This window comes from Battus philenor, unplaced genomic scaffold (assembly GCF_028537555.1).
Source record: "Battus philenor isolate CCGP_79_NKW_IND1 unplaced genomic scaffold, ilBatPhil1.0.hap1 SCAF_30, whole genome shotgun sequence".
Classification (NCBI taxonomy): Eukaryota; Metazoa; Arthropoda; class Insecta; order Lepidoptera; family Papilionidae; genus Battus; species Battus philenor.
The window spans coordinates 864,302-1,123,170 of record NW_027181694.1 but is presented as its reverse complement, the minus strand read 5'-3'; the positions used below and the strand labels follow the sequence as shown (position 1 = coordinate 1,123,170).

The 258,869-nt window shown below is 37.6% G+C and overlaps 8 protein-coding genes and 2 long non-coding RNA genes across 10 annotated transcripts; 3 read left to right on the top strand and 7 right to left on the bottom strand.

Moving 5' to 3' along the window:
- Nucleotides 1-10,175: 10,175 nt before the first annotated feature.
- Nucleotides 10,176-15,469, bottom strand: LOC137927463 (uncharacterized). The gene is made up of 5 exons (XR_011107760.1): nucleotides 15,291-15,469; nucleotides 14,672-14,743; nucleotides 12,473-12,591; nucleotides 11,353-11,417; nucleotides 10,176-10,247 (listed from the first exon to the last, which is right to left on the bottom strand). It is a non-coding gene; the product is annotated as an uncharacterized lncRNA (long non-coding RNA).
- Nucleotides 15,470-27,371: 11,902 nt separating this feature from the next.
- LOC137927234 (uncharacterized) lies at nucleotides 27,372-70,963 on the bottom strand. The gene is made up of 11 exons (XM_068771014.1): nucleotides 70,898-70,963; nucleotides 65,045-65,134; nucleotides 63,159-63,197; nucleotides 51,426-51,606; nucleotides 50,949-51,116; nucleotides 49,016-49,170; nucleotides 46,154-46,280; nucleotides 34,740-34,870; nucleotides 32,926-33,088; nucleotides 30,389-30,572; nucleotides 27,372-27,504 (listed from the first exon to the last, which is right to left on the bottom strand). The coding sequence occupies exons 1-11, from the start codon at nucleotides 70,961-70,963 to the stop codon at nucleotides 27,372-27,374; spliced, it is 1,437 nt and encodes a 478-aa protein (XP_068627115.1).
- A 5,028-nt stretch (nucleotides 70,964-75,991) lies between these two features.
- On the bottom strand, nucleotides 75,992-102,401 carry LOC137927298 (uncharacterized). The gene is made up of 12 exons (XM_068771081.1): nucleotides 102,359-102,401; nucleotides 102,113-102,258; nucleotides 95,274-95,403; nucleotides 94,560-94,727; nucleotides 93,571-93,701; nucleotides 92,606-92,675; nucleotides 92,236-92,446; nucleotides 89,377-89,499; nucleotides 86,725-86,886; nucleotides 85,119-85,298; nucleotides 80,286-80,374; nucleotides 75,992-78,596 (listed from the first exon to the last, which is right to left on the bottom strand). The coding sequence occupies exons 2-12, from the start codon at nucleotides 102,177-102,179 to the stop codon at nucleotides 77,639-77,641; spliced, it is 2,289 nt and encodes a 762-aa protein (XP_068627182.1). The 5' UTR covers nucleotides 102,180-102,258; nucleotides 102,359-102,401; the 3' UTR covers nucleotides 75,992-77,638.
- Nucleotides 102,402-103,026: 625 nt separating this feature from the next.
- LOC137927401 (protein LLP homolog) lies at nucleotides 103,027-103,533 on the top strand. Its single transcript, XM_068771200.1, has one exon. The coding sequence runs from the start codon at nucleotides 103,085-103,087 to the stop codon at nucleotides 103,496-103,498; it is 414 nt and encodes a 137-aa protein (XP_068627301.1). The 5' UTR covers nucleotides 103,027-103,084; the 3' UTR covers nucleotides 103,499-103,533.
- Nucleotides 103,534-108,957: 5,424 nt separating this feature from the next.
- Nucleotides 108,958-112,413, top strand: LOC137927422 (uncharacterized). The gene is made up of 2 exons (XR_011107759.1): nucleotides 108,958-109,029; nucleotides 111,507-112,413. It is a non-coding gene; the product is annotated as an uncharacterized lncRNA (long non-coding RNA).
- A 2,716-nt stretch (nucleotides 112,414-115,129) lies between these two features.
- On the bottom strand, nucleotides 115,130-118,129 carry LOC137927364 (zinc finger protein 493-like). The gene has a single exon (XM_068771157.1). It carries the CDS (start codon nucleotides 118,112-118,114, stop codon nucleotides 115,391-115,393), a length of 2,724 nt encoding a protein of 907 aa, XP_068627258.1. The 5' UTR covers nucleotides 118,115-118,129; the 3' UTR covers nucleotides 115,130-115,390.
- Nucleotides 118,130-121,931: 3,802 nt separating this feature from the next.
- LOC137927315 (uncharacterized) lies at nucleotides 121,932-130,877 on the top strand. The gene is made up of 3 exons (XM_068771104.1): nucleotides 121,932-122,019; nucleotides 127,069-129,649; nucleotides 130,749-130,877. The coding sequence occupies exon 2, from the start codon at nucleotides 127,372-127,374 to the stop codon at nucleotides 129,646-129,648; it is 2,277 nt and encodes a 758-aa protein (XP_068627205.1). The 5' UTR covers nucleotides 121,932-122,019; nucleotides 127,069-127,371; the 3' UTR covers nucleotide 129,649; nucleotides 130,749-130,877.
- LOC137927233 (collagen alpha-1(I) chain-like) lies at nucleotides 130,315-136,696 on the bottom strand (the record flags this gene model as incomplete). The annotated part of the gene is made up of 2 exons (XM_068771013.1): nucleotides 130,315-130,487; nucleotides 133,222-136,696. Coding segments are annotated over 2 exons (3,648 nt in total), but the record flags the coding sequence as incomplete, so codon positions are not given.
- A 29,444-nt stretch (nucleotides 136,697-166,140) lies between these two features.
- Nucleotides 166,141-181,111, bottom strand: LOC137927232 (uncharacterized protein DDB_G0290301-like). Its single transcript, XM_068771011.1, has 7 exons — nucleotides 180,916-181,111; nucleotides 180,001-180,065; nucleotides 173,498-173,531; nucleotides 171,482-171,517; nucleotides 168,904-169,275; nucleotides 168,628-168,666; nucleotides 166,141-166,232 (listed from the first exon to the last, which is right to left on the bottom strand). The coding sequence occupies exons 1-7, from the start codon at nucleotides 181,109-181,111 to the stop codon at nucleotides 166,141-166,143; spliced, it is 834 nt and encodes a 277-aa protein (XP_068627112.1).
- Nucleotides 181,112-187,301: 6,190 nt separating this feature from the next.
- On the bottom strand, nucleotides 187,302-234,644 carry RSG7 (Regulator of G-protein signaling 7). The gene is made up of 15 exons (XM_068771158.1): nucleotides 234,493-234,644; nucleotides 230,763-230,913; nucleotides 229,051-229,137; nucleotides 227,798-227,958; nucleotides 225,934-226,135; nucleotides 224,368-224,448; nucleotides 221,248-221,361; nucleotides 219,575-219,685; nucleotides 210,757-210,884; nucleotides 209,002-209,115; nucleotides 208,241-208,369; nucleotides 207,477-207,605; nucleotides 204,447-204,510; nucleotides 188,505-188,597; nucleotides 187,302-187,528 (listed from the first exon to the last, which is right to left on the bottom strand). Exons 1-15 carry the CDS (start codon nucleotides 234,552-234,554, stop codon nucleotides 187,463-187,465), a joined length of 1,692 nt encoding a protein of 563 aa, XP_068627259.1. The 5' UTR covers nucleotides 234,555-234,644; the 3' UTR covers nucleotides 187,302-187,462.
- Nucleotides 234,645-258,869: the final 24,225 nt, after the last annotated feature.

Here is a 258,869-nt window from a genome sequence, read left to right as displayed (position 1 = left end):
GAATTATATACAGATAAAATAGACCAGAAACAGTTTTTTTTAATCATTAATACGCGTTTTATCTTTATTTACACACTCTTTTTTCCCATCACATTATCTTTCATTCGTTTCTTCGTACATCGTCTGCTATTTTACAATTTTATTTTATTTTTTTTGTACATTTTAATGTACAATCTAATTTCTTATTTTATACTTATTAAAACTATATCTATATCATATTCTTTTATTACAGTCATGATATTTTCTTTATTTCTTACCGGACTATCACGTGATACCTGTTTACCAATGAGGCGATGTTTCATTCCTTTCTAACAGAAACATGTATTCATTCTCTTGCAAAGACGGGACAGCTGGCGATCACCACGGTCGTGGACCAGACCGAGACAGATTGAGGTCCTTGAGCTTAAACCTATGAAGGTACTCGGAGAGTCCTCCGTGCTCCGTGATCATTTGGATCAATACCATATCCAGTTCGGAGATTGCTCGGCATCACCGAAGCCATCATACCTTCTATATGCCTTCGTATCCAGCCTAAGCTGTCGCTTAAGATCATGGAGCATCTCTTATATTCTGGTCTACTTTTTCTCTTCAGAGCCGCGTCCTTTGTCAACTGGTCCGCCATCTTGTTTCGTCTCCATATGAGTTGTCACCCAATATAAAGTGACATTCTTTCCTTTTCCTCGTGATCTCATTTTTTCGATTATTAGTTCTAGAATTTTCTTTTTGAATGTATACCGGTTCGATAACTTTAATTTTGAGTGATGTTTATTCTGGAACATTGAACGGGAAAAGTGAATTTTGAAGTAAGATATTATTGTCAATAAATATTAATACATTCAATTATTAATAACAAACGAGATTAGGTTTTTTTTTCTATATTTCACAGACATTAGCGTTCGTGTCTTTATTTCTACAATTACGTTTAATATTTTTCTTTTTTCACGTTTTGACATGTTACAGTGTTTAATTAAAAATTAAGAGTCTTATTCTATTTTAACGACGCCCTAACAATGTCCAGTTTAACATTACGTTTCGCGCGACCACTTCCTCATCCCTACTCCATATTGACATCATCAGGTCGTGCGCCAGTATCTGCACATCGATGAATCTTGCGATCGCATCTTGAGTCTCGTCCGTGTATACACGCACGTGTGTGACGTGATATTGCTACCACCGCGTGATGGACAGTTTAAATTCTCTTTCACTCTTTTTTTTAAAGGCCCCCGCTTTTGGGGGCCTCTCGTACCCCTAAATTTTTGGGATAAGGGACTTCATAATTTTTTTTTCAGTCTTTTCTTTATTTATCACTCTCTTTCACGCGTCACAATATCTTTCATTCTTAACTTTTGTCCTTCACAATATCTTTAATTTTGCTCTTTTATACCTTCTTCCTTTCCTCGCCTTTCTTCCATCATCATTCTCTCTCTTTCACTCTTAACGCTAAGTAATGGAGAATGTCAGATCTTGGGACTGACGTTGATGATCCTTTTTTGGTCTAGATTCACTCTGTTACCTAGGCATTATAAATAAATAAAGAAATTTAACTTCCATAAGGGTCAATATTGAAACGGTAGGCTTTTTTTTAATTCGTACCCCTATCTTGTATGGGACAGGGACTATTCAACATTATTTAATATTTTCACATATTTTTTTATTTTCCTAATAGAGTGTCGATGATAATATATCCTCTCATAGATATCGGGAGTGGCAGTAATGTACCACCGGCTCAGAACGTTGATTTATTTAGAGCCGTCACAATTCAACTGTTGCACTTTTAAAATTTACATTATAATATCAATCATGTAAATAAGTTACTATGTAAAAATTAAGAAAAGGACTAATATTTAGCCTCCGCACATGCAGTGGTAGTCGTGCAACAAAGTGCACCACCCGCCAACCCGCTAATAAATGTACATGCGGCAAACAATGCGAATTACACTACTGCCACCGTTAAATCACTCAACACGTGTTTCATCCTTCCACGGGACATCTTCAGTAGTTATGTTACACCGATTAGTGCCAAACACAGAGTGTGCAAATGAATCTTACTTAGGATGGACTTTCGCAAAATAACACCTGATTTCATTAAAAAAAAATATATAAAAATTATTTAAAAATAAAACGATTTGAACAACCCAATAATAATATATGTTGGTTTATATATCTTTTATTAGTGCAACCAAGGAGTGGAACCTATCTGCGATTTATCGGCGTGTTTCCACATAAGTATATGGAGTCCTCAAGACAAAGTGTTAATAGGTTTCTAAGCAAGCATATAGTATTGTGGACCTCTTCATGGTTTTACAACGGGCGATATAGAAGTCAAAGGTTTTACCATTATTATATAGTAATAAATAAAAATGTACAATTGCCGGTCTTATCACACAAGGCAATTTATTATAGACAACAATAGTGTGGAAACAGTAGAAGTTTACATGCGTTTAAAACAGAGTTCCCCAAACTTTTTTGTGTCGTAGACCCCTTGCTATGTTTTTCCGTATTTGGTAGACCTCCTACTTACCTGATATTGATTTCTTGTAAATTTCTAACTGTAGTGAAGTTTAGTGTTAAAAACTTAAAGTAAAAACACATGTTAATTTAATAATCCTACAACTTACACAATTTTATAAACTTATACAATATTTTTTTCCTTCATAGGTACTTTTATAAATAATGTAAATGTTTTGATATTATAAGATAGTATGATGTAAGTAAATAGGTACTATCAGTGTATGTATTAAGATCCACTATCGTGGAACCCCATTTTCATTTCAAGGACACCTAAATTTTTTTTCGCTGACGTAGACCCCTTGCTGGTTGTCATAGACCCCTAGGGGCCGATATAGACCACTTTGGGAATCACTGGTGTAAAACATACATACATACAAATAAATAGCATATATATTATAGTAAATACGGTATAATACAAATAAAAACATCAAACTGACTTGGTTAAATAGACTTAGGAAGAATAAAAGAAACAAAAAAAGAAAGTAAATGAATTAACAGATAAATAATCAATCTAGTAAACATTTCTTAACAATTTTCTTTAAAAAGAGGCAGCGAGTTAGCACGTTTTATATTCAGCGGTAAATCATTTCACAATTGAACGAACTGTGTGGTTAAATATTTCGTGATAAATAAAGAATGCGACGCCATTTTTAATTTTAGATTATGTATTAGGATCAGAAAGTAATGTCGCTATCTTAAGTTAAATTCACACGTATATCAACAATATATTCACCTTTGTTATCGATCTTTTGCCGTCTAGTATACAAATCAATGGCGGACGGTAAAATCTATAGGTTTTTCTTTATGTCGACAGAAACGACTTTATTTTCTGTATGTATGAACTATATGTACCTTTTCTAGTCTTAAATAATATAACACTTTTGTTGGCGACTGTACGGTATACAATACATTTTCGAGTAGTATATTGTATTATTACATTATATATATTAAAATTAGTAAATAAATCTTTATAGATTTAATATTTTTTAAAAATAATAAAGTTCGAAAATCAATGGTACCTTTTTTAGTCTTCAAAAATATAACACTTTTGTTGGCGATTGTACGGTATAAAATACATTGAAGTTTAATATATTGTATTATTACGTAATATATTTAAGAATTAGTAAATAAATCTTTACAGAATATTTTTTTTCAATTCAATCAATCAACAAAAAGATTCCATTGCAAGATTTAAAAATAAAACTTTAAAGTGTATTTACGATTTAATTAACATATTATAAATTGGGTCATATAAGTAAGAACAAGTTGAAAGGATGAAGAAAGTTGGAATTTATTTATTTGTTTAAAAAGGCTTCATATATTCTTAATTAATTACTATTTACTTATACAAGATAGTTAAAATAAAAAAAAATATTGAAATCAAGAACGTCACGCACCGGCGCGAGACAGGCACTGCGAATGGAATTCTCTTTGTCAGTGCATCATATTGCAGGCGTAATAAAAATAAATTATAAAAGGTAAGTAAAAAACACTAGTTTTCCAACGAAGTTAGTACATTCAAGTGTAGTGCAGATACGTTGGCATGTTACTACGCGCAATGCCGGCGACATATTATCTCATAAGGTTTGGTAGGCACGCTACTCGCGCCGGCGCGAGACTGGCACTGGGAATGGAATTCTCTATGTCAGTTCCTGGTCTCTTGTTTTTTGTCACAAGGTGGACCCTTCCTCGTACTCAGATAAATAAAAACAAATTATAAAAGTTAACTAAAATGCAATAGTTCGTCAACGAAGTTAGAAAATTCAAGCGCAGTGCAAATACAATAGCTTGTTACTACGCGCGATGCCGGCTACATACTGGCTCATAAAGTTTGGTAGGCATGCTTCTCGCGCCGGCGCGGGACCGGCACTGAGAAAGGAGTTCTCTATACCAGTTCCAGGTCTCCCGTTTTTTGTCACAAGGCGGACCCTTCCTCGTACTCAGATAAATAAAAATGAATTATAAAAGATAACTAAAAAGCAATAGTTCGTCAACGAAGTTAAAACGATCAAGCTCAGAGCAGACAAAGTGTGTTACTACGCGCGATGCCGGCGACGTACTGGCTCATAAAGTTTAGTAGGTAAGCAACTCGCGCCGGCGCGAGACTGGCACTGTGAAAGGAGTTCTCTATATCAGTTTCAGGTCTCCTGTTTTTTGTCACAAGGCGGAACCCTTCCTCGTACTCAGATAAATAAAAATAAATTATAAAAGATAACTAAAAAGCAATTGTTCGCCAACGTAAAACGTTCAAGCGCAGCGCAGACAACGTGATACTACGCGCGATGCCGGCGACGTACTGGCTCATATAGTTTAGTAGGTAGGCTTCTCGCGCCCGCGCGAGACTGGCTCCTCATAATACACCCTGTGTCTGACCAACAGCTAAGTTGTTAAATATATAATTTTAAATTATTTTAAAAACGTAAAACCTCGCTAAGTTTATTTGGCCTGTTTTACTCATCTAAGGCTTTGCATCCGAACAAATGGTACAGTCGATAAGATATTCAACTTAATTTGAGGACGGATCTGAACTGAACAAAAACCTGAAGTTTATTTTGGATTTTTCTCTGATCAATACGCGGTTTGGAACTTTATGATTCTAGTTTTTTTATTAAACTGTACTCTTCTGGAATTCTTTTCTTGAAAGAAGTTTCTCCATTCTTCTCTTGGCGTTACAATTCGTCATTATAAATGACTCAAATTCGTTTAAGGAGCCCGGGCTATGTTCCAGATTTTTCTACAAGGTTGTAAGGGCAGGTATTAAGAGTTAAAGTGGCAGTATAAATGCCACTTGGTACGCAGAATAGATTTCCGCCTAAGTCTAAGTTCCAGAGTAGATATACTATTAGAAAATTTATGCAAGACATGCCCAGCTGTGGACCACTACTAGTAATTATAATAACACTATTTAAAATAATAATAAATGTCATAAAAGTAACTGTGAACACAGCTTTCTAATATACCCTACAAGTCAGTAAAATTTAAAGACATAATAAACACAGATGACGTATAAAAAAGAGGAAAAAAAAACTGTTTATTTTTTAAATTTCGAACAAGACAAAAACATGGCGGACGGGTCAGTGGGACATTTAACTTGCGTTCGCTAACTCGGAAGCGCCGTTATACGTGAAAGGGGAACCGCGTTCAGTTTTAACAGCGTCTGTCTCACATATATTTAACTTAAAGTTAACATATAAGTAAAGGCATAGGGTTTTAAACGGTTTTACTTAGTTCGACCCGTACGGAATTTATTTGGGTCAAAATTATAAATTGAAATTTAAGCACCTTCCCGTTGTCAGATTTATCTGAAATTTGTTACACACATTTAATTTAGATGACAATACAATATAATAACAATCAATAGCATTATAAATCTAAGATGGCCGTAGATACAAAATGGCGGATTACGTATTTTTCCTTAACCCCCTAAATATGGGTATCAAATGAAAGGGCTACACTAGTAAAACACGATGATTATGTCAAAATTTAAAATTCAAGATGGACGCCGTTTCAATATGGCGGACTAGGTACATATTTTTATACAGCCACCACAATATAGGTATCAAAACCGTTTAAATGTATTTATATCCATTTGCGTTAATATTTCAATAATTATTTTGTTTACAAATTTATAATACTTAGTTTTAAATTACAATTAAAAGTATATTATTAAATAAATATGTGTAAATAAATTTGTTGAACATGGTTGATATAATAATACATATATCATTGTTAAATTTAATTTGAAAGTAACATATTTTGAAATACATCCAACTGTAAGATAAGTTAAATAAAATAATCAATTATCCTGCTTTTAAAAGTTTATAAAAAATAAATAATAAAATTTAACAAGCAAAATATGTATAGTACCCGGCGATTAATATTGCACATCGATCTTTGGAAAGAGACAATCGGCTATTTTCGGATTCGTTTCGTTATCTCTGTCGCACGAAATACAACTAACAAAAAGTCACATAGGTAGTGTGGGACAGAGATAGTGCTCTACGAAGCCGAAATTAGCCGACTGTCTCCTTCCAAATATCGATGGGCAATAATTATCGACGGATTGTATTTTTTTTTGCCTCCCGTTTTTTGATACGAAGGAACTATTTTTTTTCCATCATTTATCTATTATTCTTTACAAATTCTTTCACCATTTCACTTACATCGTCTTCCTACATAATACTAAATTTTTAAATTTTATTCTGTTTTGATTTACTTCGATTTATTTGTTTTATTCTTACATTTACATTTATTTATAATTAAATTTTTACCTTCCTATTTACTTTACATCTAGTCATACACCTTTTTATTGCTTATTCCTTTTACCCTTCTATATTATTCTAGAAAGGTCCGCGGGACCTCAGGAATTATTACAATTGCATCGGATATTACTGGGTCATATCCGAATCTCTTTGACCTCCTATTTCATTTTGTCAAGCGCGTATTAATTGACTCATGACCCAGTCAGGAAGTGGGTCAGAGTAATCACGATTTAAGAATACATTACTACAGTTTTAAAGCAGTTTTTAACAATACTATCAGTAGGTTGGTTTGAATTTTAACAGATTTTAACATTTGTAGTGTAGTGTAAGAGTGAGACTTGAGATTGTAAGTCGCGGGTTCAATTCCGAGATTACAATCTTACATAATTCTCACTTTATACATTAACTACACCAATACCTCACTTTGCGTCGTGGTTACGTTCCAAAAAAACAAGACGCGAATTGAAACGCCGCAAAGTGAATGAAGATTTTCTATAGTAAACCATGTAAATATCGAAGATAGGTTTCAGGGTTACGAAAATATTACCGCCAGCCCGCTGATAAATGCGTATGCGGCGAACAATGCGAATCACACAACCGCCACCGCCAAATTACTCAACACGTGTTTCACCCCTCCACGGGGCGTCTTCAGGAGTTATGTTACACCGATTAGTGCCAAACACAGAGATCTACTTTATCTATTTACTAACTTACATCGTAAACTTTTTAAAACTTATTTTGTTTTTAACGACGCCCTAACAATGTCCAGTTTAACATTACGTTTCGTGCGACCACTACCTCATTCCTACTCCATATTGACATCATCAGGTCGTGCGCCAGTATCTGTACATCGATGAACCTTGCGATCGCGTCTTGAGTCTCGTCCGTGTATACACGCACGTGTGTGTCGTGCTATTTCTACCGCGTGACACTGTTGTACAGTCCGAGGGTGTCTATTCAAATCACCACCTCGCTCTTTAGCCCCTGAGCCTCGTGGATGGTGATGTTCCTTGAACCTACCTATACAGTGGCCTTGGCTAATGAGAACTTGTTTATCTGCTAGCAAAGTCACGTAAAGAGTGTTTCTCTTATTCGAGATATTTTTCCCTGAGTAAGAACAGATTCAGGCAGTGAACCATCTCCTTGGAAGAATAAAAGGTTGTCAAATATCTCCCTTCCGCCTTTTTGTCTTTTGAATTTCGCGGCTATGTACAAAGCGCTACAGAGCTCGTATCTGGCAATACTATACATAATTTGAAAGGTCTTGACATAACCTACAAAACGACGCTATGCATGATTAGTTTGGATATTGCGTTCAACAGTTATAGACGTGTAAACATGGAGTTCACTAACGCCGAAATTCGCGCTATTTTAAAGTTTTCCTTCGTTAAAGGCAAATCCGCTAGAGAAACGTTCCGTGAGATTAATGGTGTTTTGGGGGATGGTACTCTATCACTTCGAACCGCGGAGGAATGGTTTCGACGATTCAGAGCCGGCGAAAACGACACCATGGATAAGCCAGCCGGCGGAAGACCTGTGACGACAAATACCGATCAAATCATGAAACCTTCTGGACCGAATCAACGCCTGCGATATGCTGCTGAAACGGAACGAACTCGACCCATTCTTGAAGCGGATGGTGACTGGCGACGAAAAATGGATCACATACGACAATATCAAGCGAAAACGGTCGTGGTCGAAGGCCGGTGAATCGTCCCAAACAGTGGCCAAGCCGGGATTGACGGCCAGGAAGGTTTTGCTGTGTGTTTGGTGGGATTGGAAGGGAATCATCCACTATGAGCTGCTCCCATATGGCCAGACGCTTAATTCTACCATCTACTGCGAACAACTGGACCGCTTGAAGCAGGCGATCGACCAGAAGCGTCCAGAATTGGCCAACAGAAAGGGTGTAGTGTTCCACCAGGACAACGCCAGACCACACACTTCGTTGATGACTCGTCAGAAGCTACGGGAGCTCGGATGGGAGCTTTTATCACATCCACCATATAGTCCGGACATAGCGGCAAGTGATTACCACCTGTTCCTGTCCATGGCGAACGCCCTTTTTGGTGTAAAGTTGAACTCAATAGAGGTTTGTGAAAAGTGGCTGTCCGAGTTCTTCGCAAATAAGGAGGGGGGCTTCTACGAGGGAGGTATTATGAAGTTGCCGTCTAGATGGAAACAGATTATCGAACAAAACGGCGCATATTTGAACTAAATCCGATCACTGTAACACTTTTTATAAAGAGCAAAAAAGCGGAAGGGAGATATTTGACAACCTGTTATATGCCCTCAATTGAACTGGTTGGAAGCTGCCTGCATACAGTGTCTTCAGATCTTTACCAGGTTGTTTGTCTACCATGTCAGTGGATCTCCTACGCCAGGGGTGAGCAACTTGATCGGAGGGCCGAAGTTTCAAAAACAGTGGGCCATGAAAAAAGTACATATTCAAGGTTCAAACCATGTTCTAAACGTAATTTATGCTCGTAATCAACCGATTTACAACTAATTAGACACTTTTATTATATTTAAAGTCTTGATTCTAGCATTTTTACAAAAAAAATTACAAAAAAAAATTAAAATTTACTTGACTCTTTACCGCATGCGGCCCGCGGGCCGCGGGTTGCTCATCCCTGTCTTACGCTGTGAATGCCCATTCGTGGACTAAAACGTGACGATCACCGTTGATTTTATCATCATCGTTTCAACTAAAGCATGTTCACTGTTGGACAAAGTCCACCTTCATATATTTAAAATATGACCGGTTTAAAGTGGCTTGTATCCATCTAAAAAGGTCACCTGTCCACTTTATGAATGAACGTCCTACGGGTTCCCTATACCAGAACCTTCAGATCTCAGCGACCATCTGTTCTGCGTGCCATGTGGCTTGTTAGATGCCACATGAACCCGCCCATCTGTTGAGCAATGTCTTCCGGTAGGTTTCGAATGTTAATATATTAGTTATATATAAAACTATGTATAAATAAAATGTCAATTATTTAGATATTTTATTTGATATGTGATTTATCTTTTCTTCTATTTGTAGTTTTGCTGCCTCTGTATATTAACCTGAAAAAAAAAAAATTTTGGTACACATTGCATTCGGTAAAAGAGCTAGTAGCCCAGCGGTGAGGGACTGGGAATTGCGATCGTATGTTTCGAATCCCAGAATACTATATATAATATAATATTTATATAATTTACGCTTTTTATACAAGATTCCAGAGAGAAGAATGCGTTTTCTGGATTTTTATTCACAATTCTGATGATGTCACTGGACTCTATGATCTATATCATCATCATATAAACTGAACCTTAGGTTGTTGTTCCAATTTCTGGACTTTCTACCCCGAGCTTGTGGTGTATGACTTGATTTTATTAAATCTATTAACTTACTTGCAGGTGTGGTATCTGGCAAGACTGTGGTATCTCCAACGGATCCCGCTTCCGTTGGTGCATTGGATACATTTGTATCTGGTAACAAAGAGATGTTATCTAAGAAAAGACTAATAAATAGTTACTTCCACTATGCAGCAGTAGTCGTGCAATGAAGTGCACCGCCCGCCAGTCCTATGATAAATGCGTGCGGAAAACAATGCGAAACACAACTACCACCGTTAATCTACTCTACACGTGTTTCACCCCTCCACGGGGCATCCTAAGGAGATGTTATACCGACCAGTGCCAAACACCGAGTCCCACGGTGGGGACGGCGCGGGCTGGCGGGCGGTGCACTTTATCGCACGACTACTGCTACATAGCGGAAGTAGCTATATATTAGTCCTTTTCTTACTAAAATACCTCAGATCGCCCACGCTGTTCTCGGCGGCGGCTTCGGGAGGCATGTGGTGTATGGTGAGTTGTGGGAACCAAGCAATGAGATCCGTAAGGACGTCTTTAAGACGCCTTATGAGGTTCCTGAAGGAGGTGCAGGAGGAGTAGCGAGAGGAATTCACCATGAGGGGGTGGGGGTGGGAAGAGGTCTTCTTGAAGTATGCTTTCGAGCATGCCTGGAAGAACTCTTGGTCGGTTTTAAATTTGAGGTCACTATGCAAGTCAATGTTACGTTGGAACCACCTCGCGCCAGTTGCGAACCTTGTGAAGCGGTTCTGTAACGTCTGAAGAGGGTCCTCCTCTTGCTAGCGCGCGTTTTATACTACAATTCCTTTTTATAGTGTGCGAGAGGGACGACATATGAAGAAATCTCATTCGCACATATAAATAGAAATCATTTTTGAAAATCACTCTCAACCGATTTCTCCTTTTTAAACACGGAACACTAAACATAACATAACCAACCACTCTGTAGTATACATATATAATACGAGTATATGCGCTATACTGTTTCAAATTGAACGCACGGATCCGAGTGAAAGGCACTGGGGCTTTGGCCCTGGAACCATAGCGCAGTATCGCTTGGGTTCCGAAACCACCTCCCGGCAACAATATAAGACAAATATAAATTACCAAATTTTATTCTATCTCATGTTTAATTTTAAATTTTAAAAAACAAAGTTATCGCTGAAAAATGTCTTATCTAGTAAGATATGGTCGGTTTTGTGTCTGTTGTGGTACTAACCAGAAGCGGCGGTGGTAGCCGCCGCCGTGGTGGTATCAGCATCTCCCGATTTGTCAGATGGATCTCTGTAATAATTAAAAACATGTGATTCATATTCTGTGGTCACTTACTACAGGTTTCATAAAGCTGAAGGTCAGAGCAATGGAGAGGGCTATGCTCGGAGTTTCAAAGAGAGACACGGATAGCTATTGCATATTTCTCTCTATGTCACTCTCCAGCGCCTGCGCATTGCAATTGTATCTCTGATTTTGTCCTTGTAACGAGTTGCGGATCGCTCAGTTAGAGAGAGATGGGCTTATATAACAATTTACACGTAAAAGAGAGAAACGGATAGCTACTGCACGTATGTATTAAAAATGTAAACTACGGATTTTCGGAACGACGACATCACGACACCTTTTATGATAAAGACATAAAATGCTTAATAGGAATATTTCACACGTTTTATTCCGCCTTACCGAGTTCTAAGTCTGATCTAAAAGAGTTAAAGATATAAAGGATATATGTTTAGTGTTAGCTGCCTCATTTTCTCTGAACCGCACTGAGCTGAATGAGTTAAAGATATAAAAGTGTGATATATATGCCAAGATCGGATACATATAAATCACTCTTTTCTTATCAGGGAAACATTTAGTTCATCTTTACAAGAGTCTTACACTTATTTAAGTTCACTAGCAGTATATGTAATTTAAAATTACATTAAAAATTACCATATATATAATGATTCTGCTATGTGTACCTTTAAAAATTTACTTTATACAACATTGCAGAAAGATCAAATCACATGAGAGGAAAAATCTGACATTAGACACAAAGATTACATTAACACGTTCACTGCGGGCCCAATTTTGAAGAACTTTCAGCTGGTGCGGCTGAGGTCGAATCAGCCTCAAGCTGAACTTCCTAGTAGTGCGGTTGAGGCCTTTTCTGCCTCATGTTTCGGTTGAATATAAACAGCCGCCGCACTAGAGAGAAAACACGAGTTTTACGCGCTGCACCAGTGCAAAGTCTACCATGAGGCTGAATCGACCTCAAGCCGCAGTGAATGTGTTAATAATCTGTTATAATATATATATGGCAGGTAATTGTTCAAATATTCTATTATAAAGCCTTCACTTACTTGATTTCCAAAATTGTTTTTGTCACCTCGTCGTTTCCAACAGTAAATACAGCTTGATATACACCCTCGTACGTTGAGGCGTATTCTGTTATACGAATCTTTATTGATTTCGCGTCCGCCTGGAATCAAAACAAATAAATTGTAACCACTGGAACATAGATCATAAAAACAATTGGAACATATATCATAAAACTATTGGAACATAGATCATAGAAACAAATGGAACATAGATCATAAAAACCGTTGGAACATAGGTCATTAAAAAGTTAAATAATTTTTTATGATCTATGTTCCACAGACATTAGCGTCCATGCCTTTGTTTTAAATACGTTATATATTTCCCAATTTTACTCACGTTTTTGCAAATTACAGTGTTTAAGTAATAAAAGAATATCTCTTTACCTATTTTGACGAAGAACTAAGAATGTCCAATTTTAATAATCAAAAATCTTTCGATAGGTATACATATATTTCATTATTACACCTCCTGCATTTTTTTACTCGTGGAGAAATCCTGCATAGGAGACCCTTCGCTGCGGGTGAAACGAAAGGGTTTTGGACTCCTACCAGCTAAAATCCTCACGGTTTTCTTGAACACCTTCTTTTGTAACTACGGGAATACTTTCACATACTACCAGCGGTGGGCGGTGGCCCAGTGCCTCGACTCCTTATTTGCGGGGATTACCCAGAATCCGTCGCCAAGGCCATAATAAAGGGGTTGGAGAAAGGCGCGGTATACCACTCTCCAACGTCCAGGTCTCCGACTGCGGATGGGGAGTTTAGATGTTCCTTCTCTTTCTTTCTCTGCAGCCTTCTCCAACATCACTTTTTCGAAGGTTATACCAGCGCTCCATGACTGCTCGTTCTGTACCATCGCCTTATACGAAGCCTTGTAAAGAGAGGTCGTTCCCCACAGTGTCGATAAGTTCTCGGTGCTCCTCCCAAGCTGTACACTCCTCAAGCGTCCCTGTTTAATATCTCCTGCACCTACCTCCACCATAAACTTATTCACTATGAATATATTCCTAAATATTTCGCAGACTATGTCATAGTATTTGTCATTTTAACTGTACGCCAATACCTCACTTTGCGTCGTGGTTACGTTCCAAAAAAACACGACGCAAATTGAAACGCCGCAAAGTGAATTAAGATTTTCTATAGCATACCATGTAAAGATCGAAGATAGCTTCTAGGGTCACGAAAATACAATTTTTTAAAAAGAAAATTGAATAAATTAAACATTTAAAAAACAACAATAATATAACTCTGCCAATAAATAAATTGGAATAATATATACCTTTTTTGTAACCAGAAACAACACGTTAAAATTTATTATTCTCTTTTTAAAAAAAAAGAACAACACACTACGTAATTGAAACTGAACTCCAAAATTAGCAAAACAAAGTGAAAATAAAACTGTATTAAAATTGTGTTTATTTTTAGTTAGAAAGGGAATCCTCGAGTTTTGATGGCTTGGCGCAATTAGAAAAAGTGTTGCCATCTATTGGAAAAAAAAGAAAATTAAAAAAAAACTTAAAGACGAACCCAAAACAACGCAACCTCGAAAATCTAACGACGCACAGTGAAATTTAGTACTAATTAAGCAGCGACGCAACTTCGAAAAAAACGCAAAACGAAACGACGCAAAGCGAGGTATTGGTGTATAGTCATTGATAATTTTTACTCCACACTGTTCTAAAACTCACAACGAAGGTGTAGTTTAGACTTTGAGGACTACGCCTTGATTTCGAAGTCAAAGTGGCAAAAAAGATAGATGGTATCGCCACCATGGGCAACGACAACCTGCGCCCATTTTCCTGGACGTCAGCAAAAAAGTCGCGTAAATTGTTAAGACTTACAAAAGTCGAAAGATTAAATTAAATGAAGCATACAGATAAAATAATGTAACATTTAAATAAATAAAATAAACAAAATGATACAATCTGTCAGAAAAAAAGTATGTATTAATGTAATATGGGAATGAAGATGTAAGAAGAAAGGCAATGCAAGAAAGATTTGCAAGTAAGCAAAGGAAGAAAAAGCCTTCAAAGAAAGGGATAAAAGACAATGTGAATGATGAAATCAAAATTTGACGGTTTTGTAACATCCCTGCCCCAAAGGATAAAGAACGAGAGGGCACCACAAAAACACGAACCATAAAAAAACTAACACACTGTAATAATAATAAATATTACATACAACGTAAAAAGCTACGGATCCTGAACCGCTTCTCCTTCCAGCTGTCTGCAATGGTATCCCGTTGACAAAGACCTGGAATAATCAAAATGTTACTGTACTGTTGATGTAGACTTAAATTCTTCAAGCCCTCATGATGCCCACTGCAAGGCATAGGGTTTTCCCAAAGATAACCACGAGGACCGGTCCTTCAGTCCACATCTGGTGACCAGCTGTGGGCTCCTGCCGCAGCGTCTACCGGCTCCTGGTCCCCTCTCGAGGACCATCAGTCTCACGAGCGATATGCTTCAGACGACCAATTCTTACAGCTAATTCTGTATATACGTAAAATACTATATATACGTAAAAGTGACTTTTATGTAAGAAAAGGACCAATATATAGCTACTTCTGCCATACAGTGGTAGTCGTGGAATAAAGTGTACCGCCCGCCAGCCCGCTGATAAATGCGTATGCGGCAAACAATGCGAATTACACAACTACCACCGTTAAATCATTCATCACGTGTGTCACCACCACGTGGTATCCTCAGGAGTAATGTTACACCGATTAGTGCCAAACACAGAATGAGCTTTTATTCGCCTCGCCTGTTTCTGTCATTTTTTAATCGCATGTAAACTATACCTTACTGACGCTGCAATCGTTGCAGCCATATGTTATTTCCTGTTCAAACTGTTCACCAGTCTTCGGTGGTGGGACTGTAGCTATCTGAACTGTCACTCCTGAAATTCAGAGCATGTATAAATTAGCGGTTAAATGTGATGTGATTGGTGAATACCGAAGGTATATCTCTCGAATGGTGTTCAAAGTGCTTTTTTATTTATTTATCATATATGTGATATGGTATTTGTGATAACAAACTTGATTTTTAAAATCGTAGGTCGCGGATTCGATTCCCGGGATACAATCTTATATAATTCACACTTTGTGCATTAATTATATAGGATTGTCACTGCACAAAAACAAGTCTCCAGAGGATGGACAGCAGTGTCCTCTGCGTACCATAATACCAGACTGCGATCGCCAAACCGCCTGCCAAGCGTGGCGATTATTGTACATATCCTTCTATACATATATATATATATATATATTGAGTTTCTCGCCGGGCCGGCAACAGGAACAGCAATGCCAACATTTTATGCTAATTGGCGATTCGAAAGTGCTTATGCCTGTTCGAATAAGAATATATGTATTATATATGCTTTAAGCTCATTCCTTGAATTATTTAAAAAAAACTAGGTTAGAATCTAATATAATGTTTAATAAAAACATGAAAGATATTGTTACCTTGCGCTGAAAAAATAAGTGTATATTATAACATGGAATAATTAATTTTGACATATATTATCTGTTAATTATAGATATCTTCTTACTTTTAATCCGATCATATTTCAGTCAGATTTTAAACATCCAAATCATTTTTACGCACCTGCACTTTTTTGGATATGATTTTTAAAATAAATTATTATCATATTTTAACTGTTTTTAACTTTACCTACTATTCTATTGCAGACGATGACGAATTTAATAACACAAAAAACATAAAATTTCATCCAGCCGTTCTATATTTCAAAACTCTATAGTTTTCGGTCGGCGTCGACAGATGGCGCTAGTAGTTTCACTGCATACACCTGTAATATCGACAGATGGCGCTGGAGGTTTCGCATAATAAAGTTGTAATAACATTGACAGACGGCGCTAGTAGTTTCACTGCATACACCTGTAATATCGACAGATGGCGATGGTGGTTTCACATAATAAATTTGTAACATCGACAGACGGCGCTGGTAGTTTCACTGCATACACCTGTAACATCGATAGATGGCGCTGGTGGTTTCGGATAATAAAGTTGTAACATCGACAGACGGCGCTGGTAGTTTCACTGCATACACCTGTAATATCGACAGATGGCGCTATTAGTTTCACTGCATAAACTTGTAATATCGACGGATGGCGCTAGTAGTTTCACTGCATACATTTGTAATATCTACAGATGGCGCTAGTAGTTTCACTGCATACGCTTGTAATATCGACAGATGGCGCTAGTAGTTTCACTGCATACGCTTGTAATATCGACAGATGGCGCTAGTAGTTTCACTGCATACTCTTGTAATATCGACAGATGGCGCTAGTAGTTTCACTGCATACATTTGTAATATCGACAGATGGCGCTAGTAGTTTCACTGCATACACCTGTAATATCGACAGGTGGCGCTAGTAGTTTCACTGCATACACCTGTAATATCGACAGGTGGCGCTAGTAGTTTCACTGCATACACCTGTAATATCGACAGGTGGCGCTAGTAGTTTCACTGCATACATTTGTAATATCGACAGATGGTGCTAGTAGTTTCAATGCATAAACTTGTAATATCGACAGATGGCGCTGGTGGTTTCATTGCATACACTTGTAATATCGACAGATGGCGCTAGCAGTATCCTCACATAAAGGTATAAAAAAGGCGCCAAGAGTAAATCGACACCTCACATAGAGCCTCCGTCGGGCACGATGCACCGAACAGTCATCACAAGTGTTCACGACACGGCCGCGCCGGCCTAGCCCGCGTTCAAGCAAGGGCGGCCAGGAAAGGCCTGTATTACTCTCGACCGCCGAGTAGTCCTTGCTTCGTACAACTTACACTACACATCATTCACTACACCATACACCTACACGGGTATAGTCCCTTTTCGTACATGCGTCTTCATTGTATATGGAGTACAATCGCGTAAATTTTAGTCCACGGACCTCCTGTTTCTGTGAATCTGTAAAAGTCTAAATCGACAGCGACATCATTTAAAACACATCAAATGGCAATAAAATCGACATTAACAAAGAAGTCTCGACAATGACGACACACACACACACACGTATATATATATATATATTAGATAAATAATTTATTTCACTTACCGTCATCTGAAAGGAAGAATATATATATATATAAATATTTCTTTTATGGGTTATAGACGAAGTATTTGATCTCTGTCTCGCCTGATGTTAATAATGATGATGCCTGATGATAATAAACAGAATAGTTTTATTAACAAAATTCCATAAAACATCATTGGACTACCATTTACAAAATTCAAAAACGCGTATTTAATATATATTATCGCAAAAGGCTTATTATTCAATAAACGAATATTTAAATGACTAGAATCCTTGGCGGTGATGTCGCCTGTTTTGATTTCATTCAGGCTATATCTAAGTGTATATGTATATATATCTATATTGTTAAACTTTATTAAAAGATGTGTTGTTGTGGAGTATCTTTCGGCTTTTTCTACACAACTATAACATCTTACGAAGCAGAGTTAAGTCAAGAATAAAATAGGTAATAAGTTGAAGATTAACAAGAATTCTATTACAAATTCCAATGTTGAATAAATAAATTTTAATTTTTCTAACTTGATCATCAACTACCTGCCTATAATAGTTTTGTAAAAATCCGTCCAGCTATTCCATATCTAAACCGGAACAAACTGATATACAGAGATACATTTTTTTTAAATGTATTTTTTGTATACTATGTAGTAAAAAGCGTTTATTTCAATATACCAAACAGACAATTTTATTTATTTATATATAGATAATTTAATGATATAACACGTAAGTTAATTGTAAAACTGTATATAGTTCTTTTAAATAATCAATTACATGTTTGAAGCCTGAAATATAATGATTGTTTATTCCTGGTGTTAAATCTGTATACATAGCTACTTTTGTGTAAATTAAATACATAAACACACACACGCACGCACTCACATGCACACACGCACACACACACATATATTAACAATCAAATTCAACTTACTGTCTATGACTGCTAATATCTTTTTGTATACTTTATCTTTGGACTTGAAAAATCCCATATAGACGCACGAATGGTTATCTTCAAATCTGTTAAAAGATAAGATTATTATTTAAAAATAAAAACAAATAACTGCATATTCAAAATAATTATTGTTTACTATCCGTCAGTGCAGACTTTGTACTTCTTTTAAGCCAAAATTGGCATGGCACTGCCCACTGCTGGGCAAAAGCCTCCCCCAAAGATCATCAAGACGACAGGTCTTGCGTTACCCACATCCAGCGACTTCTCTCAAGAGAGGGAAGAGAATCAATAGAGGCAGCATCGCCTCTCTTATGGGTGATCACAAATGTCCTTCTATATACCCAGAATGCTCCGAAAAAAAAAAAGTAGTACAATATACAGTCGAAAAGAATAAGACGCAACTAAGTCAAAAAGATTCCAAGCTTGTCATGAATAAAGCAATATAGTTTTAGTAAATAAGAAAACATAATAAAATAGCTGTAATTGTATAAAAATAAAATATTAATTACGACAAATAGTAGATTATAAATAAATTCAAAAAAATTGAATCAAAACTGTGATAGTATAACAAACTGTGATAGTGTAACATACTGTGATAGTGTAACAAACCGTGATAGTGTAACAATCTATGATAATGTAACGTACCGTGATTGTGTAACAAACTGAGATGATATACCAAACTGTGATAATGTACCAAACTGAGATAATGTACCAAACTGTAATAATGTATATAACTGTGATAGTGTAACAATCTGTGATAATATAACAAACTGTGAATAGGTAACAAACTGTGATAATGTAAATAACTGTGATAGTGAAACAAATTGTTATCATGTAACAAACTGATACTGAACTGATAGTGTAACAAACCGTGCTAGTGTAACAAACTATAACAAACTATGAAACGTAACAAATTGTGATAATGTAACAAATTGTGATAGTGTAACGAACTGTGATAATGAAACAAACTGTGATAATGTACCAAACTGCGGTCTAGGAACGATGACGAAGGAAGAAAGGTGATACACGGGAGACGATGTGATTGTGAACAAAGATTGTGAAGGACGGAAGGAGATAGTGAAATAAAATAGTTTATCCTAGTTGTAACATCCTTGTCCCACACATAGCAGAGAGGGGGGGAGGTCCTTAAAAGGGGGAGGGGCATTAAAAGAAGACCTTAACTACGTTGTCGGTCTTCCAAGACGAAGACCAGTGGACTGTACGACTTTGTACTTCCAGAAGCTATTGGCCTATCGCATTAAAAAATAGATTTAAAATAGATGTAAAATCTTTAAAGATTTTTTTCTTAAAAATGAGTTATATATTATACCGTTATAAGCTTTTTACACCTATAACCAATCTTACATACGAAAAACTCTTTGTAAATACAGCAATAACTCGCTTTGCGTCGTTTCGTTTTGCGTTTTTTTCGAACTTGCGTCGCTGCTTAATTAGTACTAATTTTCACTGCGCGTCGTTAGATTTTCCAGGTTGCGCTGTTTTGGGTTCGAGTCTTTTTTTTATTTATTTTTTTACAAAAGATGGCAACACTTTTGTGTCTAATTGCGTCATGCCATCAAAACTCGGAATTCCCATTCTAACTAAAAATCAACGCAATTTGAATACAAATTTATTTTCACTTTGTTTTGATAATTTTAGAGTTCAGTTTCAATTACGTAGTGTGTTGTGCTTTTTTAAAAAGAGAATAATAAATTTATATAAATTTTACGTGTTGTTTCTGGTTACAAAAAGGGTAAATATTTTTACAGTTTATTTATTGGCTGAGTTATATTATTTTTGTCTTTTAAATTTTTACTTTGTTAAATTTTCTTTTTAAAAAGTTGTATTTTCGTGACCCTGGAACCTATCTTCGATCTTTACATGGTTTGCTATAGAAAATCTTAATTCACTTTGCGTCGTGTTTTTTTGGAACCCAACCACGACGGTATGTACGAGGTATTGGTGTATTAATATTTTTAATTATATGCGATAAAATAATTATCCTGATTGTAATAATAAGCAAAATAACCTTGGGAAGTTGAAGCTGATCATCTTGGAGACTCTGATGATGGATACCCTTCCGGCAGCGAGGACGCTCTCTCCGTTGCAGAGGATGTCGGTGATTTGACAATCCTCACAGGTGTAGTGCATGGTGCGGTCAAAGTGTCCACCCACCTCAAAAGACGCGGTCAACCGAGGTATCTTTATAACTGTAAATAATTCACATTTATTTTCATTAATATACCTGCTTCCCCACCGCCTGCTGGTGTAATAAGGCTGTATCCCAAAAACCTAAATTTACAGGAGAAAAAAAAATCGAAAACATTTAATAACTTCCTTTATAATCAACCTACAAGTGTTATATATATACCAAATCAAAGGTTATTTTACTCTGCATCCATATATTTAATTTATGTTTATATATTCTTAAATTATCTGAATTATTACGGAAAATAGGAATATTAAGAGTAATGTTCTTTATAATGTTATTCGAGTGAAATTTGATATTGACCGTTATTAGTAAGGCTGCAATACGATATTTCTCAACGTCACCTGATTATTTATGTTATCGCACCGTCAGCCCCGATTGGATCGATCGCAGAACTCGTCATTTATTACCAACAGTCTCCTTTGTGTCGGATGTTTGAGCTTTCATCACAATATTTTAAAGGGAACTTATCATATATATATTAAAAATTTATATCTTACCATTATCTGTAAAATTATAGTTTAAATTATTATTTATATTAAAAGTTACGTCCATATACCATTATTATATTGTCGTTTACAATATAAAAGATTCTTATGGATCGTTCGACAGTTTATTACAAAAAATAATAAAGCATATTTTTTGTTCAATGAGACCTCAACAAAAATGGTTAACGAAATCTCTTGTTTCATTCAAAACGAAAAGTGTGATCTTGAAAATGTTATGTGTAGATTGTTTTTAAATAAATTATGTTTCAAATGTGAGTTTGGAAATTGTCTTATAACCTTATTTATTTGTATCGTACACTAGTATTTTCTACATATTTGTTACATTATTTTTCTTTAATGATTTAGATCAGTGATTCCCAAAGTGGTCTATATCGACCCCTCGGGGTCCATGACAACCTGCAAGGGGTCTACGTCAGCGAAAAAACATTTTGGGGGGTAAACCTTTCAAAGACTACCATTTTAAAATTTCATTCGTTTTTTGATGTTCTTTTTATTCAATTCTTCATATATATAATAGAAATAATACTCACCGACATCTAAAAGAAACATATATAATACGTTTAGTAGTATATTATAGATATATGCTAGTTTTTTGAACTAGTTCAGGGATGAGAAACTTTTTTAATCGGCAGGCAAATTTAAATTTTAAAAATTATTTATCTATTGCACGACTACTGCTACATAGCGGAAGTAGCTATATATTAGTCCTTTTCTTACTTTGGATGGACTTCCGCTAAGTAACGCCTGAATCTATTAGATATTTAAAAACTCAACAGTTATTCTATTCAAATAAAATCAAACAATGTTTGATATGTGCATTATAATATCAAACTAAATGTATCGAGAAACCAAGTTAGTTCCATTTCGATCAATTAAAAACTATTGAATGCTTTAATAAGATTTATTTAATAATATACTTTTAATTATATATTTTAAACTAATAAAAGTAAAGACTTAGATATACTTTAAGTAAATAAATGATATCTTTCTTATATAACCTTCTTTTTTAACACTTAAGTGAACACTTTCAAAGTCAGGCTTTAATTATTTATTATCTTATCTTTTACATTGTAATAGAAATGGTGTATATAGTTCCCGGCGATAAATATTGCATACCGACCTTTGGAAAGAGATAATCGGCTAATTTCGGCTTCGTTTCGTTATCTCTGTCGCACGAAATACGACGACTTACAAAACGTCACATAGGTAACGTGAGACAGAGATAGTGCTCTACGAAGCCGAAATTAGCCGATTGTCTCTTTCCAAAGGTCGATGTGCAATATTTATCGCCGGGTACTGTATACAGTTTTGTTTAATTATAACAAATATAATTTTTCTTTCGAAACTACCTTATTTCATACGTTTAAGCAGGAAATAAAGTCAGATCATTTAGCCAACTATAGTAGAAATATATATCTAGTAAGTTTTAATATGATTATTTTTAAATAAGTCATATTATATATGCCATTACCTGCTCCCTTTATAAAACATCTACCTAAGCGGCCTAAAAGCTCCGCGGCCTCCCAGAAGGCTCTTCCGGAAGCTTGGCTTTTTTAGAAGAGGTCTCAGGCTACAGGCTCTCCTTGCCACTTCAACCCCGCTGAAGCCTCAAATGCCATTTGGATAATCATTTCCATAAAAAGAAACGACTATTCTTACAATATTTATCTTTCGATTTTACAGTATGTCAGATTAATAAAAGATTGTTATCTTTTAATGACAAAAAGATAAAAAAAACCCTTACCTTTTTCTGTCAAAAACAAACATAATATTAATCGCATATATATAAAAAGTGTAAACATATAACAATTAGTTATTTTTAGTTATTTTCTCTGCATTACGTAAATACAGATTTTTGCTATGGGTTGATACATTCAATATCCAAAAAGTTTTTATACATAAAGAAACCTGTTCTTGTAATTCATAATATGACAGCTAAAACCGCTTATATAGAATATTTTGAAATATAATTATGGAATAAAGATCTATATATACAGTTGAACTGCTTATTGTTGTAAAGCCTTAAAAGGATTGAATGTATAGATCATTTAATAGAATTAAGGCTTTTATTTATATATTTAATTATACAAAAACTTAATGCCGAAGGCTTTCTCTACTATTTACCGCTAGACGATGCACAGATACATTAATAAATGTGTGTGAAGCAAAAATAATACCATAAAACACTAAAAATAAAAAAAAGAAAAATCAAATTGAGAAGGAATAGAGTCACATACAAAGCCATGTATAAATATACAATAATATATATTTAAATATGTACATTCACTATTTTTATAAATATAGTAAATAGTAAAATACAATTATCGTGATGATGCCGAATTCGCAAAGGTTCCTGATCATCCTGACATCGAGGGGGAGCGCGTTCCGGAGAAGAATAGATTGTATTGCGAAGAAGTACAGTCAGTACTGTGGGAACATCAAAATAGAGGTCTAATATCTTCTGATGATGCTCCGTGGAGGTGTGAAACACGTGTAGAGTGGATTAACGGTGGTAGTAAAGAATTAAGAAAGTAAAATAAATGTGTAAATAAAGATAAAATAAATGTAAGATAAAATTATAGAATAAAAATAAATAAAATGTACCTAGCCACCTTAGAGTAAGAAGATGATGGAAGAAAAGCGAGGAAAGGAAGAAGGTATAAAAGAGCGAAACGAAAGATATTGTGAAGGACAAAAGTAAAGAATGAAAGATATTGTGACGCGTGAAAGAGAGTGATAAATAAAGAAAACGACTGAAAAAAAAATTGCATTTATCAGCGGACTGGCGGGCGGTGCACTTTATTGCACGACTACTGCTGCATAGCGGAAGTTGCTATATATTAGTCCCTTTCTTAGTTAGGATGGACTTCCGCTAAATAACGCCTGAATCTATTACATAATTAAAAGTGTTTAGTATGTAATTGCTACGAACTGAAATATAGATTTTAAGTAAGCAGATGGCTAATATATAATTGAGTAAAACTTACAAATTTTATTGTTAATATGTATAAATTTTAGCTGTATTTACCCATAAGAGAAAATTGTGTAAGAAAAATTGTAAAAATTATAAAACGCTGTCGTGCCTCGCAGCTGGGAGAAGAAAGATCCGTATCAAATAGCGGCAACCCTCTCCCAACTGTCTGCGCTTAGTAAAAGCGAAAAAAAATATCGTAAAAAAAAATACAATAGCGATACAAATTAGAATTAATAAAAATAAGTAGGCAGGTGGAGAGGGAGACAAGAGTAGAGATAAATATGTCATTTAAAAGCGTTCTTTTACATCTTTTTACAACTATCATGTATACAGTGATCACTTTTATATAACCAATATTCTTTTTTTCATATGGACGCCATGAAAGACAATAGCCTCTCCAAAGGTTGTCAAAATGATCGGTCCTGAGCTGTGTGCATCAACTTCCGACAATCCTAACTATGATAGTTAAGATTGTCGGAAGTTGAATCGTCGGTAGACCTAATGGGGGGTAAATCCACGCCGCGTCCACAGGTGGTCATCAAGAACCTAAAGAGTTAGCTAGCGTCTTAATAAAAGATGTAATACTTTAACAATTTATTTAACACACGAACAAATTTTTATTAGCGCTTAAAGCGAGCAAAAAGGACGTGCATTCGTCGTGGGACTCTGGGGCGCAATGTGCTCTGCGACCGAGTGAAAGCGGGCAATAGAACAAAGGCGCAAAAGAAACAAAAGTAACAAAAGGTCTGCGCCCGCGTCACCGGTGCGTGCATGTGCTCGCTGCACTAATTCGGCACACTAAGTTCGCCCGTCGGCTACGCTCGCCCACAAAATCTTACACCTATTATTCATTAAGACATCACATCAGTGTATATACGACTCCCACAAACCTTTCGGCTCCAAGAGTCCTGATATTTCTAGTTAAATAAATGCATTACATACCTGGAGCTGAAACATAATTATGTTTATTATAGATAATTTGTATTTGTAATAATATTGCTATATAAAAAGCCGCCATATGTGAAAGTTCCCGCGGACGTCGTCACAACGCTTAACCTTTTGTTCGTCTCGCCCACTCGTCTCGCTCACTCGCACGGCGTGCACGATACGCGCTCTCGCTTGCTCTTGGCAGGAAGCCAAGACGAAGCACGTGCGCCCGCGGCCGTTGGACCCACTCGTCTCGCTCACTCGCACGGCGTGCACGATACGCGCTCTCGCTTGCTCTTGGCAGGAAGCCAAGACGCAGCGCCCGCGGCCGTTGGAGTTCTAGAGAGTCGGATTTGAGCCATGGTTCGATGCGCAACCGCGCGTAGGCGAATTATTCATTTTCCGCGCACAAATTGTTTTAATAATTAAATAAACGTTTTTCCACATCACATATTATAATTTTTATTGATTTTTTTTCCATATTGTAACTAATTCATTATCATCGTTATTTTAATTGTATAAGATCCACAGCTGGACCTAGAACTCGCTCGTATATCTAATAACGTCGGGAACATTTCGTTCCACCCCCTGTTTTGTTATGGCAATAATTTTAACACTTATCTTTTTAATTTTACAGTTTCTTTTCTCTTCTTTCGTTCTAGCGTTTTCTCTATTACATTCTACATTTATCGTTATTTCTTTTATTCATCACCTTCCTTTCTATTCTCGATCACTACAGTCTAGCTAGGTACCACAGCTGGACCTAGAACTAGCTCGGATATCTAATAATGTTGGGAACATCTCGTTCCACCCCCTGTTTTGTTATGGCAATAATTTTTCACTTCTCTTTTTATTTTACAGTTTCTTTTCTCTTCTTTCGCTCTAACATTTTCTCTATTACATTCTACATTTATCTTTCTTTCTTTTATTCGTCACCTTCCTTTCTATCCTCGATTATTACATTCTATATATATTTTATTGTTACAATGTATTACAGTTTTACTTAGATTATTTATATATACACTTCAGTTTCTTTTATCTAGTATTTTAATTACATTTTGTTTAGTTTTCTTATTTTATTATTTATACACATTTACATTATTATTGATTATTAGCTGTCTGTTTTAACCTAAGTTTTGTTTCTTTATATGATATTTTCTGCGACCCTCCTGAAGAAACTGAGGAATGGTGTTCTGTTTTCTTCATCAGCTATTATGGAAGCAATTGTCGCCTCCTCAATCTTTATATCTACAAGGCATTCGGTATTGATTCGGACCCTGCTGAATGCGGTACAGACAGCTACCAACCTCTTGGGGTTGATCCGCTTGCAGGCCTATTGTATATACACTACTACCTTAGTCTCTTATCTGCTTAAAAGTAAATTATTTATGAGAACGTAGTTAACACCATTAAATATTTTAATCTTAACCCTTTGTAATGTTAAAAGCCTTATTACTTAAAATTATATACACCAATACCCCGCTTTGCGTCGTTTTTTTTTTTAAAGTTTCTTTTTTTTTCTAAAAGATAGCAGCACTTTTGTTTCTAATAGCGCCATGCCATCAAAACTCGGGGATTCCCTTTCTAACTAAAAATCAACGCAATTTTAATACAGTTTTATTTTCACTTTGTTTTGCTAATTTTAAGAGTTCAGTTTCAATTACGTAGTATTTTGCTTTTTTTAAAAGAGAATAATAAATTTATATAAATTTTTACGTGTTATTTCTGGTTACAAAAAAGGGAAATAATTCCCAATTTATTTATTGACAGTTATGTTATGTTGGTTTTTTAAATGTTTACTTTGTTCAATTTTCTTTTTAAAAAGTAGTATTTTCTTGACCCTGGAACTTATCTTCGATCTTTACATGGTTTGCTATAGAAAATCTTAATTCACTTTGCGGCGTGTTTTTTTGGAACGTAACCACGACACAAAGTGAGATATTAGTGTATGCCATAATAATCTATATATATATATATATATATATATATATATATATATATATAACTTTTTATTTTATTTTAAGACATCTCACTGTGATCGAAAAGTATGTTTAAATTTAATTAATTTTATAGGCTATATCTGTAACATTAGCCAAGAGTATTTTTGTCAAAAGTTTGAATGTCATTCGGCCAAACCATTTTGAAGATATGTATATATATATATATATATATATATATATATATATATATATATATATATATATATATATATATGTATGTATGTATGTATCTTCATAAAAAAGAAATTGATTAATGATTCTTACATAATACGGTAAGTCCTTTGACCCTCTCCTCGAGACCGTCGCCATTTTGTATCACCAGGAAGTAATCACCGAAGTCCTGGGGCTTCATACCCTCCAGGTCTATCTCCAGAAATTGACGTCTAAACACAAATATATATATTTTAATTTTGATTTCATTCTTTCTCACCAATAGTAGTATTCGGTATATATTACTATTGCAACCGATAGCTATTGGGTCTGATAGGTAGACACATAATGCCCCATATATACACTTTCAACACAAGGTATGTCTTTCATGTTTTACTTAAATAAATCAACGAATGAGTTTATAGCACAAATACTATATATCAAAACAAAATATTCCTTATTTGAATAAGTACAAGCACTTTCGAAAATCAACATAAAATGTCGGCATTGCTATACCTGCAGCAAGCTGCTGCCGGTTTGGAAGACAGTTCAACTAAAAGCTAGCAAGAAACTCAACATATATACATATATACTGTATATATATATATATACCGTTGGCTATTGGGGCTGATAGGTAGACGCGTAATGCCCCACACTAGGTAGACATCGAGGTAACGGGAAATCGCTGGATGCGAATAAGACCGGCTACCATGGCAATCATTAACGAAGTCCTATGCCCAGCAGTGGGCGTCTAACGCCTGAAATGAATAAGGAATTGAGAGTAGTCATATAACTCAGTGCTAAGCGACTATATATATATATATATATATATATATATATATATATATATATATATATATATATATATATATATATATATATATATATATATATATATATAGTATGGACGTATATACTAAATAGATGCCATAGCGAGATAAAAATTGGCTGAATTATTAAACATATCTATGATTTATATATGACCCTCTCTGAATCCAATGCGGTAAGAAAATAAATATTTTTTGATACATTAGTTTTTAAAATTCTTGGTTCATCAATTTTATTACAAAATGTATATATAAAATCTTTTTTCCAGATGTAAGCACTGCAATAAAACAAGATATGTACAGGATGTGTAAATAAAGACGTGTTTATTGAAATAATGACATTTTAAAAATTTTAGTAACTATATCTTTTGGCAGTTGAAAAAGATAAGAAATTTATGTTAAATTATGTTGAAAAAAATGAAATTCACAATGGTTTCTGAAATTATTATACAATATATTCAGAAGCTATTAAAAAAGGGCTGTCTAACTTAGAGAAAAGTAACAAAAGATTAAATCCTTTAATAATTGAGATTATTAATTGTTTTACCAAAATTTAAAAAAATTAGAAAATATGAAAGAATACATTTTAGAGCAATAGCTTCTGAGGTGCTCATATAATACATTAATATAAAATTTATATACGAATTATTTTCCTTATTGCTTTATTCTCATTTTTAATACGTATGTCGATAGCCAGATCTCTTTCTGTCACAAACGGAGGAGGTTTCATTGCACATGTCAACAGCCCGGTACACGAGCACTTGACTAACACCAAGCGTGTGCGGGATTTTACTTCGTGTAATGCAATCGCAGCGATTCGATTCTCTTTATCACTCCACTACAATAAATCGCAAAATATTTCACAATATTTTGGCGCGAAAATATGACAACGCAATGAACTGTCATATGAAACTGACAGATTCCAAATTAAAAAGTGACGTTTTGTTTTTGTTTTTTTAATTATGACATTATTTATGATCAGACTGAGTATAAAATAATTTATAAGTCAATATTTAAATTTATTTACTTACGTTTTACCTTCTCTGAAATAGACGTTTAAGAAATCATTGTAATTAAATAAATTTACTATAGTGTAGCATATTTGTCTAATTATAAAACAGTATAGTATTTTATAGTTGGAAGAATTGTATGTTATTATACTAAATGCTTGCATGATTGTCTTATATATGCAATTTATTAGAGATAGGTAGCTCGCGAATTAAAGACAAGAAAGATATATATCTTTGCAAAAGATATAATCACTCTCCAGCGCGCGCGTTTCAATTGTATCTCTGTCTTTATACTTGTAACGAGTTGCGGCTCAGAGTTAGAGAGAGATGGGCTTATGTAGCAATTTACACGTAAAAGAGAGACACGGATAGCTATTGCATATTTGTATTAAAAATATAAACTACAAATTTTCGGAACGACGACATCACACGCGCGCGTTCAGCTTTGTTGTGCTTTATGACGAAGACATGAAATGCTTAATAAGAATATTTCACACGTAATATTCCGCCTTACCGAGTTCTAAGTCTGAAAGAGTCGAAGATATAAAGGATATATGTTTAGTGTTAGCTGCCTCATTCTCTCTCTGAGCCGTATTGAGCTAAATGAGTTAAAGATATAAAAGAGTGGAATATATATCCAAAGAACGGAAACATATAAATCAATCTTTTCTTGTCAGGGATACATTTTGCCCATCTCTAATATACACAATAAGTAAGTAAGTGTTTATTTAATGTTACGTATATTTTACATAACAGATACGAAATTTTATTTTGAGTAGTTTTAATTTAAATTCAATTAATAAATGTATAAATTAACATGTGTTTTTACTTTAAGTTTTTAACACTAAACTTCACTACGGTTAGAAATTTACAGGAAATCAATATCAGGTAAGTAGGGGGTCTACCCAACACGGAAAAACATGGCAAGGGGTATACGACACAAAAAAGTTTGGGGAACTCTGGTATACAGTCTTGTATAATTTATCTTATATGATTGCCGCTGCTCACAAAAAACTTCCAGATGTTGGACAGCAGTATTCTCTGCGGTATCTTGTAACATAGTTTATATTAATTAAGTATAGTATTTTCGTATTCTTGTGTGTATTCAAAATCAATAAATACGTTTATTTACTTCATCGAACTGCGTTTTTACTTTCAGATATCCAACGTGTCCAGCTAATCTCCATGTATATATAAAATGCGCCTCTTTGCATCAAGAACGCAGACGCAATAGTTACATTTGCCTAAAAGGTATTTAAAAAAAAACAACATCAGCTCACCTGTCCACAATCTCCTTGACCCTGTACCTGGAGTTGTCAATGTTGTATACATTGCCATCGGAAGCCCTCACCATCAGATTGAGGAGTCTACATCGATTACATTTGAACGGTATGACTGTACTGTTCACACGTTGACCGTGAAGCAGTTCTATGGACTTGGGAATGATGGTCATGCCGCTAGGTGCTGAAACAGTCAACAGATGGAGTTGAGAAACTGGTAGTTTTGTCATATAAGTCGATTAAGGAAACGAAAACATGTACGACGAATTCCGCGAACGAGACAGTCGGGGCTGACGGCGCGCATAAAAAAGTTACAGTTGGGATTATTAAAGCAATAGTTATACGGGCTCTATTTTGCGTCTCTTGCTTTATTGCAACTCTCACTTCAACTGTCAGTGAGATTAGAACAAAGTAATTGTTTCTTTAGGTCACCTCACCTAGCGCTGAACCTTCCAGAAAGTCAGAGAATTGCGAAGAAAAAACGAATCTATAGTTGATACGTCACCGGCTGCAGTGATATAGATTCAGGGGCGGCTCCAGCTCGTGTAGCGCCACCTAGCCTCCCCCCCCCCCCCGGCTACAACTATTAACTTTGCCGTTGTAGTGAGAAAGTTTTTCATATTCCAACAAGCTATTTTATAAGTAAGTATAGCTTACAGTATGGTATTAGACAGCCTTTCTTCTTATGACGGCAGAATAACACTCATTGTTTTTATGCCTGCACTATAAGCGGGGGGGAGGGTCAGGGCTAGGGGGCGCCAGGGTTTCTTTGCACACGGGCGCTGCACGAGCTAGAGCCGCCCCTTAGTAAAAGTTATTGTCTGAACTCTCAGGGTCACACCGAAGCTATTATCGGCAGGTAGTAGTGTGTAGCGTTCATGCTCCGTATTACTGACCACAAAGACCACAATATTTAGCCACTTCCGCACATGCAGTGGTAGTCGTGGACTCTGTGTTTGGCACTAATCGGTGTAACATAACTCCTGAAGATGCCCCGTGGAGGGGTGAAACACGTGTTGAGTGAATTAACGGTGACAGTTGTGTAACTCGCATTGTTTGCCGCATACGCAATTGTCAGCGGACTGGCGAACGGTGCACTTTGTTGCACGACTACCACTGCAAGTGCGGAAGTGGCTAAATATTGGTCCTTTTCTTACTTCCACATAGATCTTCCACTACCCGCATCAAGTGATTACTGGCGAACTTGACCATGTCCTCGGCCCATTGGGATCTATCTGTCTACCGGCTCGTGGTCAAGACATGAGCAATTTTTCGAGCTATGCAATCACCTTAATTCTTCTCCAGATTCTTTCATTTTTGATATAAATGTCGAAAGTGTATCTAAGTATATACCAGTGATTCCCAAAGTGGTCTATATCGACCCCTAGGAGTCTATGACAACCTGCAAGGGGTCTACGTCAGCGAAAAAAAATTTGGGGGTCCATGAAATGAAAATAGGGGTACACGATAGTGGATCTCAACACATACACTGATAGTACCTATTTACTTACATCATACTTACACCATACTATCTATGAAGTAAAAAAAATATTATATATGTTTATAAAATTGTGTAAGTTGTAGGATGTTGGTATAATAGATTGGTTTAGTTGGTATAGTAGATACAAGATTTTATTTTGAGTAGTTTTAATTTAAATTCAATTAATAAATGTAATAATTAACATGTGTTTTTACTTTAAGTTTTTGACACTAAACTTCACTACAGTTAGAAATTTACAGGAAATCAATATCAGGTAAGTAGGGGGTCTACCCAACACGGAAAAACATGGCAAGGGGTCTACGACACTAAAAAGTTTGGGGAACTCTGGTATATACCATGCATCTGAATTCCCCACTGCAAAGCATAGATTTCTCCCATAGATATCTATGGGGGGATATACCATAATCGCCACGAATGATTGGCGATTGGAGTGTGGTATTATGGTACGCAGAGGACGCTACTGTCCATACATTTGAAGCTTTATAATTAATAGCATAAAACGTAAATATAAGATTGTATTAACAATCGAACCCGCTACCTATGATCCCATGTGTCAATTCTCCACTACTGTGCTAACACTGCCTTCAAAGATTGATTATTTGATTCAAATTAAATCTTAGTAGAAGGCGCTACTGTCCATCTTATATAATGAATGTGTGGTAGTGAAACGAGATAAGCGGATGCCATTGAGAAAATATATTGTTCACACAACCACTATACAAAGGTAGGCGCGTCGAAGCGAGAGTTTATTGCGGCGCGCTTGCGTGTGCGCTGATGTGCGGCCGGACCCAGAGTGCGCACGCGCCGAGCGACCGGGGATCCGAGCTGCTGGCTTACGTCAATGCGCTAGGGCGCGCATGTTGCCGCCGCGGACAGGACAGTCCGACGTAGTGGGAATGTCCGCCATAAATGCACGTAGTGTGAATAATAGAATATAACTTGCGACCTACGATCACAAATCACAGTCGTCCACCACTGATCTACCACAGCTCCAATGTAATATCTTGTCATTTTCTAGAAATTCCAAAGAACTTACATAAAGTTAAGAACTTCATAACTTTCTCCCTCTTAGTTCCAGGTTTGATGAAACTTGCGAAGAACGGTCCCACGTGATTCGAAGACCAGGTGGGGAAATTTAGGGTTATAGTGGCAGTTGACCCTGTGATCTGAACCGTGTAGTATTTGGGTGGTAGTACCGTCTGCAAATTAAATATTAATTTATTTATTCATATTGTTATCCAGACAAGACTGTGTTCATAGTGACCACATTTGTACGACATAACTAGACAGACTGAAAACTGCAATCAAATAGAACATACGTAAGATATCTATAGTTAATGTCTCTCTGTTCACTAACTAATAAGTTCGATAGAATGTGAAATAACAATGAATAAAGTTCGCTGTTAAATGGTTTAATTTAGAATTCAGCGCAGTACAGATAGTAAGAGAAACTAATTTTAACCAAAGAGAGAAACATTAAATATCATAAATACGATTTTACGGAATAGCAAAAGAATATAATGCAAGGATTATTGCAAATGAGTTGACAAAAACCGCGGCAACAAGAAGCGTGCGTTCAGCGCGCGAGCATAGCTAACAATGGCGAGCGACGGCCGGAGATAGCCGAAGTTGCCCGATGCGCCGGCGCAAGCGATAAGCGCTCGCGTAATGTAGATACGATCTTTGCGTCACTAAAGGTGCGACCATTTATTGTGCGTCATTTTAGATCGCCACAGATAATATAAGAAATGCTGCAGCTTTCTAATTGTACAGCCCTCAGTGTTGATCCATGGATACCATTTTATTATAATTAATATTTAATGGTATCAGTCATTCTCTTGCGGAAGACCATCCTTAGTAAGAAAAGGACCAATATTTAGCCAAATCACTCAACACGTGTTTCATCCCTCCACGGGGTATCTTCAGGAGTTATGTTACACAAATTAGTGCTCTTTTTCACTCTGTGTGTGGCGGTGGCAGATGTGTGATTCGCATTGTTTACCGCATACGCATTTATCAGCGGGCTGGCGGGCGGTGCATTTTGTTGCACGACTACTACTGCATGTGCGGAAGTGGCTAAATATTGGTCCTTTTCTTAATTATAATTAATCTTATAACAATTTATTGATAAGAGATAATTGGAGGGATGCATAAACATCTCTAACGGGCTCCAAGCTGCCCGCAGATCGAGTGTTGCTCTTTCCTGGTCTATAACTTACACCAATTATCAATTATCTTCGAGTTGATCGTCCAAATTACTTCTGGTTATTCAGCAAATAAAAGAGAATATATATATAAGAAGGGAACACGTTTTTGACACCATTGAGGAGATAAAAACCGATTCGAAGATCTTTAAGGCTATAACGGAAAAAAAATATTCCAACTGATACGAGGACTGGAAGAAGCGTTGGCAAAAGTGCTTTTTATCACACGGTGATTACTCAAGGTGATGAAATTTTGAAGAATAAATAAATAATTTACATATTGTAAACAAATTCACCATGCCATCAAATCTCAATGCGCCATCCCATCAAAACTCGGGGATTACCTTTCTAACTAAAAATCAACGCAATTTGAATACAGTTTTATTTTCACTTTTGTTCTGCTAATTTTAGAGTTCAGTTTCAATTACGTAGTGTGTTGTGGTTTTAAAAGAGAATAATAAATTTACGTGTTGTTTCTGGTTACAAAAAAGGTAAATATTATTCCAATTTATTTATTGTCACAGTTATATTATTTTAGTTATTTTAATATTTACTTTTTGATCATAGTATTACAATTGAAAAATAAGCTATAAATTGAACACTTTATAGTTTGTACGCATATTATCAAACACCCTGTATAACTCACACTAGCTGTGTTCCGAAGGGGACTTGAATGCTTGATTCGATGGAACTCATATCCTTCAGGTATCTTGATGCGTCGTGGACTGCTGGTGTAGTTCTTGGCTGTTGGAGGCACCCATTCCTCCAGGCTATCCTCTAGCAGGAAACGAAACAGACAAAGAAGATAGAAGATTTACCGTTGGCGACTCTTTCTCAGGAGTACATTTATTTAGGTACACGAGAAGTACATATAATTTAAAGTTATATTTAAAGTTGGCGTATGAATAAAGATTCTGTTATATGTTCCTATATAGATGATATGATATTAAAAATTTACTTTATACATCGTCGCTGCTTAATTAGTACTAATTTTCACTGTGCGTTGTTAGATTTTCGAGGTTGCGTTGTTTTGGGTTCGAGTCTTTAATTTTTTTTTAATTTTCTTTTTTTCTAAAAGATGGCAACACTTTTGTTTCTTATTGCGCCATGCCATCAAAACTCGGGGATTCCCTTTCTAACTAAAAATCAACGCAATTTTAATACAGTTTTATTTTCACTTTATTTTGCTAATTTTAGAGTTCAGTTTCAATTACGTAGTGTGTTGTGCTTTTAAAAGAGAATAATAATCTATTCATATTCCAATCTATTCATTGGAAGAGTTATATTTTTTTTAAATGTTTACTTTGTTCAATTTTCTTTTTTAATAAGTAGTATTTTCGTGATCCTGGAACCTATCTTCGATCTTTACATGGTTTGCTATAGAAAATCTTAATTCACTTTGCGGCGTTTCAATTTGCGTCTTGTTTTTTTTTTAACGTAACCACGACGCAAAGTGAGATATAGGTGTACCACTCATGTGTATCATGAAGAAATTGAAGCCTTGATTTGAGATGATAGAAAGTGAGAGGATTGTTTAGAATATTATAGAGTAGATAAAGGATGTGAGGATTCCGGCGAAGCCTTATAGATAACCAATTGAGCACAGTGTGAAATTCAAGAACATGTTCATATTTTCGGAGTCCAAATATGGAACGAATACAGAAGGTTTTGTCAAGTTTATTTAGTTGGTTTTCAATAAGGTATAGATCAGTGATTCCCAAAGTGGTCTATATCGACCCCTAGGTGTCTATGACAACCTGCAAGGGGCTAAGTCAGCGAAAAAAATTTGGGGGTCCATGAAATGAAAATGGGGTTCCACCATAGTGGATCTCAACACATACACTGATAGTACCTATTTACTTACATCATACTATCTTATAATATCAAAACATTTACATTATTTATAACAGTATCTATGAATTAAAAAATTATTAATATGTTACGTAGATTTTACATAACAGATACAAAATTTTATTTTGAGTAGTTTTAATTTAAATTCAATTAATAAATGTATAAATTAACATGTGTCTTTACTTTAAGTTTTTAACACTAAACTTCACTACAGTTAGAAATTTACAGGAAATCAATATCAGGTAAGTAGGGAGTCTACCCAACATGTTGAATTATCACGATATTGGGTTGAAGATAGGAAAATGAAGACTCAATAATAATACGCATTTTAATGTTCTAGAGTTCGGGCAACGAAACTTGCAGCGGCTCTACCCAAAGCAGCTCTTTCTCTACTGCTCTCACTATTATGAGTCTTCTTGTTGTTTTCTTCTCTTCAGGATGTAGACTGACATAGAATGCCTCCAGTATCGGCTTTTATAGTCGTCAACAATATTCTAGTATGTAATAATTTTGATATTTGAAAGTTTGAAATGAATGACATGTTTGAAATGAATGACACTCGTTCCAATGGATTTCAGTCATAACACTTTCTTGAATCTTTACTAGACATTTTGTGTATGACAGATATATTGACGTTTCCTGATTTCGTGACAATATATAGATATATATGACCGTATTCAGATCGGATCATAGGGAATAATCGTAACGTCTTGACACCATGTGCGGCAAGTTCGTTACTGTCTTGACCAATCAGGAGCCTTTTTCCTCTTAGTGCATGTTTAAAAGGAAGAACGTTCTTAAGATATGGACATACGCATTTTTATTTAAAGAAAAGTTTAAACCAAACAATCTGTATGATATAACTTACCGGGTATAGCTGTGAAGATAATAAAAATAATTATTAGTGTACATACACTGTTAAGATATATATGTATATATATATATATATATATTTATATATATATATATATATATATATATATATATATATATATGTAAAGGAGGCTTCATATCCGTTGGTCTCGCTTTAAATAACTTTGTAGACTTTATAGAAGGTTTTAATAGAAGTAAACTTAAAATTTTTATATGCAAAATGATTATTTTTGTAACTTGACAGTTCGCTGTGAACTTCGCGCGTTTGTAAATTCGTTTTGAACTTCGCGCGTTTGTAAATTCGTTTTGAACTTCGCGCGTTTGTAAATTCGTTTTGAACTTCGCGCGTTTGTAAATTCGTTTTGAACTTCGCGCGTTTGTAAATTCGTTTTGAACTTCGCGCGTTTTTCAGTAAGATATATAGGGCGATAGATAGTTATTTTTATATAATGTCTCCCCTTTTGTAGGACCGTCTATCACAATTTCTTTCACTCTTTCTTCTAGCATTCATCTCATTATATGTCACTTTTACAGATTCCATTTAATTTGATTGGTAGTTACACCAGTGGTGGTCAAGCTTCTTGACAGTTCAAGCCATTGTTCGAAATTTAAAATTTTTCAGCCGCAATTTAACACACATTTAAAACACGCAAACCAATATTTGTTTTTACAAAAATCGTATTTATTGAAACTATATGACAAAACTACAAAATATACTACTCAAAACAAAATAGGGCCCACCATCATTTTGCCCCTTAATTTATGTGCATACATTATTATTAAATTTTTACAATTAGTCGATGTTGAATTAGGGTTTTACACATTAAGTAAACACAAAATAACGTTTGAATTGTTTAATTTTATCGCAATACACTCAAATACACATTTTTAGAGAAAATGAGCACTAAGTAGACTGTCAATAAAAACTTTTATAGTCACTGTTTGTTTTTAATAAACTTGCCGGGAGCTATTCTTTAGTATCGAGTAGGACCTCCTTTGCTCCGTATGCACTCTCTGAGCCTATCTGGAACACTCTCAATCAGATGAGTGATGTTTTGGTCGGGTATTCGTTCCCAACAGAGTTTCAGCGCGTTTATGAGGTCCTGTTGGCTGTTAACGTGGCTATGGGTCTCTTTAAGACTTCTTTTCAATTGATCCCATAAATGCTCAATCGGGTTGAGATCGGGACTCATTGCTGGCCAAGGTAAAACCGAGATATTAGCATCAGAAAGTGCCCTCTGAGTGACCCTAGCTGTATGCGCACGAGCGTTGTCTTGCATAAACACAAAATTATTACCTACTCTTTGTGAATATGGGATGACATAAGGTCGGATTACTTGCGCGACGTAACTGGCTGCAGTGAACGTCCCTTCGTTCAAGATCACCAGCTCTGTTTTGCCTAACAAGCTTATACCGCCCCATATCATCACACTCGGGCCCCCAAAACGATCAGTACCGTGCATGCATGGTTCAGTAAAACGTTCTCCTTCTCTTCTCCACACACGTACACGTCTGTCATCGCTAAAAAACTTAACTTTACACTCGTCTGAAAAGAGTACTGTCCTCCAATTGTCCATGGTCCAATCCAAATGCTCACGCGCAAACCTCAAACGTGTTGCCCGGTGAGCCCTTGTTAATTTTAAACGAATAACACGCATCCTAGAATGTTGCCCGTCCTCGTGGAGTCGATTCCGAATGGTTTGACCACTAACGCGTGTGCCACTCTACCTGTCTCCTGGAACTGCTCCCATACGATTCGAATAGCTCGCCGTGACACACCAAGGCGAGATGCAACCGATCTTTGCGATTCTCCCTCTTGAAGCAAAAGAACTGCCCTTGTCGAAGTTTCCACATCCATATGACGACGAGAACCTGGCATTGTAATCGGGAATAATGCCGAAACGAAAAAAACACAGCTAAACAAAGTGTGATCAAAGTATTGCGCTTAAAGCAAGACTGAGAACACAAACGATTGAAAATTTAAGAAATGGATAAATTTTGAGCACTTTACTTTTTTGTCTACCCACTTGAAATCAACAAAAAAGTAAACTTTTAAAACATCATTATGAACCAATAAACATGTGTGCTAGAAGTGGTAGTGCTTCATTTTGTCAATGATTAGTATATGAGTTATTTATAAACACGATTAGAGACAAAGTTGCGGTGGGCCCTATTTTGTTTTGAGTAGTTTATATGCATTTAAGTTATATATATGCACACGTATATGACAGCACTCCTAACAATACTTAAGACGCCGGTTAGTTAATTACGATCAGTGTTTGGATTTCGCTGATTCTATGCTGGAATAATAATAATAATTATACACGGCAGTAATTTGTTTCGATTTCCCAGCAGCTGACATGGGTTATATGAATTTAAATATTGAAATAATTCGACAATAAGAGCCAAAAATAATTGTTCAAAGTACCGCAGTTTGGCCACCCCTGGTATATACAATGATTTTTTTTATATACTCGTTCTAGCTGCTTTGTTTTTCTACCCTTTCTGTCCTCGCATCCTCCACAAAACCTTACATTTCTTTACTATTTGATCTTCTAACTATAGACAGTTAACTGGCAAGCAGATGAAAGGAAGAAGTTGATCAGACTGTATGATTGATGATGACCAAATGTCGCTCAATCAAAGGTATATATATCCTTAGAATAATTAAGATATATATATCCTTTTATTATATTTAAATAATTTCTGATGCCTTCATATATCTGTGACCCAGAATTGGATGACATCATGGTGCACTGCCTTGGTTCTTTGAAAAACATGGTTATGTATGTAAAATGTTTTATTTCTTGAACTTTCGGTGAAAGAAATCATTTTATTCATTAAATCGAAAGTTAAAATGATAATACAAATTTTAGGGGAACCGGAAAGTAATGTCGTTTCTGTCGTCATATTTAAAAAAAAACCGATTGATTTGTTACCGCTTCAGCATTGATTTGTATACTAGACGGCAAAAGGTTGTTGATAACGAAGGTGAATGTATTGTTGATTACAAATAAAAACTTGTAAAATAATATTGAAAATAGTAAATTAATATTTTGTATCTATTTTTAGTTCATTAATTATTGTAAAAAAAATTGAAAATAAAAATAAAATTGAAAAATTGTAAGAGGAAAAATGTAGTCGTGTAAATTTAACTTAAGAAAGCGACATTACTTTCCGGTCCCCTTAATACACGAAATTAAAAAAAAAATCTAGGATTCAGATGCGAAATTGAACACCCTGGTCAAGATCTCGTGGGTAGTTGTAGCAGACGTAGTGGAGTCCCAAGATTGAAAAATGGGACAAAAAATGAAAGAGGACAATATCGCCTCCCTCATGGGGGACCACAAATGTAGTCCTATATTTCTAAGTTTCATCAGAAAGGTGGTGCAGGACACATGAAACAAGAGCAGGAATTAAAATAAATATGAAATAAAATATTTACACCTACATTGTAAAGTTTAAAAATAAACTAATATTTTCAACCTTCAAGGTTTACCATATAATGCTTAGTTTCATAGTAACATTTTTACGAAAATACTTTTAATTAAAAACAATTTATTTTATGGAATCAGGCGTTACCTTGCGGAAGTCCATCCTAAGTAAGAAAAGGACCATTATTTAGCTACTTCCGCACAAGCAGTGGTAGTCGTGCAATAAAGTGCACTGTCCGCTAGCCCGCTCATAAATGCGCATGCGGCAAACAATGCGAATTACACAACTGCCACCGTTAATTCACTCAACACGTGTTTCACCCCTCCACCGGGCATCTTCAGGCGTTATTTTACACCGATTAGTACTAAACATGGAGTGTGGCACTTTGTTACACGACTACCGCTGCATGTGCGGAAGTGGCTAAATATTGGTCCTTTTCTTACGTAGAAACAATTAAGTTGAGCGCATAGTTAAAACGAGATATATATGGCAACACTGATGTCATTACATATAATACAGACATCTAATTGTTTCAATGTACTTTGAACCAATACCAAAAAATCCACCAAAATTATATCATATATGGAATATATTACATATTTAGATGACATGTGTGGTAAAGTTTATTCAGGAGAAATATCCAGAAAACAAACTACATGATAATTGATATAGGTCAGTGATTCCCATGGTGGTCTATATCGACCCCTAGGGGTCTATGACAACCGAGGAGTCTACGTCAACGAAAAAAAATTTGAGGGTCCATGAAATGAAAATGGGGGTCCACAGACTGGACATCATTAGCCGAGGAGATTTAAGATTAACCCTTACAAAATAGACGCCAAATGTTGATAATTTATTATTAAAGCATCAGGTTCACCCTTCTCACTAAAAACATTGACTTATTGCTTATGTTATTTTATTTATAGTTTATTTAATGTTACGTATATTTTACATAACAGATAGAAAATTTTATTTTTAATAAGTAGTTTTAATTTAAATAAAATTAATAAACGTGTAAATTAACATGTGTTTATACTTTAAGTTTTTAACACTAAACTTCGCTACAGTTAGAAATTTACAGGAAATCAATATCAGGTAAGTAGGGGGTCTACCCAACACGGAAAAACATGGCAAGGGGTCTAAGACACAAAAAAGTTTGGGGAACTCTGATATAGATTATAAACTTATACATACGTGGCACTATTTCTGTAATAATAAAAAAATAATCAAAATATAAAATAATTATTATCGTGTTATCTTTACGTGATACGTAGAAGAACGACTTACCATCTCCTGTAATTGTAAACAAACTTTTTTAATATTTAAATTTAGAATCGAAATAGTTTAAAAATACAGTTAATACTAAACTATTGTCTTTTGCCTGTGTTCACAATTGCAAGTGTTCTTTTTTTAGGTCGTTTCACTCCCCTGTTTTGTTGGGAACAGAGATTTACTTTCTTTATTAAATTTTTCACTTCGTTTTTATTATTTTCATACTCTTCTTCCGTTCTTCACGATCTCTATCGTTCTGTTCTTTCATTCAATAATTCAGTCTATTTTTCTCTTTCGCTCTAATATCCTTTTTGTTCATCCTCAATTACTGCATTTTAATTTATTTATGCAATTTATATATATATAACAGCTTTTTTAGTTAATTTTACATCTTATACCTATATATCAGTTCTCTTATTTCTCTCATTTTTAATATTAGTATTTACATATTTAAATTATTTCTAATATACATTTGTGTAATTACACTGTTTATTATATCATTTGTTCCTACGTATTATTGTTTTGGCAACTGTTCTGCAGAAGATGAGAAAGATTTTCAATTGCAAGAGTTCACAATTTTACACAGTTTAATATTTATATAGAAAGCAAACTAAATGATGCAAATAAAGAATGAAACATAAAATGAAAGAAATACTGAATAATGAGAGAAAGAGAAAATAATAAAAAGAGAGTGAGAAGAGAGAGAGAGAAACGAGAGGTTTCATTAAAAGAGACATTTAAATAAAGCATCATAACTCGGGATTTCTCGTTTAGATCTTATCACAAATGAGATCTATATAAGAACGAAAATCACCAACATGTGTATCATATTGATAAGTAGGAGTGAGACCCTTCTAATAAACGTATATATGCTGAAAAAACAACGAAACTATTTCTATACTTACTTTCATATTCTGTAATAAGTAAAACCTTCTTTAATATGTAGACAATAGTTTTATAATCTTGTTTTTTATACGCAAAAGTAATGACAATTGGATGCCATTTTAAATAAGAAACCATTTCATACTTAATATATTCATATAACAGTTCAAAGTAAAGGTCTTTTCATATACAGTAAATAAATTAAAATTCAAAATATTCTTTATTCGAATAGGCCGTTAAATATTGCACATCGATCTTTGAAAAGAGACAATCGGTTAATTTCCGCTTCGTAGAGCGTTATCTCTATCGCACGAAATACGACTGACAAAACGTCACATAGATAGTATGGGACAGAGATAGTGCTATACTAAGCCGAAATTAGGCGATTGTCTCTTTCCAAAAGTCGATGTGCAATATTTATCGCCGGGTACTCTACAAGCACTTTTGAATCTTCAATCGACATAAATTGTCGGCATTGTTATCCCTGCAGCTGCTACCAGAAGGCAGTTCTGCTGAGAGCCTGCAAGAAACTCAACAGTTGCTTTTTACAAATATAGTTTTATAAAGAGCGCGCGACAATAATTAGCTTCCTGAAGCATCGACAACATTTAATTCCACGCATTAACATCAGTATAGTATTCTTGGATACAACAATATGTTTATTATTTGAAATCTCTCTAATGGCAGAACATACGTATGTGTTGTACCATTAATGATTTATTTAATTTTTGAAACATGAAAACTAGGTGTATACGAATTATTTTATTTCCTATGTCTATTACTAATTTTTAAATTATATCAAATGTTTTTTCGGGTATACAAAACTTTATTATAGGTGTAAAGATATATAAGAAAGAATACTGCCATTTTTAAAAAGCTTAATAAATATAAAATGCATGGAAACTTTTTTCTAAAACCATAATGTATAATTTTTTTTAATATTGTAACACGCCTTACCGTCAACTCCTGTAACATAAATAAACATATATTATTATATATATTATTAATTGCCATAACATACTGTTACGTACTGTGGGTTCTGACTCGAAATAAAACACCACTGCTTTACAAGGAGTCCTTTATTCACAAATCAGATGGTCACCCTACTTCAACACAAAGTATACTTTCGCTCAGTCCAAACTACGTTTTCAAATCGCTCAAGAAATCACTGTCCAAATAACTTACCAAATAGACACTTTGTATCACTGATCGTAGATCTTAATCTTATAACTCGAAAAACAACACTGAACTGTCGACATGGGGAGTACACATATTTATAGTACGGATAAGGTTCTAGTAAGTTCGAGATAGTACTCGATTAGAATTTCGGAGAACCGTACACAAAAATCTATAAATAACTTCAAGGTCACGCGTGTTTACAGCACTTCTTGATCCTAGGGTTTCATGTTTATTGTTTAGAGGGTTCTGTAACTCGTGCTTTGTAAGAATACTAAATATTCAATTAATTAAACACACACATCTTAATGAATAAATAAAAAAAGTAAACGCTGCTTTTGGCTGTAAGAATTAAATGCCTTTGCATAGACCGTAAAAAAAAATATACTCACTTTCGGCTGTAGATAAAAAAAAAACAAATAAATGTCAGATTTATTTTGTTTGTATACTGTTCGTATATATATATATATATATATATATATATATATATATATATATATATATATATATATATATATATAATTCAGTCTGGTTTCTCTTTAGTATCTAGGAAGACTAATTAAAAACAGCTCGGCTAAACTAAACTTACCTTGGGTTACTAGGATCCATATTTATTTGTTTAAGAAGATTCATCTAAAGTGACATTAGATATAGCACGTGGTGCAAGCGACTAACAAAATTCCCCAATTCTGAATCGATATAAATATGCACTAAGCATGATGAAAATACACACTTCTATTCAAGAGCTGTTTAACCTATAGTGCAGGGTGTGCAATGCATATGAGCGCCGCCGTCTCAGGGGGCCGCGGTGCTCCCTGAGACAGCTAAGAGCATCGCCTTGGAGCATCATGGTACAACAATGATATGACAGAAGCGGCCAACCAGCGCGGTGGCAGAAGTAGCATAAGAAGAAAGGCCGTAACTAATACCATACTGTACGCTATACCTACTTATAAAATAGCTTGTTGGAATATGAACAAAACTTTCTTGTTACGACGGCAAAGTTAATAGTTATAGCCGCGTTGGTCAGGGCTAGGGGGCGCCAGGGTTTCATTGCACATGAGCTAGAGCCGCGAGCAGCTCCTGGGGGGAGGCCTATGCCTTAATGGGGGCTGAAAGGCTTCTATTACTTTTATCAGTTTTGGATTCCAATTTTAAAACATTCCTGACCGAACACCTGGATCGGTTTCAATTTACATACTATATCTTGTATCATTACTTTTCCAGGTCTGCTTTACAGGTGTCCAGCTAATAGGGCTCCTAAAGGCTCGCTGATGTGCGAGGAAGATATCGAACCTACTCAGGTCATGTACGATTCCTGTCTTAGTGCAGAGAATAAAGATTTTTATGCCGCTGAGAATAAATACTTCTTTTGTAATATTGAGTTTTAATATGAGTGAATATAAAAACAATGAGTGTTATTCTGCCGTCATAAGAAGAAAGGCCGTAACTAATACCATACTGTAAGCTATACCTTCTTATAAAATAGCTTGTTGGAATATGAAAAAACTTTCTTGTTACGACGGCAAAGTTAATAGATATAGCCGCTAGGGGGGGGGGTCAGGGCTAGGGGGCGCCAGGGTTTCATTGCACACGGGCGCTACACGAGCTGGAGCCGCCCCTGTTTGTTATTATCTCCAAGACCTACCAGCTCTAAAAAGAATCCAGCAGTTTAATTTATGCATTACCGCGATATAAAAACTATTGAAGACGTTCACGGTGCTATTAAAATAAATGATTCTTCGAAACCGTGTCGAATATATTTATATATATAAATGTTTATGTAGAATTTTATACTTACAATAGTTACCTGAAAAAAGAACAATATGTTTAAATATATATATAGAAACTAGCTGATCCCACAAATGTTGCTTTGCAAAAAAAAAATTTAAATAACAAATAAAAAATAAGGGCCATCCTTATCACTTAGGGGTATGGAAAATAGATAGTAGCCGATTCTCAGACCTAATGAATACGCATATTAAATTTGGTAAAAATAGGTCAAGCCGTTTCAGAGGAGAACGGTAACTAACATTGTAACATGGAAATTTTAAATACATACGCAACACATTTTTAATATATTTTATACAGGATCAAAGGAAGATCACTAGATGGACTTAAGATGTGAAAATCGCAGAAAGTAACTAAATGTGTGCAGTGCAAGACCGGTCATGATAACCTATGCCCAGCAGTGGGCGTCCATTGGCTTAACACGTTCACTGCGGCTTGAGGTCGATTCAGCCTCATGGTAGACTTTGAACTGGTGCGGCGCGTGAAACTCGTGTTTTCTCTCTAGTGCGGCGGCTGTTTACACGCAACCGTATGAAGTATGACAAAGACAAATATAGCTTTCTTTATATCTGCGAAGCATTGACTCAATATTGTAAAAAAAATATTGATGAACATGAGGCAGAAAATGCCCCAACCGCACTACTAGGAAGTTCAGCTTGAGGCTGATTCGACCTCAGCCGCACCAGCTGAAAGTTCTTCAAAATTGGGCCCGCAGTGAACGTGTTAAAAGAAAAAGAAGTAATAAAAGAATGCTTCTCAACTGCTAGAAGGTACACTTACGCCAGAGTTCGTTGGCCAGGAGCGCTTGGTCGGGAGACGGTAAGGAATATATATATCCGATCTGACATGGATTCCAGTGATCACAAACTTCATGGTCAGGATCTAGCTCCGTCACAAACTTGTAAGTCTGAAAATGTACTAACATGTTCCATTTAGAACTTCACGAGTTAGATTAAAACTTTGTTAACAAGTCCAGATCGCTTTTTCAGATGGAATTCTTATTCAGGTTGATTACAATAATATAAAAACCAGTGATTCCCAAAGTGGTCTATATACCATCATGCAAGACGAAGGGGAGAGAGAATGCTTCCTCAGCTACTGCAGGAAGATGGTAATAAATGCAATAGGTAAAAATAAAACAAACGATAAAATATAGAAATAAAAGGAATATAGTAGTACCAAAAATAGTGCAATAAATAGTATAATATAAGATGATAATTACAAAGAAAATACGTGTTAAATATTTGAACAATAAATAATATTGCAAAATAAAATAGTAAGGAAACCTAGAATGTAGTGGTTGAGGATGGATGTATGGTTAATGGAATGAAAGAGAAAGACTGGGAAAATTGTAGAATGAAAGAAACAGTACGACAGATAATATGATACATGAAAGAGAAGAATATTAATAATAAAAAATATGAATAAATTACTAGAATTAAAAATTCCCTGTCCCACACGAGATAGGGGAACGAGAGGTCCCCAACAGCGGGGACCATAATAATAAAAAAGTGGTCTATATCGACCCCTAGGGGTCTATGACAATCTGCAAGAGGTCTACGTTAGCGAAAAAAAATTTGGGGTCCATGAAATGAAAATGTGGGTCCACAGACTGGACATCATTAGCCGAGGAGATTTAAGTTTAACCCTTACAAAATTGACGCCAAATGTTGATATTTTATTATTAAAGAATCAGGTTCATCCTTCTCACTAAAAATATTGACTTATTGCTTATGTTATTTTATTTGTAGTTTATTTTATGTTTATGTTACATATATTCTACAAAACAAATACAAAATTTTATTTTGAGTAGTTTTAAGTTAAATTCAATTAATAAATGTATAAATTAACATGTGTTTTTACTTTAAGTTTTTAACACTAAACCTCACTACAGTTAGAAATTTACAGGAAATCAATATCAGGTAAGTAGGGGGTCTACCCAACACAGAAAAACATGGCAAGGGGTCTACGACACAATAAAGTTTGGAGAACTCTGGTACAAACAATAATATACACCCTGTACAAAAATAAACTGTTTCAGAGATAACAACGTAATGACAATAAAATAAGAAAAATCGTCTTCAAAATTCGCATTCATATATATATTAAAATTATTGTTTACTATCTGTCCTTGTACACTTTTTACAGTTAGTAGTACACTTTATACAGGCTGATTTGAAACAGGTATAAAAGCTATAAAGCATTTAATTAAATAAAGACGATACATGAAACTCCATAAAACTTTCTCAACATTAACCAATCAACCTGTATAACAACGAACTAAAGTTTTACATTAATCATGTTGTAAAATTAACAAGAAGATATTTATTTCGTTTAATAAAAAGCGTTTTCAAAATTAACATTACTGTATATTAAAATTAATTATTGTTTATTATCTGTCATTGCAGACTTTGTAAGTTATTTATAAGAAAAGGACCAATATATAGCCACTTCCGCACATGCAGTGATAGTTGTGCAACAAAGTGCACCGCCCGTCAGCCAATAAATGCGTATGCGGCAAACAATGCGAATTACACAACTGCCACGGTTAAATCACTCAACACGTGTTTCACCCCTCCACGGGGCATCTTCAGGAATTATGTTACACCGATTAGTGCCAAACTCAGAGGACTCTGTGACTGCATATGCGGAAGTGGCTATATATTGGTCCTTTTCTTTCTTAGGATGGACTTCCGCAAAATAACGCCTGAATGTATTAAACAGTTATTCCTATAGTTTCAGAAGGATCATTTTATACATAAATATTGAGATCGGTGTATCTAAATGGCATTTACTCCCCACAGGGGGAGGGTAATTTGATTGTTTTGGTATTCGAAAATATATATATATATATATATATATATATTTAGGTATCTCTATCTTTATGTTACATAGGTGGGATAGGCTCAGGTGAGGCAAGTTAGGAGTTGTGTCACTAGGCCAATGCCGTTGTAACTGCGGTAGTATGTGAAAGCGTTCCCGTAGTTTCAACAGAAGGCTTTCAAGGAGACCGTGGGGTTTTAGCTGGTAAGAGTCCCTAACCCTTTCGTTGCCCCCACAATATCCCATGCAGGAGTATCCCATGCAGCATTTCCTCACGAGTATAAAAAAGTGGGATATATTTTAGTACTTGCTTTACTTTTTTATTCATATTCAAGTCTATCTGAATCTCTTACTGTGTTTTATTTTCTACCTATGGCATTGATCACCACCTTCCTGCAGTAGCTGAGGAAGCATTCTCTCTCCCCTTCGTCTTGCATGATGGCCAAGATACTCCTTTCCTCTATCTTTTTGCCCATCCGGCATTCGGAATCTGCGCGCAGTCTTCCGAACGCCGGACAGTGGGCCACAAGGACCACGGTCTGGCCCACGCCCGGTTCACAGAAGCACGAGGGGTCCTCCTTGAGTTTGAACCTGTGAAGGTACTCAGAGAACCCCCTGTGAACCGTGAAGAGCTGGGCCAAGACCGTATCCATCTCGACACTGCGGACCACGCATGATTAGACCTTTAAATCTCACATACAGAATCTTTATCTTTACAGCTTTTATATCTATATATAATCACCATATATATATATAGCTTCAAATATAGCAGCTATATAGCTTATAGCTTTAAAAATATAGCATATATTAATAACTTACCCTATCTGGATAATAACGGTAATGAACCACTACATCATCAGTGTCTTCAAGAGCACACTTCGCGCTGGTGTAATTAAGAGAGGTCCGTTCTATTGGCGCACAGCCGATAACGGTTGTACCGTTTCGCGGTAGATCTGGACCTTCAACTTTATGTCCTGGTGAGGAAGATATTTAAAGAATTATTACGAGGATACCACGTTTGGGATTTCACTTTACGCGGCTTGGGTGGGCATCCCACTGGGGACGCCACAGTTGCAAGAAGTTGCTGGATGCATGTGCAGGTCCGGTCGTCGTGGTGAACTTTGATGAAGGCCTATATCATACAGTGAGCGTCTATCGACCAGCATCATAATAAAAAAAAAAACAATAAATGAAAAATAAAGTAAAAAAAAAACTAAAGGAATTATTAAAAATTCCATTGAAATGACTATGTTCCTTATTTCAGATATATAGGGTTGGCCAAAAATTTTTGCAAATAGCAACACTTGATTTCTCCAAAACCGTGAGAGTAAGGGGCCAACGGCGAGACAGAGCACATCTCGACGATGTAATTTTTAAAAAATAAATTTTAATAAATGATAATTACGGTAAATAAATCATAAACAAAATAGCATTTGTACTTTTATTTCTACACACGTTTCAAAAGTGCAAAAATTTATGGCCCATCCTATATGATATCTAGAACTGACTAGAGAAACGGTAAATGCGGTATCAGTAACCCCCTACTAGATGGAACATTGACATAGTTCAAGTCAAGGGAAGTCACACACCACTGCACACCATTGTGAAGTCCAGAAAGTTCAGCTGGACACATATCTGGTACAGATGCTCACAGGGCACGTGGATTCTCTAAGTACCTGCACAGGTTTAAACTCTAGGAGAGACCCTTGTGCATCTGTGACCAGAAAGTGGACCTGACTGGTGCACTTCATCGCCGGCTGTCTTGTCTTTGGAGTACTCCGCCTTGATCTTGGTGAAAGTAGGTAAGAAAATAAAGAAAGAAAATGTCGCCTCCCTCATGGGGGACGTTGAATATCACTCTGCGTAGCAGACCATCGATAGAAATATAATTAAAGATAAATAAAGAAAAAATAAGAAGATAGATAAAAATCAAATGTTACCAGGAATGCATATGTGGAAAAAACGGTGATGTATGAAAGATGATCAGAAAGCGGTGAATAAAAATGTGAAAAATGAAAGAATAGATATTTAATGGAATCAGGCGTTACCTTGCGGAAGTCCAACCTAAGTAAGAAAAAGACCCAATATTTAGCCACTTCCGCACATGCAGTGGTAGTCGTGCAACAAAGTGCACCGCCCGCCAGCCCGCTGATAAATGCGTATGCGGCAAACAATGCGAATTACACAACTGCCACAGTTAGATCTTAAATCACCAGTGTGAGCGACAGCAGTGAGCTGGCACTAATCGGTGTAACATAACTCCTGAAGATGCCCCGTGGAGGGGTGAAACACGTGTTGAGTGATTTGACGGTGGTGTGCTAGTGGCTAAATATTGGTCCTTTTCTTACTTGAAAGAATAGAGAAAAAGAAATAGTGAAGAAAAGAATGTGGAAGATTAATAGATATACAAAACTGAAATAAACATTTAATCCGAAGTTCTAACGTCCCTGCCACACACAAAGAAGAGAAAACTATGAGGAGAGAAAGGATGAGAATTAAAAATGAACACTATACACCTTCACTGGTATAGTCCCTTTTTAAACTTCATTAGAAACTAGAAACATCACAACACATATCACATATTTGTTATTATTTTACAGGGTACGACATATATATATATATATATATATATGTATATGATATATATATATATATATATATATATATATATATATATATATCTCTTACGATGTAGATGAGAATAAGAGATTCTAAAAATAGGGCCAACAAAAAAAATTATGTTAACACTCACTATTACAAAAGAAGTATTTATTCTCAGCGACATAAAGATCTTTATCCTCTGCACTAAGACAGGAGTCGTACATGACCTGAGTAGGTTCGATATCGTCCTCGCACATCAGCGAGCCCGATCCGTCAGGCTCTTTAGGAGCCCGATTAGCTGGACACCTGTAAAGAAGACCTGGAAAAGTAATGATACAAGATTTAGTATGTAAATTGAAACCGATACAGGTGTTCGGTCAGGAATGTTTTAAAATTAGCATCCAAAGCCTATAAAAGTAAAAAAACCTTTCAGCCCTCACAAGGCATAGGCCTCCCCCCAGGGGCGGCTCTAGCTCGTGTGCAATGAAACCCTAGCGCCCTCTAGGCCTGACTCTAAACAAAACCCTGTGTTAGCCAATTAGTGGCCGTGAAACCATGAAAAAGACAGACAGCTGCGCGAAAGAGAGACCCAACTATGCACCTGTGATTTAGGTTTAACAATATTTACCTTTTCTAATTATCAAAGGAGGCTTGTTTCTAATTTCCGCAATAGTCACTCCCTTCTCTCCGTTCTGTATAGCTGTCATTATTCTTCTATACAGCGTTGTCCTTCTCTCTTGTTCTGCTATTATGTAAGGGAGAAGTTCCTCCGAAAGCACGTCAACCTTCTTCTTTGCTTCTGCGTTTATCTGACGGGTGACAGATAAATACATAGAATTTTTATTTCAGTTTAAAAAGAAACATAGAACTAATGTTTAATAATTACTTCTGGACAAGAAAAGGTACGAAATTCAAACAAAACTGTCGAGTGCAGTAAGTTCAATGCGAACTGTCTAATGCATGAAATGCTAAGCGAAGCATCAAAGGCTAGGTGAAAATGGAATGCAAATAAATTGTAAGACAAAGAAGTAAAATGTGTAGAATTTAGAAAGAGTAATAGATATTGTTAAGAAAGAGAAGGATCTAAGAAAATAGAAACTGAAAGGATGGAAGAAATAAAAAAGTTCATTTTCCTCAACATGACAAAAGGTACAAAAACTGGACAAAAGAGAGTTATTATACAGTAAATTATTTGATACTAGCTACCACGTTGTGAATATGAAGAAAGTTCAATACGAACTGTCCAATGTATGAAGTGCTAAGCGTAGCACCAAACGCGCGTGGTTCATAATAAACTGTCAAACGTGGTAAGTTGAAAGAGAACTGTCAAACACGCGTATTCCAAAGCGAAATGTCATACGTGGAAAACGCAAAGAGAATTGTCAAATGCGCGAAGTTCAATACGAACTGTCAAATTCATAAAGCGCTAAGCGAAGCGTTATACGCGCGTAGTTCATAATAAACTGTCAAACGTGGTAAGTTGAAAGAGAACTGTCAAACACGCGTATTCCAAAGCGAAATGTCATACGTGGAAAACGCAAAGAGAATTGTCAAATGCGCGAAGTTCAATACGAACTGTCAAATTCATAAAGCGCTAAGCGAAGCGTTATACGCGCGTAGTTCATAATAAACTGTCAAACGTGGTAAGTTGAAAGAGAACTGTCAAACACGCGTATTCCAAAGCGAAATGTCATACGTGGAAAACGCAAAGAGAATTGTCAAATGCGCGAAGTTCAATACGATTGTCAAATGCATAAAGCGCTAAGTGAAGCGTTATACGCGCGTAGTTCATAGTGAACTGTCAAACGTGGTAAGTTGATAGAGAATTATCAAACATGCATATTTCAAAGCGAAATGTCATACGTGGGAAGCGCAAAAAGAATGGTCAAATGCACGAAGTTCAATGCGAACTGTCTAATGCATAAAGGGCTAAGTGAAGCGTTATACGCGCGTAGTTCATAATAAACTGTCAAACGTGGTAAGTTGATAGAGAACTATCAAACACGCGTATTTCAAAGCGAAATGTCATACGTGGGAAGCGCAAAGAGAATTGTCAAATGCACGAAGTTCAATGCGAACTGTCCAATGCATAAAGCGCTAAGTGAAGCGTTATACGCGCGTAGTTCATAATAAACTGTCAAACGTGGTAAGTTGATAGAGAACTGTCAAACACGCGTATTTCAAAGCGAAATGTCATACGTGGGAAGCGCAAAGAGAATTGTCAAATGCACGAAGTTCAATGCGAACTGTCCAATGCATAAAGCGCTAAGTGAAGCGTTATACGCGCGTAGTTCATAATAAACTGTCAAACGTGGTAAGTTGATAGAGAACTATCAAACACGCGTATTCCAAAGCGAAATGTCATACGTGGGAAGCGCAAAGAGAATTGTCAAATGCACGAAGTTCAATGCGAACTGTCCAATGCATAAAGCGCTAAGTGAAGCGTTATACGCGCGTAGTTCATAATAAACTGTCAAACGTGGTAAGTTGATAGAGAACTATCAAACACGCGTATTCCAAAGCGAAACGTCATACGTGGGAAGCGCAAATAGAATGGTCAAATGCACGAAGTTCAATGCGAACTGTCCAATGCATAAAGCGCTAAGTGAAGCGTTATACGCGCGTAGTTCATAGTGAACTGTCAAACGTGGTAAGTTGATAGAGAACTATCAAACACGCGTATTCCAAAGCGAAATGTCATACGTGGGAAGCGCAAAAAGAATTGTCAAATGCACGAAGTTCAATGCGAACTGTCCAATGCATAAAGCGCTAAGTGAAGCGTTATACGCGCGTAGTTCATAATAAACTGTCAAACGTGGTAAGTTGATAGAGAACTATCAAACACGCGTATTTCAAAGCGAAATGTCATACGTGGGAAGCGCAAAGAGAATTGTCAAATGCACGAAGTTCAATGCGAACTGTCCAATGCATAAAGCGCTAAGTGAAGCGTTATACGCGCGTAGTTCATAATAAACTGTCAAACGTGGTAAGTTGATAGAGAACTATCAAACACGCGTATTCCAAAGCGAAATGTCATACGTGGGAAGCGCAAAAAGAATGGTCAAATGCACGAAGTTGAATGCGAACTGTCTAATGCATAAAGCGCTAAGCGGAGCGTCAAACGCGCTTAGTTCACAGTGAACTGTCAAACGTGGTAAGTTCAAAGAGAACTGTCAAACACGCGTACTTCAAAGCGAAATGTCATACGTGGGAAGCGCAAAAAGAATGGTCAAATGCACGAAGTTGAATGCGAACTGTCTAATGCATAAAGCGCTAAGCGGAGCGTCAAACGCGCTTAGTTCACAGTGAACTGTCAAACGTGGTAAGTTCAAAGAGAACTGTCAAACACGCGTACTTCAAAGCGAAATGTCATACGTGGGAAGCGCAAAAAGAATGGTCAAATGCACGAAGTTGAATGCGAACTGTCTAATGCATAAAGCGCTAAGCGGAGCGTCAAACGCGCTTAGTTCACAGTGAACTGTCAAACGTGGTAAGTTCAAAGAGAACTGTCAAACACGCGTACTTCAAAGCGAAATGTCATACGTGGGAAGCGCAAAAAGAATGGTCAAATGCACGAAGTTGAATGCGAACTGTCTAATGCATAAAGCGCTAAGCGGAGCGTCAAACGCGCTTAGTTCACAGTGAACTGTCAAACGTGGTAAGTTCAAAGAGAACTGTCAAACACGCGTACTTCAAAGCGAAATGTCATACGTGGGAAGCGCAAAAAGAATGGTCAAATGCACGAAGTTGAATGCGAACTGTCTAATGCATAAAGCGCTAAGCGGAGCGTCAAACGCGCTTAGTTCACAGTGAACTGTCAAACGTGGTAAGTTCAAAGAGAACTGTCAAACACGCGTACTTCAAAGCGAAATGTCATACGTGGGAAGCGCAAAAAGAATGGTCAAATACACGAAGTTGAATGCGAACTGTCTAATGCATAAAGCTCTAAGCGGAGCGTCAAACGCGCTTAGTTCACAGTGAACTGTCAAACGTGGTAAGTTCAAAGAGAACTGTCAAACACGCGTACTTCAAAGCGAAATGTCATACGTGGGAAGCGCAAAAAGAATGGTCAAATGCACGAAGTTGAATGCGAACTGTCTAATGCATAAAGCGCTAAGCGGAGCGTCAAACGCGCTTAGTTCACAGTGAACTGTCAAACGTGGTAAGTTCAAAGAGAACTGTCAAACACGCGTACTTCAAAGCGAAATGTCATACGTGGGAAGCGCAAAAAGAATGGTCAAATACACGAAGTTGAATGCGAACTGTCTAATGCATAAAGCTCTAAGCGGAGCGTCAAACGCGCTTAGTTCACAGTGAACTGTCAAACGTGGTAAGTTCAAAGAGAACTGTCAAACACGCGTACTTCAAAGCGAAATGTCATACGTGGGAAGCGCAAAAAGAATGGTCAAATACACGAAGTTGAATGCGAACTGTCTAATGCATAAAGCGCTAAGCGGAGCGTCAAACGCGCTTAGTTCACAGTGAACTGTCAAACGTTGGAAGTTGAAAAAGAATTGTCAAACACGCGTACTTCAAAGCGAAATGTCATACGTGGGAAGCGCAAAAAGAATGGTCAAATGCACGAAGTTGAATGCGAACTGTCTAATGCATAAAGCGCTAAGCGGAGCGTCAAACGCGCTTAGTTCACAGTGAACTGTCAAACGTGGTAAGTTCAAAGAGAACTGTCAAACACGCGTACTTCAAAGCGAAATGTCATACGTGGGAAGCGCAAAAAGAATGGTCAAATGCACGAAGTTGAATGCGAACTGTCTAATGCATAAAGCGCTAAGCGGAGCGTCAAACGCGCTTAGTTCACAGTGAACTGTCAAACGTTGGAAGTTGAAAAAGAATTGTCAAACACGCGTACTTCAAAGCGAAATGTCATACGTGGGAAGCGCAAAAAGAATGGTCAAATGCACGAAGTTGAATGCGAACTGTCTAATGCATAAAGCGCTAAGCGGAGCGTCAAACGCGCTTAGTTCACAGTGAACTGTCAAACGTTGGAAGTTGAAAAAGAATTGTCAAACACGCGTACTTCAAAGCGAAATGTCATACGTGGGAAGCGCAAATAGAATGGTCAAATGCACGAAGTTGAATGCGAACTGTCTAATGCATAAAGCGCTAAGCGGAGCGTCAAACGCGCTTAGTTCACAGTGAACTGTCAAACGTGGTAAGTTCAAAGAGAACTGTCAAACACGCGTACTTCAAAGCGAAATGTCATACGTGGGAAGCGCAAAAAGAATGGTCAAATGCACGAAGTTGAATGCGAACTGTCTAATGCATAAAGCTCTAAGCGGAGCGTCAAACGCGCTTAGTTCACAGTGAACTGTCAAACGTGGTAAGTTCAAAGAGAACTGTCAAACACGCGTACTTCAAAGCGAAATGTCATACGTGGGAAGCGCAAAAAGAATGGTCAAATGCACGAAGTTGAATGCGAACTGTCTAATGCATAAAGCGCTAAGCGGAGCGTCAAACGCGCTTAGTTCACAGTGAACTGTCAAACGTGGTAAGTTCAAAGAGAACTGTCAAACACGCGTACTTCAAAGCGAAATGTCATACGTGGGAAGCGCAAAAAGAATGGTCAAATGCACGAAGTTGAATGCGAACTGTCTAATGCATAAAGCGCTAAGCGGAGCGTCAAACGCGCTTAGTTCACAGTGAACTGTCAAACGTGGTAAGTTCAAAGAGAACTGTCAAACACGCGTACTTCAAAGCGAAATGTCATACGTGGGAAGCGCAAAAAGAATGGTCAAATACACGAAGTTGAATGCGAACTGTCTAATGCATAAAGCGCTAAGCGGAGCGTCAAACGCGCTTAGTTCACAGTGAACTGTCAAACGTGGTAAGTTCAAAGAGAACTGTCAAACACGCGTACTTCAAAGCGAAATGTCATACGTGGGAAGCGCAAAAAGAATGGTCAAATACACGAAGTTGAATGCGAACTGTCTAATGCATAAAGCGCTAAGCGGAGCGTCAAACGCGCTTAGTTCACAGTGAACTGTCAAACGTTGGAAGTTGAAAAAGAATTGTCAAACACGCGTACTTCAAAGCGAAATGTCATACGTGGGAAGCGCAAAAAGAATGGTCAAATGCACGAAGTTGAATGCGAACTGTCTAATGCATAAAGCGCTAAGCGGAGCGTCAAACGCGCTTAGTTCACAGTGAACTGTCAAACGTTGGAAGTTGAAAAAGAATTGTCAAACACGCGTACTTCAAAGCGAAATGTCATACGTGGGAAGCGCAAAAAGAATGGTCAAATGCACGAAGTTGAATGCGAACTGTCTAATGCATAAAGCGCTAAGCGGAGCGTCAAACGCGCTTAGTTCACAGTGAACTGTCAAACGTGGTAAGTTCAAAGAGAACTGTCAAACACGCGTACTTCAAAGCGAAATGTCATACGTGGGAAGCGCAAAAAGAATGGTCAAATGCACGAAGTTGAATGCGAACTGTCTAATGCATAAAGCGCTAAGCGGAGCGTCAAACGCGCTTAGTTCACAGTGAACTGTCAAACGTGGTAAGTTCAAAGAGAACTGTCAAACACGCGTACTTCAAAGCGAAATGTCATACGTGGGAAGCGCAAAAAGAATGGTCAAATGCACGAAGTTGAATGCGAACTGTCTAATGCATAAAGCGCTAAGCGGAGCGTCAAACGCGCGTAGTTCACAGTGAACTGTCAAACGTTGGAAGTTGAAAAAGAATTGTCAAACACGCGTACTTCAAAGCGAAATGTCATACGTGGGAAGCGCAAAAAGAATGGTCAAATGCACGAAGTTGAATGCGAACTGTCTAATGCATAAAGCGCTAAGCGGAGCGTCAAACGCGCTTAGTTCACAGTGAACTGTCAAACGTGGTAAGTTCAAAGAGAACTGTCAAACACGCGTACTTCAAAGCGAAATGTCATACGTGGGAAGCGCAAAAAGAATGGTCAAATGCACGAAGTTGAATGCGAACTGTCTAATGCATAAAGCGCTAAGCGGAGCGTCAAACGCGCTTAGTTCACAGTGAACTGTCAAACGTTGGAAGTTGAAAAAGAATTGTCAAACACGCGTACTTCAAAGCGAAATGTCATACGTGGGAAGCGCAAAAAGAATGGTCAAATGCACGAAGTTGAATGCGAACTGTCTAATGCATAAAGCTCTAAGCGGAGCGTCAAACGCGCTTAGTTCACAGTGAACTGTCAAACGTGGTAAGTTCAAAGAGAACTGTCAAACACGCGTACTTCAAAGCGAAATGTCATACGTGGGAAGCGCAAAAAGAATGGTCAAATGCACGAAGTTGAATGCGAACTGTCTAATGCATAAAGCGCTAAGCGGAGCGTCAAACGCGCTTAGTTCACAGTGAACTGTCAAACGTTGGAAGTTGAAAAAGAATTGTCAAACACGCGTACTTCAAAGCGAAATGTCATACGTGGGAAGCGCAAAAAGAATGGTCAAATGCACGAAGTTGAATGCGAACTGTCTAATGCATAAAGCTCTAAGCGGAGCGTCAAACGCGCTTAGTTCACAGTGAACTGTCAAACGTGGTAAGTTCAAAGAGAACTGTCAAACACGCGTACTTCAAAGCGAAATGTCATACGTGGGAAGCGCAAAAAGAATGGTCAAATGCACGAAGTTGAATGCGAACTGTCTAATGCATAAAGCGCTAAGCGGAGCGTCAAACGCGCTTAGTTCACAGTGAACTGTCAAACGTGGTAAGTTCAAAGAGAACTGTCAAACACGCGTACTTCAAAGCGAAATGTCATACGTGGGAAGCGCAAATAGAATGGTCAAATGCACGAAGTTGAATGCGAACTGTCTAATGCATAAAGCGCTAAGCGAAGCGTCGAACGCGCGTAGTTCACAGTGAACTGTCAAACGTGGTAAGTTCAAAGACAACTGTCAAACACGCGTATTTCAAAGCGAAATGTCATACGTGGGAAGCGCAAAGAGAATTGTCAAATGCACGAAGTTGAATGCGAACTGTCTAATGCATAAAGCGCTAAGCGAAGCGTCGAACGCGCGTAGTTCACAGTGAACTGTCAAACGTGGTAAGTTCAAAGAGAACTGTCAAACACGCGTACTTCAAAGCGAAATGTCATACGTGGGAAGCGCAAAAAGAATGGTCAAATGCACGAAGTTGAATGCGAACTGTCTAATGCATAAAGCGCTAAGCGGAGCGTCAAACGCGCTTAGTTCACAGTGAACTGTCAAACGTGGTAAGTTCAAAGAGAACTGTCAAACACGCGTACTTCAAAGCGAAATGTCATACGTGGGAAGCGCAAAAAGAATGGTCAAATACACGAAGTTGAATGCGAACTGTCTAATGCATAAAGCTCTAAGCGGAGCGTCAAACGCGCTTAGTTCACAGTGAACTGTCAAACGTGGTAAGTTCAAAGAGAACTGTCAAACACGCGTACTTCAAAGCGAAATGTCATACGTGGGAAGCGCAAAAAGAATGGTCAAATACACGAAGTTGAATGCGAACTGTCTAATGCATAAAGCGCTAAGCGGAGCGTCAAACGCGCTTAGTTCACAGTGAACTGTCAAACGTTGGAAGTTGAAAAAGAATTGTCAAACACGCGTACTTCAAAGCGAAATGTCATACGTGGGAAGCGCAAAAAGAATGGTCAAATGCACGAAGTTGAATGCGAACTGTCTAATGCATAAAGCGCTAAGCGGAGCGTCAAACGCGCTTAGTTCACAGTGAACTGTCAAACGTGGTAAGTTCAAAGAGAACTGTCAAACACGCGTACTTCAAAGCGAAATGTCATACGTGGGAAGCGCAAAAAGAATGGTCAAATGCACGAAGTTGAATGCGAACTGTCTAATGCATAAAGCGCTAAGCGGAGCGTCAAACGCGCTTAGTTCACAGTGAACTGTCAAACGTTGGAAGTTGAAAAAGAATTGTCAAACACGCGTACTTCAAAGCGAAATGTCATACGTGGGAAGCGCAAAAAGAATGGTCAAATGCACGAAGTTGAATGCGAACTGTCTAATGCATAAAGCGCTAAGCGGAGCGTCAAACGCGCTTAGTTCACAGTGAACTGTCAAACGTTGGAAGTTGAAAAAGAATTGTCAAACACGCGTACTTCAAAGCGAAATGTCATACGTGGGAAGCGCAAATAGAATGGTCAAATGCACGAAGTTGAATGCGAACTGTCTAATGCATAAAGCGCTAAGCGGAGCGTCAAACGCGCTTAGTTCACAGTGAACTGTCAAACGTGGTAAGTTCAAAGAGAACTGTCAAACACGCGTACTTCAAAGCGAAATGTCATACGTGGGAAGCGCAAAAAGAATGGTCAAATGCACGAAGTTGAATGCGAACTGTCTAATGCATAAAGCTCTAAGCGGAGCGTCAAACGCGCTTAGTTCACAGTGAACTGTCAAACGTGGTAAGTTCAAAGAGAACTGTCAAACACGCGTACTTCAAAGCGAAATGTCATACGTGGGAAGCGCAAAAAGAATGGTCAAATGCACGAAGTTGAATGCGAACTGTCTAATGCATAAAGCGCTAAGCGGAGCGTCAAACGCGCTTAGTTCACAGTGAACTGTCAAACGTGGTAAGTTCAAAGAGAACTGTCAAACACGCGTACTTCAAAGCGAAATGTCATACGTGGGAAGCGCAAAAAGAATGGTCAAATGCACGAAGTTGAATGCGAACTGTCTAATGCATAAAGCGCTAAGCGGAGCGTCAAACGCGCTTAGTTCACAGTGAACTGTCAAACGTGGTAAGTTCAAAGAGAACTGTCAAACACGCGTACTTCAAAGCGAAATGTCATACGTGGGAAGCGCAAAAAGAATGGTCAAATACACGAAGTTGAATGCGAACTGTCTAATGCATAAAGCGCTAAGCGGAGCGTCAAACGCGCTTAGTTCACAGTGAACTGTCAAACGTGGTAAGTTCAAAGAGAACTGTCAAACACGCGTACTTCAAAGCGAAATGTCATACGTGGGAAGCGCAAAAAGAATGGTCAAATACACGAAGTTGAATGCGAACTGTCTAATGCATAAAGCGCTAAGCGGAGCGTCAAACGCGCTTAGTTCACAGTGAACTGTCAAACGTTGGAAGTTGAAAAAGAATTGTCAAACACGCGTACTTCAAAGCGAAATGTCATACGTGGGAAGCGCAAAAAGAATGGTCAAATGCACGAAGTTGAATGCGAACTGTCTAATGCATAAAGCGCTAAGCGGAGCGTCAAACGCGCTTAGTTCACAGTGAACTGTCAAACGTTGGAAGTTGAAAAAGAATTGTCAAACACGCGTACTTCAAAGCGAAATGTCATACGTGGGAAGCGCAAAAAGAATGGTCAAATGCACGAAGTTGAATGCGAACTGTCTAATGCATAAAGCGCTAAGCGGAGCGTCAAACGCGCTTAGTTCACAGTGAACTGTCAAACGTGGTAAGTTCAAAGAGAACTGTCAAACACGCGTACTTCAAAGCGAAATGTCATACGTGGGAAGCGCAAAAAGAATGGTCAAATGCACGAAGTTGAATGCGAACTGTCTAATGCATAAAGCGCTAAGCGGAGCGTCAAACGCGCTTAGTTCACAGTGAACTGTCAAACGTGGTAAGTTCAAAGAGAACTGTCAAACACGCGTACTTCAAAGCGAAATGTCATACGTGGGAAGCGCAAAAAGAATGGTCAAATGCACGAAGTTGAATGCGAACTGTCTAATGCATAAAGTGCTAAGCGAAGCGTCAAACGCGCGTAGTTCACAGTGAACTGTCAAACGTGGTAAGTTGATAGAGAACTGTCAAACACGCGTATTTCAATGCGAAATGTCATACGTGGGAAGCGCAAAGAGAATTGTCAAATGCGCGAAGTTCAATGCGAACTGTCAAATGCATAAAGTGCTAAGCGAAGCATCAAACGCGCGTAGTTCATAGTGAACTGTCAAACGTGGTAAGTTCAAAGAGAACTGTCAAACACGCGTATTTCAAAGCGAAATGTCATACGTGGGAAGCGCAAAGAGAATTGTCAAATGCGCGAAGTTCAATGCGAACTGTCAAATGCATAAAGTGCTAAGCGAAGCATCAAACGCGCGTAGTTCATAGTGAACTGTCAAACGTGGTAAGTTCAAAGAGAACTGTCAAACACGCGTATTTCAATGCGAAATGTCATACGTGGGAAGCGCAAAGAGAATTGTCAAATGCGCGAAGTTCAATGCGAACTGTCAAATGCATAAAGTGCTAAGCGAAGCATCAAACGCGCGTAGTTCATAGTGAACTGTCAAACGTGGTAAGTTCAAAGAGAACTGTCAAACACGCGTATTTCAAAGCGAAATGTCATACGTGGGAAGCGCAAAGAGAATTGTCAAATGCGCGAAGTTCAATACGAACTGTCAAATGCATAAAGTGCTAAGTGAAGCGTCAAACGCGCGTAGTTCATAGTGAACTGTCAAACGTGCGAAGTTGAAAGAGAATTGTCAAATGCGCGAAGTTCAATACGAACTGTCATACGTGGGAAGCGCAATGAGAATTGTCATATGCACGAATTTCAATGCGAACCTTAAAATAAGTGTTTAATCGTCATTACTCTTTTATAATTTCGTTTTCAGAATAACCTTCTACAAAGTATTATAATATTAATTACAAAACTAGCAATGAAATCGGTAAGATCATTCTTAAGTTATGTTGTTACCATGGTAAATAGGCTTTTTAACTATACCACATCAGGGAAACAAAGACATCATCAACGCACTGTAACTTAAATTCGGGTATATATCACTGTGATCAAAAAGTAAAGTGCAAATATCATTTAAAACTTCCTGGTATTAGGAAGACAGGTAATTTTTCCTAGATCGGTATATATGTCTATAACATTTTGCAAGCGTCTGTTTGTAAAAACGTTTAATTGCCACGTTTAATTGCGTCCGTGTTAGTCGTTCAACAACCGTATTCATAATTGAATAAATAAATAAAAAGTATATGAAAAAATTGTAAATAAATGTAGACGAAGAAAGAAATGCGACGTTAGAAAGATTATTACAACTGGAAGAATTAAAGATTTTGTGAAGAAAGTAAAAAAAATAGAGAAAGAATTTGTCCACCAACACCGTATTCGCCTGATTTGGCTCCGAGCGATTTCAATTCGATAAAGTTAAAAGGCTAATGTGGGGACGTTTTGACACGATTGAGGATATAAAAACCGAATCGAAGATCTTGAAGCCTATAGCGGAATAGGACTATTCAGACAGTTTCTGGGACTGGTAAAAACGTTGGTAAAAGTGCGTTTTATCGAACAGTGATCACTTTGAAGGTGATGAAATTAATAAATAAATAATTTGCATTTACTAAACAAATTCACCTTACCTTTTGATGACAGTATCACTTGTTGAGATTTCTATTAGATATTGCTAAAAATCAATATCAAAATACTTACTCTATCAGCGTCCTTGTTGAATTTTATTCCAGTTCCATCCTAGAAAATGACAATATTATTTGAAAAAAGAATTATCTCAATTGTCTTTTTAGGAAAATGATTAACATATATATTAAATACTGGTTATGTCCGCAACTTCAAGTTGAAATTAAAAAAAAGTTTAGGTTATTTTTTTTTTTCGTTTAATTTTTTTTTTATAAAAAGCCTGAGATACTCCTTTATTACATCAGATACTTGCGAGTATAAGTCCCGACACTGGTCCAGCCATAGAGATTATTCGGAACAAACAGACAGACAAGAAATTAAAAAAAATAGTACGTAATGTATATACATATATATAGCGAGGCTAGGTGCGAATGGAATGCAAATAAATTGTAAGAGAAAGAAGGAAAATGTATAGAATTTGGAAAGAAGTAAGAAAAGGACCAATATTTAGCCACTTCCGCACATGCAGTGGTAGTCGTGCAACAAAGTGCACCGCCCGCCAGCCCGCTGATAAATGCGTATGCGGCAAACAATGCGAATTACACAACCGCCACCGTCAAATTACTCAACACGTGTTTCACCCCTCCACGGGGCATCTTCAGGAGTAATGTTACACCGATTAGTGCCATAAACAGAGTCCATGACGACACACGACTACCACTACATGTGCGGAAGTGGCTAAATATTGGTCCTTTTCTTACTTAGGATAGACTTCCGCAAGGTAACGCCTGATTTCATTAAAAATTTAGAAAGATTAATAGAGATTGTTAAGAAAGAGAAGGATATAAGAAAATAGAAACTGAAAGGATGGAAGAAATAAAAAGTTCCTTTTCCTCAACATGACAAGAGGTCCAAAAACTAGACAAAAGAAAGTTATTACACAGTAAGTTATTTTATACAAACTACCACGTTATAAATATGAAGGTTTTTAAACTATATATTTCAATGTTTTTTTAGTATATATAAAGTATATATTTTTATTCCTACTAGCTCTGAGATATTTACAATCCTAATAGATAGATATTAACATGATTAAGAAATATAAATCATTCTATGATAAGTAAAGTATTTCTGTCTTTTATTATCAGTATTGGTGACTCGAACCCAAGTGGCAGTTGGAGTAGATCGCATGTAAGCTTTCAGCCCGATTTCACTAGAATTGTTCTAAGGTATCTGACATAAAAGGCGTGTGGCGTTCATTTGAACGCATCCAAATTTATTATCTATGAACGCGTTTGTTTTCGCATGCCCCTTCTTACACTCGGTACATCTCGCTCACTTTCTGACGCGCCGCGCTACCGAGCGGACGTGTCGCTTCAACCGCTGTTCAACAAAGGAAATACTTGTAACTGAGATTGAGATTTATTGTTCTGTAATATTATAAGTTTAACCATCCGGCAAGTGTTTTTTTTTTGCATCGAATTATCTATTATGGGATGAGGGGCCTGTACTGACGACCAACCTTCAGGCGATTGAAATGGCATGCCTGTGGAAGCAAGCTTTCTCCGGGGATGTGTTTTGGCACAGGACTGAAGGGCAACTTTGAGTTTCGTAGAAGATCAGGTGGTCTCTCCAAAGGTACCAAAGGAATCCCATATAACCCAGTCAACCCAGAGGACAAGTATCTTTTGTTCATCCTGAAGGTATTTAATGGAATCAAAAGATCTAAAGATGCCCCGTGGAGGGGAGAAACACGTGTTGAGTGATTTGTATATATTGGTCCTTTTCTTACATCCGGAAGGTGCATCAGATATCAATAAATAAGACCCTCTTGGTGGACCGTCGAAATAGGATAGCGGAGTACCAACCTTCTTGGTGATAGTTGGTTGAAGCTTATACCGTGCAGTGGACATCTTGTATTCATCTGTTATGAGATCACCAGGTCATTACGATATACTCACAACAGCCTGTCTCCTCACGATGTTGGCGAGGTACCTTCCCCTGCGAGTCGCTGGGAGGAGAACACTTCCCGCTTGTACCTCATCACCGCCCTGTTGGATACACGTAATGATGAACAGTTCCAACTCTTAAAAAGATTTGTATAACACAGGGGTCAGGATCCTTTTTAATCAACGGGCCAATTTATAAAGATAAAACGTAAAACGTTGAGGTAAAGCAGAGATTTCACGTTGAGATAAAAACAGATAGAGTGATAATAGATAATACAAATTCAATTTTAGAAATGCATTGCGGGCCGCATGTTTAAGGTGACGCAAGCGGCTTGCGGGCCGCGAGTTTCTCATCCCTGGTCTAAAAAAATTCTAATATTTACAAGTGGAAAATTTTGTATAAAATAAATATTTATTTTTTCGTATATCGTTAACTAAGTTTCATAAAGTAAAGACAGGCATAATGTACATTTAAATATATATTTGAACGTGTGGTTACTGGTATATTGGTTCAAATTTCTTAAATATGTATCATCCTAGAAACTCGATAGTCTTTCAACGATATTTTGATGTAATATATCATCTATTTTTTACGTGAAAATCAACATTTTTTTAATCCGAAACATGTCAATGTCCCATATAACCTTTTATACAATATATATACGAGGGTGAATCAAAAAATTCTTGGAATCAATATTAAAAAATGCAAAGATTTAAATAATAATATTTTATTTTTCTACATAATCTCACTCCAATGCAATGCATTTAGAATAACGCGTTTCTAACTTCCTTATTCCTTGTGAAAAAAAATTATTTTCTTGACTCTCGAAAAAGTCCTCTACGGCAGCTATAACCGCGTCATTATTGTGAAATTTTGTTCCACGAATTTCCTCTTTTAATTTTGGAAATAAGTGAAAATCACTTGGGGCTAAGTCCGGATAATATGGTGGGTGGTCAAGGAGATTGAAGCCAGCACAGCGGATTGCGTTGAGCGCAACTTCCGATCGATGAGCAGGAGCGTTATCTTCAAGGAACAACACGCCCAATGACAGTTTTCCACGACGTTTTTATTGAATCGCTTCACGCACTTTCGGGATTAAATTTGCATAATAGGGTCCAGTAATCGTCTGGCCTTTTGGCATGTAATCAATAAAAAGGATTCCTTCACTATCCCAGAACACAGAGGCCATAACTTTGCCAGCGGTAGGAGCAACTCGAAATTTCTTAATTGATGGAGAGGATGGTCGTTTCCAAGACATGCTTTGTCTTTTAGTTTCAGGATCAAAATGGTGGACCCACGTTTCATCCATGGTGACAAGACGACGACAAAAATTATCCGAATCACGCTGGAACATTTCGAGATTACGCTTGGAAATTTCCAAACGTCGCTTTTTGTTTTCGTCGGTTAACATTCGTGGCACCCATCTTGCAGACACTTTTTTGAACCCCAGTGAATCAATTAAAATGGATTGAACGCTACCAAAAGATATCTTTAGGATCTCAGCTATATGTTTTATAGTCATTCTTCTGTCTTCCAAAACCAGATTCTCAACCTTTTTGACATTTTCTTCTGTAACGGAGGTTGAAGGCCGCCCAGAACGCGGGTCATCTTTACAGCTTGATCTACCTCTTTTAAATTCAGCCACCCAGTACGCAACCGTAGAATAGGGTACAGCATCACCCCCTAATTTCTGCTGAATGTCCAAAAAAATTTCCTTCGTAGACATTTTTTTCAAACTGAGATATTTTATCACCGCACGTAACTCACTTTTATCCATAATTTTGACTTTTTAGCAACTCGTTGCACAAAAAAATTTATTACATGCGAACGAACTGACAAAAACAAGTGACAGTCTGCATAAATATAGTGTGATAGACACTCTTTAATTTGAATATCGAACTTGATCCAAAAAGGTTTCATATATATGCACTTCTAAGAACTTTTTGATTCACCCTGGTATTGTAATAATGTATACCTGACAAAAAGAGTGATTTATTTCTTTTCGATCTTGGCGTATATATCACTCTTTTATATCTTTAACTCATTCAGCTCAGAGAGAATGAGGCAGCTAACACTAAACATACATCCTTTATATCTTCGGCTCTTTTAGCTCAGACTAACTCGGTAAGGCGGAATAAAACGTGTGAAATATTCCTATTAATCATTTCATGTCTTTGTCATAAAGCACAACAAAGATAAACGCGCGTGATGTCGTCGTTCCGAAAATCCGTAGTTTACATTTTTATACAAACATGGAAAAGCTATCCGTGTCTCTCTTTTACATGTAAATTGCTGCATAAGCCCATCTCCCTCTAACTCTGAGCCGCAATTCGTTACAAGTACAAAGACATAGAGATACAATTTCAACGCGCGCGCTGGAGAGTGATTATATCTTTTGCAAAGATATATATCTTTCTTGTCTTTAGCTCGCGAGCTACCAATTTCTAGTTAAATATAAAAGCTTTATTAGGAGTGAATGCATAGTATATATGTCAGCAAAAAGCTATCCCAATATAAAATAACCACTTTGAAATATGTTACATTAATTTTTATTTTCTATTCTAATACGATTGGACAAAATACAGTAACTTCAGGGTGTACAAAGTCTACAGGAACAGACAGTAAACAATAATTATTTTTTTTATTTAGTTTTAGGAGCTATAATTTGGTACTTCACATAGAAAAGGGGAATCCCATAGAAATATATTTCTTTATATACATCGTGCGAAAGAGATCGCGCTACAATAATCGCGGCTTATGATTTGCCGACGATTTTCATTGGTCGAACATTGAATCGGTATAAATATGAACTAAGCTTGATGAATATACAAGAACCGCTTCACGTGGCTCGCAACCGGCGCGAGGTTCCAAGGTAACATCGACCTCCACAGTGACCTCAAACTCGAAACCGTTCAGAAGTTCTTCCAGGCATGCTTAAAGGCATACTTTTTTTTATGACCCCCGCTATTGTGGGCCATCGTTCCCTTTTTTATTAGCATTTAATTTATTCACTTAATTATTTTATTTTCATTCTCTTCTCTTTCATTCTTCACATAATCTTTCATTCTGTTCTTTTATACCACGATTCTGCTTTCTTTCCCTTTTGCTCTGTTTTACCATTCTTTCATCCTCTTTTCATTTTACATTTTCTTAATTTCTAGTTTTGTTGTATCACATTTTTATCTTTATCTTTATCACAGTTTAATTTTATTTATTTTTACATATCTTTTTTGTTTTTGTTTTTGTTTGTTGATGCCTAACTTTTATTTTTTTCTATTGCATATTGTATAATTCTTTTGCAATAACTGAGGAATTCTTTCATGGTTTCTTATCCGCCTATCAGGGAGGGTATTATCTCCTCCCTGATTTCCAAAGGCATACTTCGAGGCCTTTTGCCACCCCAACCCCCTCATAGCGAACTTTACCCGCTACTCCCCCTGCACCTCCTTTAGAAACCTCGTAAGGCGTCCTAAAGACATCCTTACGGATCCTATTTCAAGGTTCCCATAGCCCACTCATCACACACCACACGCTTAAGACACTCGCAACACTGCAAGTGCAAACTCAATCTCTTTTTATTTGATTTCGGTGGGGGAAATCTTTCGGTGTTCAAGATGCCCCACCTCTAGGGGGAAGAAAGGGATATGTGGGATTCCTACCCACTAAACCCCTCCTCGGTGGTCGCCCTCTGCGCTATAATAGCGCGGTATCTCCCGTCAGGGATCACACGTGGTCTTCCCTCGCGTCGTGCTATTTTTCGATAGCCCGTCCCGGAGTATGCGTGTATACGCTACACCTGAAACCCTCGTGGTGCTATCACGATGGTTCGAGACCACGTCGAACCATTGTCCGCCTTAGAGTCGCTGAAGCTAGTGGGAGTTTAGGGCCCCCACCCTAAACTCCCGCGACTCCGAAGGCTTTATGGTAGGGGAGCACCATTCACCGGAGGGCCGTCGCGAGGCGTGTCCCTGCGCTGACGGCAAACTCAACATCTACATCAACCAATCTACTGGCGACCGCTCGCTGCACGAAAAAACTGGTGTAATGCTCTTATATCAAGCACAACACTCTCCATCGTGAACGGCGTCGGCTACGAACAGCGTGAGCGATTCGAGGTAGGATCAGCATCCTTAGATTGCCGAGTAGTCCACGCTGCCCTCCATACTTTCACTCCACCGTACACGAACAACAACACACTCTAACAGGAAAGCCTCGCTTCTACTGCCTTATCCTCCGAGTGTCTAATGCAGGTTCGGTAACCCGAATGTTTTATAGTTCACAGACCCTTTCGTTCCTTGAACTCATTTCCGAAGCTGTAAAAGCCTTAGGGCTAACAGCAAAAACATCTCAGACACAATACAATACAATGAATATATACACTTCTTCTCAGGGGCGGCTTAACACGTTCACTGCGGCTTGAGGTCGATTCAGCCTCATGGTAGACTTTGCACTGGTGCGGCGCGTAAAACTCGTGTTTTGTCTCTAGTGCGGCGGCTGTTTACACTCAACCGTATGAGGTATGACAAAGACAAATATAGCTTTCTTTATGTCTGCGAAGCATTGACTCAATATTGTAAAAAAATATTGATGAACATGAGGCAGAAAAGGCCTCAACCGCACTACTAGGAAGTTCAGCTTGAGGCTAATTCGACCTCAGCCGCACCAGCTGAAAGTTCTTCAAAATTGGGCCCGCAGTGAACGTGTTAACCTACAGTGCAGGGTGTGCAATGCACACGGGCGTGGTGCTCCCTGAGACAGCTAAGAGCATCGTCTCGGACCATCATGGTACAACAATGATATGACAGAAGCGGCCAGCCAGCGTGGTGGCCAAATTGGTTATATTTCGCTTCTATTTCGCTGTCCATAAAACTTAAAACACAAGACGAAACATCAACTATCGCGGTTCGTCGCTTAGTTTCGCAACAAAGATGTGCTACAGGCAGTGGCGTAGCTAGGGGGTGGCGAGCGGGGCGGCCGCACCAGGCACCACAAGCAGGGGGGGCACCAAAGTTGAAAATATATTTTTTTTGAATAATGAATAATGAAATGTTAAAAGAAAAATGAAAACCATAATTTAAAGTAAATAACATAAAAAGAATATCGAATTTTACTATTTTTGTGCTAAAAAAGTTGTTAAATAATATGAACATTAAAAAAAGTAAACGGTTACAAATTATAATATACACAGTGTTAAAGCCTTTCATTCGCAAAACACAAAGTGTTCTTTAAGAGGGCCCTAAATCACAAGAACACGATAATATATAAGATCTAATGTTATTTTATATATATTTATTATTTTGAACCAAAAAAAAATATATATTAACTACATTCTGTTTTGAATTTTAAAATTATTTATTCTTTAGGGAGGGGGGGGCCCCAAGCCCCAATCTGCCCCAGGCCCCAAATACCTTAGCTACGCCACTGGCTACAGGCATAAAACCAACGAATGTTATTCTGCCGTCATAAGAAGAAAGGCCGTAACTAATACCATACTGTAAGCTATACCTACTTATAAATTAGCTTGTTGGAATATGAACAAAACTTTCTTGTTACGACGGCAAAGTTAATAGTTATAGCTGCGGGGGAAGGGGGAGGGGGAGGCCTAGGGGGCGCCAGGGTTTCATTGCACACGGGCGCTACACGAGCTGGAGCCGCCCCTACTTCTACTCATGACTTCGCGTTGTTATCTCCAAGACCTACCAACTCTAGTAAGAATCCCACTATACTTTTCATCCATATTATCATTACATTATTTCTGAAGCCATTGATTTTTTAATATCCTTTTAAAGTTTAGCTTATAAATAAACATCATGTATATTAATATTACACAGTTTCCTTCATTGAATAATTATATTAATACTTACAGGTGAATAAGGGCATGCGATGTATTTGAATATATTTAGAAATATCAAAACAATACTCGCTTTCATATCGCGTTCAGTTTAAACTGAACCTACAGTTAACTGAAGCAATTGTCGATAGGTTAACTAACCAATTAAACGAGCTATAACTACATTGTTAGTTTAATTGAACCAATTAAATGTATTTTCAATCTACGATTTTCTAATAAGAATACATTTATTTATTTACTTTATTGGAGATAGACAGTAACAAAAGGCAGTAAGAAAGTACAAACTTAGAAGCTTAGAAAAATAAAATTAGTTACAATTGTTACCTTATAACTATCTCATTGAGAACATGTAATGATTTATAGTCAAACAATGAAAAACAAATAATAACATTACTAAACAGGGATCAAAGACTATGGTTTATATATTTATATTATGGTTTAAATTGCATTGTATGTACTCAATAATTTCGAACGAAATTGTTTTTTAAAAGATACGAGAGAGCACGAAAATATATAAATACATAAAGAAATATATCTAATATATAAAATTCTCGTGTCACATAGTACGTGATTGAACTCCTCCGAAACGGCTCGACCGATTTTCGTGAATCTCATGCACATTACCAGGGTGGAGAATCGGACATCTATTTTTCATCCCCCCAAACGTTAAGGGTGGTCCACCCCTAATTTTTTCAACCCACATTTTGTATTTCTAAATAACATCATCGTAGAGGGGTGAAAATTTAGGGTTATATGTATTGTTATATGCTGATAAAAAAATATAAACAAAAAATTTTAAGTAAGAAAAGGACCAATATTTAGCCACTTCCGCACATGCAGTGGTAGTCGTGCAATGAAATGCATGCCCCGTGGAGGGGTGAAACACGTGTTGAGTGATTTGGTGGTGGCGGTTGTGTGACTCGCATTGTTTTCCGCATACGCATTTATCAGCGGGCTGGCGGGCGGTGCATTTCATTGCACGACTACCACTGCATGTGCGGAAGTGGCTAAATATTGGTCCTTTTCTTACTTAGGATGGACTTCCGCGAAGTAACGCCTGATTCCATTAAATACAAAAAATGTTGTCTAAAAAATAAAAGAAAATTAGGGGTGGACCACCTTTAACATTTAGGGGAGTGAAAAATAGATGTCCGATTCTCCACCATGGCCGAGATGGATTATATATAGAGAGAGAGAGAAGTACATACGGAGGTCTAATGATAAAAGGAAATTTCTTCCAATCAACCTCTTGCATACATCTTTTCTTCATAGAAGTTAACCAGCATCTAGTGTATCCTGATGACGTCATCGAGATCATATGTCCACCTTTAGTCCACTTAAGTCCAATTATCTTCATTTCTGATTAAACCCACTACTGGACGCCTCTCCCATAGATACCAATAGACAGTTTACATCCATCATCTTACGGCGACGTGAACAATTCTCGTCGCCACGTGTACTCGCTGCTTCGTAATCCCAACCGCCATTCTGAACACTATGACTGTCCACTGTCAATTCAACTTGCCATTCTGTACGTTTATCTACGTATCATTGCTGTACCAAGTTTCCCCAACAAATTCCAAGGAAAAGTCTGTTTGACAATTTTGAGGGTAGTCGGTAAAAATTGTTCAAACATAACTTACGTCAAATATCGTTTCTATCCATACACGCCCACTGCATGAGTCCCTACCAAAGATATATATGGGGGGATGTATCATAAACGCACGGGTAGCGGGTTTTCAATCATCCCATTCTCTAGAAACTTGTCTGTGAGCCGTGGTCGTAATTTCAGCCCATGTACGCCCACTGCAAGGAATAGCCCCCCCCCCCCCCCCCCGAAGATTCCTATGGGTGGATATATCATAATTGCATGAAAAGCAAGATTGCGAACGTAGTGTTATACGTACGCAGAGGAAGATGCTGCCTATTCTCTGAAACTTGTCAAAGAGCTTTGACTGTCCTTTGCAGTTCATGACGCCCACTGCTTGGCAGGCGGATTGGTGATCGCAGTGTCGTATTATGGTACGTAGAGGACACTACTGCCCATTCTCTGGAAACTTGTCAGTGAGATTTGACCGTCCTTACAGTTCATGACGCCCACTGCAAGGAATAGGCCTCCCCGAAAGATATCTATGAGGGGGAAACCATAATCACCACGCTTGGCAGCCGGGTTGGTGATCGCAGTGTCGTATTATGGTACGCAGCGGACGCTACTGCCTATTCTCTTGAAACTTTTCTGGGAACTATGGTGATAGTTTCAACCCTTATACGCCTTCTGCAAGGAATAGGCCTCCTCGAAAGATATCTGAGGGGAAAACCATAATCACCACGCTTGGCAGGCGGGTTGGTGATCGCAGTCGTATTATGGTACGCAGAGGACGCTGCTGAACATTCTCTGGAAACTTGTCTGGGAACCATGGTCGTAGTTTCAACCCATATACGCCCACTGCAAGGAATAGGTCTCCCCGAAAGATATCTATGAGGGGAAAACCATAATCACCACGCTTGGCAGGTGGGTTGGTGATCGCAGTGTCGTATTATGGTACGCAGAGGACGCTCCTGCCCAATTTCTGGAAACTTGTCTGGGCAACTATGGTCGTAGTTTCAACTCTTAGACGCCCACTGCAAGGAATAAGCCTCCCCGAAAGATATCTATGAGGGGAAAACCATAATCACCACGCTTGGTAGGCGGGTTGGTGACCGCAGTGTCGTATTATGGTACGCAGAGGACGCTGCTGAACATTCTCTGGAAACTTGTCTGGGCAACTGTGGTCGTAGTTTCAACTCATAGACGCCCACTGCAAGGAATAAGCCTCCCCGAAAGATATCTATGAGGGGAAAACCATAATCACCACGCTTGGCAGGCGGGTTGGTGATCATAGTGTCGTATTATGGCCTCCACCCTCTAGAAACAAAATCGCATCACGTGAATCGAACCCTCGATCACAAGTCCACTCCACCGCTGGGCAACCACTGCTCATAAATATAAAAGGTAATAAATAAAACATCTATATATTCCCACATATATATTACTTCAATCTACAAACAGTCCTGAATCAAATTTATAATATTATTTAAATCGATAATATTAAAACAAAAATATTTTCACGTTCTCCTGTAACTTCAGCCACATAGCGTATATACAGGATGAGCCATAAGCAAATTTTAACTAGGCATCCTTTCATTGTAAATAATTCATCAGCTGGAATCGGTTCCAAGATAGCGCCACATAATTTTTTTTATGAGGGTACTTCGAAATTTGAGATTCAAATCTGTACATTCAAATGACACAAACTTCATATGTTTACTATATCATAAACATACATTTATAACATTGTAAACACATCCTAACTTTTGTAATTTTTTTTAAATCCTTTTTAATCCGCTAACTTAATGGCCCACCCTGCAATAAAATTTAATTATTAAACTACCAACATATACTTACATTTGAGCGATCATGTTAACATTAAATTACCAAAATGGTCACCGGTGGACTAAAAGAGGTCCATGGGCGAGTCGATGTGACAAAAAAAATGGAAGGTTTACAATTAGTAACTGGACCCCCGTACTAAACTAAAATATTGGCTTGACTTCACCGAATCACACTTGTAAGAACTTGCATATTCCATATTCAATATACTCACTTAAATTGGAACTAATGAATTTTTGAAGAGTTTTGATAATATGGAAGAAATGTAGCTTTGTTTTGTCCACCGTAGTATAATTTTGAAAGTAATCTAGACCAGAAAAAAACCAGTAACGTCAGATATAAACAGAAAGGAATATCTCTTCCGGTAAGAGTTTACAATAAACCTGCCTAATGCCAACATATTTTGTTACAAACAACCGACAAATCTTAACGCATGGGAGATGTCAAACCACTGTACCGCGCCTGGGGCATGCGAGGCGGGGGGGAGATACCTTCGTATGGCGCGATACAGAGGTTACAGATACCTATCCTAGACTTTATTCAGTCAAAAAGTGAAAAACTAGATATTACATGTACCTAAGAAAAATTAAAAACTAATGTCAGACCATATCTTATTACGGCTAAAAATTAACGGCACTAGTATCAGACATGTAATATCTTTTTATAGCTAGAAGTTAAAAGTTGGTATTAGACATGTATCATCTTTTGCTTAAAGTGGAAAGCTAGTATCAACAATATAATACTTATTTGAATTGCCATCACTCAACTGCCAGAAATGAAAAGATAGTGTCAGACATGTAACATCTTTCAAGCGCCAGAAATGAAAAGACAGTGTCAGACATGTAACATCTTTCAAGCGCCAGAAATGAAAAGACAGTGTCAGACATGTAATATCTTTCAAGTGCCAAAATTGAAAAGACAGTGTCAGACATGTAACATCTTTCAACAGCCACAAATGAAAAGATAGTGCCAGACATGTAACATCTTTCAACAGCCAGAAATGAAAAGACAGTGTCAGACATGTAACATCTTTCAACAGCCAGAAATGAAAAGATTGTGTCAGACATGTAACATCTTTGAATAGCCACAAATAAAAAGACAGTGTCAGACATGTAACATCTTTCAAATCCCAGAAATGAAAAGATTGTGTCAGACATGTAACATCTTTGAATAGCCACAAATAAAAAGACAGTGTCAGACATGTAACATCTTTCAAATCCCAGAAATGAAAAGACAGTGTCAGACATGTAACATCTTTCAACAGCCAGAAATGAAAAGATAGTGTCAGACATGTAACATCTTTCAAATCCCAGAAATGAAAAGACAGTGTCAGACATGTAACATCTTTCAAGTGCCAGAAATGAAAAGATAGTGTCAGACATGTAACATCTTTCAACAGCCAGAAATGAAAAGACAGTGTCAGATATGTAACATTTTTCAACAGCCAGTAATGAAAAGATTGTGTCAGACATGTAACATCTTTCAACAGCCAGTAATGAAAAGATTGTGTCAGACATGTAACATCTTTCAAATCCCAGAAATGAAAAGACAGTGTCAGACATGTAACATCTTTCAAGTGCCAGAAATGAAAAGATAGTGTCAGACATGTAACATCTTTCAACAGCCAGAAATGAAAAGACAGTGTCAGATATGTAACATCTTTCAACTGATAGAAATGAAAAGATAGTGTCAGACATGTAACATATTTCAACAGCCAGAAATGAAAAGACAGTGTCAGACATGTAACATCTTTCAACAGCCAGAAATGAAAAGATTGTGTCAGAAATGTAACATCTTTGTTTTCCAAAAGTGAAAAGCTTATATCATGATATAAACAAAAGTAATAAACTATAGGACATCTTATCTTGTTATGGCCAAAAATGAATAACTAGAAAGTAAACTTGTATCAAAAAAAATGTAAAAATTGTGTCTTATAATTTGTTTTATTCTGGCTAAAAGTTACGACACTCTTGTCAGACATGTTACATTTTTATATCGCTAAAAATGAAAAGACAGTATCACATATGTAACATATTTATTTAACCAAAAGTAAGAAGCTAGTATTTGGGGCATATAATATTTTTTTTAGCCTAAATTGAAAAGCCTATATTGTTTCTTTGTATGGTGAAAATTGATAAGCTAATGTCACCTTGTGATACAACCTGAATGACTAACACTTCTCATCTCCCATGTGTTATATCAAATAATTATTAGTACTTTAATTCCACTAATTATACGCATTAACATTTATTACTAAAAATTCTACAGCGGTTTATCTTTCATTTCGTTTTCATATTGAAGATTCAATAATTCTTATGATTAATAGATGAATAAAATAAAAATAAAAAATATAATAATTGGATATATGACACTATGAAACTTAAAATGAAAATCAATTTCAACTATACCTCTCAATGTGGGTAGTTGAAAAATTCAAAAATTCAGAAGTACCCTCAATCTAACTAAGCATATACACTAGTATGTTCTCTATGCAAAGCAAGTTATCAGACTTAAGTATAACTAAGTTACATTAAGTACATGTAACTCACACTTGAAAGCAAGTGACTGGAATTTTTATATATAAAGTGAAGGTATCATAGCGAACATTTACGATATTGCAATGTATTGAAATGTCATTACCATCATCAACGGTAAGGTGATGGAACTTTGATGAGCAATGTAGACTAAATCATTCTACAGCCGTAATCGAAACGCTAAATTTTAAATACTGCTTATATCCTAAAGAGATCCGTAGACTTCCAGATGTAAAGACTATATTTATCAAAATTATTGCATATATATATAATTCATTAAAGATATATCATCAACGAAACATAGCACATTCTCCGCGCTATTGAAAAATTCACCAATTTTCAATCTACCCTCGATAAAGTAAAAAGAAACAAATATACTTACACTACAGTTCATTCGCGTTAATAAAACAGGCCGACGGACATTGTCCGCAAACATTGTCCGCTTACCTATACATATCTCCTAATAAAAAACAACGCTATCAAAGCGTATCATTCAAGAGTAAACCTTGGAACATTGCCATAAGATTCATTTTCCAATTAGGCCAGCGGACAATAATATTACATTTGGATTATTAACGCGAACCGATTATACGAATTAAAATGAAAATTTCTTTTGTGTACGCGAATTTATAATCAAAAATTAAAATAAATATATGTTAATAATTAAATACTTTCCTCATCAAGTCCATTTTTCACAGATAAGTCTTCCAAAGAAGCCAACACAGTTCATTAAACACACTGAATCTTAGTTTTTTATAAACACAGAGTACCCACGGACATTTGACACAAGTCATTCATTTAACTCCCCATACAACACTTCACAGTCAGGACGTATGATTTTGAAGATAACCACACCCTGGCAGTTTACATTTGTTCCTCTGAAGTCCACGAACTCGAGAAACGGAGCCGCAGTGGCCAGGTGCACAAGGCTCCTGTTCGTTATGTGTCTATATCCAACCATACTCAATCTCCTCAAGTTGGACCGATCAGGTCTGGATGTGGAATCTATGACAGGGCCGTTGGGACCAATGTTGATGTAGTTGATGTCCTCATCGTTCGCCCTCCCAAACCTCCTCACTGACGCATCGGAGACAAGAGACGATGAGTCCAAATGTAGAGGGCTGTTATTACCCCGCTCCGGAGGGAAGTGTACATTCGGGAAGCTGTACATGATCTGGCTCAAGTACATCGCTCTGTTTATCTGATCCGGTTGCATCGCAGGCTGGGCTGGTGGTATACTTTCCAGGACAACAGGTTCTCTGTTACCCTGAATGCATATGATTCCTGGAATTTTTCTGGACTTATCCCTGGAGGTGCTGGCGCCATCGTTGACGTTCTTCTCTGCTTTTGACTTGCTTTTTGGCTTCTGCTCTTTTTCTTCTTTATTGTTTTCACGGACAACTCCTACGATCTTCATCACGGCGCTTTTATTTTTCGACTTCTTCCCTTTGGTTTTTTTCTCTGTTTCTAAACGGTTACCCCTGCGGACTACGGTTATGATTCCATCATCTTTATCATCGGAATCCGAGTCGCTTGTATCTCTGTCTTCTTTTTCCGTTCTCTTGCGTTTGGAGCATGATGGACCTTCATCATTTACACTGCTCCCTTTATTTGGTTTCCTCTTAGTAGCATTCCGCTCTTCTGTCTGGCTGGCATCTCTGCTGCTTGATTGGGATGGTTTAGCCGTTTCTGCTTTGTTCTCTTCTGATAGACTTGTGCTCGGCGTTTGTTTCTTCTGTATAATTTCCCTGTAAAAATTATTGACTATTATTATTAATTTCCACTAATACTAATCCTAAAACGAATTCATAATACCAGGAATACGGAAATAAGGAGGAGACCCCAACTCAGCGATGCTTTAAAACACTTCCTACGTCTCAAATGGAAACGGATAGGTCATGTATAGAAACTGGGCAGTCCAAACTACTCAATGATCAAAGCCACCAGGAAACAGAATTAGAGGTAGACCACTAAAAAGGTGACATGTCTGCACTGGCTCGTCCAGACTAGATGAAAAAGGCCCAGGACTGGGAGGCTTCACACGGTTTGGAGGAGGTTTCTACCCAATTAGGATTCATACCAAAATAAGGATCAAAATAAATTAATGTACACCAATACCTCACTTTGCATCGTGGTTACGTTCCAAAAAAAAACACGACGCAAATTGAAACGACGCAAAGTGAATTAAGATTTTCTATAGCAAACCATGTAAAGATCGAAGATAGGTTCCACGGTCACGAAAATAGTTCTTTTTAAAAAGAAAATTAAAAAGTAAACATTTAAAAACAAAAATAATATAACTCTTCCAATAAATAAATTGGAAAAATATTTACCTTTTTTGTTACCAGAAACAACACGTAAAATTGTATATAAATTTATTATTCCCTTTAAAAAAAAGCACACACTACACAATTGAAACTGAACTCTTAAAATAAATCATAAAATTAGCAAAACAAAGTGAAAATAAAACTGTATTCAAATTAAGTTGTTTTTAGTTAAAGAGGAAATCCTCGAGTTTTGATGGCATGGCGCAATTAGAAACAAAAATGTTGCCATCTTAAAAAAAAAAATTAAAGACTCGAACCCAAAACAACGCAACCTCGAAAATCTAACGACGCACAGTGAAAATTAGTACTAATTAAGCAGCGACGCAACTTCGAAAAAAAACGTAAAACGAAACGACGCAAAGCGAGGTGTTGGTGTAATTAGATTTATGGTATAAATAGGTATGAAATAAAGAAGCTATATTTTTAAGATACCAACGCATACCATGTTCAAATCTCAAGAGGATATGATTTAATAATGAATGGATGGCCCAAGAGGTGGTTTCCTGAAAAGTCCCTGAGCTTCATTCACCAGATGAGTCGTTTAAACTAACCTAAGTCTTTGGATCCTTACAAAGGTAACGGCTCTTTCTGAAAGTCCTGCTGTACATAGCGAATTTACGTTCCTATATAAGAAGTTTGGTCTAATATATATATATATATATATATATATATTAGACCAAACTTCTAATATGGGATTTTATATATATATATATATATAGTTACCGTCTGTATGTACCAACTAAAAAATTCGGTAGTTGGATGAGAAAAACAAAGAATAAAGTTCACTATTAAACGGTTTAATTTAGAATTCAGCGCAGTGCAGATAGAAAGAGACAGAAACTAATTTTAGCCAATGAGAAAAACATTCAATATCATAAATACGATTTTACGTCATAGCGAAAGAATATAATACTTATTGCAAATGAGTTGGCAAAAATCGCGACAGCAAGAAACGTGCGTCCAGCGCGAGAGCATAGTTAACAATGGCGGGCGGCGGCCGGAGATAGCCGAAGTTGCCCGATGCGCCGGCGCAGGCGATAAGCGCTCGCGTAACATAGCTGCGATCTTTGCGTCACTAACGACAATTCCAAGAATAATAAAAGAACTAACCCTGTGTTGAGGTCAATTTCCTGTCCCATTCTGAGGTCCGTATCGATTTGTTCGTCCTCTGGATATTTACTTTTGAAGAATTCTGGCTCCTGAAATAATTTAAAAAGATTTACTATTGTTTATATGGTAACACTGTAAATTCTATTTCAATGTCTACCTTTCTCAGGTCTAAGGCATTTAAGACAGATAGTAGATTCGAATTTTCGATTTTATATTACGATTACCTAATCCAATGTAAGTTGAATAAATAATTTTTAAGTTTCATTTTACTTAAGTTATTTTTACTAATTCATACTGTTACGTACTATGGGTTCTGACTCGAAATGAAACACTACTGGTTCACAAGGAGTCCTTTATTCACAAATCAGATGGTCACCCTACTTCAACACATATATACTTTTGCCTAGTCCAAACTACGCTTCCGAATCGCTCAAGAAATCACTGTCCAAATAACTTACCAAATAGTCACTTTGTATCACTGATCGTAGATCTTAATATTATAACTCGAAAAACAACACTGTACTGTCGACATGGGGAGTACACTTATTTATACTACGGATAAGGTTCTAGTAAGTTCGAGATAGTACCCGGTTAAAATTTCCGAGAACCGTACACAAAAATCTACAAATAACTTCAAGGTCACACGTGATCACGGCACTCCTTGATCCTAGGGTTCAGTGTTTATTGTTAAGAGCATGAATGCACAGACCGTGGTCCGCCGACAGCAAAAATAATACTCTCGTACATTCGAAAAATATTGAATTCTATTCCAGAATAAAACAAAAAAAAACTAATTACCTATACTAATTACCTATACCGGCCGGCCCGCCATCAGTTCATGATTTGCCCGAGTGGCCCCTAGTCTTAATAAGACTGCGCAACCATGGATTAGAGGGACCAAGAGAGACCAAGCTAGCTCACAAGATTGAGGAGAGTAGACGACCGAGAGAAACGAACATATCTCAGGGGATTGGCAAGTTTGAAGTGGCAGTGGGCAAGTTATCGGCACGAAAACACGGTCTTTTACTCAGACCAAGCATTCTCACAAGATTGAGGAGAGTAGACGACCGAAAGGAACGGACTTAGCTCAGCGGATTGGCAAGTTTGAAGTGGCAGTGGGCAAGTTATCGGCACGAAAACACGGTCTTTTACTCAGACCAAGCATTCTCACAAGATTGAGGAGAGTAGACGACCGAAAGGAACGGACTTAGCTCAGCGGATTGGCAAGTTTGAAGTGGCAGTGGGCAAGTTATCGGCACGAAAACACGGTCTTTTACTCAGACCAAGCATTCTCACAAGATTGAGGAGAGTAGACGACCGAAAGGAACGGACTTAGCTCAGCGGATTGGCAAGTTTGAAGTGGCAGTGGGCAAGTTATGTGCACGGAAACACGGTCTTTTACTCAGACCAAGCATTCTCACAAGATTGAGGAGAGTAGACGACCGAAAGGAACGGACTTAGCTCAGCGGATTGGCAAGTTTGAAGTGGCAGTGGGCAAGTTATCGGCACGAAAACACGGTCTTTTACTCAGATCAAGCAATCTCACAGGAGTGAGAAGAGTAAACATCCGAAAGGAACGGACATAGCTCAGCGGATTGGCAAGTTTGAAGTGGCAGTGGACAAGTTATCTGCACGGAAACACGGTCTTTTACTCAGACCAAGCAATCTTACAGGAGTGAGAAGAGTAAACATCCGAAAGGAACGGACATAGCTCAGCGGATTGGCAAGTTTGAAGTGGCAGTGGACAAGTTATCTGCACGGAAACACGGTCTTTTACTCAGACCAAGCAATCTTACAGGAGTGAGGAGAGTAGACGACCGAAAGAAATAGACACAGCTCAGATGGGCAAGTTTGAAGTGGCAGTGGGCAAGTTATCTGCACAGTAACACGGTCTTTTACTCAGACCAAGCAATCTTACAGGAGTGAGGAGAGTAGACGACCGAAAGAAATGGACACAGCTCAGATGGGCAAGTTTGAGGTGGCAGTGGGCAAGTTATCTGCACGGCAACACGGTCTTTTACTCAGACCAAGCAATCTTACAGGAGTGAGGAGAGTAGACGACCGAAAGAAATGGACACAGCTCAGATGGGCAAGTTTGAGGTGGCAGTGGGCAAGTTATCTGCACGGCAACACGGTCTTTTACTCAGACCAAGCAATCTTACAGGAGTGAGGAGAGTAGACGACCGAAAGAAATGGACACAGCTCAGATGGGCAAGTTTGAGGTGGCAGTGGGCAAGTTATCTGCACAGTAACACGGTCTTTTACTCAGACCAAGCAATCTTACAGGAGTGAGGAGAGTAGACGACCGAAAGAAATGGACACAGCTCAGATGGGCAAGTTTGAGGTGTCAGTGGGTAAATTATCTGCACGGAAACACGGTCTTTTACTAAGACCAAGCAATCTCACAGGAGTGAGGAGAGTAGACGACCGAAAGAAATAGACACAGCTCAGATGGGCAAGTTTGAAGTGGCAGTGGGCAAGTTATCTGCACAGTAACACGGTCTTCTACTCAGACCAAGCAATCTTACAGGAGTGAGGAGAGTAGACGACCGAAAGAAATGGACACAGCTCAGATGGGCAAGTTTGAGGTGTCAGTGGGTAAATTATCTGCACGGAAACACGGTCTTTTACTAAGACCAAGCAATCTCACAGGAGTGAGGAGAGTAGACGACCGAAAGAAATAGACACAGCTCAGATGGGCAAGTTTGAAGTGGCAGTGGGCAAGTTATCTGCACAGTAACACGGTCTTTTACTCAGACCAAGCAATCTTACAGGAGTGAGGAGAGTAGACGACCGAAAGAAATGGACACAGCTCAGATGGGCAAGTTTGAGGTGGCAGTGGGCAAGTTATCTGCACGGCAACACGGTCTTTTACTCAGACCAAGCAATCTTACAGGAGTGAGGAGAGTAGACGACCGAAAGAAATGGACACAGCTCAGATGGGCAAGTTTGAGGTGGCAGTGGGCAAGTTATCTGCACGGCAACACGGTCTTTTACTCAGACCAAGCAATCTTACAGGAGTGAGGAGAGTAGACGACCGAAAGAAATGGACACAGCTCAGATGGGCAAGTTTGAGGTGGCAGTGGGCAAGTTATCTGCACGGCAACACGGTCTTTTACTCAGACCAAGCAATCTCACAGGAGTGAGGAGAGTAGACGACCGAAAGAAATGGACACAGCTCAGATGGGCAAGTTTGAGGTGGCAGTGGGCAAGTTATCTGCACGGCAACACGGTCTTTTACTCAGACCAAGCAATCTTACAGGAGTGAGGAGAGTAGACGACCGAAAGAAATGGACACAGCTCAGATGGGCAAGTTTGAGGTGGCAGTGGGCAAGTTATCTGCACGGCAACACGGTCTTTTACTCAGACCAAGCAATCTTACAGGAGTGAGGAGAGTAGACGACCGAAAGAAATGGACACAGCTCAGATGGGCAAGTTTGAGGTGTCAGTGGGTAAATTATCTGCACGGAAACACGGTCTTCTACTCAGACCAAGCAATCTTACAGGAGTGAGGAGAGTAGACGACCGAAAGAAATGGACACAGCTCAGATGGGCAAGTTTGAGGTGTCAGTGGGTAAATTATCTGCACGGAAACACGGTCTTCTACTCAGACCAAGCAATCTTACAGGAGTGAGGAGAGTAGACGACCGAAAGAAATGGACACAGCTCAGATGGGCAAGTTTGAGGTGGCAGTGGGCAAGTTATCTGCACAGTAACACGGTCTTTTACTCAGACCAAGCAATCTTACAGGAGTGAGGAGAGTAGACGACCGAAAGAAATGGACACAGCTCAGATGGGCAAGTTTGAGGTGTCAGTGGGTAAATTATCTGCACGGAAACACGGTCTTTTACTAAGACCAAGCAATCTCACAGGAGTGAGGAGAGTAGACGACCGAAAGAAATAGACACAGCTCAGATGGGCAAGTTTGAAGTGGCAGTGGGCAAGTTATCTGCACAGTAACACGGTCTTTTACTCAGACCAAGCAATCTTACAGGAGTGAGGAGAGTAGACGACCGAAAGAAATGGACACAGCTCAGATGGGCAAGTTTGAGGTGGCAGTGGGCAAGTTATCTGCACGGCAACACGGTCTTTTACTCAGACCAAGCAATCTTACAGGAGTGAGGAGAGTAGACGACCGAAAGAAATGGACACAGCTCAGATGGGCAAGTTTGAGGTGGCAGTGGGCAAGTTATCTGCACGGCAACACGGTCTTTTACTCAGACCAAGCAATCTTACAGGAGTGAGGAGAGTAGACGACCGAAAGAAATGGACACAGCTCAGATGGGCAAGTTTGAGGTGGCAGTGGGCAAGTTATCTGCACGGCAACACGGTCTTTTACTCAGACCAAGCAATCTCACAGGAGTGAGGAGAGTAGACGACCGAAAGAAATGGACACAGCTCAGATGGGCAAGTTTGAGGTGGCAGTGGGCAAGTTATCTGCACGGCAACACGGTCTTTTACTCAGACCAAGCAATCTTACAGGAGTGAGGAGAGTAGACGACCGAAAGAAATGGACACAGCTCAGATGGGCAAGTTTGAGGTGGCAGTGGGCAAGTTATCTGCACGGCAACACTGTCTTTTACTCAGACCAAGCAATCTCACAGGAGTGAGGAGAGTAGACGACCGAAAGAAATGGACACAGCTCAGATGGGCAAGTTTGAGGTGGCAGTGGTCAAGTCACACAGATGACCGTTGGATTCTGATCGTACTGAATTGGATACCACAACCCCAAATTCTGACTGACGGAATTCACAAGAGTTACTCGTTATAATTAATGAAGTTCTCTGACAATTATTGTGATGATGCTGGTGAACATTCCCATGCCGAACTCACCTGGAGCTCCCAGCTGTCCAAAGCAGAGCTTATATTGGTTGTGATAGCTTTGGTATGGCGGTGGGTCATTGGTGGCACCACCACGGCAGCGGCAGCGAGACGTAACACCTGGAGAACTGGTAACCAGCCCAGAGCTGACACCTCGGAATCCCCGACCGGACAACCACGAAGATCCAGCTCCTGTTGAAATTGAAACGTTGACTGCACTAATCTTCAGTGTATTTATTAGTTAAGATAAGGATTAATAATTAGCCACTTCCGCACATGCAGTGGTAGTCGTGCAACAAAGTGCACCGCCCGCCAGCCCGCTGATAAATGCGTATGCGGCAAACAATGCATGTGCGGAAGTGGCTAAATATTGATCCTTTTCTTACTTAGGATGGACTTTCGCAAGGTAACGCCTGATTCCATTAAATATTTATTAGTTTCCTAGTACTTTCATATTTAATATAAAATAAATATAATTAATAAATAAAAAATACTGGCCATGTCTACCCTTCAGGAAGTGAACTAGCTTCGTTCACAGATAATAAATAATATATAGGCGACCAAAGAGCTAATTCAGGAATTTTTTTAGAACAGTTTCAGACATATTACGTATATCATTTCCTTAATCAGTTCCTGAAACGCAAAGTAATAACTAAGTTAGAAATACATTGTTTTAACATGTAACACAGAGAAAACTGCTACAGTAGCAGGCATATAATATGGCACATCGAAAAGTAACTTAAGATTTACTGGAAAGATTCGCAAGGTTCAGTTTCGTAGGGCTAAATAACTTGGTAATTGCGATAAACATTCTTTCCAACGTGTCAAATTAAATACTAGATACTATACAGCTTACATTGCTGAATATTAGTGCCAAATATCCACAAATACACAGTTAAATAGACTAAGAATTAGGATGGTAAGAAAAGGACTAATATTTAGCCACTTCCGCACATGCAGTGGTAGTCGTGCAACAAAGTGCACCGCCCGCCCGCTTATAAATGCGTATGCGGCAAACAATGCGAACTACACAATTGCCACCGTTAAATCACTCAACACGTGTTTCAGCCCTCCACGGGGCATCTTCAGGAGTTATGTTACACCGATTAGTGCCAAACACAAAATGCTGTGTGTTATTATTTTTTTATGGTACAGCATACAAAAACACATACAACATTAAATTTTCACCCTTCTACGATCAACCCTAACTTTTTGTTTGTTAATAAAAAAACATTAATTTTTTTATACAAAACAACTTTTTTTTTTTAAGGTCCCCACTGTTGGGGACCTCTCGTTCCCTTATCTCGTGTGGGACAGGGACTTTTTAATTCTAGTAATTTATTCATATTTTTTTATTATTATTATCATTCTTCTCTTTCATATATCATCTTATCTGTCGTACTGTTTCTTTCGTTCTACAATTTTCCCAATCTTTCTCTTTCATTCCATTAGCCATACATTCATCCTCAACCACTACATTCTAGGTTTCCTTACTATTTTATTTTGCAACATTATTTATTGTTCAAATATTTAACACGTAAAACACAACACAACAATTACAAAACAACGTTTGCAGGATCAGCTAGTATATAAATTAATATATTTTGGTTACACCCACCATGAGCTCCCTGAAGCCATATCTCATTGCCAGGGATGCGTACGCCACGAACTCTGTCATGCGTATACAGCCGCTGGCGAGGAGTCGCCGAAGGACACGGAGCTTGCTGAGCGGCATCAGGGACGACGGCTCCAACCACTCGCACTCGCTTACATCCAGGGTCTGGACAACACCATGTATATATAAATAAATCAAAGTATTTTAATGAAGGATGTTATCTAATATATAAAATTCTCGTGTCACATTGTTCGAACTTGAACTCCTCCGAAACGGCTTGACCGATTTTCACCAAATTTTACATGCGTATTCAGTATGTCTGAGAATCGGCTACTATCTATTTTCCATACCCCTAAGTGATAAGGGTGGTCCACCCCTAAATTTTATTTTTAATTTTTTAGACAATTTTTTTGGTTTTTATTTTATTATGATACAGCATACAAAAATACATACAAATCTAAATTTTTACCCCTCTACGATCAACCCTTATCTTACATTTGTTAATTAAAAACTTTATTTTTTTTTGCAAAACAACGTTTGCGGGATCAGCTAGTTACATTGTAAGGTCCTGTCCCTTTACTTAATAAACTCTGCACAAAATAAATTGTAAACTAATAATAAGAAATAGAAAAAGAAATGTGTAATAAAGAATTAAGAAAGTGAAATAAATGTGTAAATAAAGATAAAATAAAAGTAAGATAAAATTAAAGAATAAAAATAAATAAAATGTACCTAGCCACCTTAGGTTTGGTCACTTGGAGCGAATGGGATCGGATCGGAGCGTGAAGGTAGCGTACCTGGAAAAACCGAGGGGTCGAAGACCAGTGGGTAGACCCAGGTATCGCTGGATCGATCGCGTTGAGGCAGACTTGCGCGAATTGAATGTCAACCAATGGCAGACGATGGCGCAAGATAGAGGAAAGTGGAAGTCTCTCGCTTCGGAGGCCAAGACCCACTTTGGGTCACTGAGCTAGCGGAGTAGTAGTAGTAGTAGCCACCTTAGAGTAAGAAGATGATGGAAGAAAGGCGAGGAAAGAAAGAAGGTATAAAAGAACAAAACGAAAGATATTGTGAAGGACAAAAGTAAAGAATGAAAGATATTGTGACGCGTGAAAGAGAGTGATAAATAAAGAAAAACTGAAAAAAAAAATTATTGAACAATAAAGTCCCTGATCCCAAAAAGTTATTAAAGGGGGTACGAGAGGCCCCCAATAGCGGGGGCCATAAAAAAGACCCTGTCCCATAGATATGAAAGGGAGAGCGGCAGACACCCAATAGCTAGGGTCTTTAAAAAAAAACACCATGTATATTATCAATCTATACAGGATGGTCGATTATATGTGTAAGACTATATTGTGAATCTTTCTATGTGGAACAGAGATTTGGACCGCCCTGGAGATGTACTAGATATGGAATGCTCAGAACCCCATGGACTACAACACGGAACCACCGTTCCCAGAAACAAAGGTTCGATTCATGAGAAGCCTGGTCTTCGATGAAGAATGTCACCAGTATGATTCAAAGGAACGTCTGATGGTTGAAGAATGTGATCTTGATAAGAATCTCCAGACCAATAGACGAACATCATCAGAACTATCAGTTATAAATCAGTAAATAAATGCTCCGATCATCAAACACCGAGCTACATGGAGACGTATAGCGAGACCAGCTGTGGGCACCAGAACTGACCATAGCATGACCACAACCACTCTTACGAATGTAAAGAGAGGTATATACTTCTCTTTACATATATATATATATATATATATATATATATATATATATACACACAGAGAGAGAAAGCAATGGAGAGGTCTACGCTTGGAGATTGCTTGTCTGGAGTGGGAAGGACTCATCGCTGGGACCTAAAAGTTGGCCCCCCACTTGTTAGACCAACGACATAGTGAAGGTAGCGTGAAGTCGCTGGATACGGTAAGACCAAAACCGGTCATAGTGGCGGTCTTTATGGGACGCCTGTACCTTGTACTGAGCATCCATCAGCTGATGAAGATACTATACCTCCCATCCAAAATAAAATTATTTCACTTCACTTTAAGTGAAAAAAAATAATAGAGAAAAGAGTGATGAATGTGACATTGTATAGTTTAACCCATTCGCTGCCAAGCCCATATTATATGAAGTCATCCCCCATTGCCATTTATATTTTTCGCGTTATTGTTCACCAAAATCACTATAAGAAATAAAGTATTATTGTTGTAAATTTTTATTTTTAATATTTTTTCAAGTTTTTTACATATTTATATTATGTTTGTGGCAAAAAAAACTTTGCTTATTCAAAAGCCTGCATGTAATAATATATTTAAAGTAGGACGAGTATACTCGTCTTGGCAATACGTGTCACCCTGCTAAAGACGAGTAAACTCGTCCTTGGCAGCGAAAGGGTTAAAAAACATTGCATTCTCTAGTTTATAGCTTCTTCATATATAACTAATTTATTTCGTAGATAGATTAAATATTCTTTTTTAATATTAAACTATTTTTAATATTATACAGATAAAAAAAAACTATATTTATAAATCAAACATTTACATTACAATGACCGTCTCATTTATGTTCTGTTTACATCTCTTTAAAAACACAACTCAAAAACTTGAAAGAAATCATCCTGTATATAGTATATATAGATTGTGTTACCTCCAAAAGTGGTAGATGGTCTTGGATCTTGAAGAAGAACGACTTGTCCATTGGCAGATTGAAACACTTGGATCCACGGAGCGAGAGCGTCTTCAGGGTTGAGGGGAACTGTCCTATTCCCGTCTGAAATCATCACCAGAATTTGAGTGTATATCATAACAATAAAAACTCGACTGGACCTGTATTATTAGAAATCTATGAAGAAATGGTAAAAACTCTCAGAACTTCCCAATTCTTCATACTTTACTATAGAGAACTTGGTAGTTTTCTTAAGACAAGTGTATTAGAACTAAATCACAAAACCAATTAACACTCTTCACTGTGTGATCTAATATTATTGAACAGTAATGACCCAGTGGTAAAGGATCGAGACTGGGGTTCGATCCCAGGGACAGGATTTCCTCACAATGCAGTAGATCAGTGATTCCCAAAGTGATCTATATCGACCCCTAGGGGTCCATGACAACCTGCAAGGGGTCTACGTCAGCGAAAAAAAATTTGGGGGTCCATGAACTGAAAATGGGGGTCCACGATAGTGGATCTCAACACATACACTTATAGTACCTATTTACTTACATCATACTATATTATAATATCAAAACATTTACATTATTTATAAAAGTACCTATGAAGTAAAAAAATTATTATATATGTTTATAAAATTGTGTAAGTTGTAGGATGTTGGTATTCGCTTTGTGGTCGCAATACATTTTGAACTTGTAAAAACCTGAGAGTCGCAGTCTCAGAGCTTCGCTACCTTGCACTGACTTGTTCAATTCGTCACTCTATAAATACGAATGTGGGACAAACAAATAAATTTACAGGAAATCAATATCAGGTAAGTAGGGGGTCTACCCAACACGTAAAAACATGGCAAAGGGTCTACGACACAAAAAAGTTTGGGGAACTCTGCAGTAGATCCTCTTCGTAACATAATACCACACTGCTATCACAACCTTTTGGCATTTGTGGCTATTATAGTATATCACCACATATATATATTCGCTGGAGGCCTATGTCTTGCAGTGGGTGTCTATGGGTTTAAACAAAGATGTGACCTTTATCCCAACACTGGTCAAAAGTATATATATATATATATATCAATCTAGTCTCTCCTGGTCTTTTCTTGCATTCTTTTTATGAAATATACGTATGATCACTGCGAATGATCCAAAGTGGATAATTAATTTGAATTCCTAATATATGTGATAATTATATTAACTTCAATATTCAATTTTATCCCAATCGGTTGCTACTATCCAATTCTGCAAGTACACTGAGTCTGGCCATAAATACTGTTCTAATTAAAAAAAATAAACAAAATGTCACTTTCGAATTTGGAATCTGTCAGTTTCATATGACAGTTCATTGTGTTGTCATATTTTCGCGCCAAAATATTGTGAAATATTTTGCGATATAATGTAGTGGAGTGATAAAGAGAACCGAATCGCTGCGATTGCATTACATGAAGTAAAATCCCGCACACGCTTGGTGTTAGTCAAGTGCTCGTGTACCGAGCTGTTTACAGGTGCAATGAAACCTCCTCCGTTTGTGACAGAAAAAGACCTGACCATTCAGAATATTAATCAATAAGATTGTCAGTGACGAATTTTCACATATAAATAGTGCAAGCTATTTATAACTGATCTCAACATAGGACTGTATATATAATTAATATACATACATATTTCTTATGGTTAATATATTAAACCAGTGATTCCCAAAGTGGTCTATATCGACCCCTAGGGGTCTATGACAACCTGCAAGGGGTCTACGTCAGTAAAAAAAAAATTGGGGGTCCATGAAATTAAAATGCGTGGACCACCATAGTGGATCTCAACACATACACTGATAGTACTTATTTACTTACATCATACTATCTTATAATATCAAAACATTTACAGACTGGACATCATTAGCCGAGGAGATTTAAGATTAACCCTTACAGAATTGACGCCAAATGTTGATAATTTATTATTAAAGCATCAGGTTCATCCTTCTCACTAGAAATATTGACTTATTGCTTATGTTATTTTATTTATAGTTTATTTTATGTTTATTTAATGTTACATATATTTTACATAACAGATACAAAGTTTTATTTTGAGTAGTTTTAATTTAAATTCAATTTATAAATGTATAATTATATATAATAAATAAATATAAATGTATAAGTATAGTATAATAACATGTGTTTTTACTTTAAGTTTTTAACACTAAACTTCACTGCAGTTAGAAATTTACAGGAAATCAATATCAGGTAAGTAGGGGGTCTACCCAATACGGAATAACATGACAAGGGGTCTACGAGACAAAAAAGTTTGGGGAACTCTGTATTAAACTAACACACTGCAATAGTAATACATGTTACGTACAATAAAGAGATGTTTTTCTTTGTAACAATGGTTATGGCAGGACCATCACCTCGTAGATATTCACTGGAAGGTATATCCTCCACCGTCCCCCTCAGAATGCTGAAGATGATAGGTCTCGTGCTGCTCACATCTAGCAACTTCCTGCAACCTTAACCATATCTTCTGTCCATCTGATAGAAGCTCTACCATCACCATGTCTACCAGTTCATGTTCAACACTCGAGGACCTATTGGTTCTTCAGACTTCCTGGACCATGGCTCTTTGGGTGACCATGTTATTACGGTTACACAAACAATGTGCACCACACGCTACCATTTCAGACATGTAATTCTTAGACCTTTGGTGATCTTGACTCTTCTCTCAATGTCTTTATTTTTAAATCCATCTCACAGCTGCTCCGTTGACCCAACCTGTTACTATTAAATAATTATATATACTGATAGATTCTACAATAGAATCTACCAGTATATATACAATCACTAACATTTTTGCAGTTGATATTGCAGAACTCCAGGCCCAGGGTGGTCAGGTTTGGACAAGTCTGCTGCAGCTGCATCAGGAGGCCGGAGCTGAGAGTGAACCGGGGCCCGGTGCAGGTGCCTTCACCCTCACCATCCGTCAGGAGGAAGTCCTGCGCCTTCAGCTCCTCATCCTCGTTATCTGCATCCTCCGGCCAGGATGGTGATCCACTGAACCTGGGATTAGACGATCAAATATTACCAAATTGGTGACCATGGGGTCCATATGGGTCGACACAACCAAAACATGGGGGATTTAAAATTAGTAAATGGACAAAAAAAAGTGGAAAATTGAGATAATATTTTAAGAAGCCAGGAATATCTGATAAGGTATACCTTGGCAGCTGATGGACGCTGATATGGAAGAGCGCATGGTGGCGACGATGCAGCCGTCCCGCGGAAGTACCTGAAGACAAACGGCTTTATCATCATTTTGCCCACGGCTGGGATACACTGCCCACTGCCGTACCTTTACTACACAACTCGTGTTACATTCCATCGTCGTCATGTCAGCTGATAGACTTCCACTGCAAAGCATAGGCATGCCCTAAAAACAGGGTGTCTACCCACGCCAATAATATATACAAGATGGCGTTCGTAACGCTTAACTTCGAACGAAGTCGATAGATGGCGCTGGTAGTAGTTTACCCCGCGTTATGTTCCCACAACTGGGGAAAAGTTTACTAAAGAAGAATTATGTTCTGTCATGACTATTTTAAATCACTTGTGATTCATTAGAAATTATCACAAATTACTGTATATAAGTTGATTGGTTATATACTAAAAAATTAATACGACATATCTCAGGGTGAACAGATTATACAAGCTGATTGTAAATAGGTGTAAAAACTGTAAAGATTTTAGCTGACAAATTGGCTATACATTTACTATTTTATAATAGACACTTATGACCAATCATACTGTGGAATAAAAATTAAATATGTCACTACATCTCAAATGTTTAATATTTGATACGAGATGGCGTTCATGATGCTGTAATTTAAAATAAATCATATAGATGGCACTAACAGTGTATTGTTTCTTAGTATACTTCAACACGGGTAGTAGGAAGGTAGACGCGACGTGGGAAGCTTCCCACTAGCTGGACCGACGACATAGTTCAGGTCCTTGGATGCAACCAACCTTGGGCAAGTCATCGTGGCGATCTGGCATCGTGCCCTTGCAGCGTGCACCGCATACTTGATGGACTTCTTCTGCTATATGATCATTATGCTAATACATTCTCCCCTTAAAGCTTTAACATCTAAACACCCTGTATATGAGTATATAAGTTGACTTACACAATTGAATCTCGCCAAATTGAGCCAAGCCGAGGTCCGGATTCGAATCCGGACGCGGCCATCCATACATGCCCTGGGAATCCATATCTTTATCATCGTTCTTCGAAGCGCTGTTCAGGGTCCCCAAACACCTGGAATTAATAAAAATTGATATAAGGATTTCCATGATCCTCGACTTGATCTATCATGCTGTGTTAAATTTTCAAGAAGACCATGGTATAACTTGCTGCATCCAGGTCTACTGTCCAGTGCCCATCACATTCTCTCTCCTTCTTTTCAGCATTACCTTTTTTATTTGTGGAGGGAGAACTTCTAGACAAATTCTGACAGACAAGGTTATGTAGGATTTCTACCCCCTAAAACTTCCAAGGTGTTCCCTTCCTGGACGAGCTGGACTTTCCCCCCGCATCCTCGCTGTACCATAACAATAGAGAACCACTTTCTTGCTGCCCACCTCTGGTTCGTTTTGAATGGTAAACGCCCCCACCATAGAAGCCTCTTTAGACGCATTTTACGGTCAGGGTATACCAGAACCCTATTCTAATGAACCTGGGCTAAAAACTCACCACTAGTTTCTACCTAAAGTTAAGAGAATCATCAGCAGAACAGTGCCTTACTTCATAACTTTGAAGAGGTTTTGGTTTCTCCATACATCCTCATTACCATCAGCCGCTTCACGTCCACTGCAAGGCCTAGGTATGCCCTAAAGATTCGATGATGACCAGTCCTAGCCTGTCTTGGACTTCCCGACTTCAACCACCACCACCCACGCCGCGACTACCAGCTAGTGTTTACCACTCAAAAACCTTTAAACCCCAACGGTTGTCGATTTCCGACTGGTTCTTCTGAGGTTCTTCTCGAAGCTTCTAGCTCCCACTTCATCGGGTTACCTTCAGTCTTGATATTGACCAAACTTGTTACTGACCAAAGATCTTCGTTTATAGACATTGCAGTATTCATTTACCAGGGTTAGAAAAATCTTCACTTACCCTGCAGCTTCCTTGGCGTATCCCGCTACCATCAAATCTGTAGTATCGGCGTGAAGAGCATGGGTGACGAACCATCTGAATCTTGCCTTTCCACTTGGCTGACCTCTGGAGTCCACGTTCCTCCATAGAGATCTCTCCAACACCAGCCGAGCGAATCTCGAACATGAACTGAAGAAGAAATAATACATTACATGGTCTGCAGCCACTTGACCACTAGCGCCATCTATCGAAAACACCAATCGTCAGTTATAGAGTGCTCAAACTGATATATGTTACATTAATTTATTTTCTTTACGGGCACAGATATAACAAAGATAACAATAATTAAATATATAGTAATAAGAATTCTATAACTTTTTTCTTGCTATACTACCATCATATTTTTTATTATCTGTGAAATCATTTATTTTGGATAGGGCTGATGATGAAGGGATACCCCTCCATCATCATCAAGTAGCTTAACTCCCACTACAAGACATAGGCCTCCTCTAATATCGCCATGGTGACTAGCGTTGCCCACATTCAGCGACTCTCTTCTACCTTAACTACATCTTTAGTCCACCTGTGGGAAGCCTACCCACGCCGCCTCTACCGACTCATGATCACCACTTAAAATCCATTAAGTCTCTATAACCCAGTGCCAGGAACAGTTCTTGAGAACAATAAGTGACCATATACTATTATTTGAATTAAATTTAATCAACATATACATACAATCCTAGAGCCTTCAAGTCTTGTGGTGAACAGTGAGCCAGGATGTAGAGGAGTACATCATCAGACAAATCCAGGATTTGGACACTGTCACATCTTTCATTATCACCGCCACCTTTCAATGTAAACGTTTCTGAAAACAAAACAACAAAAATGTAAATTATTATTTATTAAATCTGAATGACTGGACCTGATGAACTGGTCTTGTACTGCCTATATCCAATGGCTTCCCACGATCTTTACTTTGTCTTTTGTCCAACTAGTGGAGAACCTATCCCACACGACAGCGGACTCATGGTGGCCACTCAAGAACCTAATGTCTTATGACCCGCCTACTGACTTCAGACGAGCAATTCTTTGAGCTATATCAGTGACCTTGGTTCTTGCTCCAAGATCTTGGATGACTGGTCATACATTGACCATCGGGTGGACTTAATTAATAAATCATCAAGCAAGAAATTTGAAACAGTACATACATATTACATACTACATATTAAACCAAATAAAAATATAATACATACATACTATTATAAAACAATATACATGATGATTAGTTTACATGAAAGCTATAAATGTCTGAATGTATAGCTTATTAAACCAAATTCGTTTTGCGTTTGTTTCGAAGTTGCGTCGCTGCTCAATTAGTACTAATTTTCACTGCGCGTCGTTAGATTTTCGAGGTTGCGTTGTTTTGAGTTCGAGTCTAATTTTTTTTTCTAAAAGATAGCAACACTTTTGTTTCTAATTGCGCCATGCAATCAAAACTCGGGGATTCCCTTTCTAACTATAAACAACGCAATTTGAATACAGTTTTATTTTCAGTTTATTTTGATAATTTAAGAGTTCAGTTTCAATTACGTAGTGTGTTGTAATGAAGTGTGTTGTGCTTTTTTTCAAAAGAGAATTATATATTTATATAAATTTTTACGAGTTGTTTCTGGTTACAAAAAAGGTACACATTTTTCCAGTTTATTTATTTGCAGAGTTATATTATTTTTGTTTTTTAAATGTTTACCATGTTCAATTTTCTCTTTTAAGAAGTAGTATCTTCGTAACCCTGGAACCTTTGTTCGATCTTTACATGGTTTGCTATAGAAAATCTTAATTCAATTTGCGTCGTGTTTTTTTTGAACGTAACCACGACGCAAAGTGAGGTATTCGTGTACTGCATTTTGCACCAATATATATATAATATATTAAAATAAAGTTTTCAAAGTGCTATAAACATTTGGAATATCCTGGAGCGCATGCATCTCATTGGCTGCGAACAGAGAGAAGCATGTGCTCGAGAGATGTCATGGGCAGGTAGACCTAACAATAGATGGACCTATGACATGTTAATTTATACATTTATTAATTGAATATAAATTAAAAGTACCCAATATAAAATTTTGTATCTGTTATGTAAAATATGGGGAACATTAAATACACATAAAATAAACTATAAATAAAATGACATAAGCAATATGTCAATATTATTAGTGAGAAGGATAAACCTGATGCTTTAATAATAAATTATCAACATTTGGCGTCAATTTTGTAAGGGTTAATCTTAAACCTTGTCAGCTAATGATGTCCAGTCTGTTTCTTTATATTATTATTTATGAATAATGTAAATGTTTTGATATTATAAGATAGTATGATGTAAGTAAATAGGTACTATCAGTGTATGTGTTGAGATCCACTATTGTGGACCCCCATTTTCATTTCATGGACCCCCAAATTTTTTTTCGCTGACGAAGAACCCTTGCAGAATGTCATAGACCCCTGGGGGTCGATATAGATCACTTTGGGAATCACTGGTCTAAAAGATCATGATTGTAGATTTAGGATAGAATTCTTCGAAGTTTGAACGCAGAGAACTATACTGATATAGTTATATATATAACTATATTTATACATAATTACATTATAAATCCTTGAACTAAATTTATTTACATACTCAAACACAATCCCTACTTTTCAACCAATCATACATGTCTGTGTGAGGTAACAGTAGATGTGTGTGAAAGAGAAAGATGTAAATATGCATAAGTATTTCACCCACCGGATCATTCTGCCTACTGAATCCTGACCAATTTCAATTCTGAACCACACATTCATCACCATCAAAATGTCAGCAGATGGAAGCTTACCTCAAGGCATATGTTTTTCCTAAGGATGGTCACATTGGCATCTCTTGCATTACTTACATCTACACCAATATCTGACTTTGCATCGTGGTTACGTTCCAAAATAACACGATGCAAATTGAAACGCCGCAAAGTGAATTAAGGTTTTCTATAGCAAACCATGTAAAGATCGAAGATAGGTTCCAGGGTTACGAAAATACTACTTTTCAAAAAGAAAAATAATATAACTCTGCCAATAAATAAATTGGAATAATATTAACCTTTTTTGTAACCAGAAACAACACGTTAAAATTTATATAAATTTATTGTTCTCTTTTAAAAAAGCACAACACACTACATTACAACACACTACGTAATTGAAACTGAAGTCTTAAAATTAACAAAAAGTGAAAATAAAACTGTATTCAAATTGCGTCGATTTTTAGTTAGAAAGGGAATCCCCGAGTTTTGATGGCATGGTGCAATTAGAAACAAAAGTGTTGCCATCTCCTAGAAAAAAAAGAAAATTTAAAAAGAAATTGAAGACTCGAACCCAAAACAACGCAACCTCGAAAATCTATCGACCCACAGTGAAAATTAGTACTAATTAAGCAGCGACGCAACTTCGAAAAAAACGCAAAGCGAGGTATTAATGTAATCTATATTTACAGATATATACTATCTACATTTGTTTTAGGTAGTGTAGTGTTAAAAATTGAATTTATAAACATGAAGGCTCTATCATCGATCAACTTAATTTACCTATACCCTTCTTCACATGTACAAAGAATGGGTGGGTTAATGATGAAATAAAATAAAATTCGTCATCATATATCCTGATCAACAGTCATATGGTGACTTTCCACAACCTGAACTTTGCCAAATCTTTTACCACAAAGTTTCATTGTGGAATGAGTTCCCTCTGAATATAAGACTAGACCAGAGTTCCCCAATCTTTTTTGTGTCATAGACCCCTTGCTATGTTTTTCCGTGTTGGGTAGACCCCCTAATTACCTGATATTGATTTCCTGTAAATTTATTTGTTTGCCCCACATTCGTATTTATAGAGCGACGAATTGAACAAGTCAGTGCAAGGTAGCGAAGCTCTGAGACTGCGACTCTCAGGTTTTCACAAGTTCAAAATGTATTGCGACCACAAAGCGAATACCAACATCCTACAACTTACACAATTCTATAAAAATATATAAAATTTTTTTTAATTCATAGGTACTTTTATAAATAATGTAAATGTTTTGATATTATAAGATAGTATGATGTAAGTAAATACGAGTAGGTACTATCAGTGTATGTGTTGAGATTCACTATTGTGGACCCCAATTTTCATTTCATGGACCCCCAAATTTTTTTTCGCTGACGTAGACGGCTTGCAGGTTGTCATAGACCCCTAGGGGTCGATATAGACCACTTTGGGAGTCACTGTATTAAAGCAAAGGGGTTATAAATGTGTTGGAACTGTTTTTAAATTACCCCCTGGGGAGCTGACCTCACATTGGAAACCACTGGTCTAGTGACTATAAGTGAATGTTTTGTGAGTAGTATGTCTGGAGAGGGGTGGCTTCCAGTGAAGACAGTGTGATAAAGTTTGATTATTTATCTATTAATTCATTTTTTTCTTTCTGTTTATTTATTCTTTCTAGTCAATTGTGATCGGAGTCAATTTGATGTTTATATTCATTATTATATTTATATTTATGTATTATATAGTATTTATTATAAATATATGTTTTGTACCAGAGGTAGACAACCTGCAGCTCTTTGAAGTAATATCAGTAGCTTCTTTAGTATATTTTTTAATAAATATTATCGTAAAATTGAAACATAGATTAAAAAATAATTGATAAGGTGTCACCAACTGTGCACCAAATTTTAAAGAAATGTCAAATTTTGCTTTATGTTTAAAATTTAATTTTTACACACATATTTTGTACTTTTAAAAATAATAAAGCTTGTGTTTTTAATATAAATAATTTCTATCAAAAATTAATATCTTTTTGTTTATTTGTGGCATTTAACAAACTATCAAAAAGGTTGGCCATCCCTGCTATATACCTATGTATTTTGTCTATATGTAAACACTAACTATCCATTATTAATTCCCCTACTGTTTCCACACTATAGTTGTCTATAAGAAATTGCCTCATGTGATAAGACCGCCCATTGTACTATTTTCTTTACTATTATACAACTATGTATATATTTTCTAGAGTGTATTATAAAAAATATTAAGTTTATCTTCCATCTTGTTCAAGGTCTACCCACAGTATATTAACTAAAAATAGACAAAATGTATCCCCGATAAGAACTGAGTGATTTATATGTTTTCGATCTTGGCGTAAATATCATTCTATTATATCTTTAACTCGTTTAGCACAGTGTGACTCAGAGAGAAAATGAGGCAGATAACACTAAACATATATCCTTTATATCTTTAGCACTTTTAGCCTAGACTTGGAACTCGGTAAGGCAGAATAAATCATGTGAAATATTCCTATTGACCATTTCATGACATTGTCATAAATCACAAAAGATATAAACGCGCGCGCGCATGATGTCGTCGTTCCGAAAATGCGTAGTTAACATTTTTAATACAAGCAATAGCTATCCGCCTCTCTCTTTCACATGTAACTTGCTATATACATCCATTTCTCTCTAACTTTGAGCAAGCCGCAACTCGTTACAAGTACAAAGACATAGAGATAAAATTGCAATGAGTGCACAATAGAGAGTGGTTGTCTTTTTCAAAGACATATATCTTTCTTGTCTTCAGCTCGTGAGCTAATCATCTCTTGTAACAACCGACTAATGGCTGCCAATCGAGAACCTATGGGCCAAAACTGCTGTTAATATGTGCCCAGTCTACAGTCACTTCAGATGAACAAATTCCCAAGCGACATCCTTGACCTTAGTTATCGTGCATATCTTCTTGTCTTGTCTCAGCGGGCCGGTTTTCACAACTATGCGGCACTGCACTCATTTTGTGTCAGGGTTTGCCTTATTCTAGCCAACTCCTGGAGAAATCCCAACAGATCCTGCAGATCTTCAATTGTGATTCAATATTGCTACAAAGCTCCGAACATAACTCCGTCAAAGTATATTCTAATGTCACTTTCTTAAAAATTTTAAGTCCTTGTATGTTAATCTGTGATTTGTGCAGAGTACCCTTTTACACATATGAGCTATATCCATTCATGAAGCTTCCAAATACTATTGTTCTTCGGGCTTTTGGCATGATTTGCTGATGAAATAACTTGAGCTGCCTACTGGTTTTAATAGATAACTACGTATGTTTAGTAGGATTCATCACACTATCTTCACTGGAAGCCACCCCTCTCCAGACATACTCCTCACAAAACATTCACTTATAGTGAGACCAGTGGTTTCCAATGTGAGGTCAGCTCCCCAGGGGGTAATTTAAAAACATTCCCAACACATGTATAACCCCTTTGCTTTAATACAGTGGTTCCCAAAGTTGTCTATATCGACCCCTAGGGGTCTATGACAACCTGCAAAGGGTCTATGTCAGCAAAAAAAAATTTGGGGGTCCACGATAGTGGATCTCAACACATACACTGATAGTACCTATTTACTTACATCATACTATCTTATAACATCAAAACATCTACATTAATTTCCTTTCCATCATCATACCTAGTCGAAAGAGGGTTCAGCGCTGTTACCACTCTCCTAACGAAAAAAAGAAACAGACTGGACATCATTAGCCGAGGAGATTTAAGATTAACCCTTACAAAATTGACACCAAATGTTAATAATTTATTATTAAAGCATCAGGTTCATCCTTCTCACTAAAAATATTGACTTATTGCTTATGTTATTTTATTTAGAGTTTATGTTTATTCAATGTTACATATATTTTACATAACTCTGCTTTAATATAAACATGATTTATTGCACTTTGTATTCACTAGAAGCCATCCCTGTCTGACATACTCTACACAAAACATTTACTTATAGTCACTAGACTAGTGTTTCCAAATGTGCCCAGTCCCACAAGTGGGTAATTTGAAAATGGACTCTATGTTTAACCCTTTTGCTTTAATATAAGAGTTATGTATGTTATATAGAGGGGTATAGTATTTTAGATAGGCTAAGATGAGGCATGGCACAAAAAAGTCAGATAACACCACACTAGACAGAATATGAATTAGCAAAGGAAAATAATGATATAAATAATCATCATAGGTGATCCAAGATAGATGATAATATCAGTGAAGTCACATAGTAAATTATAATATCCTTACAATAATAATATTCAATAACTGAACATAAATCTTAATATTAATAATTGAACTACCCCCAATTAACTATACTCAGATATATACTAATTGATTTAATTTGTAAATTACAATTATTAATTCATATGGTATCCATGATTTTTACAATATTAACAACAACATATTTAAGTTGTAAGAATTCTTTTTTATCTAACAAAATAAACTATATAAAGGGATACATAGTTTGTTGTATAAAATGTTCTTTGTTCAAAGAAAAATTAAAATAGTACCCACAGTTGATAAATTAGTAATTAATTATGTTGGTAATGACACTTATACGATAAATATAAAATTATTTCGCAGTCATCTTATTAGAGAGATGTATAAAAAATAAACGTAAAAATGGAATAGTCAAAATGCATTGCAGTACAAAGGATATATCACAAAAATAATTACAGAAAATGTTTTAATGTCTTACCGTCTTGGACGCAGCCGCTGTCGTCAAATTCCGGAGCCAGTTCATCGTCGACCTGCATCGAGCCCATATTGCAAGTTGACCAGTTTTCTTTCGACCTAAACACCCTTTTCACACGCCCTCGATGAGAAACCAAACAAAGGAACCCACTGCAGAAATAACCGTAATATATATACGATTGTAAACAAATTTACATTTATTGGAACAGTTCCAAGACAATAAAAACAAATCAATTTTCTAAAATTTTACCAGAGCAATGACAGAGGGAAGCCCTGACAGATACCCTGTTTTCGTTCGATACGATCGGTTAAGGAGTTGCTCTATTAAAATATAATTTAATTTTTATTTATTTAATATACTACTTACATAATTTTTATATTTTAAACAAATCAATAAAAATCTATTTAAATTCTTTATTAACATCAAGGACAAAATGCGAGAAATTTTTCTACATATTTTAAATCAATACCAATGGATATTTTAAACCCAATTTTAAGAAATAATAAACTAAATTGTATTTAGTGGTAGAATAGAAGGTATAAATTCATAAATTTTAAATGTATTATTAGAAAAATATTAATTTGTGTGAATATTTTTATAAAACCTAGTCAGTAAGAATAATTATTAAATTCTCATTTTTAAAGTTTCAAGAATACTGTTGTTTGTAGAACCTTATGAGTAAATAAGTATAATTGAATGAGATAATTAGACATATAATTGTATTTAAAAGTTTTTTCAAAAGAAAAGTTTATATATGTAACGTATATTGTAATAAATCGTAAATATTTTATCAATAAATAACAGTAACAATTTAACTAAAAATATTTATAGTATTTATTTCTAAAAATAGTTGATCGATGGCCGTATGCTAAATGAATCATAGGCTCGAGTCTGTTTTCATATGGCAGTATTATCCTTTCTTCGTGACATTTGATCACGAAAACAAGCATCGTGTTATAATAAACAAATTATAAAATGGCAAAATCAATTAGAAGCAAATGGAAGCGAAAATGCAGAGCAATCAAACGCGAGAGATATGCCGTTAAAGAATTGGCCAGGTTAAAGAAGATGCTGGGCATTAAAGAAGATAAACCCGAGGGTGAGGTTATGGAAACGGAACAAGTGATATATTTAGACGCTGGTCAGTTGAGCAAAAAAAAGAAGAAAGAGAAACCGCCTCCGGAGGAAGAGGAAGATGTCCCAATGAGCTCAGACGATGAAAATGTTGAAGTATCCGGTGAAAATGGCGAAAAGAAGGTATACAGCACAAAAACTTTAAAAGACCAGAACGGTCAATATCCAGTATGGTTGCACAAGAGGAAAATTGCTAAAATGAATAAGGTCGGTAAGAAAAACGCAAAAAAGCGTTCGAAAAAACGAAGACGATAGTTCAAGGTTGTTATGGATTAAAATAGTTAAAACAAGATCATGTTTTATTTATCGCTTCATTCTATTTCCTCTTACCACTTCCATCTACTGTGCATCAAATACACAGATACTGACTAGCAATATCAGTTTTAAATATAACCGCACAGTGGTTGTTTTTTAATCATAGCCCTTATTGATCTTTATTGTTTGGATTTTTGGAATTACATACTTATAGATGTAAGAATAACCTAGTGCTTTAGCAAGTTGAAATTGCAGTAGACAGGTCAGTGTCTTAAGGTTCTATTGTAGAGATCTCTGGCAAGCACAGGTCAGGATATCCAAGCATAAGGTAGAGAAATTACCTTGTAAAGGTTTTAATAAAATACTTGGTGCAGACTGCTTGAAAATCTATAGACCTAAGTCGAGCAGCAGACATCATAGGGTTTACTTTATAATGGCAGCTGGAAGAAACTTTAATATACTAATGTGATCTAAAAAATAAGATGAATGATCGACAGTTTTTTTTCCTTGGTAGTTAAGACGTTCCATAACACCTAGTGTCTTTTTGACTGAAGGTTTAATTGTCTCAGAGTAATTTGTTCCACAACCACTGTATTTGCCGATTTGACTTTTTGTGACACCACTTTGATGCAATTATAACAAAAATGAATCAAGTTTTGAAGGCTCTACCAGATAAAGACTAATTGTTCTAAGAACCGGAATAGGCATTGGCAAGTGTATTTTATCAGGTGGAAGAAGAATAAAGAATTTACATTTTGTAAACAAATCTACCCGACTGTTTGTTTACCACAGAATTATATATTTTTTTCACAGGTATTCTGAATCTTGTTAAAATATTTGGTCAAGTTTAGTATTATTAGAGGAACCAGAAAGTAATGTATTTTCTGTCAAAATATTTTACAGAAAAAATGACTGATTTTACTGCTCCGGCATTCAAAATTGGTATACTATATAGCAAAAAGTTGTTAATAACAAAGGTGAATATATTGTTAATTAAAAATAAAAACTTGTAAAGATGCAGTCATATGAATTTAACTTAAGAAAGCAACATTACTTTCTGGTCCCCCTAACATTTTATTTCTTTGCTTAATACAGTCATTTGACTTGCTCACTCATTTATACATAGTTGCCTTTAGCATTATCTCTTAAATCAAACCTGATAAAGCTGTATGCTGGCAGACTGCCTTATAGATGCTATGGTGGAACATGGCATCCAATAAAACACCTAAGGTTATTGACAAGGAGTAAATAAAACAAAAAGTTTTTAAATATTATAATGTCTTTGGTTTGTAAACCGCTGAACGGTTTGACGCTTTCTCCAGCTCCTGCTTGTGGAGCTCCCCTTCGATGTGCCTCATCAGGAATGTGGTCGATACAACAGTGTTACAAAGAGAACAGTAACAGATTATATTGTTTATCTGTAAAAAATAGAGGAAAGAGAATTAATTAATAAATAAATATATGTATATTTTTTCTATATATATCTTGTGAAAATATGATCACTCTTAAACATCACTGGATTTCAACAGGTCAATAATTTCTAGCAGTATTGTCTGTAGAGATAAAACACTATCATGTCACCTGATAAATGCATATGAAGGCATATGCCTACCGCAATATCCGGTCTTGTACTGCTAGGGACATTGATTTGTCGGACCACCTAGTGATGAACCAAGTCATGCCACATTTACTGGCTTTTGGTCACTATTAAACACATTCTCTGCCAACGCGCTCAGTGCTGACCGTCAGCAAGGTTTTCCTTTAGGCCTATTAAAGATCATAAACCCGTTTAAAATTTACTAAATTGTTTTTTTGATTTTATGCTTTTATTCTTTTACTCAAATGTTACTTGGTTATAACAAAAGTGAATTTGAGGCATTATTTATGGAAATAACATCAGGCAGCATTGACTGATACGGTCTATGCATGTGTCAATGTGTTAAAGAACTTTTCTGCCTCAAAAGCTGACAGCTGCATGAGCAATGAGCTTCATGCCACTTCAGACAACATTCCTCAAGATATGTTGGTAAACAAGTTCTTCTACAGATTTCATTTCTGATTAGATCTTGCAGTGAAGCTCTGACCATAGCATTCTTGATTGCTCGCTGGATTAATTTGAATCTTATAAGGCATATAAGTCAAAGAACTTAATCTTCAGAAATAACTATGTTATTATTTAAAGAAATATTCAAGATATTATATGTATGTAAACTTAATTCATGGCATTTTCAGATTCCACAGGTTCAAGGCGCCTAACTTAAGACCTCTTTTAAGATAGCGAAGCTTTAAGGATAACAGAAGTGACCAGGTTTCTCATTGATTATACCTGCTAAGATTAGCGACACAAACCCCAATCTTCTTTTTAATAATTACTTGTTCATCCCTATTTCTTTCTCATACCCTATTTTTATTTCTCTTCCTTCTCTTACATTATTCATATTTGCTTTCATACATCATATATTTCTAGTCACAATATCGTAAACTCTCTTGCCTTGTCTTCTTGTACACACTACCTTCCTTCTCTTCCTCTCAAAACCTTGACAATTCAGTTAAACTATACCTTTGAAAAAATTAATACAACACCCGTTTTTATGGAGCTGCCGCCCGATACTTAACCGTGAACAGCGTGAGCGAACCGAAGTTGGATCCAGATCCCTCTTTGGCTCGCCTGTGGTCGACGCTGCCGTATCAAGCATACACACAAGCAGCTCAACTCAACAACACTACACAGCTCTACTCGGGTAGAGCGGTTTACTACGTGCGAACGTCATCGTACAACTGGAATGCTTCCAGCTTCTGTTTTATTTTTAAGTTCACGGACCCTTCCACTCCGATGAAGGTGTAAAAGTCCCCGGAGTAACAGCAACAACTTCAACAGAGGATAAATATTAATATAAATGTACTTTACCTGACGTATAAGATTTTCGTTAAACTTTTCTATATGAGGAAACATTCTTAATGTTTGTAAGTGATCTTGAAGATTAATATGTTCCGCTTTATATCTGTCTTCCAGTACCATGTCTGTCTCACAAACCATACACGAATAAGACTTCTCAGTTTTAACTATAGTATGATAACCATCCGAAGACACTACAAGTTTCTTTTCGTCTTTCAACGTTAAAATTACGTATTCATCATAATCTTTTTTCTTCAATATATTTAATTCTTTAGTCTTTTTTGGCAATCTAAAACTACGCTTCGACATTTTAAGAATATATATTAATAATACAGGTATTTTCAACATTACGTTTAAACTTTAAGTTTTAAATACCGCCAATTTTAGAATATTATTATTGTTCGTTGCAATGACATCGGGGTTTTTTGCCCAATGGAAATACTTATGTTGCGGTAAAATAATTTTGCTTAATTTCATAAATCGGAGATTTCCTTTTTAAAAACAAAATTAAACACTATATATGTTGAACTTATTAAGAGCCGATTTTGGGTAGAGTTGGGCAAAATGTATTCCTGACTGAGGAAAAGAGTGATTTAAATCTTTTCGATCTTGGAATATGTTACTATTTTATATCTTTAACTCATTTAGTTCAGTGCAGCTCGGAGAGAATGAGGCGGCTAACACTAAACATATATCCTTTATATCTTCGTCTCTTTTAGCTCAGACTTAAAACTCGGTAAGGCGGAATAAAACGTGTGAAATATTCCTATTAGGCATTTAACGTCTTTGTCATAAAGCATAAAAAAGTTAACTCGAGCGTGTGATTTTGTCATTTTTTGTCAACATACAATAGCTATCCGCCTCTTTCTTTTACGTGTAAATTGCAACATCTCTCTCTAACTGAGCGAGCCGCAACTCTTTACAAGTACAAAGACATGGAGATACAACTGCAACGCGCGCTGGAGAGTGATTATATCTTTTGCTAAGATATATATATTTCTAGTCTTTAACACGAGCTACCCTCCTTTAAATTTGAAACGTATTTCTAGTGGATAGTGATACACCTTCAGTCTATTTTGTGTACTCTATGAGTTTAAGCTAGAACTCTAGAATTGAATCCTTCTTGGACTACGATAAATATATGTGTTCTGCAGGTTCTGCAAGGTAGTGGTATAAAAGACAATTGAATAGAACCAAACTAAACGTTAAAATAAGGTGTCGGGTACGTCCGACAACAATAAATGGATTCAGGCGTTATTTTGCGGATGTCCATCCTAAGTAAGAAAAGGACCAATATTTAGCCACTTCCGTACACGTTTTTTTTTTAATTTGATGTACAAACGCGCCTGTAGCCTGTAGCTACTTCCGCCAATGTAGTAGTAGTCGTGCAACAAAGTGCACCGCCCGCCAGCCCGCTGATAAATGCGTATGTGTCAAACAATGCGAATTACACAGCTGCCACCGTCAAATCACTCAACACGTGTTTCACCCCTCCACGGGGCATCTTCAGGAGTTATGTTACACCGATTATTGTCAAACACAGAATGACTCGTGCGCATTTATCAGCGAGCTGGCGGGCGGTGCATTTTATTGCACGATTACCACTGCATGTGCGGAAGTGGCTAAATATTGGTCATTTTCTTACTTAGGGTGGACTTCCGCAAAATAACGCCTGATTATATTAAATAGAAAATAAAATGCTTTCTCTATTTTCTGTTACGTGTCGGTGCTATTAGACTTGTGAGAAATTAAAATTTCTCTCTCTAGTAGTTCTGGCCATTCTCATGCGTCACCTGTTTGTTATATAATACATCTGTGTGATTAGGGTACACGGTTTCTTCGTTTCTCCGGCTGGTGTTACGGGCAGGCTTCGTTCCAAAAGCGGTTGCTTTACTTTTGGTTATTTCTGTAGCATGAAGCATAAGCCAACTTGCACTACTTAAGCCATGGGTGTCACCAGACGGTAGACTTTGAGCGAAGTCGGATATGAATTCACGGACCCTTCCGCTCCGTGATCTCATATCCGACGAAGCCGTAAAGCCTTAAGGATTTAAGCAAAATCTTCATCGAAACAATAGGTAGATCAATAGATACACTTCTCTTTTGGACATTATGTCATTTCAAGACCTACCAGGCCTAGGAAGAATCCCACAGAACTATGAACAAAAAGTGATTCAATTTTCTTCTCAGGGCGTTTATCTTTATTGCTGGAGGTCTAGCCCATTCTGGAAAGCCATAGTCGAGGAACTGTCGATTTTCCTTTACATGTCTCTTTAACCTGCTTTCCTGAGCCATTCCATCACTGTGAGGCTCGTCACCAACAGCACAGAGTTCGCCCATCAGGTTGGTGATCATCCACTTAGTCTCTTTCCTTCTACTTTTCCTACAACCACCAGCTGGACTATCTGGTTGCCTCCGAGCTATAGCGTAGCATTCTTCACCAGCACCATATATACCCATAAATAAGTAAATGCGTTTTCAATTATTAAGAATAAATGAAAAACAATAAAATTTATTATGACCTAATATAAATCGTATTGGATGGAATATTTATATTGCTAAAGGTTACGCATATAGAATACATCGAATAGAGAAGATAACAACGAAATGAAATATTTACTTTCGTATTTTCTATGTAAGTTGAATTTATTTATTTACAAATCAATATACGCGGGTGGATTGAAAAGTACTCGGCCTAACCAAGAAAATAAACACATACTAAATCAGTTATATTTTTATTTTTCTACATAATCACCATCAAGTTCAATACACTTTTGCCACCTCCCCTTCCAAGCAGTTAGACCGTTGAAAAAAAATGATTCTTCCTTAGAGTCAAAATATGCGTCTACAGCTGCTTTGACCTCGTCGTTTGTCGAAAATCTTTGACCTCCCAAGTACTTTTTTAGGTTAGGGAACAGAAAGAAGTCTGATGGTGCCAGATCAGGTGAATACGGCGGATGCGGTAACAGTTCAAAGCCACAGTTGTGAATTTCAGCCATTGACTGTACTGACGTGTGAACACGGGCGTTATCTTGATGAAACAGGACTTTTCTTCTGAGCATTCCTCGTCGTTTTTCTTTTATTTCCTCTCGTAAACGACGTAGTAAGGTGCAGTAGTAATCAGAGTTTATAGTCTGACCCCTTTCAAGATAATAAATCATAATCACACCTTTCGAGTCCCAGAATACTGAAGCCATCACCTTATTGGCCGACAAATTCGACTTAGCCTTTTTAGAGGGTGGTGAATCAGGTCTTCTCCACTGTTTTGATTGTTGTTTTGTTTTCGGTGTACAGTAATGAACCCATGTTTCGTCCATAGTAACAAAACGATTCAAAAAATCATCTGCATCGGCTTCAAATAACTCCAAACAGTCGCGTGAAATAGTCAATCGCGTCCTTTTTTGTTCAACTGAAAACAGTCGCGGAACCCACCTCGCAGACACCTTGTGGAAATCCAACTCGTTGACAATGATGTTTTGAGTTCGTTCATAAGAGATTCCTATAATCTCGGCTATCTCTCTAATTTTTAATCTGCGGTCTCCCATTATTAAATCAAGTACCTTTTTAATATTTTCGTCAGTAGTTGACGTCGAAGCCCTTCCAGAGCGGGGTTCATCTTTCACACTCTCTCTACCACGCTTAAATTCTGCTATCCATTTTTTGACGGATGAATATGACAGAGCATAATCGCCTAATGTACTGACCATGTCATTATGGATGGCTTTTGATGATAGCCCCTTCTTATGGAGGTACTTAATGACGGCACGCTACTCGATTTGCTCCATTCGCGGAAATTATGTCCGATTACTTTGTTAATAAATTTATAAAATCACAACTAATTATCGCACACGTTTCGAACTTCACACAATGAACTAGTCTGAACTGAACTAAATAATGTGCGTAGATTTGATTTTTAGAATTGAATGGATCTGTGTTAGGCCGAGTACTTTTCAATCCACCCTCGTATCTCAGCGTATTTGTTGAAGAGTGAAGGTTTGTCTCATTGGCAAGTTCCCACTCCATCTGTACACCATGGGGACTCTCCATGGTTTACAGATGGAGTGGGCTCTCCACTCTACATCTACCACCCTCACCCTGTTGAGTTTCCTTGAGGACGTATGTTTTTGGACTCGACTTTTCCGATCCCCACAGCCCGAGTATGAAACGATCTACCAGTTTCCTTATATCCCGAGAATTATAACCCAGATATCTTCAGGGTCATAGTGAACATATATCATTAGTCTACCTGTTTTATCTTCGACCACATCGTCGTTTTTCATTAGGCGAGTTGGTGGTCAGACGGAGACAAGAAAGCTTTAAAAAAATACAAGCAAAGTAGGGACCACGCCTTGCAGATTCCCTAGTTGAAGTGAGAGTAGGCAGGTCACATAAGGCATCAATCCTTTAGTTAGGGTTCACTAGAGTAATTGAGTTCGCGGGCGTAGTGGACAGGACCCTAAGTCCAACCAGAGAAGTGCAGCAACGCGAAGTGGTCTCGTTTTGCAGCCGTTCTGTGAGGATACTGAGGGAGTCACAGCTTCCACCCAGGATGTGTCTTAGCATAGTACCTGAGAGGCAACTGAAAGTTCCGTAGAATATCCGGGTGCTCCTCCAGAGGTATCGAAGACGACCACTGATGGGATTCTAGTGGATAGAAATCCGACATAACCTTGTTTGGATATCTTGTATCCTTCCAGAAGATTTTCCATCGATACTAAAAATAAAAGGCCATATAACATGGAATGACTGCTAGAGCCTTCAGGTTCTGGAGTAGAGATCATGGATCAGCAGCAGAATAGATCGCTTTACAGTCGGTCCTAATGGAAATATATAGAAGGTCTTTGATGAAGAAAAGACATCTTTGGAGATAGATTTGATCTCGCAGCGAAACTTCGCGCATAGTCCTCTCTTTTGTTCTCTTGAACTTTTAAATCAGGAGTCAAAAATTATAATAATCTATTTATATTTTAGTTATGATTATTAAACTGTCTTCTCAACAGTGGGACCAGAGAAAGTGTAGCAGAGTGAGCAATTTGTTATCTATGATGGTAGTTGTAGTTTTTAATTTTACCACATTAAATGAAATTTAAACTTATTTATTTTTATTTTCAGGTACTTTAAACCTGTACTTACCATCAAAAATGTTTATATCGACATTAAATATCGATAAATCGTCTAACATTGACGAATTGATCGATAAACTTCTTCAATCTGACAAATTCGATGAACTAGCAAATAAAATAGCAGAGAAGGCGGTTGAGAAAATAAAAAATTTTAATAATTTCAACGTATCGAGACAAGGTAAACTGAATAATGAAATGAATTATCGTTTCTCCGGTGAAAAAAATTACACAGATAAAGACAGTTCGGAACATTTGACGAAGAAACGTGAACGTAAATTGATCACCAAACGTGAACCATCACCATTTGACAATTTAAGTTTAAAATATATAAAGTTTCTCAAAAATAAACCCATTCATAAATATGAAAATAAAAATGTCACTGCCAATGACACAAAAGAAACTACCCTCAAAAATAACTCGTCAAATACATCAAAGTGGAAAAAGAAGAAGCGTAAACATGACAGACAATTAGAAAAAAGTAAAAATGTCAAAAAGTCAACAGATAAACATCCAAACATATCAAACGAAGTTGGCACAGATAATGACAAAAACAAACAAAAAGATAACGAAATTAAAAAGAAAGAAAAACATTCCGACACGTCACGTTCCAATGAAAACAAATCAATAGATAAATCAAGCAAATATTCCGATGAAATAAATTTTAAAAGTGAAAAAATAATTGAAAATGAATTGAATACAGATAAAAAAAATACAGATACAACAAAACTGGATGAACCAAGTGACAATAAAACTAAACCGAAGCGTGTTCTTGGAAAAGAAAATGACAGGATATATTATCTGGAAACATCATCTGATTATGAATCGTATCGAGATAAAATCTATGATAGTTTAATGAAATAGAGATTTATTTGTAATAATAAAGCATGCAAAACATATAGTGTATGTATTTTTGCTGGCCACAATAATTTTGTGTAAATTCATTCAAGAGTGTTCAAATTGAAATTCGAACGCTGATTTAAGCTCGGACACCATCAGCGATGATTAATGATATTGTAAGGATCGAGTAAATTGTAAATACTATCTACAAATGTGAAAAGACCTTCTTCGATCAGTCTTGGCAATCATCTTCTTCACCAACGTACTCAGGCGTTCACTTCCGCCCGATAATCGTGTATAGCTGTAAAAGCATTAAAGGGATGAATGTATGGTGGAGTTTAACAGATAAGGTAGGTAATGTCAGAGACAACACCTAGCGAGCTGGAGCACAAAAATTAAAACTCTTGGATGAAAGATAGACACAGTTTATTTTAAGGGTCATCCGCCTACAACTTCAGATACACCAACGACGTAATAAATTATTTGTCATGCGAATGAAATAATTATTACATAAAACTTTCACCACTCATTTGTACATATAAATAATAATTCAAAATTAATATAAGATAGTCTTTAACTCAATATCCCATCAAGTACTAAAGATTTAATACAAATTCACAAACAACAACACATATTTCACTTGACGCCGTTCGCCATTATAATATTTTTCGGCGTGAGACGCGGTTTCTTGACAATCGCCTACAAATCATACGCCGCGCGTCCTTACATTTTGCGTATGCATAGACCGATGGATTGACAGCGAAAGCATTTTGACAACTGTGATTATTTCGCTGCAAATGTATAACTTAATTTTTCAGCAAAACTCATTTAAAGCTGTGATATACTCCAGACATTTATTTTTTATTATAAAAAAACGCTTTTCAACGCTGTATCATTTAAAATTTTAAGATAAAAAGCAACAAAAATATTGCGGATAGAGTTTTATCGATATAAATACACAGACTATAAAAAACAAATGTATTATCATTTCTACTATGAAGAATTATCAGTTCTACTTTGGAATAAGTATTGTGTCTGCCTATAATAGTTGACATAGATTCGTCGTCGTCGTTTCAGCCCATAGATGCCTGTTACAAGGCATAAGCGTCTCCAAAAATATCTATGGGGAGATATATCTTAATCACCACGCTTGGCAGGCGAGTTGACGATAGCAGTGTGGTATTATGGTACACAAAGAAGAGAGGGCGCTGTTGTCTAACATCTTCAAACTTGTTGAGCAGTGTCTATACTACAAAATTAATAGCACAAAGTATGAATATAAAACTGTATACCAGGAATCGAACTTCCGATTTACGATCGCAAATCAGTTCTCTACATTATTTATATTTCCTATCAAAATCTTAAAAATGACTAACTTATGGCAATACCAAATAAGGACAGATAATAATTTTAAAATGTAGTAGTTCGAATTTTGAAAATACTTTTTTGTTCACTATGGGTTACCTAAGATTTTCTTATACGGTGTACTATATATTAAGTAAAAGCAAATGATCTATACATTCACAATTCTAAATCATTAACAATTATTACGAATTACCCACTACTGTCACTACTGTCAAAATGGCATTTGTATGTTCCGCGGGTTCGAGATGGCAGATCGATAACGTAATTTTGACCCTGCTCGTTTAGAAACTCGAGTACGTGACTCTATTTCAGAACGTTACTGTATTTAAAAGTACCAATAGTATTGTAGGTGGCACCACCTACAATCAATTTATTTGCAATATTTTATTACATTAATAATAGAATAACCTTCAAAAAACAATTTTTTATCTCTTTAAAATTAGACCTAAATGCAAATGTCATATAATTACAGATTAAAAATGAAACATTTTAACGGTAAAATTTTTTTTATTAATAAAAACATTTTGGGCCCTAATTTCATGGCATATTGACCTATTTAAAAAAAACTCGTTACTTTTTTTCTTAATCTAAAAAACAATAGAATTCATGTCCTAGAGTCCATATGAGGTTATAAATGAGATTATTTCTTTACCGTATATACTGCTGAAGTCATAGGATTCTGGACTGGCAGTATAAGACATCCATTCACATGGATTGATGACCTCGTTAAGGTCAAGTAAGACACCAAATGGAGTCAGTTGTCAACCAGTCATATCGGAAGTCTATGGGAGGAGCCTATAATGTCCAGGACGGAACATCCTATGGCTCATATGATGATATTATATTTCATCTTGGTCTAATTGAGTCTCTGAGACTTGGATCACTTCAGTGACGTCATCAAAATTGTGAATTAAAAAAAACATCCAAGAAACGCATTTTCACAAATCATTGCAATAAAGTAATATTATTTTTTTTATCGTAGGTTGTCCAGTGCTGGACATAGACGTATCCCAAAGATTTCCAATAGAACCAGTTGAAAACGTCACATTTAGTATTTTAATATTGCTACACTATTCAGTGTATAGACCAGGGATGGCAAACCTCCTTGACAGTTCGAGCCATTGTTCGAAATTTAAAATTTTTCGACAGCCGCAATTTAATACGCATTTACAACACGCCTACGAATATTATTTTACAAAAATAATATTTATTGAAATTACATGACAAAAGTACGAAATATGTGTATTGAAGTTAGATATATGCACGCGTATATGACAGCACTCCTAACAATACTTAAGACGCCGGTTAGTTAATTACGATCGGTGTTTGGATTTCGCTAGATTTATGGTAGAATAATAATAATAATAATAACTGGAATAATAATAATTATTATTCACAAGAGTGATTTGTCTCAATTTCCCAGCATCTGACATAGGTTATAGATATTTAAATATTGAAATAATTTGTAAAATAATCACTTAGAGCTAAATTTGTCACAGTTTGGCTACCCCTGGTATATACAATTAGAAAATATCATAAAGTCTTCACAAAAGATATAAGTAATCTACTATTGATATTGATAAGCTATGAAATATATACCCTTTGTAAGAGAGGGTATTTAAGTTTTAACTTTTAGACTAAATATACAATTTCCAAATAAAGGACGAAATATTATTGTTCAGTTTCCACTCTTATTTTACGTTTTCTTTTAACCCTGAAAGTTTTCTTGGAATTTATCATTGCTTTTGCAACCGCCTTTTCAAAGTCAACCTGTTTTGGTTTGTAATATTTTTTTCTAGGCATTCCTAATTGTTTATCTCCTAGTAAATGAGCCAGAGGGTTTACGCTTATCAGTTTAGTTCCATCAGGTAGTTTAATATTTCCTGATTCTTTTGCTTGTTCTTTCGTTGCTTGCTCTTTTAACACTTCATCTATTTTCACTATTCTGTAGAACGGTGCTTCAGGTAGCAGATGTGCTATGTGTACATCTTTGTATTCTTTAGGAAGGTTAGGAATTACGAGATTGTGGAAGATCTCTTTAGAGTTAGCGGGTTCTATGGTTTCTTCTAGCATTACTTCTTCGGCCACTTCTGGTATTGTAGGTCCGTATGAATCTTCATCTAGAAATACCTCTTCATTTTCTTCATATTCCTGAACAGGTGTGATTTCTTCAGGTGGATCGAAACACATCTTACGATTTGCATCACCATAAACTGGTTTAATACTAACAACATATTGTTCTGTATTTGTATCTTTAAATTTCTCTGGTTGTTTTAACTTAACAAATTTCGAAACAGTTTCTGATGACTTCACTAACTTAATAATTGGTTTTTTCAATGGTTTATTTACAGATTTTATTGTGACTATATTTTTAATGTTCATCGTTCTTTTTTTTCCATTACCCTCATTTGATTCTGGTATAAAATCTTCTATGAACTTCTTTACAGATAGCTTGCTTACTGGTGTCACTGTGACAACTGCGTCTGATGTATCTGTATTGGATCTCTTTATTGTATTTAAGAATCTCTGCGATATAATCTTCCTGCATAGTTCTGAAGCTCTAGAAGTATTGTTGGACGGTTGAACATGTTTTCTTCTCTCCAATACATTCTTCAATGTCTCCGTAAGTTTTGAACTAGAATGTTCTTTTAGAATATGATTATTTAATTTGTCCTTTGATTTAAACACTTTTGTACATTTAATACACTTTTTATACTCATGTTTCTGATGTAAGCTCATATGATGATTATAGTTTTGGTAGGTGTAGCAGTACTTCTTGCATATCTTGCATGTGAACTTTCTTCTGTTTCTCTTCATTTCTTTCGATTTCTTGTCACATGTAAAGATTTTCTCCAACTGACGCGCTTTAACTCTTCTCTTCACTTTGATAAGAGGTTCATCATCGGAGCCATCATCTGAATCAGATTTAGCATTTGTTAAATCTATATACTCTGTGGGATTTTTCGATTTATTCTTGCGTTTTCTTTTAAAGGTTTTCTTTGTCTTTGTTTTATCAATATCAGTTTGTTCCTGTTCAGTTTCGGTCTGACACATCACCAGTTCAACATCTCCTAATACATCTATACTTTTCTTTCTAGGAACTAAAAGAGATTGTGAATTATCTTCCATGTCCTCTACATTGGTGTCAGATTGATTTGTATCTTTAACATCATCAATTTCTTTATTCTTACTTGTTGGCTCTTTATCTGTGAAGATTACGTGGAAGTTCTCATCAAATTTTACAGTACCATGACTCAAATGATCCAGCTTGATGTGAAGAGTGAACTGTTTTCTCAAGCGAAATGTTTTATTGCATATTTTACAAGTGAACGGTTTCAATTCTTTATGTTTACCAAAAAAATGACTGAAAAGTCTTTTGGGGTGATTAAAAACTTCTTTACAGTAAATGCAGAAGTATTTATATAGATGTAAGTCTTTTTTATGAGATCTTTCAATATGCTTCTCCAGGGCTACCTGTCCAACAAATTCTCTGTGACAGTATTTACAGATTTTAATAGAGAATGTTGTCACATGTGCTTTTCCTTGATGATCTGCTCTCTCTGACACCGTTTCAAAGACAATATCACATGTACTGCATTTCACCGCCTGACACACCTTTGAGTGTTCTTGGAGAAGTTCATAACTAAACTGTTTATTGCAACGTTTGCATGGCAACATTAAATCTTTGTGAACTTCATTGTGACATTCAAAATGTCCCGCAAAATGTCGCTGCAGTCCCACTAACTTTCTGTACACATTACAGCATTTATCACAGACTAATGAACGACAATTTTTCTGTTGCAAATGTTGCATGTAATATTCTACATCTGGTGTTGTTATCTTACAAAATACACATGTATATACATAATGTGTACCTAATGACTGAAGGAATGTTGATGCTTTTATGTTTAAAAATGAGGACAGTAGAGAATAACACTCCTGTAGTATCACACCGTCTTTACTATCTTTATGTTCCATATATTCGTGCCTTTCTAACTCATTTACCTTTTCAAATGTAACATTACAATTTGAACATTTGTATCCTGACTTAGAACTGATGCTGAGGTGTTTCCTCTCGTGTCTCCTTACATCTGGTAGATGCATGAACGCTCGCATACAATATTTACAGCACTTTATATTCAAAATGTGAACTTCACATATATGACGCGCATACTCTTCTAAACACGGAAACAATGTAGAACAAAACCTGCAGTACCTTGAGCGACTACTCTCAGTCAAATGCATTTGCTTTACATGCATCTTTAAATCTTCTTCATCCAGGAATTCTGCGTAGCAAATATTGCATATTGTGTCAACACACAAAACAGTCTCCGGCATCTCAAATAACTCGATATCACTTCCGCTGACATCTTCGTCGATTTCAACGGATAACATCTTATAAAATTTTAAATCAACAAGTTATATCTAATGTAAAATGTAAAACAATATTTATTTTTCCATATTTTAAATTGTCATTTGTCAAGTCTTTGACAAGTAGTATTTGCTAATATTTCTAAGAGAAAAAGGCAAAGGCAAGTATAAATAAGGTTACCGAAACAAACTTCGAAAAAAAAATTTCAACATTATATGTTTACACATAAGAATTCAAAATAAATTATTATATGTATAACATTTTTAAAATTGTAATTAATTTTTATGTACATATGTATATGTCGTAAATTACTCTCTTAGTTAAAGTACTTAAATTTTTTGTAAGCACATGTAATATAAAAAATTAACCTTAACAAACAAATTTAAATAACACGGTATTATTTATTTACATAAGTTATATCCTGGATCCTGTGCTCGGATATTCCAAGGGTTAAAAGTAAGTTTCAACATAATTTACAAAGCAAACTATTGAAATAACTTGTTTGGGTATTAAATAAATGTGTAGTGGAAACTCTTGTGCTCTTTTTATCGAATTGTCACTCTTTATATTTAAAATTAGGAGGCTTCTATTCAGTACCTAATTTTAATAAATCATAGAGTATTTAAAGAACACCGTGTCATGCTCTTGCTCTTATGATAGTAATGTAAACGCAATTTTAACTACCTAAAATATTATGCAAAAATTGTCATAATTTAATATTGATTTAATGTCATATCCTTTTTTATATAACATAAATAGAGCACAATTAAAACTAAAATTGTAACAAAGACCATTCAGTAATTTATTCATATCATTCTTTTATGATTAATTAAATAACTGAATAAACATGTACCTTAAGCAACACTTGAATAAATAAAGTGTTTATTATCTGTGAGCTAACTTTAATACATAAACATGGCCATGGTAACGTCATCTTGTCATTTAGGGCATCTTTCACGGTAAATCGATTTAATCATTCAATAGAATTATATATTTACACTTGAAACTAATAATGTTTAATGTAAGTTTTAATATGTCTAGATATTTCGTTTATCATGGCAATAGTAATATTTAAATATAGTATAAAGTGTAAAGATTTTTAAAGATATTTTATTTTAGAATCGTGTAGGGTGCGAAGGTTTCATCTTATGAAATCTTCACAACAGCATACAAGATTTCCTATATGACATAATAATTCATGTCTATTTAGCAAAATTTTAATCAAGTATCATGTTATAATGGATAAAACATTTAAATACATCTACATAATTCTTTAATAAAATGTATTAACGATTTAAATAGATATTAATTTTAAAAATATATATTCACGGCCGATCACTGCTCTTTAACCTTGAAACGATACATTGATTTATTTAAATTGAAATCAATGAGGAAAAAAATGGGATACGGGATAGATTATTATAATATTTTATACTAGTGATGTGCTTTTCGTATGAATCGGAACAAATACACATATACTTGAAGGAATAGAAATGTTGACGGTAAATAAGAAAACAAAATAATACATGCCTTGGAAAGAATAATTTGACTCGGCGTTTTAATATCTCTATTCACCAGAAATTCCAGATAAAGCAACTCTCTCATTCATTCAAACAAATTTCAAATGCATTTGTTTAAATAAAGATAAAAAATGGCGATAATATTGATGATAAAAGATTGATGATGCAAAGTTATCTCCACATGTTTTACATAATAAAGCGAAAGGACTTTTGTAAAAAAAATAACGCAACAATAATTCTCTTAATAGCATAAGCCAGTAGCCAATTGTGAATATTAATGCTAATAAAAATGATAGCACATTTATTAATAAATAATATTATATAAATTTTAAACGGCAAATGTCAAGGAATAGCTACTAAAACATAATTTACCAAAGGCACTTAAAATGTCAGCAGAGGTAATGCTTTAATTTTATTTATATCTATCTGTTAGAAATATTTATTTCGCCATTTTTCTTTCGTATTTTGATAAGTTTCCTAATACCTGGTAAGAGTTCTTGTTTCGCTGAACTCCGCAAGAATTTGAAACCTTTCTTAAAGAAAATAATAGTAAAAGCTGTTTATCCGCATGATATATATTTCATAAATATGTCGAAAATATGGAAACGTTATTTATATGGAATTATAAAAGATACGTTCCGGGTGATAAAATAAATAAAGGAACACATATATATAACAAAAAAAATACAGTTTAATTGAAGTCTGAATATTTTGATTAATTATCTTAAAACTTAAACAATGGTTTGAATTTTGTAATTTTGTCTTGCTCGACAGCTTTTAAAGTTCTTTCAATTCAGACTGACGGAATAAAGATATTTTAATCGCAAATAGAGGGATTGGGTCGCATTTTTAATCCGCGAATGAAGGAGGCGCGAATAAGGAGCCATTTCTGAAATTACTATTGAATCTATGCGCATTTGACAGTTTGCTGTGAACATGCCGTCTTTGGAACCCCTTTGAACTTCGCGCGTTTGACAGGTTACGCGTTGCAAATTTATGTTATCTCTGAACAGATGCATCTCTTATTACATAGATAGTATAAAGTAACTAAAATTAAATAAGTAATTTAACTTGCTCTTGATCACTTTATATTTATTTAAAAGATACAATGATCAAATATGTTATAAACTATTTTAGTTATTGGAGTCCGACAGAGCAATAACTTGCCACAGTACAATGTATGTCAAAACAGTTAGTAATAAAACAAAATGGAAAATTAATCAACAGGTTATGATAATAATATGTTATACTTAAAAATTCTAGTTGAAGTTTTTTTTTTTAAATAGTCACAGAACAATAAAACATATTTTTTTTGATATTTACCAACGTGTTTTATAAGCAAGGGTATATAAGCTTGAATGTGTGTTGTTAAATAAAATTTTATCTTTACAGTCCAATTATCGGCCATCTCTACTGACACGTGTTAACTGTAGAGGTGATATTACACTTTCAGCGAGTAAAACTGAGTAAACAAGTCAAGGTGACCGCATTTATAAATTATGTATATCATTTCACGCAACGTCCTGAATGCTGCGAGAGAATAATGCGAATAAAATCTACTATAATAAATAAAGTTATAACAATATATAATACTAGTAACATTTACGTTCTTTATGAAACAATTGATAGTTTAAATGAGCAATACTTTTGAATTACAAGCCGTAAAAAAATAGTGTTTCAATAATAAAAGGAAATAAATTAGTGGGTAGAATTACTATTGAATATTATCAATTTAATGACACAGCAAAAACTTAAATTTAAATTATTGATAATTTTCAATCAAAAACGTTTCGTTAATGCACAGAATAATATATTTTTTTAAACTTAATTATGTAAGAATATTTATTTTTGATGACATAAATAGAGCTTATTTTTATTCAATGATACAATGGAAACTATGTAGTATTAACATTATATAATTTAAATGCATGCATTTCCAAGCCTTTAATATATTTCTTATTTTGTGTTTAAAAATTTATTTTTGGAAATGTGTTAAATGTACCACGAAAAGTTGATTGTTATTTACATAATTTTATAATAGAAACGATAAATTAATAATTTACAAGCGAAGTACATGTGTTAAAATAAGAGTTTACCATAAATTGTGTATTTTTTATAAATTAACTAATTTTTATAATTTCGATGAAAGACTTTTAATTACAGTTTTTATAATCTGTATTAGAAATGAAAATAATACTTTATATTTTTATTAAATATTTTATTAAATTCAATAGTTGATTTTATATTTAATTGTATAATTAATACTGTAATATTTCTTATTTAATATACTGGTAGGACTGTACATCTTTGCGCCGTCGTCTATCGCCTAACATGTCACCAACTGTCAGATGTCCGTACACACAAATTAAGCGGTTTCCAGCTGCCATGCACAAAATCAAGATTAACAGGTATTTAACTTTAATTATATTAATAACTGACATTAATTACTCTATATATTATATAAGTTTTACAGTTATAGATATATGCACCATCATTATAACCTAACTTATATAGAAGGGTTACGATATTTATTTTTCACTTTATAGTTTTCATTAGTAAGTTATTTATATAATTAACATGTATATAAATAACTTTGGAAGTAAACAGCCATCGCATATTGATAGTATATCTTGTTTATTTTTATATTATCGTTATTAAAATCGAAACTTTCCAATATAACTTGTTTACAAGTTAAATTTTCTCTTTGTTTCTATCAACCAATTTTAACTATATATATGTAACCTATTAATATTTTAACCTATAATCGGTTTTTATTTCGATTAAGTGTATAATTTAATTTAATTTTAATTAGGTCACATATCTTTTGTTACATATAATGGTTTCATACATTACGATAATTTAAATGAAATATCTTTTACATAATGTTATTGTCTGACAATATTGTATATATTTAAATGAATTCGTATATCATATTTTATGTCTATGGAATATTTACCCTCTATATACATAAAAGATTTTTATTTATTTATATCTATACTATACACCTTATTACCTCAGGTTATTGTATCTTTACACTAATAATAACATATATTTGATGATTGGTTATAGACGTATGTTCATTTATCAGCAAAGACCTTTAAAACTTTTTTATCTACTTTTTAACATCCTGTATGACAGCTCAATAACTACATACAGTGCAAAATCTGCAAGAACAGATAATAATTAATTTTAATATGTAGAGATCTAAATTAGTGAATACAAGATGGAGGCTTGCACTCATAGGTTGCGGGTTCAATTCCATGAATACAATCTTGTATAAGTTACACTTGTATCAAATATATAGAATTGCCATGGCTCATACAAGTTTCCAGAGGACAGGTAGTAGTGTCTTCTGCTTACCATAACACCACACAGATTGTAACTTGCCTGCCTTTATGGTATAATGATGTACAACAATACCTCACTTTGCGTCATGGTTATGTTCCAAAAAAACACAACGCAAATTGAAACGCCACAAAGTGAATTAAGATTTTCTACAGCAAACCAAGTAAAGATCGAAGATAGGTTTCAGGGTAAAATAATACTAGTTTTGAAGAAAAAAAATTGAATGAATTAAACATTTAAAAAACAAAAATAATATAACTCTGCCAATAAATAAATTGGAATAATATTTATCTTTTTTGTAACCAGAAACATCACATAATTTTTTTTATAAATTTATTATTTTCTTTTAAAAAAAGCTCAACACACTACATTACAATACACTATGTAATTGAAACTGAACTTTTAAAATTAGCAAAACAAAGTGAAAATAAAACTGTATTCAAATTACATGGATTTTCTAGTTTTGATGGCATGACGCAATTAGAAGAAAAGTGTTGCCATCTTTCATAAAAAAAGAAAATTTAAAAATAATTAAACACTCGAATAACCAAAACAACGCAACCTCGAAAATCTAACGACGCACAGTGAAAATTAGTGCTAATTAAACAGCGACGCAACTTAAAAAAAAACGCAAAATGTAACAACACAAAGCGAGATATTGGTGTATATGATATTCTATCAAGCGTTGATGTATAGATGAAGATAACATTGTCATATCTTTCTCTGGGCATCAATTACTAAAGCCTTTTGTGGTCAACTGTGTAGTGTTACAATACATCATCTTACGTCTGATCATCTGGTTGTCAGTGGGCATCTGCGGGCTGAAACAGTAAATGGAAATTATTCCTTACTGTTATTATATTGTAATGCCACAGGCCAATAATTTCTGGGGGTATGAAATCTGCAGGAATATATAGTGAACAATAATTAATTTTAATATGTAGTAATTTTAATTTTAAAAACAATTCTATTGTATATAATTGACAGCAATTATGTTATACATTCACCTCTTTAAAGTTTTTATATCTATTACCAAACATACTGTATTTTATTATCAGGAAATCAAAAAAAAATTATCGCTTCATTTCAATATATATATATACATATGTTTCTGCCAAGCCGGCTGGTCCTCGTGAAGGCAACTGACCAAAACCCTCTAGTAAATAATAAAGAACTGACACAAAAAATACTATACATTAGAACATTCGATGCACGATATACAGCATCCACAACAAGATACATAGAACTCTTGCATTCAAAAGAAATAAATAAAAATCGACATTCTTGGCTTCGCCGAAGTCAGATGAATGGGTTGATGCATCAAAGAACATGAAGGTTTTATCTTTTGTTTTAAATGAGAGACGGTAGAAAAAAAGTGTACCAAGCTAGCTAAAAAGTGGAACAAGCTGGAGGAGACCCATACCAAATTTGAGTTCCCATCTAAAGAAAGTTTCCAAATGAATCAACATAAATAAAATTTTATTAGACTTCATATAAAAATGTTAAACTTAGTATAGGTGAAGGGATATAAAAAAAGGTTTTATTATAATTATATTATATATTATTATACATAAATATCATTATTAAATTCAGAAATAGATTCTGTTAGTACAAAGTCTACGACAGATAGTAAACAATAATTAACCTAAATATCTATAGGGTGTACCATACATTGACAGCAAATGAGTCACACATTCACCCCTATCAAGCATTTACACCAATATTAAATTGCCATGTATATTTATTTATTCAAGAATCTTACTAATATATTTAGATTGGATGTGTGTGTATCTAATTGATTATAAATCTAATAATAGACAGTTTGAGCTGTGGTAGTCCATTGGTGAAGACTGGACTTACAATCATAGGTCATCATCAGGTTTGATTCCTTTGAAACAGTCATATATAATTTAAACTTGGTGCATTAATTATATGATTTCCACTGTTCACTAACTGCGGAACATAATACCACATACTCCTAGCACCAACCTGCCTATCAAACATGGTGTATCATACAAGGTATATATTATGGTAAATCCCTCATAGATATCTGGGCGACGCCTATACCTTGCAGTGGTCATCTATGGGCTGATATGACAAATAGACAGTTTATTTCCTTGTGTCTCTAACAATAATCTAATATATAAAATTTCCATGTCACAATGTTAGTTACCGTACTCCACTGTAACGGCTTGACCGATGTTTACCAAATTTTATATGCGTATTCAGTAGGTATGAGAATCGGCTGCTATCTATTTTCTATACCCCTAAGTGATAAGGGTGGTCCACCCCTAAATTTTTTATTTTATTATTTAGACAATTTTTTTGGTTTTTATTTTATTATGATGCAGCATACAAAAATCATCGATCAACTCTTATTTTTTATTTGTTAATTAAAAACTTTAATTTTTTTGCAGACCCCTTGCCATGTTTTACCGTGTTGGGTAGACCCTCTACTTACCTGATATTGATTTCCTGTAAATTTCTAACTGTAGTGAAGTTTAGTGTATGTTCAAAATGTATTGCGACCACAAAGCGAATACCAACATCCTAAAACTTACACAATTTTATAAACATGTACAATATTGTAATGTAATGTAAATGTTTTGATATTATAAGATAGTATGATGTAAGTAAATAGGTACTCTCAGTGTATGTGTTGAGATCCACTATCGTGGACCCCCATTTTCATTTCATGGACGCCCATTTTTTTTTTCGCTGACGTAGACCCCTTACAGGTTGTCATAGACCCCTAGGGGTCGATATAGACCACTTTGGGAATCACTGGTGTACAGTGTTCATCCAGGCTATTTACGATTAGCACTTACTAAGTAGTCGTTATGTTTTTCTGTACCATCGGGTTGCAAGATATGTAGTTACCCATCCAATCTCCCCTCATTATCTGATGTTGAAGATACTATAAAAATTGATAAATTTTATTTTTTATCAAAAAAAATTCTAACACCGCTGTAGAGAACTACCGTTGTCACGTCAGAGATGACATGCGATCGATAAGGGTTCAAAAATATGTTACACACCTACAAACACACACACACACACAATATATATATATATATATAATTACTATATATATACATATATATATATTACTATATATATATATACATATACATACCTATATATATATAATTAACTTCTGCTTCTTACATAACTACTATTGTCCATTTACATGTGTATATATATATACATATATATATTTATATATATATAGGCAACGATAAAAACATGTTTTGCTGTCAACCTTTAGTATTTACATATGTTAGTTTAGTATTTATAGATGTTGCATCATGCTTTGATATTTACATGACTTATACAAAAACAGCTGATACATGATGACAGGAAACTTAAATCAGATACTGATCGCTCCTCAACAACCTTTATAACTGTAATTACTGTTAATCCTTCTTAGCTGATATATACTTGGTAAAAGGAATATTCCTACTAAACTTCAAGTCTCCAAGTCTTAAGGTTCAGGATATATCCTGATGAGTATGCAGGCAGAAATATTTTATACCGAATAATTAGTTATAGATTTGTGAAATTTTTAAACCAATTTACAATCATTCACTCTATGAAGTAATGATTCTGAAATATGGAATGCAATTTTTTTTCTATTGCAATGTGGCAATAACTTCTGGCAGTGAATAAATGCAGTTTTAATTTTAAAAATACTTTTTTACTATATTATCTTTGTTAGATTTATTTCTGAAGCCATTGATTTTTTATTATATATACAATACACGGCGATAAATATTATGCATCGACCTTTGGAAAGAGACAATCGGCTAATTTCGGCTTCGTAGAGCACTATCTCTGTTCCACACTACCTATGTTACGTTTTGTCAGTCGTTGTATTTCGTGCGACAGAGATAACGCTCTACGAAGCCGAAATTAACCGATTGTCTTTTTGAAAAGTTCGATGTGCAATATTTATCGCCGGGTACTCTACGTACGCGCATATGTGATATGAAGTTATCTATATTAGAGCCTACAATTCATTTGTTTAAGAATCCTTTGTTTTTCAATGAGAACTGCAAATGTCCGCCCCACATGGCATGTAAAAAATTCATCTATTTATTTTTTCGTTTCAGGTCTTGAAATGCAGCAATAATCAAATCAACAGTCAAATTCAGAAACAAAATTTTTTAATTTCTCACCATTTCCGGTTTCCAAAATCAAATATCACATCACGCACAAATCGACAAGTATTTGGCGTTAACTGTACGGACATTTAAAAAAAAAAAACAGATCAGATCAGACCGCTTAATTGCCATAGAAGCTCACTGTAGCTTGGCAACACTGACTTGTATATCTTGGACTCAACCGAGACGAGTCATCATAGCATATAAGAATCAAGTGTATACATATATAATATTTTATAAACTATTTTTTACATGAATGACAATATGGAAAAATCCATAAATGAAATCACAAACGACATGTCCAAGCTGACTGTCCTCTCCTTCCGGAAGGTAGACGAGGTTAAAAAGTTAGCCAAACACTTCCGGAATGTAATCAACCATCCAATAACGCAAGGGAATGCAGTGGTGCTTAAATACTTGAAGAACTTAGATGAGGAACATAAGAATATATTCATCATGAAGCGTGAGGGTGTTGAGGTTGAATATATATTTACAACGGAGAAGAAAAGCAGCTTGCAGAGGCAGAGGTTCAATAGTTTACCTGTGAGCGATGTTCCAGAACTGCTGAAGGCTGAATTCCAAACAATAGATAATGCAAAGCAAGTCCATATCTGTACGGATTGTAATGTTGAAATAGAGATACTTGATGATATCCCTCTAATGGAGTCGCTGCAAAAACATTTTAATTTAGAAGTGCATATGCCTAAACTCAAGAGGGAAAGTATAGATGTAGCGGAGCCAATCCTTCTCCCAAAGATGTCCCGTAGACTGTCAGCATTAGAAGGTGATAATCATAACATCGATCAAATCATCCAGATGATTAAACCAATGGAGAAGCTGGAACGTTCTTTTTCTGCTATTTTGGAGGTATCACTAGTGAGAACGCTACCTGATAAATCCGAAGCAAGCATTAATGCAGCAATGAAACTATACCAGGAGGCTTATGACAAGCTATGCAAAGATATATATATGATAGATTTCTCCACCCAGACCAGTTCAGTAGCACCGATCATAATGAGCATCAGAGATAATGTAAACCAAAACTTTGCAGTAGATGCAAATAAGAATTTTGATAATGATGACAATGACCAAGCTTCTGATAGGCAGGTGAAGAATGTGACGAAGAAATTCCGCTACTACGGTCCAATAGAGAATGCTATCGTGAAACTCCTCTTGAACCATAAGCTACTGACCCTGGTTGATGATAGAACGGGCAAACTTGCATTCTTCTGCATCGCTTGCGAGTATTATACTTTGAGGTTCAGATATGATAGCGTATTGAACCATGTCTTCAGTGACACCCACATCCATAACCTTGCCTGCATCATGCAAGCAGACAAGAACATCCCATTCTCCATTGGAAACTCAACAATCGAAAAGGTAAAGGACTTGAACAAAGACTTCTTACGCAATCATCACATCACAGATGACCACAACGGACTCAACTGTGGACTTTGTAAAGCTTCACTCGATAATGATACCTTAATTATCCACATCCTTGATGAAAACCACTTGGGGAAGCTCTCCGATAAGCTGTATCATAAGATGAAGACGAACAACACAGATGGTCTAGTGCCTGAGGAGTGGGGTCCAAAATCCCTCGACTGGACCAAGTTCCTCGCCAGCGTTGGTAAACCTCTAAACAGTCGAGACCATGTAGTCATCGAGAATTTTATACGGCCGTCTGGGAAGATCGCTAACTATTGCACATGCTGTGATATGACCTTGAAAGGTCCTAGACAGGTGCTGTTCAACCATATCAGACAGAAGAAACACCTTCGTAACGCCGCTCCTCACAAGCTTACCACCCTCTATAAGAACCACTGCAGGCCCTCTGAATACTATGCAAGCTTCGGGAACCATTACATCTGTGCCATATGTCCGGAGTATGTTGCTCTTCCATCCTTCGCTGCCATCGTTGAGCACTTTGAAAGCAACTTGCATGTGGAAACTATTGCAAAGTTGCTCTGCTCGGCTCTGTTTGATTTGGACGAGGGCCTGTTCATATTGAACAAGATCTCAACTGGAGAAGTCTTTAAGTGTGATTTCTGTGATCTGGTCTTTAAAGACTCTGCTGATGCAGTGAAACATATACTATCAAGCGTTGAACACCAGAACTTGGTTGCTGAAAGTAGAATTCGGTCGAACAAAGGGGACATCATAAGTGTTTACATGCATGGAAATTATATTCTTCACAGCGAAGGTGCTTCATTCACATGCGAGTCCTGTAAGAGTGTTTACAATTCCATCAGGTCGCTATTAATGCATTTGGTTTACGCTGAGCATTTCGCAAAGAGGCCCTCGTCGGAGAACGTCTTCCGTTTCTATTTGGAGTTGAAGCATAATATAAATATGTGGGCAAGGAATAAATATGTGTACTATGAATTTGGAAGACTCCGGTGCGGGGTCTGTGAGGCTGACCTGGAGGAAGGTGAGAACGCAAAGAAACATGTGATGTCATCACGTCATAAGGAAAACATGGGGGCCAGTTACGTTAATGTAAATTTGGATGTTTCCGCTATGGAATAAGGTGAGTTTTTTGTTATACACTTATCAGTTATTTTGTAGTGACTTTGGGATATTGGGAAGCTCTCATCAAGCCACAGAGATTTCCTCAGGATGTAATCACAAAAGAAACCAATATAGTCTTGTGAATTGGCACATTGAAGATGCCTGCCCCTCACAGTAGACTGGATATAGGCTTCCCCTATTTTCAAAAGAACTCAGTACTGAACATTTTTGTCTGTTCTCTTTGTGGGTTGTTTATTGTCTCTGTGGGTCGGTTTCTACAAAAAGCAGCTTTGCATTAAACCACCTAGTGGGTATTTAATGGAATCAGGCATTACCTTGCGGAAGTCCATCGTAAGTAAGAAAAGAACCAATATTTAGCCACTTCCGATAAATGCAGGTAAAAATAATATAATTTGACTCTGTGTTTGGCACTAATCGGTGTAACATAACTCCTGTAGATGCCCCGTGGAGGGGTAAAACACGTGTTAAGTGATTTAATGGTGGCAGTTGTGTAGTTCGCATTGTTTGCCGCACGCGCATTTATCAGCGGGCTGGCGGGCGGTGCACTTTGTTGCACGACTACCACTGCATGTGCGGAAGTGACTAAATATTGGTCCTTTTCTTACTTAGTGTGTGACGCTAACCAACCTTTAAGCCGCAGTGCCCAATATAACAAAAAGCTAGTTAAGTCCATTTTCGAATTGCCCACCTGTGTGGCGTGGGCTCCACGTTGGCAAACACTACATATATCTCTCGCTTGCATTGGGATACCTTGGTGTACGAGAACTGCCTTGGAATGTCCACATGTTGTGCTATTTTGTTGGAGTCAGATCCAGCTCTTATCGTTCTGGACCATTCTGTAACATATTTCATGTCGTTCTGTTTGTAAATTTTTGCGCGAGTTAAGAAAGAATTGAACCCAGAACCCAGATGGAAAATGCCATAAGACTATTCTTTTTATTTTAAATACATGTTCATCTCTTTCTTGGGCGGGACAGGGTTTTTTACAATTCGATAATTTTATTACTTCTATTTTTCTATATATGCATATTTTTATTAATTTTTAAGTTTTGTATATTGTTGCCATATAATAAACTGTATTTTATTATCTGTTCCAGTTTTGAATGTTGCCGCCCATTTTGTATTGTTAAATGAAATAAATCATGTTATGTTGAAATAATATTATCCATGTGGAAATGGCGGTTTTACAATGAGTGAAATTTTAATAAATCCAATAATTTTTTAACTTTAAACTGGTTTTATTGCGTCAAACTACCTTTAATATTTTTTTTAATTAATTACACCAAAACCTCGATTTGTGTCGTTTAGTTTTGCGTTTTTTTCGAAGTTGCGTCGCTGCTTAATTAGTACTAATTTTCACTGATATTAAAACATTAGACAATCACCATGTTGAATATTTTAATAATTTGACATTTCTTTTTTATTGTGTTGTCATTTTTTAAAATTAATAATTCGAACTTATAAATTCAAAAAGTTTGTACATTTCAATCCGTAACAAATGCTTATTTTTTTAAAAAATAATTATCCTATCAATAATAATTCGATTTGTTTTATGATTTGCTTGTTATTAATAAATTGAAATATATGAAAACGATATGTTTTATATGAATTTTTTAATTGATAAATATTTTGCTTTAATTTATTCTTTTACATTATCTGTGTACATCTGTCTGGCTTCTATATAAGGTAGGCAGAAGACAGGTATTAAATATTATTATTTATATATCATATTGTTAATTTTATTGTGAATCCCAAGTAAATATAATAAAAATTATGGATTTTCTGATTTTGGCTTAGCCCGGAACAGACTCACTGTTAGGTCGTAAAGGATACGTGTTAGTATTTTTTTAAATTTGGCTCCTTTTTATATTTTTGAACAGAAAACTGCTACTCAAATGGCATTTGCGGATTCCACGAGTTTTAAATGGCTGGCCGCCAAGGGCTTGAACTCTAACATTACTTTGCTACGGTTTCAGTGACGAGGATATTTTTTGGTACATTTTTTAATCATAATCGACCTTATATTTATTTAATTTAATCTTCATTTATGTATATAACCTCTTTGACAAACTTCCTGCCATAATCTATGAATTTGCGGCGGCGTTCTTTATCTGGAATTGAGGAAACGATGGTACAATGCGATTAAAATAAGAATAGGACGGGCTCTCGGCTAACTTCACTCATATAAGTACGGTCAGCATTAAATATATAAAATTAAAAAATAATAATAATTGTTTTTGTTGATTGTTTAATTTGTTCTACAATGAGCAAAAGAGGTAGTGTTTTACATCGGCGAGCTCGAGAGATTATCAGCAATGTTGATAAGTACTTCGAGGAAGAGAAAAAACGTGCCATTATGTTGTTGGACCAGTTAAAACAAGCAAGAATCGTACCAGGGCCAGATGGCAATATTCATATATCGCGTGATGTATTTGGAAGTTTCATTAAGCATTTGGAAACTGCTTCGAAGGTAGCCGAGCGAGTGACTTTAGCCACTGGTATTATTTTTTAACATTGCTTTTTTTGCACACTATACCAAGTTCCCGTTGTGACGTCACAACATGGCGCTAGGCCGGTCCTATTCTTATTTTAATCGCATTGTACCACTTTTCATCCATTACTTCAGCTTCACTTCAAGCTGAACCTATTTAATTTGGCTAAAACATATATCCACTGTTGGACATAGACCTTCTAGAACTTTCAGCAGGACAAGCTTAAAGCGGATTCCGTTTCTCTTCTGGATTGTTTATAATAATAAAACTTAATAAATGCATGATAATTTATTGAAATAATACACAAAATTTTGTATTAATACACACAATACGAATATAGGGAACACATTTTTGATATATCACTTATATATGAAAGAAGTTAGTTAGATATAATTGCCGGAATATCTTTCATTGAAATAATTTTAGGAGAATTTGGTGTTTCGCATGTACAGTAACAGTTTTTCGAATTGTCTGGACCGTCAGGAAGCAGGAGGAAGTGTATATTGATGTCCGTCTTCAAGGCACTAAGGATTTCTGAAAAAAAAATAGGTTTTATTATTGAAAAGGTTATCCAGCAAGGCATAAGTCTAATCGAAAGAAACAATGGCCAGTCTTGCAATGCACAAATCTAACGACTTTCAGCAACCTTACGTCATCGGTCAATCCAGAGGAGCACCTTCTCGCGTTGACAAAGACTTCCAAAATAGATCTTTAAAAGGTAGTCTCCAACCAGGGTCTGACTAGTTATAGAACCCAGAATAGATATCCAATAGCCTTTCATCCACCAGTAAACTCAATATTTTACGTAAACTCATAAGGAAGCAAGAATTTGTTGAACTCTTTGGAAGAGGTAAGATGCAAGAAGATTGTAACCGAACCTATTGGAAGTAATAGACGTTGCAGTAAATACATCTGTACTGATAAAGTGAATTTTAAAAGCAAAATCATAAAGAAATCTACGTGTAAGGTTTCCAAAGGAAACTCAAAAGATACACTAGGCAATGGCAGATGGAGATTGTAGAAAAAAGAGACTACAAGTGTAAAGTAATTTAAGGAAGTAAATCAAAAAAAGAGTTACCTTTTGTTCCATGATACTTTGAAAGTTTCCCTCCTTGTCCTGGTGGATAAGGTCGCGAACATGGGCCTTGTTGAGGTGAGCCAGGTGTGCCAGGCGTCCCGCTTGGTCCATGTGGGCTGTTGTCTCCTGGTGAGCCAGGTGTGCCAGGGGTTCCGCTCGGTCCTTTCGGCTTTTTGCCGCCGTCTGGTCCTTGTGGGCTGTTGTCTCCAGGTAAGCCAGGTGTGCTAGGGGTTCCGCTTGGTCCTTTCGGGTTTTTGCCTCCGTCTGGCCCTTGTGGGCTGCTGTCTCCTGGTGAGCCAGGTGTGCCAGGGGTTCCGCTGGGTCCTTTCGGGTTCTTGCCTACGTCTGGTCCTTGTGGGCTGTTGTCTCCTGGTGAGCCAGGTGTGCCAGGAGTTCCGCTTGGTCCTTTCGGGTTGTTGTTGCCAGGTGTGTCAGGGGTTCCGCTTAGTCCTTTCGGGTTTTTGCTTCCGTCTGGTCCTTGAGGGCTGTTGTCTCCCGGTGAGCCAGATGAGCCAGGGGTTCCGGACGGTCCATTCGGGTTTTTGCCGCCGTCTGGTCCTTGTGGGCTGTTGTCTCCCGGCGAGCCTGGTGTGCTAGGAGTTCCGCTTGGTCCTTTCGGATTTTTGCCGCCGTCTGGTCCTTGTGGGCTGTTGTCTCCTGGTGAACCTGGTGTGCCAGGGGTTCCGTCTGGTCCTAGAGGGCTGTTGTCTCCTGGTGAGCCAGGTGTGCCAGGGGTTCCGCTCGGACCTTTCGGGTTTTTGCCGCCGTGTGGTCCTTGAGGGCTATTGTCTCCTGGTGAGCCTGGTGTGCCATGGGTTCTGCTTGGTCCTTTCGGGTTGTTGTCTCCTGGTGAACCAGGTGTGCCGGGGGTTCCGTCTGGTCCTTGAGGGCTGTTGTCTCCCGGTGAGCCAGGCGTGCCAGGGGTTCCGCTCGGTCCTTTCGGGTTTTTGCCTCCGTCTGGTCCTTGAGGGCTGTTGTCTCTCGGTGAGCAAGGTGTGCCAAGGGTTCCGCTGGGTCCTTTCGGGTTTTTGCCGCCGTCTGGTCCTAGTGGGCTGTTGTCTCCTGGTGAGCCTGTTGTGCCAGGGGTTCCGCTCGGTCCTTTCGGGTTTTTGCCGCCGTCTGGTCCTTGTGGGCTGTTGTCTCCTGGTGAACCAGGTGTGCTCGTGGTTCCGTCTGGTCCTTGAGAGCTGTTGTCTCCCGGTGAGCCAGGTGAGTCAGGGGTTCCGGACGGTCCTTTCGGGTTTTTGTCGCCGTCTGGTCCTTGAGGGCTGTTGTCTCCTGGTGAGCCAGGTGTGCTCGGGGTTCCGTCTGGTCCTTGAGGGCTGTTGTCTCCCGGTGAGCCAGGTGAGCCAGGGGTTCCGCTCGGACCTTTCGGGTTATTGCCGCCGTCTGGTCCTTGTGGGCTGTGGTCTCCAGGTGAGCCAGGTGTGCTAGGGGTTCCGCTTGGTCCTTTCGGGTTTTTGCCTCCGTCTGGCCCTTGTGGGCTGCTGTCTCCTGGTGAGCCAGGTGTGCCAGGGGTTCCGCTGGGTCCTTTCGGGTTCTTGCCTACGTCTGGTCCTTGTGGGCTGTTGTCTCCTGGTGAACCAGGTGTGCCAGGAGTTCCGCTTGGTCCTTTCGGGTTGTTGTTGCCAGGTGTGTCAGGGGTTCCGCTTAGTCCTTTCGGGTTTTTGCTTCCGTCTGGTCCTTGAGGGCTGTTGTCTTCCGGTGAGCCAGATGAGCCAGGGGTTCCGGACGGTCCTTTCGGGTTTTTGCCGCCGTCTGGTCCTTGTGGGCTGTTGTCTCCCGGCGAGCCTGGTGTGCTAGGAGTTCCGCTTGGTCCTTTCGGATTTTTGCCGCCGTCTGGTCCTTGTGGGCTGTTGTCTCCTGGTGAACCTGGTGTGCCAGGGGTTCCGTCTGGTCCTTGTGGGCTGTTGTCTCCTGGTGAGCCAGGTGTGCCAGGGGTTCCGCTTGGTCCTTTCGGGATTTTGCCTCCGTCTGGTCCTTGAGGGCTGTTGTCTCCCGGTGAGCCAGGTGAGCCAGGGGTTCCGGACGGTCCTTGAGGGCCGTTGTCTCCCGGTGAGCCAGGTGAGCCAGGGGTTCCGCTGGGTCCTTTCGGGTTATTGCCGCCGTCTGGTCCTAGTGGGCTGTTGTCTCCAGGTGAGCTAGGTGTGCCAGGGGTTCCGCTAGGTCCTTTCGGGTTGTTGTCTCCTGGTGAACCAGGTGTGCTCGGGGTTCCGTCTGGTCCCAGTGGGCTGTTGTCTCCTGGTGAGCCAGGTGTGCCAGGGGTTCCGCTTGGTCCTTTCGGGTTGTTGTCTCCTGGTGAACCAGGTGTGCCGGAGGTGCCGTCTGGTCCTTGAGGGCTGTTGTCTCCCGGTGAGCCAGATGTGCCAGGGGTTCCGCTCGGTCCTTTCGGGTTTTTGCCGCCGTCTGGTCCTTGTGGGTTATTGTCTCCTGGTGAACCAGGTGTGCTCGGGGTTCCGTCTGGTCCTTGTGGGCTGTTGTCTCCTGGTGAACCAGGTGTGCTCGTGGTTCCGTCTGGTCCTTGAGAGCTGTTGTCTCCCGGTGAGCCAGGTGAGTCAGGGGTTCCGGACGGTCCTTTCGGGTTTTTGTCGCCGTCTGGTCCTTGAGGGCTGTTGTCTCCTGGTGAGCCAGGTGTGCTCGGGGTTCCGTCTGGTCCTTGAGGGCTGTTGTCTCCCGGTGAGCCAGGTGAGCCAGGGGTTCCGCTCGGACCTTTCGGGTTATTGCCGCCGTCTGGTCCTTGTGGGCTGTGGTCTCCAGGTGAGCCAGGTGTGCTAGGGGTTCCGCTTGGTCCTTTCGGGTTTTTGCCTCCGTCTGGCCCTTGTGGGCTGCTGTCTCCTGGTGAGCCAGGTGTGCCAGGGGTTCCGCTGGGTCCTTTCGGGTTCTTGCCTACGTCTGGTCCTTGTGGGCTGTTGTCTCCTGGTGAACCAGGTGTGCCAGGAGTTCCGCTTGGTCCTTTCGGGTTGTTGTTGCCAGGTGTGTCAGGGGTTCCGCTTAGTCCTTTCGGGTTTTTGCTTCCGTCTGGTCCTTGAGGGCTGTTGTCTTCCGGTGAGCCAGATGAGCCAGGGGTTCCGGACGGTCCTTTCGGGTTTTTGCCGCCGTCTGGTCCTTGTGGGCTGTTGTCTCCCGGCGAGCCTGGTGTGCTAGGAGTTCCGCTTGGTCCTTTCGGATTTTTGCCGCCGTCTGGTCCTTGTGGGCTGTTGTCTCCTGGTGAACCTGGTGTGCCAGGGGTTCCGTCTGGTCCTTGTGGGCTGTTGTCTCCTGGTGAGCCAGGTGTGCCAGGGGTTCCGCTTGGTCCTTTCGGGATTTTGCCTCCGTCTGGTCCTTGAGGGCTGTTGTCTCCCGGTGAGCCAGGTGAGCCAGGGGTTCCGGACGGTCCTTGAGGGCCGTTGTCTCCCGGTGAGCCAGGTGAGCCAGGGGTTCCGCTGGGTCCTTTCGGGTTATTGCCGCCGTCTGGTCCTAGTGGGCTGTTGTCTCCAGGTGAGCTAGGTGTGCCAGGGGTTCCGCTAGGTCCTTTCGGGTTGTTGTCTCCTGGTGAACCAGGTGTGCTCGGGGTTCCGTCTGGTCCCAGTGGGCTGTTGTCTCCTGGTGAGCCAGGTGTGCCAGGGGTTCCGCTTGGTCCTTTCGGGTTGTTGTCTCCTGGTGAACCAGGTGTGCCGGAGGTGCCGTCTGGTCCTTGAGGGCTGTTGTCTCCCGGTGAGCCAGATGTGCCAGGGGTTCCGCTCGGTCCTTTCGGGTTTTTGCCGCCGTCTGGTCCTTGTGGGTTATTGTCTCCTGGTGAACCAGGTGTGCTCGGGGTTCCGTCTGGTCCTTGAGGGCTGTTGTCTCCCGGTGAGCCAGGTGAGCCAGGAGTTCCGGACGGTCCTTTCGGGTTTTTGCCGCCGTCTGGTCCTTGTGGGCTGTTGTCTCCCGGTGATTTAGGCGTGCCAGGGGTTCCGCTTGGTCCTTTCGGGTTTTTGCCACCGTCTGGTCCTTGTGGGCTGTTGTCTCCCGGCGAGCCTGGTGTGCCAGGGGTTCCGCTTGGTCCTTTCGGGTTGTTGTCTCCTTGTGAACCAGGTCTGCCAGGGGTTCCGTCTGGTCCTTGAGGGTTGTTGTCTCCTGGTGAGCCAGATTTGCCAGGGGTTCCGCTCGGTCCTTTCGGGTTTTTGCCGCCGTCTGGTCCTTGTGGGTTGTTGTCTCCCGGCGAGCCTGGTGTGCCAGGGGTTCCGCTTGGTCCTTTCGGGTTTTTGCCTCCGTCTGGTCCTAGTGGGCTGTTGTCTCCTGGTGAACCAGGTGTGCTCGGGGTTCCGTCTGGTCCCAGTGGGCTGTTGTCTCCTGGTGAGCCTGGTGTGCCGGGGGTTCCGCTTGGTCCTTTCGGGTTGTTGTCTCCTGGTGAACCAGGTGTGCCGGGGGTGCCGTCTGGTCCTTGTGGGCTGTGGTCTCCAGGTGAGCCAGGTGTGCTAGGGGTTCCGCTTGGTCCTTTCGGGTTTTTGCCTCCGTCTGGCCCTTGTGGGCTGCTGTCTCCTGGTGAGCCAGGTGTGCCAGGGGTTCCGCTGGGTCCTTTCGGGTTCTTGCCTACGTCTGGTCCTTGTGGGCTGTTGTCTCCTGGTGAACCAGGTGTGCCAGGAGTTCCGCTTGGTCCTTTCGGGTTGTTGTTGCCAGGTGTGTCAGGGGTTCCGCTTAGTCCTTTCGGGTTTTTGCTTCCGTCTGGTCCTTGAGGGCTGTTGTCTTCCGGTGAGCCAGATGAGCCAGGGGTTCCGGACGGTCCTTTCGGGTTTTTGCCGCCGTCTGGTCCTTGTGGGCTGTTGTCTCCCGGCGAGCCTGGTGTGCTAGGAGTTCCGCTTGGTCCTTTCGGATTTTTGCCGCCGTCTGGTCCTTGTGGGCTGTTGTCTCCTGGTGAACCTGGTGTGCCAGGGGTTCCGTCTGGTCCTTGTGGGCTGTTGTCTCCTGGTGAGCCAGGTGTGCCAGGGGTTCCGCTTGGTCCTTTCGGGATTTTGCCTCCGTCTGGTCCTTGAGGGCTGTTGTCTCCCGGTGAGCCAGGTGAGCCAGGGGTTCCGGACGGTCCTTGAGGGCCGTTGTCTCCCGGTGAGCCAGGTGAGCCAGGGGTTCCGCTGGGTCCTTTCGGATTTTTGCCGCCGTCTGGTCCTTGTGGGCTGTTGTCTCCTGGTGAACCTGGTGTGCCAGGGGTTCCGTCTGGTCCTTGTGGGCTGTTGTCTCCTGGTGAGCCAGGTGTGCCAGGGGTTCCGCTTGGTCCTTTCGGGATTTTGCCTCCGTCTGGTCCTTGAGGGCTGTTGTCTCCCGGTGAGCCAGGTGAGCCAGGGGTTCCGGACGGTCCTTGAGGGCCGTTGTCTCCCGGTGAGCCAGGTGAGCCAGGGGTTCCGCTGGGTCCTTTCGGGTTATTGCCGCCGTCTGGTCCTAGTGGGCTGTTGTCTCCAGGTGAGCTAGGTGTGCCAGGGGTTCCGCTTGGTCCTTTCGGGTTGTTGTCTCCTGGTGAACCAGGTGTGCCGGAGGTGCCGTCTGGTCCTTGAGGGCTGTTGTCTCCCGGTGAGCCAGATGTGCCAGGGGTTCCGCTCGGTCCTTTCGGGTTTTTGCCGCCGTCTGGTCCTTGTGGGTTATTGTCTCCTGGTGAACCAGGTGTGCTCGGGGTTCCGTCTGGTCCTTGAGGGCTGTTGTCTCCCGGTGAGCCAGGTGAGCCAGGAGTTCCGGACGGTCCTTTCGGGTTTTTGCCGCCGTCTGGTCCTTGTGGGCTGTTGTCTCCCGGCAAGCCTGGTGTGCCAGGGGTTCCGCTTGGTCCTTTCGGGTTTTTGCCACCGTCTGGTCCTTGTGGGCTGTTGTCTCCCGGCGAGCCTGGTGTGCCAGGGGTTCCGCTTGGTCCTTTCGGGTTGTTGTCTCCTTGTGAACCAGGTCTGCCAGGGGTTCCGTCTGGTCCTTGAGGGTTGTTGTCTCCTGGTGAGCCAGATTTGCCAGGGGTTCCGCTCGGTCCTTTCGGGTTTTTGCCGCCGTCTGGTCCTTGTGGGTTGTTGTCTCCCGGCGAGCCTGGTGTGCCAGGGGTTCCGCTTGGTCCTTTCGGGTTTTTGCCTCCGTCTGGTCCTAGTGGGCTGTTGTCTCCTGGTGAACCAGGTGTGCTCGGGGTTCCGTCTGGTCCCAGTGGGCTGTTGTCTCCTGGTGAGCCTGGTGTGCCGGGGGTTCCGCTTGGTCCTTTCGGGTTGTTGTCTCCTGGTGAACCAGGTGTGCCGGGGGTGCCGTCTGGTCCTTGAGGGCTGTTGTCTCCCGGTGAGCCAGGTGTGCCAGGGGTTCCGCTCGGTCCTTTCGGGTTTTTGCCTCCGTCTGGTCCTAGTGGGCTGTTGTCTCCTGGTGAGCCAGGTGTGCTCGGGGTTCCGTCTGGTCCCAGTGGGCTGTTGTCTCCTGGTGAGCCTGGTGTGCCGGGGGTTCCGCTTGGTCCTTTCGGGTTGTTGTCTCCTAGTGAACCAGGTGTGCCGGGGGTGCCGTCTGGTCCTTGAGGGCTGTTGTCTCCCGGTGAGCCAGGTGTGCCAGGGGTTCCGCTCGGTCCTTTCGGGTTTTTGCCGCCGTCTGGTCCTTGTGGGTTATTGTCTCCTGGTGAGCCAGGTGTGCCAGGAGTTCCGCTCGGACCTTTCGGGTTTTTGCCGCCGTGTGGTCCTTGAGGGCTGTTGTCTCCCGGCGAGCCTGGTGTGCCAGGGGTTCCGCTTGGTCCTTTCGGGTTGTTGTCTCCCGGCGAGCCTGGTGTGCCAGGGGTTCCGCTTGGTCCTTTCGGGTTGTTGTCTCCTGGTGAACCAGGTCTGCCAGGGGTTCCGTCTGGTCCTTGAGGGTTGTTGTCTCCTGGTGAGCCAGATTTGCCAGGGTTTCCGCTCGGTCCTTTCGGGTTTTTGCTGCCGTCTGGTCCTTGTGGGTTGTTGTCTCCCTTCGAGCCTGGTGTGCCAGGGGTTCCGCTAGGTCCTTTCGGGTTGTTGTCTCCTGGTGAACCAGGTGTGCTCGGGGTTCCGTCTGGTCCTTGAGGGCTGTTGTCTCCCGGTGAGCCAGGTGAGCCAGGGGTTCCGCTCGGTCCTTTCGGGTTTTTGCCGCCGTCTGGTCCTTGTGGGTTGTTGTCTCCCGGCGAGCCTGGTGTGCCAGGGGTTCCGCTTGGTCCTTTCGGGTTTTTGCCTCCGTCTGGTCCTAGTGGGCTGTTGTCTCCTGGTGAGCCAGGTGTGCTCGGGGTTCCGTCTGGTCCCAGTGGGCTGTTGTCTCCTGGTGAACCAGGTGTGCCGGGGGTGCCGTCTGGTCCTTGAGGGCTGTTGTCTCCCGGTGAGCCAGGTGAGCCAGGGGTTCCGGACGGTCCTTTCGGGTTTTTGCCGCCGTCTGGTCCTTGTGGGCTGTTGTCTCCCGGTGATTTAGGTGTGCCAGGGGTTCCGCTTGGTCCTTTCGGGTTTTTGCCACCGTCTGGTCCTTGTGGGCTGTTGTCTCCCGGCAAGCCTGGTGTGCCAGGGGTTCCGCTTGGTCCTTTCGGGTTGTTGTCTCCTGGTGAACCAGGTCTGCCAGGGGTTCCGTCTGGTCCTTGAGGGTTGTTGTCTCCTGGTGAGCCAGATTTGCCAGGGGTTCCGCTCGGTCCTTTCGGGTTTTTGCCGCCGTCTGGTCCTTGTGGGTTGTTGTCTCCCGGCGAGCCAGGTGTGCCCGGGGTTCCGTCTGGTCCTTGTGGGCTGTTGTTTCCTGGTGAACCAGGTGTGCTCGGGGTTCCGGGTGGTCCTTGAGGGCTGTTGTCTCCCGGTGAGCCAGGTGAGCCAGGGGTTCCGGACGGTCCTTTCGGGTTTTTGCCGCCGTCTGGTCCTTGTGGGCTGTTGTCTCCAGGTGAGCCAGGTGTGCCAGGGTTTCCGTCTGGTCCTTGTGGGCTGTTGTCTCCTGGTGAGCCAGGTGTGCCAGGGGTTCCGCTTGGTCCTTTCGGGTTTTTGCCGCCGTCTGGTCCTTGTGGGCTGTTGTCTCCTGGTGAACCAGGTGTGCTCGTGGTTCCGTCTGGTCCTTGAGAGCTGTTGTCTCCCGGTGAGCCAGGTGAGCCAGGGGTTCCGCTCGGTCCTTTCGGGTTTTTGCCGCCGTCTGGTCCTTGTGGGTTGTTGTCTCCCGGCGAGCCTGGTGTGCCAGGGGTTCCGCTTGGTCCTTTCGGGTTTTTGCCTCCGTCTGGTCCTAGTGGGCTGTTGTCTCCTGGTGAGCCAGGTGTGCTCGGGGTTCCGTCTGGTCCCAGTGGGCTGTTGTCTCCTGGTGAACCAGGTGTGCCGGGGGTGCCGTCTGGTCCTTGAGGGCTGTTGTCTCCCGGTGAGCCAGGTGTGCCAGGGGTTCCGCTCGGTCCTTTCGGGTTTTTGCCGCCGTCTGGTCCTTGTGGGTTATTGTCTCCTGGTGAGCCAGGTGTGCCCGGGGTTCCGTTTGGTCCTTGAGGGCTGTTGCCTCCCGGTGAGCCTGGTGTGTCCGGGGTTCCGTCTGGTCCTAGAGGGCTGTTGTCTCCTGGTGAGCCAGGTGTGCCAGGGGTTCCGCTTGGTCCTTTCGGGTTTTTGCCGCCGTCTGGTCCTTGTGGGTTGTTGTCTCCTGGTGAACCAGGTGTGCTCGGGGTTCCGTCTGGTCCTTGAGGGCTGTTGTCTCCCGGTGAGCCAGGTGAGCCAGGGGTTCCGCTTGGTCCTTTCGGGTTTTTGCCGCCGTCAGGTCCTTGTGGGCTGTTGTCTCCAGGTGAGCTAGGTGTGCCCGGGGTTCCGTCTGGTCCTTGAGGGCTGTTGTCTCCCGGTGAGCCAGGTGTGCCAGGGGTTCCGCTCGGTCCTTTCGGGTTTTTGCCGCCGTCTGGTCCTTGTGGGTTGTTGTCTCCTGGTGAACCAGGTGTGCTCGGGGTTCCGTCTGGTCCTTGAGGGCTGTTGTCTCCTGGTGAGCCAGGTGAGCCAGGGGTTCCGCTTGGTCCTTTCGGGTTTTTGCCGCCGTCAGGTCCTTGTGGGCTGTTGTCTCCAGGTGAGCCAGGTGTGCCCGGGGTTCCGTCTGGTCCTTGTGGGCTGTTGTCTCCTGGTGAACCAGGTGTGCTCGGGGTTCCGTCTGGTCCTTGAGGGCTGTTGTCTCCCGGTGAGCCAGGTGAGCCAGGGGTTCCGGACGGTCCTTTCGGGTTTTTGCCGCCGTCTGGTCCTTGTGGGCTGTTGTCTCCAGGTGAACCAGGTGTGCCAGGGTTTCCGTCTGGTCCTTGTGGGCTGTTGTCTCCAGGTGAGCCAGGTGTGCCAGGGGTTCCGCTTGGTCCTTTCGGATTGTTGTCTCTTGGTGAGCCAGGTGTGCCAGGGGTTCCGCTTGGTCCTTTAGGGTTTTCGTTCCCATCTGTTCCTTGTGGTTCATTATCACCGTTATTTTCTTTCTGATCTTTCGATCCAGGAGATTCTGGACCGTTTGGATTCTCCTGTGACCCGGGTTTATTGGTCGATCCCGGCTTTGTCCGTGGACCTTTTGTATGATGAGGTTTCCTTGTTGTTCTGTGAGGACTGTGGGTTCTTGGCGTTCGTTGGGTGTGCGGTCTCTTAGTGGTGGTGTTGAGTTTTGATCCTTTTGAATGGTGCTTCTCCACATACGCTATCGCTTTAAGTATATCTGTAAACAATTCCTTTTGATCAGTATATCACGTGAATACAATGTGCAAAATATTAAAAAAATAAATATTTAAAATATGACGCATATTTATATGACGCATATATATATACACGAGGCGGTAAATACGGTGTGAATAGGATTTTTCCTAGGTTGATACGGGTTGCGCATGACCGCTTGTTGTGGCGATTTTTTTGTATGGCCAATGATTTGTAGCGTGCTTAGGTATGTGTCGACTGATATGATACGTATTGCATATTTTAGCCATGCATACAATGGACGCAGGCTTGAATTTTAATTTAAAAATTTCTCTGTGAATTCTATCCTAAATCGATTATTCATTGTGTGCAGTTTTTTTCATTGTCTTATTGATTTTCCGTTTATAATACATATACCAATTTTTTTTAACTTACCTGTTTCTCCTGTGACTTGCTTCAGTTCCTTCAGACATTCTAAGAAACCTGGAAATATGGGATATATATATAAACAGAGAAATAGCCAAGAGACGAGTTTAAAAAAAAAAAACATTATATTTTAAAGTTTTCGAAAATAAAGATATTCTTAAATATTTAATGGAATCAGGCGTTACCTTGCGGAAGTCCATCCTAAGTTAGAAAAGAACCAATATTTAGCCACTTCCGCACATGCAGTGGTAGTCGTGCAACAAAGTGTACCGCCCGCACACCATTTCTATCTTACCGTTTATATAGCTCAGATGTTGACTAGCAACCTACGCACAACACAGTCATTTCCTGAGATATTTGAGCAGAAGGACTGAAAAGGGTAATACGCATCAAGCCGTCTCTTCTTAAATATACCGTGTGCGTCTTGTCAGTTACAGTTTTTTTTTGTCTCCTCGCTTTTATAGGCCGTTGACGTACATTTTTGCGCATACTATAATAATTTTTTCAAATATGTGCGGAAATCTGTCCTTAAATATCTCGTGTGCGTTTGGTCAATCGAGTCCTTTTTGTCACACCGCTTACATCTAAAGCTTCGATTAACAATTCCGCGCAAACTGTATTTACCTCTAGAAGTCTGTGAGCAGTAGGACAGGTAACATAGACAATGATTTAGTTATCTGTTTTTAAATATCTCGTGTGCGTTTGGTCAATCGAGTCCTTTTTGTCACACCGCTTACATCTCAGGCTTCGATTAACAATTCCGCGCAAACTGTATTTACCTCTAGAAGTCTGTGAGCAGTAGGACAGGTAACATAGACAATGATCTAGTTATCTGTTTTTAAATATCTCGTGTGCGTTTGGTCAATCGAGTCTTTTTGTCTCACCGTTTACATATCAGGCTTCGATTAACAATTCCGCGCAAACTGTATTTACCTCTAGAAGTCTGTGAGCGGTGAGAAAGTTATGATGGACAATGATCTAGCCATCTGTTTTTAAATATCTCGTGTGCGTTTGGTCAATCGAGTCTTTTTATCTCACCGCTTACATCTCAGGCTTCGATTAACAATTCCGCGCAAACTGTATTTACCTCTAGAGGTATGCGAGCGGTAGGAAAAGTGAGATAGACAATGATCTAGCCATCTGTTTTTAAATATCTCGTGTGCGTTTGGTCAATCGAGTCTTTTTATCTCACCGCTTACATCTCAGGCTTCGATTAACAATTCCGCGCAAACTGTATTTACCTCTAGAGGTATGCGAGCGGTAGGAAAGGTGAGATAGACAATGATCTAGCCATCTGTTTTTAAATATCTCGTGTGCGTTTGGTCAATCGAGTCCTTTTTGTCTCACCGCTTACATCTCAGGCTTCGATTAACAATTCCGCGCAAACTGTATTTACCTCTAGAGGTATGCGAGCGGTAGGAAAGGTGAGATAGACAATGATCTAGCCATCTGTTTTTAAATATCTCGTGTGCGTTTGGTCAATCGAGTCCTTTTTGTCTCACCGCTTACATCTCAGGCTTCGATTAAAAATTCCGCGCAAACTGTATTTACCACTAGAGGTTTGTGAGCGGTGAGAAAGGTAAGATAGACAATGATCTAGCCATCTGTTTTTAAATATCTCGTGTGCGTTTGGTCAATCGAGTCTTTTTTGTTTCACCGCTTACATCTCAGGCTTCGATTAACAATTCCGCGCAAACTGTATTTACCTCTAGAAGTATGAGAGATGTAGGTCAGGTAACATAGACAATGATCTAGCTATCTGTTTTTAAATACCTCGTGTGCGTATTGTCAATAAAACAAATATAATTAATATATATATCATAACATTTACCTGTTCGTCCAGTGAATTTCTCTAAAATCGTTATAACTTCATCGAGTTCTGTGAATTAAAAAAAAATATTTTTAACAATCCCTAAAACGTTCACTGCGGGCCCAATTTTGAAGAACTTTCAGCTGGTGCGGCTGAAGTCGAATCAGCCTCAAGCTGAACTTCCTAGTAGTGCGGTTGAGGCCTTTTCTGCCTCATGTTCATCAATTTTTTCTTACAATATTGAGTCAATGCTTCGCAGACATAAAAAAAGCTATATTTGTCTTTGTCATACCTTATACGGTTGAGTGTAAACAGCCGCCGCACTAGAGAGAAAACACGAGTTTTACGCGCCGCACCAGTGCAAAGTCTACCATGAGGCTGAATCGACCTCAAGCCGCAGTGAACGTTTAACGTTTAAGACCACTTTTCTATACGTATGTTGAATTAAAAGATCTTAACTTAAACTATTTTATAGTAAATAAGTTAAATATAACTTAGTAGGCAACTTAGAGTGGTAGCTCAATGGTAGAGAAGTTAGACTTGAGATCATAGGTGGTGAGTTCGATAAAATACAATGTTATATAAATCAAACTTTTTGCATTAATTATATAGGATTGCTACTTAACAAACAAGTTACTAAAGGATGTACAGTAGTGTTCTCATATACCATATTACACTGCAATCGCCAACCTGCCTGTCAATCGTGGCGATTATTAAATATCCCCCATAGATATCTTTGGGGAAGCTCATGCCCTGCAGTGGGAATAGTCGAAAATATAAAAGAATGAAATAGATTTAACACTAATTATACCAACACTTATTGGGTCCTACTAGAACGTATGGAATATGGTAGTTAGGAAGGAAATACAAATATTTTTTTTTTATAATTAGACAAAAAGGTACGTTGATCATTTCTTTTACAAACGCAAAATACAAAAATTTTTGATCCATAGCACATCATGTTGTTAAAATTTTTAATGCAAAATATCAAAATGGGTCATTTGACCCGTAATGGTGTATTTAGTGTTAAACAAAGTAAAAGAATATATTTTTGATGAAAGTATTTCACCAATGTGCGTTATCGGTGATGATATACGGATCCCAGACGTGGTCACTTACGACGGGTTTCATGAGAAGGTTCTAGACCAGTGTTTCCCAACCTTTTTTATGCCATGCCCCATCACAACTTTTTGAAAATTCTTACGCGAAGAATTTCAAATTTATTTTGTATATATTCATATTTATTTAAGAATTTGCTTTTAACTTTAAACTTTATATCTGGCATTGCATTTAAACGGCTCGAAGCGGAAGGTTTATATTCATATTGATTCTATTTTCGAATTGCCCCTCTAAAAAATCAAACTACCCCTTTGTGGGGCGTGGTCTCCACGTTGGGGAACACTGGTTTAGATTATCCAGAGAGCAATGGAGAGGGATACGCAAAAGAATCAAGATCATGGACGTTGATAGAAGAATTGCTCGTCTGAATGAAATTAAGGTAGCTGGTAGTTGCTGAAAAGAAGAATAGAAAAAAATCTCTTTTGTGACTTACGGAATCTCTTGCTGAGTGTGATAAGTATCTCGAAGAATTCGATGATGTCTGCAAAAGAGAAGAGAGATAAGAGAATAAGAATACAGAAATATATATATATATATATATATATATATATATATATATATATATATATATATATATATATATATATATATATATCTTTGGATGCAGTCTATTCCATGTAGTGGATGTATATAAAAGTTAGAAAAGTGTCAAAACTCACCTATATTTATAATAGTATAGATAACTCTAATGCATTCGAATAAACCTGAAACAAAAGTTTTATTATTAACGCTTTTCACACTAAAAAGATATGTATATATATACATATACATGTGTATATATATGTATACATATTAATGTATATATTACATGTGTAATTATTGATTTTTTTTTAAATCGTAAAAGTATTAAAATGGTAAATGTATATCTCATCTGTTGTCAATTAATATACAGTACACCCTGTATATGAAAATAAATGGTTTCACAAATATGATTGGAAAATATATAAAAGGTTTAAAACTTTTTGTTGACGTATGAGAAACATTCACTCTTTAAAATCTTTTATCAATCATTCTAATTTTTACCAATACCAATAACAAATCATCCTGTACATATATATGCAATTAAATAAAATGTTAGCTAAAATTTTATAACCTTACATTATACTTACATTTCATAGTGATTATTTTATACAGGTGATTTATAAAAAGAGAATTTATCCACATATCTACAAAAAATCTTTAGTTTGTACACCTATTTCAACACCTAGAACAAATCACCCTGTATATATATATGCAGTTAAATAAGATATCAAGCGGAATATCGTATCCTAACATTACCTAACCTAACCTAACCTAACATTATACCCACATTTTGAATTGATTACCTTATACAGGCTGATTGAAATAAGTGTACAGACAGAATATTTTTATTGACATATAAGATATATTAACTTCTTTAAATCATTTATATTATATTTACAGGATATAAATTTGCAATTAGATAAAATGTCAAGGGAAATTTAATAAAGCGATCACTTTATATAGGATGATGGGAAATAGGTGTAGTTTTAAAGATTTTTTGGTAACATGAGATATAATCACTAATTTAAAACTTTAACACATAACCAAACATCCTGTATATCTTACAGATTTTTTTTAAATGGCCCCCGCTATTGGGGTCCTCTCGTACCCCCCTATCTTTTGTGGGACAGGGACTTTTTGGGCAAATTTATTTAATTTTTCACAGATTTTTTTTTTCTCTTCTTTCATACTTCACATTGTCTTTCGGTCTATTCTTTCATTTCACAATTCTACTGTCTTTCCCTTTTGCACTGTATCACCTTTCATTGATTCCTCATTTCTTTTTACATTTTCTTAAATTACATTTGTTATTTTATATCACATTTTTATTACCTAGATTCTTTAATTATTTTATATCACAGTGTTATATATTATTTTGCTTTTATTTTGTCTTTATTATCTATATTGCAATATTTACTTTTTATTTCTTTCCATAGCATTTTTTATAATTTTTTTACAGAGGGTGATGAATAAATTTTTGGTCTCTTTTTCGCCTATCAAGGAGGCTATTGATATCCCTGATTTTTACGCCAGACCTGCACTCGAATTCATATCTTACAGATTAGTTATATAATATTGAATTTCTTATATCCTCACGTTGTTTTCCAGTGATTTTGACCAGGACAGTGGCAGCCGCTCTCAAGTTGCTGGTGTTGGTGATGCGAAGTATCGTCTGCAGGAATACTATGAAGTTGACCTTCGTGTATATGGTCACCTGATCGAAGATGATGAAGATATCTAGGAGGAAAGTGATAACAAATTAGCAGTGGCGTAGCTATGGTATTTGGGGCCTGGGGCAAATTGGGGCTTGGTGCCCCCCCACCCTCCCTAAAGAGCCTAAATAATTTCAAAATTCAGAACAGAATGTAGTTAATATATGTTTCTTTGGTTCAAAATAATAATTAATATATATAAAATAACATTAAATCTTAATAAAATTTATTGGGAAAATTTAAAAACGAACATTCCTCGCTTTTTGGCCTGCAAAGTCAATAATCACATTTTCAAAATCAATAGTGTCGACTAGTTCATGTCCTATTGACATTATTGCAAGATAATTTAATCTATTTATTAATAAATAATCTTGCAGTAATGTAATGATTTATTATTTTGTGATTTAGGGCCCTTTTAAAAACACTTTATGTGTTTTGCGAATGAAAGGCTTATTAAACACTGTGTATATTATATTTTTGTAACCGTTTACTTTTTTTTAATGTTCATATTATTTAACAACTTTTTTAGCACAAAAATAGTAAAATTCTATATTCTTTTTATGTTATTTACTTTAAATTATGGTTTTCATTTTTCTTTTAACATTTCATTATTCATCATTCAAAAAAAAATTATTTTCAACTTTGGTGCCCCCCCTGCTCGCCACCCCCTAGCTACGTCACTGTTTTAAATTAGTAAGGTAATATCGAAGTGTGAAAGCCTAGGTTGTAATCTCATCGTTCCAGCTTAGCGAAATACAGGTCCTCACAGTCCACTTCTTCCCCCTGATCTTCACTACTTTAATATACTTCTCTAGCCATTAGAATCTATAAATGCCATTTGGGTAGAAGTGACAGTATAGACCAAAAAAAAACTTGTATATGTTATCTGTCTTAAGTGGCAGTATGCCCAGCATTCAGTAACCACAAGCCAGTAGACGTGTCGGTTGACCCTCCACTAGGAGGATACACTAGTCAGGGGGAGACCTATACCTTGCAGCAGATGTCTATGTTGTTGTATTATAAGATTTATTATAATAAGAATAAACATCTTACCTGTCTTCGATGTTATAGATATCAAAACTTCCCAAGCGCTTTGAAGGGCTGAAAATAAACATAGTTTAATAACATATATATATATATATATATATATTATATAATTGATCAACAAGTATATATATATATGCAAGAATTCATGTATGTATATATGTCATACGTGACTCACATGATAAGTTGCTTTAATAATAAAACTACTACCGCTTACTATATATATATATATATAAATATATAGTAAGCGGAACATCAGACACAGAAATCCTAGACCATAACGTTAAAAAATAGTTTTTTATAGTTATAAGAATCGGTATAAATATGGGCTAAGTTTGGTCAACAAAGGTATTTCTATTTTGGACTTAATATTGTCATTAACTCCAAGACCTGTTGGCTTTAAAAAGAATCCTATATAGGACGAATAAAAATCGTCAATTACAAGAAGTTTTGTTACTCCAACAACTGTGTTTATTAATTAAATATAATATAAATAAGTTAATTTTGTGAGAAATTAATACGTATGCAATTATTTGAGGTCAATGTAAATTTGCAGCGTGCGAACTTTCAAACGAGCGAAGTTCAAATCGAACTGTCAAAAGCGCGAAATAAAAAGTGAACTGTCTAAAGCGCGAATTAAAAAGTGAACTGTCAAAAGCGCGAAATAAAAAGTGAACTGTCAAAAGCGCGAATTAAAAAGTAAACTGTCGAAAGCGCGAAATAAAAAGTGAACTGTCAAAAGCGCGAATTAAAAAGTGAACTGTCAGAAGCGCGAAATAAAAAGTGAACTGTCGAAAGCGCGAAATAAAAAGTGAACTGTCAAAAGCGCGAATTAAAAGTGAACTGTCAGAAGCGCGAAATAAAAAGTGAACTGTCAAAAGCGCGAATTAAAAAGTGAACTGTCGAAAGCGCGAAATAAAAAGTGAACTGTCGAAAGCGCGAAATAAAAAGTGAACTGTCAAAAGCGCGAAATAAAAAGTGAACTGTCAAAAGCGCGAAATAAAAAGTGAACTGTCAAAAGCGCGAATTAAAAAGTAAACTGTCGAAAGCGCGAAATAAAAAGTGAACTGTCGAAAGCGCGAAATAAAAGTGAACTGTCAAAAGCGCGAATTAAAAAGTAAACTGTCGAAAGCGCGAAATAAAAAGTGAACTGTCGAAAGCGCGAAATAAAAAGTGAACTGTCAAAAGCGCGAATTAAAAAGTAAACTGTCGAAAGCGCGAAATAAAAAGTGAACTGTCGAAAGCGCGAAATAAAAAGTGAACTGTCAAAAGCGCGAATTAAAAAGTGAACTGTCGAAAGCGCGAATTAAAAATGATTTGCTAAAAAATAAAAGATGAATTATTGAGAAATCATTAAAAAAGACCTATGTCATTAAAAATACAGGCAAATAAAATTCCCCAAATAGGGAGTCCTAAAAAAAATAAAATTACTTAATGAATCTTACTTTGCGTGGCGGTATAAGTGATGATCTTCCTGAAGAATTCTATGAGGTCATTGTAACCTGATTTTATTCTTATCAGTTCCAGAATATCTAAAACAGCAACTGTGAGCAACAAAAAAGTCTTATTAGCAAGTGTCCGTTGAGGTACATACACAGGATGTTTGTAAATAACTGCCAAAGAATTAGTATAGTTCATTTGCTTTTATAGTACAGCCTGTACAAAAATCAATAGTTTATAAATAATAGAAAAAGTAATGATAATATATTAAGAAAAAGCGTTTTCATAATTCATATAACTGTATATTAAAATTATATATTGTTCACAATCGTTCCTCTGTGACTTGTGATTATTCGATTTCCAGAATGCAATCTTATATAATTCACACTATGTACATTAAATATAGGATTGTCACTGAATAAAGAAGTTTCCAGAGGATGTACAGCAGCTTCCTCTGTGTACCATAATGCCACACTGGTATCGCCAACACGCTGGCTAAGGGGGCAATTATGGTATATTTAATAGAATCAGGCGCTACCTCGCGGAAGTCCATCCTAAGTAAAGGACCAATATTTAGCCACTTCCGCACATGCAGAGGTAGTCGTGCAATAAAGTGCACCGCCCGCCAGCCCGCTGACAAATGCGTATGCGGCAAACAATGCGAACTACACAACTGCCACCGTTAAATCAATCAACACGTGTTTCACCCCTCCACGGGGCATCTTCAGGAGTTATGTTACACCGATTAGTGCCAAACACAGAGTGCACTAATTATGATATATCCCCCCCTTATACTTAAAGAGCTTAAAACATAAAGCCTTACGTTTCTTCACAGTCAACCTTCTTATAACATTACAAGCGTCTCCAATATGTTTTCCTTTAGTAATCTCTATCAAATGATTGAGGAAAGTGATTGGATCCCTCTTATTCGTCACCTTGTTAATCCTCTGGAAGAAGGTGATCAGATCTGTTAAGAAGAAAACAGAAGAATTAATAAAACTTAAATAAGATAAACATATACTCGTAGAATGACTGGTCAGATGTTGGATATAGGTGCAAAAGGTTTGGAGTCATGGGTGGTTAGAATGGGGGCCCTTGACTACCACCAGCTTTAGTGACTCCGAAGACGATGGACTGACGAGGTAACACCACGAGGGTTTCGCAAATAGCGTAAGGTATACCTATGGACTTATAATATTGTGATAAAAAAGTAATGTGAATTTGTTTATAAGATGTAAATTCTTTATCTATTCTTACAAATCTATTTCATCTCCTTTAAAGTAATCACCATCCAAAACGTACTTTTGGCAACGCTTTTTCCAGTCTTAAAAACAGTCGGAATAGTCTTTTTCGCTATAGGCTTCAAGAGGTTCGATTCGGTTTTTATCCCCTCAATCGGCCCAAAGCTCCCTTTAGTCTTTTATGTTTGCTGAATAGCCAGAAGTCGAACGGAGCCAAATCAAGATATACTGTGGTTCAACGACTAACTCTGAGATAATTAAACCTTTTGACAAAAACGCTTGGCTAATGTTATAGGCAGTACTACCAACTTAGAAAAAAATTACCTAATACCACCTTTCTAATGTCCGAGAGTTTTATATGACAATTTCACCTTACTTTTTGATCACACATATAGACAGGTAATCTAAAATAGCAAAGCGTAGAAGACGAGCTCAGAGGGCGATCACCGGGGAAGAAGGTTGGGGATACAAATCACATATCACTCTTTTCTCCCTCCACCAAGAGGCAGCGTATCTTGAAGATATATATACAAACTAGCTGATCCCGCAAACGTTTTGCAAAAAAAAAGTTTTTAATTAACAAATAAAAAATAAGGGATGATCGTAGAAGGGTGAAAATATATAGTTGTTTGTATTTTTGTATGCTGTATTATAAAATAATAAAAACAAAAAATTAAAAAAAAATTAAGGGTGAACAATTTTTATCACTTAGGGGTATGGAAAATAGATAGTAGCCGATTCTCAGACCTACTGAATACGCATATCAAATTTGGTAAAAATTGGTCGAGCCGTTTCGGAGGAGTACGGTAACTAACACTGTAACATGGAAATTTTATATATTAGATAAAAGTGATAAAAAATTTCAGTCTTTGACAAATTTAATCTGTGATATAGCTAGTAAGAAAAAGAATAATAAATAGGATTAATAAAAATGAGAAATGTATAAAACAAAATTAATAAATAAATAAATGTAAATGTATAATCCAAGAGACAAGGCGATGAAATTGAGGCACATGTATGAAAAAGAATAGAAACGAATGATATAAAGACTTCTCTTTATATCATTCGTTTCTAAAAGAACGAATGAATGAATTTACTTACTGTCGATTCCGAACTGAGTTTTGATCACAATAATCACTTGTTCCAAATCCTTACGTCCGGTTATTGTATACAGGCTTTCTATGACGACAGTCAAATCTGAAATTTTAAACGCAATTTTCCATACTATATATGAAAATTTACAGTTTATACTTGGTTTGATTGTTAAATAACCTGTTGCAATTACTATAGGTTCATATGAATTTATCTATTTACCTAAAAACCTATAAGTTTTACCAAAAATAGGTTTGTTAAAAAGTGAGACAATATCTTCTGGAAATAGATGTATGTTATATTATACTAAAGAGTTATACTAAAGGATAAATCCAAAAAAAGGTATACCATGTGAAAATCTAAGAAAAATTCTACCAAATAGATCAATCTATCAAAAAACCTAAAAAAGTTATCAAGTCAAATGGATCTTTGAATAGAAAAGTTCTACAAAATAGATATGTCTTTATAAAAATTTTGCAATAGGTTTGTCTACTTAAAAACCTAAAATTTGGGTTACCCCTACACGCACCTAATAACTTAAAAAGGTCTACTAAATAGGTCATTATTCATAAAAAACTTTCTATGTAAACATATGTTTGCCTTTCTACTATTTGTATATATCTAAAAAAAATTGATCTGCAATAGGTTTGTCTACCTAAAAACCTAATTGTCGCTATTTTAAACAGGTATCTGCATCCAATACCTTAAAAAAGGTTACTAAATAAGTCATTCTACATAAAACGTAGAGAGAGTTTGGCTTAAAATAAGTTTGTTGTTATATTATATGTATGTTATATTATACTAAAGGGTTATATTAAAGGATAAAACCAAAAAAGGGATACCATGTGAAAATCTAAGAAAGATTCTACCAAATAGATCAATCTACCAAAAAACCTAAAAACAGGTCGACCTCAAATAGATCAAAAATCACGCATATCCTAATTTGTCATTACAACATACGTGGTATATATGTTAAATATGTACAACTTTCATAACTTACTTGCTCGACCCGTATCTTCCAAGCAATCGACCAGCGCATATTTGAACTCTGAAATAGTGTAAATATATATATTTACAATGGGCTCAATACAGTGACATGTAGTTATATTTCATATATATGTTCATCATCAATTTATCAGAAGGATGTCCACTGTTGGGCATATGCCTTCCTCATATATTTCCAATACAACAGATTATAAGCGATCTGCATACGCCTTTTTAGGATGGATGGAAGCCATACGATCAGCTTTTCCGAGGTCCCACTCCATAATTCAAGGACCCTATTGTCATTCTGAGCGCTATGTGACCTGACTACTATCAATTTCAAATTCAAAATATGCATAAAAATAGATATTTACATGAGCTTTTGAATTATCGATTATTTTAACATAAACAGTAAGCTACCACCTGAATGGAATGCCGCTTTTGAAATGAATTTTAATAATTTCTCATGTGTACATTATAATATGAAGCTTGCAAATGGAACAACAAACCAAGTTATACATACGATTATGAACAAATAATCTCTAAAATAGGATATTGTGAAGCATTTGTTATTTATTTATATTTATGTAATACTATCTTCACGTAAATATATCTATACGTATATGTGTGTATATAAATGTATATATTCGTATGTATGTACACCATAAACTGCCTTCTTCATGTCTCTCACCTCTAAAGGTTGTCTGGGAAAGATCGCCTCGAGCGATAAGACCTCCTCTTGTACTATATGACTTGTTTCTTTTTTAATTTATTATCTATGGTGTACAAAAAAGTGTTAACAAATAAAATAAATAAATCCACTGGTACATCTATTTTAATTTCGTAGATAAATCCCAATTGTCCTCGTGATTACTGTAAATAAAGTGAAACATATAAAAATGAAATTATAAGCACACTCACGTTTCTGATTTGTCACCTTCTTGAATAACCTGATGCTGTCAGCGAAGGATTTTCGATTGCAGAGACGATTGAACACCAGTATAGCTTCACCAACGTCTGGAATTATTTATATAAAATTCATACACTATATTGTACTGGATTGAAATCATACAGAGATATATAAATGTCGTGCGCGTGTCCCTTTTAAGTTTACATACACCTAGCGCCGTCTTTTGACACTAGTCGAAACTACCTTGTTCTGACACATATGGAAGCGATGTTACTTTAGCGTCGATAGATGGCGTTAGTAGTTTTAGTCGTGCTATCGTTTAGTCACAAGAGCACCTCTTAGTTATGTCCTTTGTTAACTAATAAAGGAGATGCAATATATACAGGTTGATAAGAAAAATGAAATAAGATGATTTATTAAAATTTGTTGACTCTGTGTTTGGCACTGATCGGTGTAATATAGCTGAGGATGCCCCGAGGAGGGTTGAAACACGTGCAGTGATTTAACAGTGGCAGTTGTATTATTCGCATTGTTTGCCGCATGCGCATTTATCAGCGGGCTGGCGGGCGGTGCACTTTGTTGCACAACTACCACTGCATGTGCGGAAATGGCTAAATATTAGTCCTTTTCTTACTTAAAATTTGTAAGGTTTGTTTTTGAAATTGTAATAATTTTGAAAATACATTGCATATACTTTAACACGCATACAGGGTAAATGATATATATCATACATATATATCATTTTGCTAGTTTATCTTTGTTCTAAAGACTGAATTTTGGAGCATGTGTGTCGAAATCACACCATATAACTCCCCCATCTCCTTTCTTCCATCAGACAACAAGACGCACGGATTCAAGACATATATACACGGTTGAAATTCCTTCCACCTGCACTAAGCGTTTCACTAATACTTTTATACTACGAACAGCCAAGTAATGGAACAACCTCCTCCAGGTAATTATAACTTAGGACTCTTCAAGATAACAGTGGATAAGTTAGGCAAACATGTAGCATCGCTTAACATCAGGCGAAACAGAAGTCAAATGCTTCAATAACAAACCATACAAGAGAAGGTCAAAGATGATGAATTGATAATAAAATTGCGTTACCTTCGGTTCTTGTTGCGTATAACAGGTATGAGAGAGCTCCGTGGAAATCTGAAACATAAATTTGATACATAATTATATTTTTATTATTTTATTTTATTCGGAAAACAAACAGTGTCTTATAACATAGGCTGTCTAATTGTCCTTTTTGGAACAACTAAGTGAACATGAGTTAGCAAGTGTGGAGTACCTACTAAACTCTGTGCAATATTCACTAGAAAAACAATGTCTGCAATTGTCCTTCTCTCTTGAAGTGGTAAAATGTGGTGTCTGATGCACCTTGAGATATAATTTGAATCGAACTTTCTGCATTTATATTGCAAGTATTTCAAAAATTTACGTTGAATCGACTCAATCCTATTAACATGTACACTGTATATAACAGGCCTTTCCCAAAGATTGTCACTATGAACAGGCATCGCTGCTACTTGTCACGTGACCTAAACAATCTCATTAGTCCCACTAGTGGAGGATCTAATCCTTCTGTTTCCACTGGGTCGTGAAACAGTGGAACGGCTATTGGTCGCACGAATGTGATGTACCTTCTGCTATTTCAGACAAGTAATTATTCGAGTTACGTCGGTAATCTTAGTTCTTCTGAGATCTCCTCATTTATTATCATATGTTAAAGATTAATTTTTATTAGGACCTTGAATAAGTTCTCGCTGTTTTTTGAAAGATGGCGTTGCGGCACTCTATGCCTGGAATTTCGTACGGTAACAAATCACCAAAGTAGTGCTTTATGTAACCTCAAATTATAGTAGAATAGAGTTTACCACAGTGTCAACTACATATTTATTTGTCCTTTTGTGAAAATGTGTACTTTTGTGCCAATTAAAGTGTTTTTGCAGGGAATTATATTGCACTGCTTTATTCAGAAAAAATCTGCAGCAGAAGCACACAGAATTCTCGTTGAGACATATGGTGACAATGCTTTGTCGAATACAACGTGCGGAAACTGGTTTAGGCGCTTCAAAAGTAATGATTTTGACCTTGAAGACAAAGAGCGTTCTGGAGCACCGACAAAATTTGAAGACAAAGAATTGGAGGCATTGCTTGAAGAAGATCCATGTCAGACGTTAGTAGAGCTTGGGAAAACGTTACAATGCGTCAACAATTGTTAACTAATTTGGAAATTTTAAATTAAGAATCACTTCATTATATATTTCACAAAGTTTTTTTTTGTAGCATATTCAGCTCTGAAATCTTACACGACTTTTTTAATTTTTTTTATTTAACCGTCACATAGAAGATCTGTAATATCTACATACCGACTTCCTGTTCCAGAGCTTCGAACACACGGAACAGTTCCACGGATCCCAGACCTCCAGTTATCTTCGAGATTTGCACCTTTATACCTGCCAACCCTGGAATAGAACATTAGAATTGATTCCTTCTTATTTATTCTATAAACTAGAAAATTCATAAATTTATAAAATATGTGCATCATAAATGAATGTAACCATCATGTAAAGGCTTTCAATGAAGAATGTACAGTTCATTTATATGTTAATGTATGGTAGGGTGTTTCATTTTCTATTTATTCCTATGTCCCCAAGATAGGTCAGAAGGCGTCCACAGTAGCCACACCGAGCGGTCTTGAGCCTCGCGCTTTACTTCGCTCCGCGTCATTCCAACTGCCTTCACTTCTGCAGTGATCCTCCGCCAGGTTTGCTCTGGGCGGCCACGTCTTCACTTTCCTTGAGGATTACATTCCAGGGCTTGCCTCGGTATGTGATCAGGGTCCATTCGTGTGGCCTATCCAGTCCCACTTGCGGCGTCTGATCTGCTGGTCGATCGGCATCTCACCGCAGCGTTTCCAGAGATCTACGTTGGAGACTTTCTCAGGCCAGTATATACCGAGAATACGTCGAAGACAGTTGTTAACGAAGACTTGGAGCCGACGCGAGATATCTTTGGTGACTTACGTCTCGCGTCCATGTAGCAACACGGTTTTCACATTGGACCGGAATATTTTGAGTTTAACTCTCCTAGTCAGTTTCCGTGATAGGTAGGGTGTATTATACAATAATCCTTTGATATATTAGTTAGTTAATATTGATTGATTGAATTTTAAAACGAAATCAAATATTTCACACGTTGTATTGAAATAATTTGAGAAATAAATGAAATCAAAAATAAACCTTCAAATATCCGCATATGAGTTAGCCTTGCATGTGTTATATGTATGAGACATATATATGTAATAAAGGGACTAATATATAACTACTTCCGCTGTGCATACCCATGTATAGTAGCTATATCCATAAGATGGACTTCCGCGAGGTAACGCCTTACTCTATTAGACATATATATGTGCATAAGTATGTATTTATATATATATATATATATATATACTGGCTAATCCCGCAAACGCTGTTTTGCAAAAAAATTAAAGTTTTTAATTAACAAATTAAAGATAAGGATTGATCGTAGAGGGGTGAAAATTTAGGTTTGTGTGTATTTTTGTATGCTGTATCATAATAAAATAAAAACCAAAAAATTTGTATAAAAAATAAAATAAAAAATTTAGGGGTGGACCACCCTCATCACTTAGGGGTATGGAAAATAGATAGTAGCCGATTCTCAGACATACTGAATACGGATATAAAATTTGGTAAAAATCGGTCAAGCCGTTTCAGAGGAGTTCAAGTTCGAACACCGTGACACGAGAATTTTATATATTAGATATCGCCATTGTTCACAGGTAAGTTTTCCATATAGGCAGCAGCGTCCGCTACATACTATAATACCACACATATAGTATATCTATATCTATCTTCCCTTACAGTGTTTCTCGGCTGAAATGTGTGTGGTATATATGTATATAGTTGTAAATTATTTGATACCTTGCCATTGTTAGATAAATAATATTTACCTGAAGCAGAATTCACGATGTGACGGAAGAAATCGCATATTTTATGTTGACCTGAAAATTTATATATGTTACATTATATTTCACAACATATTACCTTTGGAGCCTTTGTTAGTGGCCACTTATAAAATGAATAAACTATAGTATTAAAGTCGTAAAATACAGGGTGTTTCAACCTGTGCATTTAAAAATCTATGGAAGAATCTATGTCCAAATATGGACAACTTACATCTAAAATTATAATAATTTTTGATGAAGTAATAATATTAAATTGATTTTATTATATAGACTAGAGATAAGCAGAATAGATAAAAACTCATTCATAGCCCTCTGCAAAACAATTGCAAAATGTGCCATTGAAAGGAACAAAACGCAGACACAATAAATAAATAGAAAATAGATAAAAAAGGATAAAATAGAACCAAAGTGATACATAAAACTGTGATAGAGAATAATTATAGGATAAGTAATAATAATGTAAAATAAAAATTTACAATAAAAAAAAATGTTAAATGAAAAATGTAATAACAAAAGAGGAAAGAATGAAAGATTGAACAGAGCAAAATAGAAAGATAGAAGAACTGTAGCATGAAAGATAGATAATAGACCGAAAGAGACAATAAAGTACGAAAGAAGAGAAAGAAAATAAAAAACTATGTGAAAAAATAAATTGCAAATAAAGTCCCTGTCTCACCATAAATAGGGGTACGAGAGGCCCCCAATAGCGGGGGTCATTTAAAAAAGAGATGAATAATGAAGTTGATCTTATTTAATTTTATAATTGTATCAAAAAATGTGTACCAATTTCTATCAAATTAAATGACATTTTACAGGTCATATACATATGAATATATAAAAATAGATGAATATTTAGTTGAAATTCTTAAAGATAAATAGAAGAAGAAAGAGATACTCACTCTTACCCCCAGACATCTTCTCTAGAGGTTCATAAATAGCATCGAAGTTATGATGACCTGTCAATTTTTCCAATTTCGCATACGCCTTGAATACGTCTGGAAAAAGTATCAAGAAATGTGTAATCGTGGAACGTCAATATTGATACTTGATGTTTCATTTCTCATGTCTTGTCTTATAAATTTTTAAATTGATAATTAAAACATTTTATAAATAAAATAAATATAATAATAATGGTGATTTAAAAAAAATTATAAGACATGGGAAATCAAACATCAAGAATCAAGAAATGTTAATCGTGGAACATAAATATTGATACTTGATGTTTGGTTTCCCATGTCCTATCTTGTAAATTTTTAAATTGATAATTAAAACATTTTTTATATAAAATAAATATTATATTAATGCTAATTTAAATTAAATAATCAAGTTTCATTATTCCGAGGCATTTTTAATAAATTTATATAAAACACTATGACAATAATATATTTGTAATGAAGATATATGTTTTACCTCTTGCAATAAACTTGATTTCTATTATATTTTTAATTTTTATTATTAATTACATTTAATTTTTAACTAAAATATTAATTTCAGATTGAATTGTTAAAACTATTGATTGTATATTGATATAAAAATTTTATTTTCCTTTTTTTAATATTAGAAAATTTCATATTTGTTCGATTATAATATTTTTGTAATTTTAAATAAATAAATAACACAGTATAGAAATGAAATTTTCTAACAACTGTACTAGAGATAATTTTAAAATTGACAAAATAAATTCTTTTGATATTGTTATGACTTCTATGCATATTTATAACCTTCAAATACATACATTTTAAGTTAAAAAACCCCATATATTTATATCCATTTTAATTGTCAAACATTTCTCTTTTAGATATAATAAAAAATAATAGAATTTAAATAAGATTCATTGTTTTATAATGATTTAAAAAAACAAGTTTTATTTGAAAATTTTCATTAATTACACGTAAATATATTTAAGTTCTGCACTCACCTCTTTCGTTGGTCAATAAATACAGAAGTTCGACCACGACATCGATATCTGCAATAAAAAAACATTTATAATACAAATTATATTTGTACAAAAGCAAACGGTATCAGTGTTTCCCAATTTGAAGCCCACGGGTGGGCAATTTGATTTTTAATGTATCAATTTGATAATGAACTTGTCACCAGTTTAAACCTTTCGCTCCGTGTTATTTAATAATAAACCTGGATTTTGGTTTCAAATTGAACTTTAATGCAATTTTTTAAAATAATTGAATATGAAAAGGACCAATATTTAGCCACTTCCGCACATGCAGTGGTAGTCGTGCAACAATAATTAGTACTAATTTTCATTGGGCGTCGTTAGATTTTCGAGGTTGCGTTGTTTTAGGTTCGAGTTTTTAATTTTTTTTGAATTTTTTTTTTCTAAAAGATGGCAACATTTTTGTTTCTAATTGCGCGCCATCAAAACTCGGGGATTCCCTTTCTAACTAAAATCAACGCAATTTGAATAGTTTTATTTTCGCTTTGTTTTGCGAGTTTTAGAGTTCAGTTTCAATTACGCAGTGTGTTGTGTTTTTGTAAAAAGAGAATAATAAATTTACAATAATTTTTACGTGTTGTTTCTGTTTACAAAAAAGGTATATATTTTTCCAATTTATTTATTGGCAGAGTTATAATATTTTTGTTTTTTAAATGTTAACTTTGTTCAATTTCCTTTTTAAAAGCAGTATTTTCGTAACTCTGGAACCTATCTTCGATCTTTACATGGTTTGCTATAGAAAATCTTAATTCACTTTGCGGCGTTTCAATTTGCGTCGTGTTTTTTTTGGAACGTAACCACGATGCTAAGTGAGGTATTGGTGGGTGTATATCACTTACCCGTATGACCTTCCAAGGCATGTAAGAACTCGAAGGTAAAACTCCATCCTCTTGAACTGCAAAGTGTTTTGACAAATCTATACACCTCATCGGAATCTGCAAAAATATATTCGTATTAATAACATATATATGTGATATGTATATATATAGATATAATATACATCACATATATATTAATTTATTCTTCCAAATCAACACACTATTGCCAAATCTTTTTCCAGTACTCAAAACAGTCGAAATAGTCTTTTTCCAATGCAGCCTTCAAAGTCTTCCATTTGTTTTTTTATCTCCTCAATCGTGTCAAAACGACATTCCCGCATTGGCCTATAGTTTTCTGAACAGTCAGATGTCGCACGGAGCCAGGATATGCGGTTGTTGTACAACTAATTCTGATTTTTTCATGACGTTGATTTATGGGACGCCATGTAAAATGCTCACGATTGCATTTCAATTTTAATAATATCTTATTGAAGCGAGTTTCGTGATTTCAGTCGTAAGATATCCACTGTTGGACATAGATATCTCTCTTAGATTTACAATAAGGTTTTTAAGGGAACGTAATTGATATAAACAAGTCCAAAGCCTTACTCTAATATGAGGTCGTGTAATTTCGTTCATAGGCATCTTTTAAAGCCTTCATCTGTGATAAAAAAATTAATGTGAATTCTTTATACATTCTTCCAAATCAATTTATATCACCTTCAAAGTTATCATCGTCTGATAAAACGCACTTTTGCCAACGTTTCTTGAGACAGTCGGAATAGTTTTATGTTATACAGCCTTCAAGATGTTCGATTAGGTTTTTATCACCTCAATCTTGTGAAAAATAGAAGTCAAACAGAGCTAAATCAGGATATACGTTGATTGAACTACTAACTCTGAGATAATTATACCTTTTGGCTAATAGACCAGTGATTTCCAAAGTGGTCTATATCGACTCCTAGGGGTCTATGACAACCTGCAAGGGGTCTACGTCAGCGAAAAAAAATTTGGGGGTCCATGAAATGAAAATGGGGGTCCACAGACTGGACATCATTAGCCGAGGAGATTTAAGATTAACCCTTACAAAATTGACGCCAAATGTTGATAATTTATTATTGAAGCATCAGGTTCATCCTTCTCATTAAAAATATTGACTTATTGCTTATGTCATTTTATTTATAGTTTATTTAATGTTACGTATATTTTACATAACAGATACAAAATTTTATTTTGAGTAGTTTTAATTTAAATTCAATTAATAAATGTATAAATTAACATGTGTTTTTACTTTAAGGTTTTTAACACTAAACTTCACTACAGTTAGAAATTTACAGGAAATCAATGTTAGGTAAGTAGGGGGTCTACCCAACACGGAAAAACTTGGCAAGGGGTCTCATAAAAAAGTTTGGGGAACTCTGTTATAGACAGTCCTACAAACCTAGGAATAAATTACCTGCCTTACTAAAGCCGGGGAGTTTTAATGACAATTTTAAGTTACTTTTTCATGACATTAGTATATGGGATGATTTGTTACGGGTGTAAAACGTATAAAGGTATGAATGTATAGATATTTTATACATTATATAAAGTGATCACTTTGAAATATGTTACATTAATATTTATTTTTCTATAAGAATCAAATGCCAATAACTTCTAGCAGTAATTCTGCATATACTGAACAATAATTAATTTTAATATATTGTAATACGAATTTTTGTAACACATTTTCTTAATATATTATCATCACATTATTTGTCATTTATAAATCATTGATTTTATATAGGATGCACAATAAATTATTTCACAGCGTATGCTATATATTCAATTCTTTAAAGATTTTACATTTATAACTAATCAGCCTGTACAATCACCTCTACTTTTAAGTATTCTATGTAAATAAATAAATAAAATCCGTAAAAAAAATTTTAAGTTAAACGGTTTTTTAAACGGTTTTATTTCATACCCATATTGTGGTGGTTGTGGAAAAATATGTACCTAGTCCGCCATATTGGAACGGCGTCCATCTTGAATTTTAAATTTTGACATAATCATCGTGTTTTACTAGTGTAGCCCTTTCATTTGATACCCATATTAAGGGGGTTAAGGAAAAATACGTAATCCGCCATTTTGTATCGGCGGCCATCTTAGATTTATAATGTAATTGATTTTATTATTTTATTATCATCTAAATTAAATGTGTGTACCAAATTTCAGATCAATCTGACAACGGGAAGGTGCTTAAATTTCAATTTCTAATTTTGACCCAAACAAATTCCGTACGGGTCGAACTAAATAAAACCGTTTAATAAATAAATACTCACTCTTAAGGCCTGTCTTCTTCTGTATGTACTGAATGGCTTTGTTTCGATCTGTAATTAAAAAAAAAAACATTAAGAACACATATATTTAAATGAGGACGGAGAGATCTTAGCTGCCACTTAGACCTTGAGATCCTTTGGATGATTATCACCCTGTTGTTCAACTATGGAAACAACATAGAGTTGGTTAAATAGCTGGTGAAAAGCTGGGTGTCTTGAATAAGATCAGACAGTCACACCTGGACAGTTCCTTGCTCTGGAGCACAGGTCTGGTGATGTATTAATACTGCTACCACCTTTGGTACTGCTGCACCAGCTCGAAGCTCTTGATTCAGTAGAACGCGCAGGCCGACTTATAGGTGATGATGATTTAGTTTCTAAGAAACTTCTCAGACTTGAACACCGCCGGTGAGTAGCTTGTCTGACAATTTTCTTTATTTTAGGGAAATCTCTGCGGAAAATACTACCTTATTCCATCATCACCGTTTCTATGTGACGAACGTAAGTGTAAATAAAAAATTGAATAAAGATATGAAAATAAAGGAAAACGGAAAATAATGTAAAACTGGTGTATTCAGGGAACGTGAATAAAGTGATGAATGAAAGCGTTAGGAAAAAATAAAATAATTATTGAAAAATATATGACATCATGAAGGAAAAAAGATGAGAACGTATAATACTACTTTATTCCACCATCCCCGTTTTCGTGTGACGAATATAAATGTAAATAAAAAATCGGACAAAGAAATGAAAATAAAAGTAAACGATAAATAATGTAAAACTAGAGTATTCAGAAAAGGTGACGAAAGTGAGGTGATGAATAAAAGGATTAGGAAAAAATAAAAGAATTATTGAAAAATAATAACATAGAGAAGGAAAAAGATCCCCTATAAATATAGATAGGGGAAATACGGGAGGCCCCCAAAGTAAAAGTTCATTGATTTCACATACGCAAACATTGGTGATAGACCTTTTATTTTTGGTCTCGGAAGGATATTGAAATAAAATTAAAATAATATAAAATTCATTTCGATTTATAATTTTAATCTGAATAAACCACAAACAAAATTCAAATTAACCATTATATTTGATTTAATTACTAATTCATTTTTATTGTCGGATACCTTCGATATATTTATTCAAGTGTTCAATTTGGTATTTATAATTCAACAAATGGGTTTTATTTCTTTACTTAAAGAAATTCAATACCAAGCTGTATTCTTATTTACAACCGAAAAGAATTTTTATAACCAGTTCTTGTTTTGGACCGAACTGCCACTGCTGCCCAAATTGCACTTGCAGATTTTAAAGTGGCAGGTCGTGGAGTACACCTAGACTTTAAAGTAGCAAATAAACTACTGTTTTACCGAATCAATAGGACATCGAAGACGACACATAGATAGCGGGTTTGAGTCCCTAATGGCACTGAATTCCATGAATATGACCTCTGCGATCTGTTGGCGTTTTGGTGAGGGCGCTAGTGGCACCAGAAGTTTAAATGCTGGTATGGGCAGCTAAAAGTTGAAGCTTTACATCCTTGATAAAAGAAACTACATACTAACTAGCTTCTTCTTTAATTTTGTAATGTTTCTAATTATATTATTGTATCTAGCCCGGAAACTTTTATAGCTTCACCTATGAGTTTAGTGGAAGGATTAATAGATTGAGCGGTATATATAATGGTAGATAACACCCCAACATCTATTCTTAGGGGGAAGCCATTACTTAGTGCGAACACTGGGCAAACTGGGATCCGGATCCATCCTTGGCTCGCCTGTGGTCCACGCTGCCGTCCCAAGCATATACATCAACACTACACAGCTCTACTCTGGTAGAGCGGTTCACTACGTGCGAACGTCATCAACTGGAACGCATCTGTTCAGCTTCTGTTTTACTTCATGTTCAGAGACCCTTTCCCCCCGTGAACTCAGTTCTGATGAAGCTGTAAAAGCCCCTGGGCTAACTGCATCAACTTAAAAAGAAATCAAGCAATAATGGTAGATAAAATATAAATGTTTAAGTTTTTACCGTGGAATCCGGTCAGCTTGAAGAGAATGTCGCTCCAGTTTTCTCCATCTGTGAATATACAATATATGTTAATATATCTTCGTTCATTGGACATCCAAGCAGTTGGAAGCCGATCTAGTGTCCAGTATAATATGGTTTAATATACAGTGGCGTACCAAGGGGGGGCGGTGGATGCGGTCCGCACCGGGCGGCACTTACCTTGGGGCGGCATTTTTTATATTTACTTATACTTTATTTTCTTTCTTGAATAATAAATGAAAATTCTATTCCCAACATAGTAATTTTGTTAAGAATTTTTTTAACAATTTCAATCAATGTCGCTAGTTGTGAAAGAAACTTCTCAAAATTGAAGTTGATAAAAAAATTATCTTCGTTTTACAATGAGTCAATTAAGACTATAAAATCTTGTAATATTGTCAATAGAACAAGAAATTACAAATAATATAAATTTTAAGAGCATTATACACGATTTTTCTAGTATTAAAGCTAGAAGAGTAGGTATTATATAAATATGTTTACGAGTGCATACAAATATGTCTAAAAAATTTACTCTGTGTATTAATTAATATTGATTAAATAACTTAATAATTTATTTATGTGTATTAATTTATAAAAACCACTATTTGATTGACTTATAATAGAAAGGGCGGCAAACTGGAGATAGCCCCGGGCGGCAAAAGTTCTTGATACGCCACTGTTAATATATGTGTAAAAGATAAAATATTGGAGCAAGTATCAAGATTCTTGGCACTTTCTTTTTTTTTTATTGCCCCCGCTATTGGGAGCCTCTCGTACCCCCTATCTTGTTTGGGACAGGGACTATATTTACATATAATTTTTTCAGGGTTTTACCTTTATTCTACACTCTCCTTCATTCTTCTCAATTTCTTTTATTCTTTCCTTTTATCGTTCACAATATCTTGCAATTTTTTTTTGTTCTTTCATTCCTTTTGCTTTCATCGCCTTCCTTTCCTCATCTTTTTTGCTCTTAGGTGGCTAGGCTTCAGCCTCAGGACGCCCACTGTTGGACATAGACTTCGCCCACAGATTCCAGTAAGACCAAAGGACATCATACGCTGTGTTTGACGTTCCGTAGTTCAGTTCTCTCTATTGACACTTCTAGTGTTATTATATTATATATAGTGAAATATGTTATATTTAGTATATGTTGTCTAAGAAACTCAACCTATCAAAGTTTTACCGGTCGAAATCTAGGAAATTTAAAAATAGAATCATTCGCTTCAAATCATACTGTTGTGGAATTTTTCCTAGAGCCGATAGGTCTTGGATTTTAAATTACAAAAATGATATTCGAGCAAAAAGAATCGTCGGCCAATCACAAGCCGAGAAATATTATGAGCGCCATCTATCGCACGATTTGTATAAAGAATTATATTTCTGTGGAATTCCCCTTTTAGATGCGTTGCGAATAGATATACAATAAAATTTCACAAGAAAGAAGAAATCTATTTAATAAAATCAGGCGTTACCTTGCGGAAGTCCATCTTAAGTAAGGAAAGGACCAATATTTAGTCACTTCCGCACATGCAGTGGTAGTCGTGCAACAAAGTGCACCGCCCGCCAGCCCGCTGACAAATGCGCATGCGGCAAACAATGCGAATTACACAACTGCCACCGTTAAATCACTCAACACGTGTTTCACCCCTCCACGGGGCATCTTCAGGAGTTATGTTACACCGATTAGTGCCAAACACAGAGTCCCTGTGTTTAGTTGTGTAAGAAGAAATACTTTTTTGTATCCAAGATCCAGTTTCAATGTTGCTACATCATAGAAACTTGATTATACGCTAGTAAGCGCAAGGTTTGTTGAGAAAGATAAACTCAAAATAGTTTTCACCTACGTATCATATTTCTAATTTAAGAAATAAATTTTATTAAGGCATCGAATTGACTCTATCAAGAGAGATAGTCGCTGGGTTTTTAAATTTCTGGAGAAGAGACTACAGATAGAGAAGGGTAGGACTTCTCACAAGGTGAACAGATGATCTTTTTAAAATCGAAGAAGCTGTATGTGGACTGCTTTGTCCAGTCTTATTGGAAATATAATCAATGTTAGATATAGTTGGGACTTCCCAAATCTATATCCAGGATTCTACCACTCAAATGATGATAATGACAGGTGATAAAATTATCTCACTCCTTGCAACTGATATATATTCATTTTAAATAGCTCCTGTTATTAGGGGCATTTCATTGACTTATCTTAATTTTGGGACAAGGATATATTTTACAATGATTTATTTTCAACATCCCTTTCTCTCTCATCAATTTCTCTCTTTCTTCCTTTTTTATTCTTTCATATTTTCTATCATTATCACAGCATTCATTTATATTACATTCTCGCATCACCTCATTTCTTGAACTTTTATTTATTTACTTTTATTGACATATATTCAATTGTTAGATGTAAAATATAACGTACCATCCCATGATTTCTTTCCGTTGTCACGGTGGTGAGGACCTGGAATAGAAGGAAAGTTTCACAGTAATAATATTTTTTTTTAAATTTACAAATACTAGTATTATATCTTTCGATATTTTGGTAGATTCTACTGTTATCAATTTCAGAATATTAACTAATTCCACAAAAACTTACCGACTTTCAAAGAAACTTTCGTCGCTATATCCTTAACTTTCTTTTCTACTTCTATTACCTTCTCTTTTGGTTTCGTAAGTATTGTTTGATGTTCATTCTTACCTCTGTTAACTTGGTGTTCATCTCCATGTTTATTTGTGTGGGTTTCGTGGTGATCTTTCCTCTCTTCGTGAATCTCTTTCCTTTCATTGTGTTCTCTGTGGTCGTGATGTTCGGTGTGAACCTTCTGTTCTTTATGAGTCTCCTTATTCTGCTGTTGTTGTTGATGTTCCGTATGTTGTTCTGTTCTTACTTCTTCTTGAGATTGTTCTGTGTGTTGTTCAGTTATTTCTTGTTGCGACTGTTCATTATGATATTCTGTTACTTCTTCATGTTCCTGTTCAGTGCTGTACTCTACTCTTTCTTCCTTCTTTTCTGTTCTATATTCTTTTTTCTCAACTCGTACCTCTTTGACCTCTTGTTGTTCTTGTTGGTCTGAATCAAAGATATTTGTCAATTAGTTTAGAAAGATTCAAAAATTTATATACTTTTAGATTTCATTACTCAAAAATATACTTTGGAGAGACTGATATCTGATATTTAGAGACAAAAATCAGTTCATTAATATAGGATGATTTATTATAGATGTTAATTTTTGAAAGGGTGAATGTATAGTTGATTTGCTGTCAATTTATGTGCGGCGTGAATAAGAGAATAGTCGTTTTCAAAATTCATATTACTACATGTTGAAATTAACCATTGTTTACTATCTGTCTGTACAAACTTTATAGTGTTGGAATTTATTGGTCTATCTATCAAGACGCCCACTGCAAGGCCTAGGCCTCCTTCAAAGTTATCTATAGGAGGATATATATAATCGCCACGTTTGGCAGTCTGATTGGCGATCGCAGTGTTTTCTGTATGCTGTATGCTGCTGCCTATCCTCTAGAACAGTGATTCCTAAAGTGGTCTATATCGACCCCAAGGGGTCTATGACAACCTGCAAGGGGTCTACGTCAGCGAAAAAAAATTTGGTGGTCCATGAAATGAAAATGAGGGTCCACGATAGTGGATCTCAACACATACACTGATAGTACCTATTTACTTACATCATACTATCTTATAATATCAAAACATTTACATTATTTATAAAAGTACATATGAAGTTAAAAATTTATAATATATGTTTATAAAATTGTGTAAGTTGTAGGATGTTGGTATTCGCTTTGTGGTCGCAATACATTTTGAACTTGTAAAAACCTGAGAGTCTCTCAGAGCTTCGCTACCTTGCACTGACTTGTTCAATTCGTCACTATAAATACGAATGTGGGACAAATACGTTTATTCGTTTCCTGAATCTTGAAAAGGAAAGTGCTAAGAAAATATTTTAAACACTAAACTTCACTACAGTTAGAAATTTACAGGAAATCAATATCAGGTAAGTGTGGGGTCTACCAAACACGGAAAAACATGGCAAGGGGTTTACGACACAAAAAAGTTTGGGGAACTCTGATCTAGAAGCTTGTTTTTGAGCTGTAGAAATCCTATATAATGTTAATAACAATTATATAAGACTGTATTTGCTATCACAATTATCAGTGTTCTACCGTTTCACTACCATTGCTTCCATACTTATAGAAAATATATTTCAGATTGATAACTTTATAAAGTTAATATGAGTGTCTCAAAGACGGTTGACAACAATAAATCTATAAATTCTATATTGTGTAGCTTCTTTGAATTATTCGTATTTATGTAATACCTTTCCCACGTAAATCTAATATTTAAAATTTCCATGTCACAACGTTAGTTATCGTACTCCTCAGAAACGGCTCGACCGATTTTCACCAAATTTTACATGCGTATTCAGTATGTCTGAGAATCGGCTACTATCTATTTTCCATACCCCTAAGTGATAAGAGTTGTTCACCCTTAAAGTTTCTTTTTAATTTTTTGATGAAATTTTTTGTTTTCTTTTTTTATGATACAGCATACAAAAATACTTATAACCCTAAATTTTCACCCCTCTACGATCAACCCGTATTTTTAATTAGTTAATAAAAAAAAATCTCGTAAAATAACGTTTGCGGGATCAACAAGTATATATATATATATATATATATATATATATATATATGTCATACGTGACTCACATGATAAGTTGCTTTAATCATAAAACTTGAAATTGACTGCCTGCTCATTATACTATGTTTATAGAGAAATCTTTTACTGTTGTCGCTCTTTGGTTATGGAATGAGCTACCAAAACCAATTAGATGCGTTTGATCGCTGTTATCATTTCAAAAAATGATAAAAGAGAACTTCCTTCGCCTTTAAAATATGATATAGTGTAGTATCTCTTAATTATTCCTATTTATGTAATATCTTTCCCACGTAAATATATACATATAGTGTGAAATATATATATGTATGTATTTTGTGTGTACATACACCCTAAACTGCCTTTTTCATGTATATTTTCCCATCCAAAGGTTGTCTGGTAGAGATCTCCTCTAGCAATAAGACCGTCTCTTGTACCATATGAATTGTTTTTATTATTTTATCTATTTATTGTGTATGGTGTACAAGAATGTGTTAATAAATAGTGAATAGTACACGCTGGTAAGTTAGGCGAAGATTTTAATGTGATACAAGATTATTTTATGTATTGTAAATTAAAATTTTATATTTCGTTTACAAACCTTTTGCACCATGTTGCACCACTTTTATTTTATGGCCTAAAATGTTAAGGTGATATTAATTACACTTTTATTTATTTTCATAATTGACTTTACTGTACCAGGATTCCGGGATATAATACCGGACGATTCTTGTCTGGTATTAAAAATTGGTATTTATGTAAAAATACTGATATTTTAGTATGGTATTATACATACAAAACGCAAATTAGTAATATTATTTCATAAATACTTTAAATTTTATTGCTTCTTTAAATATGTTATGCCATACGAATCTCTTATATGTAAAATTTAACATAGAATTTAATATATACTTTATTTACTTGCACGTTTTTTTGTATCTCACTTTGTATCTACTAAAATAAATATAATCTACTCATTTCGGAATCATATTTATAAAATTTCATATATTATTTGTTAACAAGTCAATATAATAACTGAGGTAAGTAAAAATATAACTAGTGATTTTTTTATTAATAATACCGGTTTTAATACCGATATTCCATATTTAAAATATCAAATACCGGTTTTCAGATTTTAGTTCGATATTGTAAGCCCTAGTTACATCAAAGATGGGCGGCCATTTCTAAAATTGAATTTATTTTACCGACTTTTTCTCATCGTTATATTATTATAGAATTAAATAATAAAATGTATTATCATATTAAATCGAAACAATATATTTGTGATTGTGAATTTATGCTTTTTTTATTGTAGACTTTATTATAAATAAAGATTTGTAAGTTATTTTTCCCAATGTCTACGCCCCACAGGTGGGCAACTTGAATTCGAAGGCAATTCGAAAGTGGATTCGACATGAATTAATATAAATATATATGTTACATAGGACGGAGGAACATCACACATAGAATAAAAAATACCGCATGCATACATAGAAATAAATGTAATATTTCTTTCTAAATTATTTATCTTAGGGTAATGTGATATAAATCATGTGGTTGGCGCTAAGGTCAAAAAGTATATGGTATGCATTAAAACCTTTTTGATAAATATAAATCAAATAGAATTTTACAAGAACACTGTTTAATGTCGAAGTTAAATATGTAAAAAATAAAAAGCTATATAAACACGATTTTTGCTGTCGCCCGATACGACATATATACATATATATAATTATCTATAGATCTATATCATAAATATTTAAACAATGTGACATTTGGCTGCAATTTGTCAAAATTAAGGTAATTTCAAACTATGACATTACTTTTGCGCCACTAACTATATATATGTATATTACAGTTTTTTAATTTACGTAAGGAATAATATATTTAATAAGTATATCATATGAATATTACATAGCATGTACAAGCATTAAAAATGAAATATTACTATTAATAATCATTAAACTTTAAAATTACAATCATATTAAATAAATTCAATTGTATATAAATATAAAATAAATTAAAGAAGAATTGATATCAAAATTCATTTTTGTAAATCATAAATCATTGTGGACCCCTCTACGGGTAAAGACCTCCTCCATTTTGCACAAGCATATATATATATATATATATATATATATATATATATAGCAACGTATTTATGTGTGAATACTAAAGAATCATATGTTAGTTTAAAAATAAGCAAGCCATAGATATTTTGGGACTCCTATACGGTTCCTCCGTATGATTGAAATTCGTGTGACCACAATTTTACAAGGATTTATTGATTTGAAAGTCTTATCTTGCATTAATTTTACTGTACTGTCCTATGTATTCATATTAGATGTACAGAATATCGCAGAATGCGTTGGAACAAGCTGCTATAACAAATGCCTAAAATCTATTTATTTATCTATCATCATTTTGTCCTTATAGATTTCTAGATTTTTTGATTCTAGATATTTCTATTAAATCCAAATATATTTGCTATTAAATCCGCGAATTCATCTCGCGAGGTAGCGGTGAGGATCAAGTTATATATATATATATATATATATATATGCATTTGAAATTTACGAATAAATAAATTATATTTCAACTCTCCGTTCATACTCACTGTGTGGTTCAGCCCCACATTGCGTCGCAAAAACCTGAAGAAACAACAAAACAAAATTATTAATATGTGTACAACTAAGTTCTCTTTGCTTACCAAGTTACGTTTGTCGATTTTGACATAACTTTGACATAGCTTTGACATATTGTAAACGTATCCGATATATACTCGTCAGGGATTTGTTATGGCGTTATATATTTATTTATGAATGGATTCTCACTGCTGTCCAAGTGATAGCAGGTATAAGACAGCAGATCGCAGAGATTCTAGTCTAAGATCTTTTTTAAGTAGCGTAGCTTGACTTAATTGCAATGGGAGGCTTCGCTTTTAGATCGCTTCGGTGAATGCAACGAAATGATTAAGTTGACGGTGGCGCAAAAGTTATGTCATAATGTGAACGCACCTTAATTTTTACAAATGGCGCCTAATGTCACTTTGCTCTGTATTTATATTAACATGATGAAAAGAAAAAAATAAACACGGAATAGAGTGTTTTAAAAACGAAACTTCAATACGTGAAGCACAAATTTACAGTTTTTTTGTTATAATAGTTTTTAATTAACTATGTAAACTTTTCGGTTAAGTTTCATATTGATATTTTTCTACTAAATGTCATAATTGACAGGTGTCATGAAATCTAGAATATTCGATGAATACGCGGCTATTTCAATTTTTTTTATAAAAACCGATCATATCTAAGTTCAAAATAAATCCTAATAAATGATAATTATTAAGAAGTAAATAGTAATATACTTTTGATTGGATTCTAAAAACTTTAGTGTTTTTTTTTATGGCCCCCGCTATTGGGGGCCTCTCGTACCCCTTATCTTTTGTGGGACAGGGACTTTACGGGCAAATTTAATTATTCACATAATTTTTTATTATTTACTTTCTCTTCTTTCATACTTCACATTGTCTTTCGGTCTATTCTTTCATGCCACAATTATGCTGTTTTTCCCTTTTGCTCTGTATCACCTTTCATTCATTTCTCTTTTCTTTTTACATTTACATAATTAAATTGTTATTTTATATCACATTTTTATTACTTAAATTCTATTATTATTTTATATCACAGTACTGTATATTATTTTGCTCTTATTTTGTCTTCATTATCTATTTATTTGCAATATTTACGTGGTCTATATCGACCCCTAGGGGGTCTATGATAACCTGCAAGGGGTCTACGTCAGCGAAAAAAAATTTGGTGGTCCATGAAATGAAAATGGGGGTCCACGATAGTGGCTCTCAACACATACGTTTTGTTTCTTTCTATAGCATTTTTTACGATTTTTCTGCAGAGGGTGATGAATGTTACTTAGTGATAAAACGCAGAGAAAACTAAATGCGTGAATCAAAATCAAAATATTATTTATTTAAATTGTTATCTTGCAGCAAGCTGCCGGCACAGAAGGCAGTTCTACTGAGCAGACAATTCAACAGGCGATCAACACAAACACAGTTTCACAAAGAGCACTACAAGCAGCTTCCAGACTGCGCGCGATCACATGGAACATCAGTATAGCATTCTTGGATACAATAACATTGGTTTTAAATCTCTCCAAGGATATGAATAATTATTTTAGTTTCATTCCTTATATTAACACCGTGTTTATCAATATTTATTTTAATAAATATATATAAAATATTAAATGTGAAGAAACAAAAGTTTATCTGTGCCCATATCTATACTAGATTTTAAATAAGATAATTAAAAAAAAACTCAAAGATTCTTACACATATCAGCGCCAATAGAACCACAGCGCTGGTGATGACCTTCATATCTCCAAATCCTCAGTGGTCAGACCGCTAATCTGCAGCCACTGAGTTCCAAACTATCCATCTACCTTTATATTGGCTCACGAACAAACATATTAACACTTGTATAAATGTACTGTAAGCAAAGCTAATCGATAGTATGTCTATATCTTTATCGATGTTTATCCAAGTGTTTTATTTCACATCGATGTGAGGAAGTTTGAATTTAAATTATTGACCTTGGTTTTCAGGAACTGTCGCTTAAACAGCCTAGATATAGAACCTTCTCGTAAAATATAACTCAGGATCTAAAACGGTTTCCAAACGTATGCCCACGCTTCAAGTTTAATCATTTCATATTTAATGGAATCAGGCGTTACCTTGCGAAAGTCCATCCTAAGAAAAGGATCAATATTTAGCAACCTCCACACATGCAGTGGTAGTCATGCAACAAAGTGCACCGCCCGCTAGCCCACTAATAAATGCGTATGCGACAAACAATGTGAATCACACAACCGCCACAAAATTACTCAACACGTGTTTCACCCCTCCACGGGGCATCTTCAGGGGTTATGTTACACCGATTAGTGCCAAACACAGAGACTCTGTGTCTCTAATCGGTGTAACAAACAAAACTGCATGTGCGGAAGTGGCTAAAGATTGGTCCTTTTCTTACTTTAATCATTTCGTTTTAATATAACCTATATAGATGTCATATATTTCATTTATTTATTTACACCATTGTACACCGTAGACAATAAATAAAAAGAAACAATATATATATATAGATATAAGAGGCTGTCTTATCGATCAAAGCGATCTCTACCATACAATCTTTGGAGATGAGAAACATGAAAAAGGCAGTTTACATACATATATACTTACATACACCGATCTTTAAAAAAAAAGTAAGATAGAGATTTTGAAGGATGAAAGAAGACAACGAAATAAAATAGTACAATGAAATAATATACTTTATACGAGTTGTAGAGTCCTTGCGCCACGTGACAGGAGGAAACGACAAGTCCTCAAAAATAGAGAGCCATTGTGGACGGCTGACATTGCGCGAAGCGTGCAAATGCGGAACCTTGACCCTGCGCCCCGCACCTAGAGGGCCTGCACGGAGTGTGCATATGCGGAACCTTAACCTCGCTCCCTGCGCCTAGAGGGCCTGCGCTGAGTGTGCATATGCGGAACGTTGACCCCGCGCCCCGCACCTAGAGGGCCTGCGCGGAGCGTACATATGCGGAACGTTGACCCCGCGCCCCGCACCTGGAGAGAGTGCGCGGAGCGTGCATATGCGGAACCTTGACCCCACGCTCCGCACCTAGAGGGCCTGCGCGGAGCGTGCATATGCGAAACCTTGACCCCGCGCCCCGCACCTAGAGGGCCTACAAAGAGCGTGCATATGCGGAACCTTGACCCCGCGCCCCGCACCTAGAGGGACTGCGCGGAGTGTGCATATGCGGAACCTTGACCCCGCGCCCCGCACCTAGAGGGCCTGCGCGGAGCGTGTATATGCGGAACCTTGACCCCACGCCCCGCACCTAGAGGGCCTGCGCGGAGCGTGCATATGCGGAACCTTGACCCCGCGCCCTGCACCTAGAGGGCCTGCGCCGAGTGTGCATATGCGGAACCTTATCCCGCGTCTCACGCCCCAGATATCTCTCCCAATAACGCGCAGGCCTGAGTAAATGATGACCGGGCTACCATAAGCAACCGCACTCATAACATAGCATAGCTAATCTGTAATAAATAATTGCAGGTTGTGTGAATGTAGTGTAAATATTTAGTTGTTGTTTTATTCTTGCGTGCATAGTCAATAAACGTGTTTGTTTACTTCATTGTCCTGCGTGTTTATTTTCAGCTACCCCCGCATGACACGTTGAAGTCCACTAAGTGTCAACGTGAAAAGAGAACGGAGACAATAGTTTCCATAAAACTTAGTAAAACTATATATAGTCTAATATATATTACTTATATTTTAAAGATATACTTTGAAGCTATTTTTTTATGTCGATCGCTATTGGAGGCCTCTGGTATTCCTAACATATTTATGGCTTAGGGGAATTTTATTTCTTTTTATTAATTTTCTCACTTATATTTTTATGTTTGCACTTTTCTTCCGTGTATGTTAAGATCTTTCATTATTTCCTTACATTATACATTTCAACTGTCACTCCCTTTCATTCTATTTTCCCCATTTTTTGCCTTTCACCCATCACCTCGTTTCTCAATTTTTTTTCATAATTTATTTATATACTTATTAATTAGCAAGCATTCGTTTTTTTTTTGCGTTTTTCTTAGATTATCGACTATTATTTCTTTTAATTACGTTTACCACAATTTTTCTACATATCCTAAGACACCGATAGCATCTCATCATTCTAGATAAGCAAGGCTATAGTGTCATCGCAGATTTTAGTTCCTAACTGGCATTCGGAGTCGACCCGTAGTCATCCGAATGTAGGACAGTGGGCTACCAGGTGGACCACGGTCTGGTCCACGCCTAAATTGCACCGTCCGCCAGCCCGCTGATAAATGCGCGTGCTTTGTTGCACGACTACCACTGCATGTGCGGAAGTGGCTAAATATTGATCCTTATCTTACTTAGGATGGACTTCTGCAAAATAACGCCTGGTTCCATTAAATATTACTTACATATGCCGCGAATATAGACACAGTGAATAAGGAATACATTTATATGCGATTAGAGGAGATACTTTCCTAGGTGACCAAATAAAAAAAAAACACAAATATATAAAAATTTCAATTTAATTGAAGTGTTTAAAGATATTGATTAAATATCTTAAGACTTAAACAACGAGTTTTGTAATTCTCTCTCGCTTGGCAGTTTTTAAAAGCCTTCAATTCTGACTGACACGCGGTAGTCGCGTTTGTAATTTACTTCTTAAACATAAGACTGTCGTTCCGCAGAGGGATCTTTTTCTGTCACAAACGGAGGAGGTTTCATTGCACCTGGCAACAGCGCGGTACACGAGCACTTGACTAACATCAAGCGCGTGCGGGATTTTACTTCATGTAATGCAATCGCAGCGATTCGGTTCTCTTTATCACCCCACTACATTATATAGCAAAATATTTAACAATATTTCGGCGCGAAAATAAGTAAACACAGTGAACTGTCAAAAGTGACAGGTTCTAAATTCGAAAGTGATGTTTTGTTTTTAATTATAGCGCAAAATGCGTAGCAGCGTCCTCTGCGTGCCATAATACCACAATGCGATCACCAAATCGCCTGAACATGGCGATTATGGTATATCACCCATAGATATATGTAGGGGAGACTTGTAAAAATATTCCTTACTGTAATATTAGATTTAAAACTGTTCAAATGTTTACATAAACCAACCAATTTAGTGTCATTATATCGCAAAATATTTAACAATATTTCGGCGCGGAAATATGACAACCCAATGAACTGTCAAAAGTGACAGATTCAAAAGTGACGTTTTGTTTATTTTTAATTATTTATGGCCAGAAGGTAATTCAAGAATAAAAATGTGCGAGTAAATGTACAAAATTATTTTCATTTAAATCAAACAGAAACAAGGAATGCTTAAGTAAATAAGACGCGTGCGTAATAAGGCTTATTGGTGTTTTTAAATAAATTTTGTTCAGTTGCTACCGTGTTTGCTTTGTTTCATTGAATACGTCGCAAAACATCTTTATTTTGGTCTTATTTAAATATATTCTTACCCATATCACTTTAAAATGATATAAGTGCTCGCCTTAAGGCTTTTATGGACTTTAGCAAGCTTGCCTAACTTATTTACTCTTGACTGGAAGACTCCTAAGTTATATTTGAAATGACGCTGGTAGATTGTTCCATACTTTTGCTGTTCACGCTATAAAAATTGTAGAATCTATATTACGTCATTTCACCGAATGTATTGCCCCCAGGATTCTTATAAAATGTTTTTAAACAGATACCAAATGTTATCATTGAAGGATCGACATTCTCTGATGGACGCCACTACACTTATAAATATTTGTGGCGGCAATGTTAACTGTTCGGAACTGTTGTCCGAGGTAAACTTTCGAATTCCTGCAGCAAGAACGCGTTCTAGATCTCTCTTATTTTTATCAACGGTTAAGACAAATATCGGTAAACGTGCATCCTTATACAGAATGTGTGACCTCCTCAATTCATATGTTAGTGATATTGATATATTCTCGTGCTCTCTCGTATCTTTTAAAAAACATTTTCGTTCTAAATTATTGAGTACATACAATACAATTTAAAATATAATATAAATATATAAACCATAGTCTTTGATCCCTGTTTAGTAATGTTTTTATTTGTTTTTTCATTGTTTGACTATAAATCATTATATGTTCTCAATGAGATAGTTATAAGGTAACAACTGTAACTAATTTTATATTTCTAAGCTTCTAAGTTTGTACCTTCTTACTGCCTTTTGTTACTGTCTATCTCCAATAAAATAAATAAGCTGCGAGAGAAGGAAGAATGAGAAAGAGAGCGCTATAAAATATTTCTCGGCTTGTGATTGGCTGAGGGTTTTCATTGGTCGAACATTAAATCTGTTTAAATATAGGCTAAGCCTGGTGTGCTGCTTCATACAGATTTTACAGCTTCATACAGATGAAGCTGTAAAAGCCGCAAGGTTAACAGCATTTACTTCTTCAGAAACAGTACAGTACAGTGTGCTGCTCTTTCGGCGGCTCACGAGCAACTGCCGAGGAACCTAAAACCCCTGATGCTCTACCTCACCAATGTAGACCTTGACGAGGTCTGCACACTTGCCTTTACAAAGCCTTCGGAACGCTTTATCTGTATCGCGGAGAAATTGGCGCTTTTCGTCGCACTTAAAGCGGAATTTAAATAAATTTCGCCCCCGTTATGATGTCAGGACATGCGCCTCACTCTTATACACATGACTCTGCGCCCGCCTAACCCGTGTTCAAGCGAGGGCGAACCGAAGAGGCCCGTGTCACTGCCGACCGCCGTGTAGTCCTAGCATCGCATAACATACACTACACCTCATTCACTACACTATACACCTACACGGGAATAGTCCCTTCACGTGTGCGCGTTTTACTTGTAACTGAGGTACGAACACCTAGTGTAATTTTTAGTCTGCGTACCTACTGTTTCTGCGGATTCAATTTCGATGTAGCTACACAAAGCCAAGATCGGGTAGCAGCACAACTTCAAAAATAAAAGAGAAAAGAAAGTGAAAACAAATGTCACGGTCCCATAAATAAGATAAGGAATCGAAATACCTCCAATAGCAGCGGCCAATAAGAAAAAAAAGTATTAGAAAAACGCTTAGTGCGGGTAGAAGGAATTTCAACCGTGTATATATGTCGTGAATCCATGCATCTTGTCCGATGGAAGAAAGGAGGTAGAGGAATAAATTAAAAATGCAAATTATATACAAATACATATCTGATATATTTTATTTGTAATCTTTATTTCTAGTTCATACAAATATACATCTCTTAATATATTTTAACGACGCCCTAACATTGTCCAGTTTAACATTACGTTTCGCGCGACCACTTCCTCATACCTACTCCATATTGACATCATCAGGTCGTGCGCCAGTATCTGTACATCGATGAATCTTGCGATCGCGTCTTGAGTCTCGTCCGTGTATACACGCACGTGTGTGTTGTACAGCCCGAGGGTGTCTGTTGTTTGACCGCCTCGCACTTCAGCCCCTGAGCCTCGTGGATGGTGAGCGTCGAGCCTGCCTCTGTACCGTAGCCTTGGCTAATGTGAACTTGTTTATCATGGATGTCAGGTACAGGGTGTTTCTCTGTTTCGGGATATTCTCCCCAGAGTAAGAAAGCATCATGGACTGCATCATACATCATTTCAACAGTGAGACATCCAACTGGGACCGAAATAACTAGATTTGAATCTAATTCGAAATTTGAAATAAATAAAACAATTGTAAATTTTAAAATATTTTAATAGTTTCATGTGCTTTGGTATGTCCTTTATACAAACATTCTAATACACCAAACATATCACTGGATTCTATAGTTCACTAACGAATAATTAAATAGACAAAATTTATTATCTGTGAACTTAAAATCCTTAAAGAAATATAATGACATCTGTCAAAATTGGCGGCAAAATCAAATGTCAACACGATGTCATCCTTCGCCACAATTCTTAACCCTTAATAGCCTGATTTACGAAAGTGATTTTTTTAATATTACTGTATTGCTCTCTGCTCTAGATAAAGGGAAAAAAGATTTTTTTTTAATTTCGTTGAAAAGAATATTATACAACAGTAAAATTCGTACAGCCAACCTATAAAAAAAACTAATAGTAATATGAACATTCGGTTTAAAAGATTGGTATCAAAATTGAAACTAAGCTATTAAGGGTTAATACTATAGTGTTTCCCAAACATTTTTGTTCCAAACACCACCACAGACTTTCTAAATTCTTCTCTCCTTCTTTCTAACATATATAATCTCATATTATTACACTCATTTCATATTAAAACCAACTAAAGGCTGTAAAACACTACAGAAGTTACTATGTGGCATTCATATACGAACAACTGAATTTTTTATTTAATTTAATATTCTTTATTGTACACTTTAGGATACATTTAAAAAGTTTCATAATAAACAAAAAAGTACAATGGGCGGTCTTATCACACAAGGCAATCTCTTACAGACAACCGTAGTATGAAAAAGGTAGAAGTACTAATAATGGGTAGTTAACATGTACAAAACATAGATATTTACAAACAAACGTACATAAACATACATACATATGTATATAACATATACATTTATAATAAATAACTTGTAATATGAAAGAAACAATCGGCTAATTTCTGCTTTGTAGAGCGTTATCTCTGTCGCACGAAATACAACGAATGACAAAACGTCACATAGGTAGTGTGAGACAGAGATAGTACGAAGCCGATATTAGCCGAATGTCTCTTTCCAAAGGTCGATGTGAAATATTTATCGCCGGGTATTGTATATGTTATAAATATAATACAATAATAAATAAAAACGTCAAACTTCTTTCGATCGCACTTGCCTTAGAAAGAATAAAGAAATAGAGAAAAAAAAGAAATCAATTTCTAAACCATTTTCTTAAAAATAGGTAGTGAGTAAACACGTCTTATATTCAGCGATAAATCAGGCTTTATGGTTTTATTTTTCAAAACCACCTTCGAGCGAGCGGGTGCGCTATATGAGCGAGAGAGACAGACTACTGCCCCGCGCTTGCATCCCCGTGACGACTCATATAAAAGCAAAAAAATTCGTGTAAACGCATTCTTATATCGATTTTAATTACGAAAGTCATGTACCTTTTTTAAACATTATCAGCACAATACAGAAAAGTCCATATTAAGTGTTTTTTTTCGATTTAAAACCAGGTAAATCCTGAATGTGAGAGATAAAACAAAGAAAATCATCCCGTTGAAACAAAAGTAAATCCAATTCCTTCAGCTATGAAATATTTTTATGTCAATCCAAACAACCTTTCACCAGAGATAAGACAAATCATTGTTACAGAAATATTTAAATACAAACAAAAAACACGTAAAAATTTCCCGCCAATTTTGACACATGTCAATGTATTTTTTTTTATTTCAACCAGTGAACAGTATCTTACATAGAGCCTCATAATCGAGTGACAATTCCTATAGTATTGATTTCACTAAAATCGATATTACGACTATATTTTTTTTTTACAATTATCTCTATCAATTCCACATCTATACTATATTATTTATGGTTTTATTTTCACCAAAAAATTAAAGATTTTTTTTTACATATTAAGAGAATTTAATTCAAGAAATACATATCTATATATAAATTAAAGTCCTACACAAGAATGTCTGTTTATGTAGCAATAAGATCTATAATGATTTTCAGAAATCTTCCATTGGCTTAAAAAAAAAGTTGTTGTATCAAAGGTTACTTCAGTGTAAATGACTCCATAAATGGAACAGCTTGAAAATGATATGCTTCTCCAAGCTATTCCGATGCTCATTAAACACATATTTATATATTAATTCCAAATAATACAATATTACATAAGCGAAGTCCAATTCCAACCATTGGGTTGCGAGATATATTTTATTTTGATTTCACATTTTAGTCCACTTGGAGATTTCAGACGAAACGAACCCCATAATCATCATTAAGTTTATATAAAATACAAAGTGAAAAACAGAGTTCAGATTCCAATTGTTTAAAAATAAAATTCGAATATTTTTTTAAATTTTGATTCCAATTTTATTTTAATAATGGAACTTTTTCTTAAAAATTCGAATTTTAAATTCAAATTCTTCCATCGAATACTTATTTATAATACACGACGCCTTTTCTATACGATTTTTGCGACTTTTGATAAAAAAAACGCGAATTGGCGGTCGTCCTGGAACCCCTGAACACCAGGTGAACATCTGAAGAAACAAGGTCAGGAATAGATGATACATTTGCGAAAAGATTTTCCTCCCGAAGGCTTCCCCCAACGAGAATTGGCGGATCGGTGATGATAAAATTTGTTCTTCACCAGTGGCAATATATAATTACACAAAGTGCGAATTATATAAAATTATATCTCGACAATCGAACCCTTGACATTCTATTGAAATAATACAATAAACATTTTTTTATAAGCACACTCCATATTAATCCAACACTTAAACATTCAACAAACATGGATGCGAATCTCCGATCTCCTTCGTTCAACTTATTTTTAATTATTCAACTAAAACATATATATAATACAATGTCTTTTGTGCTGTTAATGAAAAAAAACAATTAACATATAATAAGCTAAGATATATTTGGAAGTGTTAAAGACTAGATTTGAATATACATAACTACATATACTGTGTCCTAAAAAGGTTTTTACAAGTGTCCCATAAATCAACGTCAAACCAAAATCGTGTGATGTGGCAACATAAAATTTTGGATTAATATATATATATATATATATATATATATATATATATATATATATATATACATATATATATAATCTTAGCAAATGCTGCCATTTAAAAAAATCTAACTGGAGTCTGAGTGTACTGCATATATAATAAAGTTCCACGAGATATCTCAGACTTTGTCTTTTAGTTTTAAATCTAAATTAAAAGTATATTTATAAATAAATTTTATTATAGCATTCAATAGTTTTAAGTTGATTAAAATAGTAGTTCTATTTTTGGTTGGTTGACTTGGTTGGTTGACTTGGTTTGTTGACTCATTTAGTTTGATATTATAATGTACACATCAAAAAATTTCATTTCATTTAAAATAACAACTGTTGAATTTCAGTCCGGCTGTTAGTTCAGCGCGCCGAACCAGCGGCAGCTATATGTTTAAATAATCGACGATTTAAAAGCGCAGGTAAACGCCTATTTTGATAAAGATATTTTAAATTAGAAAACGAATTTCCGCTTTTTGACGTTGATTTATGGGACACCTTGTATATGTGATGTATTCGTACATAGTTACAGTAAACATATATAGCATGATAAAACATATATAAGTATAATAACTACCCTAAAATGTTACATATTAACCACAGATAATAAACGGAAGAATTAGCAAATCTAAAAATATTTTAAAACATTAACGCTATAAACAAAAAAAACAATTATTTTTATCTAAAAACTATTTACATTGATAAACAATGATATATCTTTGTCCGTTGACGCAGTCTTGATGTTTAAAAAAAAACTTTGGTTAATCGAGAGACGATCTGACGTTTAAGTACTTAGACGTCATTTTTGACACATGTCAGTTTGACGTATGTTAGTTTTGGCGGGAGTTTTCGGACGTGGTCCGTTCAATTCCATTTAAACGTCACATTGAGTATTATATTATTAAAATTGTAACCATCGGTCGATATAGGTGGAGAGATTCTTATATCTGTGACGTCATAATTTGGACACCAAGTTTTTTTTTTAATTTCAATATTCCCAACGTATCGTGTAATTTGATGTTTTATGTTCACTTGTGGGATAGTTTTTAGATGTCTTTATGCCAGATATTCCATGGTACCTTCTAACTTGTAGTCTATGGTACAAGCGAAATGAATTCATTGTATATCCAGGTCTTGGTGTGTTCTGTTTTGGATTGATTTATACAGGGTGTTCCAATTTTAAATTCTATTCATTTCACAGAAATGATACATGACATTTCTTTCCAGAACTGTATAATATGAAGCCTATCAGCTGGATTTGGTTTCAACAAGACTACAACATCTCGTACATCGAACAGCAATGTCAGTTCAATATAGCCTCTTTTGTGGAAAAGGTTTCCAAGGTAGCTTTGATATAGTCATTTAAAATTTGGTAGGTGATGGTGAACACATATATATTGCAAGAAGACCTCTCTAAACATGGTAAGCGTGGCGTCAGCCCCGAGAATCGCAATCGGTTCCTCTTAAAACGCGATGGACCCAGAACATAAGTTAATCCATGGAATACTGTCAAGTTATATCTCAAGTCAATAGAATAATTTAATTTCTAGTTTCATGAAATACATTTCATAATTCAGAAATTTTTGGCGTATCCACATTAATATGTACATGTATATCTGCAAATCAATCCACCTATTTCGAATCCTTCTTATGTATATAATATAAATAACTTTATATTGACAAGAATAACCTATTCTTATTGTACTAGATTTAAAATGTTCCATCTTAATTACAGATAACATATATTCATCATCCGAACTGTCAAACTGACAGCTGTCAGTGTGACAGTTCACGTTTGACAAACAATTTTTAAGGTTATAAATTAATACGCACTAGTTCAACTATACATAAATAGTGACATAGACACTGGTGATGCTGTAATAAGCAAATTGTGTCACCTAATATCGAGTGTATTAGCCTAGATACAACGGGAATGAACTTTGCGCGTCATATTGTTGACATATTAAAACATATACACGTCAATAGACATAACTGTGAAGCACAGTTATATAACACACATTTTTATTTAGTTCCATGACATATGCAAGTGCCATAGACTATATATTCACCATAGATGACACTTTATAGAAATATCTGTCAACTGTCATTTTTACATAAGTGCGTATGTGCTAGCATTTGTAATAGACACAGAGCCATAGACTACAGGCGACATCATCGGTGACAGCTGTCAAAATGTCAAGGTGCCATAGACAACTAAAAATTTCATACAATTCGAAATGTCATTTTGACAGTTGCACATGACATGATATTGTGACAACAGACATCATACAGTGACTTCTGTCTAATCGATCTGTTAAAACTTCCAACTGGCATTTACTTGGGAGTTATTTCATTTTAATTTTAATTTTCCACAAACATAAACCATAGAGGTCCATAGACTGTACTGACCATAGGCTTCTACCATAGACAACTGTATAATTTTAATAGTCAATCAGCCACTATAAACACTAAAAAACCATAGACAAGATCAACGATAACTTATTTGACTTAGTTCATTTGTCAACAGTTGTTTTTGCAACACTTCACCATAGACTATGGCTATAGACTATAGAAAACCATAGACGCGACACAACTATATTTTTTTTATTTGCGCACGAGATAATTTTGACTTTTGCTTCTGCCATAGACAAAGGTTATTTAACACTAGAACATCACATCTGTCTCCACAGACTATAGACGATCGTAGACACGACATACTCTTCAGTCATCATTATTTACGCGGGACTTCATTTCAACAGTTGCTTGTAACAGAGACATTAGATCTTACATGTTTACAAATCACCAAATCCCATCCACCATAGACGACCATAGACACGATCTACGATATTTGTCTTTTTTATTTGAGCAGTTTACTTTTTAATACTCGCTTCCACCTTACACACTACCATAGACAATGGTAATTATCACTTCAAGCCAATCCAGTCTACCGTAGACGGTTGATCACTCGTAACTCCATTTTCATATGCGCAGGATTTCATTTAAACTTTTTTTATTACACACTTCACCAAAGACTATGACATTTAGACACTTCAGCCACCATAGACGTGATGTCATTTCTATTTGCACAGGACTTGACAACAGTTGCCTCTGCAATACCGTTAGATGTCACATGTACAGGGTCGCACAGGGTGTTCAGGAGTGTACAGGGCTTCACAGGCCTAGCGATCGTAGACCTGAACAGAGATCTCCACCACCATGTTGGAGCACAGACGATGTATCGGATGCTAGTTGGCTGACTGCTCCCTGCGTCCCGTGAAGGAGACGATAGACCGGATTCCTTTCACGGACGTCTGAAATATTGCAGAGCATTGAACGACTGATACTTAGAGAGAAAAAAATTGATGATGCATTGTCCATATACAGGTTGATTGATTATTGTGCCAAATACTTAACCTTCAAAGCCGAAAACCGATCACCCTGTATAGGTAGATTGATAGTACCCGTGAATATCGAGTGAATATATTGGTTACATTGATAGTATCTATGAACACAGGATGTATATGTAAGCTGGATTGATAGTACTCCTGAATGTCAAGTGTATATATAGGCTAGATTATTAGAACCCATGAATTTCGAGTGTATATATAGGCTAGACTGATAGTACCCAAGAATATCGAGCAAATATATAGGCTAAATTAATAGTACCCATGAGTATCTAGCGTATATATATAAGCTAGATTGATAGTACCCATAAATATCGAGCGCTTATATAGGCTCAAATGATAGTACCGATTAATATCGAGGGTACATATAGACTAGATTGATAGTACCCATGAATATCGAGTATATATATAGGCTAGATTGATAGTACCCATGAATATCGAGTGTATACATAGGCTAGATTGATAGTACCCATGAATATCGTGCGTATATCAACGCAAGATTGACAGTACCCATGAATATCTTGCGTATATATAAGCTAGATTGATAGTACCCGTAAATATTGAGTGTATATATAGGCTAAATTGATAGTACCCATGAATTTATATAGGCTCAAGTGATTGTAACTGTCATATTCAGCGTCTGCGTATATATAAGCTAGATTGATAGTACCCATAAATATCGAGTGTATATATAGGCTAAATTGATAGTACCAATGAATATCGGTTCAAGTGATAGTAACCGGCTTATAGAGCGTATATATAGGCTAGAGTGACAGTACCCAGGAACATTGAGCTTATATTTAGACTTGATAGTATTCTGGAATACAGAGCGTATATATATGCACATGATCCAGGAGCTTACTTGATAAATCATTACACTCACCTTCTTCTTGGACCCGTTGAGGTATTCTTTATACATTTCAGAGCGAAGGTACCTCGAATAGCTGTCAGACTTCATCAAGTGGAATACGTGGGCCTGGTGACAAAAGGACTTTTTAGTATTATTACTGGAACAGATAGCTCATAGACCCCAATGCAAGACATAGGTGGAAGGTTCCAGAAGTCGCCACGACTATCCATCCAGTGGTGGAGTGGTGGAGTCCATCTAGTGGTGGGTCCACCCACGCCGCGTCTACTAGTTCGTGGTCACCGTTCCACCTTCCGACCCCAACAGTCGAATGATGTACCACTCCCACTACCAACTTCATAAGAGCAGTTCTTCGAGATGTTACTCTTGGCTTGGTTAAGTAATAATAAATGATATTTCATAGTCATATATTTGTAGAATATTTAATGGAATCAGGCGTTACATTGTGGAAGTCCATTCTAAGTAAGAAAAGGACCAATATTTAGCCACTTCCGCACATGCAGTGGTTGTCGTGCATCAAAGTGCACCGCCCGCCAGCCCGCTCATAAATGCACATGCGACAAACAATGCGAACTACACAACCGCCACCGTTAATTCACTCAACATGTGCTTCACCCCTCCACGGGGCATCTTCAGGAGTTATGTTACACCGATTAGTGCCAAACTCGGTAGGTTCACTCGGTGTTTGGCACTAACCGGTGTAACATAACTCCTGAAGATAGGCGGAAGTGGCTAAATATTGGTCCTTTTCTTACATATATTTCTATAGGTAGATGTATGCCGTTAAAACCGTAAAGTGTATAAGTGTAGTCCATAAACGTCAATCTATCTGTTCTCATATATCCCGTGTGCATGTTTCCAACCGAGCGGTTACCGTCACGTTAACAAACGTAACCTTCTGTTATATTTGAGCTGCAGACGGGTGAGATGGAAATACGTCAAGTAGTCTGTTCTTAAATACCTCTTGTGAGTCTCGTCGATTGTGCTCTCCCTGTCTACTGACTAATATAGAAGGGAGGACGGATGTAGACAAATGTCAATTAATCTGTTCTTAAAGATCTCGTATGCGTCTTGCCAACCGAGCCATACCCACATCGCCAATATATGTAATCACCTGTCGTGTGTGGCAGACGGGTGAGATGGAAATACATCAAGTAGTCTGTTCTTAAATACCTCTTGTGAGTCTCGTCGATTGTGCTCTCCCTGTCTACTGACTAATATAGAAGGGAGGACGGATGTAGACAAATGTCAATGCATCTGTTCTTAAAGATCTCGTATGCGTCTTGCCAACCGAGCCATACTCACATCGCCAATATATGTAATCTCCTGTCGTGTGTGGCAGACGGGTGAGATGGAAATACATCAAGTAGTCTGTTCTTAAATACCTCTTGTGAGTCTCGTCGATTGTGCTCTCCCTGTCTACTGACTAATATAGAAGGGAGGACGGATGTAGACAAATGTCAATTAATCTGTTCTTAAAGATCTCGTATGCGTCTTGCCAACCGAGCCATACCCACATCGCCAATATATGTAATCACCTGTCGTGTGTGGCAGACGGGTGAGATGGAAATACATCAAGTAGTCTGTTCTTAAATACCTCTTGTGAGTCTCGTCGATTGTGCTCTCCCTGTCTACTGACTAATATAGAAGGGAGGACGGATGTAGACAAATGTCAATGCATCTGTTCTTAAAGATCTCGTATGCGTCTTGCCAACCGAGCCATACTCACATCGCCAATATATGTAATCTCCTGTCGTGTGTGGCAGACGGGTGAGATGGAAATACCTCAAGCAGTCTGTTCTTAAATACCTCTTGTGAGTCTCGTCGATTGTGCTCTCCCTGTCTACTGACTAATATAGAAGGGAGGACGGATGTAAACAAATGTCAATGCATCTGTTCTTAAAGATCTCGTATGCGTCTTGCCAACCGAGCCATACTCACATCGCCAATATATGTAATCTCCTGTCGTGTGTGGCAGACGGGTGAGATGGAAATACATCAAGTAGTCTGTTCTTAAATACCTCTTGTGAGTCTCGTCGATTGTGCTCTCCCTGTCTACTGACTAATATAGAAGGGAGGACGGATGTAGACAAATGTCAATGCATCTGTTCTTAAAGATCTCGTATGCGTCTTGCCAACCGAGCCATACCCACATCGCCAATATATGTAATCACCTGTCGTGTGTGGCAGACGGGTGAGATGGAAATACATCAAGTAGTCTGTTCTTAAATACCTCTTGTGAGTCTCGTCGATTGTGCTCTCCCTGTCTACTGACTAATATAGAAGGGAGGACGGATGTAGACAAATGTCAATGCATCTGTTCTTAAAGATCTCGTATGCGTCTTGCCAACCGAGCCATACTCACATCGCCAATATATGTAATCTCCTGTCGTGTGTGGCAGACGGGTGAGATGGAAATACCTCAAGCAGTCTGTTCTTAAATACCTCTTGTGAGTCTCGTCGATTGTGCTCTCCCTGTCTACTGACTAATATAGAAGGGAGGACGGATGTAGACAAATGTCAATGCATCTGTTCTTAAAGATCTCGTATGCGTCTTGCCAACCGAGCCATACTCACATCGCCAATATATGTAATCTCCTGTCGTGTGTGGCAGACGGGTGAGATGAAAATACGTCAAGCAGTCTGTTCTTAAATACCTCTTGTGAGTCTCGTCGATTGTGCTCTCCCTGTCTACTGACTAATATAGAAGGGAGGACGGATGTAGACAAATGTCAATGCATCTGTTCTTAAAGATCTCGTATGCGTCTTGCCAACCGAGCCATACTCACATCGCCAATATATGTAATCTCCTGTCGTGTGTGGCAGACGGGTGAGATGAAAATACGTCAAGCAGTCTGTTCTTAAATACCTCTTGTGAGTCTCGTCGATTGTGCTCTCCCTGTCTACTGACTAATATAGAAGGGAGGACGGATGTAGACAAATGTCAATGCATCTGTTCTTAAAGATCTCGTATGCGTCTTGCCAACCGAGCCATACTCACATCGCCAATATATGTAATCTCCTGTCGCGTGTGGCAGACGGGTGAGATGGAAATACGTCAAGCAGTCTGTTCTTAGATACCTCTTGTGAGTCTCGTCGATTGTGCTCTCCCTGTCTACTGACTAATATAGAAGGGAGGACGGATGTAGACAAATGTCAATGCATCTGTTCTTAAAGATCTCGTATGCGTCTTGCCAACCGAGCCATACTCACATCGCCAATATATGTAATCTCCTGTCGTGTGTGGCAGACGGGTGAGATGGAAATACATCAAGTAGTCTGTTCTTAAATACCTCTTGTGAGTCTCGTCGATTGTGCTCTCCCTGTCTACTGACTAATATAGAAGGGAGGACGGATGTAAACAAATGTCAATGCATCTGTTCTTAAAGATCTCGTATGCGTCTTGCCAACCGAGCCATACTCACATCGCCAATATATGTAATCTCCTGTCGTGTGTGGCAGACGGGTGAGATGGAAATACATCAAGTAGTCTGTTCTTAAATACCTCTTGTGAGTCTCGTCGATTGTGCTCTCCCTGTCTACTGACTAATATAGAAGGGAGGACGGATGTAAACAAATGTCAATGCATCTGTTCTTAAAGATCTCGTATGCGTCTTGCCAACCGAGCCATACTCACATCGCCAATATATGTAATCTCCTGTCGTGTGTGGCAGACGGGTGAGATGGAAATACGTCAAGCGGTCTGTTCTTAAATACCTCTTGTGAGTCTCGTCGATTGTGCTCTCCCTGTCTACTGACTAATATAGAAGGGAGGACGGATGTAGACAAATGTCAATGCATCTGTTCTTAAAGATCTCGTATGCGTCTTGCCAACCGAGCCATACTCACATCGCCAATATATGTAATCTCCTGTCGTGTGTGGCAGACGGGTGAGATGAAAATACGTCAAGCAGTCTGTTCTTAAATACCTCTTGTGAGTCTCGTCGATTGTGCTCTCCCTGTCTACTGACTAATATAGAAGGGAGGACGGATGTAGACAAATGTCAATGCATCTGTTCTTAAAGATCTCGTATGCGTCTTGCCAACCGAGCCATACTCACATCGCCAATATATGTAATCTCCTGTCGCGTGTGGCAGACGGGTGAGATGGAAATACGTCAAGCAGTCTGTTCTTAGATACCTCTTGTGAGTCTCGTCGATTGTGCTCTCCCTGTCTACTGACTAATATAGAAGGGAGGACGGATGTAGACAAATGTCAATGCATCTGTTCTTAAAGATCTCGTATGCGTCTTGCCAACCGAGCCATACTCACATCGCCAATATATGTAATCTCCTGTCGTGTGTGGCAGACGGGTGAGATGGAAATACATCAAGTAGTCTGTTCTTAAATACCTCTTGTGAGTCTCGTCGATTGTGCTCTCCCTGTCTACTGACTAATATAGAAGGGAGGACGGATGTAAACAAATGTCAATGCATCTGTTCTTAAAGATCTCGTATGCGTCTTGCCAACCGAGCCATACTCACATCGCCAATATATGTAATCTCCTGTCGTGTGTGGCAGACGGGTGAGATGGAAATACCTCAAGCAGTCTGTTCTTAAATACCTCTTGTGAGTCTCGTCGATTGTGCTCTCCCTGTCTACTGACTAATATAGAAGGGAGGACGGATGTAAACAAATGTCAATGCATCTGTTCTTAAAGATCTCGTATGCGTCTTGCCAACCGAGCCATACTCACATCGCCAATATATGTAATCTCCTGTCGTGTGTGGCAGACGGGTGAGATGGAAATACATCAAGTAGTCTGTTCTTAAATACCTCTTGTGAGTCTCGTCGATTGTGCTCTCCCTGTCTACTGACTAATATAGAAGGGAGGACGGATGTAGACAAATGTCAATGCATCTGTTCTTAAAGATCTCGTATGCGTCTTGCCAACCGAGCCATACTCACATCGCCAATATATGTAATCTCCTGTCGTGTGTGGCAGACGGGTGAGATGGAAATACATCAAGTAGTCTGTTCTTAAATACCTCTTGTGAGTCTCGTCGATTGTGCTCTCCCTGTCTACTGACTAATATAGAAGGGAGGACGGATGTAGACAAATGTCAATCCAACTGTTCTTAAAGATCTCGTATGCGTCTTGCCAACCGAGCCATACTAACATCGCCAACATATGTAATCTCCTGTCGTGTATGGCAGACGGGTGAGATGAAAATACGTCTAGTAGTCTGTTCCTAAATATCTCTTGTGAGTCTCGTCGATTGTGCTCTCCCTGTCTACTGACTAATATAGAAGGGAGGACGGATGTAAACAAATGTCAATGCATCTGTTCTTAAAGATCTCGTATGCGTCTTGCCAACCGAGCCATACTCACATCGCCAATATATGTAATCTCCTGTCGTGTGTGGCAGACGGGTGAGATGGAAATACATCAAGTAGTCTGTTTTTAAATACCTCTTGTGAGTCTCGTCGATTGTGCTCTTCCTGTCTACTGACTAATATAGAAGGGAGGATGGATGTAGACAAATGTCAATCCAACTGTTCTTAAAGATCTCGTATGCGTCTTGCCAACCGAGCCATACTCACATCGCCAATATATGTAATCTCCTGTCGTGTGTGGCAGACGGGTGAGATGGAAATACATCAAGTAGTCTGTTCTTAAATACCTCTTGTGAGTCTCGTCGATTGTGCTCTCCCTGTCTACTGACTAATATAGAAGGGAGGACGGATGTAAACAAATGTCAATGCATCTGTTCTTAAAGATCTCGTATGCGTCTTGCCAACCGAGCCATACTCACATCGCCAATATATGTAATCTCCTGTCGTGTGTGGCAGACGGGTGAGATGGAAATACGTCAAGCGGTCTGTTCTTAAATACCTCTTGTGAGTCTCGTCGATTGTGCTCTCCCTGTCTACTGACTAATATAGAAGGGAGGACGGATGTAGACAAATGTCAATGCATCTGTTCTTAAAGATCTCGTATGCGTCTTGCCAACCGAGCCATACTCACATCGCCAATATATGTAATCTCCTGTCGCGTGTGGCAGACGGGTGAGATGAAAATACGTCAAGCAGTCTGTTCTTAGATACCTCTTGTGAGTCTCGTCGATTGTGCTCTCCCTGTCTACTGACTAATATAGAAGGGAGGACGGATGTAGACAAATGTCAATGCATCTGTTCTTAAAGATCTCGTATGCGTCTTGCCAACCGAGCCATACTCACATCGCCAATATATGTAATCTCCTGTCGCGTGTGGCAGACGGGTGAGATGGAAATACGTCAAGCAGTCTGTTCTTAGATACCTCTTGTGAGTCTCGTCGATTGTGCTCTCCCTGTCTACTGACTAATATAGAAGGGAGGACGGATGTAGACAAATGTCAATGCATCTGTTCTTAAAGATCTCGTATGCGTCTTGCCAACCGAGCCATACTCACATCGCCAATATATGTAATCTCCTGTCGTGTGTGGCAGACGGGTGAGATGAAAATACGTCAAGCAGTCTGTTCTTAAATACCTCTTGTGAGTCTCGTCGATTGTGCTCTCCCTGTCTACTGACTAATATAGAAGGGAGGACGGATGTAGACAAATGTCAATGCATCTGTTCTTAAAGATCTCGTATGCGTCTTGCCAACCGAGCCATACTCACATCGCCAGTATATGTAATCTCCTGTCGCGTGTGGCAGACGGGTGAGATGGAAATACGTCAAGCAGTCTGTTCTTAGATACCTCTTGTGAGTCTCGTCGATTGTGCTCTCCCTGTCTACTGACTAATATAGAAGGGAGGACGGATGTAGACAAATGTCAATGCATCTGTTCTTAAAGATCTCGTATGCGTCTTGCCAACCGAGCCATACTCACATCGCCAATATATGTAATCTCCTGTCGTGTGTGGCAGACGGGTGAGATGGAAATACATCAAGTAGTCTGTTCTTAAATACCTCTTGTGAGTCTCGTCGATTGTGCTCTCCCTGTCTACTGACTAATATAGAAGGGAGGACGGATGTAAACAAATGTCAATGCATCTGTTCTTAAAGATCTCGTATGCGTCTTGCCAACCGAGCCATACTCACATCGCCAATATATGTAATCTCCTGTCGTGTGTGGCAGACGGGTGAGATGGAAATACCTCAAGCAGTCTGTTCTTAAATACCTCTTGTGAGTCTCGTCGATTGTGCTCTCCCTGTCTACTGACTAATATAGAAGGGAGGACGGATGTAAACAAATGTCAATGCATCTGTTCTTAAAGATCTCGTATGCGTCTTGCCAACCGAGCCATACTCACATCGCCAATATATGTAATCTCCTGTCGTGTGTGGCAGACGGGTGAGATGGAAATACATCAAGTAGTCTGTTCTTAAATACCTCTTGTGAGTCTCGTCGATTGTGCTCTCCCTGTCTACTGACTAATATAGAAGGGAGGACGGATGTAGACAAATGTCAATGCATCTGTTCTTAAAGATCTCGTATGCGTCTTGCCAACCGAGCCATACTCACATCGCCAATATATGTAATCTCCTGTCGTGTGTGGCAGACGGGTGAGATGGAAATACATCAAGTAGTCTGTTCTTAAATACCTCTTGTGAGTCTCGTCGATTGTGCTCTCCCTGTCTACTGACTAATATAGAAGGGAGGACGGATGTAGACAAATGTCAATCCAACTGTTCTTAAAGATCTCGTATGCGTCTTGCCAACCGAGCCATACTAACATCGCCAACATATGTAATCTCCTGTCGTGTATGGCAGACGGGTGAGATGAAAATACGTCTAGTAGTCTGTTCCTAAATATCTCTTGTGAGTCTCGTCGATTGTGCTCTCCCTGTCTACTGACTAATATAGAAGGGAGGACGGATGTAAACAAATGTCAATGCATCTGTTCTTAAAGATCTCGTATGCGTCTTGCCAACCGAGCCATACTCACATCGCCAATATATGTAATCTCCTGTCGTGTGTGGCAGACGGGTGAGATGGAAATACATCAAGTAGTCTGTTTTTAAATACCTCTTGTGAGTCTCGTCGATTGTGCTCTTCCTGTCTACTGACTAATATAGAAGGGAGGATGGATGTAGACAAATGTCAATCCAACTGTTCTTAAAGATCTCGTATGCGTTTTGCCAACCGAGCCATACTCACATCGCCAATATATGTAATCTCCTGTCGTGTGTGGCAGACGGGTGAGATGGAAATACATCAAGTAGTCTGTTCTTAAATACCTCTTGTGAGTCTCGTCGATTGTGCTCTCCCTGTCTACTGACTAATATAGAAGGGAGGACGGATGTAAACAAATGTCAATGCATCTGTTCTTAAAGATCTCGTATGCGTCTTGCCAACCGAGCCATACTCACATCGCCAATATATGTAATCTCCTGTCGTGTGTGGCAGACGGGTGAGATGGAAATACGTCAAGCGGTCTGTTCTTAAATACCTCTTGTGAGTCTCGTCGATTGTGCTCTCCCTGTCTACTGACTAATATAGAAGGGAGGACGGATGTAGACAAATGTCAATGCATCTGTTCTTAAAGATCTCGTATGCGTCTTGCCAACCGAGCCATACTCACATCGCCAATATATGTAATCTCCTGTCGTGTGTGGCAGACGGGTGAGATGAAAATACGTCAAGCAGTCTGTTCTTAAATACCTCTTGTGAGTCTCGTCGATTGTGCTCTCCCTGTCTACTGACTAATATAGAAGGGAGGACGGATGTAGACAAATGTCAATGCATCTGTTCTTAAAGATCTCGTATGCGTCTTGCCAACCGAGCCATACTCACATCGCCAATATATGTAATCTCCTGTCGTGTGTGGCAGACGGGTGAGATGAAAATACGTCAAGCAGTCTGTTCTTAAATACCTCTTGTGAGTCTCGTCGATTGTGCTCTCCCTGTCTACTGACTAATATAGAAGGGAGGACGGATGTAGACAAATGTCAATGCATCTGTTCTTAAAGATCTCGTATGCGTCTTGCCAACCGAGCCATACTCACATCGCCAATATATGTAATCTCCTGTCGCGTGTGGCAGACGGGTGAGATGGAAATACGTCAAGCAGTCTGTTCTTAGATACCTCTTGTGAGTCTCGTCGATTGTGCTCTCCCTGTCTACTGACTAATATAGAAGGGAGGACGGATGTAGACAAATGTCAATGCATCTGTTCTTAAAGATCTCGTATGCGTCTTGCCAACCGAGCCATACTCACATCGCCAATATATGTAATCTCCTGTCGTGTGTGGCAGACGGGTGAGATGGAAATACATCAAGTAGTCTGTTCTTAAATACCTCTTGTGAGTCTCGTCGATTGTGCTCTCCCTGTCTACTGACTAATATAGAAGGGAGGACGGATGTAAACAAATGTCAATGCATCTGTTCTTAAAGATCTCGTATGCGTCTTGCCAACCGAGCCATACTCACATCGCCAATATATGTAATCTCCTGTCGTGTGTGGCAGACGGGTGAGATGGAAATACCTCAAGCAGTCTGTTATTAAATACCTCTTGTGAGTCTCGTCGATTGTGCTCTCCCTGTCTACTGACTAATATAGAAGGGAGGACGGATGTAAACAAATGTCAATGCATCTGTTCTTAAAGATCTCGTATGCGTCTTGCCAACCGAGCCATACTCACATCGCCAATATATGTAATCTCCTGTCGTGTGTGGCAGACGGGTGAGATGGAAATACATCAAGTAGTCTGTTCTTAAATACCTCTTGTGAGTCTCGTCGATTGTGCTCTCCCTGTCTACTGACTAATATAGAAGGGAGGACGGATGTAGACAAATGTCAATGCATCTGTTCTTAAAGATCTCGTATGCGTCTTGCCAACCGAGCCATACTCACATCGCCAATATATGTAATCTCCTGTCGTGTGTGGCAGACGGGTGAGATGGAAATACATCAAGTAGTCTGTTCTTAAATACCTCTTGTGAGTCTCGTCGATTGTGCTCTCCCTGTCTACTGACTAATATAGAAGGGAGGACGGATGTAGACAAATGTCAATGCATCTGTTCTTAAAGATCTCGTATGCGTCTTGCCAACCGAGCCATACTCACATCGCCAATATATGTAATCTCCTGTCGTGTGTGGCAGACGGGTGAGATGAAAATACGTCAAGCAGTCTGTTCTTAAATACCTCTTGTGAGTCTCGTCGATTGTGCTCTCCCTGTCTACTGACTAATATAGAAGGGAGGACGGATGTAGACAAATGTCAATGCATCTGTTCTTAAAGATCTCGTATGCGTCTTGCCAACCGAGCCATACTCACATCGCCAATATATGTAATCTCCTGTCGTGTGTGGCAGACGGGTGAGATGAAAATACGTCAAGCAGTCTGTTCTTAAATACCTCTTGTGAGTCTCGTCGATTGTGCTCTCCCTGTCTACTGACTAATATAGAAGGGAGGACGGATGTAGACAAATGTCAATGCATCTGTTCTTAAAGATCTCGTATGCGTCTTGCCAACCGAGCCATACTCACATCGCCAATATATGTAATCTCCTGTCGCGTGTGGCAGACGGGTGAGATGGAAATACGTCAAGCAGTCTGTTCTTAGATACCTCTTGTGAGTCTCGTCGATTGTGCTCTCCCTGTCTACTGACTAATATAGAAGGGAGGACGGATGTAGACAAATGTCAATGCATCTGTTCTTAAAGATCTCGTATGCGTCTTGCCAACCGAGCCATACTCACATCGCCAATATATGTAATCTCCTGTCGTGTGTGGCAGACGGGTGAGATGGAAATACATCAAGTAGTCTGTTCTTAAATACCTCTTGTGAGTCTCGTCGATTGTGCTCTCCCTGTCTACTGACTAATATAGAAGGGAGGACGGATGTAAACAAATGTCAATGCATCTGTTCTTAAAGATCTCGTATGCGTCTTGCCAACCGAGCCATACTCACATCGCCAATATATGTAATCTCCTGTCGTGTGTGGCAGACGGGTGAGATGGAAATACCTCAAGCAGTCTGTTCTTAAATACCTCTTGTGAGTCTCGTCGATTGTGCTCTCCCTGTCTACTGACTAATATAGAAGGGAGGACGGATGTAAACAAATGTCAATGCATCTGTTCTTAAAGATCTCGTATGCGTCTTGCCAACCGAGCCATACTCACATCGCCAATATATGTAATCTCCTGTCGTGTGTGGCAGACGGGTGAGATGGAAATACATCAAGTAGTCTGTTCTTAAATACCTCTTGTGAGTCTCGTCGATTGTGCTCTCCCTGTCTACTGACTAATATAGAAGGGAGGACGGATGTAGACAAATGTCAATGCATCTGTTCTTAAAGATCTCGTATGCGTCTTGCCAACCGAGCCATACTCACATCGCCAATATATGTAATCTCCTGTCGTGTGTGGCAGACGGGTGAGATGGAAATACATCAAGTAGTCTGTTCTTAAATACCTCTTGTGAGTCTCGTCGATTGTGCTCTCCCTGTCTACTGACTAATATAGAAGGGAGGACGGATGTAGACAAATGTCAATCCAACTGTTCTTAAAGATCTCGTATGCGTCTTGCCAACCGAGCCATACTAACATCGCCAACATATGTAATCTCCTGTCGTGTATGGCAGACGGGTGAGATGAAAATACGTCTAGTAGTCTGTTCCTAAATATCTCTTGTGAGTCTCGTCGATTGTGCTCTCCCTGTCTACTGACTAATATAGAAGGGAGGACGGATGTAAACAAATGTCAATGCATCTGTTCTTAAAGATCTCGTATGCGTCTTGCCAACTGAGCCATACTCACATCGCCAATATATGTAATCTCCTGTCGTGTGTGGCAGACGGGTGAGATGGAAATACATCAAGTAGTCTGTTTTTAAATACCTCTTGTGAGTCTCGTCGATTGTGCTCTTCCTGTCTACTGACTAATATAGAAGGGAGGATGGATGTAGACAAATGTCAATCCAACTGTTCTTAAAGATCTCGTATGCGTCTTGCCAACCGAGCCATACTCACATCGCCAATATATGTAATCTCCTGTCGTGTGTGGCAGACGGGTGAGATGAAAATACGTCAAGCAGTCTGTTCTTAAATACCTCTTGTGAGTCTCGTCGATTGTGCTCTCCCTGTCTACTGACTAATATAGAAGGGAGGACGGATGTAGACAAATGTCAATGCATCTGTTCTTAAAGATCTCGTATGCGTCTTGCCAACCGAGCCATACTCACATCGCCAATATATGTAATCTCCTGTCGCGTGTGGCAGACGGGTGAGATGGAAATACGTCAAGCAGTCTGTTCTTAGATACCTCTTGTGAGTCTCGTCGATTGTGCTCTCCCTGTCTACTGACTAATATAGAAGGGAGGACGGATGTAGACAAATGTCAATGCATCTGTTCTTAAAGATCTCGTATGCGTCTTGCCAACCGAGCCATACTCACATCGCCAATATATGTAATCTCCTGTCGCGTGTGGCAGACGGGTGAGATGGAAATACATCAAGTAGTCTGTTCTTAAATACCTCTTGTGAGTCTCGTCGATTGTGCTCTCCCTGTCTACTGACTAATATAGAAGGGAGGACGGATGTAAACAAATGTCAATGCATCTGTTCTTAAAGATCTCGTATGCGTCTTGCCAACCGAGCCATACTCACATCGCCAATATATGTAATCTCCTGTCGTGTGTGGCAGACGGGTGAGATGGAAATACGTCAAGCGGTCTGTTCTTAAATACCTCTTGTGAGTCTCGTCGATTGTGCTCTCCCTGTCTACTGACTAATATAGAAGGGAGGACGGATGTAGACAAATGTCAATGCATCTGTTCTTAAAGATCTCGTATGCGTCTTGCCAACCGAGCCATACTCACATCGCCAATATATGTAATCTCCTGTCGCGTGTGGCAGACGGGTGAGATGGAAATACATCAAGTAGTCTGTTCTTAAATACCTCTTGTGAGTCTCGTCGATTGTGCTCTCCCTGTCTACTGACTAATATAGAAGGGAGGACGGATGTAAACAAATGTCAATGCATCTGTTCTTAAAGATCTCGTATGCGTCTTGCCAACCGAGCCATACTCACATCGCCAATATATGTAATCTCCTGTCGTGTGTGGCAGACGGGTGAGATGGAAATACATCAAGTAGTCTGTTCTTAAATACCTCTTGTGAGTCTCGTCGATTGTGCTCTCCCTGTCTACTGACTAATATAGAAGGGAGGACGGATGTAAACAAATGTCAATGCATCTGTTCTTAAAGATCTCGTATGCGTCTTGCCAACCGAGCCATACTCACATCGCCAATATATGTAATCTCCTGTCGCGTGTGGCAGACGGGTGAGATGGAAATACGTCAAGCGGTCTGTTCTTAAATACCTCTTGTGAGTCTCGTCGATTGTGCTCTCCCTGTCTACTGACTAATATAGAAGGGAGGACGGATGTAGACAAATGTCAATGCATCTGTTCTTAAAGATCTCGTATGCGTCTTGCCAACCGAGCCATACTCACATCGCCAATATATGTAATCTCCTGTCGCGTGTGGCAGACGGGTGAGATGGAAATACATCAAGTAGTCTGTTCTTAAATACCTCTTGTGAGTCTCGTCGATTGTGCTCTCCCTGTCTACTGACTAATATAGAAGGGAGGACGGATGTAAACAAATGTCAATGCATCTGTTCTTAAAGATCTCGTATGCGTCTTGCCAACCGAGCCATACTCACATCGCCAATATATGTAATCTCCTGTCGTGTGTGGCAGACGGGTGAGATGGAAATACATCAAGTAGTCTGTTCTTAAATACCTCTTGTGAGTCTCGTCGATTGTGCTCTCCCTGTCTACTGACTAATATAGAAGGGAGGACGGATGTAGACAAATGTCAATCCAACTGTTCTTAAAGATCTCGTATGCGTCTTGCCAACCGAGCCATACTAACATCGCCAACATATGTAATCTCCTGTCGTGTATGGCAGACGGGTGAGATGGAAATACGTCAAGCGGTCTGTTCTTAAATACCTCTTGTGAGTCTCGTCGATTGTGCTCTCCCTGTCTACTGACTAATATAAAAGGGAGGACGGATGTAGACAAATGTCAATCCATCTGTTCTTAAAGATCACGTGTGCGTCTTACCAACCGAGGCATACTCACAACGCCAACATATGTAACCTCCTGTCGTGTGTGGCAGACGGGTGAGATGGAAATACGTCAAGCAGTCTGTTCTTAAATACCTCTTGTGAGTCTCATCGATTGTGCTCTCCCTGTCTACTGACTAATATAGAAGGGAGGACGGATGTAGACAAATGTCAATCCATCTGTTCTTAAAGATCTCGTATGCGTCTTGCCAACCGAGCCATACTCACATCGCCAACATATGCAATCTCCTGTCGTGTGTGGCAGACGGGTGAGATGGAAATACGTCAAGCGGTCTGTTCTTAAATACCTCTTGTGAGTCTCGTCGATTGTGCTCTCCCTGTCTACTGACTAATATAAAAGGGAGGACGGATGTAGACAAATGTCAATCCATCTGTTCTTAAAGATCACGTGTGCGTCTTACCAACCGAGGCATACTCACAACGCCAACATATGTAACCTCCTGTCGTGTGTGGCAGACGGGTGAGATGGAAATACGTCAAGCAGTCTGTTCTTAAATACCTCTTGTGAGTCTCATCGATTGTGCTCTCCCTGTCTACTGACTAATATAGAAGGGAGGACGGATGTAGACAAATGTCAATCCATCTGTTCTTAAAGATCTCGTATGCGTCTTGCCAACCGAGCCATACTCACATCGCCAACATATGCAATCTCCTGTCGTGTGTGGCAGACGGGTGAGATGGAAATACGTCAAGCGGTCTGTTCTTAAATACCTCTTGTGAGTCTCGTCGATTGTGCTCTCCCTGTCTACTGACTAATATAAAAGGGAGGACGGATGTAGACAAATGTCAATCCATCTGTTCTTAAAGATCACGTGTGCGTCTTACCAACTGAGGCATACTCACAACGCCAACATATGTAACCTCCTGTCGTGTGTGGCAGACGGGTGAGATGGAAATACGTCAAGCAGTCTGTTCTTAAATACCTCTTGTGAGTCTCATCGATTGTGCTCTCCCTGTATACTGAATAATATAGAAGGGAGGACGGATGTAGACAAATGTCAATCCATCTGTTCTTAAAGATCTCGTATGCGTCTTGCCAACCGAGCCATACTCACATCGCCAATATATGCAATCTCCTGTCGTGTGTGGCAGACGGGTGAGATGGAAATACGTCAAGCGGTCTGTTCTTAAATACCTCTTGTGAGTCTCGTCGATTGTGCTCTCCCTGTCTACTGACTAATATAGAAAGGAGGACGGATGTAGACAAATGTCAATCCATCTGTTCTTAAAGATCTCGTATGCGTCTTACCAACCGAGCCATACTCACATCGCCAACATATGTAATCTCCTGTCGTGTGTGGCAGACGGGTGAGATGGAAATACGTCAAACAGTCTGTTCTTACGTATCCCGTGTGCGTCTTACCAACCAAGCCATTACCGTCACATCGCTAACGTGACCACCTGTAGTATGTGATTGGCAGACGAGTGAAATGGAGATACGTCAAGCAGTCTAATCTCACATACCTCTCGTGAATCTTGTTTGACTAATGCAGATGGAAGAACGGAGAAAGCAAACAAACGTCAATCCGTCTGTTCTTAAAGATCACGTGTGCGTCTTGCCAACAGAACTATTTTCGTCACATCGCTGATATAACCTCCTGTCATATGTGAGCGTCAGACGAGTGAAATCGACATACTTCATGCAATCTGTCCTTAAAAATCTCATGTGCGTCTTGTGGCCCCTTTTCGTCTTATCCCTTTCATTTTGGATCATCATCATAATTTTAATTATAAGACGTCCAACGCACATAGCCTCCATTGATTTCCAACAGGACCTTTTGGAAGCACCCTGTATCTCATATTTGTCCATCTTGTGGGAGTCCACTATTGAACAAACTCTAGAGTCCATGTGCCCACTGTGGGCACGTACCTACTGTTACTCCAACTAGCATATGTAATATAGTAAATAAATAAAATTCATACTTACTTGTGCTTGATCGAAGCAATATCTGTCTGGTTTCCCTGACTCCACCTTTACCCTGGTCAGCTCCCTGGCCAAAATACAAGAAGCATATTTATTCATTAATATTTAAAAATACTTTTTTTTTTAAATCACAGCGCATTAAAGCTGACTTATAACCTAAAATGAGTGCCAAATATACCCACAACTGAACAAGTGGATGGGGTGGCAGTCTATTTTCAATGTCTATCAATTTTTATTATTGAATCTATACTCCTTTCCCCACCTAATCAAACTGTATACAATAATTATGTTCTGGATCCATCGCGATGTAAAAGTACCGATTGCAGTTCTCGGGGCTGACGACCTGAGTACCTTGTTTAGGAAGGCCTCCTTGCCAAGCATTGACGTTCATCTTTACCAACCAAATTTTAATGACCCTACTAATGCGTTTCATATGCGGGAGTGGCGATGTTCCGGTATCTAGGCTGCACCATAACGGATGACAGCACTAGAGATATCCGTATCCAGAACTCGCCGAGATGCAGTGAGCACTTTGCAAGGTTCTAGTGTCTAGGCTCCTAAGCAGAAGTACAAAAGTCCGTATCTACAAAACCGTAATACGACCAATATTGATGTATGGCTGTGAAGCTTGGACGCTAACTTTGAAAGAAGAACAAAAACTGCTAGTGACGGAACGCAAAATCATGCGGAAGATCTTGGGACCACCGAGAAATCAAGACGGATCTCGGAGGCTCCGAAAGAATGCCGAAATTGAGACTTTAGTAGCACAGTCAAATATCATTGGCGAATATAAAGCTCAACGAATCCGCTGGCTTGGTCACTTGGAGCGAACGGGATTGGATCGGAGCGTGAAGGTGGCGTACCTGGAAAAACCGAGGGGTCGAAGACCAGTGGGTAAACCCAGGTATCGCTGGATCGATCGCGTTGAGGCAGACTTGCGCGAATTGAATGCCAACCAATGGCAGACGATGGCGCAAGATAGAGGAAAGTGGAAGTCTCTCGCTTCGGAGGCCAACACCCACACGTAATAGTAGTAGTAGTAGTACTAATGCTGCTTTAGAAGTCTGTTCCAAAAATAAGGCTGTATTTGCTCTTAATAATAAATAACCCGTCAGCGTTACGTTGATTTACTTATGTTCTGGATCCATCGCGATGTAAAAGTACCGATTGCGGTTCTCGGGGCTGACGACCTGAGTACCTTGTTTAGGGAGGCCGCCTTGCCAAGCATTGACGTTCACTATTACCAACCAAATCTTTAATGACCCTACTAATGCTGCTTTAGAAGCCTGTTCCAGAAATAAGGCTGTATTTGCTCTTAATAATAAATAACCCGTCAGCGTTACGTTGATTTACTTATGTTCTGGATCCATCGCGATGTAAAAGTACCGATTGCGGTTCTCGGGGCTGACGACCTGAGTACCTTGTTTAGGGAGGCCGCCTTGCCAAGCATTGACGTTCACTATTACCAACCAAATCTTTAATGACCCTACTAATGCTGCTTTAGAAGCCTGTTCCAAAAATAAGGCTGTATTTGCTCTTAATAATAAATAACTCGTCAGCGTTCCGTTGATTTGCTTATGTTCTGGATCTATCGCGATGTAGAAGGACCGATTGCGGTTCTCGGGGCTGACGACCTGAGTACCTTGTTTAGGGAGGCCGCCTTGCCAAGCATTGACGTTCACTATTACCAACCAAATCTTTAATGACCCTACTAATGCTGCTTTAGAAGCCTGTTCCAGAAATAAGGCTGTATTTGCTCTTAATAATAAATAACCCGTCAGCGTTACGTTGATTTACTTATGTTCTGGATCCATCGCGATGTAAAAGTACCGATTGCGGTTCTCGGGGCTGACGACCTGAGTACCTTGTTTAGGGAGGCCGCCTTGCCAAGCATTGACGTTCACTATTACCAACCAAATCTTTAATGACCCTACTAATGCTGCTTTAGAAGCCTGTTCCAAAAATAAGGCTGTATTTGCTCTTAATAATAAATAACTCGTCAGCGTTCCGTTGATTTGCTTATGTTCTGGATCTATCGCGATGTAGAAGGACCGATTGCGGTTCTCGGGGCTGACGACCTGAGTACCTTGTTTAGGGAGGCCGCCTTGCCAAGCATTGACGTTCACTATTACCAACCAAATCTTTAATGACCCTACTAATGCTGCTTTAGAAGCCTGTTCCAGAAATAAGGCTGTATTTGCTCTTAATAATAAATAACTCGTCAGCGTTCCGTTGATTTGCTTATGTTCTGGATCTATCGCGATGTAGAAGGACCGATTGCGGTTCTCGGGGCTGACGACCTGAGTACCTTGTTTAGGGAGGCCGCCTTGCCAAGCATTGACGTTCACCGTTACCAACCAAATCTTTAATGACCCTACTAATGCTGCTTTAGAAGCCTGTTCCAGAAATAAGGCTGTATTTGCTCTTAATAATAAATAACTTGTCAGCGTTACGTTGATTTACTTATGTTCTAGATCCATCGCGATGTAAAAGTACCGATTGCAGTTCTCGGGGCTGACGACCTGAGTACCTTGTTTAAGGAGGCCTCCTTGCCATGCATTGAAGTTCACCGTTACCAACCAAATTTTTAATGACCCTACTAATGCTGCTATAGAAGCCTATTCCAGAAATAAGGCTGTATTTGCTTATAATAATAAACAACTCGTCAGCGTTCCGTTGATTTACTTATGTTCTGGATCCATCGCGATGTAAAAGTACCGATTGCGGTTCTCGGGGCTGATGACCCGAATACTTTTTTTAAGGAGGCCTCCTTGCCATGCATTGAAGTTCACCGTTACCAACCAAATTTTTAATGACCTTACTAATGCTGCTTTAGAAGCCTGTTCCAAAAATAAGGCTGTATTTGCTCTTAATAATAAATAACTTTTCAGAATTTTCATGAATTTACTTGTTTATGTACTCTCCTATGGTCCCTTGCATTTTATATCCCTTTCGGGTGGAAAATCAAATTTTAAACTCCTGTATCTTCAACTCTTTTCAAATATCTCTTATTAAACTATAAACTTCACTCACCGGCTTGCCGCGTCGATGTTAACAGGAGATGGAGCATCAGACGCCAGGAACTCCTTCCAGATGTCTCGTGCCCTGGAAGCCACGCGCCTTATCGGAAGCGACTTCAACTCTTGGACAGCCAGCCAGAACCTAGTGGTCCAAAAAATATACATGTTTGGTAAAGATGTAAAATAAATCACTTTATACATGGTGATTAAAATATATTTCAGAACTTTAAATAATTGTTTTCTTCATATTTATTCTTACTTCTCCACTAAAACTTTTAGGTGTATTGGAATCTTATATAACTGCCTTTTAAGAACAGATTATCTCCCTCTAATTTCATATAACCTTGAATCCGCACAGTTGCTTTCGAAGGAGATCCTCATGGCATCTGAACCTACTGAAACTCATTTACTTATTTATATCCTTATGTACTTTGGATCATTTAGTGATAAAATTTGTATCAGATTGTTGATCTTGAAATTAAAAACAGATTTAAAAACCAATAGCTTCCTTCAACTTAAACAAGATGTTGTGCAATATTATATTTATAGATTTAAAAACTTCAAGGCATTTGCAACTATTTTCAATCATCCTCTATAAGACGATCACTCTAAAATATGAAATGCTATATTACAACAACGTCACTGTACCAAGTCTGCAAGGACATGATATTAAAATCACCCTGTATATCGTAAAAAATCTTCCTTATAACTAAAAACCCTGACCCTGGATGACCAGATGTAACACCTGGAAAATTAGAACCAGTAAGCAGTACTCACTTGAGGTTCTCCCCGCTGAACTCCTTGGAAAGGAACTTGGCGAAGTGCTCCCGGCCGGCTGTGTCCTGGAGTAGTTCGTGAAGACCGAAGGCCCAGCGGCGAACACGACGTGATGGTAGAGGATCCTTGCTAAAAAGGTAAGTTATGATGAGAATAGACGGTCATCACCCAAAAAGCTACAGGGAGGGACTAGACATGAGATCCAGGGAAGAACTAAAGTTACCGACTTAGCTCGAACAATCTCTCGTCTGAAATGGCAGTAGGTAGTCGCCTAGGGTGTTATATATATATATATATATATGTATATATGTATACATGTAAATGAATAAATATCGCCCTTCAGCCCATAGACGCCCACTGCAAGATATAGCCTCCCCCCAAAATTTTGAACACATCACGAATATATTTATATATATATATATATATATATATATAAATAAATAAGAATGTCTGTTTTTAATATTAAAATAAACTCTTTTTACTACATTCATATGAATATATATACGTGTATACAAAAATTACATTTTTTTTCAATTTTTGTATATCTGTCTGTTTATTCAGGTTAATCTCAGAAATGGCTTAACCGATTTTGAAGTGACATATTGGCAGGTAGCTGATGGTAAAGTTAAAAGATAAAATTAATTTATTCAACATTGGAACTTTTAACAGAACTCTTATTGATCTATTTTATTATTGACTCTACTCTGATATATTTGACTCTCTCTCTCTATATATGTTATAGATATGTTCATAGAACTTACCAGAGCTTCTCCTGATCCCAGAGCTCAGTGGTATCGTTGATCCAAGGGTTGGGCCACTCCGGTGGTGTCAAGAACGGATCATACTCTGCGTACTGCTCGCAGAACGATATGAACCTGGACAATTGATTTGGCACATTTCATTCTACTAACACAAACAGACAATATTTATTTATTAACAGAAGACAAACTATTAGATTCCTCTAACATATATTTACTTTTGAATTAAAATATTACAAATGTCCTCCACGAGGCCTCTTTCAAATGTCGCCACGAGATAGGTCTTGACCTGCCCGCGTTCACCAATTTCCAATGACTTTCCTTTTGTGACCAACCTAGTGAGAGGGGGGGGGGGGTGGAGGGGGGTGTCTGGCTCTACTCATGCCCCGCCTACAGGGTTGGTTGCAACAGAAGCTTTTGACCTGACCAATACCATTTACGGAGAATTTTCCCCTGATCTTCATTCCAGCCGATAGACGCCAGCTGCTGGGCATAGTCTCTTTAAAATCGTCACGACGACCGGTACACCGTCAGGGGAGGGAGGGGGGATGGGCTACCCACGCTTCATCCAACTCCTGGCTGCAGACCTTTCGACTCTAACTGCCAGAAATTGTGCGGACTACGTTGACCTTGGTTCTTGGTCGGGGCACTCGTCTGTTACGTGAAGTCGCAAATATAACTCACGCGTAAGAAAGGGTATAATAAATATAGCCCACGTGATCGGTCACGTGAGTTTGAGTGGTAGTGGGGGAGGAGGTGGCATATAAATAACAAGCGGTGACGGCCTGAGCTCACTCTGTGTTTGGCACTAATCGGTGTAACATAACTCCTGAAGATGCCCCGTGGAGGGGTGAAACACGTGTTGAGTAATTTGGCGGTGGCGGTTGTGTGATTCGTATTGTTTGCCGCATACGCATTTATCAGCGGGCTAGCAGGCGGTGCACTTTGTTGCACGACTACCACTGCATGTGCGGAAGTGGCTAAATATTGGTCCTTTTCTTACTGCGCTCGGTTCTTCCGAGGACCTATTATTTCTGATCTTCAATCTCGCAGCAAAACTCTGGGTATGGCTCTCTCTGTCGCTGACCTTGAATCGGAAGAATTCTATCGATCAAGTCTCAGATCCATGGTATGTCACCACCCTCAACACACATTGGTCAAAGACCTTCGTCTTCAGGCCTTTGGACCAGAAGTCATCGAGTCCACTTTCGAATTGCCCAGCATAACATTCAAATTGCCCCCTCGTGGGTCTCACTTTGGTAACCACTGCTTTAAACTAACTTCAATCAAACTGTGTTTTGCCATTCTTCCCACATACAAGTGGTCACTGTGAACATCGTCTTATATCAGGGCTTCTTAAACTTTTGTCATTCACGACCCCCATTTATGATTGCTAGTTTCTCGACGACCCCATACAAACGTAAAAGAAAAATAAATTAATATTTTTTGATGATTTATTTATTAGGTAACAAAATACATTTGAAAATATTTAGTTTTGAAACATACATAAATCTGAAATTAAAAATTGCACAAAAAATTATAAAATTGTATTTATATTAGTTTAAAACCTTCAACAAATGCGCGTCCACTGTATTCCACCAGCTCTAGTGATGTTATAAAATGGTATATATAAATATTTGACATTAAAATCTCTCGACCCCACAATTTTGCTACGCGACCTCATTTGAGGTCGCGACCCATTGTTTAAGAAGCCCTGTCTTATATGAATTAACATATAGTATATGTATATATACTCACATATCAGCCACCTTACTAACTCGTACGTTGCGTCTCTCGAGCCTGGCTTTCAGCACGGCCACCTGACGCCTGGCAGCGTCCACTTGCTGTTCTATCGTGGGACTCTGTTCCGCAGTGGAACATTCCGGCTGAACATCCACAGGTGTTTCATCTAAATCATATATACGCTATAGTTATTTTTTAAATTCAAAATTTAATTATACTAGTGTGCAAGGGCCGTTTAATATCAAAAATTTAAATGAGACAACAACAAAAAGTTCGACACATGTAAATCGATTGCAGATCAGTAGTCCAAACTCAATGTCTCAGAACATCTGTTTTGATCGTTATATAATCCATGATGATGTTCCTAATAAAAAGGCCTCCATGGTTCCAATGCGACTTGAGAGAAATCAACAATAAACTCTAGTGTTGATTCTTTATACTATTACTTTCAAAAATTTCATAGAAATTATGACTGTATCAATTAGATGCATTACAAGCATTGGTAGTAGTATTGTCTCGGATGTGTGTGTATGTTGTGTCTAGATAAGTGAGTTTTTTTTTTCAATCAAAAGATGCCATACAAAATATACTTTATTAAAATATAATTCCATTCAATTTGCTATATATATATATATATATATATATATATATATATATAGAGAGAGAGAGAGAGAGAGAGAGAGAGAGAGAGATAGCACTGTCTTATATCAAATAATTTACAGTGTAACCTTTACAAGCCAATTGTTCCTTAACAGTTTTAAATTATACTATGTTTAATAGTGTATGACTACGTAAGACGGTGTATGAGTATAAATAAATGTATTTTAATGTGCATGAAGGCGTATGAGTATTTATGAGTGTGTATGTAAACGTTTGAGACTGTATTACTGTGTGAAGGAATGCATATGTATATGTTTGAGTGTGTACACGTGTGTATGAGTGGATATGAGTATTTACGCCTGTGTATAAATGTATTAAAATGTATGATTGCGTAAAAGGATGTACGATTGAATATTAATATGTTTGTGTGTGTATGGTTGTGTTTAAGAGTGTATGACTGCGTAAGTAGGAGTGCATATGAGTATGTTTAAGTGTGTACACGTGTGTACGAGTGGATATGAGTATTTACACCTGTGTATGAATGTGTTTAAAATGTATGACTGCATAAAAGGATGTACAATTGCATATTAATATGTTTGTGTGTGTATGGTTGTGTTTAAGAGTGTATGACTGCGTAAGTAAGAGTGCATATGAGTATGTTTGAGTGTGTACACGTGTGTACGAGTGGATATGAGTATTTACACCTGTGTATGAATGTGTTTAAAATGTATGACTGCATAAAAGGATGTACAATTGCATATTAATATGTTTGTGTGTGTTTTTTTTTTTTTTTTTTATAGAGGTTTAAAAATACCTTTACGTATCATAGGGCCTGATGTTGGTGCCCCGTATGTCGGACTCGATCTAGATCAATACCGACTAAAAACAATCCTCTCTCTTCGGTATCCCTGGTCCCCACGGCATGGCCGTTAGGCATTACTTCGCGGGGGGGATTTAGCCGCAGCTTTCTCTGATAGAGTGGCTGTTCAGGCCAACTTCCTCCGCTCTTGCTCTATTTTACGCAACTCCTTTAGCACCGTCGTACAGTACGCGCTCGTAAGTTCCCAGGCCGAAGGCGAGGATAGCATTGTAGCTATCAGAGTTTCAGGATAGATTTTGCATCCTACACCTTCTTCCCAAGACCTCCTGGCTTCGTTAAATCGGGGGCAGACGAAAAAGACATGCTCTGCATCTTCAATCATTCCGACACAATTAGGACAGTCAGGGGAATCTTCGTATTTGAACCTATGGAGATACGCTCGATAACAGCCGTGGCCGGATATCATCTGAGTCAGGTAGTAGTTCAACTCTCCATGATCTCGGTTCACCCATGACTCTAGGTTTGGTATAAGCTTACGCGTCCATTTTCCTTTCGTCGACTTATCCCAGGACGATTGCCACTGTTGCAAGCTTTTCAGTCTTCCCCGAATTCTAAGTTCAGCTGAAGTTGGGTCTGATTTGCTTTTTTTGCTACGGTACAGATCAGTTCTTTCGTCTGCAAGAAGCGCAACAGGAACCATACCTGCTATCACGCATGCTGCATCCTCCGATACTGTACGAAAGGCGCTAGCTACCCGTAGAGTGCTGACTCTATAAACAGAGGCGATTTTCCGTCGGGACTCCTGTTTGCTCAGTGCGTCGGACCATATGGGTACTCCGTACATAAGCACTGACGTAGTCACCGACGCTAATAACTTCCTTCTGTTTTGCTTGGGACCTCCGACATTAGGCATGAGTCGGCAGAGTTTAGCTGTCACCAGAGACGCTTTCGCTGCTGCTCTCTCAGCCTGATCTTTAAAGTTTAGCCTATGGTCGATCATTACTCCTAGGTACCGTATAGCTGGTTGAGTTGCGATTTCACAGCTGCCGACATTGAGTGTGATGGTCTCCGCAACTCTCCTGCCAGTAATGAGCACTGCTTCCGTCTTCTGCTCAGCCAGTTCTAGTCCGACTGACCTCATCCACAGGGTGATTACTTGGAAGGATCTTTCAAATGCCCACTTCACTTCCTCCACGTGTTTCGCTACTATAACGACTGCTAGATCATCAGCGAATGCGACGAGTTTAGTTTCGCTGGGTAGATGTTTCTTTAGGAGTCCATCGTACATAGCGTTCCACAAAAGTGGCCCTAGTACTGACCCCTGTGGGACGCCTCCGGTGACTTTGTACTCCTCCGTCCCGATTTCCGTAGTGTATATGAGGACCCTATCAGAGAAGTAACTAGCGACTATTTTACGTAGGTATAGAGGTACATTCAGTGAGCTAAGTGCCCCCATGATGACCTCCCATTTTGCTGAGTTAAAGGCGTTTTTAATGTCCAAGGTGGCAACCAGGCAGTATTTTATCGAGCCTCTCTTCCATCTTTTCCCAGACACTGCTAGTTTTGCTATATTGACTACTTGCTCTATAGCGTCTAGCGTAGACCGGCCTTTTCTGAACCCATACTGTGAGTTAGCTAGGTGGGGTTCAACTGCTGCTTCGATCCTGCTGTGGATAATACGTTCTAGTATTTTCCCCGCAGTATCCAGCATACAGAGGGGCCGGTATGACGATGGCTCGTCTGGTGGCTTCTTACCTTTAGGGAGAAGTACCAGTCTCTGTCGTTTCCACGCGGTAGGAAAGGTGCCTTCCAGTAAGCAGCTATTGTAGGCCTCCAAGAAGACTCCTGGTGTTGCTACAATAGCTTGCTTAAGAGCTACGTTGGGGATCCCATCCGGTCCCGGAGCTTTGTTGTTTCCAACCCTACCGCATGCTACCATTAGCTCCTTCTCGGTAATAGGGGGGATTTCATTCGGATCCACAATCCCTAGTTGAAAGGAGGATTTTGGTTGCGTGGGGAACAGAGCTCTGACAATTCTTCCTAGTAGAATAGGACAAGTGGGCGTTGTATTCTCATGTCTCAGTTGTTTAACTACAACCTGGTACGGCTTGCCCCATGGATTCTTTTCAACCTCTTCCAACAATATTTTCCACGCGTTTCTCTTGCTCTCTTTAATGGATTTATTTAATTTTAATCGCGCTTCCTTATATTTGTCGTAGAGCTGCTCGAATTGTGGTGTTTTCCGAGCCCGTTGGGAGGTTCTACGCGCCTTAACACATATTTTCCTAAGCTCAGCAATGTTATCATTCCACCAGTACACCGGTGGGGTTCGGTTGTTGTTGCGTCGCCTTGGCATTGTTGCATCGCAGGCCTCGGTCAGCCTCCTTATGATTTCAGCCGCCTTTTCACTGGCACTTTTGGAAAGCAGTGGTCGATCCTCGAGTGCTATCTTGAACAGGCCGGGATCATACATGCTAGTCCTCCAACCCACTGAGCCAGTTCTTGTGTGTGGTACTCTATTTGTATTTGGCTTACATGATACCTCCCAGTATATGGCACAGTGGTCGCTAGCGGTGTAAGTATCCGAGATCTCCCAACTGTTATTTCCTCTTGCCAGTGTACTGCTGACGAAAGTGAGATCCACAATTGAGCTCGCCTCGCCTCTTGTGAACGTGGGTTTATCGCCTGTATTAAGTAAGGCGACGTCCAACAGTGACATCGCTTCCAGAAGCTGGCAACCTCTAGTGTTTGTAGCTTTACTACCCCAGTCCACTGCCCAAGCGTTAAAATCTCCAGCTATAGCTACCGGGGAGTACATTCGGGCATCCTCCACTAATTTGGCCAGGAACCGGACGAACTCATCGTGTGTTAGGCTAGGTGGTGCATAGCAACTGTAGAAATGTATTCCATTAAATTTGGCTCTTACAAATCCAGAACAATTATTTTGATTACCCTGGAGAGGTTTAGTGCCACATGCCCAGATGACAGCTTTTCCTTCCTTATCAGTGATCCAGTTTAGGCCACTGATGTGCTTATAGGGTTCCGAAATTAGTACTATGTCTAATTTTAGCTCCCGTACAGTCTGCATGAGTAGGTCTTGGGCAACCTCGCAATGATTAAGATTAATTTGTAGTACCTTGATCATTTTTGAGGCTGTCTTAACATCTGAAGTGCTTTTTTAAATACAGGGCAATGACCACATCCTGCAATGTGAGCACAGTCTTCGGAATTCCCAATGTCAACACAGAGGACACATCGGGCTTCCTTACCGCACTCTTTGGCTTTGTGGCCTATTTCCCCACATTTGATGCAGCTCTTCGATCTGTCATGTTTGTTGCTGCATTTGTTTGCAACGTGACCATAGTGCCAGCACCTGAAGCATTTTATAGGCCTTTGAGTAGCTCTTATTCTACAATTGACCCAACCTATCTTGATGTTTTGCCGCTCTGTTAAGGTTCTGGCCAATTCTGCTGCTACTCTAATAGAAGCCGTAAGTGTTCCTCCGTATGCTTTGCGAAGGGACTTGACGCAGTGTTCAGAAATATGGCTTCCTCCGCCAGTTATTTTCTGTAGGGCTTCTACGATTTCAGGCACCGTCGTGGTTTCGTCTAGGTCCTTAATCTCTAATTCCTGTTCAGGTACTTTGCATACTACCGTAGCATCTTTTCCAAGAACTGTGGAAATGGTGTTTCTTATCTCCTGCGTTTTATCTTTTTGATTTTTCGCTAGGATAAGAAGCATATCGCCCGTAGCCGTCCTTCTAATTTTATCAACACATTTGCCTATATGATCCGCGGAAGCATCTTTTTTGACCCGCTTAAGGATCTCGGCGTACTGATCCTTCTGGCTTGGGCGAATGATAAGAGCACTCGGACGCGTTGCTACTTTTTTCTTGGGTTGCTTTTTCTTTTTTACCTCTTTCCACTCCGAGTGATCGTGTGGAAGTGGCGGCTTTGGCTTCAGTTCTGGCCTTACCGTAACTGCTAAGTCCGCTGTATTAGCTTTTCGCAGTTTCGGTGCCTGGCTGATCTCCAAGGGTGAAGAGCGTTCCGTCCTTTTGACTTTTCGCGTTTTTCGGCTCTTCGGTGTTGCCGATTTGCTTTCTTCTTCGGTTTCTTTTACAGTCGTGTCCGAATACAATCTGTATAGAGACGGTGACGTATGCACTTCTCCTACGGATGTGGTGGCGTTTGATTTTCCGACGCTTCCAATTTCCCTGGTGATCTTTGCAAACGATGTACCTAGCGCGGCCACATGTTTGCGGATCTCTCCATGAACGTTTAATTTGCCCTTTATGTACTCCGCCAGGGCAGTGATTGTATTTTCGTGGAGCTGTAATGCCTTCTTCAGCTCCATATTACTTTCATTTTCGTTTGTTTTTTTTATTAATTTATCCATGCTGTTCCCACGAGAACCTAGGGAAATATACAGTCCGCTTCGGCAGAGCCCCGGTTACCGAAGTAAGGCCACTTAAGTACGCCTGAGGTGGGACCTGGTACCCTCAGGGGAGCGCTTGCGACGACCATTCCCTGTCGCCTTCCAGTCCTGGGCACGCTAGACCACTGACATCGGGTTGTGTTTTGTCCGCGAGGGCTATTTTATTTCACCCCTACCCTGTTTCGCAAATTGCGACTCTCGGGCTTTCCCCTATCCGCAACCTTGGGGACGCGCCACGTAGCAGTACACCTCAGCCCGTGGTGTTTGTGTGTGTATGGTTGTGTTTAAGAGTGTATGACTGCGTAAGTAAGAGTGCATATGAGTATGTTTAAGTGTGTACACGTGTGTACGAGTGGATATGAGTATTTACACCTGTGTATGAATGTGTTTAAAATGTATGACTGCATAAAAGGATGTACAATTGCATATTAATATGTTTGTGTGTGTATGGTTGTGTTTAAGAGTGTATGACTGCGTAAGTAAGAGTGCATATGAGTATGTTTGAGTGTGTACACGTGTGTACGAGTGGATATGAGAATTTACACCTGTGTATGAATGTGTTTAAAATGTATGACTGCATAAAAGGATGTACAATTGCATATTAATATGTTTGTGTGTGTATGGTTGTGTTTAAGAGTGTATGACTGCGTAAGTAAGAGTGCATATGAGTATGTTTGAGTGTGTACACGTGTGTACGAGTGGATATGAGTATTTACACCTGTGTATGAATGTGTTTAAAATGTATGACTGCATAAAAGGATGTACAATTGCATATTAATATGTTTGTGTGTGTATGGTTGTGTTTAAGAGTGTATGACTGCGTAAGTAAGAGTGCATATGAGTATGTTTAAGTGTGTACACGTGTGTACGAGTGGATATGAGTATTTACACCTGTGTATGAATGAGTTTAAAATGTATGACTGCGTAAAAGAATGTATGTTTACATATTAATATGTTTGTGTGTGTATGGTTGTGTTTAACAGTGTATGACTGCGTAAGTAGGAGTGCATATGAATATGTTTAAGTGTGTACACGTGTGTACGAGTGGATATGAGTATTTACACCTGTGTATGAATGTGTTTAAAATGTATGACTGCGCAAAAGGATGTACGATTGCATATTAATATGTTTGTGTGTATGGTTGTGTTTAATAGTGTATGACTGCGTAAGTAGGAGTGCATATGAATATGTTTAAGTGTGTACACGTGTGTACGAGTGGATATGAGTATTTACACCTGTGTATGAATGTGTTTAAAATGTATGACTGCGTAAAAGGATGTACGATTGCATATTAATATGTTTGTGTGTATGGTTGTGTTTAAGAGTGTATGACTGCGTAAGTAGGAGTGCATATGAATATGTTTAAGTGTGTACACGTGTGTACGAGTGGATATGAGTATTTACACCTGTGTATGAATGTGTTTAAAATGTATGACTGCGTAAAAGGATGTACGATTGCATATTAATATGTTTGTGTGTGTATGGTTGTGTTTAAGAGTGTATGACTGCGTAAGTAGGAGTAAATATGAATATGTTTGAGTGTGTACACGTGCGTATGAGTGGATATGAGTATTTACACCTGTGTATGAATGTGTTTAAAATGTATGACTGCGTAAAAGGATGTACGATTGCATATTAATATGTTTGTGTGTGTATGGTTGTGTTTAAGAGTGTATGACTGCGTAAGTAGGAGTAAATATGAATATGTTTGAGTGTGTACACGTGCGTATGAGTGGATATGAGTATTTACACCTGTGTATGAATGTGTTTAAAATGTATGACTGCGTAAAAGGATGTACGATTGCATATTAATATGTTTGTGTGTGTATGGTTGTGTTTAAGAGTGTATGACTGCGTAAAAGGATGTACGATTGCATATTAATATGTTTGTGTGTATGGTTGTGTTTAATAGTGTATGACTGCGTAAGTAGGAGTGCATATGAATATGTTTAAGTGTGTACACGTGTGTACGAGTGGATATGAGTATTTACACCTGTGTATGAATGTGTTTAAAATGTATGACTGCGTAAAAGGATGTACGATTGCATATTAATATGTTTGTGTGTGTATGGTTGTGTTTAAGAGTGTATGACTGCGTAAGTAGGAGTGCATATGAATATGTTTAAGTGTGTACACGTGTGTACGAGTGGATATGAGTATTTACACCTGTGTATGAATGTGTTTAAAATGTATGACTGCGTAAAAGGATGTACGATTGCATATTAATATGTTTGTGTGTATGGTTGTGTTTAATAGTGTATGACTGCGTAAGTAGGAGTGCATATGAATATGTTTAAGTGTGTACACGTGTGTACGAGTGGATATGAGTATTTACACCTGTGTATGAATGTGTTTAAAATGTATGACTGCGTAAAAGGATGTACGATTGCATATTAATATGTTTGTGTGTATGGTTGTGTTTAATAGTGTATGACTGCGTAAGTAGGAGTGCATATGAATATGTTTAAGTGTGTACACGTGTGTACGAGTGGATATGAGTATTTACACCTGTGTATGAATGTGTTTAAAATGTATGACTGCGTAAAAGGATGTACGATTGCATATTAATATGTTTGTGTGTGTATGGTTGTGTTTAAGAGTGTATGACTGCGTAAGTAGGAGTGCATATGAATATGTTTAAGTGTGTACACGTGTGTACGAGTGGATATGAGTATTTACACCTGTATATGAATGTGTTTAAAATGTATGACTGCGTAAAAGGATGTACGATTGCATATTAATATGTTTGTGTGTGTATGGTTGTGTTTAAGAGTGTATGACTGCGTAAGTAGGAGTAAATATGAATATGTTTGAGTGTGTACACGTGCGTATGAGTGGATATGAGTATTTACGCCTGCGTATGAATGAATTTAAAATGTATGACTGTAGGTAGGAGTTGTGTGTATGAGGTTGTACGAATATTTCGAAGTTTCGGTGATGTATGAGTGATGTGATACATGTTTTGAGTGTATGAACGTGTATAATCTCACCGTTCTTCTCCTCGGCGATGACTGTTACTTCTGCGGTCTTCTGTATCGCCTCCTCGCTCTCCTCCGGGTTGGTTATTGTTACGATTGGATTGTTTTGCTGTAAGAAAATTTATTTTACCATACATACATAGTGATGTGATGATTACCATACAAAGGTGATCAAAAAGTAAGTTGAAATTTTCATTTAAAACACCCGGGCATTAGGAAGGCGGGTAATTTATTCCTAGGTAATTAGCACTGTCTATAACATTAGTCAAGAGTGTTTGTTAAAAGGTATAATTATCTCAGAGTTAGTCGTTCAACCACAGTATATCCTGATTTAGCTGTGTGATTTCTGGCTGTTTTTCACAAGATTGAGGTGATAAAAACCTAATCGAACATCTTGAAGGCTGTATAACATAAAACTATTCCGACTGTCTCAAGAACTGGAAGAAACGTAGTCAAAAATGCTTTTTATAAGACGATGATTACTTTGAAGGTGATGAAATTGATTTGGAAGAATGTATTAAGAATTTAAATAACTTTTATATCACAATAGAAGGCTTTAAAACAGTGATTCCCAATGTGGTCTATACCGACCCCTAGGGGTCTATGACAACCTGCAAGGGGTCTACATCAGCGATAAAAAATTTGGGGGTCCATAAAATGAAAATGGGGGTCCATGATAGTGGATCTCAACGCATACACTGATAATACCTATTTACTTACATCATACTATCTTATAATATCAAAACATTTACAATATTTATAAAAGTACCTATGAAGTAAAAAAATTGCTTATGTTATTTTATTTATAGTTCATTTTGTTTATTTAATGTTACGTATATTTTACATAACAGATACAAAATTTTATTTTGAGTAGTTTTAATTTAAATTCAATTAATAAATGTATAAATTAACATTTGTTTTTACTTTAAGTTTTTAACACTAAACTTCACTACAGTTAGAAATTTACAGGAAATCAATATCAGGTAAGTAGGGGGTCTGCCCAACACGGAAAAACATGGCAAGGGGTCTACGACACAAAAAAAATTGGGGAACTCTGCTTTAAAAGATGCCTATGAATGAAATTATACTACCTCATATTACAGTAAGGCTTTGGACTTCTTTTTATCAATATAATCCCACTCCCTTACAAACCGTATTATAAATCTACGGGACAGATCTAGTCCAACAGTGGGCGTTTTACGATTGACATCATTAAACTCACTTTAACAATTTATTATTAAAATCATGACGCAAATTGAGAGTATTTTACAGGGTGTCCCATAAATCAACGCCTACAAAAACTGAGGGGGGGGGGGAATATAAAAATAAGGCACCCCCCTCTTTTAAAAATCGAAAATTAGGAATCCACTAAACAATTTTATCGTGACGTTGATTTATGGGACACCCTGTATGTATTTAATATACACATGATCAGAAAGTAGAAATGTAGCATGAAAGATAGATAATAGACCGAAAGAGAGACTAAAATATGAAAGAAGAGAGAGAAAATAAAAAATCATGTGAAAAATTAAATTGCAAATAAAATCCCTATCCCACCATAAATAGGGGCACGAGAGGCCCCCAATAGCGGGGGTCATTAAAAAAAATATATACACATGATATAGTCGTGTATGACATATAAGTAAATAGATATATTAAGTTAAAAAAAACCTTAAGGTTGTTCTGTTGCAGCAACTCCTGGCACTGCCTCCTTCTTTTTTCTTTCAAAGCGTTGATACGAGACATCTTCTTCGGATCCAGTTCCGTCGTGTTGACACATCCTGGCTGTGTTTTATTGCGATCAATATATAGGATGTTTAAAATTAAACATATTATCAAGTGGACTTTAATGTATCTAAGACCTACTCAGGTATTTACTGGAATCAGGCGTTACCTTGCGGAAGTCCATCCTAAGTAAGAAAAGGACCAATATTTAGCCACTTCCGCACATGCAGTCGTAGTCGTGCAACAAAGTGCACCGCCCGCCAGCCCGCTGATAAATGCGCATGCGGTAAACAATGCGAATCACACAACCGCCACAAAACTACTCAACACGTGTTTCACCCCACCACGGGGCATCTTCAGGAGTTATGTTACACCGATTAGGGCCAAACATAGAGACAACTCTATGTTTGGCACTAATCGGTGTGAGGCTAAATATTGGTCCTTTTCTTACTACTCAGGTAGTTACCGAAGGTGTAACCATAGTAGATATTGTTAAAAAGCACGAGTTACAGAACCCTCTGAACAATAAACACTGAACCATCCAGAAGTGTCACAAACACGCGTGACCTTGAAGTTATTTATATATTTTTGTGTACGGTTCTCGGAAATTCTAACCGAGTACTATCTCGAACTTACTAGAACCTTATCCGTAGTATAAATAAGTGTACTCCCTATGTCGACAGTTTAGTGTTGTTTTTAGAATTATAAGATTAAGATCTACGATCAGTGATGCAAAGTGACTATTTGGTAAGTTATTTGGACAGTGATTTCTTGAGCAATTTGGAAGCGAAGTTTGGACTGAGCGAAAGTATACTTTGTGTTGAAGTAGGGTGACCATCTGATTTGTGAATAAAGGACTCCTTGTGAATCAGTGGTGTTTCATTTCGAGTCAGAACATTACGTAACAATATATATCTGGGACAAACCGTCCAGATTGGTCAGTTAAACTTCGAAATGGGCTGTGTTTTTTTTTATTATTATGGTCCCCACTATTGGGGGCCTCTTGTACCCCTATCTTTGGTGGGACAGCGACTTTACGGGCAATTTATTTTTTCACATAGTTATTTATTATTTCCATTCTCTCCTTTCGTTCTTCACATATTCTTTCAATCTATTCTTTCATGCTACATTTCTGCTATCTTTTCCTTTTACTCTGTGACCTTTCATTCCTCCCTCATTATATGTTACATTTTATCTTTATTTTTTTTCGTTTACATTTTTATCACATTTTGAGTTACGTTTTATCACATTTTTTCTTATTATTTAAAATTTTTCTTATTTTCTTTAATTATTATTTTTTTGTATCACTTTTTTAATTATTTCCTTGCAGTATGAGAGGAATTCTTCCATAGTATCCTTTCCGCCTATCAGGGAGGCTATTGACTCCTCCCTGATTTTAACGCCAGACCGGCACTCGGATTCGAATGGGCTGTGTTTGAAGGCTCCGGACCATCGAAGGTTGTTGACCGGGTGTTGCTGGTGATGATATATAGCAATGGTCAGGGTCTGAGAGCAATGGAGAGAAATAACAGATCCTCGGAAGAACCAGGGTCAACCAGCAGTCAAAGAAGACCACGATATAGACGCAGCATGGGTAACCAACCTACTCCCACTGCCCCCCACTAGATGTACCGATAATTTAGATCCTGGGAATTCGGTGAACAGTAAGATCAGTCATGGTGATCATTGGAGGCCATTGCAGTGGACATTGCATATAATGTATACCATATGTGTCTGGCTGGTTTTAATGACATTAGGTAGTTTTAATTTAAAAAAAAGATTATTGTTATATTTAGTTTCGATTTTTTTTAATTGTTACATATATGTACCTAAAGTAGTCTTAGTTTTTTTAGGTCCCTCTCTTTTTATGCCCCTCTCTTTTTAGGTCCCTCTCTTTTTCTGCCCCTCTCTTTTTATGCCCCTCTCTTTTTAGGTCCCTCTCTTTTTATGCCCCTCTCTTTTTAGGTCCCTCTCTTTTTATGCCCCTCTCTTTTTAGGTCCCTCTCTTTTTATGCCCCTCTCTTTTTAGGTCCCTCTCTTTTTATGCCCCTCTCTTTTTAGGTCCCTCTCTTTTTCTGCCCCTCTCTTTTTAGGTCCCTCTCTTTTTATGCCCCTCTCTTTTTATGCCCCTCTCTTTTTAGGTCCCTCTCTTTTTATGCCCCTCTCTTTTTAGGTCCCTCTCTTTTTATGCCCCTCTCTTTTTAGGTCCCTCTCTTTTTATGCCCCTCTCTTTTTAGGTCCCTCTCTTTTTATGCCCTCTCTTTTTAGGTCCCTCTCTTTTTATGCCCCTCTCTTTTTAGGTCCCTCTCTTTTAAGGTCCCTTTTTTTTTGGGGACCTTCCGTTCCCATTACAACTCTGGTAAAGTATTTACATTGTTCTAAATCTCTTATATTAAAATTATACTTCACATCTCTATCTTTGTTCACATTCAAATTGTCTACTGTTCATCACCTTTCTTCCATCATCTTCCTTCCTGGATCACAGCTAGCTACATCATCAAAGCAAGTAAGGGTTATTACAACATTAATGTTCCGGATTTAAAAATTCTTATTCTTATATCTATTTGCATTAAGGAAATTTTAATTATCAATTATTCACTGTCTGATCCGTCAAGTATATGTACTATTTACACGTTCCAATATTTACTAAGTAGAAGAATTTAAATTTTCAAAAATAGTTTTAATATATATATATATATATATATATATATATATATATACTATATATACTATATATATATATATATATATATATATATATATATATATATATATATATATAGTATATATTCACATATACTTATGTGTAGTTTATGTATGAACTAAATGTTATAAAAGTTGCCACAAAATTGAGTCCTTCAAATCACAAAAACAACTCACACACACACACACATATAAATATATGTATGTATATATGTATACACATATGTGTGCGGCGATTATGGTATATCGTCTATAGGCTGAAACGTCGATATATAAATATCTGTGTGTATGTGTATATATATGTATAAAGATATATATGCCCGATAATCTCTCCATACAATATCAGTGTTAAACAGAACTCACCATCGGCCGATGGACATCCCAGAATGCCCTCTCCTGGCTGTCCAGGACTTTTCTCTCAAGTTTATCTCTCTTCTTATCCACCTGGAATTAAAAGATTTTTATTAATACAAATTTCCATGCTACAAAAAATACCATAGCACATAGGTACGAGGAACCACTTGCCAGTTCTACAGACTTCAATTTGAGGAGTATGCAGAGAAATTACACCAAATAACTCCCTCCATCTCTCTTCTATCAGACAACAAGATTTCCTATGAAATTCTTTTCACCTTCACTAAGTGTTTCACTAATACTTCTATAGAGCGAACAGCTAAGATTTGGAACAAACCTTCTGGAGTCATTTTTATATTCATATTATAAATTAGAAGTCTTCAAGACAAGATTTAATAGGTATAGGTGTACAGTACCCGGCTATAAATATTGCACATCGACCTTTGGAAAGAGACAATCGGCTACGTAGAGCGCTATCTCTGTCGCACGATTGACAAAACATCACATAGGTAGTGTGCGACAGAGATAGCGCTCTACGAAACCGAAATTAGCCTATTGTCTCTTTCCAAAGGTCGATGTAGAACTTATCGCTTAACATGAGAGGTCAAATGCTTCGCTATAATAAAAAGAACTGTTTCTACGGTATGAAATTTAAGAAATATATACTATACCCAATGTATGACCACATATTGTAACCTATTCATATATCAATATATATGATATCATATAATATTTGTTTTATGTATACATGTATTTAGATTCTAGAAGTGGTATGAAATAAGGCTTGATATTTAGAGGGACCATACGCTATTGAAGAACAAACAATTCGGTAAAATTTTCTGTTAATATATTTATTATGCATGGGTTCATACCACATGACATATATACTATATTTCAGAGTATATACCAGTGATTCCCAAAGTGGTCTATATACCCTAGGGGTCTATGACAACCTGCAAGGGGTCTACGTCAGCGAAAAAAAATTTGGGGGTCCATGAAATGAAAATGGGGGTCCACAGACTGGACATCATTAGCCGAGGAGATTCAAGTTTAACCCTTACAAAATTGACGTCAAATGTTGATAATTTATTATTAAAGCATCAGGTTCATCCTTCTCATTGAAAATATTGACTTATTGCTTATGTTATTTATAGTTTATTTTATGTTTATTTAATGTTACGTATATTTTACATAACAGATACAAAATTTTGTTTTGAGTAGTTTTAATTTAAATTTAATTAATAAATGTATAAATTAACATGTGTTTTTACTTTAAGTTTTTAACACTAAACTTCACTACGGTTAGAAATTTACAGGAAATCAATATCAGGTAAGTAGGGGGTCTACCCAACACGGTAAAACATGGCAAGGGGTCTATGACACAAAAAAGTTTGGGGATATATATATATATATAGCTTCTAATCGATCACCCACCATCTGTTTACAAGACCAGCGAAGACTTCTCAATCCAACCAATCAAACAAACATGTCCGACTTGGTCTCAGCACTCTAGTCCAATCAACCAGATCCCAGTTCCAATCACCAACATGGAGACACATGAGTGAACCCACTTACCTTGCTCTGTGCTTCCGCTTGCATGAATATAAACTCCCACTTCCTGCTGAACATTTTCTGGAGTTTCGCCAGGGATTCCGCCTCATAGTCCGCCAGTTCCAGGCGAGCTTTGTTCTGCATGGTCCGCTTGCAGAGGTATACAGCATAATCGGTGTTCTCCGGCTCCCACTGGTTAGACGGCCAGAAGTACGGCGTCTGGAATCTGGAAAGATGTATACACAGTGACCAGTTGTTATAACTTTTTTTTCTTTTCGCATACAGTTCTACATATAGCTTCAACGAGGTAATGTATACCTTATTTATAAGTAAAAGCCTGTAAACTTTTTACACCTATTTCCAATCACCCTGTACAAATTTATCACTCTGAAACTCTATTGAAAAGTGTAGTAAAGAGAGTTAATATATAGTACACCAATACCTCACTTTGCGTCGTGGTTACGTTCCAATAAAACACGACGCAAATTGAAACGCCGCAAAGTGAATTAAGATTTTCTATAGCAAACCATGTAAAGATCGAAGATAGGTTCCGGGGTTACGAAAATACTACTTTTTAAAAAGAAAATTGAACAAAGTAAACATTTAAAAAACATAAATAATATAACTAATAAATAAATTGGAATGATATTTACCTTTTTTGTAACCAGAAACAACACGTAAAAATTTATATAAATTTATTATTCTCTTTTAAAAAAAGCACAACACACTACGTAATCGAAACTGAACTAAAATTATCAAAACAAAGTGAAAATAAAACTGTATTCATTCATTTTTGCGTTGATTTTTAGTTAGAAAGGTAATCCCCGAGTTTTGATGGCATGTCGCAATTAGAAACACAAGGTTTGCCATTTTTTAGAAAAAACAGAAAATTTTATATTAAATTAAAGACTCGAACCCAAAACAACGCAACCTCGAAAATCTAACGACGCACAGTGAAAATTAGTACTAAATAAGCAGCGACGCAACTTCGAAAAAACGCAAAACGAAACGACGCAGAGCGAGGTAATGGTGTAATATGGATTTTAAAAAATCTCTTTCTTACTATATTATCATTACATTAACACATAAACACATCAAATATTCCAGCTAAACAACTCCCACTATTGGACATATATCTCCTTCATATATATCCTATTGGACCAATTGATACTACCCTTTCTCCAACGTCTTTGATCTAAAAAAGTCATCTGTCAACAACGTGGGTGGACATTCTTCCTTTAGTCTGTGGTGGTCTACTCCAGGACCTTGAGGTCCCAGTGGTACCTGTTCTGTGCGATATATGGATAGATATCTACCCTGGAATTGCAGCTCTGTTAAAAGACATCACCTCTCGAAACACCTTGAAGAGTATATACGGAGAATTGGTGGTCCAGTAGACCAAGCCTGTAGATCTTCAAGGTCTTTGAGGGGGGGACCATGTGTCTAGCAAGAAATGAAGTGGAAGTTGAGGTGGCTGCCAAACACGACATGGATATGAACAGGAGACAAGACCTTGGGCATCTGAAAACGCATTGACCAGGATCCTACTCATCCAAAGTAGTGGACATCTCAGCAATGGAGCCCATTGTTGGTGATACTCAGAGCGTCAATGGTTTAATATATTTATATGTATATATATATATATATATATATATATATATATATACACACACATATATATTGATTTTTATTTTTCGTATTTTATAATATTATTTTTTACACCCTTAGACATTAAATTCGTGTATTTTATAATTATACATAAAATATATAGTGTTGAAATAATAAAAAAAAAACAATAATTGTAAAAACAAAGGCACGGACGCTTATGTCTGTGAAATATAAATTAAAAAAAAAATTACCATTAAAATGGTCACCATCATGACCTCACCTGTAGTATGTATTGTCGTTCTTGACTGTCAGGTTGTGATCGTCAATAGGGAACAAATATCCATGAGCCGCTAGGAGGTGGGCGAAGTGTATGGCTTCAGAAGTCTCGTCCAGACGGTAGTGGCGCATCAGCCAGGACACCAGGTCCGTGCCGGTGAAGACCTGGAAGTCACATTTTATTGGTCTATACCGATGTTGGTTCAATAAATTTTTCTCGAATTTTCCTCAAGTCTTGGTGCCATCTCCAGAGATCGACACCATGACCAACCTTCCACTGCCTCCTACCTGACTTCTGATCTTAACTGTCTTCGGCCCACCTAAAGGGGGATTCAAAATATCTTATTCTCTATATACCTAATTTTTTGAATCGTCTATAACTTTAACATTATTAGCAACAAGCTACCACCAGCTCGGAACGCTGATATAGCTTTTCTGAACTATATACTAGTAAAGCTAATAATAGCCTAGCTCTTAACAAGCTGAAGTCGCAGTAGCCAGGGTCTTAAGGTTCTATATTTGAGACCTCTGGTAAGCACAGGTCAGGACATCAAAGCATAAGGTGGATAAACGACTGCTTCTAACTAGTTTTATTGAAAATCTATGGACACCTATGCCCAGCAGTGGACATTTTATGGTATAAATTATAATGACAGCTAAAGAAAGTTTCAATATACTACTGCGATCAAAAAGCAAGGTGAAATTTTCATTTAAAACTCCTTGGTAATTTTTTTGGTAGGTTGGTAGGACGTGTTTAAGATTTGCCAACTTCTGGCTATACAGCAAATTAAAATGCCAATACACAGTTTGGATACAACTTAGGGTATTTATTATCTAACTTAGGATACTAAACCGAATTAAAGTATATTTTGAAGACTAATATAGTCAAATATCTATTCAAACTGCTCTGATGCCTGGAAAAAGCTTTAACAAAAGTGTGTTTCATCAGATAGTGTTCACTTTGTAGGTGATGAAATTGATTTGGAATAATAAATAAGGAATTTTGTATTGTATAAACCAATTCCCAATAATTTTTAAACGCAGTAGCTTATTATATAACATACAATATTTACTTAGAAAAGTTCCATATAGCATTTTGGGATAATACAAAAACATATGTCAGCAGACTGACCCACTTGTGGGCCCCCTTTAGGTGTAGCTACAACATGCAAAGCTCCACCTAGTGGGGGCCCACACATATCATCATCACCACTCAAGAATTTTGAACGAAACCATCAACTGTATTACATCACTTACCGAAGGTATTTTACTCATAAAACTCTTGACTGTCCTCACCGGAACTCCCGTATTCTCATCTTGCATCTTCTCTATGATGGCTTCCATCTGCAATGATCGAAAGGTGATTAAACAAATAAAAATTGTAAAAATTGTTAACAAAATAAAAACATCACTATTCTCCGGGAACATAGAAGTAAGTTAAAAAATCTATTTTTGTTACAAATACAGCAGACAGCTTATTATAGCTTCATGTACAAGCTAAGTAAGCTGTCTGGATAGTGTAAACATCCAACATGCTGTCTAAGAAAAACAACTAAGTAACTTAATTGACATCAGGTTTTACCAGAGGTTTAACTTAAACTCACAGGGTTCCAAAATGGACTCAAATGGAAGCAGTGGAGTCCCAAAATTAGCTTAAAATATGTTTAACACATATATCATAGAATAACAATATTACTTTACATGGTTTATAATAAAGAAACATGGGAATAATGCAATTTGATTATTATCAAACATTTGACGACAATCAAAAATTTAACACATATGAAACAGCAATATTATTTTATATAGCTTTTAACCAGGTTAGCCTCGGAATAATGAAATTTGATTACTGTCAAACATTTGGTGGTAATCAAAAATGTAACACATGAAATAGCTATATAATTTTATATAAAGTTTTAACAAAAAAACATTGGGTTATTGAAATTTGATTGGTATCAAACATTTTTTGATAATCAAAAATTTATAGTTTAAAATTTATAATTATATAGTTTTTAATGAAGAAATAATGGAATAACGAAATTTGATTACTATCAAACGTTTGATGGCAATTAAAAATATAACACATGTATAGCAATATTATTTGATATGGTTTTCAAACAGTTTAGACTCAGAATGATGAAATTTGATTATTATCAAACATCTGATGGCAATAAAAAGAAAAAGCATTATATATATTGAAACAAAAAACAGGACTTAGGTTTATTACCTTTAAAGTGGTGAATGTATAGCTCATTTGATATATACCTGGCATACAATGGTTGGAAATATGTCACATTGTCTAACTTTTATATATCTCTTTTTTTACTAATATTTGACAGGACAAAAACTTTTGGCAGTTGCACGGAGAGACAGTAAACAATAATTAATTTTAATATGTAGTAATATATATTAAAAACGATTTTTCATACTATATTGCAGAACATATATATAATTGACAGTACACTATACACTAGGAGTGGCCCAAGCTTTTTGATAGTGCGATCCATCGTTCGAAATTTGAAATTTATTGGCAGCTGCAATTTAATACGCAATAGAATGATTTTATAAAAAAAAAATCCTATTTATTGAAATTATTTAAACATAAATACAAACTATGTGATATGAAGTTAGATATATGCACACGTATATGACAGCACTCCTAACAATACTTAAGACGCCGGTTAGTTAATTACGATCGGTGTTTGGATTTCGCTAATTCTATGCTGGAATAATAATAATTATTATTCACACCAGTAATTTGTTCCGATTTCTCAGCAGCTGATATGGTTTATATAAATTTAAATATTGAAATAATTCAACAATCAAGCCAAAATTAATTATTTAATTAGCCGCAGTTTGGCCATCCGTGCTATGTAAGTACATTTTAAAGCATTTACATATATAACCAATCACCCTGTATAGATTAACTTCTGGAGTCAGTTACTCTGGTTGTCAAATGAAAATATTACCTTCTTGTAGATGAGATAATTGGGTGACTCCTCCGGTGATGGAATAGAGACCATCAGAGCTTGGACATTGGGCGGCAGATTTGCAATCCCCACCTCCTTTTTCTCTTTCTCCTTATGAATATCCTTGTCTTCTTTTACACATTTAGACTCTCTGTAAAATTTAAACATTACTAAGTATATTTAAGTCAGTTAAGCATTAAAATATGTCTTTAATATTTAATGGAATCGGGCGTTATTTTGCGGAAGTCCATCCTTAGTAAGAAAAGGACCAATATTTAGCCACTTCCGCACATGTAATCGTGCAACAAAATGCACCGCCCGCCAGCCCGCTGATAAATGCGTATGCGGCAAACAATGCGAACTACACAACTGACACTGTTAAATCACTCAACACGTGTTTCACCCCTCCACGGGGCATCTTCAGGAGTTATGTTACACCGATTAGTGCCAAACACAGAGTCTCTGTGATGCACGACTTCCACTGCATGTATGGAAGTGGCTAAATATTGGTCCTTTTCTTAAATATACCTTTACCGGAGTACATATTCAAATTATATAAGTTCAAGTTTTAAATAGATGTCATCTATAATAATAGAGGACTGTGACGTTGGTCAACTGGGTTCGCTTCCCATGACACAATTTAATATAATTCACACAGAATTCACAAACAAGATTCTAGTGTATGCCCAGCGTTCTCTGCATACCGTAATACCACACTATGATCACCAACACCCTTACCCAGTATTGCAATTATAGCATATCCCTGCATTGATATCTTTAACAGAATTCTATGCCCTACAATGGGCATCTGAGTGAAACTATTCCTATTTAAGCTGTTTGTTACTGGTCCTACTGGAAATCTATGAAGGAGGGATGTCCAGCTGTGGACCTCTTACAGCTAAGTAATGATCGGGTTCTTCTGTCTTTCTTCTCAAGATATACAAGTGTTTACTGTATATATATAAAGAAATAAATATTTTTTTAATCGGACCATATAAACAGATGTTATTTAAATACATTTGTCAAGCTAGTACAGTTTATCAAATGTTTAAATACGGGATTTTGCAAATGTTTCCTTGTTCGACCACCATTTACCTTATTTATAGGTCAGCAATTATAATGCATCAATCAAAATAACCTTTATCTAACATATTGTTTTTGTATGTCACACTACAATATCCGAAACAATACACACCACCAGACCAATACAGACGGCTTAATATATTTCATGACAAGATTTCTAAGATACATTTTCTTAATTTTATTTCCTACCCTTGTATCATGCCCTTCTAATAAGGATCATAACTGTTTTTGTAAAGTATACTAAATGACTCAAGAGGCTTTTATCGCCTTCACGTGAAATTGAGTGCAGTATGGAATTTTAAGGCTTTTATATCTTACTAATATGTTTTTAAAGGATAAGCCGCAGCAACCTCTGTATAACGCATGATGTAATAAATAATGCATAAATGTATTATTGATTAATGCTAAATGAGAGACATTGTGAAGGATGAAAGAGGGAAGATGAAAGTAGGGGGGTATATATCCTTATCCCTACAACGACATAGAGAAAAGAGTATTTTTAAAAGTAAAAACTCCTCTCACAACTGACACTTCCTGTAAACCATCACTTCAAACTGACCCAGGTGGACCCTCAGCACTCTACAGGTGGCTCAATGGTGGTCTACGTTGACATGACAAAATAAATGGTACACAATTCGTAAACGAGACTATAAGACCTGTCTGCTATAATGAAGACCTTTTCATATGAACATCACCACTGGCATTATATGAAGATATTACAAGTTTCTATATATCATAGAGCTAATAATGTAAAGACAGTGCCCATATATATGTATATATTATGCCTATGTTTTATTTTTTAAATATTGAACAGTCACTTAAAATATTTGATATATTAGGGGACCAGAAAGTAATGTTGTTTTCTTAAGTTAAATTCATACGACTACATTTTAACAAGTTTTTATTTCTAATCAACATTATATTCACCTTCATTATTAACATCTATTTGCCATCTAGTATACAAAATCAATGGTAGAGCGGTAACAATTCAATAAGTTTTTCTGTAAAATATGTAGACAGAAATGACTTTACTTTCTGGTCCCCCTAACATAATGCCACACTGAAATTGCTCTGTAGATATCTTGGAATGCCTATGCCTTGCAGTGGGTGTATGTATGCTGAATAAAGACTAGAGAGGTTCAAACTCATGTCAAATCAATCCTCCTCATCCTTGCATCATAACCCTCATTACCAAGGATAATGTCCCTTTATATTAAGTGTGTTAACACTTTCTGTGCCAGTCTGTCTTTTTTGGACCAGAACCCCACTTTAATATTACCCAAATTTATATACATTTGCCTGTTACAGGTATATAAAAATGCTTTTGGCCAAAATTATGCTAACTAACAATAATATACAAAAAAAATAAAATAATGGTCTCCAAGGACTTTTATGTTTTGAATCGGAAACCATGCACCAGCAAGTATAGCAAAGAATCTCTACCCATAGATGACCTTATTAAGGTCATCAAAGACCCTGGATTGTAAAATGACCACCCACAAAGTGGACTTAACATCCAGCTAAGGTTGTCTGAAGAAACTGAATGCAGTTTCCTTGGAACAGATCTTATTGTAAATTTTTTGAGTAGGCATATGTCCATCAGTAGACATCTTATGGATGAAAAGATGATGATAAATATATCCTTCTAGTATGTATATGTTAATTTGTAAACATATATGTATTATATACAACAGATATATAATACATACTATTTATGTTTATAAGGTGGTGTTACCCAAACTTTTTTTGTTTCATGCCCCACTTAAGTCTTATTCTTATGTCCTCCTATGTAATATACACCATTTCAATATTAAAGCCATGTAACTCCATGGCTTTAATATTGTCAAGTCCATTTTCAAATTGACTTAATTTAACTAGTGTCAAGTCCATTTTCAAATTGCCTCCTTGTGGGGTGTGGGCCCTGTGTTGGGAAACACTGCTATAAGGCATCAAGTCCTCCTGTTTAATATACTAACTGGATGACAGTCAAAGGATATCGAATTTGACTCAAACAGTTGCCAGAGAAAGAAGATAAAGCAGAAAATGCAAGTACATCTTGGAACTGCTGCCACACTTTGGAGCCACAACAATATGAGAAAACCTTTCTGGTGCAAAGTATCTCTTGTTTCCTGTACATCATTGACAAGGATAATCTGGTCTGGTATCTGTTAAATTGAATATTTATCCAGGTTATTGTTATTGCATAGACAGGAAGATACAGAAGGCCTAAGTCTACACCTATTTTATATTTGATTTAAGATATAATTTACTTAGAATTTACTAAATAAATTTAAAACCAATGAAGGTGTTATAATTTAAAATCTATATACAGTGTGATTGAATTAGTATGAAAGCATTGAAGGGGCAAATAAATAGCTAATAAAATCATCCTGTACTGATCCAATTTGAAACTATTGTAATGAGACAAAATTTAGACTTCTGGTAGTACAAAGTCTTCATAGACAGCTGGTTAACAATTAATTTTTATATATCTGAATTTGAACATATTTTATCATGACATTATTTATTATTTCTGAAACCACTACATGTACAATGCTTCACTTATTTTCAAACACCCGATTTCCAGTGCGGTATATCGGTGGACATCGATGTTTTTCGAGGTCAAATATCAAGGTTAATTACAGACCTTGAGGGTCCTTGCTGGATAGCTTTCTGCCCCACCTTCTCTGAAGAATTCATCGTCACCATTTTAGTTCTGTATTGCACAGTTTTACGGATAATAAACGAAACTTCACATACTATGGTTTATTTACGACACTGCAAATGTTTTACACCACTGTTCAGTCCACGCACTTATTGCAAAAATAATTATTTAATATTCAATTATTAAATCGATTTTATTATGTATTTTCATACATAAATATGTATTTCTGTAACTTTTTTTATTTGCGACATGAACTGACCCGAAAACTAATATATATTTAGGATTACGTTGGAATTTATTGTATCAAACCGACATGACTGTCTGAAGGAACTAAGTGAGTTTATTATAGAGCAAATATCATTTATAATTATTTATATAAATCGATTTGTAATAATATATTAAAAATTTAATAAATTCAAGCGATTTTCAATTCCACTTTAAGTCGGAAGCACCGAATGTCACACCCATTTTATAACATTTAAATAACAATTCCTGATAGCGAGAATATTGTTTTATTCATGAAAACTAATCGAAGACACATGAAAATTAAATCTGAGCATTTTTCCGTAATTTCACGAAATGTCAAAGGACAACCGCCATTTGACATGTCCACTATTTTTCAATAAGTAGTACATGTTGAAGAGAGATAGCATCTATTGTGTTACGTAGCTCCGAAAGGGATAGGCGGTACACTGAACTATAATCCGGCGAAATCCAACATATTACTTCACTGTTCAATATCCAAACAAAGTAATACACATTTTAATTTGGTACATTAAAACGATAGAAATCCGCGAATGGCGCATGTGTTTACGTTAGATTTTATTGAACGCTTTATTTGTGGCTATTTTTAGAACAGTGTGATTCATCCGCGAGGAAAACTAATTGCCAGGTCAAATGTGTTATTTATTTACATTTTCTAAATAACAATCATTACATAAGTAATAATACACTAAAAACCATATTTGTAAACATAAAACCTAGTACATGATACAAATTATAGATGGCGGCACTCATTATTATTTCTTATCGCATTACTTTTGGCCTCCGTTTTTGGCCACCCCTCCTTCACCCCTATCTTGAGTGGGGTGGGCGTTTTTAAATTATTTTTTAAAATTTACAATCTCATTTTTATTTTCTTACCCTCCTATTTATTCATTGATTCATTTATTATTCTTCAGAATATCTTTCACTCCTCTGGTGCTTCTAGTCTTCTTCTAAACATCACCTTCTTTTCATCATCTCCGCTCCTAAAACATCACAGTACTTTATTTACATATATCTCAGTACTATTTAATTTAAGTTTAATTGTTTAACTTTTTATGTTTCTTAGTATATTTATTTTTAGTTTCTAATTTTTTATTGTAAAATTTTTCGATCTTGTCTGATCCTTACTAATCTGTGGTTGTTTTTATTGATTGTAAACTGTAATCTTTCTGTGGAATTTCAGGAACGAAAGGGGACATTTTTCGCCCACCAGAAAGGTGATGTTTCTTGGCTTAATCTTCAATCCTATCTCGATCTGCTATTACATTTTTTGTCTTTCGAATGCGAAACAGCTGGTGACCAGCTACACCACGGTCTGGTTCACCCCCGGGTTACATAAGTACGAAGAACTCTCTTTGAGTTTAAACTAATGAATATACTCAGAAAATCCCTTGTTTTCCGTGAACATCTGCACCAATATCGTGTTCTGCTGCACTTGGCGAAGTCCTGCGTGACGCTCGGGAAATATATTCAGTTTATTTGTTAATAAACGGATAATCAACAAATAATCGAAAAACTAAAGAAATAAATAAAAGAAACTCAGCAGTTATTGAAATATATACCTATTTAAATTTGCACTTTATATAAGACGAGAAATTTGTTAGAAACACTCTTAGATTTTAAGTTATTTTTGACTGGTCTAAGTTTTCTTATGCCTGTTCTAAAAGGCGATTGTAAAGATTTTTGGCTTGCAAGATTTGTATATGAGAAATATTATATTAATTATGTAATTACTAACAAACATGTGCATTTTCCTTTCTTCCTTGTATTTTTTCCCCAATGGTGGGAGTTATGGCCACTATCATATAGTGATCATATCTCGATATTTTTTCAAATGTTCCAATTGTGGATGTGGACGTGGTCAGACCAGGGCAAAGACTATCTCCTCTTGGTGTTATGCCGACGACTTTGGTAACAATGCGTTTTTGATGGTCGTCACTATGATTTCTGGTGATGTGTCCAAAAAACTCAATAGTCCACCGTGGGTTTATTCTTGAGAGCTTCCGTTCAGAACATATATACATATATATATACTCGAGAGCATTTCTGTCCGGACGGCTAACGGTTTCACTGGCGATGAGCCCCGCCCACTTCTGACAAGCAAGTCTTGTAGTTGCGATCTTAACTATGTCGTTAGTCCACCTAGTGGGGGACATTCCCACGCCGCGTTCACCGGTTCGTGGTGGCCTCTAGAGAACCCCAAAGACCATCAGTTTCACGTGCTGCGCTCACTGCCACCTCAGACGAAGGAAATAGAAATAGAAATAAGCTATAGGAAACAACAGTTAGTTCTAAAAACAGAAGATGGCTTATTACAATAATATGCAAACTAAGTAAGAAGTTATATTTCCTAGACTTTACTTTGCAAAATAAGTATGTCTGCAGAACTATGTAAACATCCGATGTCAAAAGAAAATCAGCGTGAGGAACATCGGATGGTCATAGCATCAGTTCTCGGTTTGGCTCCGGAGGAAACCCTGGCCACCAGAGCACCAGCTCAGACTCACAGAGTCCCTAAATCGACTTTTAGATAAGTTAAACAATAGAATAAGACATAAATATTCTTGTATTAACATATAAAATAAGTTATGAGTGATATAAATATAAATATGGTCAAAGCTTGATGAATATATATCACACACTTGAACTCGCAGACGTTACAGAACCGTTCCACCCGGTTCGCAACCGGCGCGTAGTTCCAACGTAACATCGACCTGTACAGTGTCCTCAAACTTGAAACCGTTCAAGAGTTCTTCCAGGCATGCTCAAAGGTATACTTCGAGGTTTCCTCTCACCCCAACCCCCATAGCAAACTCCACTCTCTACTCTTCCTGCACCAGAAACATCGTAAAGCATCCTAAAGACTTCAGATCACAAACTTCAGACATTCTTAACTCTGCGCTAATACCGCCACAGCAATAGTCACTCTACTGACGTTAGTTCACCGCACGAAAAAACGCGTGCGATGATCAAAAACAAAACACCATACTCTTCACTTACCAGCGTGGGCGATCCGAGATGGGATCAATATATCTATTGCCGAGTGGTCCACGTGTGCCGTTATTGGGGAAAATAATTAAAAATGAAAGGGTATATATTTAATAAAAATGGGTAGTGGGCAGAAGGCCTGGTCTAATTTTGCACCGCAGCTCGGTACTCCCCTGATGGTAGTGGTGGTCAGCTGCACGATCTCCCAGGACTGGTCAGGCGGCAGCAAGTCGAGAGCAGGGAGCGCCGGTAGGTTGCAGTATGTGTCGGTTCCGGTGCAAGGTTATATGAATTCAACCTCAAATAGTAGGTGATTTTAAGTGGAAAACTCGCAGTGTAAAACTCGCACCCCTTTGGGGTGCGAGGCGATGTAAAGGTTGTGGCGTGAACTAAATGATGCCCAGAGAATGAATAGGACCAAGACGTGAATTTATAACGTTAATTCTAATTGGCCCCGGCGCGTGAGAAGACACGTAGCTGGTGCACGCAACCGACACAAAGAGTGTGCGTCGGTGCGTGAGACGACACCTAGCTAGTGAACGCGACCGAGGCCAGTATCCTTCTCCGGGCAATCTGTCTACTGCTGTCGCTGGTGCGCGGGCGCATGGGAATTTTTGTTATAAAAACAAAGATCCGCTAAACCAATAGCACGCTCCCACGACCCCACGCCACTTGAGATGTACCGTTACCCGTTAAGGGTTGAACAATTTTTTGCTGTATTGCGATTTATGAGATGTTTCTCGTGCTTATATTTTTTTGGTAAAAATTTTAACTGAGATTTATGGGACGTTAACTTGCAACGTTACACACGCTGCTCTCTTATCCTCACTCCACACGCACCACACCAGCACCAACCAACTCCATCGGAGTATCATAGGTAGGTTCTGAAATCCGTTGCTCTAGTTCAGTTTATTTTATTTTCTTTATTGGAGATATACAGTAACAAAAGGCAGTAAGAAAGTACAAACTTAGAAGCTTAGAAATAAAAAATTAGTTACAATTGTTACCTTATAACTATTTCACTGAGAACATATTATTATTTATAGTCAAACGATGAAAAAAACAAATAAAAAAAGTTCTTTAGTATAGTTCACAGACCCTTCACCTCCGTGAACTCATGTCAGTCAAAGCTGAAAAAGCCTGTGTCATTAATATCTTTGAAACAATACAATACAATATATAATATACGCACTTCTATTTGGTACTTTGTGTTGTTATTATCTCCGAGATCTACCAACTGTGGAAGAATTCTTAAGTATTAGGAAAACGCTTTTTTTATGGCCCCCCGCTATTGGGGATATCTCGTATCCTTAACTTATGTGGGTGTTCGCAATAGTACCAACAAAAAATAATGTTTTAGTTAAGATTTTATCTATGGTTTGGCGAATCTGTAAAATATGTTTTTATCTATGCTCTCTCTCTTTTCCCTCCCGCTACCGAGCACACGTGTTTTCGCTTCCTTGTAAAATTAATTCTCAATAAATTAATTCCTTTTCTGGACCAAGGCCTTTTAATTAAATACAGTCCACTAGTACAGTACAGTCAATCCCAATCTTATACAGTGGGAAAGGGACCTTTATTTTCAATTTATATATCCGTACTCTTTTTTCATTCGTCTTTATCTAACTTCCATTATTGAATTCTACAATTCCTTGTATCTTCCCTTCTAATCTATTCCTCTCATCCATCCTCAATAACTGCGGTTTACAGTCTATTATTTACAATGTATCACGGATTTTTTGTTCATTATGTTTTCTTAAAGTTATTTTTATATGTACGAAAAGGATCAATATATAGCTACTTCCGCCATGCAGCAATAGTCGTGCAATAAAGTGCATCGCCCGCCAGCCCGCTGATAAATTTTAAAAATTAGTACCAAAAACAGAGTAATGTTGCTCTTTGTTTGGCACTAATCGGTGTAACATTACTCCTGAGGATGCCCCGTGAAAGGGTGAAACACGTGTTGAGTGATTTAACGGTGGCAGTTGTGTAATTCGCATTGTTTGCCTTATGCATTTATCAGCGGGCTGGCGGGCGGTGCACTTTATTGCACGACTACTGCTGCATGACGGAAGTAGCTATATATTGGCCATTTTCTTATATTTAAAAATACTTCCGCAAAATAACGCCTGAATCCATTAGATATTATTTTTTTATCACAATTTATTTTAGTTACATATTAATTTTTTTTTCTAGCTTTCATTTCTTGTGTGTTTATATTTACATTTAATTTTTTTCTATTACTTTTTTTAATCACAAACCTACAGTAGCTGAGGAAGCTCTTTTTCGGTCAAAATGATGGCGATTGTTGCCTCCTTTATCCTTGTGTCTATTCGGCATTCGATCTCGTATCGGAGTCCTTCGACGCTAGCAAAACGTTTAGTAATGGTGGAAAGAATTTCAACCGTGTATATATGTCGTGAATCCATGCATCTTCTTGTCTGATAGAAGAAAAGAGATGGTGGAGTTATTTGGTGTAGTTCTAATGCAGATGCTCCCAAATGCAAACTAGAACACTGATAAGCTGGCAACATTTCGACGATACTTCAAGTTTAGAAGTTTGTTGAGAAACGCCGAATAAAGTCCGCTTCGTGTAGCCCTCTTGGACATCTTTGAGGTGTACATCCAGAAATGAACATATTAACACGTTCACTGCGGCTTGAGGTCGATTCAGCCTCATGGTAGACTTTGCACTGGTGCGGCGCGTAAAACTCGTGTTTTCTCTCTAGTGCGGCGGCCGTTTACACTCAACCGTATGAGGTATGACAAAGACAAATATAGCTTTCTTTATGTCTGCGAAGCATTGACTCAATATTGTAAAAAAATATTGATGAACATGAGGCAGAAAAGACCTCAACCGCACCACTAGGAAGTTCAGCTTGAGGCTGATTCGACCTCAGCCGCACCAGCTGAAAGTTCTTCAAAATTGGGCCCGCAGTGAACGTGTTAAAATGATATTCATATATAATTGTTTATCTAATTCAAATTAAAAATCGTTTAAAAACACTTCCTTGGATAATGTAGTTTCAAATATTTTATTATCTAATATATAAAATTTCCATGTCACAATGTTAGTTACCGTACTCCTCTGAAACGGCTCGACCGATTTTTACCAAATTTAATATGCGTATTCAGTAGGTCTGAGAATCGGCTACTATCTATTTTCCATACCCCTAAGTGATAAGGGTGGTCTACCCGTAAATTTAATTTTTAATTTTTTAGACAATTTTTTTGGTTTTTATTTTATTATGATACAGCATACAAAAATACATACAAACCTAAATTTTTGCCACTCTACGATCAACCCTTATTTTTTATTTGTAAATTAAAATATCAATTTTTTTTTGCAAAACATTGTTTGCGGGATCAGCTAGTTTAATATATAAAATTTCCATGGCACAATGTTAGTTACCGTACTCCTACGAAACGGCTCGACCGATTTTTACTGAATTCTATATGCGTATTCAGTAGGTCTGAGAATCGGCTACTATCTATTTTCTATACCCCTAAGTGATAAGGGTTGTTCACACTTAAAAAAAAAAATTTACTTTTTTGACGAATTTTTTTGTTTTTATTTATTTACGATACAGCATACAAAATACATACAACCCTTAATTTTTACCCTTCTACGATAAACCGTTATTTTTTATAATTATTACTTTTTTTTTGCAAAACAACGTTAGCGGGATCAGCTAGTATATATGTAATTTAAAATAAAAACGAGTTACCTTTGTTTGAACACTTTCGGAATGTCAAGGCCGAAAGTGAACGTGTTTTAATATCACAGACTGTTAATATAACAGAGACATATAATTAATTAGAATATAAATATACAATGTGATATAACAAGTGTTTAAATAAATAAAGATTTATGTTTTACTTATTTTTTGTCGTTACCCGTTGTTATTTTAGTAAATAAAATTATTTTCTTATACAACAAAAACTGCCAGTGACGGAACTCAAAATCATGCGGAAGATCTTGGGACCAGCGAGAAATCAAGACGGATCTTGGAGGCTCCGAAGGAATGCCGAAATTGAGACTTTAGCAGCACAGCCAAATATCATTGGCGAATATAAAGCTCAACGAATCCGCTGGCTTGGTCACTTGGAGCGAATGGGATCGGATCGGAGCGTGGAGGTAGCGTACCTGGAAAAACCGAGGGGTCCAACCAGTGGGTAGACCCAGGTATCGCTGGATCGATCGCGTTGAGGCAGACTTGCGCGAATTGAATGTCAGCCAATGGCAGACGATGGCGCAAGATAGAGGAAAGTGGAAGTCTCTCGCTTCGGAGGCCAAGACCCACTTTGGGTCACTGAGCTAGCGGAGTAAGTAAGTATACAACTTTGGAACTTTTAACAAAGCTTTTTTACTTCCTTTATTAAATTTTTCACTTCCTTTTTTATTTTCATTCACTTCTTCTATTCATCACGATCTCTATCGTTCTGTTCTTTCGTTCAATAATTCAGTCTATTTTTCTCTTTCGCTCTAATATCCTTTCGTTCATCCTCAATTACTGCAGTTTAGTTTATTTATACAATTAATATATATCACAGCTTTTTAAAGTTAATTTTACATCTTATACCTATATATCACAGTTCTCTTAGTTCTCTTATTTTCCATATTCTATATATTTAATTTATTTCTATTACAATTAGTTCTAATATACATTTTTGTATTGCACTGTTTATCTTATCATTTGTTCGTATTTAATAATGTTTTGGCTACTGTTCTGCAGAAGTTGAGGAAGGTTTTTCTGCCTTCTTTCTCTATCTTATGATAGAGAGAGAGAGACGATGTTTGCCTATATTATTCTTGACTCTACTCTGCTTCGCAAGGTGTTATAGTTATAGAGAAGAAACAGGAAGAAACTCCACAACAATACATCTTATAATAAAGTTAAACAATACAGATGTATATATATATATATATATATATATATATATATATATATATATATATATAAGAACCTTGTCAGTTAATAAGTTCATACATGAAAAGATATAAACATTAATATATAGGCTAAGTGAAATGAAGTACATATCTTTGACAATTCAAATGTTATAAAAGGAGAAGTAAAAGAAAAAAAATAACTGAAGAGGATAGTGTATTATTTACTTATTTAATGGAATCAGGCGTTACCTCGCGGAAGTCCATCCTAAGTAAGAAAAGGACCAATATTTAGCCACTTCCGCACATGCAGTGGTAGTCGTGCAACAAAATGCACCGCCCGCCAGCCCGCTGATAAATGCGTATGCGGCAAACAATGCGAATCACACAACCGCCACCACCAAATTACTCAACACGTGTTTCACCCCTCCACGGGTCATCTTCAGGAGTTATGTTACACCGATTATCTCTGTGTTTGGCACTAATCTTACTTATTATTTACTTCTATATACCATATATAACATAAGAGTGGTACATAAAAAATGATTAACTTACATTTCTTTTGCCTAAACTACAGTTCTATACTCATGTAGGAGTATATCGCAGGTATCGAATGGGTTTAGTAAGTTGAACTTTGTGTTCAAAATATCTGTTATAAACAGATGCGGTTCTAGCTCGTGTAGCGCCCGTGTGCAATGAGACCCTGGCGCCCCCTAGGCCTGACCCCCCCCCCCCCGCGGCTATAACTATTAACTTTGCCATCGTAACAAGAAAGTTTTGTTCATATTCCAACAAGCTATTTTATAAGTAGGTATAGCTTACAGTATGGTATTAGTTACGGCCTTTCTTATGACGGCAGAATAACACTCGTTGTTTTTATGCCTGTAGCACATCTCTGTTGCCGCGGCGCCCGTGTGTATCTCACACCCTGCACTATGTTGCAAAATAAAATAGTAAGGAAACCTAGAATGTAGTGGTTGAGGATGGATGTATGGCTAATGGAATGAAAGACTGGGAAAATTGTAGAACGAAAGAAACAGTACGACAGATAAGATGATACATGAAAGAGAAGAATGATAATAATAAAAAAATATGAATAAATTACTAGAAATAAAAAGTCCCTGTCCCACACGAGATAGAACGAGAGGTACCCAACAGCGAGGACCATTTAAAAAAAAATAAAAACAAAAAACACCCTGCACTATAGTTTAAGCTGCCCCTGTTTATGAGGAATAAAGGAGATATTTTTAAATTGATTCTGGCTGAAGAAACAACATGTGAATGTGTATGTCTGTGACATTTAGTGTGAATGAAATATAAATTTACTTAAAATTCAAGACAGTAAATATAGTTTTATACATGATTTCGTCTCTTCTTTCATCTACAAGGGAAAGACAGCCTTCGCACGGGTTCATTCTGTATGGCAATCACGGAAACTGACTAGGAGAGTTAAGCTCAAAATATTCCGGTCCAATGTGAAAACCGTGTTGCGGTATGGATGCGAGATGTGCAGGGGCAGCTGTACCTCGTGTAGCGCCCGTGTGCAATGAATCCCTGGCGCCCCCTAGCCCCCCCCCCCCTGCGGCTATAACTATTAACTTTGCCGTCGTAACAAGTGTTTTCATATTCCGACAAGATATTTTATAAGTACAGTAATACCCCGCTTTACGCGAGGGATAAGTTCCAAAAAAAAATCGCGTTAACTGAAATTCGCGTATAACGAGATTTATGATTAAACACAGTCAAAAATTATTACAAATAAAAATACAAATCATTTTAATCAATCACTTTAATTCTAGGAACACTTTATGCAATACATACTCTTATTTTTAACGGAAAAATACATCTATTGTCTTCTGGGTAACGTTTTGTTTACGTTCTTGTAAAATGCGTTCATAACACCCAACACTGTTTTTAATTGTTTGACAGATGGTCAAGACACCACAGAGAAGTTGATGACTACATTATATTTATTCGCACTCTTTCGCGTAATTCGAGGCATTTGGCGCGAAATTTACAATTCGCGTTATAGTGAAACCGCGTATAACGGGGTCGCGTAAAGCGGGGTATTACTGTAGGTACAGCTGTTTGGCCGCTTCTTAACTTTAAATACGTGAAATAAGGTTTATTTTTTTTGTTTCAATGTTCTCCGATATTGAAGGCTTCTGGTACACCTAAGTTATTTATGGGTTAGAGAATTTTATTTTAAAAAAATTTATGAGTTATATTTTTATTTTTGCGCTTTTTTCCATGCATCTTAAGATCTTAAATTCTTTACTTACATTCTACATTTCATCTGTCTCGCTCTTTCATTCCATTTTTCACTCCCTTTACCGATGCCTTTCATCCATCACATCGTTTCTCAGTTTTTTACAATATTTATTTTTAATTTTTTTCATAATTTATTTATATACTCATTATTTTGCTTACATTAGTTACAAGAATCCTTGGCGGTGATGTCGCTTGTTTTAATTTCATTTAGGCTATATTTGATTGTATATGTATATATCTGTGTTAAACAACAATAACACATTGTCATACCTTTAAAATTCAAGATGGCGTCAAAAATTGTCAATTGACAATTATGAATCTCAATAATATTTTGAAAGATATTTTTTATCTCAAAGTCTAGTTTATATACTCATTATTTCGCTTACATTAGTTTTAATTTATTTACATTTTTCTTAAATTATATATACTCTTATTTCTTTTTATTACGTTTATCACAATTTTTCTAAATAACTTAAGAATCTGTGGTCAAAAACGAAATGTTCGAAAGAGAAGCCTCCCATAGGGCGCTCGCGTTTGACAGCTGCCGCCACCACGCTGGCTGGTAGATTCTGTCATATCATTGTTGTACCATGATGCTCCAAGAAGATGCTCTTAGCTGTCTCAGGGAGCGCCACGGCGCCCCCTGAGACGGCGGCGCCCGTGTGCATTGCACACCCTGCACAACCCTGGTTAAGCCGCTTCTGGTAAAGCTTTTCTCACTTACCAACACCTTGTATATTCGTGTTATAATAAACACAGTTTAGTAAGTCATATATTTATTCATTCAGACAGATGTCACTGTGTTAAAAAACTGTCCGTACCATAGTTTCGACTGCAAAGTATAATTCATTTGTAATTGAAATCAGATTTTTTAATAAAATTCCGCAAAACTTTATTGGACTAACACACAAAATTCAAAACGTAGATTAAAAATAAATTGACATAAAAGGTTTATTATTCAATAGAATGTTATGACAAGAATCCTTGGCGGTGATGTCGCTTGTTTTGATTTTCATTTAGGCTATATCTAATTGTATATGTATATATCTGTGTTAAACTTTATGTATGTGTTGTTGTGGAGTTTCTTCCTGCTTCTTCTATATAACTACTAGCTGATCCCGCAAACGTTGTTTTGCAAAAAAAAAATTGATATTTTAATTTACAAATAAAAAATAAGGGTTGATCGTAGAGGGGTGAAAATTTATGGTTGTATGTATTCTTGTATGCTGTATCATAAAAAAAAAAAACAAAAAATTTCGTTAAAAAAATAATTTTTTTTTTTTAAGTGTGAACAACCTTTATCACTTAGGGGTATAGAAAATAGATAGTAGCCGATTCTCAGACCTACTGAATACGCATATTAAATTTGGTAAAAATCAGTCAAGCCGTTTCAGAGGAGTTCAAGTTCGAACACCGTGACACGAGAATTTTATATATTAGAAGAAGATAACACCTTGCGAAGCAGAGTCAAGAATAATATAGGCAAACATCGCCTCTCTCTCTCTATCATAAGACAGAGAAAGAAGACAGAAAAACCTTCCTCAACTTCTGCTGAACAGTAGCCAAAACAATAATCAATACGAACAAATGAGAAGTTAAACAGTGCAAAACAAATTGAATATTACAACTATATATAATAGAAATAAATTAAATATGTTTAGGCTTTATCTAAGTGTATATGTATGTATATCTGTATTGTTAAACTTTATTAAAAGATGTCTTGTTGTGGAGTTTCTTCCTGCTTCTTCTACACAACTATAACCTTTCGAAACAGAGTAGAGTCAATAATAAAATAGATAATATGTTGACGATCAATAAGAGTTCTGTTAAAAGTTACAATGTTGAATAAATATTTTTTATTTTATCTGTAATGAATTTTTGGCGCCAAAACACTATTACATTGTAACAAAATGTATATATTCATTTTTATTTTTATCTATACGACCTGTTAAAAGCTATAGAGTTATATATACGCCCATTTAAGGCTTTTACATATATATTTATGTCTTAAAGTGATATAGTTAACAGCCTTCAGAAGTGTTACTTTCGTTTTGTTTATAATTATGTTATAGTTATAGTGTTGAACCGAGTCTACGAAGCGGGAACAAGCAATTCCGTGTCTCTGAGGTCATTTACTTTCAAATCACGAGGCCGTTTAGATCTCTCTCCTTCTCATATCACAGAGTGAACATATCACAGAGACCACAGAAAAACACGATATATATAATCTGTATTTCAATATTTATGAATACACTACCTCTGGGTATAACGTGATCAAAAACAAAAATGAGTTTTTTTGATATATGTTAATTATTATACCAAATCAATTTCATCACCTTCAAAGTGGTCAAAAAACGCACTTTTGTCAAAGCTCCTTCCAGTCCTAGAAACAAACGGAATATTCTATTTCAAATATAGCTTTCAAGATCTTTGATTCGATTTATATCATCCTCAATCATGTCAAAATGGCGTCTCCGTTTTGACGTTTTGAATTTAGATAGTCAAAAGTCGAACGGAGGAACGAAATGAGATGAGTTTTTGACAAATAATTATAAAATCATAGTGATATGTAACTGAAAAATTAATAAATATATTTAAAAAACTTTTAAGTTAAACGGTTTTTTGATACCCATATTGTGGTGGTTGTGGAAAAATATGTTCCTAGTCCGCCATATTGGAACGGCGTCAATCTTGAAATTTAAACTTTGACATAATCATCGTGTTTTACTAGTGTAGCCCTTTCATTTGATACCCATATTGAGGGGGTTAAGGAAAAATATGTAATCCGCCATTTTGTATCGGCGGCCATCTTAGATTTATAATGTTGTTGATTTTTTTATTATATTGTATTGTCATCTAAATTAAATGTGTGTACCAAATTTCAGATCATTCTGACAAAGGGAAGGTGCTTAAATTTCAATTTATAATTTTGACCCAAATAAATAAACAAATAAATTCCGTAGGGGTCGAACTAAATAAAGCCGTTTAAAAAACGTCGCAAATAACCAGTTTATGTCATCGACCAATCAAAACTTGACTTTCAGATACAAAATATCTTTCCAAATATAAGTGAGATTCATTATTGTCAATTGACAATTTTTCAAGCGCCATCTTGAATTTTAAAGATATGACAATGTGTTATAACTATAAACACAACTGTGTAGAAGAAGCAGGAAGAAACACAACAACACATACATAAAATTTAACACAGATATATACATATACAATTAGATATAGCCTAAATGAAATCAAAACAAGCGACATCACCGCCAAGGATTTTTGTCATTTAAATATCCTATTGAATAATAAACCATTTCTGTCAATTTATTTTGAATGCGTTTAAAATTTTGCAAATGATAGTACAATAATGTTTTACGGAATTTTGTTAAGAAATGTTATTACGTTTATTACAAATGAATTAGAATTTTCTTGCTGTAGACACTTTGGTACATGTTCACTATGCCTTTGACATCAACACATAATAATCTAAAATATTAAGTATACCATAAGTATATAGATATATAAGACTCCATTATTGATTATTATAAACAAACATACACCAATACCTCGCTTTGCGTCGTTTCGTTTTGCGTTTTTTCTAAGTTGCGTCGCTGCTTAATTAGTACTAATTTTCATTGTGCGTCGTTAGATTTTCGAGGTTGCGTTGTTTTGGCTTTGAGCCTTCAATTTTTTTTAAATTTTCTTTTTTTTCAGAAGATGGCAACACTTTTGTTTCTAATTGCGCCATGCCATCAAAACTCGGGGATTCCTTTTCCACCTAAAAATCAACGCAATTTTAATACAGTTTTATTTTCACTTTGTTTCGCTAATTTTCGAGTTCAGTTTAGAGGGTATTGGTGTATATAATACATTTATATATATATTTATAACCACCATCTCTGTTCGTCGCTTACTCTGCGATCTACAGCTCTATTAAAATTCAGGAATTCTTTGTTTTAAATATCTCAATACGTTACGTATTTTTTATAGTTATAAAGTAATATAAAGGTAGATGTAACTGTTTTTCTTATACATAGCGGAAATATCATGCAATTGTCGTTCATACAACGGCTTATATATATATATTTATATCTATTTATCCATCTAACTATATATCTATACATCTATTTATTTAGAAATTAATTAATGAATTGATTTGTTTGTTAACTTATTTATCTATCTAACTATATATCTATACATCTATATATTTATTAATTTATCAATTAATTATTGATTTGTTTGTTAATTTATTTATCTATCTTACTATATATTTATACATCTATATTTATTTATTTATCAATTAATTATTGATTTGTTTGTTCGTTAATTTATTTTTCTATGTATGTAACTATATACCTATAAGTTTATTTACTTATTTAGCTATTTATTTATTTATTATTAAATTCGTGTGTTCGTTAATTTATTTATGTATTTATTTAACAAATTATCTATTTATTTATGTATTTATCTATCTATTAATCTATTTAACCTTGTATCTATTTATTTATCATTTCCCAATTAATTAATAAATGAGTTTATTTGTTAATTTATTTATCTATGTATGTATCTAACTATATATTTATTTATTTATTTATCTATCAATCAATTTATCGAACTATATATCTATTTATTTATGCATTTACCTATCTATCTATCAGTCGATCTAACTATATATCTATACATTTATTCGTTGATTTAACTATAAATTAATTAATTGGTTTATTTGTTAATTAATCTTAATACTTATCGATTTATCTAACGAAATATTTTTATATCGGGTGGTCCACCCCAAATATTTTAAATATTTTGACCAAATTTTCTGTTTTTATTTTTTTTATGATACACCATACAAAAATACATACAACCCTTAATTTTCACTCCTCTACGGTCAACCCTTATTTTTTATATGTTACTTAAAAACTTAAATTTTTTTGTAAAACAACGTTTGCGGGATTAGCTAGTATATATATATAAGTAAATATATATAAGTTTTTCCGCCGTTTCTTCAAAGATCGCTGAGGTATTCGATCACATTTCATATGAAATCTATTTTGTCTGAAGTGGCAGTGGGCACATCACTCGCGAAACCTAAGCCACGGGCTTCTTGAGTCTTCACATTTAGGATGAAGAAATATAGAGAATTAGTTGTCATAAAGCGATGAGTGATCTGCAAAAGAACCAAGATCACCGACGTAGCTCGAAGTGTTGCTCGTCTAAAGTGGCAGTGGGCACATCACTCGCGAAACCTAAGCCCCGGGCTTCTTGAGTCTTCACATTTAGGATGAAGAAATATAGAGAATTAGTTGTCATAAAGCGATGAGTGATCTGCAAAAGAACCAAGATCACCGACGTAGCTCGAAGTGTTGCTCGTCTAAAGTGGCAGTGGGCACATCACTCGCGAAACCTAAGCCACGGGCTTCTTGAGTCTTCACATTTAGGATGAAGAAATATAGAGAATTAGTTGTCATAAAGCGATGAGTGATCTGCAAAAGAACCAAGATCACCGACGTAGCTCGAAGTGTTGCTCGTCTAAAGTGGCAGTGGGCACATCACTCGCGAAACCTAAGCCCCGGGCTTCTTGAGTCTTCACATTTAGGATGAAGAAATATAGAGAATTAGTTGTCATAAAGCGATGAGTGATCTGCAAAAGAACCAAGATCACCGACGTAGCTCGAAGTGTTGCTCGTCTAAAGTGGCAGTGGGCACATCACTCGCGAAACCTAAGCCACGGGCTTCTTGAGTCTTCACATTTAGGATGAAGAAATATAGAGAATTAGTTGTCATAAAGCGATGAGTGATCTGCAAAAGAACCAAGATCACCGACGTAGCTCGAAGTGTTGATCGTCTAAAGTGGCAGTGGGCACATCACTCGCGAAACCTAAGCCCCGGGCTTCTTGAGTCTTCACATTTAGGATGAAGAAATATAGAGAATTAGTTGTCATAAAGCGATGAGTGATCTGCAAAAGAACCAAGATCACCGACGTAGCTCGAAGTGTTGCTCGTCTAAAGTGGCAGTGGGCACATCACTCGCGAAACCTAAGCCCCGGGCTTCTTGAGTCTTCACATTTATGATGAAGAAATATAGAGAATTAGTTGTCATAAAGCGATGAGTGATCTGCAAAAGAACCAAGATCACCGACGTAGCTCGAAGTGTTGCTCGTCTAAAGTGGCAGTGGGCACATCACTCGCGAAACCTAAGCCACGGGCTTCTTGAGTCTTCACATTTAGGATGAAGAAATATAGAGAATTAGTTATCGAAAAGCGATGAGTGATCTGCAAAAGAACCAAGATCACCGACGTAGCTCGAAGTGTTGCTCGTCTAAAGTGGCAGTGGGCACATCACTCGCGAAACCTAAGCCACGGGCTTCTTGAGTCTTCACATTTAGGATGAAGAAATATAGAGAATTAGTTGTCATAAAGCGATGAGTGATCTGCAAAAGAACCAAGATCACCGACGTAGCTCGAAGTGTTGCTCGTCTAAAGTGGCAGTGGGCACATCACTCGCGAAACCTAAGCCCCGGGCTTCTTGAGTCTTCACATTTATGATGAAGAAATATAGAGAATTAGTTGTCATAAAGCGATGAGTGATCTGCAAAAGAACCAAGATCACCGACGTAGCTCGAAGTGTTGATCGTCTAAAGTGGCAGTGGGCACATCACTCGCGAAACCTAAGCCCCGGGCTTCTTGAGTCTTCACATTTAGGATGAAGAAATATAGAGAATTAGTTGTCATAAAGCGATGAGTGATCTGCAAAAGAACCAAGATCACCGACGTAGCTCGAAGTGTTGCTCGTCTAAAGTGGCAGTGGGCACATCACTCGCGAAACCTAAGCCCCGGGCTTCTTGAGTCTTCACATTTAGGATGAAGAAATATAGAGAATTAGTTGTCATAAAGCGATGAGTGATCTGCAAAAGAACAAAGATCACCGACGTAGCTCGAAGTGTTGCTCGTCTAAAGTGGCAGTGGGCACATCACTCGCGAAACCTAAGCCCCGGGCTTCTTGAGTCTTCACATTTAGGATGAAGAAATATAGAGAATTAGTTGTCATAAAGCGATGAGTGATCTGCAAAAGAACAAAGATCACCGACGTAGCTCGAAGTGTTGCTCGTCTAAAGTGGCAGTGGGCACATCACTCGCGAAACCTAAGCCACGGGCTTCTTGAGTCTTCACATTTAGGATGAAGAAATATAGAGAATTAGTTGTCATAAAGCGATGAGTGATCTGCAAAAGAACCAAGATCACCGACGTAGCTCGAAGTGTTGCTCGTCTAAAGTGGCAGTGGGCACATCACTCGCGAAATCTAAGCCCCGGGCTTCTTGAGTCTTCACATTTAGGATGAAGAAATATAGAGAATTAGTTGTCATAAAGCGATGAGTGATCTGCAAAAGAACCAAGATCACCGACGTAGCTCGAAGTGTTGCTCGTCTAAAGTGGCAGTGGGCACATCACTCGCGAAACCTAAGCCACGGGCTTCTTGAGTCTTCACATTTAGGATGAAGAAATATAGAGAATTAGTTGTCATAAAGCGATGAGTGATCTGCAAAAGAACCAAGATCACCGACGTAGCTCGAAGTGTTGCTCGTCTAAAGTGGCAGTGGGCACATCACTCGCGAAACCTAAGCCACGGGCTTCTTGAGTCTTCACATTTAGGATGAAGAAATATAGAGAATTAGTTGTCATAAAGCGATGAGTGATCTGCAAAAGAACCAAGATCACCGACGTAGCTCGAAGTGTTGCTCGTCTAAAGTGGCAGTGGGCACATCACTCGCGAAACCTAAGCCACGGGCTTCTTGAGTCTTCACATTTAGGATGAAGAAATATAGAGAATTAGTTGTCATAAAGCGATGAGTGATCTGCAAAAGAACCAAGATCACCGACGTAGCTCGAAGTGTTGATCGTCTAAAGTGGCAGTGGGCACATCACTCGCGAAACCTAAGCCCCGGGCTTCTTGAGTCTTCACATTTAGGATGAAGAAATATAGAGAATTAGTTGTCATAAAGCGATGAGTGATCTGCAAAAGAACCAAGATCACCGACGTAGCTCGAAGTGTTGCTCGTCTAAAGTGGCAGTGGGCACATCACTCGCGAAACCTAAGCCCCGGGCTTCTTGAGTCTTCACATTTATGATGAAGAAATATAGAGAATTAGTTGTCATAAAGCGATGAGTGATCTGCAAAAGAACCAAGATCACCGACGTAGCTCGAAGTGTTGCTCGTCTAAAGTGGCAGTGGGCACATCACTCGCGAAACCTAAGCCACGGGCTTCTTGAGTCTTCACATTTAGGATGAAGAAATATAGAGAATTAGTTATCGAAAAGCGATGAGTGATCTGCAAAAGAACCAAGATCACCGACGTAGCTCGAAGTGTTGCTCGTCTAAAGTGGCAGTGGGCACATCACTCGCGAAACCTAAGCCACGGGCTTCTTGAGTCTTCACATTTAGGATGAAGAAATATAGAGAATTAGTTGTCATAAAGCGATGAGTGATCTGCAAAAGAACCAAGATCACCGACGTAGCTCGAAGTGTTGATCGTCTAAAGTGGCAGTGGGCACATCACTCGCGAAACCTAAGCCCCGGGCTTCTTGAGTCTTCACATTTAGGATGAAGAAATATAGAGAATTAGTTGTCATAAAGCGATGAGTGATCTGCAAAAGAACCAAGATCACCGACGTAGCTCGAAGTGTTGCTCGTCTAAAGTGGCAGTGGGCACATCACTCGCGAAACCTAAGCCCCGGGCTTCTTGAGTCTTCACATTTAGGATGAAGAAATATAGAGAATTAGTTGTCATAAAGCGATGAGTGATCTGCAAAAGAACCAAGATCACCGACGTAGCTCGAAGTGTTGCTCGTCTAAAGTGGCAGTGGGCACATCACTCGCGAAATCTAAGCCCCGGGCTTCTTGAGTCTTCACATTTAGGATGAAGAAATATAGAGAATTAGTTGTCATAAAGCGATGAGTGATCTGCAAAAGAACCAAGATCACCGACGTAGCTCGAAGTGTTGCTCGTCTAAAGTGGCAGTGGGCACATCACTCGCGAAACCTAAGCCCCGGGCTTCTTGAGTCTTCACATTTATGATGAAGAAATATAGAGAATTAGTTGTCATAAAGCGATGAGTGATCTGCAAAAGAACCAAGATCACCGACGTAGCTCGAAGTGTTGATCGTCTAAAGTGGCAGTGGGCACATCACTCGCGAAACCTAAGCCCCGGGCTTCTTGAGTCTTCACATTTAGGATGAAGAAATATAGAGAATTAGTTGTCATAAAGCGATGAGTGATCTGCAAAAGAACCAAGATCACCGACGTAGCTCGAAGTGTTGCTCGTCTAAAGTGGCAGTGGGCACATCACTCGCGAAATCTAAGCCCCGGGCTTCTTGAGTCTTCACATTTAGGATGAAGAAATATAGAGAATTAGTTGTCATAAAGCGATGAGTGATCTGCAAAAGAACCAAGATCACCGACGTAGCTCGAAGTGTTGCTCGTCTAAAGTGGCAGTGGGCACATCACTCGCGAAACCTAAGCCCCGGGCTTCTTGAGTCTTCACATTTAGGATGAAGAAATATAGAGAATTAGTTGTCATAAAGCGATGAGTGATCTGCAAAAGAACCAAGATCACCGACGTAGCTCGAAGTGTTGCTCGTCTAAAGTGGCAGTGGGCACATCACTCGCGAAACCTAAGCCCCGGGCTTCTTGAGTCTTCACATTTAGGATGAAGAAATATAGAGAATTAGTTGTCATAAAGCGATGAGTGATCTGCAAAAGAACCAAGATCACCGACGTAGCTCGAAGTGTTGCTCGTCTAAAGTGGCAGTGGGCACATCACTCGCGAAACCTAAGCCACGGGCTTCTTGAGTCTTCACATTTAGGATGAAGAAATATAGAGAATTAGTTGTCATAAAGCGATGAGTGATCTGCAAAAGAACAAAGATCACCGACGTAGCTCGAAGTGTTGCTCGTCTAAAGTGGCAGTGGGCACATCACTCGCGAAACCTAAGCCCCGGGCTTCTTGAGTCTTCACATTTAGGATGAAGAAATATAGAGAATTAGTTGTCATAAAGCGATGAGTGATCTGCAAAAGAACAAAGATCACCGACGTAGCTCGAAGTGTTGCTCGTCTAAAGTGGCAGTGGGCACATCACTCGCGAAACCTAAGCCACGGGCTTCTTGAGTCTTCACATTTAGGATGAAGAAATATAGAGAATTAGTTGTCATAAAGCGATGAGTGATCTGCAAAAGAACCAAGATCACCGACGTAGCTCGAAGTGTTGCTCGTCTAAAGTGGCAGTGGGCACATCACTCGCGAAATCTAAGCCCCGGGCTTCTTGAGTCTTCACATTTAGGATGAAGAAATATAGAGAATTAGTTGTCATAAAGCGATGAGTGATCTGCAAAAGAACCAAGATCACCGACGTAGCTCGAAGTGTTGCTCGTCTAAAGTGGCAGTGGGCACATCACTCGCGAAACCTAAGCCACGGGCTTCTTGAGTCTTCACATTTAGGATGAAGAAATATAGAGAATTAGTTGTCATAAAGCGATGAGTGATCTGCAAAAGAACCAAGATCACCGACGTAGCTCGAAGTGTTGCTCGTCTAAAGTGGCAGTGGGCACATCACTCGCGAAACCTAAGCCACGGGCTTCTTGAGTCTTCACATTTAGGATGAAGAAATATAGAGAATTAGTTGTCATAAAGCGATGAGTGATCTGCAAAAGAACCAAGATCACCGACGTAGCTCGAAGTGTTGCTCGTCTAAAGTGGCAGTGGGCACATCACTCGCGAAACCTAAGCCACGGGCTTCTTGAGTCTTCACATTTAGGATGAAGAAATATAGAGAATTAGTTGTCATAAAGCGATGAGTGATCTGCAAAAGAACCAAGATCACCGACGTAGCTCGAAGTGTTGCTCGTCTAAAGTGGCAGTGGGCACATCACTCGCGAAACCTAAGCCCCGGGCTTCTTGAGTCTTCACATTTAGGATGAAGAAATATAGAGAATTAGTTGTCATAAAGCGATGAGTGATCTGCAAAAGAACCAAGATCACCGACGTAGCTCGAAGTGTTGCTCGTCTAAAGTGGCAGTGGGCACATCACTCGCGAAACCTAAGCCCCGGGCTTCTTGAGTCTTCACATTTAGGATGAAGAAATATAGAGAATTAGTTGTCATAAAGCGATGAGTGATCTGCAAAAGAACCAAGATCACCGACGTAGCTCGAAGTGTTGCTCGTCTAAAGTGGCAGTGGGCACATCACTCGCGAAACCTAAGCCACGGGCTTCTTGAGTCTTCACATTTAGGATGAAGAAATATAGAGAATTAGTTGTCATAAAGCGATGAGTGATCTGCAAAAGAACCAAGATCACCGACGTAGCTCGAAGTGTTGCTCGTCAAAAGTGGCAGTGGGCACATCACTCGCGAAACCTAAGCCCCGGGCTTCTTGAGTCTTCACATTTAGGATGAAGAAATATAGAGAATTAGTTGTCATAAAGCGATGAGTGATCTGCAAAAGAACAAAGATCACCGACGTAGCTCGAAGTGTTGCTCGTCTAAAGTGGCAGTGGGCACATCACTCGCGAAACCTAAGCCACGGGCTTCTTGAGTCTTCACATTTAGGATGAAGAAATATAGAGAATTAGTTGTCATAAAGCGATGAGTGATCTGCAAAAGAACCAAGATCACCGACGTAGCTCGAAGTGTTGCTCGTCTAAAGTGGCAGTGGGCACATCACTCGCGAAACCTAAGCCCCGGGCTTTTTGAGTCTTCACATTTATGATGAAGAAATATAGAGAATCAGTTATCGAAAAGCGATGAGTGATCTGCAAAAGAACCAAGATCACCGACGTAGCTCGAAGTGTTGCTCGTCTAAAGTGGCAGTGGGCACATCACTCGCGAAACCTAAGCCACGGGCTTCTTGAGTCTTCACATTTAGGATGAAGAAATATAGAGAATTAGTTGTCATAAAGCGATGAGTGATCTGCAAAAGAACCAAGATCACCGACGTAGCTCGAAGTGTTGCTCGTCTAAAGTGGCAGTGGGCACATCACTCGCGAAACCTAAGCCACGGGCTTCTTGAGTCTTCACATTTAGGATGAAGAAATATAGAGAATTAGTTGTCATAAAGCGATGAGTGATCTGCAAAAGAACCAAGATCACCGACGTAGCTCGAAGTGTTGCTCGTCTAAAGTGGCAGTGGGCACATCACTCGCGAAACCTAAGCCACGGGCTTCTTGAGTCTTCACATTTAGGATGAAGAAATATAGAGAATTAGTTGTCATAAAGCGATGAGTGATCTGCAAAAGAACAAAGATCACCGACGTAGCTCGAAGTGTTGCTCGTCTAAAGTGGCAGTGGGCACATCACTCGCGAAACCTAAGCCCCGGGCTTCTTGAGTCTTCACATTTAGGATGAAGAAATATAGAGAATTAGTTGTCATAAAGCGATGAGTGATCTGCAAAAGAACCAAGATCACCGACGTAGCTCGAAGTGTTGCTCGTCTAAAGTGGCAGTGGGCACATCACTCGCGAAACCTAAGCCCCGGGCTTCTTGAGTCTTCACATTTAGGATGAAGAAATATAGAGAATTAGTTGTCATAAAGCGATGAGTGATCTGCAAAAGAACCAAGATCACCGACGTAGCTCGAAGTGTTGCTCGTCTAAAGTGGCAGTGGGCACATCACTCGCGAAACCTAAGCCCCGGGCTTCTTGAGTCTTCACATTTAGGATGAAGAAATATAGAGAATTAGTTGTCATAAAGCGATGAGTGATCTGCAAAAGAACCAAGATCACCGACGTAGCTCGAAGTGTTGCTCGTCTAAAGTGGCAGTGGGCACATCACTCGCGAAACCTAAGCCACGGGCTTCTTGAGTCTTCACATTTAGGATGAAGAAATATAGAGAATTAGTTGTCATAAAGCGATGAGTGATCTGCAAAAGAACAAAGATCACCGACGTAGCTCGAAGTGTTGCTCGTCTAAAGTGGCAGTGGGCACATCACTCGCGAAACCTAAGCCCCGGGCTTCTTGAGTCTTCACATTTAGGATGAAGAAATATAGAGAATTAGTTGTCATAAAGCGATGAGTGATCTGCAAAAGAACAAAGATCACCGACGTAGCTCGAAGTGTTGCTCGTCTAAAGTGGCAGTGGGCACATCACTCGCGAAACCTAAGCCACGGGCTTCTTGAGTCTTCACATTTAGGATGAAGAAATATAGAGAATTAGTTGTCATAAAGCGATGAGTGATCTGCAAAAGAACCAAGATCACCGACGTAGCTCGAAGTGTTGCTCGTCTAAAGTGGCAGTGGGCACATCACTCGCGAAATCTAAGCCCCGGGCTTCTTGAGTCTTCACATTTAGGATGAAGAAATATAGAGAATTAGTTGTCATAAAGCGATGAGTGATCTGCAAAAGAACCAAGATCACCGACGTAGCTCGAAGTGTTGCTCGTCTAAAGTGGCAGTGGGCACATCACTCGCGAAACCTAAGCCACGGGCTTCTTGAGTCTTCACATTTAGGATGAAGAAATATAGAGAATTAGTTGTCATAAAGCGATGAGTGATCTGCAAAAGAACCAAGATCACCGACGTAGCTCGAAGTGTTGCTCGTCTAAAGTGGCAGTGGGCACATCACTCGCGAAACCTAAGCCACGGGCTTCTTGAGTCTTCACATTTAGGATGAAGAAATATAGAGAATTAGTTGTCATAAAGCGATGAGTGATCTGCAAAAGAACCAAGATCACCGACGTAGCTCGAAGTGTTGCTCGTCTAAAGTGGCAGTGGGCACATCACTCGCGAAACCTAAGCCACGGGCTTCTTGAGTCTTCACATTTAGGATGAAGAAATATAGAGAATTAGTTGTCATAAAGCGATGAGTGATCTGCAAAAGAACCAAGATCACCGACGTAGCTCGAAGTGTTGCTCGTCTAAAGTGGCAGTGGGCACATCACTCGCGAAACCTAAGCCCC

What these genes read in the sequence shown, in the direction of transcription:
- RSG7 (XM_068771158.1), bottom strand. Translation starts at nt 234,554, where the DNA reads ATGGTGACGATGAATTCTTCAGAGAAGGTGGGGCAGAAAGCTATCCAG. An exon ending in TGCAACAGAACAACCTTAAG is followed by an intron (nt 219,686 to 221,247) that starts GTTTTTTTTAAC and finishes ATTTTCTTACAG; the next exon opens with CAAAACAATCCAATCGTAAC. An exon ending in AGAACGGTGAGATTATACAC is followed by an intron (nt 210,885 to 219,574) that starts GTTCATACACTC and finishes GTGGATGTTCAG; the next exon opens with CCGGAATGTTCCACTGCGGA.
- LOC137927401 (XM_068771200.1), top strand. Translation starts at nt 103,085, where the DNA reads ATGGCAAAATCAATTAGAAGCAAATGGAAGCGAAAATGCAGAGCAATC.
- LOC137927364 (XM_068771157.1), bottom strand. Translation starts at nt 118,114, where the DNA reads ATGTTATCCGTTGAAATCGACGAAGATGTCAGCGGAAGTGATATCGAG.
- LOC137927234 (XM_068771014.1), bottom strand. Translation starts at nt 70,963, where the DNA reads ATGAAAGCGAGTATTGTTTTGATATTTCTAAATATATTCAAATACATC. An exon ending in ACCGTTATTATCCAGATAGG is followed by an intron (nt 46,281 to 49,015) that starts GTAAGTTATTAA and finishes GTACATTTTCAG; the next exon opens with ACTTACAAGTTTGTGACGGA. An exon ending in TATGAAGTTCTTAACTTTAT is followed by an intron (nt 30,573 to 32,925) that starts GTAAGTTCTTTG and finishes TGACTGTTTCAG; the next exon opens with CACCTAGCGGCATGACCATC.
- LOC137927298 (XM_068771081.1), bottom strand. Translation starts at nt 102,179, where the DNA reads ATGGGCTCGATGCAGGTCGACGATGAACTGGCTCCGGAATTTGACGAC. An exon ending in CAGCGGCTGCGTCCAAGACG is followed by an intron (nt 95,404 to 102,112) that starts GTAAGACATTAA and finishes TTTTGTTTTCAG; the next exon opens with AAACGTTTACATTGAAAGGT. An exon ending in ACCATCTACCACTTTTGGAG is followed by an intron (nt 86,887 to 89,376) that starts GTAACACAATCT and finishes GGTGTTGTCCAG; the next exon opens with ACCCTGGATGTAAGCGAGTG.
- LOC137927315 (XM_068771104.1), top strand. Translation starts at nt 127,372, where the DNA reads ATGAATGACAATATGGAAAAATCCATAAATGAAATCACAAACGACATG.
- LOC137927232 (XM_068771011.1), bottom strand. Translation starts at nt 181,111, where the DNA reads ATGTATGATGCAGTCCATGATGCTTTCTTACTCTGGGGAGAATATCCC. An exon ending in ATGTGGGGCTGAACCACACA is followed by an intron (nt 171,518 to 173,497) that starts GTGAGTATGAAC and finishes TTAACATTTTAG; the next exon opens with GCCATAAAATAAAAGTGGTG. An exon ending in CGGAAAGAAATCATGGGATG is followed by an intron (nt 166,233 to 168,627) that starts GTACGTTATATT and finishes GTATATTCACAG; the next exon opens with ATGGAGAAAACTGGAGCGAC.